The 288,358-nt window shown below is 42.4% G+C and overlaps 3 protein-coding genes, 2 non-coding genes and 1 pseudogene across 12 annotated transcripts; 2 read left to right on the forward strand and 4 right to left on the reverse strand.

Annotated features, from left to right (window-relative positions):
* Positions 1-10,071: 10,071 nt before the first annotated feature.
* Positions 10,072-233,269, reverse strand: utrn (utrophin). Its single transcript, XM_029114547.2, is given in 78 exon segments — positions 10,072-11,469; positions 15,469-15,494; positions 16,272-16,358; positions 16,446-16,521; positions 19,339-19,585; positions 20,218-20,379; positions 32,831-32,896; positions 33,756-33,821; positions 34,211-34,249; positions 38,413-38,549; positions 40,230-40,341; positions 43,128-43,294; positions 45,106-45,263; positions 47,436-47,521; positions 47,616-47,817; positions 49,073-49,147; positions 51,946-52,007; positions 58,551-58,611; positions 60,874-60,952; positions 61,866-62,012; positions 62,846-63,114; positions 65,083-65,212; positions 82,447-82,603; positions 86,061-86,233; positions 146,501-146,690; positions 146,887-147,041; positions 148,721-148,926; positions 149,070-149,187; positions 149,841-150,067; positions 150,273-150,414; positions 150,558-150,659; positions 150,920-151,072; positions 151,370-151,519; positions 151,673-151,808; positions 152,586-152,761; positions 153,796-153,946; positions 155,589-155,761; positions 155,862-156,026; positions 157,489-157,575; positions 157,938-158,075; positions 158,519-158,755; positions 158,862-159,032; positions 159,283-159,411; positions 159,769-159,948; positions 160,043-160,213; positions 164,340-164,390; positions 164,392-164,496; positions 164,697-164,870; positions 164,992-165,123; positions 165,249-165,410; positions 166,088-166,237; positions 167,726-167,860; positions 168,047-168,238; positions 168,503-168,673; positions 168,809-168,964; positions 169,049-169,162; positions 169,261-169,398; positions 170,047-170,321; positions 171,948-172,214; positions 174,015-174,102; positions 174,233-174,320; positions 174,686-174,927; positions 175,272-175,451; positions 175,777-175,884; positions 176,119-176,220; positions 176,302-176,421; positions 176,637-176,787; positions 177,109-177,290; positions 179,829-180,050; positions 186,028-186,194; positions 186,532-186,647; positions 187,622-187,797; positions 190,929-191,021; positions 193,693-193,770; positions 205,631-205,723; positions 214,034-214,095; positions 231,157-231,332; positions 232,824-233,269. Coding segments are annotated over 77 exon segments (10,722 nt in total). The 5' UTR covers positions 231,239-231,332; positions 232,824-233,269; the 3' UTR covers positions 10,072-11,460.
* Positions 233,270-235,161: 1,892 nt separating this feature from the next.
* Positions 235,162-235,244, reverse strand: trnal-uaa. Its single transcript has one exon. It is a non-coding gene; the product is annotated as a tRNA-Leu (tRNA).
* Positions 235,245-240,260: 5,016 nt separating this feature from the next.
* LOC109616854 lies at positions 240,261-245,442 on the forward strand (annotated as a pseudogene).
* Positions 245,443-254,045: 8,603 nt separating this feature from the next.
* Positions 254,046-262,874, reverse strand: wtap (WT1 associated protein). Of its 7 annotated transcripts, none has more exons than XM_010902131.4 (8): positions 262,810-262,874; positions 261,388-261,425; positions 261,225-261,280; positions 261,069-261,127; positions 259,965-260,092; positions 258,297-258,475; positions 255,568-255,722; positions 254,046-255,225 (listed from the first exon to the last, which is right to left on the reverse strand). In XM_010902131.4, the coding sequence occupies exons 2-8, from the start codon at positions 261,415-261,417 to the stop codon at positions 254,576-254,578; spliced, it is 1,257 nt and encodes a 418-aa protein (XP_010900433.2). In that variant the 5' UTR covers positions 261,418-261,425; positions 262,810-262,874; the 3' UTR covers positions 254,046-254,575. The 7 variants fall into 7 exon arrangements, with proteins under 7 accessions (XP_010900433.2, XP_010900431.2, XP_010900432.2 ...); XM_010902129.4 differs by lacking the exon at positions 262,810-262,874 and adding an exon at positions 262,598-262,719; XM_010902130.3 differs by lacking the exon at positions 262,810-262,874 and adding an exon at positions 262,293-262,589.
* On the reverse strand, positions 255,353-255,487 carry LOC114829449. Its single transcript, XR_003777366.1, has one exon. It is a non-coding gene; the product is annotated as a small nucleolar RNA SNORA22 (small nucleolar RNA).
* Positions 262,875-263,115: 241 nt separating the features above from the next.
* On the forward strand, positions 263,116-266,573 carry sod2 (superoxide dismutase 2, mitochondrial). Of its 2 annotated transcripts, none has more exon segments than NM_001304004.1 (5): positions 263,116-263,232; positions 264,502-264,704; positions 264,971-265,087; positions 265,817-265,996; positions 266,126-266,561. In NM_001304004.1, coding segments are annotated over 5 exon segments (681 nt in total). In that variant the 5' UTR covers positions 263,116-263,197; the 3' UTR covers positions 266,272-266,561.
* The last annotated feature ends 21,785 nt before the right edge of the window (positions 266,574-288,358 follow it).

Here is a 288,358-nt window from a genome sequence, read left to right on the forward strand (position 1 = left end):
AACAAAGTGAAAATGTGAATAAAACAAACATTCACTAACACATCAGAGACATCTTGTGCGAAGGAATTATAAACCATATAACCTATTAACTAATTTGTCTAACATAGTTAAACAGCTCTCAAATTTAAACAATGCCCAATTGGCACTAAGGGGCCTAAAGTCTGCCAAGAAAACATCCCCCACACCATTACACCACCACCACCAGCCTGCACAGTGGTAACAAGGCATGATGGATCCATGTTCTCATTCTGTTTACGCCAAATTCTGACTCTACCACCTGAATGTCTCAACAGAAAAGGAGACTCATCAGACCAGGCAACATTCTTCCAGTCATCAACTGTCCAATTTTGGTGAGCTTGTGCAAATTGTAGCATCTTTTTCCTATTTGTAGTGGAGATGAGTGGTACCTGGTGGGGTCTTCTGCTGTTGTAGCCCATCCGCCTCAAGGTTGTGCGTGTTGTGGCTTCACAAATGCTTTGCTGCATACCTTGGTTGTAACGAGTGGTTATTTCAGTCAAAGCTGCTCTTCTATCAGCTTGAATCAGTCGGCCCATTCTCCTCTGACCTCTAGCATCAACAAGGCATTTTCGCCCACAGGACTGCCGCATACTGGATGTTTTTCCCTTTTCACACCATTCTTTGTAAACCCTAGAAATGGTTGTGCGTGAAAATCCGAGTAACTGAGCAGATTGTGAAATACTCAGGCCGGCCCGTCTGGCACCAACAACCATGCCACGCTCAAAATTGCTTAAATCACCTTTGTTTCCCATTCTGACATTCAGTTTGGAGTTCAGGAGATTGTCTTGACCAGGAGCACACCCCTAAATGCATTGAAGCAACTGCCATGTGATTGGTTGATTAGATAATTGCATTAATGAGAAATTGAACAGGTGTTCCTAATAATTATTTAGGTGAGTGTACAAGGAGAGAGAAACACAATACTTTAACCTTTTGTAAGACAACCATGAGACTATTTTACCAGATTAGAAAATCATTGTACCAATTTCCAATTAATCACTAGGTTTCAGATGTACCCACTTGTGCTAGCGAACAACTCAGCACGCAACAGTCGGGTACCACGTGGTGGACCTTGGTTAAGGCCTACCTACATTGTCGTGAGACACCCCTTGAGGCCTTACGGTTTTAAACATTATCATCAACGCTATTACCGAGGAAGGTGATCAGGTTTCCTTGATAAGTTCCATCTTAATTTAATGGTTATGTACGATACATTTTAGGAAATGAACATTTAAGAACTCTGAATCAATGATTATGAAAGCTCACATCAGTTCCTAGTATTGTCCATGATTCCAGGATCCCATAAGAGATCCATTATCCATTATCATCCATTATCCATTATCATTGTGTCCTTTGTCTCCTTTCCAGCCTTTCGACTGTTGTACTTTATCGGCCATCTTAACTTTCCTTTGTCTTCTCTCTTCGTATGTACCAAACTCTCCATCTGTCCATATACAACTTCCTCGGAATCCATCTTGTTTAGCCGGAAAACGTTCTTTTTCTTTCTGTCCATTTCGACTCCATGAATCGTTGTTAATGATCTTTTTCTTCTTGATGGTGTCATATTCCAGCCATGCTCTTTAAATATGAACGCGTCATGCCAGAGGCTGCACTCCTTTTTCTGTCGTATTTGTACAACTGGACGCAATATATTTTACTTGTATAATCGCCTAAAGCAATTAGCATTGTCAACGAAATACAGTTCAGCGTTAACCAGGTCTTCTCTCCAATTTATCCACCCCTAGAGATATTTTACACGTAACACAATGTAATTCGTGGCCCAGTCAGGGAGTAACTAGGTCTTCTCTCCAATTTATCCACCCCTAGAGATATTTCACATGATACACAATGTAATTTGTGGCCCAGTCAGGGAGTAACTAAGTCTTCTCTCCAATTTATCCACCCTAGAGATATTGTACACGTTGCAATTCGTGGCCTAGTTAGGGAGTAAATAGGTCTCCTATCACTAACTGTGCTCTTGTATTACTCGATTTGTTTGTTAAACAACTTTTCAGCTATTCATAAGAAACAGGAACAAAGAACGACTCCCTTACGGGTGCGTGCAGCCAGCTTCGTCTCAGGATCTCCAGCAAAAAAAACTGTAATTTATGGTAGAATCTAAATCTCCAACCATATGGCTCACAGCACTAAAGTGTTAGAAATCGGTGGTTACATACAGTGGTCAAATTATGTAGAACCCATTTCAAATTGAGGGAGAAGTTCGCTCAAGCTTATTGGAAAATTGCAGCACAGATGTCATTCAGTGAACGTTCCATTATCTTCTCACTGTAATATTAGTTGCCAGCTAGCCTATACATTAAGGGTGTTTCTACATAGCAAAGATCAGGTTTCCAAGACAGTAACCCCCATGCCAAATGGTCAATGTGAACATTCCTGGGGTTATCAGAGCGCAACCTACAGAGAGATTATCTAAACAGAGAGGTTTCTGTTGTTCTCATTATCTAGGCACATCCACTTCCAATGAAACGTACATTCACATTGTAATTGATAATGCTCAGATTCCACATTCTGAAGATGGAAAAAAGCAGCTTGAGATATATTTTATACGTTCATCAAAGGAGAGATCAGGGTCAAGTGTAACGCTGAGGTTTCTTACCGTTTTTGGGATACAACCGATTAGGTTCACTGTAAGGTCTGCAAACAAAACTCAGTTTCTTGGGTCCAAAAACGAGCATTTCTGTTTTTATTGAGCTTAAAAGCAAGAAGTTCTCTGTCATCCAGTTCCTAATATCTGAAAAACATGCTTCCAAAGTGGCTAATTTGGGGGCTTCTCCATGTTTCATCAAAATATACAACTGTCTGTCATCAGCGTAACAGTAAAAATGTACGTTGTGATTCCGGATGACATCAACCAGAGGCAGCATATATAGTGAGAACAGTAATGGGCCCAAAACCTAGCCTTGAGGAACACCAAAACATACCTTTGATTTGTCAGAGGACATGCCATCCACACATGCAAACTGATATCTTTCAGATAAATATTTAAACCAGGCTAGAACGTGTCCATGTAGCCCAATATGGGTCTCCAGTGTCTCTAAGAGAAGAGTGATCAACAGTGTCAAAGGCAGCACTAAGATTAAGAAGCAACAGAATGGATGCGGAATCTTTGTCTGAGGCCATTAGAAGGTCATTTGTTACCTTCACAAGTGCTATGATGGGGTCTGAAACCAGACTGGAGCATTTCATATATGTTATTTGTCTTCAGGAAGGCATTCAGTTGTTGGAAAACACTTAGATTTTTGAGAGGAACAGGAGGTTTGATATTGGCCTATAATTGTTTAACATATCTGGATCCATCTTTCCAGATATATTTTTTTCAGAAGAGGCTTTATTTCCGCTATTTTTAGTGAGTTTGGTACACATCCGGAGGATAGGGAGGAATTAATTAAGTTCCACATTGGCTGACCTAGAACAGGAAGTAGCTCCTTAAGTAGTTTTGTTGGAATCAGGTCTAGTTGACAATGTGTGGGTTTAGAACACATTACTAATTTAGTGAACATGTTGAGCGATACAGGGTCAAAAAATTTAAGTGTCCCCATTGACACCAGCTCAGAGAAAATCTGAGTATTCTCAGGAAAACGGAGAATCACAGAAACTTGTGGTACACAGAGTGTGTCTTTTGTCTTTCACAGAGTGGTGAACCCCTCCCCATTCTCAGTTCTGACAGAGCCATCCTCTCTCTGGAATGATCTTTTAATACCCAATCATGTTATCGGTTGCAAATTGACCTAATTAGTTGTGTGGTCTTCTACAAGGTTGAATTTTTTAGCATTACCCTACATTTTACGCAGCGTCCCAATGTTTTTGTAAATGGAGTTGTACAAGTATCTCTCTTAGACCTACTTTGTGTTGTGAAGGTAGCATAATGTAAATAGGGCCTATCACTGCCTCTTCACTTATGTAACAATCCCTCTCGCAAGTTTCCAGCCCACACCAGCCATCTCTCACAGCATCTGTTCCCTGTCCCTCCTCCGTGCCAAAATGCAGGTCCCTCCGTTCACCACCAACACACACAAACACTGCTGCCAGGCATCTGCTCAAAGGAGAAGTGCAGAGAGCGTGCCAGTATGCCAGCCGCACCACTTACGGCCAGGAAAATTAACCCATCTCCCCTGACATATCATCTCCTCCCTTCCTTCTCATCTCAACCTCTCATTCTGTCCCCTGTGCTAGATCCACCATGACCTGCCACTTCAAAGTAAGCCAGTGAGAATACAACAGAGATGAGGAAAATGCCAGGAAGATCATTGATTTACAGTTATTTTCCTAAGTTACAAAGACAATTAGTACAAACAGATTGTGACACTTGAAGGAAGAGAAAAACAAAGGACTTAAATTGGACTTTTATAGTTTAGCTTCTTATCGAGGAACTGAGCCAATGATCTATGTAGGCTGATGCATGATATAACAGTCAAGCTTGAAAATGAATTTACAAGCTGTAATACAGTCTGTTGGAACTACTGGTTAGAAGATTATGACTAGTCCAGGCTTGAAACCATGTTTGAGGTATCGGTCCTTGCATTTGTTCAGAAATTAAACATGTTTCCAAGACTGAGATTGAACATCTTGGCACTTTGATTTCAGATTGGATGGCAAGATGTTTTCAGAGACCTGTTAGCCAAGGCCGTAATATTTATATATATTGGGGGACACCCCTCCCCCCACTTCCAATATTCAAATATGCTCAAAATATCACCCCCAATATATTGATATAAAAAATATTAATAAAATAAAAATTTGCTATGCTACAGGCAACCAAGCTCCACCGTCAGCAATAATCATTAGCAAATGCAATCAGTGCTAAACTCACCAAATTGCCATTATTATTTCTACTGGTTCTAGTATTACGGTGTACTGCAGTTCTGCATGTGGTTTGTCCAAGTGGTGTAGCCGTACCCCAGCAAAAGCCGTTGATCGACTGCTGTTGGAAAGTACAAACACTACTGTCTTGTTATTTTATTATTAATTGTATTAAAAAGTGGAAAACAAGAATTTTCTAATAATAATAACAATGAGTGTTAGATAGGCTATATCACTGTCAACTGTGATAGTTTTAACCACAATGTCAATACATAATTTCTACGCTGGAAATGTAGGCCTAATTGTGAAACTAAAGAAAATGCTGCTATACCTTGTCAGCAATTGTATGTGGAAACAAAAGTTTTTGGTGAAAATGGGCCGATTTGCTAGTGCTAATCAATCAACCATCACTAATGTTAGCTATCATGGGTAAGTTACCTGGAAAGTTAATTAGCCACACATTCACTCAGCAACTAACAATGGTGCCCACAGGCGTATTCAACTAATGTTAATGTCTTTATTATGTAGAATTTGTCAGAAAGCCCACATGAAGTCTGAGTGTCAACATTTATGTGGTGCTGCATGTGTCAGTGTGTAATTTATGTAGACAGTAGTAGCTTTCATTTATTGCATATTCATATAGAATATCGTATAGCTGTACTTGCTTATGCTAAATAGCATTAATAGTGATTAAAGTGCAAGCAGTTTTATTAGTCAGTACACAGTGAGTGTCATCATGAGCAAGAGGACGTTTTTTGGGCTGCCTCAGAAAATAAGAAAAGTAAGTTGAGAGCAGTGAGAAAATGTGTTCCAGTCAGATGATAGAAGCAGGTTAAACAGTAGTACAAGAGATGTGTCAATGTTTCTTAATAAAATAATAATTGCCATTCATATCAGAAATGCTTAGTAATCCATTCCTCAACATCATGGCAAGAAACACCACCTGTTTACTGATAATATTTATTTAAAGGAACCTTATGTAAGAAATCTATTTCAATTAATCATAAAATGGCCCTGATGTGTCACTAGACATTAAGAAATCATGTTCATTTCAAATACTTATATCACTGACAACAGTAGTCTGGCCAGGATATTGTCATTTAAAAGTGAGAGTTGCAGCCCTCAACTGATGTTGATGTTGTCATTGTGTTTTGGCCTGATGCGCCACCCTCCACCTATCTACCAATCACGAAGTCAGTAGTGTTTCAGGATCCGGGTAGCCAGCTCTGCTCTAACTTACCCTAACTCTAGTTGGATAAATAATGTCTAACGTTATGAAATCTAAAAGACCTCGTTATAATTCCGAAATATGTCGTGACAAAGTCCGAAATAAAACAAGAATTTGTACAGGAGATGCCTTTGAAAGATGGAGACGGCTGAAAACGGAGAAGAATTTGAAGACAGACGCCAACGTTGCTAATTTTCTCCTGGACAGGTAAGATTCATCTATGTTTGACTAACTTGTACTTGATGTCAATGGACATTTCATATATTCATAACAGTCGAACAAAGTTATGCATGTTCGTGCAAAGTAACGTTACGTTAGCTCATATGGATGTATGCTAACATTAGCAATGCATTATCAGAGCCCGTTTCTCTATCCTTATGCTGAGATGCTGAGGAAAACAACATTAGCACGCCCATTATGGCAATTTGAAACATAATTGAGACAGAACCCTAACTCAAAATAAACATTCTCTACCATTTGGGCTATGCACTATGTTAGTGTTGGTTTGGAAGCACTAGGCGCAATTCCAAGGTAAAATAACTTTTTCTAATGTCCATAACACTAATGAAAAGCACAGTGTTAAAAAAGTTGGCCCACTTAGAACGTTTTGTAGCCTACTTGTTTTTCATGCAAGTTCTACAGCCAAAAATAGTAGAATGTAATGTAATCTTTCACATCACATATTTTAGCGTTATGAACGTGTGCTGCAGGGTAAGTTAAAAAATACAGCTGGCCGCTTTCACGTATAGCGTCAGGTAAATGAATAGCTGTATCTTTGATATCGGTTACACATAGTGACATAGGCTTGTGCTTGTACTTACGTTAATGACAGATACCTAACGTTACAAGTTAGACTAACAACTACTGTTCTAACAATGTACTGTCACAGACGAGCATACATCTTTACGATTATATTTGACTAATGACAATTAGTACATTTTTGCAATACATAATTACATCGCAAAATATCTCTCTGTTAATTAAGCCTAAACATAATTAACAGAAAAAAAAACGTACTGTGTACGACTAGTCTTCACTTGCCATTGGAAGCTCGTATAAGCAGCCTACGTTTCTGCCCAATCCTGCAGCTTGTCTGGCAACCTCGAGTCAGGGGGGAGGGGGAGGGGATACACCGCTCTACAGTATTTTTAAAGTGATTGCAGTACCAGTTCTGGCCACAATCCTACATACGGTTCCTTTAATGTTCACTGTGGTGCGTTCAAAGTAGAGAACGAGAGAGCATGAGGATGCCAACAGGGCAGAGAGAGCAGGTGACATGGAGGTGAGTGAGATAAGGAGCAAATATTGTTGACTGACCTGATATCGCCGTGTTGGTATTGTTCTTACAACGTCATAAATAATTGAGGTTAGGTTTAGGCACAGGTACCACTGAGGTTAGGTTTAGGCACAGGTGTCTCTGAGGTTAGTGTTGGGTCAAAGGGTGGGGGGCAGGGGAATATTCTGTCTTTGGACTGGGGTAACCAAGTTACTTGAATTATGATGTTTTAGGAACAACACCAGCATGCCAATATCAGATTCTGTAAATATTGATGGTTAACCCTTTTTTTCTGGGGGGGACCCCTACACCCCTTGGCAGATATTGTCCCCCCAATGTTGAATCCATGGCTTTGGCCTTGCTTTTAGCCCATTTAGCTATTCCGCTATCAAACTTCTCTCAAAGTTTGCGTTAGGGTACAAAAGGTAGTGGTTGTCAAAGCATGTACTTCTAAAGGTGAATTTATAACTTTTTTTCAAAGTTAGCAGTGCTACTTACAGAGCATTCGATGCAAGATAGCTGAGTCGAACACCACACAAGCCAGTAATAGTAAGTACATTCTACACAATGAAGTAGCTAGCAGCACTCAGAGGTAGAAGGACCGTAGCTTTAATCCACCAAGTGATGACAGGTTTGCGACAAAGTCAGTCCATTCCGAAAATCCATGTCATGTCTCTATCGATTCCATTGTGTCCTCTGATGATTACATCATTACACATAGATCGAAAAATGTCAGTTTGCACTTAATTTTTTCTGTCTGAATTGTGACTGCACTGCATATCACAGTCAAGATCTTGCAGTGCAGTCACACACATTTATAAGTTATTCATGTATTTATCTTTACAAGTGAGAACATCGCTGCGGTTGTTTCTGACTAATTGACACCGCGAGAAGTAGGAGAAATTCATATCTGTATTTGAACAGGAGTGCCATAGGAAATGAAAGACTTGATCTACTTACCATTTAGTGTTTGCTGGCTGCTATTGCATTATTGAACTATTGGAAGGAACGTGGAACAGTAGTGTGCGACTGGATATAAGATGAAGCACAGACTTGTCCAGCACGCAGATGTCTATAGCTGCAATAAAACGAATGGGTGACTCTGAGGTAAATGCTGAAGGCTTGACAAATAGATTAAGGAAACTATCAGGGGGTTTGTCTGAGTATAATGTCTTCTATGGCAGATCACCATGCTGTATGAACAGTGAGGAGAATTGAGTGAGAATTTCCACAACATTGCCATTTCCTAACAGCATAAGGATTTGTCACGATAAACTTAAAAAGATTAATGGTGGAGAGATGTCCAGAAAAAATGGATGGAATGAAAGAAATGTGAATGATTGCTAAACTAATCTATGAAAAATAATAGCAAATATTGCTGTATCAGCGATGAGCATACATAAATGTAGTTTGTGAATTGACAAGATGTCTCTCATCCCCGAGATACATTCCACAATCATTCGATAAAACGGGAATACATGATGTCAGGGCCGGCGTCAGGATGAGATGGCTGTGGGTGCATTTTGTATAAATGAGGAGGCATGTCTAATCACTGCGCACCCCGCCCCCTGAGACGAATTACGTTGAAACGTAAATACGCATGTAAAGTATACGATAGTTGTATATGGGAAAACAAAACTGAGGGGGCACGACTTTCTACTTGAGGGGGCAATGCCTCCTTTTGCCCCCCTGTGGAATCGGGCCTGAATGATGAATAGTTCTGGATGAAAGTAATATTTCTCCGGTGAAAGGAGTGGACAGCACGGAATTAGCAAGTGCGCACCTAACCATTGCACATTTGTATATCATGTCTGTAACATTCATTATACTTAATACTTGTACATTTCTGCCCTGTTCTAGTTGCACTTTTGTTTAGATGTTAAATGCATTTCGTTGTACTGTACTGTACTTGTTCAATGACAATGAAGTGGAATCTAATCTAAGTGAAATGTAATTCATGGTGTTGTTGGCTGACAACACTGAAAACCCTAACATGTCTCTAATCCCCGAGATAAGACATCCCTTACTCATTCAATAAAAGGGAAATAAATGATGAACACTTCTGGATGCAAGTAATATTTCTCTAGTGAAAAAGTGAGTCGACAGGACGGAGTTAGCCAGGGAGGAAGCGGAGTACGTTGGCTAATTACTTCTCATCATTCATTTGCCCTCAGTTCCTGCTCAGCTCCTTCCTCTAGTAACCTATTATAATGACGAAACCTCCCGTTGCGCAATCAATTCCTTTGATAAATAATAATGATAAAGCCTTCAATGGGCGCCTGGTGAAGTAGCAGATTTCTGCTGATAATGAGGACTATTTCCATTAGAACCGCTACGGATGACAGCCATGCGACGCCGTTGAATTCTGGGTAATTTTCTCCTGGTTAGAAGTTCGCAGGAAGGGAGTGAAAAACAAGTTTACATAAGGCATGTTGCAAAATGTACCAATGGTGATTGAAAGCTTTATTGCAAAGTCATATTTACTGGATGTTATCTGTGACAAACCCAACAAAGCTTTATTATTCACATTCACAATGTCACTTGATTGCTAAACTTTTTTGCAGTGGACACTTGTACTGCAAACAAAACCATACTTAATCTAGCCATTTTAACACTTTTCGTTGGGTGGTATTACGTATTACGTAACCAAAATCCAGTCGCCTAACTCACTTTCTAGAGAAGCCTTCATTATGAGTACATGTGTGAACCAAGAATCAGTGTAAAGAACAGCTGTTATAAAAATTTATTTAGAATAAAACATATGTAGCCATATTACATGTAGTGTGGTCAATCTATACTACATACCTCAGTGAAGAAGATACAGCTATATTATCACCATAATCTTCAGTCCAAAGACATACTTGGAGGTTATAGTAGTGTTGTTAAAAACTCTTACAGGATAGCATAGCACAAAACACAACGCATTACTGTGTTTGAGGGGGAAGAGAGAGAGAGGGAGAGCGAGATAGGGAGCAGTGCTAGAAGTCTGAATGGAAATCATCACATACAAATACAGTATATTGATTTGGGGTGGTGCAGAGAGCAGCAACCCATTGACAGTGAAGTATTATAGAATGTCTGTTATTTTTACTCTAACCGGATATTTCCCCACAGCAGTACACATCTATAAGCATAACACTTAGGATGTTTTCTTGTTGCAAGTACAGTAACATGGAAATGAAGCAAGTTACAGACTACGCAAAATGAAAATGTGTTTGTGTCTGAGGTAGCAAGGCAATCATGGCTTTCTTCAGATTTTTTTACACACAGATTTATAAAACTATTCTAAACAATGACCAACAGTGGCCTTCTTACAAACATGGTTGTTTCGGAACCGCTTTGGGTTCAATTGATTTATTTTTTCGGACGCTTTTTCCTTTACACAACAATCTAACAATTTCCACAAAGTTAAAGTCAGTCTGCCACACTTGGAATGACAACTGTATAGGCACAGAAGGGGTTAAGTTAAAATTGTGGCTGGCATGACGACGTCGACAGAATCACATGACATTTTAAAGGGAGGAAAAGTAAACAAATAAAATAAAAAACAATTAAAAAGTGTTGCTTTGAGGACAGGGAGCCTATGGACAGTCTAAAAGACAAGAGTCTAAAATTATCATTTGAGGCCATTATCTTAAAACAGGGAATTATTTCCCAAATCAACGGAAAAACAGTGACCATATTCTTCAGGAGGACGGCGGTAGAACATAACCAGAGGAGAGCAGTGGGATAAAAGCCATGTAACAGTTTGATTCCCAGTAAAAGCAGAACATAAAGCAAACAACAAAAATCTAATCCCCTCCCCGCAAAAAGCATGTTTACAAAGCCTCGTAGTCCCAAGTTCATGATGTTCATGGGCATAATCATACAAATCACTGACAAATGTTTAACCGACTCCAAGTACAATCTACTGTTCAAAAAATTTACATTTTGCATAGTACAAGACAACTACGACGTGGTAATAGTAACGTTTTGTGGTCCTGTCTGTCTTTGGGTTTTAAGGGGGGGGGGGGGGTCTCCTGCTAGGTTCTGCCCTTCCGGAAACTTGAAGCAAGGAAAGTGTACATGTGTCTCTCCAAAAACACGCTTGCGCGGACACAAACTTTGCTGATGGTCCTCACATGACCTAAAAACACAGATAAAACACACATTACCTATTGTAACATCCACTTAGACGTCCACAAACACATTAGCTACACTAAACAAACTTGCCAGAGATGTCAATAATGATCAAGACCAAAAAGTGTTATTTCTGGGTAGAGCATTTCACTGTCAAAATAATCACTCAGTCAAAATAATTCACAGTAAACAGAGCAAATTCTCTCTTCCAAATGTAGAAAATTAGTCTACAAGCAGTTGCATCTACAGTGGGGAGAACAAGTATTTGATACACTGAAGATTTTGCAGGTTTTACCACTTACAAAGCATGTGGAAGTCTGTAATTTTTATCATAGGTACTCTTCAACTGCGAGTGACAGAATCTAAAAAAATCCAGAAAATCACATTGTATGATTTTTAAATAATTCATTTGCATTTTATTGCATGACATAAGTTTTTGATACCTCAGAAAAGCAGAACTTAATATTTTTGGTACAGAAACCTGTGTTTGCAATTACAGAGATCATACATTTCCTGTAGTTCTTGACCATGTTTGCAAACACTGTAGCAGGGATATTGGCCCACAGACCTTCTCCAGATCCTTCAGGTTTCGGGGCTGTCGCTGGGCAATACAGACTTTAAGCTCCCTCCAAAGATTTTCTATTGGGTTCAGGTCTGGAGACTGGCTAGGCCACTCCAGGACCTTGAGATGCTTCTTAAGGAGCCACTCCTTAGTTGCCCTGCTTGTGTGTTTCGGGTCGTTGTCATGCTGGAAGACCCAGCCACGAACCATCTTCAATGCTCTTACTGAGGGAAGGAGGTTGTTGGCCAAGATCTCGCGATACATGGCTCCATCCATCCTCCCCTCAATACGGTGCAGTCGTCCTGTCCCCTTTGCAGAAAAGCATCCCCAAAGAATGATGTTTCCAACTCCATGCTTCATGGTTGGGATGGTGTTCTTGGGGTTGTACTCATCCTTCTTCTTCCTCCAAACACGGCGAGTGGAGCTCAGACCAAAAAGCTCTATTTTTGTCTCATCAGACCACATGACCTTCTCCCATTCCTCCTCTGGATCATCCAGATGGTCAGTGGCAAACTTCCGACGGGCCTGGACATTGAGCAGGGGGACTTTGCTTGCGCTGCAGGATTTTAATCCATGGTGGCGTAATGTGTTAGGAATGGTTTTCTTTGAGACTGTGGTCCCAGCTCTCTTCAGGTCATTGACCAGGTCCTGCTGTGTAGTTCTGGGCTGATCCCTCACCTTCCTCATGATCATTGATGCCCCACGAGGTGAGATCTTGCATGGAGCCCCAGACTGAGGGAGGTTGACCATCATCTTGAACTTCTTCCATTTTCTAATAATTGCACCAACAGCTGTTGCCTTCTCGCCAAGCTACTTGCCTAGTGTCCTGTAGCCCATCCCAGCCTTGTGCAGGTCTACAATTTTATCCCTGATATCCTTACACAGCTCCCTGGTCTTGGCCATTGTGGAGAGGTTGGAGTCTGTTTGATTGAGTGTGTGGACAGGTGTCTTTTATACAGGTAACAAGTTCAAACAGGAGCAGTTAATACAGGTAATGAGTGGAGAACAGGAGAGCTTCTTAAAGACAAACTAACAGGTCTGTGAGAGCCGGGAATTCTTACTGGTTGGTAGGAGATCAAATACTTATGTCATGCAATAAAATGCAAAGTAATTATAAAAAAATCCTACAATGTGATTTTCTGGATTTTTTTTTTAGATTCTGTCTCTCTCAGTTGAAGTGTGCCTATGATAGAAATTACAGACCTCTACATGCTTTGTAAGTAGGAAAACCTGTAAAATCGTCAGTGGATCAAATACTTGTTCTCCCCACTGTATAAGGGGAGAAAATGAGAGTTCAGGGATGCGTAGATAATAATATTTTGCAATGTACTGTGAAAGCTGTTGATTTCTCTTCATCAGCAGATATTGCATGGAGAGAATCAGGAGGCTCTTAAAATGCAATCAGGGCAGGATGGCACATGGACTGGCCATCCCTCAAGCCCTTCACTATCCATTAAGAGACAGGATGAGCACAGGTGGGCGCTACGGGTTTGTGGAAAGTATTTTTAATGCAGCACTGGGGTCTCCTCTTGGAACAGTAGAATTGACATCTGAACCAATTTCAACTGCATTCTGGGCTTTAAAAAAATAACAACCAAGGAACCCCTTTTAATGGAGTTAGATAGGAATGAAGAGAACAAAGGAAAACTGAGCGTGGAAAAAATTGTCCTAAGCACATTTCTTGGTGTGTTGACTAAGGTGCATAAATATCAAAAGTGACCTAGGTTAGATTTAATTATGGGGGAACAATGGCTCACATAGGGTTAAGAGATTTTTTTTTTATTATTAACTAGAGAGGGAAAAGAAATAAGCCTTTGTGAAAGGGTGGGGAAATGTGTCTTGTAACAAATACATGGTTTAATTGGCTTGTAAAGGCAACAGGGAGAGTGGAGATGTGCTGAGATGTGAAGAGGCAGGAGAGCGAGAAACAAAGGGAGATGGAAAAGGGAGTGAACAGAAGCAGAATGAACAGTAATTACAGTGACAGCATGTTAACATTTTTGTCTCATCAACTGGCCCTCAGTCAAAATCCTTCCCTGCCTACAGATCCAAGATACATAGTGCTGCTTGAAAGTTTGTGAACCCTACAAGGATGATCATTATTTTTGTATAAAATAAAAAAATAAACCCATGAAGACATTACAAATAAGGGACATAAGATATAGGATTTATTTTCATTTATGATTTATATTTCATGTGTGAAAAAAATATGTAAACCCTTTCTTGTGGAACCTCCATTAGCAGTAATAAGAAAACCACCTATAGCCACTAATCAGGTCCTGACATCTTTTTAATGGACTTTTGCCCAGTCCTCATTACAAAACTACTGAGTTTTGAGGGGTGTCTGGCATGTTCTGCCTGTGTCAGATCCAGCCAATGCACAACCCCGTTTCCAAAAAAGTTGGGATGATGCGTAAAATGCAAATAAAAACAGAATGCAATGATGTGCAAATAATTTCATCCCTATACTTAATTGACAATAGTACTAAGACAACATATCAAATGTTAAAACTGAGAAATGTTTTTGGAAAATACATGCCCATTTTGAATTTGAGGCCAGCAACACGTTTCAAAAAAGTTGGGACAGGGGCATGTTTACCAATGTGTTGCATCACCTCTTCATTTAACAGTACTCTTTAAGCATTTGGGAACTGAGGAGACCAATTGCTGTAGTTAAGAAAGTGAAATGTTTTCCCATTCTTGCTTGATGTAGGATTTCAGCTGCTCAACAGTTCAGGGTCTCCTTTGTTGTATTTGTCATTTCATAATGCACCAAATGTTTTCAATGAGTGACAGTTCTTGACTGCAGGCAGGCCAGTTTAGCACCCGGACTCTTACTACAGAGTCATGCTGTTGTGATACGTGCAGAATGTGGTTTGGCATTGTCTTGCTGCAATAAGCAAGGCCTTCCCTGAAAAAGGGCATTGGTTGGATGGCAGCATATGTTGCTCCAAAACCTGTATATATTGTTGCTTCTACAGATGTGCAAATCAACCATGCCATGTGCACTAATGAACCCCCATACCATCCCAGATGCTGCCTTTTGAACTGTGCGCTGATAACTTAAACCGGATGGACCCCCTCTTCTTTAGCCCAGAGGACACAGTGTCCATGATGCCCAAAACAATCTCACATTTTGATTCGTCAGACCACAGGACAGTTTTCCACTTCGCCTCAGTCCATCATGTTAAATGCACTCGATTTGTAAATAATTTGTCTCTCAGTGGACAATTACTTGCATTGCTTGTCTCTGAGTCCCGACCAAACTCTTTACTACTTTCAAGCAGCACTGTACATAGAATATACTTCAATGGGCTCCTCCCCTGAACCATGTCCTCATCTACCGCTAATGACAGTATAACATACTTTATTATTAGCGTCAGATAATTTCAGATTATCTGATCCTGAGTGAAACAATTATAATGTGGGTGAAGAACTGCTTACCTGTGGTCTCGAGGAGAGGCTTGTAGCTACATGAAAAACAGAAACAACATATGAGAATAAAAAAAAAACAATACAAAATAGATCTCCATGCATTTAGACTGATTGTTTGAAGCCTACGTTCAGGTACCCCTGAGCCCCTCCTACACACTAAACAAGGAATTATCTATTGTTGTTGTTGAGATTTAAAACAAATCGATTGATGAGCCATCCTGCGTGTCAGGTGAGCATTAAACCAGTATTGATACCCCCACAGCACTATTTAGATTACAATGGATTTTTAACTACATTTCAAGATTTAAGTCATTCAAATGCAATTGAAAGACACTTTGAGCTTAATTCTCTACTCAAAACCTCTTACATTTCATTCTAAAATACCCTTGTAGTGTATAATATCATACCATACAGCATACTCTTGTGGTAAGTCTTTTGTGTTACATGGGTCAGGAAAACCCCCAGGTGTGTTTTCTCTTGACAGCGGTCCTGTTGCACCGTAGTGCACGTGTGTACTTAACTGTTAGGCATATATTAGTTTGCCTTCTAAACAGTGATAATAACGTAGCCCGCCCTTTAGTCAGCTCCAAAGACAAGACATGGCTCCAATAACTGACAAGTGAAAAGGATGGAACCCCGCCGGGACACAGAAGCTATTTGTAGTATGAAAAATATAACCTGCTCCTGCCCAAGAGTAGCACCCACACTCAGCAGTAACTAGCTCAACTGAGAGAAAGAGTGGGAAAGGGATTGTGAGGAGAGGGAGGACAAGAGGATCGCTAGGCAGGGTAAGTGGAGAAGACAGAACTTACGACTGCATGCAGGGAAGGAGTTGTTGATCTGTTCCATAACGTCTGCCAGGTCAGAGCTGCTGTTGTGTGGGTGGTCCAACATCTCATCTGAAACAAACGCACAAACAAAATCTTTCAAACACACTGTGTGTGCCGGTATATATTAATGTTCATGTGTCTGTGTACTAAACTGACCTGTGTGTTCCGTGAGGGACCCTTGTTCTGCCATGCTGGGGAGCGACACTCCATTCACCCTGGAGTCTATCTCCGGCTGAGAGAAAGGGAAAGAATGATAGAAAGATGGATGGAGTTGAAAAGAGGACAGGGGGTGGGCGACAGAGGGACATGCAGCCGTTACTGAAACATGAAGTCCTCGCTCGTCATTATTCAGAGTGGCGTATTTCACCGGTGATGACTTCCAACAAAACGGTCTCTGTATATAGAAGTCATCAGTCATAAACAAGGGGAACACAATGGGGCCAGGATAAAGGATGCGTCGCCACAACTAATGATATTTACAGCGTCTGTAGCCCCATCCCAATTAGTGTCAAACACCGTTACGCCCCTGCTTTGAGATCAGCTGAATCACGGAAGGCTGCTTGGTGAAGCTAATTTTCCTGAAAAAGCAGGACCACGTGAACGGCTTTCAAACTCTGCTTAGGCATTTCATTTGTCTCATGAAGAGAGAGACAGAGAGAGTTTAATAATTTGATCGGTATTCTAAGTTAATTCTGTATTTTATATTTCCTCTCTGGTAAATATAAATAAATGTGATGCCATGCACACGTGTGAACGCACACACACCTGAGGTTCATAGAACAGAACTGCTCTGATGTCCACTGACATTTATTATTGAGTCTAACATGCCCCTTAGCTTTCCAGAGACCGAATCAATGAAGCTTCCCTGCATATACTATCCCCCCACTCTTCTGCCTCCCTGACTGTTTGTCTGTCCCATCCTGAGCTTTTCTCCTTACTTCTCTCCAGCCCCAAAGCTGTGGTAAAGGCTAACGTAATGGAAGCTTCTCCAGAGCATTCACACTACGTCTTTAGGGCTCACTTGGAATAGCACAAAAAGAGCTGTAAATAGCTCTCAATAAACCACGGAGCAAGTGCTAAATGTATTATTTTTTGTTTGACTGGGATTTAAGATAATTCTGTTTTGTACAGCTATTATCTAATGTAAGGCCAAAAAACATGGATGGAATCATGGAATACAGACAATGAATCATAATTCAGCAATATTCAAAAATCATAGGAATCAACATAATGTATTGAAAATGTATTTGACCATAAGACATGTTCAGAACGCAGAAGTGATTTGTATTTCCTGCAGCTTTGAAAGGCTGTGGTGTTTTCTGAAAATGTCCTCATCTACTTTTCTTTCTGGCCTGCTTTTGAAAAAGTGGAAAGGTTCTTTAGGAGAGGCAGTGAACATGCACAAATGTGATATTTAATGAAATGAGTCGAATTCTCTCAATTTGCGCATGATCAAAATAAATACATTTGTTTGAATCCTCCTGGTTGCTGCATACCAACAGTGCCAAAAGGACCATAAAAGGGACATGGATGTTGGGCAGGGCTGCCTTTTCTTGTGACGCTCAGGCAACTCCTTGTGGTAGTTTGGGTCCTTGCAAGGTCACTCGTTGTTGGCAAAGGAATGAGTTTACCTCCAGTGTTGGTGTATAGATCCTGGTTAAATGAGCATTGTGATAAGTATCAGAATGGCTTGTATCAGAGGACATAGGCAAGGCTACCGTTGTGATTTTTTTTTGGTATGTGATAAGATTTAAAAACAAAAACATTTAACTTCATTAACCTGTGCAAATTATGTTGACTGCTTGATTTAAAAAAAATTTTACTTTTACCCAGTTTTTCCTCCCCATTTCATGATATCCAATTCAGTATTAAGACACTGCTTCAGGTTGACATGTGTCTTGCAGGAATACATCCAATGCCATTCTGGTTCTTATCATGCTGCTTGCTCAACCAGGCAGTCCAACCCGGAATCTTCACCCACCGGAAGAAATGCCTTCTACCTCCATTGAGCTCCAGCCCCAAAAGCATTGCTAGAGCTCAACAAGGCAAAACCACATTATTCCACTGCCAAGCCCCCAAACCCAGACAAGTGCTGGCATCACTTATTGGTCCACGGGTCACAGATGATTTTATTGAAGATAGCTGTGTTGACATTTTGTATAAATCACTTTGTTTAACTGTAAACAATGATGCTAATATTTATCATAGAAAAAAAAAATCCAAACCAAGGTTTAAATTAAATGTGATCTTCTATTGGCCTTTTAATTGTGTTTTATTGTTTTAAACCTGAAAACAGAGAATGGAATCTAAACTAAAACACTTAATGGATTTTAAAGGGTCCATGCAATATTGTGAAACTGTTCACCACTGTGAAGAAATCAAGAGAAAACAATTCCTTTGACCAGAAACCGACATGTTGGGCTGAAAGGCGAAAAACTAGTCTGTGAATGTCAGAGCACGTTTGTAGGATTAAGAATTCTTATCGATCCCTGTAGATTGGATCTGTTTCTCCCACCCTGGAGCCAGGATGTTGAAATCGGAGTACTGTCTGTAATGTATATGGAAGATGCAAAGGTTAGATTTGAGGCGAACAAAGATCATGAAAGTGGGGCGTGTGTATTATGTGGTTCAAATAAGCCCTTTATCCCCTAATAATCAGCAAGTCACGTTATCTTCTCTGGGCTAATGCTCTGCTTCTCTGCTTTCAGCTCCAGGACCGAGTCAATACCATTCGGCTGATTGGCCTGCTCTGATTGACTCAGTTTGGTTCGAGGGCTGCTGTTTTCTGCAGACCTCAAAATCCATCCAAACATATTGAGCGATCAGGTGAGGCACCAACATGAAAGAGACTGATTGGGTTACTATATTGTCAGGTTTCATTAGCTCAGCCAAGAATATGATCCGATTCAAACTTGAGAGGAATGACTTAGGATTGCAACAATGACAATTTCCCAAGCTACGAAGGATTTGTTGTTGTATGATCAGTGCAATATAAGTAAAGCCACAGCTGGAACATGCAAGTGTCTTTCTCCCTGGGAGTGTTGCCAACCTGGTGCAGTAGCTGTCTGAGCCGATGGAGCTGGGACTCAAGCTGTTTGTTGTGCTCTTCCAATATGTGCATGCGGGCCTCCAGTCGGCTCTTGTGCTGCCGTAGAAGTTTGGCCTCGGCCAACAGGTCAGCCTCGTCCGGCCCGCCAGGGTTAGGGGACCCCTCAGGGTCCCAGTGGCCCACAGAGCCGGGCCCCCGCTGGCCCCCGTACTGCTCTTTCAGCAGCTCGTACTCCCTCTGCAGGCTCCTGTGGAATCGACAGACCGATGAGATGACTGTCACGTGCGCTTGCACTTGATTAAACAACATATTACACGTGCAGACAAATAAGCACACACCGACAGCATATTAATCAGAGGCACACACAATCTGACCAACACAGACTGCATAATAACCCTACTGGAGTCTCCTGCTCCCCTTCTCTCAGTTCAGTCCTAGGTAGAACCGATAGAGTCCTGGCCTGTGTGTGTGTGTGTGTTTGTGTGTGTGGAGAACCGTAGGCTGCATATTGACTGGTTTACATTACATATATCCTGGCTCATAAAGCACACCGGGACTGGGAGCATTGCTACATTTCTGCGACACAAACCAACAGAGTGACACAGCCGTGGACAGTGAAGCTCCGGGAACAATAAAGCGCACTGTCACCGCCGTCCTTACAATAGCTCGCTAATCAAAGGGGAACAGAGAGACGGAGGGGGTGAAAGCTGAGAGTGAGCCTGAGGTGACTGTGGGCGCGGGGGTATGCGTGTGTGAAAGTCTGCCTGGCCGAAAGAGATAGCGAGGAGAGGAACTCTGAGAAGACGACAACACCAGGCATGCTTCTTTGGTAAGAGGGCGGTGCACATTTTGAAGGACACCTCAGTCGAGGTACCGCACCTCTGTTCATCCTCCAGGCGCTGGATGACACGCTCCAGCTCGCTGCGCTCCTCCCTCTCCACGGCCTGCAGGATCTGGGCGGGGCTCTGGGGCTGGCTGCAGGGAGACAACTCCCCACCAAGTGTCTGGCAGTACTGCAGGATCAGAGCGTGTTCGTCGTCCCTACGGGAAAGAGAAAAGGAACTAATCAATACAAATTAACTAAATTCGTTTTATTAGTCATTTAGCAGGGGATCTTATCCAGACAGACTTATTTTAGTGAGTGCAAACATTGCCTTTCATAAAGTATTCAGACCCATTCACTTTCTCCACATATTTTTGTGTTTATAAATTATTGATTTCTATTTTTGCGATTAACTGATGCACAAAACTCAATAACTACAAAGGGAAAATTTGTTTTTGGAAAAGTTTGACAATTTATTATTGAAAATAAAAACTTGAAATGTCGTTAAAACCTTTGCCATGACACTCCAAATTTAGCTTAAATCCATCCTGTGTCCTTCGATCATCCTTGAGATGACTTAGCTAAATAAATGTAGTTTTGGACAGAACAAAATGTGGAGGAAGAGAATAGTATCTAAAGGTACTTTTTTCATGCTTTTATTCTCCTCATAGTGACCTCCACCTCCATTGTGTGCTGCACTTTTATAAACATCTGTGTGCGAGATCCTGGTTTTATATTATTATTTTATACATGTGGTAACCATGGGGATTACTTTTAGGTTTATATATAAAGTTAGGGTAAAGTTACATTTAGGGAAATTGTTTGGATAAGGGGATAGGGAACATGGAGAATTGGTTTTCCGGTACCCACAAGAATGTGTACACTCCAGCTTAAAGGCAACATACATATTTGGAAAATGTACCAGACAGGTGTTTCGGCTTGGGTGTGTAGATTTTTTGTCTTGATTCTAGCCTTTGCTATTGGTGTCTGTCAACATTAGGAAAGCAGTGTCAATAAAAGTCAAGGAAGCCATTAGTAAATCTGAAAACGTTCATCTGAAACATAACCAAACCCTTAGGCTTATAAATGAGACAAAGATAATTATGTATCAGAGTGAGAGCAAAAGAAAAAAGGTACTGCTAGATCCACAGGATACAACCTCATCTTTGAAATCTAGTAGGTGGAAGTTATAGCTTGGTATGCATTACTGTCACTGGAACTTGTCTTCATTGGTGATGTAATGCTTTTATTTTGTTGAAAATGAGACTTGAGGTAAGGGGGGGGGCTTTTGGTTGGCTTAAATATAATTATTCATTTGTCAGTCAATGTTAGTATTTAGTACTATTGAGAAGGTTAACGGTTATTAAACTGAGAATTGCATTGATGAAGGGATTCATGTTTTTTTACTCTTTGCTGTTTTTTTGCTGAACCGCGTAAGCGGAGTCAGCTAAGAAGAGCAAATGTCTCTTACTGACTGACTGAGTGGTTGACTGACTACCCCTTGTTAAATAGCGTAGTGGTTAGAGAAGCGGACCTGCAAAATTTAGGTCCCGAGTTTGTATCTCCTTGCAGGCGAAGCAAAGTACTCATTATGAATTTTTCCGTATAGGCTAAAACCTACATTATAGTAAGCCTGAAATAAAATCGGTTATAGTGGGACTGTTTCTGGTGGATTTTCGAAGTACGCATCCGTGCATGCGTTTTGGAGAAGACTTAAAACCAACTCTCTGTAGCTAGCTACCAGGAACCCTAAGCTAATGTTAGCAAGGCTAAGAAGAACGTTGTTGAACTCTGAGTTAGCGCTTTTTTTGTACAGGTAATTCAATTTTTTATATTTTTATTTGGAACATGATTCTCTATCGGGCATTGTTGCGGAACCGCTTTCTGACGGGTGAGTAAAATGCTGTAATTACTGAAAAAAAACGTACATAATGCAGCTTAAAAATATCACATTTAACCAATACAGTTATCTAACTACAGTACTGTTGCTGTCTGGTTAAAACATTGCCACCATGCAATCAAAACTAGGAGCACAGAAATGGAAGGACAAAACTAAAATAGAAAGTCTATATATGTGTAGCAGTTAAGTAATGGCTGATTGGGACTGAGTAGGTTATGAATTGAAAAGATGTGTTGAAAACAAAGGGATTTGAATGTGGCCTAGTTATGAATGAAAACATTGAACAAAACGTTTATGACCTGTAGTATAATTACTATTAATAAATTCCTTGGCCCGTGGTTGGGGTCCTAAATGTTAAATTCTGTCCCGGGCCCTGTCATTCTTGTCGGTGTCCCTGGGGGGCCCCAAATCAAATTTTGCTTAGCCCCCCCCAAAAAGCTAGTCAGCGCAGCTAGAGGCAAAAATTTCTCAAAACAAAACACTGAAAATAGTTGTAGCTTAAGGCTTTGCAGAGGATTACAGGAGAACATAGCCAGTGCCTTGTGGAGTCAATGGGTCAGACTTGAGGCATTTATTGCCTGCAAAACAGAAAACATTTTGAAAGCAATCTGTAAATTACCTGCTAGCTTGACCTGGCTAAAAGGATCACTTCTCACATTTGAGACTAAAGTTTTGTTGCACATTGCCCCTGTTTGAATAAACCAAATGAATAAACAACTAAATTTGCCAGTTTCATTATATGCTCTGTGGTTTTAAGTTAAGATAGCTGTTGTAGGATTGTACTGTCTAACTGGGAGCCTGAGCCCTCCAACATAGATCTGCTAATCTCCACCATCAGATAGCAGCGGGAGAGAAAAGGTAAGGGGGGCAGGTGGTGGATAAAAGGATGGGTCCAGGATTTCAGTGTCATATTTGGATGATCTGAGATGCGGTGGCAGGTCTTCCTAAGCCACAACTGTCACCTTCACTCAACCAGACACACAGCCCCAAGGATTATAGAGATTTAACTTAGACATATCATCATGTGCGGGCGCACTCACACACAAAACAGCGGAAGGAGGATAAGATGATTCAATCCCCTGTCCATTACCACAGTAAATGCCATCTATCGCCAGAGCTGGACTGACAGCAAGAGTTTCCATTTGGCGATGAAAGCATTGTCTGTAATTGAAACTGGATGCCATGTTGGCTCTCCTTTGTCAAATGTTATCCATCCATAATGACTACCTCCAAAACAGTTGTCATTCTTTAGCTGGGACAGCTAGTTAGCTTTCAAAATGAAACAATTTAATAACTGATGTTGTTATATTATTATATTGCAAGCGTCATGGAGTGGAACACTAACAGCTAACTGAATTGTTAGCATGGATAGGCTAAGAAAATACCATCTGGCTAACACTGTGCGAAACTCCTGATTAACAGCACCCGTGAGACCTATTACAAAACCCAAACACAGCATTCCATAAATGTCCCAAGCATTGAGGTCCTCATTAACATTACATACATATTCATACTGTTGAGTACATGAAATTATTTATGGACTAGGCATGCTTTGTTTCATAGGTAATTGCGGTTCTATTGTGTTCAGCAGGACACAGATCCTTAATCGTAAAAAACAGGACTAAAGGGAGAATCGACTGAGTATTGGAATGATATAAAGAGCCAAGAAACGCTTCTGAAATACAAAAGCTACGCATTTAGATATGACATGATTCAAATAATCTTTTTAAACATTAGCTTGACCAAGAACACATTTGTACTATTTAAACAGCAACAACCCAGGGAATACAGAGGAAAGAGCCAATTGAAATCTCAGGATGATTAAGGCAGGGCCAGATTGAAAATGTTGCTGATGCATCCGGGTTAATGTCCTTACAATGACCATAAATGCATCCAGGGACCGACCTGCACAGACTTTGCTTAGAAATAGAAGAAAGCCAGCAGTGGAACGTTGCTGCTAAAAAAAAAACTACTCAAAACTAGATAAAGATCCCAAACTAGATTGTCATCATAACTTGTCAGTCAGTGTGCCTCAAGCCTGTGATGTTGTGTAGGAATTAAATGACCTATGAAGGTATAAATGTACAATAAAACTATGAACTCTGATTGAAATCCTATTCAGTATAATTTCACATGCACGCCTGATGTACACCCCTCTCATCTCAAAGACCGTAATCTTCTTTCCCTTATAGAATGAGTGCTTTGCTGGAAATGGCTGATATGTAGGTAATGACATAAGAGCCAGGGATGAGAAGGGAACTACATCTCAGCAGGACAGGTTTACATTGGAAATATTGATGTATTACAGTTGTGGACAAAAGTACCAGCACCCTTGCACTTCCTTTAAATAAGTCACATTGTCTCTAAAATAAATTAATCAAAGTATTTAGTACCAAACCTAATATATCAGAAATGGCATTGACAAAAGTATGGACACTCAAGAATAAATATTATGGAGTATAGCCGTTGGATTATGGAAATGCAATCAAATCATCTTATAGCCAACTCCAGTTCTCCAGATTTCAGCTGTGCTTACTAACTGCTGTTTTCAGATCTCTCCACAGGTTTTCAATAGGATTTAGGTTTGGACTGATTCCTGGCCTCTTCAGAACAGTCAAGTCCTAAACCACCCCATATGACTGTCCCTCTCTCTCTGCAATGGGTCTCCTACCACACAAACTGATTTCACTGATTTGGCGATGGATGGTGTGAGTTGAAACTGTTGTACCTTAACTCTGAAAGTCAAGTTGAATATGTGTGTTGATCGACGTGCTTTCTCTAAGATTTGAACAATCCTTTGCTGCAACCTTCATGTGTTCTCTTGTGGCCAAGTCCTGGCAGGTTAGCTACAGTGAGAAGGGCCTTAAACTTCTTGATATAGTCCAGTGGTGTCAAAACTGTCCCACAGAGGGCCGAGTGTCTGCAGTTCAGACCTAAACAGCCAGGTGAGGGTAGAAACTAACCAATTAGTGACCTAATTAATCAATCAAGTACAAGGTGAGAGTGAAAACACGCAGACACTCGGCTCTCCATGGAACCATTATGACACCTCTGATATAGTCATTGACATGGTTAGAAATAATTATTTTTAATCTAAATAATAATGGTCCTTTAAACTTTGCTTTCGTCAAATAATCCTCCATTTGCAGCAATTACAGCCTTGCAGACCTAGTTGTAAATTTGTTGAGGTTATCTGAAGAGATTTCACCCAATGCTTCCTGAAACACTTCCCACAAGTTGGATTAACTTGATGGGTACTTTCTATGTACCATATGGTCAAGCTGCTCCCACAAAAGCTCAATATAGTTGGGATCCAGTGACTTTGGTGGCCACTCCCATGAAGACAGAATACAAGCGGACCCAAATAACTTGTATAGTTGCATAGTTATCAAGCACTCCTTGAGCACATTTACATTTTGCCTGCGTCTCACGAATGTTCTTCTTCTTGATCCGAACCTCAAATTTAGATTTGTCTGTCCATAACACGTTTTTCCCAATCTTTCCCAATGTTCAGTGTCTGTTCTTTTGCCAATCTTCATCTTTTCCTTTTATTGGCCAGTCTGAGATATGTCTTTTTATTTGCAACTCTGCCTAATAGGCCAGCATCCCGGACACTGTTGATGTTGAGACTGATGTTGAGACTGATGTTTTGTTGGGGAGTTGTTCTGTGAAGTGAGTGGTACACAGCATGGTGTCTAAGTTAAATGAGGCCCTCTGTGAGAGAGACAGTTAGCGCCACAGACAGCTCCCCGCACCCGGAGTCCAGCTCTGACAATGTGCCACTGGTAGTAACAATGCAGCCAGTCCTATTCCAGCCAATCTTTAGCCAACTGCCTTTGGCAAGGCAGGGATTGGCTCTGTTTGTGAATGCGCATAGTGCCTGGAGGTAGCACAAGTCTGAGATAAGGAGCGAAGAAAAAAAATTCAGACAGAAGCTGCAACGGCAGCTAGAGATGACAACAAAATGCAAATTTCACCGTTGTTTACAACACAGCATATACACTGAAAATAAAGAAGACAGAAGATCTGGATAAAGTAAGAGCGAAAACAATAAAAAAAGCATAAGCAGAGCGGGCCAAGAAGAACAAACGTCTCTTACTGAGTGCCTGACTACCCCTTTTTAAATAGCGTAATGGTTAGAGTAGCGGACCTGCAAACTATAGGTCCCGAGTTCATATCTCCTCGCAGGCAAAGCGAAGTACGCATTATGAATTATTCCGTATAGATGGAAACTTTGCTGGGTAAAACCTCCAGTGACTACATTATAGTCAGCCTGAAATAAAACAGTTTAGCGTGACTGTTTCTGGTGGATTTTCAAAGTACGCATCCGTGCATGTGTTTTGGGTCAGGACAGACAAACATATTTGCTGGCTACAACATATGCCACAGTAGTTACGTTACAGTGAGCCATAACTAAAATTGTATTCGGTTATATTGCGACTGTTTCTGGCATGGAAAGGTTCATCTTCAGACTCGCTAGCAATTGCTCAATTCTTATGATCATTCCTAGGAAGTTAGTAGATACCAGTACGCCTATTACTGACTAATAAACTGTTCAAACAGCCAGTGGCAAAAGCTAACAGTTCATAGACACTATTTGTGGTGGAGGTAAACTTAAGAAACACTAGTCAGTTTAACACAATGCTCAATAGTGTTTAGCAACTGGTGAAATGCGTAATGCTGTGGCGTTATGGTTAAAGACGCTGCCTCTCACGTGTGTCATGGTGCAGTGAGCAGCAGCGCCACCGTTCCATACACCCTCAGTTCCCCTCACTTACGAACACATCCCAGACTTGTTTTCTGTCACGTCTTCAATCATGCACACCAGGTCCCTATCACACCATTTGTAAGTGTTTAAATGTTTCCCCTCTGCTCCCCGCATTTGTGGATCATTGTTTTTGTTGTCATTGGATGTCGTTGTGGGTGTTGCCGTTAAATGTAAGTCTTGAGAACCTTTATGTACAGTCGTTTTGCTGCTGAGGTCAGCCATTTACTTTCGTTGTGTTTTTGTTGTGCTCTGTGTTTGTTTAATTAAAAGATGGACACCGACTACCTCTGCCTGCGCCTGGTTCCCTTACTCCTGCACCGCATGACAGAATACCTTACTGACAATGTGGAAGGCTCAAGTTCGTATCTATTTTGAAAAACAACATTTATTTATTTTATTTCCACGATTCTCTCATCGTTTCACTTTATGAAAAAGTTATTCTCACCTTTCTTGATAGTTATTGTTTCAATGTGTATGTTGTTATGCCATGAAAGAAAGAAATACCTTCTTATGTCATGAAATGAAATAGCTTTGGCAGACTCGCTAGCAATTGCTCAATTCCTATGAATATTCCAGTAAGTTAGTATATACTGGTAAAGCCTATTACCAGCTAATAAGCTGTTCAAACGGCTGTTCAATACTTTCTATTGCAGTCCGGCTGAACTAGGCTTGCCTGGTTTCTTGTTATTCTCTTTCATTTTTATTCTATTTCTATTTTCTTATTCTATGTAAAGTACATTCAACTGCAAATATGATGTTTTTATTCTAGTATTTGTTTTTATTCTTGTATTTTAATCTTTACCTTTGTAAAGCACAGTAAATTGCTTCTATGTATGAATTGTGATAAATAAACTTGCTTGCTAAAAGGGATGGAGCTCGCCTCTGATTTCGAGCTTTTTCTTCTGGACAGGTAAACTGATTAATTCACATTATTACATGAACTGTTTAGTGAACTGGATAGTCTAACTTAACCCATAAAATATACATTAATCTAAAGAAACACACATATCTAACATTTCTTACCAATGGTGTTGCCATTTAGCCGGTTCTATGTTGATACATTTTTGGTCTGCTGTCTAAAAATGGCATCAGATCGCCTTCATGTGTGTTTATGTGATTAGGAAAGAGAAACATAAAAAACAGCTATAATAGTAATTTACAACAGTAATGTCTACACTGTATTTCTGATCAATTTGATGGCTGTTTTTTAGACAAAATGATTGAATTGAATGAATGAAGAGCAGGGGTGCCAAGTGTATAAAGTATATGGAATGAGTAGGGCACATGGAGAGGCACAAGGAGAGAGGGAATGTGAGCTGTGTGATTAGATGCAAATCGACCCTCCAGTGGTTACAGCAGAAAAAGGTGAAGGTTCTGGAGTGGCCATCACAGTCTCCTGACATTAATATAATTGAGCCACTCTGGGGAGATCTCAAATGTGCGGTTCATGCAAGATGACCAAAGACCTTGCATGACCTGGAGGCATTTTGCCAAGACGAATGGGCAGCTATACCACCTGCAAGAATTTGGGGCACCATAAACAACTATTACAAAAGACTGCATGCTGTCATTGATGCTAAAGAGGGCAATACACAGTATTAAGAACTAAGGGTATACAGACCTTTGAACAGGGGTCAGTTCATTGTTTTCTTTGTTACCATGTTGAATGTGAATCCCATAAAAAATAAAAGACATGTTTTTCCTGCTCACTCATGTTTTCTTTACAAATGATACATATATTACCAATTCTCCAAGGGTATGCAACATTTTGAGCACCACTGTAAATAACAGAAAATCTATCCTCTTGGAGGACCTTATTGGCCCATGAGCCAAATTCTTTCCTTGGAGAAGAGAAGAGCGAGTGAAAAGGGAGCTTTACACCAAATTTTCTGATTTGTTCTTCAATTGAATGGTTGTGATCTTACAAAGTTTGAATGTTTAATTGCGTCATATTGTGTCAACATTCCTTTAAAAGCACTACTTAACTACCACCCCCAAACATTTTCAGATAAATGCGTTTTTTTTTTTACAGAAATGTATATTATTTGGAATCCCTGTTATTTGTTTGACATTAATTAAATCGGTTTTCCTTATGTACAGTTTCAAGGTGGTGTATCAAAGAAGGGCAGTGTCAGTTAAAGTAGTAGTTGTCCATTTTAGTAAAAGAATGGGCTCAAGGCTATGTCTCTACACCATCATAAAACACAAGTAGCCCAACTAAAGCTAATAGACAAAATTAATGCCATACTTCAGATCAGATTTCAAACCCTTTTGTTAGTTAGTTGTGGTCTGGTGTTGGCCGCTTCAAATGGTTAATTTGAATGCATTTTGTTGTGGTTGTTCTATGTAATGAAAAGCATTGAGTTCAGTGTGGAATGACCAAAAACTGCTCATTAAGCCCAAAAGTACTTGATTTTACGAGAGCTGAATGAAATGGTGTGCTGGATTGGACTTGAGGTAGGGAGAGACGAAGGGAAGAATGGAAAGACAAAGTGCGTGAAGGAAATATATGAAGTAAAATAAAGTCACAGTATAGAGGGAGAAGAGGGTTCAGTGTGAATGAAAGAGGAGAAGAAGGTTGAGAAGAGAGGAAGGACAGGATGTGAGAGCTCTTTGGTGATTAACAGCATCATCAATGACAACACAGCCTTGGCTGAAGATAACACAAAATAGGCAGCTCTCTGTCTTCCCATTGATTAAGGCTTTGCTACCAGATAAAACGCATAGACACCAATGCATAATCCAACACATATACTCAAACACACACACACACACACAGATGGCTTCAAAGATAAAGGCCTCTAGAGATCAAGGGTAGGCAGAATAGAATTAAAATGACTTGAAAACACCCCCACTTGAAATCAAACAGTGTGAAATAAAAGGGAATTGGAATGAATCCTTAGCAGAGTAAAAGCGGATCGCAGTGTTAAGCCTGGTCGCCGTTCAAGCAAAGTGACGATTTGATTTGGGCAAAATTGCTGCGCTTGGATCAGCTTATACAGGATTCACAGGGGTTTAACACTTTTGCCCACAAATTCCAGGCATCTTGGTCCTTCTACAGTCGGCGTTGCTGACTCACCTGGTAACACAGGCATACTGTAACATAGCATCTACATTTAGTGGACGACTTAAAAAAATAAAAATAAAAGGATAACACTGACAAAGTGTGCTTGTCCCAAAATGGCTAACACACTTGACTTTTAGTGTTGCCCGTCATAGAAAAACTTGTATAAACCCTATTCCTGAGGTGTAGAGTGGGGAATCTACTTGAGCAAATAAGTGTCAAAACATGATAAAAGTAGGCTATACAATGGGAGATTATGTGAAACATTAGTCTTACTGAGCTGACATAAGTGAAAAAAGCATGAGAGGATAATTGGTTGAGCCTCGACACTGTTTAAACCCTTTTTCAAATAGAGCTTTAACATTAGCCTTCCTCCTCCTCATAATCATCATCCTCATTATCATTGCTGCGTCTGGGCCTGATTAAAAAAGCCAAGCATAATTCTCTCTCACTCTTCATTTATCTAACACTGTTTTACTCACTACCTTCAGAAGTGTTTCACTATCTGAAGCAGAAAAAAAGTAGCTTGAGTGTAATCAGAGCAACAACAAAAAAGTATGGGACTTTGGCAAAGTCTACCGGGCCAGGGATTTAAAATAGAACCTCTTCATGGGGAGGTCAGGCGGACAGGGTGAGGCATTGGGGCCGAAGGGAACACTCGTACAGGCAAGCGTAGCACGTGTCAGTGTGGAAAATTGGTCGGCTGAGCGACTCAAGACCATAAAACTTTTCAGTGTCTACCAATGCTGTCTGTCCCTCCAAATTTCCTTTTCCTGTCTTCTTATAATCTTCTTATAATTTTTTTCTATAATCTGTCCATGGTGCATACCCTGTCTCTTATTTCTGATCTCACGCTGTTGTCTCTAGATCCCATAAATCGTCCATGTGTCCTCGCTGGGAAAAGAAACACTCACAAATCCTACATATGCCATTTAGTGTATGTACACACACAGGCGCAGATCATCTGAGGCAGCAGACTTCAGCTCCGCTCTGGCCTCTTATCAGATCACGGTTGAGCGATCACCAAATGCTAACCCCACAACAAACATAACATCACAGCATCACAGGGTGCATGGAGAGCTCCAATCAGTGTGTGTGTGTGTGAGACCTCAGAGAAATTATTCCCCACCGATTAGGATCTCAGCCGGGAATAGGTCTTAACGTGCCCTTCAGGCAGTTCCAAGGGAACGTCTACAGAAACACTATCAACTTTTCTCTCCCTTAGACACACACAAATCTGGAGCTTCAGCACTTTCCTTTTCTTTGCACTGCTATACTCTTCGCTATCTTTTGTCGTCCCCTCTCGCTTTTCCTTCTGCCGTTTCCAGAACTGTCGTCCCCCTCCAAATCGTTCGTTTTCATCTCTATCAAAGCAAACCATCTCCCTCAGTAACATACTGCCGCCCTCTCCATCCAACCCACTCTTTTCATCCTTATCTCTCACTAACCCCCATGTGGAATTCCAACTTCGGTCCTCAGTTCTTCAATTTCATCTCCTCCTTCTGCACTATCCTGTTTTCTTCCCTCCCTCTTTCCAGCCTGCTTCGTCCATGTTATTTGTCAAATCCCTCTAGACGCCGGTAGCGATTGTTCTACTTTTTTTTCAGACAACACTCAAAGCTCTGAGCCGGGTATTCATTGTGGGGAGCTACGTGGTGTAATGTAATGCCTCAGTCTGCTGAGCTATACATAACAGTTGTGACATTATTACAACCTACAGGTTGACAGCTAGCTGGACAGCAAGCGGGAAGCCTAATAGTTACTAGCAAGCAAGCAAGTTTATTAATATAGCACAATTCATACATCGAAGCAATTCAATGTGCTTTACAAAGAATAATATATGAAAGTACAATAACATAAAAACAAATTCTCAAATGAAAACATCAAAACAAATGAAAACATAATGATAAAAAATACAATAAGAAAACATATAAAGATTAAAACTGGGATAAAAACATTGGAAGTTATAAGGCTAAACAGTGTGGTTAAGTTTAAGTGCTCAGTCATAGGCACGTGAGAAGAGAAGTGTTTTTAACCTGGATTTAAAAATGTATACGTTTGGGGCACGTCTAAGATCTTCTGGTAGTTTATTCCAATTGTGTACAGCATAAGTGCTAAACGCAGCTTCTCCATGTTTAGTTTGGACTCTGGGTTCTACTAGCTGACCTGTGTTCATGGATCTAAGGGCCCTGCTCGGTTTATATTCCTCCAACATATCAGAAATGTATTCGGGTCCTAAACTATTCAGAGATTTATAAACTAAAAGCACCACTTTGAAATCTATTCTGTAACAAACTGGAAGCCAATGCAAAGATTTAAGAACCAGAGTGATGTGCTCTGTTCTCTTGGTCCTGGTTAACATTCCAGCAACTAATGGTTGCTTAGGATCCTTCCCTAACCAAAGTGACCTTAATTTCCTAAAGAAATCCAAATCACACCAGTAAATAAAGGTAAAGCAAGAATACGATGGAAGTTCATTTATTATGGTAGACTACATCTAAGATCAAATCCTGATCGTAGTATCGACAATATGGTTCGAGCATAGGGCAGCAACATCTATCTCAGCTCTGTCACAGGCGGACCAGTGGTTGCCAGATGTACGTTGCAACTCCAGTGAATCATTGGTAGGTCGGGTCCCTGCAATGTCAATCTTGGTTGTTGACTAAGGAATGCATTCTCTTAAGCACGTGTACCAGAAAAATATCCCAGGGTGAGTGAGCCACCTCATAATTGTAAAGTCTTGGCATGATATATTTGTCTTAATGTTTGACTAGCTTACACCTTCCCAAGGTGTTGTTGTGCTAAAAGACACAAATCACAAAATGGTATGTGAAGAAAATTAGGGTAATGTTTTTTTTTTTTATGAAAGAATGCACTCAGTACTTGTGCTAAATTACAAAAATTGAAATGTCCTTGTTTTTACCGAAGGTTACTTACATGCTTCCTGTAGCTGAGCTGCTGTCTGTGGGGAGAGAACCATTGGAGCGTTCCATCTGCGCCAGCCTGAGAAACAGATTCAGAAACAGACTGGGTGAGTTGATGAACGCTAACCCAGGGGTCGACAACTACCCAGACATGGCTCGATACACAGGCAATCACGGCTAGCGCTCCGTTCTAGCTGAACGGATGCGACGTGACATAACATTGCAAGTGGACAGCTGACATCAGGCAGTGTTGGGCAATGTTCGGCTCAACAGTCAGGGGATTGGCCGACAAAATACGGGACTCAATTATGACATGAGATTATGGTACAGTGGTTCAGAACTACATTAGTCACGGAGGGGATTGGGACCAGTGGATTACAGACACGGAGGCACACCCAGGCCCACACAACATGCTAATAGATTGGGCCAGCAGATCAAAGGCTATATTTATTAAGCTCTTTGATAGACTGTGGAAAGGGGAGCCTAGTAAGCGAAGATAAAACAATCCCCAGACTGGCCCAAGGCTAACTTAGGTCTAGCCCATTAATACAGAGTTTGAGTGTGTGTGTTTCAGAGGCAACTAGTGCAGGCAACATTGAAGAATTGTAGCCGCTGACCTGTGGGTTAATGGTTTATGAAAGGGAAAGATGAATTGGACCAGCAGGTCAAGTCCATGTCCGAGAAGCATATGGAATGGCTGGCCCCAACCAGACAGTTACATTGGCAGAGCTGGCCAGCCATATTGCCTCTTACTAAAGGACACACTCTAATACAGAGCAAATTACAATATTGAGCACCAACATGATTACGTACAGCATAATATTGTACCGGTCCCCATGTGGAAATTGAACCCCCAACTCTGACGTTGGGAACCGGTACGCATTACCTGGTCATCCACAAGGGGCGGGACCGTTAACAGTGATGGAAGCATACAGTACCTGCTAGCGTACTGCTCTATCCGAGAATGAGTGTCATCATGAGAAAGCTGCGGTGACGGGGAAAGTCTGGAGTGAGAGAATGGGCAGGGGGGTGGATACAAAAAATTAGAAACAATCACACAACCCCCCAAAAAAATAAACCAAACCAAATCAACAGCTAGAAATCAACCGGCTATAAAAAAAACAAAAAAACAATGACAGAACAGAAGATGGTGATCTAGGTAGCCGGCCAGGAGTGTATCGCACCACTAGCATGAGGATGGGATGTTAGAAGAGGATGCCGTGCTGAGGAAGAGGAGGAAGAGCTTGGTTGGTTGGTAGATCAAGGCGGACAGGCAAACATGCGGTATGGTGGCTTAGTGGGGGGGAGGGGGGGGGTTTGGATGCAGGGATGGGGGAGGGAACAGACTACCCGTTCAGGAGCATTCTGATCTGGGGGGTGTGCAGATACTCACTCGTACTGTTCCGGACACATGCTGATGAGCGTGACAGGACTGTAAGAGAAACGGGGGGAGGAAGGGGAAAGGCACCACAGAACGTCAATATTTAGGAACACATAGCGGGAACACTGTCGAGAACCAGGAGCAGGGGGAGGTGTATTCATTCCTGCTGAGCAAAACGGTTTAGTTGTGAAAATGTTTGGCAAACGGAACAAAATGGGGGAGGGGACTATCTGGATTTGTCCGACAGAATCGCTGTCGGTTATACATGTCCCACAACTAAAATGCTTTGTTTGGCAAAATGAAGATGCCGTAGAAAGTATAGTTCCAACCAGGAGCACCGGAAGAGCTATACCTGGCTGAGCCAGAAGGGGGGGCAATAACAGGGGCACGCAACACACCAGGTAGAAGCTGCACTTAGACACAGATCTAAGACCTTTCCCGCCTAAACTTCCAACTTTCTCCAGTACAAGGAAATCACTGAACAGGCCCTTCAATCTGTGTCTAGGACCAAGATCATATTATGGGCTCCAAATACAATCTCTCTTCTCATCCTAAGGCTACAGTCCAAGGGTTTCTAATGATTCAACTATTCATTTTCAAGTGATATTGCAATTGAGTTTCCATTTGGAGAATTAGAGTTGAATATTCACTTATAAGCGAGACATTAAAGCCCTTGGCATGTACTTACTGTAGTAGTTAAGTAGGCAATTTTTTAAGTTTAAGTTACCACACTGATTACTAGGCCAAATTTGAAAGTAGATACCCTTGATATTTGGCAGCATTTCCACAAAGATAATGACAATCTGCGCCTTTCCCGTAAGAAGTTTCAACTGCAGTCTTCAAAAATGTTTTTCTAAAAATACACCCTGTGCAGTGCACTGAAATGAAAAGCCTTCTTTGGCAAGCGGAGAAAATAACCAGAATGCAATCTAACAAAAAAAGGAAAGGCTGGTCGCTAAATATAGATGTGTTAAGAACAAAAACCTTGTTTTTCTTGACGACATTTGAGATACTAGGATAATTTCTCAGGAGCACTGAGGTTAGGTCGTTCCTTGTGTGTTGTTGTGTTGGTTATCTGTAAAGGCAGTAACATTCAGACTCAAAGCGGTGCATTGAGGTAACGAGTCTCACAGTGTTTAAGGAAGCTTGGTGGGGGAGACATTGCAGAATTTGAAGCCCCCCCCCCGGTTGAATTAGGAGGTTGGCTTTTTCACAGGAGAGCACCAACCATTGTTTCAGTTTGCTTTCTCCAAAGCAGACACGCCGCTGTGCTGAAATGATTTTCTCTGCTTCAATTTTCCCCTTACTTCTCCCATTGCGCTTTGACCTCTGAATAGATGGACTCTGGTGAAAAAATAAATAGATATAGAGCGCAGGCAGAACAGGCAGCGAGAAGCCTGGAGAATCAGTTATACGGAGCCTAAAGACTATTTCTCTGGGACAGTGGCGAGTCAAAGGCCAGACTTATTATCGCCCACCTCCCTTAGCAACCCCAGTGATCAACCACAGTCAACTGCAGTACTGACACTGTTGATAACCTGCACCTGTAGGGACAACAGCATTGAATCACTTGGCAGACACAAAGAAGACACGCGTTCAGCATTTTTTCATGTTTTCCAAAGGATGCGGAGGAGCACCTGTCTGTGAAGGCGTCACTCGTCTCTGCTTTACCATTCTTACTCTTCGAAATGATCCGACAACTGCATGACATGAAAATACAGTGAATATCAGGCACAGCGTGTCTCTTGACTACCAAAAAAAATAAGTCTCTGCATTCCTCTGGGAGAGCTCTATAGAGCACCTCAGCTGGGTCACACACTGAGAGACAAGAGTCCCATGCTTGTGCCACTGGCTAAAGCTGTGGGGCATTTTCATTTGTGAAGCCTTGATGACATGACACTGTTTATTTGGGCTGCTGAATGGGAGGCTAGGCCAATTCGGTTCCTGCTGTATGAACTGTTGCCGGAGTTGCTGGAATGGAGGGCTTATAAGGCATAAGGTTGTGTTGAGTCATCAATACTGGAACAAGTCTCACAGAGAGACAGACAGCCGTTCGCTAGACTGACAGGCAGAGATGCTGCTGGGAACCCAGGAATTCTGCCATATGTTCAGGTGGGAGTTTAATTAGCCTGCCCTCACCACTGCAGCCTCCGCCAGGGCTTCTTCCTTGAGTTGACAGACATCTTTGGGAGTGTTTCTCGGTGTCTGTGGTTTTGTGGGGGGGTGGATTTTTCCATCATAGGTCAATTCAAATTGAAGGCAATCAATTTAGAAAGTAAATAAAATGTGAAACAAAAAAGGACATCCAATTATTTTGTTTACTGAGATTTACTCTCAGGTGAACTGAAAGGTATAGCTATTTCAAAAGTATCTTTGTTCTATAATAAAAAATGCACATGACCTCAAGAATCGACTGCCTTCAATTTAAACTGAGGCCATCCCTCAGTTTAAATTGAAGAAAGGAAATGCTGCCCCTCTGTGAGTGTGTTTGGATGCCCGTGTATCACTGTGTTGTGTTACTGGCCAAGATATGGAATGAGAGAGAGCGATTGACAGAAAAACCCAGACTCAAGGTGTTTCAGGACTAGTCTCCAAACCCCCCCCCCCACCACAACTGAACCCCCCCCCCCCCCCGACTCCCTCCTAAAGGTAAGGTAGGCCACATTCTAATCCTGAGTGGTGTGTGACACACCGAGCTTGGAGGCTCAGAGGCGTCGTTCACATTAGCATAGGCGTTGCTGTCGTGTCTGGAAACCTATTTGCAGTGTGACAAAGTGGGTGGAACGAGTCATGGTTCCAGTGGGTGGCTGTTTTTCAGGTGGGGAAAAGATGTGGGTGGAAACTGAACAAACATGAGCAGAAGGAAAAAGACAGAAACAATAAAAAAGAGATAATTGGTGCTCTACTTCTCCCTCCCTTTAGCACTCTTTATGTCTTCGTCTTCTCTCTTTTGATGGTGGCTCATGTCTACACACCGAATGGTCCGAATTGACCCCAACTCTGTTTTCTGCCTGTGTTTTATTTATTATATGACTAGGATATACAAGATATGGACCATTCAACAAAATGCTTGCTTGCTGGTTCCCTCAAAAACAACAGAATAATACACTGAGTTAGGTTAAACAAATACATAATTAAAAAAAATATTGAAATAAGTGTGTGGGTTTTTCTGTGTGTTGGTATACAATGAAGAATTGCAGATTCAGTGTACCCGACCTTCAGCCGTTTGTGGATTGCAGAGAAGTCAGACGATGGAGAAAAATGGCTAAATGAATGTCATATAATAGTCCCATTTCTCCAAGGCTCCATTTTAAAGAACCTCTCCCGATTTGCCACCATTTTCCCACCTTTGAAAATGCATTTGTCAGGTAGGTGGCAGCGCACAAGTCATTTCTCAGGGATACAGGGTGGTGGAGGAGAGAGGAATGAAGATGGTGGAGCAATCTATTTAAGAAGTGGCAGTGTACATCTGGACTGTGTCTCCGCATGTGTGTGGTTGTGTGTGTGTGTTTGGTTGCGCACGTTTGTGTGTGCGTCTGCCGTTGCGTGTGTATGCATGCGGATGTGCAACTCTCTTGGGGTCAGGATGTAATTCAGAGAGTTCGTTTCTAATATCCGCTTGGGCAACTCAGGTAGCAGGGGAGAGAGAGATAGACGGAGAGAAACAGAGAAAGAGGTTGAGCAAGAGAAAGAGAGAGGGAGATCGAGAGTCAGAAGCGCGCAGAAATGGAAAGATACTGAGGCAGACAAGGACAAAGCAAAAAAAATAAGGGTGTGATTAAGAGATACTGAGCGAGAGAGAGGGGGAGCGATGGAGTCTATTGAGCTTTTAGGAGATAGAGACAGAGAGGGCTCAAATCAGAGAGGGGGAACATAACTCACACTTCAAACGGGGGAGGGAAGGGGGGGACACACTCGCCAACCACCACCTGCCGCTGGGCATCTGCATAATCTGTCGCTAGTGAAGCACCATTACGGAGGATTTATGTGCATCTGAGCAGGCGGCCGGCGTGATTCCAGACAGACTCCGATCAGAGCGGCTTTGCTCAACGGCTCCGCACTACGCCAGAAAGATCTACGGCGTGGAGTCTGTCTGAGGGGGATAACGCTCTCCAGACAGGTAAATAATCACACCGACAGAGCGAATTAAAGGTCTGTCACTGGGAAACCCAGTGACCCCCCCCCCCCCCCCCCCCCCCCCCCAATCTACTTACGTCTCCATGTTATCTCCTTCCAGAATGGTCTGGACCGGCAGGTAACCCAAGCGTGGGTGCTTGGCAAAATACTTCTTGGAGCGGAACTTGTTTTTCAGCACCTTGGTGAAATCACGCATGTCCTCGCCTGAAGTGGTCTGAACGGGGAGAGAGAGAATGAAAAACAGAGAGAAAGGAGAAAGATCATGAGGGGGAGGAGTGTGTCAAATGTATTCCCGTTTTTCTATCTGGCTGTGGTGTTAATGAGTTCATTAGTGGACACATTTTCTCGGAGTGGAGTTTTCTACTTTGCCAAAAAAATTACAGTAGTGCCCTGACCTGAGGATAAACCATTCTGCTGTGTTGGGATTCGGAGAACCACTGGAGTGATTTCACTTCTGGCAAGCGAGGAAATGTATTCCACAATAAGGAACACCCGTGTTTTAGAAGCTGACAGAATGAGGGCTAGACGCAGCTTCCGATGATTCTTTGCGGCTTATTAACTAATCTGTAGAACTTAAGACAAGCCTAGAGTCAACACCACCAGAATAGGTTACCTCACGGCTTTAAAATAAATGACAGACAGATGAAGAGGAGACAGGGACAGAGGGACAAGTACAGAGATGGCAAGAAAGAGTGTGGGAAAGAGAAAGCAGTAGAGTGAGGAAGAGAGACAGAGATGGACAGACAGAGAGAGAGAGATAAAGTGAGGTGAGATGATAGAGAGGCTGTAAGGCATGTCAGTACCACAGAAGCAATGTGTGAGTGCGAGCAGAAGTGGAGTGTGTTGCTGGTGTTAGGCTAGAGAGTTGGGGAAGTCTATAAAAACACAATAGAGCGACTTGTCAAATCAATGGGACCAAACAACTACTTTGGAGGAACCGAGATGCCAACCACAGCACACAATTTCCTCTGCCCTGGTTTCGCCGCAGCAATATCAATAATGTACAATAGGAAAGAGGGATCCATCAAATGAAAATGTAATAACCATGAAATGAAAAAGCAATATTGCGCTCCTACTGTACAATAAACAGGGGAACTAATATGAGGGGGAAAAAAAGGCAATGTTTCTGAAACGACTCTAAAGGGACCTGAGGCGGCCATTTTATGCAAGTATCATATTGATCTTTAGATCCAAAATCATCTCCGAAGCATCTGCTGTGTTTCAGTATCAATAAGTGCTAGATCTGTTTTTGGAGACATAAAAGTCAAATTTGTGTTTTGTTTCTGTGCGGAAGATGGTGTGCTATAAAATTGCTGCTTTGAGTTGAAAGTATAGTCTTAAAGTGGAAAATATGAATAATATTGGCTAAAATCTGACTTGAGTATTGTTTTTGTTGCTCAGTGACAAGAGGTGGATAGTACAGCCTAGAAAAAGAGTTCCCCATGTTTGGAGGTCACTATCCTTATTCCAGCTATGATATTAGCAGATTGAAACAAAATGAAAGCCCCTAAAAAAAAATAATGAAACAAATTTTCCCAGACCAGGTGAAGGGTGACTTTCAGCAACATTCCAACTCGATGTGAGAGCTTTACTACTAATATATATATTTTTAACACTGTTCAATTTCTGCAGATTCCCTCCTTCCACCCCCCCCCCCTTCTCTCCAGAAACTATCAATCATGGTAGGGAGACAAAAAACACGCTTTTCCCACAGATTATAAACAGCTCCGAGAACAGCAGTATTTTACTGTTCATTCGGTTGAATCCAATTTGCTCTCCGGGCTCCAGAAGAGGTTTGTGTAGACCGTAGGACAACTTTCAGAACTCAGTGAATTGGATAAGGTGGGCGCAGCAGCACCAGTGCGATGCTCGTGTGTGTGTGTTCTGTCCTCACCGGCGTACAGTATTCCACCATTGGGTAGTTGAGCTTGTGTCCCTTGGCGGTCCGTCCAGAGAAGAAGCAGCTCTGACAGACGTCGTAGTTGAAGTGTTTCAGACTGCGATACCTAGGGAGGGAAAGCCAGAATGAGGGACCGGGGAGATGGGTGGAAGTATGCATGCTGCAATCACCTCAGATAGATACCTCTGCTTCCCTGTTAATCGCTCCTTTGTGTTGTTGAGATGCACATTACCAAGAGAATCGATTAAAACACACAACACTGAGCGAAGAGCCATAGCACATGGTTTGAAATTAACGTTAACTCGACCATTAACAATCAATTTCACAGTTGAGTATAAAGACTGTCTAATCATTGTCCACGTCATCACATTCCCATGATATCGGTCTGAAGCTCTTGTTCTCCCAACTAATACCCGGAGGCCACTAGACAGTACATACACTCACCTAAAGGATTATTAGGAACACCATCCTAATACTGTGTTTGACCCCCTTTCACCTTCAGAACTGCCTTAATTCTACGTGGCATTGATTCAACAAGGTGCTGAAAGCATTCTTTAGAAATGTTGGCCCATATTGATAGGATAACATCTTGCAGTTGATGGACATTTGTGGGATGCACATCCAGGGCACAAAGCTCCCGTTCCACCACATCCCAAAGCTGCTCTATTGGGTTGAGATCTGGTGACTGGGGGGCCATTTCAGTACAGTGAACTCATTGTCATGTTCAAGAAACCAATTTGAAATGATTCGAGCTTTGTGACATGGTGCATTATCCTGCTGGAAGTAGCCATCAGAGGATGGGTACATGGTGGTCATAAAGGGATGGACATGGTCAGAAACAATGCTCAGGTAGGCCGTGGCATTTAAACGATGCCCAACTGGCACTAAGGGGCCTAAAGTGTGCCAAGAAAACATCCCCCACACCATTACACCACCACCACCAGCCTGCACAGTGGAAACAAGGCATGATGGATCCATGTTCTCATTCTGTTTACGCCAAATTACCATCTGCCATCTCTACCATCTGAATGTCTCAACAGAAATGGAGACTCATCAGACCAGGCAACATTCTTCCAGTCATCAACTGTCCAATTTTGGTGAGCTTGTGCAAATTGGAGCCTCTTTTTTCCTATTTGTAGTGGAGATGAGTGGTACCCGGTGGGGTCTTCTGCTGTTGTAGCCCATCCGCCTCAAGGTTGTGCGTGTTGTGGCTTCACAAATGCTTTGCTGCATACCTCGGTTATAACGAGTGGTTATTTCAGTCAAAGTTGCTCTTCTATCAGCTTGAATCAGTCGGCCCATTCTCCTCTGACCTCTAGCATCAACAACCATGCCACGCTCAAAATTGCTTAAATCACCTTTCTTTCCCTTTCTGACATTCAGTTTGGAGTTCAGGAGATTGTCTTGACCAGGACCACACCCCTAAATGCATTGAAGCAACTGCCATGTGATTGTTGATTAGATAATTGCATTAATGAGAAATTGAACGGGTGTTCCAAATAATCCTTTAGGTGAGTGTATATCGGTAAAGGCCAACCACACTGTCTCCCTTTATCGGATCATTTAACTCTTGATTTCAAAATTCCCTAAACTGGTGAACACAGCCGAACACTTTTAAAGGTGTACTTTTTACAGTGCGTGTCTGATTGCAATTAACATGAAGTACGTGCATCACTGGGAACAAAGTACATCAGAGATGGGAAGAACTCAGACGCAATACAAGAAAGTCAGTCTCAGCACGACAAAGATGGTAGTGCAACAGGTCAAACCTCCCTCTCCCCCTCTCCCTCTCTCCTCCATCTACTCTACAACAGCCCTTTCTCAAGGCAACAGGTCAACCCCCCCCCCCCCCCCTACAACAGCCAAGGTGATCTGGGCGATGCCACAGTGATACATCAGATGGTAGAACAAAATCCGCCCCTGTGCCACACGGCCCATTACACAGATACACGCAGCCGGTTGCTGCCCAGCCATCCTTCATGAGACTTGCCCCTGACTGCCACTACTTAACCACTCTATGGTATTGATATTTCCATGCTGTGATTTCCTGTTGTCTGGACAAGCAGTTTGGCTTGAAAATAAGCTGTTGGTTATTGGGAGCGTATGAAAATGTCATGGGAATAACAGAAAGCCTTTGTAATAGTGTTTCTTTAATCGCTTATGCCAGGGGTATTCAACTCTTACCCTGCAAGGGCCGTAGCCCTCTAGTTCTCTGTTCTACCACCTCATTAAAAACACCCGTGCCTAATGAGGGAGGAGAGGTAAACATTACGGCAGACTCCGTTTGGGCAGGGCATGGTTTTTTGACACAGAGAACGATGTCACATCCTTTCTGTGAGGGTATTATATTACGTAATTGTGTTTAGCCTTTAAGCCAGTGCATGTCTTCACTCATCAAAGAGAAGTATTTGGATTCCACTGAACATTAGAGCAGCAGGCGGTGTAATTTTAAATGTAATGCCCATATGGCACTAAAACAGCAGAGAAAAGTAGAGATGGGTATTGAAACCTGGACTCCTGTGGCATGGAGCCGGGAGTGTTACCACTGGAACACGGCTCTGCACGGTAGTGTTTCTGAAAGAGATACCCTTTTAATTGTCTTTTGAGACCCTCTGTGTGTGTGTTTTGCCTGACTGCCTGATGCTGGATGGTATTTAGTCTGGACTGTATCATCTGCTGACATTTAGCCTCCGGAGCAGACCTGCCCTTTCTGCTTTACTTAGGGAAGAAAAAACTGCTACCCAAGAATCCACTGTGTGTGTAGTGGGTGAGTGTGTCTGGGGTGGGGGCTGTATGCAATAGCATTACAACTTTTCTTGGTCTGTTTCTGTGTGTGCTGAGGAGCTAAAGGCGAATGCCTGTGTGAATGCACTGCGTATGTGCATCCGTTACCTGAACCCTACGATGGGGCACTCTTTACAGATGTTGCACTTGGCCTGGTGCTTGGCGGTCTCAGCTGCCGCTACTCTGTGGAGCACGGGAAGCCACACCATGGATTGGGGCTCCAGCCTCATCCAATCGACAAATTGCCTGGGTTCCAGCTCCACCTTATTGGTCACCTGGACAGGAAGAAGAAATGGGGGCATCAAATTAAATTCAACTCATAAAGTGGGTTGCGTCTAAAATTGTGTTCTAATCCCCACTGCTTTCCACTGGGGCCCATAGGAAATGTAGTGCACTATCCTGGAGTGGTGGTGGCATTATGGACACTCACACAGACTTCAATCTTGGGCATTGCCAGAGGCTCAATCGTTCTAGACAAAAAATCCCTAGAGTGAATCCTTTGCACCTTGAGACGGCTTCTGTCCGAAAATACACAGCCAACACACCTGACCTTTCGGTTGTCACGGCTACCCACAAAGGTCATCGAGTAAACATTCTGAAAGGAAACTGAGGCGGTTTGAGGAAGACACTTTGCATGGGCTGCAACATGCTCTGGCACGTGTGAACACACACATGCACAAAAACAAACATCAACATGGTTTCAAGTCAATGAGGGGAACGTTTAAAACCTTTTTCTCGCATGCCTGTGCGCCAATCTTCTTTGGCGGTGACCTCTAGCCGAATGCATCCATTATGACTGCACATCAGAATGATGTGTAATGTAGCCCTGAGATCCCACATGCAGACGGATTCAGATCCAGGGAAGTGTCAAGGCCAGGCACACAACCGATCCCTCCCTAAATCTCCCTCGTTACGTCCTCTCTCCCTGTCCTCAGAGTTACGGGCCAGAGTTACGGCACTCATAGATCAATTACCACGCGGAGGGAGGAGCGGCAAGGAGAAGGGAGGGTGATGCCCGTAAAGCACGCCGTATTTATGGGCCCCACCTCATTCATTATTGCCCTGTTAACCCAGATGGACAGGGCGGCTGGCCCAGGGCCTTTCCTGCAATGAAGACAACAAGGAGCTAGGGAGGGAGTCTTCTGGGCAGAGAAGCCAAAGTCATCAGTCATTCTTTCCATCAAATCAAATGCGTCACAGGCCCGTCGAGTGACACAGTTGACTATGTCACTGACTCAGCCCATTTCCGCTTCTAACCACACTGCTCACTCAAGCCAAGTATTCACGAGCATGTGTAAATCCACGCACTGTAGGTGAACACATTTTCCCAGTCGCCCAACCCACCGAAAGGAGTAGCTACAGCAACGGGACAAGACGGTCCATATGGGGGCCCTCCTCATCGCCCTCCCTCAATCTTTCCTCCGTGGGGTTTACTGATCTGTAAGGGCTGCCCAGACACATTATGCTGTAGCAACTCCTTGTGGTGGGTCGGGCAGTGGGATAAGAAACTAAATGCCTTGGCTAGATGTGCACTGAAAGACACATCCAGTGGTTAAACACTCTCAAACTTTCTGTGGATTTGTTGTGACAAGGCATGGCCGTGACAGCAAACAGGACATCATGAAAAATTGGGAGGTGAGAAACATATAAATAGAGAGAGAGAATGGAAGAATGGAATTAGGAAGGTTAGAGAGTGAGAGCAGGAGGCAAGAAAAAAAACAATCTCCTCATTTGAAATAGCTCCTGTTGCAACTTTGCAATACTTTGCTAATGTCAGCCATACTCCATCACCTCACTATTTTGGAAGCCAGAGCGGTGAAATCTAGGAATGCTTCTTAATTGAATGCCACCTCGGAAATGAGTCAGGGAGACCAAAAAAAAAATCAAGGGATGAAAATGTCAATATACAGTAATTGGTGGCCAGGCACAAACTCAGGGGGACTTTTGGTTAGCCACATTTGATCATACCAGCCAGCCAACAATGTCAACATTCACAGTTGGCCATAATGCCCACAGTAAAATGTCACTGAACTTTAGTGGGACTTGTTTATGATGCGCAAGCCTGAAAGTTTGTGGATGAACATACATGCTGGAAGCAGCTCCGGACGCTGGGCTCAATATTACTCCCTCCAAAGGCGGCAACCTCTCCAAGTTGTCTTGGTATCTGGATGGCATCGTGGAGCAGCAGACCCAGCTGTCTCTGGTCACACGTATCGCCCGACGATGCCACCTGGCTGAACAGGTCTGGGGGGAGAGGAGGGGGTGGGGCGTTAGCATCTTCTTCCTCCACTGTCACTGTTGATCAGTACGAGTGTGCTCGGTGTTTATGATGTGTGTACGCACTTGTGTGAGTGTGTGTGGAGATCAAAATAGAAAATCCAAACAATTGGTAAAAGCCACCCTGACAATCAGTTGTCTACTTCTGACCAATAGTACACATTTATATCTTAGAGAATTGTTTATTTTTGTAGAATTGTATGATTCATAGACCACTATATATGTAAAAATACAACTCAAAGAAAACAAAAAAGCATTTGACAACTACTTTAAACTCATCATCTATGCAGTAAACTATGCTCGCATTTACCCATTATGTCTAACTAAGTCAAAACATAATGACTTTACTGGAAACTGTCTTTGACAATATTACAAAGCAGTCTGGTCCAAATTGCATATGGCGTCCTATACATACTGTATTTAAATGATGCATCCAATCAATTCAAATGGCAGTCTAAAAAATATATTATTTTATAACAAAATAATATTTCAGGAATGCTTATCTATATTGTGAACAACAGAACCGATTCAAACTGTCGATCTCTTGTACTTTTTAAGATAGAATGATTGGAGGGACAGGTGAGGTGTGAAGGAGGAAGAGTGAGAGATGGAGTAAGAAAAAGTGGTGAAACGTGATAGAGTGGAGAGGGGGCAATACAAGGACGTAGAGGTGTCTCTCCCAGCTATCTGTTCTGTCGGATGAGGTCTTTGATCTGTGAGAGCCTGCCTTGATGTCAGCTCTCCTTATGGTGAGTATTCATGATGTTTCTACTGTACTGTGCACATGTTAGTGTGCACAAACATGCCTTGATGTCAGCTTGCATTAAGTAACTATGGGTGTTCTTTGATACTGTGTGTGTTTGTGTGTGAATCTGTCTCTGCATTTTGGGCTGTGCTGACCACTTTGTCCACTATTCCATATATCAAAATGCTATCATTGTTAAGGAAATTCTCATCTCTACTATGAAGGCAATGTTACATGTTCTAACGACAATGTACGTTCTGGCACTCTGATGCACTGCAAAGCATGATCCATATTTCACACGCTAAGCTTAACTTAACAGACTTTGTTGCATATATGTTAGATCATTTGGAAAGTAAAAATAATGTGTAGGTGCCTTTCAGATTGCAGGCCTATATAAGACAAAAGCAAAGAGGCTAGCTAGGTACTGGTCCGTATCAGCAGTCATGCTGTAAGGTAAGACACTGCTATTTCTATTCTTTAGTGTTGAGGCCTATATCCAGTAGGTCCACAATATCTTTAGAATGTTTAAATCTTATTTGTTGGTAAATTTGATTTGCGGATTCAAATGAAGAATTTCAAATGTATAACCCGCTTTGGAGTTTCTTTCAGTGGCAGTTATTCGATAGTGGACACAGGGCATACATTTTCAACTGCACACAACCATCTTTCATAGCCAATACGCCCAAGACATCACAGCCACAAAAATGCATGAGCCTCAAACTTGCATAATATCAGTACCCAGCCACAAATGTCCTGCCACACAATCATAATTGATATACGCACAAGGTATCAAATTGCAATGCAAATAGGGTGACTTCTGTGCCGGTGGATTGTGGGCCTGTGATTTAGTGTGTTGCCGTGGATGGGTGCCTGGGCCTGACAATCAATGTGACTCTAAACAAGAGGGACTCGCCCAAGCATACTTGATCTCCTTTTGAGACTAATAGAAATTTCCAGTGGAACGAATAGGCTGGACAGACTCCACGCCACAAGGAAGATGAGAGCAAGGAGAGAGAGAAAAAGACTACGGGTGAAAGAGAAAACCAGAGGAGAGCACTAGCCACTATCCCTTATACCGTTGCGATGAAGATAACGAAAAAATACAAATAAAATACAAATACACAACGTGTTAGGTTTCGTCTAATGAATGGGTCAGTCGAAGGTGTCCTCTGCCATGGGTTCAGGCGGTCAGGACCCTGGTTAAATGATGGGGTAACAGCCTGGTGCTGGGTGTTATGGTATATGCTGGCACGGTTTACACTACAAAGTTAACCTACTGTAGGGACTGTTCTTGAATGACCTCAGTAGGGATCTGTGTGTGTTAGTGTGGATGAGTGCCAAGTGAGTGTGATGATGATGGTGTTTGACATGTTTCAAGTTTGAAAGTTACTTACATTTGTATTTTTCCTCCAAGTGGCCTTTCGAGAGCGACAGCACCCCTATCTTCATGGACAGGACACGGATCTTCCCGCTGCGTCCCCTACAAAATGAGGAAAGACATGCATGTGTGAAATCAAGGCAAGGAGTGTGTGTCGGTGTGTTTCGTATGATTTTAGCGCGTTGTCGCAGCGTACGTGTCGAAGACGTTGAGCAGCCAGTTGAGACACATGTCGACACACAGCGGGACATTGACCAGGTCCTTGTGCTGCTGCTCCAGCCCGTCATAGATGGATGTCAGGCAGTTGATCACGTCTGGCACTGTCAGCAGCTGGGCATTCTGGGTAAGCTTGTGCTGTTCGAAAGTGCTCTGGGCCACATTCAGATCCAGTAGGTCCACTGGAGGGAAGGAAGTAGGGAGAGTTTTTGTTTTTACACAACTGCTAAAAATGTGCATTATATACAGGGAAGGGGAAGAGGAAACTGGCCCATTGAATGACATATGTTTGTAATAACACCAACAAGGCTACAGACAGGATGAGAGGTGGCTGTTAACCCCGAGCAGGTAGATCCTCAGTCTTAACCTAATTAGTTGTTCCAGGGACATCCTGCTGCGAGAGGTTTAAACATATAAACAAAAGTCTCACAGCGGGGGTCATGGAGGAAAAACAAAACATGTGCTAATGAGAAGGTCTTTGAGGGAAAACTGTTCGCTCTCTCCCCTCCTCCCTTGCCTCCAGTTTTATAGCGCAAGTCATAGGAATACTTAAGAAATAAACTTCAGCTTAAAGTGAGGGGTTCAAATAAACACCTCTGGTACAAATGAGTCAGACGCACCGGGAGCACTCCTCAATAGGTATTAGCATGACTATGACACTATCAACAAAAACACAAGTCATTTACACCCTTGTCTACGCTTACATGTGGTTCACCTGTCAGCTCCTCTTGAAATGACAAACACCTGTTGCCCCTAGCTGGACTAAAAACGGAGAAGAACGAAAGTCAAGCTGCTGGGTTTGGCACCTCAGCAACCTGGGCAATGACGCTCGAGTGTCTGGCCCGGACCCAGCAGCTCTCGGCGGTCGCCAGGGGAATAACCGACACAGCAGGAGCTGTGGCCAGCTGATTCTCCTAGAAGACAATTTGTTCCCTTTTTTTAAAACCCAGCGGCGCTGGCAGATTCTCGACTTGACTAAATTACGTACATGGGAGCACGAGTGCCTGCGCGCATGTGTGCCTGCGAGATCGGGTGGACTTGTATTCCTTACACGTTTCAAAATGAGCAGGTGGGGTGGACTAGTATTCATGGCCAGCTTGGAGCCAGAATGCCTGGCAGTGGATCAAGAATCTACTGCCTGGCACCTGGATGCTGGTGTGAAGGAGGTGAGGAGAGGGAAAAATACTGACAGCACTGGAATCTCCTAATGTTAAGTCATTCTTGTACATCAATCTTTTCCCTGTTCCAGCACTGACTTTTGTTGATGTCTATTTTATTAAACAATATTTACTTACTATTACTGGGTTGCATAGTGGTCATACCTAGCTATTGATATTAGAAATGGATATTGTACGTTGATTGTGGCCTGCTAAATGACAAAAATTAAGATGTTAAATGTGTGTTCATTCCTTGCTTGCAGGCTAAAGGGACACTTACAGCACAGCGCTTTCTGTAGCCTGCGGATCTTCATGGCGGTTCTGTACGCGGAGAATCTCACGTTGTTCAGGTCGGCTAAAACAGAGGGAGAGAGAGACAGAAAGAAACAGAGTGAGGAACTTAATAAAACAAAACGGATGATGGCCACCCGACTCACGGACCGACAGTAACTGGAAATGGTGAGGAGATAATGATGTCAAAAACCTGTTGAAAAGCTGGAAACCTGTTGAAAAGGAAACGCTGTAGTGCAATGTCTATGCATTCACACAGTGAGGGCTGGAAAAGTCTGGTAATTGGGTTAGTCCTCCTCTCAAAGGAATTTAGTCGTATTTGTTGAGCGTTGGCCTTCAGGAAATGTCCCCGGAGTGTCGCAGCTTATTACTGATCCATCTGCTCATTAAAGAACAGTCCCATTCACCACCACAATGGGATGAGAACAGAAATACAGTGGTTACAGCTGTATAAATAGAAGGGTGTGTGGGCATTTGAGGGGATTGTTTTGAGTGTAAGAATGCACGACAGCTTTACAGCTACTGCATTATGTCAAATTAGAACAGAGGGAAAGTGAGTTTTGTGATTACATCATTCTAGTCAGTGTGTACAGTATGTGCCTGTAATGCTGGTTTTATCATGTGGGGAACAGAAGTTCCATTGAAGATAGTAAAACCTGACAACCGGTCATTTTATTTAGCTAGTCCCCACAAGGAAAACCTTTTTTGTTGGCTTAAGGTTTATTATTAAATTAAAACATACAATTGGGGTTAGTTTTAGGTTATAGCATTAGGTTTAGATTAAATTGAGGCCTAAAGGTTAGGTACTGAGGATAAGGTTAAGGTAAGGATTACAGAATCATGGTCCACCAAGGTTAGAAAAACATGTGTGTGATCAAGGTCTGTGTACATGGTAAAACCTGAAAAAATGAATCCCCACAAGATGATTTGGCAGCTCTTCACCATGATAAATATGATTTCTGGCTTATGAGCTGAGGAAAACGAATGGTTTTTGCTTTCAGATTTCAGTTTGGGGTTTATAAGCCCCTCCATGAACTGCCACCTTAACGTGGTGGAGGGGTTTGAGTACCCGAGTGACCCTAGGAGCTATGTTGTCTGGGGCTATATGCCCCTGGTAGGGTCTGCCAAGGCAAACAGGTCCTAGGCGACGGGTCAGATAAAGAGCGGTTCAAAACCCTTTAATGATAAGAAAAATCTTGAGGTCTGTGACGTCGCCCGGTATGGCGCAGCCGGTGCCCCACCCTGGAGCCAGGCCCAGGGTTGGGGCTCGTATGCGAGCGCCTGGTGGTCCGGCCGGGCTCAGCCCGAAGGACCGACGTGGGGCCGCCTTCCCGTGGGCTCACCACATGCAGGAGGGACCATAAGGGGTCAGTGTGTAGAGGATCGGGCGGCAGTCGAAGGCGGGGGCCTCGACAACCCGATCCCTGGACACGGAAACTAGCTCTAGGGACGTGGAACATCACCTTGCTGGTGGGGAAGGAGCCTGAGATCGTGCGTGAGGTTGAGAGGTTCCGACTAGAGATAGTCGGGATCACCTTTATGCACGGCTTGGGCTCTGGAACCACACTCCTTGAGAGAGGATGGACTCTTCACCACTCTGGAGTTGCCCATGGTGAGAGGCGGCGGGCTGGTGTGGGTTTGCTCATAGCTCCCCAGCTCTGCCACAATGTGTTGGAGTTTAACCCGGTGAACGAGAGGGTCATTTCCCTGTGCCTACGGATCGGGGATAGGTCTCTCACTGGAACGGCCCCCCTGATCTGAACCCGAGCGGTGTTCAGTTATTGGACTTCTGTGCTAGTTACAGTTTGTCCATAACGAACACCATGTTCCAGCATAAGGGTGTCCATCAGTGCACGTGGCACCAGGACACCCTAGGCCGTAGGTTGATGATCGACTTTATTGTTGTTTCATCTAACCTGCGGCCGTATGTCTTGGACACTCGGGTGAAGAGAGGGGCGGAGCTGTCAACTGATCACCACCTGGTGAAGTCAAAGAGGTAGTAAAGAAGGTTTGGGGACCACACGATTTCGTCTCTGTTCTTTGCGGATTATGTTGTCGTGTTGGCCCCTTCAAACCAGGACCTTCAGCATGCACTGGGACGGTTTGCAGCCGTGTGAAAATGAAAATCAGTACCTCCAAATCCGAGGCCATGGTCCTCAGTCGGAAAAGGGTGGCTTGCCTACTTCAGGTTGGTGGAGAGTGCCTGCCTCAAGTGGAGGAGTTTAAGTATCTAGGGGTCTTGTTCACGAGTGAGGGAAGGATGGAACGGGTGATTGACAGACAGATCGGTGCAGCTTCTGCAGTAATGCGGTCGATGTATTGGTCTGTCGTGGTGTAGAAAGAGCTGAGCCGCAAGGCGAAGCTCTCGATTTACCGGTCAATCTATGTTCCTACTCTCACCTATGGTCATGAGCTTTGGGTCATGACCGAAAGGACAAGATCCCGGATACAGGCGGCCGAAATGAGCTTTCCCCACAGGGTGGCTGGGCGATCCCTTAGAGATAGGGTGAAAAGCTTGGTCACCCGGGAGGAGCTCAGAGTAGAGCCGCTGCTCCTCCACATCGAGAGGGGTCAGCTGAGGTGGCTTGGGCATCTGTTCCGGATGCCTCCTGGACGCTTTTCCGGGAAGGTGTTCCGGGCCCGTCCCACCGGGAGGAGACCCCGGGGAAGACCTAGGACACGCTGGAGGGACTATGTCTCCCGGCTGGCCTGGGAATGCCTCGGTCCCCCCCCTGGAAGAGCTGGAGGAAGTGTCTAGGGAGAGGGAAGTCTGGGCATCTCTGCTTAGACTGCTGCCCCTGCGACCCGGCCCCAGATAAGCGGAAGAAGATGGATGGATTATAAAACAAGTGTGTCCCTTACCAAGTGACTGGTATAGCTCTGTCATCTTTGGATGGTCCCAGCAGGTGGTCTGTGTCTGGTGGCTGCAAGACAAGATATTGATAAGGCCTTTGTCACACACAGATACCGTCAGCTGCTCTCCATTCAGTCTACTCAGCCATCTCCACCTATTTTCTTAATGAACCAAACTTAAACAAATGCATAAAATTCGAAAACATGTGATTACAAAGCCTCTTCAAAGTGAAGCACAAGGGCACCCAGCAACACAGCTCTCATCTCCACCTGCCTCTGACAGCCATGTGTAACCCCCACTGAGAACCCCTGGGGTTACCAGAGGGACGCGTTGTCTCCATCGTGTTTATGTTTCAGCTTTTGACAAACGCCTCCAGGTGTGGAGTGTACAGAGAAAACTGCCCTAAAATGTACAAAGAACCATATTTGAAATACATTTGTGAAAAATAAAACTATTTCTAATCTGCTAAGGCATAAGGCATTGTGAGTTTAGTTCTTCCCTAAACGATGTTAATAAGCCAGTATGGGGTTTGTGTCTACCTGTCTTCTGCATCCGCTCATCTAATAAGGATGCTGATTAATAGTGAGTGATTCTCTACTTGGGCAGAATATACGTGCCTGTACGGCACTGGAAAACGAGGCATCTTCTGTTGTGAACGGCAGTGTCTCTGTGATTAAGCTGACTGTCTCCACAAAGAGAGACCGGGAGAAAGAGCATGTGAGATATTGAGGGATAGGAAGAAACGGAGATGAAAAGGGAAAGACTCAAGACAGTGAGAAATGAAGAGAGATATAAAGAGAGATGAGAAAGACATTTTTATCACAATAAGAAATCCACACCAACCCAACTACCGTCCAGAACACACTCACCGTCATCCGATATAAATCTCATGGTGTTGTACTACAACCCATACACAATCATATTTGACTGTAGACTGACATTACAACAGAATCACACACACACACACCCACCCACACACCATCTCACGTTATAAAATCCTGTATTACAGTACACCAGAACCTTGACGCAATCACATTTCACTGCATACAAACCTGTGTTCCTGAACACATTTATAGTTTGCTGCTTACAAACATATACAGACATATACCACAGCCTAAACACCCTCCAGCACCAATTTCCAAACTAACCACCCAGAGAGCACCCCCTCCCCACCAAGTTCCCAAACTTCCTGAAACAATGCCACACATATAATCATTTGTAATACCCAAATTTCACCATGAGGCATGTAGATAGAGATGACGAGAGAAAGACTGAGATTCAGAGATTGATGCAAAGATAGAGAGGTTGACAGAAGGTATCTACGAGGTGAAAGGCTGACAATAGAAAACAGGGCAGATGGACTACAGAAGCCATCAGCAGGTCCTTGATTCATGATGCTCCAAAATGGCTTACTCCTTTCCCAACTCGTCTCGCATGGCAAATATCTCTGAAGTGCAGCTTGGAGAATTGCTTTTAGCTGCCAGAAATGGATTCACATCTCTTATTAGAACAGTTTGAGGTTTTTTTACTGTGTAAGCGTGCGCCCATCCCCTGGGCCACATGCGCACCTAGCCTAAGCGAGCATGTACGTCGGGAGGATTACTTGGGAATTATCGACAGTGACAAAACTTCTGCCAACAGCAGTCGGAGGAAACACAATGACGGTTGCCATTCCGCTGAGAGTGTAGGAGGTGCATCAAAGAGAAGCCTGCCTTAGCAAAAAAAAAAAAAAAAAGAGAACACTTGTGTTTTATTTGTGAGGCTAAAGCGGCCTTTAAATGTGATCTGGCAACCTGCCGGAGTCTTTCCTCTACAGAGAGTGTTCAGACCAAAGCAAGCAGAATGACAAACCTAACAACAAAGGCCACTGGCTCAACCAGTACATGGACTGCCTCTACAACTATCTGGATTGACAGCTTAGGTCTGTCATCACGAAGACAACCGATACAGGGTCCCTCGAGGATTCACAAATGGCAGATTCCTTTCAGCAAAATCAACAATTCCCAGGGTATCATGCGAGGGCTTAACTGAATAATATGATTCAGTGAAGTCACATATGCCAAAACTGAGCACTTTTGTTATACATTTGTAAAATTCTTTGCGCATGGCAACTCAAAATCAAATTATATTTACAGGACAATAAAGCACTATAGCCTGCAGATATCCCCCTTAAAGTTTGCAGAATCCTCGAGTGGACTGGGTTGAGGGATTTTCCTCAATCTTCCTCACTCAAAGATAGAATACTAGGTTTTGATATTTGTCCTGTTCTTCAGATACATTGGTGTGAAATGGAAACATGTCTTTGGCATATCAACTCATGATTAAGTAGGGCCAGGGATCTAGCTTCTCCTTAGGTCACCACTCTCATTTATCCTTAGAAGGTTCCTGAAAGGTTGGGAAACAGTTGGAATCTTTCAGAAAAAAAACAAAAAAACACACCCACAGATCAAAGGGTGTCTTCCTCAAAAAGCAGTTGCAGTTCTGAAGGTACTGTCGGAGAGGACCCACGGCTCTTAGTAGTGATCTATAGAATTTGCCATTCATTCTCTAAACTGGTTAGAGATTTGGGGTTTTCCATGTTGGCAGAAATGGTTTAAAGTCAAAATTTTACTTTGAATTGGTATATAATTGTTATGGAATATTTATTGGTGACATGGAAGATAAAAAAAAAAAAAAAAAAAAACTTTGGTAAAGAGCTCAGACAGAATCTCTGGAAGCAGCCCCACTGAGTGAGTTAAGTGAGGTAAGGTGATTAAGAGAGACGAAATAGTAAGATGAGTAATGTAAAGTGAGGCAAGTTAGAGAGGTGACATGAGTATAACAAAGTGAAGTCACTTACAGAGGTGAGGTGAGTAAGGTAAATTGAGTTGAGTTAGAGAGGTGACTTGAATATGGTAAAGCGAGGTGAGTTAGAGAAGTGAGGTGAGTTAGATAAAGTGAGGTGAGTTAGATAAAGTGAGGTGAGTTAGATAAAGTGAGGTGAGTTAGAGAGGTGATATGAGTATGGTGAGGTGAGTTAGAGAAGTGAGGTGAGTTACGTAAAGTGAGGTGAGTTAGAGAGGTGATATGAGTATGGTGAGGTGAGTTAGATAAAGTGAGGTGAGTTAGATGAAGTGAGGTGAGTTAGAGAGGTGATATGAGTATGGTGAGGTGAGTTAGAGAAGTGAGGTGAGTTACGTAAAGTGAGGTGATATGAGTATGGTGAGGTGAGTAAGAGAAGTGAGGTGAGTTAGATAAAGTGAGGTGAGTTAGATAAAGTGAGGTGAGTTTGAGAAGTGAGGTGAGTTAGAGAGGTGATATGAGTATGGTGAGGTGAGTTAGAGAAGTGAGGTGAGTTAGATAAAGTGAGGTGAGTTTGAGAAGTGAGGTGAGTTTGAGAAGTGAGGTGAGTTAGAGAGGTGATATGAGTATGGTGAGGTGAGTTAGAGAAGTGAGGTGAGTTAGATAAAGTGAGGTGAGTTTGAGAAGTGAGGTGAGGTGAGTTAGAGAGGTGATATGAGTATGGTGAGGTGAGTTTGAGAAGTGAGGTGAGGTGAGTTAGAGAGGTGATATGAGTATGGTGAGGTGAGTTAGAGAAGTGAGGTGAGTAAGATAAAGTGAGGTGAGTTTGAGAAGTGAGGTGAGGTGAGTTAGAGAGGTGATATGAGTATGGTGAGGTGAGTTAGAGAAGTGAGGTGAGTTATCGAAAGTGAGGTGAGTTAGAGAGGTAAAGTGATTACAGTAAAGTGAGTTGAGTAAGTTAAAGTTAAGTCAGTTAGTGTGATGGGGTAGTAAGATAAAGTGAGGTGAGTTAGTGAGATAAGTGTGTAGCATGACAAGTTAATGAGATGAGTGAGGTGAAGTTAGAGAGTGATTAAGTGGGTGGAGTGAGTTAGGTGAGGAAAGGTAAGTTGAGGTAAGGGAAGTGAGTGATGTAGAGAACACAGTGAGCTTGAAGAATAATCCGGTTTGGGGACAGCTTGAAGCAGTTATGGATATTTCCCCTGTAATCATAATCAAATGACTACTGTGACTGAAACGGGACTGTGGGACGGATTACTGCATAACAGGTTCCAGTAAGCAACTGGAAAGTGCTGTTTACGGGAGTGTGGCCAAGCCAAGCTGGAGTACAGTAGTGTGAATAGCATTAAAGAAGCCAGTGCTACTTTGCTTCTCCCTGGTTCCAGGTTGCCTCGGCTACAGGCAGCCTAATTACATTGTTCAGAATATATCTGCATAATGGCATCTTAGACTGGCATTTCCTGTTGGGCAAGGCTACTTCCAAATCCCAGACCAGCGCAGAAGATTAGAGGAAGATAAAAGAAAAATCTTTTTTTCACAGATCTAGCTTATCCCAGCAGGCCAGTGGAGACCACAAGCTTACCACCACCGTATTGCTAATAAGTCTCAGTAGTGCTGATGGGTCTGTTTTCATAATAATAATATGACAGATATAATAGGATGCAATATTTGTGGGTAAAAATGCCCAAGAAGCAAACGTCCAGGTCTGCCAAGCCAAACATACTTGGAATTAATTGGAAGCAACGGTGTAGGCAGTAAGCCTCAGTTTATGTAAAGCTAGGTGAAGCCCAGAGCTGTGCTAGGGTTAGTGATGCTCCACTGACACACCGAGACAGACTTCACAGTCAGAGTTACAGAATCATAAACATGCGAGTCACAGCAGGGTGAGAAGCATCTTTCTTTCATGAGGGGGACTTTGTCTCTGTCACGCAAGAATGAATAATCATGACAGAATACTCATGAACAGATGACTGATTACATTTGAAAGTATTAGGGAAACATTTGCGATGCGGGGAGACTTCTCCTGCCTCTTCAGTGACAGTCTTTCTGTCAGATTTATCTTCACCCAGAAGTGACATGTGATAAGTGCCTGCATTCTCTACTTGTCATATTCCAAAAACACATTTTTCCTCTCTTCTCCTCCGCTCAAAACCTTGTTTTTCTCCAATGCATAAAAAAACATTTCAACCCTTTGAATTGCCGGAACTAAAGTGAAAGAATTGTGTCAATGGGAATGACACAACAAAGGCGTCCTGATGGACGGGAGCAAGCAGAAGTCAGCTGACCTGTATAGTCCTACAGTGGTGTCATGTAGCCACAGGAAGCTCCCATTGGCGTTTCAGTTGGCAGAAGAGAGCAGTGCTCTATTATTTCTCCCTGACACCCTGAACGTCTGAAACCCCGAGGTCAGTACAGGAGGTCACTGAGCGGTGGTTTCTATGTGAAAGTGTATGGAGTGGCCAGTATCCTGACGGGGGGTGGGGTGTTTAGGTTTTAATCAGCGGCCTCTGTGCAGTAGAGGGATAAGAGAGAGGTGGGGGGGTGAATGTGTCACAGTCTGATGTTGCAGGCACAGTAATGTCGTTGCACTTTTCTAAATGACCTACTATCAGCCCTGAGAAGGCCTTGGCAGAGTTTTTTGAATTCACTCAGTGGGGTTAGGGAGGGCAGGCAGAGAGATCTGGGAGACGTTTAATCACAACAGTGGCTCAGTAGCGCAGTTCCCTGTGGTGGCGTCCATTTGAATGAGATGAAAGCCACACAGTGTTTGGAATTTAGGTGAGGCTTTCAATAGGCTGATTTCCCTTTCTACACCGTCTTGGACGAATGTCAAGCAGGGCTCAGCAAAACATGGGGCTGAGGTAGTGAGGGGACACATGGCAGTGTGTGTCAATGAGGGGACATGTGGTGAGAAGCAGCAGTGTGTGTGAGTCTTGTGGGTGTGTGTGTGTGGGGGGGGGGGGGTCAGTGGTCGGCCACTGAAGAAGGGCCAAAACCCCAGTGATCACAGGCAGCTGTTGTTGATTCCAGAGTTCTAAGCCTGTCTTCCCCTGTCCTCCCAGATACGCGCAGCTTTCATCTCTGATCCTTCCAGCGCAAAGCTCTAGGGCTAAACAAATCGCAGGTGTTCACAGGGATGTCTCCCTCTCTCACTCCCTCTCTCATCGCTCTTTCTGACAATCTGCCTCGGTACCTTCACCGTCTTATCACCTCCTCTCCCGCCCTTCTTCCTTCAGCCACTGTCCGTTCCCATGAATCACTCTGCTTCAAAATCCTCTTTCTATATGCGGGTGTTGAAGGTGCACTGAGGTCTGAAAGCCATACGTATTAGCTATCAGCACAAACCTCTTTCCCTCTGCTTTTTTAATGGACACGTCATGCTGCTTAACATGACTGAATGTATAACAATGGGTCCCACCTTAAGCTGTAACACTGATGCTATAGACTCAACTATAATGGCATCTATGAATACATAACTGACAAAACAGTTGACTTGGCCCTTTGAATCACTTACTATTTAATAATATACTTTTAAAACTTTCACAACTTTATTCAAACCATTAAAACTGGAAAACCTTGATTGGTGAATCCCGTTTGTTTGGGATACTGTACACGTAGAATGCGGACTGTGATTATCTGACCATGTCCTCGAATGCTGCCCCTATCTGTTCCTCTCAGTGTCTCTTCATTTCATCAACATAACAAAAAAGAACTACAAACATCCGAAAGTAAGTACACATAAATACACGCTGTACAACAGTTTTGCGTGTACGTAGTTAGCGTATAATAAAGATGCTGCATGAAAAGGTAGTTAGCAGACGGTGCTACTCACTTGATGTAGTATGGAACCTTGTTCTGAGAGACAGCCCTCTGCCATGGCAGCTGCACTGAGGCTGGAGGGAGGAGAAGAAAATGGCATAGTGTAAATATAAAAACAAAGTGTTATTTGCAGCCCAATAATCAATGTGGTCGCTCAAGCTATACGCTTCTGCAAATACACGCTAATAGTTCAATAATGGAATGGGCCTGCTGTACAAGACCCAGTCCCACTGTGCATGAAATTGAAAATGTAATGGGCATAACTTGGATAGTGGGAGCGAGTTAGGTAGGCCATATTGGTAATACATTGCTGCACAGTCATAATAGTAGCCAGTTAGCGCGTTCTAACGGCATTTGATTAATAGATTACAAAGAAAAAGAAAAAACGGTCTGTGTGTTATTCCAACTTAAATGCCCATAAAATAGAAATTGGTGTCATTTTAATTCACAAGCTGTCGTAAACCATTCAGCGAGGTACTCAGAAGTCGTTGACAGTTGCTTTTCCTTCCCCTGTATACGCCATTGAAGTACACTGTATTTTACGGGGTGTCCAGTTATAAATGCATTGTTTGACAAATGGGTCAAATCATGTTTTAAAGATAACCTCTATGGTCCAAATTCTTCAGCGTAGTCTGTTCAAAGGTTATTGGTGTTTTTAGTCTTGTTGGATGTCCGGAATAAGGGCCACTACTACGTCAATGGAAGGACAGTTCGAAAAGGTATGTAAATGTATGCAGTCACTAATCTTAGTCACACTGGAAAAAAACATCTGCCTAATTACTTTCGATAAATTACTTTGCATCCAAATTTGCATCCAGAAGAAAACCATAAGAAATCTGGAAAATTGCATCCAAAAGGCCTACAGTATGAAGCAGCATATTTTTGTGAAATGTCAACAGAGCAATGACAGTGTAATCATTTTCTATTTAAAAAGCCTTTTTACTTGAATTCAGATTGGGTGGATTTGGTAATGGGAACCTGGGGGAATAATTTTGAAAACTATGACTGATTTCAAACATGCATACATATATTTGTATTTTTATTTTACTTTGCAATATTGGATGAATGGATGAATAGAAACAACATTAAATATTGTGTGTATATATTTAAAAATAAATGGATGTGTGGACTGCCAGGCAGAAATGCTGCTGTCAATCTCTTAGGGGATACAACTTGTTACGATAAGAAGCAATGGTTGATTATTTCTGTGTGAGATGATGAAAGGGGAGCCAGTCAGGTGTCGTCTGAATCAGTAACTCAGATGTCAGCACCCATCATGTCTGTGGGCACACGACAGCTCAGTTTCCTCCCCATCCGATTCCGTTATCATCAAAAGGCAGACATTTTGCATTCACGTCAGAGCCAAATGTGGTAGATGAAAGAGGGGTTGGATATGAAATAGAGGAAAAGAACATAGTAATGACAAAGAACACTCCGTAGAACTGAAAGAAAATGTGGATGGAAGGATGCGATGAGGAGCGAGAGGTAGAGTGGCTTTCTCTTTCTGAAGCTAATGGCCTCCCCTTCTCTCTCTCCCCCACGCCTCTTCCTCCCCACTCCCTCTCCCCGACACCCCTCTTCCTCCTCCTCTCAATCTCTCCACAAATCTTTTTCTTTGTAAATCTCTTCTCCCACCCCCTATCCCCATCTCCCTCTCTCACACTCTCTCCTTTTTTCTCTCCTTCATTCCTTCACTCTCTCCCTCACTCGTTCTCCCTTCCTGTCTCCCTCTCCCTTGTTCATTCATGACCACTAGTCTGAAAGGAGAAGAAGCCAGAGGAAAGGTATAATTAATCCCTAAATTATTCAAGTAAAGAACATTGTGTCCTGCTTTAGAGCATGTGCGTGTTGTCATTGGGAGACCAGGGTTCAAATACGCATCTCAGATTAGCCCACCCGTCCCACGGAAGGTTGTTCAATTGGCTAGAACCCCCCTGGGGCTGGGGGCCTGGCAATCAAATTGTCTTGACTTGTTTCATCATTCTTCTAGCAGCAACTTACCATGGTTTTGGGTGCCTGCCTAAAGAATCTAATCTAGACGGCTGGGACAAGCAGCGTGATAAGAACCAGAACAGAACTGAAGGTCATTTGGAAGATACATATTTCAACATCAATTGTCCAGAGTCCGGTGGGAGTTGCTGTGATCAAGCAGGGCTTTAATTACAAATTGAATGAAACGGGAAAAAAGGTGTATGTGTGTTTGCGGCAGTGGATGGGGGCTGACAACCCTGAGAAAAAGTACAACAGCAACAACAGACAACGATTGGCTACCTCCAAGACATTCCTATACTAAATAATCAACAGGTAAACATTAAGTACGGCCGCTGGACACTCACTGGACAGGAAGTGCTGGGAAGAGGGGCCAAAGTCCCGGTGGGCTTCCTGAAGGAGCTTCAGTCTCTCCTCAACAGCCACCTGCACACCAGAAAGAGGAATTCTAGAATTAGACACCCACAAACCTCCACCCAGCAGATTGACATCGACCGGCCAAGCGTGTCCTGCTATGCTTTGTGTCCTGCCGTTTGATCAGATCAAAGTGGTGCAGCTTCCTATCTCAGTGGCCATCATCCAATCCAGAATGGCATTGCCAGGGGTGGGAGGCATGAACAAGGAAAGGAATGAATTATATAATCTTTTGTGGCCTTTCTTTCTCTCTCATACACACACACACACACACACACACACAATAATACAGCGAGACAATGAGGGATGTGAATATAAAATTAGTAATGAATTCTTCTTTCTCTGGATGTCAGAAGAATTCTCTGATCCTAGCTTTCAACAGGTGGGAACAGGACACACACTACTTGGAGTTTTAACAATGGACCTTAAGCAATGGCACCAGCGTTTGGAAATATACCTAAACCTTTCTATTTAAACAACCTAAAACAACCTGGGGTCAAAGCGGGCCCTGTACATCCTGAATCGTGGTAGACCAGCTGATCTAAACAGGGGTCTGCACTGGCCAAAACTGTCACGGATGAAGAAGTTCCAGTATGGTGCTGGAGCCCATTTACAGGCAGAAACATCTGAAGAACAGCATAATGACAGAAAGGGAAGGAATAATGAAAGAGACCAAAGGAAAAAATTTATCCACACACATTGAAAGCAATGGACAGATGTACACGAGTCCAAGGACAGAGAGAGAGCAGCCACTAAGGGGACTAACATGAATGCACACATCGAAAAAGCAGACCAGGTCAAGAATCTGGAAGCTCATAAATGGAGGAAGGTTGTAGCGGTGACCCCTCTTCTCAAATGGGACACATTTAGAGGGGAAGGAAGGTTTTAGATGTGATACGCAATGGCCCCCATCCCCGTTGCACACCTGCAGTAGTTTCCAGCGCATGTTGAGGTCGTCCAGTTGTCTGGAGGAGATGGAGGACAGCTGGACGTCCAACGGAGCCAGCTCACCGGACAGCTCATTCACTAGGCGCACGTCCTGCCTCAGAGGGGCAATCTCCTCCTTGAAGGCCTGGGACACACACACACACAATCCAGGATGTAAATACTTTTCTAGTTCTCTATTGAATTACAAAAAACTGAATCTGGGGTTTCCGAAACACTTGCCACTGACAAATAACTCTAAACTAAGATTACATCTAAATAGAACCAAGAATAGCCATGGTTTCAAACATGCAGAAAGGCAACATAAAGCAAAATGTAAGTCCATGAAGTAATGAAAAAGCTATTTTATTTGAAATTATAATTTAATTTAAAAACATATTTTTTAAGATACCCCGGACCCTAAACACAAAATTGTTCTAATACCATACATGAATTACATTTTCACTTTTTGGTTGTGTTGCACATAATGTTGCCACCCCATCTGATTGTCCCCGTCCTTGGCCATCTGGTTATGCAGCTGACCTGGATTCTGTTTAAGGACTCTGGACACAGCCCACATGCATTTATTGACCTGCTTGTCATCTGAACATGCAAAAACATGGACGTAGCTAAAAAATTAATGTACTCATATAATCATTACCCGACACAGTCAGAAGAGGACTATAGAGGACCTCTAAGAGTCCGGTTCCTCTCTAGGTTTCTTCCTAAGTTACGTCCCTACTAGGGAGTATTTCCCAACCACTGTGCATCAACTCCGTTGTTGCTTGATCTTCAGGGTTTCAGGCTAGGTAATTTTAAAAGCACTTTGTAACAATTTCTGATGTAAAGAGCCCTATATAAAATAATTTGATTGCTTGATGGTTTAACACTACCTACAGAAAGCAGCTAATGGATAAAAAAAAAACATCCCTGTCTCTCTCCCACCTAATAAACCAGAAACACGCTGGTAACTGTTCTCACCGTGGTCTTCTCAATGTGATCCTGCAATGAGTCTATGAGCAGGTCTCCTACAGGCTGCCAGACAGCCTTGGTCTCTTCTGCCCTGGCTAGCCGCAGGTCCAGCTGGTCCATGTTGCACTGGAGCTCCTGTAGCCTCTCCAAAGCCCTCTCCACCTGGCTCTGCCAGCCGCCTGCGTGGCCCTGCAGACGCTCCCAGCGCTCCTGCACCTCCGCTGTCTGTTTCCTGATGGCCCTGGCCACGCCCCTCGCCTTTTCCTCTGGTGTCAAGTCTGGAGGGTGGAGAAGAGTTTATAGCACAGTATTTGATCTTGCCTGACATTTCAGTGAATCTCTAAACCTCAAGATGCCCTGAACTGAAGCGTTGACGCAAGCAAGCATGCTTTCTTCTCTCCCAAGCGCATGTCACATTGTAAAAGCTTTTTAACAGCCTAATGTTTTATTGGGTGTGAATCGTTGTGCCTGTGAATCTCTTACTATCAAGACAACCTGAAATTAACAAACATTGAAGTGTACGCATGCACCACCAGATACAGACAGCTGCACACCTTAGACACCTTAGTGTGGGAACTGTCTGCTTTGATAATGTTTCAGATAAAAGCAACGTCAGGGACTGTTTGGTCTGAGCAGGTCTATCGCCAGGAAACTGAGTCATTAGATCATCTTTTCTCGTATTGCCGCCCCATGAGACAACTGAGACAACTTCAATAAATGAAAGCATTGGTGGCAGGTTTCTGCATTCATGTCCAGGATTGTTTTTTTATATAATAATATCAGGGTGCGTTTGGACCTGCCAACTATGCTGTTGTAAGAAATGAGGAATGAGACGACAGGAAAAATCACTGCGCTCTAAGGTGTTTATTTTTAGAGCAATTACAGCAAAAGCGCTGCAGAATGTGAGGTCCAAATCCCTTGGGAGACACCAAGATAAAATTGAAGTGTGTAATGTTAAAGGAACAGGCAAAAGGGTGATATGCTGGGGAAAGTGAGTTGATCTGAGGACATCAAACTGTGGGAACTGAGATTTGGTTGAATAGTTGGACAAACAATATTTCTTGAAAATCGAGAACCCGTATAAAGAAGGGAATTAGGTGAAGCTAATTATACATGAAACAATAGGTGTCTGTATGTAGTGGCACTGTGTCCCTTTACAGTCGGGGGATGGGAAAAGAACTAATTATGAGGGGGGAAAAATAAAGAAAGGATTATACATATACTGGTGGTAAGGTTAATTCAAGGTTTAAATGATCAATTATTTAATTAATTAATAAGCATTTATTAAGATTTTTGCTTTGGTGGATAAGAAAGTGAAGAAAGATTGCTTTAAAAAAGCAGACGTTTTTAAACCCATGCAGCAGCAGTGCAACAGATGCAGCCGCTTAAACACGGGTCACAGTAACGTTTTCATTAGAAATTTAAATAAAGTAATATCCAATATATGTTATCTGAAATAATCCCGAAAACGGCCTCTACATTTAATTCATTTTGCAGACCCCCTGTTCTTAGAGACTCACATGAAAGAGCCTTGCTCAGGGTCACATCTATAGGTTTAATAAACTCTAAATGCTCTAAGCACCAGGCTGTAGCCTCTGCAGTCAGACCCACTGTTGGCTCATTGATGGTTTCAGTTTAGTTCCTTTATAAAACCATCGTTTCCATCGGTTCTCAACTGATTCGACCTGAGATGTTCCTTTGAAAACTACATCAAAAGATTGCAGGATGAAATGGCCAGATCTCTGTCTGCTCTGAAATGTTGGCCACACCAGGTTGTCTCAAGGCTCTTTTACATTATTAAACATGCTGACGCGTTAAAGGAGGAAAACATGCTGACTCTGCCATGGCTGGTTTCATCCACTTGGGCCCGGCAGAGACAGACTTCAGAGACAGAATCGGTATTTTGGCGTTCCGGTGCATATTTACTGTTTGGGTGTATTCTCAACTTTGTGTCAAACACTGCATAAACAAAGTGGACTGGGGAACTTCAGAAGTGCTTTTGAACGACATTCAGGGCCAAAGATACAGGGTTGCTGGGCAGACCTGGTTATGGAGGTCCACTGTGCATGGCAGTCTAACGGAATAGAGCCTCCACTAACCAGTAGAAAAAACTGTTAACATGGCATCTGCTGTACTCAGCTTTATAATTTAACTTAGTGGCTGACTGTGTGTTCGGGGGTGGGGGGACACTGACTAACATGCAGGTACAATACTCTGTGTTTAATTTGGGTACACAGAAGACTAACCTGTTTTGGGTTGTAGGTTCTTGAGTGGTTCTCCTGGCCCCTCGATGGGCTGGTCAGCCAGGAACATGCGTGCCTGGTCCAGGGTACTGACCACAACATGCTCACGGTCCTTCAGCTCCGACTGCAATGCCTTTGTAAAACACACAAAGGTATAGGTCAATTCACTGTGCCTTTCAACCCAAAAGTCTTAGTCAAAATGTCATCATTCTAAATAGAGACCCACAACCCATTAATCTTTTATAATTTAGATACTTTGGGTTTTTTCTTGGTATGCCCAAAACAGTGTTGTGGACCACATTAGAATCATATTATGAAGTTAAGTAATTTTCATAAAAAATATATTTGCTCTAATAGCATCTCTACCTTCTAACCTCTTAGTACCACAATGGAAGTGCCTGTATTGGAATCACAGCTGTCTTCTCCCAATACAATCAATGTTGTGAACTTTGCGCAAACCCTGTTTTTCCCTCTGTATAGATAGCCATGATAGCCTATCCCCCATAGACTGGCCATCTCCATATCAAACAACTGAAAAGCTTCCATTCCACTTTAATCAACAGCGCCTTTCATTCTCAAATGAGATGTTTGCGGTTCAAAGAGGTGACAGTCTATTTGCAGGCACACACCTTGTTCCACCAGCGTTGTAAATAAAAATCTTGACAGCTATTCAGGAGATGGCAGTAAATTCAGTAACGTGCTCCCAGTTTGGCCTTCACATAGAAAGGGAGAACAAAAAAACTAAGGGAGATGGGGGAGGGAGATTGAGGAACTAAACAAAACAGATTAGCGATCGAAGGAGAGAAGGGCGGGTCAAAAGGGAAATTAGCTGGGCAATTTTGAATAAAGTGATATGTTCACCCAGCGCTGTTTACAACACAGCCTTCATCAGAGGACTCAGTAATGCCAAATTATATCACTCACTCACTCCCACACACACACACACACACACAAACCCATACAGGATTGCTCCCTCCCCTGATTCTATTTCAGTTACTCAAACTCACTCAACCATCCTCATCACCCACAATCCACACATACACACACACACACAAACTGGACTGTTAGTCTGTGTCACACACACAGACTAACAGTCCAGTTAGTCTGATGGGAAATAGGGGTAACATTAAACGATCTCACTAACACAACTGCCAAATAAATTCACCACTTGTGTTGAAAGGAAAAAGAGGAATCCATGTACCGGGGTAATTATTCTCGTTATAATATAGTCCTGACCCTTGGGGGCCTCTGATGCTTATCAGACTGTGTGATTGCTTTGGGAGAGGATGATGTTGGAGAGAAAATGCTATGAGGAACTCCATCAGATGAGGGGCCTTGCTTTTATCAAACAGGATAAGATGAGGACGACGAGGTGGGGGGATTTCCGAGGATTCTATTTGTCATGCAACACCGGCCCAAGTCCATTAAAGGGTTTACGACACAATGCTGGGTTGAGGTTAGTAGCAGAATATATCATTTTGTTCTGTTTTTGTCACCCCATTTTTTCGCAAGTTTGCTATTAGTTGTCTTGGGGCAGCAACTCCAATGTTCTTGGGACAGTCAAAAGCTGGTGCGTGCACCATCTGACATGTCACATCAAATGCTGCTTTTTACATCAGCACACGTATGACCAGGTGAAAGCCAAAGTGCCCGAGGGAGGAGCGCTTGATCGCCTGTGAACCTCGGCCAGCTTGCACGGGCCCAGTCTGCCATAAGATCTGTAGATACGTTAGAAATACATAATATATTTTTATAGATAAATATACTACTGTTCAAAAGTTTTGGGGTCGCTTAGACCCTTGCTTTCGAAAGAAAAGTTCATTTTATCAATTAGAATAAAAGAAATCATACACAGTGTAGACACTGATAATGTTGTAAATGACTGCATTAGCTGGAAGAGGCTGATTTATAATGTAATCGGCATAGGCGTACAGAGGCCCATTATAAGCAACCTGTGGTCCAATGGCACATTGTGTTTTCTAATCCAAGATTATCATTTTAAAAGGCTATGTGACCAGTACAAAACAAATTTGCAATGATGTTAGCAAAGCTGAAAACTGTTGTTCTGATTAAAGAAGAAATACTGTCCATTTTTAGACTAGTTGAGTAGCTGGAGAATCAGCAATTGTGGGTTTGATTACACGCGAAATAGCCAGAAACAAATAACTTTCTTCCAAAACCCGTCAGTCTATTAAATGAAGGCTATCCCATGCAAGAAATTGCCAAGAAACTAAAGATCTTGTACAATGCTGTGTACTACTCACTTCACAGAACACTGCAAACAGTCTCTAACAAGAATGAAAAGAGGAGTGGGAGGAACCAGAGCACAACTGAGCAAGACAAAAACTACATTAGTGTCTAATTTGAGAAACAGATGCCTCACAGTTCCCCATTAAACAGTACCTCCAAAACACCAGTCTCAACGTCAACAGTAACAAGGCAACTCAGAACAGTAGCTATTTCTTAATGTCAAGGATCCTTCATTGGTAGGATTAGTCCTTCCAAAGAAGGATCCTTCAGAGGCTAGGCCAGGCTCCTCCTTAGCATTTGAAGAACACGTACAATGGAACAGGCTACCAAGTGCACGTCATTGTGTCATTACGTCATTTACGAGCTGGCAAAGCCGTGCGCATAGGATTGTGGGTAATATAGGAGCGCGAAGGATACACATATGCATCCTTTGCCGTCTATGGGAAATTCTTTGAATGAAGGACTCAGTCCTTGGTGGGATTCGGAGGATCCTCGACATTGGAAAGGTCCTTCGACGGACGTCGATGACGTAGCATCCACCAAATTCTGGCTTTGAAGGATCCTTTCTTGACATTGAGAAACAGCTCCTGAAGAAGCAGTCAGCTGGTGTTCTGTCTATAACGGAGTGGCAAGCAGTCACCGGATCTCAAACCTACTGAACGGTTATGAGTGCAGATTGACCGTATGGAACGTTAGAAGTGCCCATCAGGCCAATCCAGGTTGTGGGGGGTGCTTCAGAAAGCATGGGATGAAATCTCTTCAGTCTACCTCAACAAACTGACAAATAGAATGCCAAAGGTCTGCAAGGCTGTAATTGCTGCAAAAGAAGGAAACTTTGACGAAAGCATATATATATATATATATATATATAAATATATATATATATATAAATATAAATATATATATATATATAAATATAAATATATATATATATATATATATAAATATATATATATATATATATATATATATATATATATATATATATATATATATATATAAATATATATATATATATATAAATATATATATATAAATATAAATATATATATATATATATATATATATATATATATATATATATATATATATATATATATATATATATATATATATATATATATATATATATAAATATATATATATATAAATATATATATATAAATATAAATATATATATATATATATAAATATATATATATAAATATAAATATATATATATATATAAATATATATATATATATACACACACAGCTCTGGAAAGAATTAAGATACCACTCCTATTGTTTCTTAAATCAGCATCTCAACATGTCTGTTAAATTCCAACACAGGCACACCTCAATTTACTTAATGAGGTACTGATTAGGTGATTACTTGAACCAAATCTAATTTAATGAGGAAAAGTATAAAAACCACTGCTGTGGTCATCACTATCCTCTTGCAGTAGGACCAGCTGGATGGCAAAAACAGTGCAAGTAGCACCTCAAAGGTAATTTGAAGAAAGAAAAAAAACTTCAGCATGACAAAACAGTTAAAAAGAAAAGCTTTGAGTGAGGAAAAGAAGGGTTCAATTCTGGCTTTACTGGCAGAGGGATACAGTGAACATCAGTTTGCTCCCATCCTGAAAATATCAAAGACGGCAGTTCATAAGAACAAGGTCAAGCAACAGACATTAGGGACAACAAAGCTACAGACTGGCAGAGGGTGAAAATGACTGTACTCTGACCGAGATGACTGGCAACTCATTTGAATGTCACTCAACAACCATAGGATGACATCAAGTGACCTACAAAAAGAATGGCAAACAGCAGCTGGGGTGAAGTGGACGGAGAGGATGTTTCGAAACAGGCCCCTAGGGGCAGGGCTGAAGAAAATAGCCCTTCATCAATGAGAAGCAAAGAAGAGCCAGGCTGAAGTTTACAAAAGACCATAAGGATTGGACTGTACAAGAATGGAGTCAAATGGAGGCAAAAGGAGCCCCAACTAAGTATTGAGTGCTGTACATGCTCATACTTTTCGTGTTCATACTTTTCAGTTGGCCAACATTTAATAAAAAAACTAAATATTTATTGGTCTTAAGTAATATTCAAATTTTCTGAGATACTACATTTGGGGTTTTCATTAGTTGTCAGTTATAATCATCAAAATTAAAAGAAATAAACAGTTGAAATATATCAGTCTGTGTGGAATTAATGTATACAAGTTTTACTTTTTGAATGGAATTACTGAAATAAATCAATTTTTTATGATATTCTAATTATATGACCCGCACATATACATATGAGTCAGAATTTGAGTCAGAATTTGGCATAAACAGAATGAGAGCATTGATCCATCATGCCTTGTTACCACTGTGCAGGCTGGTGGTGGTGGTGTAATGGTGTGGGGGATGTTTTCTTGGCACACTTTAGGCCCCTTAGTGCCAATTGGGCATTGTTTAAATGCCACGGTCTACCTGAGCATTGTTTCTGACCATGTCCATCCCTTTATGACCACCATGTACCCATCCTCTGATGGCTACTTCCAGCAGGATAATGCACCATGTCACAAAGCTCAAATCATTTCAAATTGGTTTCTTGAACATGACAATGAGTTCACTGTACTGAAATGGCCCCCACAGTCACCAGATCTCAACCCAATAGAGCATCTTTAGGATGTGGTGGAACAGGAGCTTCGTGCCCTGGATGTGCATCCCACAAATCTCCATCAACTGCAAGATGCTATCCTATTAATATGGGCCAACATTTCTAAAGAATGCTTTCAGCACCTTGTTGAATCAATGCCACGTAGAATTAAGGCAGTTCTGAAGGTGAAAGGGGGTCAAACACAGTATTAGTATGGTGTTCCTAATAATCCTTTAGGTGAGTGTAAGTATCTAAGAAATGGATGTGAATGAGAAAAGGATGTAGGGCACACACACAGAGAGGCATAGGTGGTTCAAACACATTGAATAAAAGGGTATTGGCATTCGCATTGAGTGTAACAACTGCTACTTTTTAATAGTCTTCCTATCAACAGGACGACTCATTGTTTCCAGTAAATGTATCAAAAAGGCGACCATGTCAAGGCTGAGGCGAGTCACCATGGCAACACCCGGCTTCACCCATGCCACATTGTCCTTGCACAAACGTCATTCGGTAACCTTGTCACGCAAGCCCGGTACAACAACAGTTAAAAGTAGACCTTAGTTGCAGCAACCATATTCATCTATTGTAAGGAGATTACTGAGTAAATTATTATAGTATATTATAGTAATTTAATATAGTATTTTTTTTATATAACTTTTGATGACAGAAAAGCAAAATATGAGAGGCGTGGCTCTAAATGTGGCAGTATTTGAACATATGTTAAAACACTTGTCCATGTCATTCAGTTGAGCCATTCACTGAATCATTCACTTGATATTAAAAAAGGGACGTAAAACATCTGTACAGCAACAAATTAAATGGTCTTTCAATTAGCTAACTAGTAGTTACATCATCTCATCACAATTATGGTTGGAGATAATTGGTTGGTGGACTAAGTTGATTTAGCTAATGCCTATTGCACTGGGAATTTCTAATGCCTAATGAAGGCCAAGTTGTGGTCATCGTTCCACCGGACCTCCCATGTATTTGGACAAAAGTGACTGGGAACAAGATCAGTCAGTGAGAGCCATTTTGTCGTCAATCTTCCTACCCTCAGAAACCAAAAATGTTGTATACCCTGGTAGAAATTGTGAAATTTTGGCATTGATTTTGAAAATATGACTGATCATGCAAAAACTATTTTATTTAAGGATAGTGACCATATGACGCCATTTATTATCAAATTTAGTTGTTTGGCTCCTTTTTAAATCATAATGATAACAGAAATCCCCCAAATGGCCCTGATCAAAAGTTTACATACCCTTGAATGTTTGTCCTTGTTACAGACACAAAAGGTGACACACAGGTGAAAATGGCAACTAAATGTGAATTTCCCACACGTGCCTTTTCTTTAAAATTGCAATTAGTGTCTGTGTATAAATAGTCAATGAGTTTGTTAGCTCTCACATGGATGCACTGAGCAGGCTAGATACTGGGCCATCGGGAGCAGAAAAGAACAGTCAAAAGACCTGTGTAACAAGGTAATGTAACTTTATATAGATGGAAAAGGATATAAAACGATATCCAAAGCCTTGTAAATGCCAGTCAGTACTGTTCAATCACTTATTAAGAAGTGGAAATCTTGGGGATCTGTTGATACCAAGCCAAGGTCAGGTAGACGAAGAAAGATTTCAGCCAAAACTGCCAGAAGAATTGACTGGGATACAAAGAAAAACACACAGGTAACCTCAGGAGAAATATAGGCTGCTTTGGAAAAAGACGGTGTGGTTGTTTCAAGGAGCACAATACGATGATACTTGAACAAAAATGAGCTGCATGGTTGAGTTGCCAGAAAGAAGCCTTTACTGCGCCAACGCCACAAAAAAGCCTGGTTACAATAAGCCCCGACAACAACTTGACATGCCTCACAGCTTCTGGCACAGTGTAATTCGGAGTGAGGAATCCAAAATAGTGCTTTATGGTCACAACCATAAGCGCTATGTGTAAAAAAGGGTCAACAAGGCCTATAGTGAACAGAATACCATCCACACTGTGAAGCATGGTGGTGGCTCACTGATGTTTTGGGGGTATGTGAGCTCTAAAGAAACAGGGAATCTTGTGAAAACGTATGGCAAGAAGAATGCAGCATGTCATCAGAAAATACTGGCAGACAATTTGCATTCTTCTGCACGAAAGCTGCGCATGGGATGTGCTTGGACCTTCCAGCACGACAATGACCCTAAGAACAATACCAAGTTGACCCTCAAGTGGTTACAGCAGAAAAAGATCGAGCCACTCTGGGGAGACCTCAAACGTGCGGTTCATGCAAGACGACCAAAGACTTGCATGACCTGGGGGCATTTTGCTAGGTCGAATGGGCAGCTGTACCACCTGCAAGAATTCAGGGCCTCATAAACAACTACTACAAAAGACTGCACACTGTCATTGATGCTAAAGAGGGCAATACACAGTATTAAGAACTAAAGGTATGCAGCAGGCTTGGAATTTCGTCATTTTAGGGGCAAGGCCATTTGGCCTTTGGTGTCACAAATATGTTTAGGGAACAAAGGACACTGAGTGAAATAGGAAGATTTGGAGCCTACGAATAAACAACTTGAATTGCTGATAAGAACAAGAAACCAGTCAAGCCTAGTTCAGCAGGCCCGTAATAGAAAGAATCTTGACATGACAGGCCCGTCATGTCAAGATTCGAAACCAGGTCATCCACGTGAAAGGCTGCGTCGTTAACCACTACACCACAGAGCTATACATTTGCCAGCTGTCAGTATAGCCTCATCTATACTGACACCTGGCATCTGTATATCCTGAACAAATCGTCTTTTGTCACTGGCCATTATATTTGTTAATTGGCCATCCGTGAATGACAATTATAAACATAAACTGACTGACGTTTCTTACTAAGTTTACCTCCACCACAAATAGCGTCTATGTATGCCATTTGCCACTGGCAGTTTTAACAGCGTATTAGCCAGTAATAAGCTTTACCGGTATCTACTAACTTGAGCAATTGTTAGCAAGTTTGCCAAAGCTATTTCATTTCATGGTATAGGAACATTTTTTTTTCTTTCATTCGTGAATTACATTTAAACAGTAACTAACAATAAAGGCGAAAAAATCCACTAAAGTAGGACCATAATGACGCCCATGGATACTAACGGTTTTAGCCAGCAAAGTTTTTATCTATACAGAATAATTCATAATGTGTACTTCAGATCGCCTGCGAGGAGATACGAACTCGGGACCTATAGTTCACAAGTCTGCTTGTCTAATCACTACGCTATTCAACAAGGGGTACTCAGTCAGTCAGTCAATCACTCACTCAGTCAGTAAGAGACATTTGCTCTTCTTAGCCAGCTCCGGTTACGCAGTCTGGCAAAAACGCATGCATGACACTAGGCGACAACAACAGGCAATGTTATAGACAGTTAAGTTACGCTTAGGCTAGCCAGAAGGCTAACATTACCTCAGTTACACAAAAGTAAACCGCAAAGTATCCATGGCTGTCGTGAAAGTCCTACGTTAGTATGCACACATTTGAACAGGGGTCAGTTAATTTTTTTCTTTGTTGCCATGTTTTGTTCTATGATTGTGCCATTCTGTTATAACCTACACTTGAATATGGATCCCATAAGAAATAAAAATGGTACATCTTTACAAATGGTACATACCGTATCTCACAAAAATGAGAAGACCCCTCACATTTTTGTAAATATTTTATTATATCTTTTCATGTGACAACACCAAAGAAATGACACTTTGCTACAATATAAAGTAGTGAGTGTACAGCTGGGAGGAGTGGAAGAGTACTCCAGTGGCAACCTGTGAAGCTCTGGTGAACTCCATGCCCAAGAGGGTTAAGGCAGTGCTGGAAAATAATGGTGGCCACACAAAATATTGACACTTCGGACATTTTCACTTAGGGGTGTACTCACTTTTGTTGCCAGCGGCTGTGTGTTGAGTTATTTTGAGGGGACAGTAAATTCACAATATTATACAAGCGGTACACTCACTACTTTATATTGTAGCAAAGTGTCATTTCCTCAGTGTTGTCACATGAAAAGACAATCAAATAATAGCAAAAATGTCAGGGGTGTCAAACCTTTTAAAATATTTTTAACATAATTTATTCTACAGAACATGTTACTACTTCACACAAAGTAATATTTTTTACACACACTAATTACTAGAAATCCACTTCTTTCTTTCCCCTCAGATTTATTATAATAGTATGAAAGTTTGTAGAAATCATGGTCACACAAAATCGATTGCTTGATACAGATCCATATTTTTGAGTCAGAATTAGCGTCTTCGCTCTGGACAACCACGTCTTCAAAATGAATGTAGCAGCCTTTTGGCTTCAGGGTAGAAGTTGTTCAGCATCATGTTTTTCACCCAGACTTGCACTGGGGAATGCACTGGAACCACTGGTCATGCGGAAAAAGGAAGAACATGGTTCGAGTTGTGCAACAATGTAATCCGCTTGTTTTAGGATATAATAAAATGGAATATAAATGCTACTGTTAACATGGATTTTTCAAAGGACAAATCAGGTAGAAACTACTGGCTTTGCCTAAAAACATGTTAACATCATTTTGAAGATATTAGTCAGATTGTGAAAGTGTTTTTCTTGCTTAAGGCAAAAACACTGAAGTAGAAAACTAAATTAAGCTTATGTATCCTTCAAGAAAAAATCTGACAAATGTCCTCAGTTGACAGGATGAGATAAGAGATAATCATCCATCAGAGGAAGAGATGAGAAAACAAGATGCGGGAAAGTCAGAGAGGTTGAAGTCAGTCAACCCCGCTCTTAAAGCTGCTGTATAGTTTTGGGCACTAACATTGCCGGGTGACAAATTTGTGACCCGTCATAAAAGGAAACCACTTCAACGGAGAGCACACTAACGCTGCAGTACAGTTTGTGACAAAAAGCCTAGAAGGATAACATTTTTACACACCGATGCACTACAATCCTGGAGTGTATCTTATAGCTGCACGTCATGACCTTGGCTGTGCGTGTGTGTCTCTGTCTGACTGACTGTGTTTATGTGTGTCCATGTGCATGTGATGAGGGGAAGATAGCGACACCACACTTCACAGAGAGAAGGCTCTTTTCTAGACCTCCGTGAAGCCAGACTCTTCTCTCCTGTCATCCATCTCTCTTTATCAATCCCTCCATCTCCTCTCCGCCTTATGTCCGCCCCTTCTCTCATTTAGCCCTTTACATATTTTCCCTCGGTCTCTCTTATCAACTTTCAATCCATGTAATGTTACATACTCTCCGCTCCTATCCAAATATCTTATCTTTCACAGAGTAAATGCTGATTGCCTAAAAGACAGTATAATACCTCAAAAAAAATATGCTGATTGGCTGAAAGCCAATATGACAAATTCTATGACAAATACATTTTTAACTGTTTTAATTAAGTTAGTAAGCTTTTATAACAGCAAAGAGGCACCTCTGGGTTCTGTGGTATGTTTGCAAAATACCACAAGCCCATGGATATGTACCTAAGCCCTTAGCTGTGGTATAATAGTCATATACCACAACTATTCTGCCTTCTTGCTTACAGTAAATCTGCTCATTAAACATTTTATATAGTTGAATGTCAAATTTTTGTAGATTGTGTTTCTTGTAATTGACTAACTAGCATTACCATTGTTCAAATGTAAAGGATGTGTACATTTCATTGTGATTCTCTCTCCCACTTCCGTCTCCTCATACTATAAATGACAGCCTAGATGCCATGTTCTCAGATCCCACTAAAGCTCCTGATAAATGCCACTAAACAACTTGGCTTGACGTGTCTCACCCCCTTGGAGGTTACAAACAATCTTCTATCGTATTGCTGCTGACTCATGTGTTTTTTATCATGTAGAAACAAAGCCAGAGGAAGAAAAAGAGAGGAAAAGAGAATATCTGTTTTTAACAAGTGCTGTTTAGCTCAATTTGGTTTTATTAGTTCACAAAGAAGTAGGCAGGCAGTTCAGTAAGAACTTGGAACAGAAACATGCCCATTCTGGAATGCTAAAGTGCGATGAGAACAGGACTCAGGGCTGGGTGATATGGATGAATAATGTAATCACAATACACTACCAGGCAAAAGTTATTGAACATCCCCAGTTTTTACTAAAATGTAGCAAGGTAAGGGACAACAAACAAAAGTTTAGGTTACCAAAAACTGAAAAACAATATACATCTCAGAGTTATATAAAAAGGCATTTTCCAGGGAACAAGTAAGAAATTAACAACTTACATCTGCTTTTCAGCAAGAGACGTGAATTAAGCCTTGAAAATTAACAATTCCAACTTGGGTGTCCCAACTTCTGTTGATTTCTTACAAACAGACTGTGTTACCACACCCTCTCAAGCATTATTTGGACAGTATTATACAGCAGGTAGTAGTATATTGCTGTCATAATGTCAAGAAAACTGCAATTATCAAAGGAAGACAGAAAGACCATTATTATCCCTTAAAAGTGTAGGTCTTCCTACACCATCAGAAGTCACTTGGAAACAAAAGGAAACTCGGACACGAAGAGGTCTGGCAGACCCAAAGCCCCAACAGAATCAAAAGACAGGTTTTCAGAGTCAACAGCTTGCATAATAGGGTGGTCACAGCACAACAGCTTCACACAGGTCGAAGTAAGCAAGTCTCCGTTTCAACTGTGAAGAGAAGACTTCCCCATTGCTAAGATGGCAAAATAAGAAAGAGGCTTGCCAGGGCTTTGAAGCACCGCCAGTGGACTACTGAAAACTGAAAGGTCTTAAATTAATGAAAATTTGAAATCTTCGGTTCGTCACGCAGGGTTTTGTACACCATCGAGTAGGTAAAAGGAGGGTTCCACAGTGTGACACTAACTGTCAAACATGGAGGTGGAAGCATTCTTTGGGCTGAATCCAAAATCGACAACTTGCACAAAGTAGAAACCTGAACAAAAACGGATACCACAGCATTTTGCAGTGCCATGCAATACCACCTGGTGTACGCCTTCTTGGTCAGAGGTTCATCTTACAGAAAGATAATGAACAAAAACATACCTCCAGTCAAATCAGAACTACCATAGAAGAGAAGAACAAGATGGTAGCCTTCAAATCATGGAATGGCCAGCACAGTCTCCAGACTTAAAACCCATCAAGCTGATTTGGGATGAACTGGGCAGGAGGGTGAAAGTGCAACACATTTTTGGAAACTTCTGCAACAATGTAGGGAAGAACTTTCTCAACAATATTTGATTTCAATTGTAGAAAGATCCTTACAAACTACAAGCATACAGGCATAATTATTTTATTGCCTATCCATGTGGATGCCCTTTCCGACAACCTACCCATCCACCCTGGACGGTGCTGAGTGAAATATGTACCATACTCTGTGAGAACCCCAAGTGCTAAATTTCTACTGGTCTACCTCCCTTGGTTCCTCTGCTGTTGAAAATCTGAAAAATCCTACAATGCTGTTGAACATGAAACTTGAGACGTGGCTAAGAAAAACAAAGTCAAAGCCAACTAACACAGTAGTTCCCAGGCCCAATACAGTTACATAGGCACTCCTCAATACTATAAGAGAGTCTTTACAAAGTTGAACAAGGAGCGACTCATTTAAAGTTAAGTTACCAATGATAGGCAATTATTCATAGACGTTTCTTTCTCTCTCTTTCAGTTTCATTCTCTCAGTCTCTCTCCCTTTCTCACAGAGAGAGATAAGGTTGTGGCAATGCAGCAATTTAATTCATTTTCTTTTCCTTTTCGACCTACCCATCCAGGTACAAATGGTGCTAATCAATCACATAGACAGTGTGATTAAACTTGCTTAGCCATTCTGATTATATTAGCTTTAATATTGGTTTCCATTATTGCATTAACTAGCTTAGCATAGGCTGTGTAAATACTATTAGCTTGGCATAGTCTCTCAACTCACGGTAACATTAGACAAAACAATGATAACATCCTTGAAACTAAAACGTGCACAAATAGTTAGATGATTTAATGCCTTCTACATTTTATTCCTTTATCTAGGAGTGACCTACTGTACCGTACATTATTAATTGCATGCATTTTGTACATCACAATAATTTATTGTAATAAATAATTTCAGCAAATTTAGAAGATGGGATGATTAAATTGTCATGATGATATGAAGACCAGATTGGAAACCCAGGACACTGGGGTTAATTAACACTGTTAGTGTTACAATTAATCTTAATCACGACACAAGTTTGAATTCCCACCCGAAAGACTTCGAAACCAGTAAATATCCCACCCTCCTCTATTCACCCTTTTGTTTTGGCAGTATTTTCTTATTTTTCTGTTTGTATTATATTTACTCCCAGTTTAAATTATGTAGACAAACGATAGTAGCTTTTCCCCACACTGACACACAGACAACTGTTGTAAGGATATACATCCAAAGAAAGAGCGAAATAAAAAATTGCCAAACATGCTTGGTTCTTCATTCTCTCCTTCCCCTTCCCCCTCTTTTCATCCCCTCTGTCTCGCACTCTAAAAGCCGTTCCTTTTATAAAGCTGATTGATGAGTTTAATCAGTTGGACGCTAACGCAGGTCTTTCATTGGATAATTGAATGTCTGATTAATAAAAGCTATTACGGCCATAAGAGCAGACATAAACACAGACACAATCAATACAATTCACTGAAGCTTAAAACACTGGTCTCCCCCCAAAAAGGTCCTACATTCTCACTTTCCCGCCTTTCCATTTCTTAACATGAATCAATTTGCACTGTAAAAACTAGACTAATTCAGGGGTAAAGAGGACAAGTGAAGATGGTAACTTGGCAATATAATCTCTGCATGTCTCGCTACAAATGCAATGGTTTATTTGTTCAACTTCTAGTACTCAGAGAATACAACAGTACTCTTTAGCACCTCTTCATCTCAATAATTTCTGCTTCTTCGCCTGTTTATCCTTCAACATCCAACTCCTCTTGCTCGCTCAATCTTTTATTCTTTGTCACTCACGCAGGTCCCCCTGACTTCTCAGACGGTAATTTCATACTTCTTTTCGTCTCCTTTCCTCTCTGTTCCAGCCCTCCGATATTTTTTGGGCTTTGGTAACCCTCTTTATATTTTGTGCAATCTTCTTCAGCTCCCAGATATTCATGTGTAACTTTCTAAGCTTCCCATCAAACCTCTGATTTCCATATACCCATACATATACGTATGTTCCCCCCACCCCCTTCACTCTGAGTCCCGTGTGTATTGTGTGTCAGTAATGGACTGTGACATGTTCGAAGGCCTGGTGTTTTGTAATGCTCAGCCCATACTCTCTGATTCTGGGTTGGAGGAAACTCAAAGCCAATATATTAAAACTGGGAACAGCAGTTGAAATATAACAGTGGTCTCCCAACCCCAGTTTCTGTTAAAGGGTAACGGATTTGGCCGGAGAAATTAAACCAGTCTTGAATTCATAGAGATAGCTTTAGGTGCAAGGTCTGACTGTCCATAATGTCAAAACGTATATGTAGTTCAAAGGTTTGGGGTCACATGGATTTATTGGTGAAAGAAAATAAAATAATTTGCCCATTAAAATAAAAAAATGTAACACTGTACACATTGTTAATGCTGTAAATGACTACTACAGCTGGAAATTGCTGTTTTTTTATGGAATATCAACATCAGCAACCACCAGTCCTGTGTTCCAATGGCACATCATATTTGCTAATGGTAAATAAAGTGTTTCATTTAAAAAGGCAAACTGATCCTAAAAAGACTTTTGTAACTATGCTAGCACAGCTAAAATCTGTTGTGTTGATTAAAGAAGCAATACAACTGGTCATCTTTAGACTGGAGCATCAGCAATCTGGAGCATCAGCAATTGTGGGATTGATTACAGGCCCAAAATGGTCAGAAACCAAAAACTTTTTTCTGAACCTCATCACTCTATTCTTGTTCTGAGAAATGAAGGCTATTCCATGTCAAACACTGCCAAGAAACTGAAGATCTTGTACAAAGCACAGCTCCAAACTATTGCAAGAACTATTTAGGGAAGAATCAGTCAGCTGGTATTCTGTCTATAATGGAGTGGCCAGCACAGTCACTGGATCTCAACCATATTGAGCTGTTGTGGGAGCATTCTATGGTAGTGTACGTAAGTGCCCATCAAGCCAATCCAACTTGTGGGAGGTGGTTCAGAAAGCACAGGGTGGAATCTCTTCAGATTACGTCAACAAATTGAACTAGAATGCCAAAGTTCTGCAAGGCTGTAATTGGCTGTAATGTAAATGGATGAATCTTTGACAGAAACAAAGTTTTCTTTGACAAAGGCAAATACACAATTATCATATCAATTAAAAACCACTATATCTAACCTTGTCAATAACCATTTCCTAATACTTTTGCTACATTCAAACTTTGGTCCCACCTTGTGGAAATTAGCTGAATTATAGCAACAACTGTTAATATAAAAACATTAACTTCACACTGCAGAATGCAAGTTTCCACAAATTAACTTGTTTTGCTGATGATGAAGGGGGAGCGCACCCTTGCAAACTCACTTCGGGTGAATCAATGTTGTGAGAAACACAGCAATATTTTAGAAATGTTCTTATATTACTAAGCAAAAACGTTATGGTCCAGTTTCGCAGACATGGATTAAGCCTAGTCAAGGACTCAAAAAATCAAGTTCAAAAGAAAACTCCATTGAGCTTGTTTTCTTAGTCCCCCTTTAAACCAAACTCATATGGATTCCAAAAACAGTGCATGAATATCATTGATGTATTGCATTTCAAGAAATGTATGTAGCAATACCAGGCAAAAAATAAATTGAAAAGTGAGAACTGTGTGTGTGTGTGTGTGTGTAACAGAAACAGTAAGGCAGAAACAGTATGACACAGGAAATGACGGAGATGGAGATGCAGAGAACCTGGGAGAATAGGTAGAGGTAGAGAAAGGCTACTGAGAAGAGGAAGGGGAGGAGGAGGAGCAGGTGGCTGATGTGAAAGCTGAATTCTCCCATAGTGAATATTGCCTTTTTTCAGCTGTGGCCTCATTTAGTAAAGACTGTCTGATCAAGCTCTCCACTTCGTCATCACTATTTACTGTGAACCTGAACTGAGCATGACTACAGCCAGAAACAGACATTCAGGATGAAGTAAAAATACATTCTCAATGTTTTAAATGACATTCTATCCATCTGCCATTAAAAACACAAACAGTTTCTGGCCACTCATGGTGACAAGTTTAACAGCACATCGATCCAACTATATAAAAAGCAAGGCGCATCCTCTGGACCTTTGCACTGACACATGTTGGTGTTACTATCATTGAAATATTTCCATTTATAATAATGTTTTCCTTACCCTGACTCATAACCCCAACCCTAATCCCAAACCCTAATACATAACCGTAACCCCAAATTCTAACCTCAAAGCCAAAGATAGCCTTTTTCTTTAAGGAAAATTGTGAAATGTCCCCAAAGTCTAAATGTCCATGTTGTATTATCCTAGTGGGGATTTATGGTACGCACAAGTACAGTAAATCCTGCCCACAAACACACCATTATAGAGTTGCAAAAGTGTGTGTACTCTCCAGGCATTTGTGTGAATAAAATAATAGCCTTCTGAATAAAATGGAGAGAAAGGCTACAACCACATTAATGTGTCAACAGCAGCGACAAAAGCAGCAGTGACGGCGGCTGCAGACAAACAGCCAGGCTTATACATGACCACAGGCTGAATCACTTCTCAGAAGGGTAATTGTATGAATGAATGCACAGTAAACCGAATCATTGGTCACCGAGGAGTCACTAAGTGGCTGTTGGGGTTTTGGTAATGTTGACATACTATATATACACCATACCGTAAGGTCGTAGTTGTGGTTTTCTTTATAATAGACACTGTTTTGACTACAGGGGTTGTGGCTATGGTCGTGTTGACTGAGATTCATGTTGACACTGACTGTGCAGTGGTTGTGTTATGATGTTAACCTTGTGGGTTTGTTTTGGTATTGACCACGCAGTGGTTGTGTTATGATGTTAAACATGCCATGGGATCTATTTGGTATTGACTGTGCAGTGGTTGTGTTATGGTGTTAACCATGCATTGGGTTTATTTTGGTATTGACCATGCAGTGGTTATGTTATGATGTTAACCATGTGGGTTTGTTTTGGTGTTGACCGTGCAGTGGTTGTGTGATGGTGTTAACCATGCATTGGGTTTATTTTGGTATTGACCATACAGTGGTTGTGTTATGGTGTTAACCATGCCATGGGTTTGTTTTGGTATTGACTGTGCAGTGGTTGTGTTATGGTGTTAACCATGAAGTGGGTTTGTTTTGGTATTGACACTGGTATTTGTGTTTTGGTGCAAATCATGCAACAGGTTTGTTGTGGTATTGACCATTTAGTGGTTGTTTTAATTTGTAAACAATGCAATTAGTTTGTTTTAGTATTGATTTTGAAGTGGTTGTGTCATGGTATTGACCACACAGTTGCTGTGGTATGGTATTGACTATGCAGGGGTTTTGTTACGGTATTGAACGTGCGGTGGTTCCGTTATGGACCATGCAGTGTTTACCATGCAGTGGTTGTGCTGCTGCAGCAGAGTAGGGACATCTCCTCCAATTGGCATCTGTTTGGTCAGGTCCTCATCCTTTAGACAAATCCACCTCCACAACTCCTCCAGCAGGTTCAGCAGACGACTCCAACGCTCCGCACTCGCCTCCAAATGAGCCCTGAACACGCACGGTTAAAACACGGTTACAAACTGTTAAAACGCAGATAATACACTGGTAAAACACCTTAACAACCACGTTACAATATAGTTAAAGAAATAGAAAGGGGCCATTTGCATTCATAGAAAGGCTGCATGTCTTGACAAAAAATGTCAATTTTAGGTGCAAATAAAGACCAGCACGCTGGCAAAATTAGTTAAAAACTAAGGCTCAAATGCTAAAATATGCAAAGTGCATAGTGCACAAAGAAAAAGTGAAAAATAAATGTTTTGGTCAGACAATCATCAACGTAGTAAAGGAAAAAATTGTGCACGCACACATTTAAAGACCAAATTAAATGTCACATGATCAAAAGTATATGTACTTAAAAATGTAATACACAAATACATAGTTTCAATGTTATATAATATAGACAAAGTCGAACAGAGTAACATAGGAAATATTTATTTTAACCTAAATCAAATAATAAATCACTAACAACAAAAGACGAGTAATAAACTTGTAACAAGTAGGTAGTCCAAAGGGGCAAAAGGAAATAACAATGAGATAATTGACAAGTTAGAGAAAGCAGTTTAATGCTAGTTCTTCATTCAGTCCCATAGGATAATATAAAGAATGTTCACTCCGTCTGCAGTAAACTAAGACAAAGGTTCCCAACCCTAATGTGACTGATCTGTTGTGCACAGAACGGCATGGAGGAGACAGGGTGACAGGCCTCTGTGAAATGACTTGCATTAGGAGATGTTGAATTGTTTCTTCGGATCTCACAATATGGTTACAACAGCCCTTTGTACAGTAGAAACATTCAGCAAATGCTCTCAATTAAACAAGCCAATTTCCTTAAAGCAGTTAAAGGCAAGAACTGCATATCACAGCCATACTACATCAATGACGAAACATGGCTAAAGAAAGGACACAAGGTGGTTATGACATGGTACAAACAGTTACAATCATGGTCATGATCAGGTCCACATCCAAGCCAAGCCGAGAGTTAAATCAGGTTCATACCTAATACTATATGGTAAGACCACTGTTACACTGGGGAGGTCTGGGTGGGTGGGAGAACCATTACAAACTAGGGTGTCTGCTGCATAACTCCTGTAAAACATCTGGAAGAATTAAGACCACGCCGGAAACGAGAGTGAATGCTTCACTGAGTATCCAGCCAAAAGGTTAAGAGGTAGGGAGGGGCGTGAATGAGCAAGGGGGTGCATCAAAGTGTGTAGTTAAACAGCACGATGGCATATTAATATTCTGTGTGTGTGTTCTTAAATGTTTTGACATCCTCTGCTCACTATAATGCGTCTGAACATTATGTTCAGCAACACAGTCCCAAAGCAACTATAGTAATTATGCATGTAGAGTAATTAAGACATAATGGGCCCTAAATAATACATACGCGCACACACAAGCACACACAAACACAACATAACCTGCTGACAGCTCAGCCTTGTCTCCTTGCCATAGGGATTCACCTTTTTCCTGTAGATCTACCCTCCTGTAGGTTTTAACGCTAACCTTGTTCCTATAGATCTACCCTCCTGTAGGTTTTAACGCTAACCTTGTTCCTGTAGATCTACCCTCCTGTAGGTTTTAACGCTAACCTTGTTCCTGTAGATCTACCCTCCTGTAGGTTTTAACGCTAACCTTGTTCCTGTAGATCTACCCTCCTGTAGGTTTTAACGCTAACCTTGTTCCTGTAGATCTACCCTTCTGTAGGATTTACCTCAAACCCCGTCCCTGTAGATCTATCTTCCCGTAGGATTTAACTCAAGCCCGTTCCTGTAGATCTATCATCCTGTAGGACTTAATGCAAAGACTGTTCCTGTAGATCCATCATCCTGTAGATTTACCCTCCTGTAATGTAGGTTTTAACACCCACCTTATTCCTGATGGTCTACCCTCCTGTAGGTTTTAACTACAAACTTGTGCTGGAATTTCTGCCCCCCAGTCAGTTTTATGTCAAACCCTGTTCCTATAGATCTACCCTCTTGTGGGTTTTAATTTCAACCTTGTTCATGTAGATATACCCTCCTGTAGGTTTTAAATCCAGCACTGTTCCTTGGAAAGCTCTCTTCCTGTAGGTTTTAATCTGGTACAAACCTGGAGTTAAAGTTTATTTTTCTTTCTTTCTTTCCAAGCACTGTAATATTCCTTACATATTCCTGATAAAAAAAAAAGAAATCTGCACACCACAGCCATTCTTCCACTTCACAAGACTCAAGTGCTTTAACATCACTATCTTGCCCCTCCCCGCTATAATATCTCCCTCCATCATTCCCCCTCTCCTTCCATCTTTCTCTTGCTCTCCATCTGTCACTCCATCATTCCCTCTCTCCCTCTATCTTTCCTTCTCTGGCTCCATCATCCCATGACTGCCTCAATTACTCCCTCCTTCTTGCCATCTCTTTCACTATTCATGCCAAGGTTATGGCTGCTCATCTGCTGTCCACAGTCATTTGACACTATATTGGCTTAAACTTTCACCAGGGCCATATTTCCTTGTCCAAAATACTGTGAAGCACACATGCCCTGGCTGGTTAAAAATGGGTTTCATCTACAAAAAACAGGTCAGCATGGTCGGAACATACACTACTTGCGTATGTAAATGAGAATGTTGAAGAAATTGATTATTCAACTATAAATATGACTTTGTAAAGAAATTATATTTACAGGGTTTTATTTGTAACTATACATTATTTAAAGTACAATATTTTTAAATACATTTAAATATTTTACTGTTTTCTTCTCAATTTTGTAATTTTCTATAACGACTGCAACACCTAGATGACATGAGACCTTAGATGTCCACATGGGCCCCCCGAAACTTATCTCAAGACAAGTTCTGGTTCTTATAATGCTGTTTGATAAAACCACACCGTTTAGACCACAATCTTTATTGAGCTCACAGGTGCCATGCCGCCAAAGGGAGTTGCTATAATGCAACGATGCAAACAATCCTATTCAAATACTAACCCCCCAAACTCGGACAGTGCTGGCAAATTCCACGGGCCGCCATGGGACCCGTGGGCTAATCAGAGAATAAGATTTGAAACCGGGTCTTGCAATCACTCAACTAACTGGTGTTTTCATCGTTGCACCATTCAGGAGGTCCTGTGTAGTTGATTCTGTAAAGAGTGAGTTTTAGGTGGATAGAATGGCACTGAAGGATTCAGACATTAAACTGTTCAACAGACTATTATAATGTTTTTAATTTTTTTTTAGTTTTAGTTTCTGTATGACACATAATAACAGGGCTGTCTGTGCTTGCCCCTGTATGTTGGGTGAATGTTGCCCTAACCAGGGAGAAAGTTTAGGACCAAGGAGAAATGTTACATAAGGCCCCTTTAAATACATTTTCCAAATATCTGAATGTTGACTACACATAAGTGTTATCAGTACAGTACAGTACACACCAAACAACATGGATATATTGTTTTTGTGATATTACACTGACCGAATGTTGGCAGACTTGGTCTTGAGGTCGCTCCAACGCTGATTCATGTCCTCCAGTCGGTGCTGCAGGAAAACCGCCTCCTCAGAAGTGCCCAGGGCCTTGACCATCTTGGGCTTGTTCCCGTCTACACTTTTATAGATATCATTATGGGCATCAATCTCTGCCTGGATGTCCTGTGGAGAAACAGAGAGGGAGATGGAGATTTAAGTTTTTACATCAGTGTTCAATGTTCAGTTTACATCAGTGTAAAATGTGTTAGCTGTAAACACAATACAGATCTTCAAATTGTTTGAAGAATATAAATCACGAAAAATAAACAATTGCTCGTCACCAGAGATGTAGTTCAGTCACTACTTCAGTCTGAATCCAAGTCCCAATGGATAAATCTGAGCCATCAAAGTCCCACCCACCAACAACTGAGTCACAATACTGAGTTACTGGGACAACATTATAATTCTTTTTTTTATTATATTGTATTTTAATTTAGCATGAGGGAGTATGGCGCATTCATCCATTGACGTCATGCATTCAGTGAGGGGTGATTAGCGCCTGGGTACCGACACTAAGTGCCGTGGGATATTGGCGATTAAATTGAAAAACAGGAAAACAGTCTCTAAATAGTTTGTGACTTTAGAATTCTGCCAACGGAACAATACGCCTATTTAGGAAAAGTCATGGAAAGAGGAGGGTGTTTTATTTTTATTACAAACTCAAATGTAAATTCCCGTAGCCATTTGGCGGTCCTAGTGTTAAGTCCCGTGTTGTGTTCCTCAAACCATTCCTGAACCATTTATGCAGGGCGCATTATCCTGCTGAAAGAGGGCAATGCCATCAGGGAATACCGTTGCCATGAAAGGGTACACATGGTCTGCAACAATGCTTAGGTAGGTGGTACGTGTCAAAGTAACATCCACATGAATGGCAGGACTCAAGGTTTCCCAGCAGAACATTGCCCAAAGCATCACCCTACCTCCACCGGCTTGCCTCCTTCCCATAGTGCATCTTGGTGCCATGGGTTCTAAAGGTAAGCGACGCACAAGCCATCATTGAACATCATTGTGCATCGCTTACCTGGTGTAAAAGGAAACGTGATGTAAAAGGAAACGTGATTCATCAGACCAGGCCACCTCCTTCTATTGCTACGTGGTCCAGTTCTGATGCTCACCTGCCCATTGTAAGCGCTTTCGGCAGTGGACAGGGGTCAGCATGGGCACCCCGAAAGCCCCATTCACAACAAACTGCGATGCACTGTGTGTTCTGACAGCTTTCTATCAGTATCAGCATTAACTTTTCAGCAATTTGAGTAACAGTAGCTTGTCTGTTGGATCAGACCACACAGGCCCCACGTGCATCAGTGAGCCCACCCATGACCTTGTCGCTGGTTCACCACCTTTCCTGACCACAGCAGACCGGGAACACCCCACAAGGGCTGCAGTTTTGGAGATGCTCTGACACAGTCGTCCAACCATCACAATTTGGCCCTTGTCAAAGTCATTCGGATCCTTACGCTTGCCCATTTTACCTGCTTCTAACACATCAACTTTAAGGAAAGAATGTTCACTTGCTGCCCTAATATATCCCACCCACTGACAGGTCAGTGGTCACCTGTCAGTGATAATAATGTTATTGCTGATTGGTGTAAATATCCCCCAACCCGGTCATTCTGAGAAAACAAATTGTTGCTTTAACAAATGATTAACAATCATGTCTGCAAGTAGGGAAGCCTATGTATAGAACTGTCCGTGTGTTATGCGCCCTACCAATGTACATACTAATCAGTCTCCAATTGTTGAAAAGGGGAGTGTCTTATCTTCTCAACAGTAAGGGCTAGAATAATTTTGCTGTCTAAGACTGACTACTTGTTTTAGAGGAAGAGGCAAATAGTAGGTTGACGGCAGATTTACTATTAAACTCTATGCTAGTGGTTTTAATTTTGTAGATTTTTTTACCATGCAAATGGTAGCTAACTTAAAGGCTGGGACAGCTTAGTTACAAGGAAGAAAGGTATGCTTGCAGGATGTGAATGATCAGAGCTGGCTTGCCAGCCTGTCCATCCCACTCCCCCGTGTTTCAAAAGCTGATATGTGCTGTGTGGAATGAATTTCCCACTGTAAAAAAGAACTGCTCTAATTATCTAGTGCCACTAATATTACATCTACCTATAATAGCATACACATTCAATGAAAAAAATGCCTACAATTGAATACGTCACAGTCTCCAGTGGTTGAAAAGGGGAGTCCAAGTGGAGTCAGAAAATCGGAACTTGGGTCTGGGTCCTGGGCTCAAGTACTAGAATTCTGCTTAACATGCTTTAGGATGATGGGGGAGAGGGGAGAGAGGACCCGTGTAGCTCAGTTGGTAGAGCAAGGCACTTGCAACGCCAGGGTTGTGGGTTAGACAGGGGCCAGTAGATTTATTTTTTATTTTTTTACATATGCACTTGCTAGTGTTAAAGATGAATCCCGGAAGTAAACTGCTTTTCAAACCTTTATTTTGGGCTGGATATATAATATGTTGTTTATATGTGCATAAAATACAAGTAGCCTGAAATGACTATCACCCCTCAGAATTTTAAGTCGCTCTGGATGAGAGTATTTTAAATCACCAAAATGTTATGCTAGTGATGAATGATCAGTGTAGTTGTTTATATAGAGGCACGTCTGAAGAGAGAGTCAGGAGAGCAGAGAGGGCAGAGCAGTCGAAACGTGCCCTCTGGCTGCTCTGGAATTTTGGAAAATAAACTCTATACAAACTCCTCAACCTCCTGAGAGAGAAGCAATTCATCTGAATCATTTCCCCACACCCTAAACAAGTGTTGCAGGGCTCCCTACAAATGCTATGAATGTTTTGCGACATAGATGTATGCTAAGCTAATAATAAGCTACGCTCCACTAGACAATGCTAATGCAAGCCCAATGCAATGCAGCGTAATACCAAGCAAGATTGGTGTCTGTGTGTTCCCCTTAGGAGCTGGTTTCATTATAAAAGTGTTTCTCCCCAGCTTACCCATCCTCCACTCATCAGCCCTCCATCAGTACAAACCACCACTGGGGCATCAATGGTGTGTGTGTGTGTGTGTGTGTGTGTGTGTGTTTGTGCGCACACAGACCACCAGAGGGGAGGCAGACACAAGAGGAGGATCCTGTCAAATGTTATATTTTTAGACTAGTAAAAATGCTCTATTTCTCAGTGAGCTGGGACTCCCATGAGCTCGACCCATTTTTAAATGGGTGAGAAAATGTCACACACACACACACACACACATTCAATGAGCACTGACAGCAGAATCATATATACTGCCAAGCTGTCAGGAACACAGGGCTAAGCATCAACAGAAAGCAGCGACAACATCCGTTGTGAGCAAACAGGCAGGACCGACTGGTGAGTGACTGCTCGTGACAATCACACGTGACATCAGGTCAAGAACACACATGCCACAGTATGGTGGCCAGTCTGCCGGCCAAGTTCAATGTGTAACCTCTGTCCTTCACGCTGAACATCAGAGGGAAAGGAGTAACTTCTTTTCACAAGAAGGGATTAAGAGATGAATGGGACTACTGTGAATCCCCCAACCCTCCGTATAATATCAAACCTCTCTCTTTACAATACATCCCTTTCTCTCTCTGTATAATAGACTACCTCCTTCACACTAATATCCCACCTTCTCTCTCTCCTCTTTGCACCCCCCCACCACAAATAATTAAATAGCTAAAGGTCATAAGAAGAAATGTTTTAGAGGGAGGGGGAGAGAGACAGAAAGCATGTGTGTTTCACAGAGCGAGTCTGTTGGATGTGCTCCAGCTCATTCCGAAAGTGCTTTTCCCCTTCAACACTTTTTCTTTCAGGAAACTGTTGTGGAGGTGCTGCAAGCATTCCACACACAAACACCAGTGCCATGAAAAGGCCATATCATTTAGCGGTAGCAAATATGCGGCATTCACATGCATACTCAAACAAGGCAATAGTAAACATGTCGTCTCTGATGAATGATGCAACAAACCTCTGAGGCCAATTGAGATAGCATGTGTGATTAACACATTTAATTAGGATAGTGTCCCCCTTGGTGCAATCAGTGTAAATGTTGGATATGTTTTCTCAGAATTTGGAACTCTGGTGATTGACATATTGCATGAGTTAGTGAGACTTCTGCCCCTGAGCATGGGTGCCAAGTTTAATCTTTCTGAGCAAAACTGATTGACATGTTTAATCAGATTTTTGTTATAGCACCACTGTGTGAGCAATATTTATGTTCTTGCATATGTTGAGTCTTAAGTGTTTCCAAAGCATTACCATTTTTATCTCTAATAGAAATATTCGCACCACTTTTTTTTTTTTTTCAAATCTGAAATATCTTAGCCTGGCTGACAAGACTGACATTCATCATTGCGCATTGAGAGACTTGACTCACTAGTCTGGAGAGGGGCTTTTTGTAACCCCAATATGAATTCAGAAAACATGTGCGTGTTTTGATTGTTTCTTCAATTCGCTATGCCCCAAAAATATGGAAGTAAACATGAATGTTTCGTGAGGCAGTGCATTATTATAACACAGATCAACATTTTAAGTGTTATTTTGTTCTCAATTGCAAATGCCATAAAATCCATTATAGTCGAATTTATAATCCCATACGTAAGAGAAGTGGTCTCAATGTAAAAAGAGAGTTTCTGTTCATTTCAAGCTATGGCAAGATGCATCAGTCACCTACAGTATGTCAAAAGTCAGGCCAGCAGGTTCTGAGATCATGTGTGTATGGATGAACGGAGATCCACATTTGTTGGCGGCAACAAACAGACATATTTTAGGCATCAAATAGTGAAGTCATTCAGTGTTGCTGAAAGAAGTATCTAATCTAAAAAGTAGTGATGGGCAAACAAGGCTTCATTAGTGTTATTTTAGCAGCAGGATATTATGCTGGCAGCACTCAGATTTTCTTTATCACAATAAAAGCCATCATTGAAATATATAAGGCAATATAGCTAACAATCTAGTCTGTAAAAAAGAACAGACAAGAACAACTTTGGAACAGACATTAAACATAAAATGACAGACGAGATTGACAGACAGGATTGTTAACTATATTGTCTTATATAGTTCAATGATGGCTTTTATTTTGAAAAAGAAAATCTGAGTTAGAGCTGCTTGGATTATATCCTGCTGCTAGAAGAATGGTTACGAAGTCTCAAATTGCCATCACTACTGAGAAGCACCAAACATGTTTCCTAAACCCAGCCTTAGGTTAGGTATTCTGCAATATGAAGTTAAACACAAACCAATGTACAGTATATGTATACACACAAGCACACGCATGCACGTTTTTTAGGTAAGCCAGATTCACAGTTATTGACTGTATGAGAGTGTTTTTTCAGTGAAGCCCATGGTTTATTTATTGATTTGCTTTAGAGGAAAACTGTCTGTCAACCAGGGGCTTTCAGTGGTGGCATAGCCACACACACACTTTCGGCTTTCTTCTAATGAGGACACTGGAAAGTAGGGTCACATATGTCTGTAATTTCAGCAGCAAAGACACACGTGTACACACATGAACACGCATGTGAACACACGCTACCAGCTATTCCCCTATACATTCAATGTCTGAATGGCTATTGGAAAAATATTACAATAGCTTCACTGTGCCTAAAAATAGAATAATCATGTCTATATGATAGCTGTTGCATGCGCACATAGACATTTAGATTTTTCTAGGAAATATTGTGATCACAACCTTAATCCATACGAGTCAATCATCATCAAGATTGAATTTGGTCATGTCCTTATGTGTGGCCTGATTCCGTTATGATTGTGCTGGCTGGACCCATTTTTCTTTTACTGCATTCAGGAGAATCTTGTGAACCAGACATTATGAGCCATTACAGTTAATGCACTACCAGAATGTAATTTGCAGTCTTTTTTGCGGACTAAAATGTTTGGTGCTACAAAAGTACCCTCAGGAAAGTCTCTGGAACATGTGGATGTGTTTAGTTTTGCTGTACATCCAAAAACCATTCTATCAATTAAACTTCCACAAGCCATTCTATCAATCACAAGTCCACAAGCCTTGCTATTAACGAAAAACTAAGCTAAACAGTGAGCGGAAAATCATCCTCATCCAGGGCACAAAAGAAACGATCCTTTTCTTTTTTCCCAAAATAATACAATGAAAATGAATAGCCTGTTTCTCATATTTTGGTTACAAAATAAAAAAATCCACGTTATGAAAAACGTAGTGAATTTTGGGGAATCTGCTTATGTACAAAAACACTAAAGGCACTTTCATTGTCATGTCAATTCATTTTCCATTACTTTTTCAGTATAGTCCTACAACTTCATACAAAACTAACTGTTTCCAATCAAACTACTTGAAGATTGTGGGACGTTTGCAGAGTAACAAGGCATTCAAGCAGTATCTTTTCATAAATCAATTAGTAACTGTAATTTACCGACACTAGTTACACATGCACCGTGCACGCAGGGGTCAAAAACTATGAACTGGAACACAAGGACTAGAGAGTTGCTGAAAGTGGAGCTTAGGAGAGTCTATCTCCCCATGCGTTCCTCTTCAAACGATAATTTGGTGCTCCAGACTACAGTCATGATAAAAGCCTTAATGAGATCAATAATTACTCATCATACTTGATAAATGTCCTAATCAATGTCCCATTTTAAAGTAGTGAGGGGAACTACAGAGGCAGCATGGGAGGGAGAGGATGTTAGTGTTAGATGCAGTGTCTAGTTAGAAAATAGTTTATGTTTGGTAGTTGACATTAAGAGTTAAGTTAACCATTCCACATTTACTTATGACACTGAGGCTGTGCTCTCATCTGTGGCATCTAAAAAGAAACTTTTTCTTTTTGACGACAGCTCAAACATCTCAAATCTACCTCTTCAAATCTCCTGAGCAGCTCCTGTAAGCTGAAGTTCAAGCCAATCATGTTTGGCTCCAGGATGAGTCTCATCCCCCTCTACCTCACGCTTGCCTCTACATTGCTTTGGAGATCAAAGAGGTCAAAGAGCACAGGTGGGTTGAGGCGCTTAGGGTAGTCCTCCAGTGGTTATGGTCAAATCCACCTCTTGAAACACAACCAATGTCAGTACTCCAAACACGACCAAATCCAATCCAAATACGGTTAAATACAGATCTCAAAATACAATAAAATCCAGTGCTCAAAACGCTGTCCAAACTGTTTCGCGCTCTCCAACCCGGTGAAATACACACTTCAGACATCCGTCTTCGGCGTTGCGTGTGCGTCAGCGCGTGCATTCGCCCTGCTTGGATACATGGTTGGAGCATCCTCCTCGATGGAGCACAGGCTAAGGGGAGCCGTGGCTAGCCTGCTGTCATTCTTCAAACCCGTGGTTGTATTTCTGTAGGTTGGAAACGGCTGTCTGAAGTGGTCTGTCGGCTGGGGGAAGAACTTTCAGCTGGGGAAGAATCCCAGGGGTTATGGGAGGTCTGGAGACTGGCCGAAAGTATCCTAGCACCGTCAAGGGAGGTTCACAGACTTGAGCAGTAACACCGTGGCAACAGAGGTTTGAAAAGTGTCCCAGCCTCTCCTTGAACCTCCCCCGTTTTGCTTCTAATCTTTCCCTGTTTCTCTCTTACGCCCCAGCGTCTCTGGTCACTAAAGAAGCTGTTTACACTGAATTTGGGGTAGGGCTGAGCGTTTGCTCTCAATTACCAAGATAAAAAAAGCCCTCTGCCTACGCAGACATACACATGCATGTGCTCAGGGGCAAGGAGGCAACACAAAGAGCCACATGATTTGCCGACCTGCAGGTCCTCTTTCGCTAAACTAACAGAAACACAGAAGAAACCCGCTTGCACACACACACAATTTCAAACTGTGTGTGGGACAGTCTAACCCCTTCAACCAGCCCCCTGCCCAAACCCGGTCTCCATCTCTCACACCCTGCTAATCACAGTCAAGGCAGGGCCAGTTAGCAAAAGAATGTCCCCTTTTTGTCCGGAGCCCAAGGCCACGTTTCCAGGGAAAGAATCCCCCAGATCAGAGTGACAATTCTAGGGAAAGAGCCTGGCAAGCTGGCCTCTACATCCTGGTGCTTTGCTGAGATGTTCCAGTCTAGTACAGATCTTCTTGCAGGGTGAGAATGGGAGACTTTTTCTTCCTTTTTTCATGCTTCTTTGAAGAATGTTAGAGTTGAGTATCAAGTCTTTTTGTCCCTCAGCTTGTTCATCACCTTCCGACTGGTGTCCCTCTTGTCTGCTCTTTCTCCCGTTGACTACCTCTGGCCAGTGGCTCAGCTCTTTCTAGCAGCTGTTTATTATTTTAATCAGCATCCTCCCTCCAACCCCCCAACCCCCTCTCAAAACCAATGCAGAGACAGGAAGGGGAAGCAACAGAGAGAGAGTTGTGAGAGGAGAGGGAACGGTAAGGGGGGCATCGGACCAAGTTACGCCATAGTTTACGAGTGGAGCGTTCTACCTGTCCAAGTCCATGAACAGTAAAATGAATAGCAGAGGTGGGGAGGTTTTTGGGGTGTTTTATCTTAGCAACCAAGATCAGACAGATAGGTTAGGTCTGTACCGGCCTCTGAACGTGAAGGCCTATGAAAAGACACAGTCGACATTAGGGATGACATATGGCATGCATGGCGTATCCACACATCGGCCTGCTGCCAAAGGCGACAGAAAAAAGAGAACAATAATATTATGCAGAATATTCATAAGGAGACGACTTTGAAGTGTGCTTTACCTAATTAAAATATTTACATATGCAGTTTTCCATCACAACTGCACTTCTGATGAGCCACTATGTATGCAGACATGAATATGCGCCGTGTGTTTTTGAGAAGCTAGTCCAAGTCGATTAACCGGCAGGAAATTATCAAGTCAAACACACGACTGAGTCAAATTCAACGACTGTGGGGACATTTACTGGAAAGAGCCTTAGGGGCAGAGAATGCATTGGACGATTGTGACTTTCCCAAGTGTTTGCTGCACTCTGTGAGTGACTAGGTGGTAACAACTAAACACACAGAAGGAAAAACTGAAATCAACACACACACAGAAAAATGCACACACATACACACAGGGATAAACACACACACGCAATCAGGCAAACAAGGACACACACAGAGGCTGTCCATGTTTAAGAGAGCAGGAGGTAAAAGTTTGACAACGTTACTACAGCTAAGAGGATTAGAATCATTACAGAGAATGGAGAGCTATTAACCCTGAGTGAGGCGGATGGAGGGAGAAAAATCAATAAAGAAAGATACAAATAGAAAGCTAAAAAAAAGAAAAACATGTTGAGTTAGAAAAAGAGACAGAGAAACAGGAAGTAGAAAGACTGAGATAGAAAATCAATTTGAGAGGAAAGGAGAAAGAGAGATGTGGCTTAAAGGACTAGGGCACATCGGCCTTTCACTCTCTGGCTGGGTCAGAGAAACGAAGGGCTGAAGAAAGTCAAGGGGAATCTGGGATCTGATCCTCACCCCCTATAGCCCTGGAAATGACAGCGAACGGAGGAGAGGACAGAGGGGAAGTAGTAGAAAGATAAAGAGCTTCAAAAAGGGGTGGGGAGGCGGAGTTGGTCTCACCCTGTTAGGAGTGGAGATGCCGGAGCTGTGGGCTAACAAAGCCCAATATCAGTTAGGGGATATATGAAAACAGAAAACGTGTTATCCACACAGTACCATATAGTTACACTGTACAGCTGGTAAGATGAAGCCAGAAATGATTGACATCGAACGTCAATATTATTTTATCATGATTTTTAGTTAATAAAAGAAAATACATTCTGAAATGGATAATTGTTAATGGTAAAATCAAGTGCTACAAACATACAACTATACACAAGGGAAATTATTCTCTGATAAGAACAGCCTATTTCTTTCCATCCAATAATGTTTTAGTAGGAACCCTTCTGAATCCCAAGTAAAACCCTTTCTGGCACCAACTTCTTTTTTCTCCTACAGGAACTACACAAGGTATTTCAAAGGACACCAAAATGAGAATGAGAATACAGTAAATGTTGATTTATTTTGACAAACTAAAATCCCTAATATGTGGTCTGAAAGAAGAATGGAGAGCATGACAAAGGACATAATACTTCAAACTCTTTTTTTCTTATCTAGTCCTGGCAAAGTTACCATTGGCAAACTTTGGTCATTGCACAATCTATTCCTCTACCTATATCCTGTACCATGTCTATTTTTACATGTCATTCTCCCTTTTACTCACTGACAGAGATTTCTCCATGACCTAGATAACTTTGCTCCCTTTCCCACTTGTCAATCACTCTTTCCTTCTCTGTCTTCATTTCTCACCTTCCACACACACAAAAAGTTGAGTACCTCAGGGCCAAACTGAATTCAGTATTGAAGCCAGTAAAGGAACTCTTTGTCTACTATCAGATTGAGGAATCATGCATTCCTCACTCAAACCAGCCACGCCCCCCCCCTCCCCCACCCACCTCCGAAGGGTCACTTCCTGTGCCCGAGGTTATCGCCAACGGACCACTTCCTGTTAAAGGGACAGCGCCCAGTAAGGAGATGAGATAATTGTTTGTGACTGTACAGTGTGTGTGTGTATATTCTATATGTATGTGGGTCTGTGTGCGTGTGCAAGCATGCAGTCACAGGAATACATGTGCATCTCCCCAACTCTGCAAAATGTCTCCCTGGTGGTCCAATCAGAGTCGTGTGAGATCACATTGGGAGTTAAAATGTTACTCGCTCTGTCACATAATACAGAAAAAGGGCATAAGCCAAAAACTTTCAGATGGCAGTGCTCATAACTGCCTGACACACATTTACCTCAGCCTTCCTTCACAGAGCTACCAACAAATAAGAATGTAGAGAATGCTGATAGATGGTGAACTATGAAAAGACAAGTCGATGGAGTGATGGAACCACATTGTTGCCGTTGCAGGAACAATTTCAAAAAAATTGCATTGGTCGCACCAGGGGCACATTTCTCAATCTGGAAGACCAATGCAGACGCATATACTATATTTTTATGTTGTGAATTTTCGATTTCTTTGATGGAGGCATTCCTTTACGCTTATGCAGTCCAATTCCCCTGAGCAACAAGGTTTCGGCGTTCAAAGACAAGATTTAAACAAACACATCCCACGTTCTGTATCTCAAACATGCTGCACAGCCAGACATAAAGTGCTGGGACCCTGACAATCAAGTATACATCTGTGTAAAGTTACTGAAAATGAACAAAAACCCTTTACGAAAAGAAATGCTTCACCATAAATGCTAACTCCTGCATCCAGTGTCACCCAGAAATCATAAAGAGCTGTGGGTTTGATTCCCACAGGGACATGAAAAAAGTGTATGCACTCACTTTTAACTGAAAGTTAAAGTACTACAAAAAGAAACCAAAGAAAACTCTGAAAATACTGTAGTTCTTTCTCTTCACCAACAGCAATAGACAAACTACTACATGAGGTCAAGGCTACAGGGATCAGAGGTCACAGAGCCAATCACTAACAATGCGCAAAGGGTCGATCAACAGGCCACAGAATGATCCCATCTGTTTGACCAGACTACTCCCTGCGGCGGGAGTAGTCCAAAACGTCCAGGGTGTCTTCAATAGGGAAATTGAAATTGATTGCGACCAGCAGTTTCAAGGCGGTTTTGCTGACTGATAATCCACACTGATAATCAAGTATTGATTTTATGGAGTGTTGTGGTGGCTTGGTGCTTAGTAGTCACTTGGGATGTGCGATTACGACAAGAGGTGAAATGTTAACTTCCTCAACCGTTGGATGACGTCCACAAGCACAAGCTCACAGTGGGTTATACAAACAACACTAGCTGTTGTGTACATGTGTTTAACGGCTCTTTTGAGTGTGTTGGCCACATACTCTTATAATCACCACCAGGCACAGCCACTTTCATCACTTTCCTGTCAAAATAACACAAAGAACCCTGCCAGAAAATATTTTTAAAGAAAAAGGGATTTAGTGTGTATTAACATCTTATTGTTAGCTCTATTGGGTTCAGGCTGGGTTTCGGTATAAATATCTTTACAAGCACTTGGTAAAATTTGCTTCATAAAACATTTGATTGATGACAGAGTCAATAGTGCAACATGTGTATATATACAGTGCTGTTCAAAAGTATTCAAACTGCTGACAAATTATAAAATTTTCCTGAATTACAAATGGTACATAGAAATGTCATTCTTTTATGTTATTCTGATGTTATTTTAAAACAGTGCTCTCAAAATCTATTATTGTATGGTGACAATGGTTTTATGTTGGGAAATATGTCTAAGAAAAACTAAAAACTGAACTATTAAAGTGGCTGACACATTTTCTAGATAAAACCCCCACTGTTAAAGGATCAGTGGTAAGGCATAAAGTGAAGGACAATTAAGACAAAAGAGAATTCTACAGTAACATTTAAAGTTTGACATAAACTAATACAAATGCACAATTTAGGAAAAGGATATAAAATAATATATAAAATAATAAGGATTTGGACATGCCAGTGAGCATAGTTAATAATCAAGGAGTTGAGGAAACTGCACCACACTACCCAGGCACTGGCAAAAAAAGTATATCCCTGAAACCCAAACAAGATGGAGATTTGGGAGATTAGACACAGAGAGGCTAAGATTCACTTTGAAGAAGATTTAAGGTACAGTGGTTTGGAGTGAAAAAAAAGAAAGCACCGATTAATCATATCAAGAGCTCTGCGTAAAACTGTTCAGTAAAGGACAGTGGCAAGAAAGAGTTTGTCATGGGTCATCAAAAATAGTGACCCATATGGCGATGTTCGAAAATATTGTTTGTCAGATGAGACCCAAGAGCTTTTTGGACAAAATTATGTGTTGCGTGTGGCGTAAACCTAACATTGCCTAAGGTTGGGCGGTATAACCCACAAACCAAATCAGAAAAATTTTATATATCAAAATACACAGCTAAAAATAATTAAGGGAACACTTAAATCACACATCTGGTCTCAATGAACAAAATACATTAAACAACAAAGTCTTTACTGTACATTGTGTAATTCGATGAGAAGAAAATTAAGTAACAATGGTCAATGGAAACCAAAATCACCACCCAATTGAGGGCTGGATTCAAACTCACAATGATAAACAATTGAAATCCGTCTGACGATGGGTCTGAAGATTTCATCCCGGTACCTAACAGCAGTCAAGGTACCGTTGGCAATAATGTGGAGGTCTGTGAGACCCTCCAAGGATATGCTCCCCAAACCACCCACTGCCAAACCAGTCATGCTGGATGATGTTGCAGGCAGCATTAATGTTCACCACAGCATCTTCAGACTCTTTCATGTCTGTCATGTGCTCAGTGTGAACCTGCTCTCATCTGTAAAGAGAATGGGGCGCCAATGGCGTATCTGCCAATTCTGGTGTTCTCTGGCGAATGCCAATTGAGCTGCACGGTGCTGGGCTGTGAGCATAGGTCCCATTAGAGGATGTCAGATCCTAATGAGACCCTCATGGAGTCTGTTTCTGACAGTTTGGTCAGAAACATGCACAACAGTAGCCTGCTGGAGGTCATTTTGTAGGGCTTTGGCAGTGCTCCTCCTGTTCCTCCTCGCACAAAAGAGCAGATACTGATCCTGCTGCTGGGTTCATGCCCTTCTATGGCCCTGTCTCCACATGTAACAGCCCATCTACTGATGTCTCCACCATGCTCTTGAAACTGTACTGGGAGACGCAGCAAACCTTCTTGCAACAGCAAGTCTGGATGTGCCATCCTGGAGGAGCTGGACTACTTGTGCAACCTGAATGGGCTGCAGGTACTGCTTCATGCTACCAGTAGTGACAAGGACACTAGCAAAACGCAAAACTACAGAAGAATCAGTCAGGAATGATAAGGACACAGCAATTGTCTGTGGCCACCACCTGCAAAACCATTCAATTTTTGTGGGTTGTCTTGCTGTTGCCTCTCCAGTGCACATGTTGTCACTTTCATTTGCACCAAAACAAGTGACATCGATTCAACATTGTTAATGCTTCCTAACTGGACAGATTGATATGCCTGAAGTTTAATTAACTTGGTGTTATACTGTGATGATTGTGTTCCCTAAATTCGTTTGAGCAATATATATTAATTTGTTCCTTTAATTGCAATTCAAAATAAACATTGTACGAAATATTTTAATAAGAAATAAAACACTCTACAATGTATTTTTAGGAGTAGGTATTACATTTTTACTGTGCTGTTACTTTAGAATGCTGTATATTGGACAACATTTCAAAAATACAGAAAACTTCAGAACAATAAAATTAACAGATAAAGGACTTCAGATTAGTTGTATTTAATTATTCCAAAATGAACTGAACTGCTACAGGACTGAACAATGCAATTTGCAATATATCTTCCATAAAAAAGTGTACAAACCAATGTGTTGTGTCATAAGGACAGCTTGTTGTTATTGACTCATGCAGCGCTGTCTGAGTTCTGGCTTGTTGTTTGACACTGACAATACTAACTATCAATGTTCCTAACCAATGGTACTAACCCTCTAGTTCCTGAACACATTTCCTCTTAATGTTTCATTTTTAGGTGATGGAAATGAAGAAGCTACACGATAACCACAAATATTGCCCAACATACTTTGTAGATAGTTATTTTCTGCTTGTGGTCTGAATTAGGTACACTACTGTACAAAAGTTTGGAATGCCCTTGTTTTTAAAAATTCTATTTTTTTTGTCTATAAAAATTACTTATTTGATCAGAAAGTATTGTCAGCTTATCATAGCTGATTTTACCTGTCAGTATTTTAAACTAAAATATCAAACAGATGACATTTCAATAAACCACGTGTCATAGCGATATGACTTGTCATTGTGATATGAAATGATTTCATTGGTTACAGGTTTGAATACTTACGCAAGGCACAGTATATAGGCCAACCAAAAATGAGATGCAATGTGGTATTTTCCATAAAATATTCTGGTCACTATTTTGAAATGTGCTAGCAAGCTTGGGAATGAGGCAAAAGTTCTCATTTACACACAATTTTCTCTCCATTAAGTGTGGCAGAAAAAAGATAAATCTGTTCTATTTCAGAAATAATTTGTTGGTGTTGACCAACAATAGAAAAAAAACTGCCTGTGTGATACTGTACATTAGCATGCACATCCAACAGAAGGATCAATTCCACTCTAGCCAGCTGGTAACTAGTGCTACTGGTTAATAAAATCATGTGAAAACTGAATGAACCCGGATTTTAATGACATGAACCAGCACAAACCTTTAGTAGAAAAAAGGCTCTCACACTCTGCCTCAGTCTCTCCCAAAAACAGCTCACCGAAAAGATAAAAGCTCACAAAATTATACATGGAAACATTGGTTTTTATACATGACCTCATAGACGCCTGGGTCGTACATGGCTATGATGTGAACACAATTAAGGAATGGGTGCACTTCCGGACGTGTATGCTGGGTAAAGGAGAGGATCGGAAAGGTTATCAATCGATTAGAGAACAGCGTTAGATAACACCAGAGCGTCGTCATACAGGCCCAGAAAGGTCAATGAGCAGCAACGGGGAACTGGACTGAACTAGCCCTGTGTTAAAAGATGGTCCTTCACTTGACAAAATGTCTGTGGAAGGACATTTTAAAGAGGGAAAGATAGCCAAATAATGTCAGACTAAGACGGCTTATATAATTGTTTGTCTATCCTTAAAGGGTCCAGAAATATTACTCAACAATATGATCTCCTAATCCCAAAATTAACCCTTAACCTAATTCTAACCCCAGTTGTAATTTTTTACCCTAAATCTAGCCCTTAAGATGGAAATATCCTTGTTCTTACTTGTGAGCAGCTAAAAAGCTTTATGAGACCAATTTGTCAGGTTTTGCCATTTTTGTGGGTGATCTGGTCAGAGTTGGTACACACAAACGCGCACGCACGCACGCACGCAGTCAGGCACGCACGCAGGCGCGCACGCGCACACACGCGCACACAAACACGCGCCTTCCGGTGGCAACTAGCAGTAGAAATGCTGCTGCTATCTACAAAGCTAAAGAGCAAACACAGCCTGTGGTTAGAAATGGAAGATCTCACAGAAGCCTTGTTTAAAGCTGATCCTTTGTCCAAACACCCATCCTTTGTCCTAATATTGTTCACATTCTGATTCTGATTTTCCAGACTTGCCCTGCAGTAGTTTTGCTGTTGGAGTCAGGAGTTCAAATTCTGATCATGGCCTGCAATTCTCCTAGAGGGACATGCAAATCCATCTACAGTTTTTTACAGGTTGTGACCAGATAACAAAATGATCTGAAGAGAGATATTCACTTCAAATAATATACATGTTTTTATTTTAAGGAACACGGATGCCACCTGCAAAATATTTGAGGTCAATATAACAAAATATATTTAGATGGTTTCACACTGTCCAGATCCATTTATGTGAATGTCTGACAAACTTTGGAAGGATGATCATCAAATTTCAATGTGTCTTAACTGTCCTGTGTGTACCAAAAAGTAACCTTTTAAAAATGTTCTTCACCTGTCAAGAAATGTGGGCACAGTCAGAAGGAGCTTGAGAAACAAAAAGGTGACAGAGAAAGAATGACAGTTGAAAATTTCTACATTTTGATTGACAGTGACAGTTAGCAGGTGAGGTTCTAGTCCGGTGTTGCAATATGGGTTTGTTTTTAGCAGAACTTGACCAGACAGGAGTATAAATACCAGCAGGGAGCATTTTAACAGATAAACAGCCCATAGACAAATGTTCCATGGAAAGTCATAGAGACAACAAGAGGATAAATAGCATGTCATTGTCCTAACAAAAACACAATAACATATGTGACATAATCATCATTATGTTATCCCTACACCAATCGAAAGTCTAACCTGCAGACATACAACATACTATTAGCTCAGGGGCTGTTAAAAAATGCCAATCTCTCTTAAAGCGTAATTAAACACATTGCTCTGTAATTTTCTAATGAAACTTCTGATAACTTACCTACTATTCAGTGAGGAACCTTTTTAAAGCAATCAAAAATAACTCTGAAATCTGTCTGACCCTTCATTTCTCAAAAACCTCCATGTCAAATTGCCTCTATTTAAACTGGCTTCTTGAAACATAAAGAACAGCTTTGATAGGCCAGATAAGAACCCTGAGCGGGTAGTGCTGGCTGGTAAGGATCACTCTATGGGACAGTCTATTCTACAGGGTGATCTCATTGTAAAATGAAAGGGTTTTTCAAGCACTGTAAGGAGCCCACTGCTTAAAGAGTGCAGCCTAGTGAAATGATAAAGGCCCAATGACAGCAACAGAGGCATGTAAAGTGTTCACTGAACGTGTCCGTACTTTGACCAAATCTGTGGACACCAGAGGCGGTCTTATGAAATATATCAGGCTATCATAGCTACCCTAACTCTAACGGCAGGAATCAGTATAGCGAGATTTTCTCTGGTAACTCACTCCCTTTTCCAACATTTTGAGCATACTTAAATTATGAGAGTTATTTGAACAGTGTGACATGAAATGGAACAGCTGAATATGCAATGTCTAAATATGTCTTCCTACTGTCATATTGCAAAGCTTTACAAATCTCAGTGCCACAGAAGCAGACTGTAAAACATGCAAGTGAGAAATGAAACATGCAGGCAGTTTCACAAGCAGATTGCTTTCAGCAGGCCTACACCTGCAACAAACAACAAAGAGAGTAGACGAATGTTCTTGACTATGACATCCTATTACGTCCATATAGTTCAAGTTTGTGTAGCCAGAAGCCTCCCATTTTATTATTTTATGCAGCAATATAAATAATTTAGCAAGACTCTAAGCAATGACCACCTAATTCAAAAATACAAATTTTTCAACTAAGAAATGTTAATGAATGTTAATGACTGCAAACAAATTTGAACAAAAAAGCCTACTGATAATGGCAAAAGAATTACAGGTTGGTAGAGATTTGCACCCAATTGATAAACGCTAGTACTTTGTAGCCAATATGGTTCGGAATCTCAACCATAACCTCAGAGAAGAAAAAGCTACACCTTTCAGTCCACGGTAGGCTCAAATTCATTTTCAGTAGACTGCACAGTGAGGGAAAAAAGTATGATCCCCTGATGATTTTGTACATTTGCCCACTGACAAAGAAATGATCAGTCTATAATTTTAATGATAGGTATATTCGAACAGTGGGAGACAGAATAACAACAAAAAAATCCAGAAAAACATGTAAAAAAAATTCTAAATTGATTTGCATTTTAATAAGGGGAATACGAATTTGACCCCTCTGCAAAACATGACTTATTACTTGGTGGCAAAACCCTTGTTGGCAATCACCAAGGTCAAATGTAAATCAATTTATAACATTTTTTACATGCATTTTTCTGGATTATTTTGTTGTTATTCTGTCTCTCACTGTACAAATAAAGCTACCATTAAAATTATAGACTAATAATTTCTTTGTCAGTCGGCAAACGTACAAAATCAGCAGGGGATCAAATATTTTTTTCCCTCACTGTATATAGCCTAATAAGCTTATGTGGGACGAATAGCATGAGGCTCTGTTCAAATTAGTCTACATAACCAAAATACTGTGGTGACTTTAAAATACCTCTGAGTTGGAAAGACTTCTGAGTTGATTAAATGTGACAAATACAACTTCAGACCCATGTGTATTTCTCCATAATGAAATTATCATGTCCTATTTACATTCTGCTGGTATTACGCTTTTAATGAGAAATTCAGTTTTGAATGAGAAACCCTATTATTTCTTGCAATTTTCTCAGGAAGCACAATTGTTAGATTCTGGGAACAATACAAATAAACCGTAGTCCTCCTTACATGAACAAGATTTTTGTTATATGTAAGTTGAGATTACTTCTGTATGGCAAGAGCTGATGTAATGCTGTTGTGATTGTATGGATCCAGTGTAATGACAAGCACATGCACATAAACAAGACGACACACACACACGCACGCACAGAGAGCACTGTACCAGCAGTCAAAGCTAATTTTGAGTGCTCCCTTTGTTTAATCATAAGCAGGGCATTGTGGGTAAGCCAAAGCAACAAACAAATGAGTGCAGGCCTTGAAGTCTGATTAGAGGGCTGAGACTTCATTATAAAACCCCAGACACTGCAGACTGACATCTACATACTACAACACAAGCAGCCAGCCAACCAGAATGCCAGATGAGACAGAAACACAGGCAGACAAACAGAAAATATAGACAGACATATACAGATATGTAGAAAACAGAGAGACAGGAATCTCAATAGACACGGCAGAGGCCAGTAGAAATGACTGTCACAGAGATAACAGGCGGTTTGTAAACACATACTGGTGTCACTGAAGGAGTGTATTGTAACTGCACCTTTTCAGTATATTGAATGTGTGACAGTGACAAGGTGTGGGATTACATTGTCTCTGCTGATTAACTCTGATTGGCAGGGAGAGGGAAACAGAAAGGGACTGCAGTGTAGTGTGTGCTTTGTTTACAGGTTACAGAATACCCGCTCCTCCATCTCTTTTTCTACATCCCCACTCTTCCTCCTCCTCCCAATTAGATTATTGCTGGTGAATGTACGAGTGGTTGCCATGACAACTGGTTTACAACTGGTTTACTACTTCCTGAATGTTTACGGCACATCAGTTCCCTCAGCCTATAGGACGACTGTTTGTAGATGTAGGCCTAAAATCAAAGCCACAGTACCAGTACCAGTCTTAGAGACACCAAACTGATGACTGGAACTGTTCGTCCAAGCTCCATCTCTGTCTTCGCTGTTTAGATTAGAAGGGATAGAAATCCCCTAAGGTTTTGCCTTAAATCTCATCCTTTATTGACCTGCAATCTCCTCCGATCCATTTTTTCCATTTCGGTCTAAACCAACTCATACTCTGTCTTCGGTTCTATCCTCAGTGGGTTATTGCCACCCTCTCATCACCAGGCCTGGAGGTTAAGATGCTGTGGTGTGGGTGGGCGCCTCGGTCTCTCTCCTTCTTAATAGGTGCTCTGCCCTCCCATGGGAGACACCAAGTACAGTGTCTTAACCTCCAGGCCTGTGGTGTGGGAGCTCCGCCCTCCCAAAGGATCCATTTCACCCTGACCCGTTTGACTACAACAGGCCTCCACCTCACACGTTGGCTATCCCTGACGTGTCTATGGTGGTAATGAGGATATTTAAATAAAGAAGCCCTGTCCCACCAATCCCCCGCTGCTGTTTACCTACAGACACACCAGCCATCGGCAGCCCTCGCCATAAAGTCTTGTGTCCATACTGCCAACCCTAGTTTGGGTCTCTCCAGGGATCCCCTCTTACCCTTGCTCAGACATATGAAGTTATGTGTGTGTGTGTGATTTCTGTGAGATACAGGTTGAGCAGAGAAACAGGCTAGGTCTTTATGTAGGGTCTCCATACATGCCACAGTCCTGCGGCTAGGGAATCAGACCTGGTATCCTGTAAGTGAAAGTCCCATGTTTCTTAGCTACATAAAACCACTTTGTGTAGATGTTCAGCATTTCCCCTCACTTTATGGAATTAGTGTGAATTAACATGGGTAGCACATTTGAACCCAAGTCATCCAAAACCACAGTGCCGATGACTTGCTTGCACTTGGCTCTGAGCGTAGCCTTTAAGTGGGCAGAACCCAGATCAATTCTGTGTCAACAGCACTCTCCAATCAAGGGCAGGGTTGGTAAGGACCTGTGCTCATCGTCAAGGTCTACCATGCTGATTTGGCGGCCTCGTTCTGTAGGGGCGGGGCTGAGCATCGAGGATCATTAACCTGATGTTCCTGCAGTGTCCTCCTATCAGCGTTAAGGGCCCATTGAAACACAGCTCGTTGCGACACTTAACACTACATTTAACATGCCGGTTAACACCAGCTCTTTTGCAATTCGGTTAATGAGACAAAGACCAAGGTCGGCGCAGGTACTCCGGCAAAGGCCACTCAGACAAGACCAACAATCTTGGGGAAGGATTGTAATACATGATCAGCGGTGCAAATGTACAAGTCTAGTTCACGTGAACTGCACGCAGAAAAACACACACACACACAAACACACACTCAATCATGTAAGTGACAAGGCAAATCCCCATGTCATCAATAAGCCATCTCCCAAGGCAAGCCTCTATAAATGACTGAAAAATGGAGAAGAATGGGGTTGACAAGGACACCAGGAAAAAAAGCACAAAACAATGGGACCACCGAAACACCGCGACTGCCCCGCTGCTCGCGTAGACCTGGGTTTGTGGGGCGACAAGGCCTTCGGTGGAGGTGTAATCGGTGGAGGTGGCGAGGGGGATTTATGTGCGTGGGAGTGCCGCGACACTGTTTCGCTGGTAGAACGGCCTGGCTTAATCAGATTTAATCAAATCAAACACGCAGAGTGGGGGTCGACAAATGCATGGTGAAGTGTGCGCAGCGATGGGTTATTTAAATTAGCCTGAAATAATGGTATGTGTATACAGTATAAGCGAGTCGAACAATTTTATAAGCAAGCATCCAGGTTAATCTGGTTCTCCTCCCACTCTCATCTGCATTATACAATGCCTGTACGCAGGCACGCACATCATCTACTATACTTGCGAGGACTTTAGGGACAATGTATTTCCATTAAAAATCCTATTTTCTCTAACCCCCAACCTTAACCATATGCGCAAAAAAGCCATGTATAAAAGTGAGGGCCATCATGATTTACCATGGATTACGGTATTTGAGAGCATCTGGTTCCCACAAGTATAGTAACCTACTAGCAGTAATGCGTGATTTAAGCTAAGCCATAAGATAAGCCTCAAGGCTGTGGCAGAAAGGATAAATTCATGTGGTCATCAGAATCTGATGGAATTAATTAGTGTTGATTGGAAATTGACATGAACGAGCAAAAAATGTACAGCTTGTGATGATTGTACGGTGTCTTAAGAAGCACTTGGACAGCTGATTGAAGATGAGCCGCTCATAATGGACCGGGGTGGATTTACAGACTGATGGCGTGCATTAGATTACATGCATGGCTTTACTCCAGATGAAGGGCTCCGGAGTGCTATATTGAGTGCTTTCGAACGCTTCTCCACAAGACTTGCTTAAGTGCTGCAGCGAGACAAATGCAGCGAGCCATGTCTCCTATTTATCTCCCGCTCCCTCCTCACCTAGATGTATTGGTCTCTCTGACTTCATGGATGTCCCACTCTAACACTGCTTGTCCTATCCTTTCTATATAGTGGGCTCGACCAGTTTGATACCATTCCTCTGTATGTCCCCCCTGTTACTATCTAGCTGTTTTCAAAGGGAACATTTTTACACGTGCATGGCACATTCAAGCATCAGCGTCCGGTATGAAGCGAATACATTTGACAAGCTAATGAAAACTTCAGTTTGTGCAGTGACTATATAAACAGCACTAGTTAGTAATTACAAAAACACTCTGAAGCAAAACATGTGCAGAGGCATGGAAAAACTTCCTAGAGATCACCTGACTCTACGGGATGTTGTAGGTTGAAAAGTTCCTGTGTGCTGTGTGCCTATATACACACAGAGTGGGGAGAACAAGTATTTGATACACTGCCGATTTTGCAGGTTTTCCTATTTACAAAGCATGTAGAGGTCTGTCATTTTATCATAGGTACACTTCAACTGTGAGAGACGGAATCTAAAAAAAAATTCCAGAAGATCACATTGTAGGATTTTTAAATAATTAATTTGCATTTTTTTGCATGACATAAGTATTTGATCACCTAACAACCAGTAAGAATTCCTGCTGTCACAGACCTGTTAGTTTTTCTTTAAGAAGCCCTCCTGTTCTCCACTCATTACCTGTATTAACTGCACCTGTTTGAACTCGTTACCTGTATAAAAGACACCTGTCCACACACTCAATCAAACACACTCCAACCTCTCCACAATGGCCAAGACCAGAGAGCTGTGTACGGACATCAGTCAAAATTGTAGACCTGCACAAGGCTGGGATAGGCTACAGGACAATAGGCAAGCAGCTTGGTGAGAAGGCAACAACTGTTGGCGCAATTATTAGAAAATGGAAGAAGTTCAAGATGAAGGTCAATCTCCCTCGGTCTGGGGCTCCATGCAAGATCTCACCTTGTGGAGTTGCAATGATCATGAGAACAGTGAGGGATCGGCCCAGAACTACACGACAGAACCTGGTCAATGACCTGAAGAGAGCTGGGACCACAGTCTCAAAGAAAACCATTAGTAACACACTACACCGTCATGGATTAAAATCCTGCAGCACACTCAAGTTCTCCCTGCTCAACCCTGCGCATGTCCAGGCCCGTCTGAAGTTTGCCACTGACCATCTGGATGATCCAGAGGAGGAATGGGAGAAGGTCATGTGGTCTAAACTCCACTCGCTGTGTTTGGAGGAAGAAGAAAGATGTGTACAACCCCAAGAACACCATCCCAACCGTGAAGCATGGAGGTGGAAACCTCATTCTTTGGGGATGCTTTTCTGCAAAGGGGACAGAACGACTGCACCGTATTGAGGGGAGGATGGATGGGGCCATGTATCGCGAGATCTTGGCCAACAACCTCCTTCCCTCAGTAACAGCATTGAAGATGGGTCTTGGCTGGGTCAACTAAGGAGTGGCTCCATAAGAAGCATCTCAAGGTCCTGGAGTGGCCTAGCCAGTCTCCAGACCTGAACCCAATAGAAAATCTTTGGAGGGAGCTGAAAGTCTGTATTTCCCAGCGACAGCCCCGAAACCTGAAGGATCTGGAGAAGGTCTGTATGGAGGAGTGGGCCAAAATCCCTGCTGCAGTGTGTGCAAACCTGGTCACGAACTACAGGAAACGTATGATCTCTGTAAATGCAAACAAAGGTTTCTGTACCAAATATTAATTTCTGCTTTTTCATACAATGTTTTGTTTTAGATTTCGTCACTCACAGTTGAAGTGTACCTATGATAAAAATTACAGACCTCTACATGCTTTGTAAGTGAGAAAACCTGCAAAATCGGCAGTGTATCAAATACTTGTTCTCCCCACTGTACACACACACCCACCCACACCCACCCACACCCATCCACCCACACCCACCCACACACCCACACACACACACACAGGTCTGTTACAATCAGGTACAATGTGAAGAGGCTGAAATGACATGCATCTCTTTCAAATCAGCAATTTTCCAGTCTTTGAAATCATAGTGTAGAAATATCAAGAAAATGGAGAAATCCCATTTTAGAAAACACTGGGCCTTTAAAACGTTTGTCCATTTCTCTCACTCAAACACTCCCCTCCATCTCTCTATCTATTGTACATTTGTCACTCAGCCATGTAGTCCATTAGTCAAATCGTTCCATAGCAACACTGATGCTGTGAGAAAACCGAGTGCCCCTCTAAAATGAAATATAACCTCAAAAACATACAAGCAAGTTAATGAAAGAATACAATTAACACATTGACAAACAAAGCCTGCCGGTGGGTCATTGACTTCGGATGGTTAAGATGGTTTTCATTAGATGCATTTAATTTATGGTGTTATTAGTGGCTGTGATAAATTATCGCTCCAGCATCAGTCGCAATGATGATGAAAAGAAAGGGGGTGAATGGTAGAGAGAGCGTGAGTGAGAGATGAAGAAAGAGAGTGAGACAAAGCAGACAATAAGAGAAAGAGACAGAGTTGAAAGACTTATCCCCGGATTCTTGGATGACAGACAATCGAAACAGGAACATACAAATAGTTCTGTCCTCTCTTTGATTATTTTGATGTTGTGAGCTAAAACAAAAGACAGAGACATTCAGTTAGTCCAATTAGTGGCAACTAAAGCACAACAGAGACTGCAACGGAGAACTTCTGTAATGAAGAGCACTTGGACTTGGCAGATATTCAAAATACACTATTAGTTTAACACACTGTCAAGCATGGTGGCTAAAGGGATAGTTTGACTTAAAATCGTGAGAGTGAGATTCAAGGTTGCGTTAGAAGGCCTGTGGTGTCACATTTCATGATAAGCCATGACCAAATAAGCCTTCTCTAAAGTCTTAACCAAAGCATCATTAGCTTTGTCCAAATTCATTAATTAAAACTGTGATAACAACACTAGAAAAACCTACAATGCATTTGGACATTTTTACTCTATTTTTCAAGGTTTGAATGTCATTAAGACAAATCATTTCCATGGTCTGTTCTGATCAGTTATGTCTTCCTCAACAATTTTACAGCTGGTTTGAAGCCTAAACTGTCACATATGTATGTGCCATTATAGAAAGTCTATATAACCATAGCAAATTGAGGACACAAACTCCAAGTTGGGAACCCATGTACAAGGGCACCAAACATGACAACCAGTGGTAGAACCACATGCACCAGGTACTGTCTACAAACCATGAAAGACCACATAGTAGTAGTAAGAGACCTGACAACAGTAGTTGTCAGAACCTGTGCAAATTTTACATCCAAATTAAGATACAACAAAGTGCATTCGTTATTTCTAAAAGGGTGTTACAGTGGTGTCCTTAAGATCAATTTTCATTCCTGATTTTAATCTGGTTAGTGCTTATGGGGGGCAATATAACACTGTCAGTGGCCATTCCTTCATCTTTTAATAAACCATTAGTATTTGACACAGTCCAACTCCTCCCCTGTACATACACCTCCCCATACACACAGCTGTTGTGAATGTGTATGACTAGCTTCTTTTTAAAAAACTTTTTTCTATGTGAATGAAGCAGCAGTCCATCTGCCAACGGTTAGTATAATAACAGAAGTGATTATGTGGCTGACTATTCTCCAAGCTTTGATGAATCCAGGACACCTCTCTGATTGATGTTTACTATCACACTACACTGAAATGCATCTTTATTTATTAGCTAGAAAGCCCTTGACCCATAATAATAAATCTCTCTTCACTTCACAGAATAAATGAGAAAAACGCCCATTAACGACACAAGCTAACTGCTGCTGGTGATGCTTAATTAAATACAGAAAATAGGTATTTACATATTATTGTATTATTTTTGACTACAGTACCTTTTTGACAATAACGTCTTTACAGTGAGTTTAGTGTATCATTATTCCTTCATACCATGTTTTCTGTAGTTTTGAGTCAGGAACAATTTATTTATATTTCAATCACTGATCAAAACATGTATGCTGATGGCTTGTGGTATTCTCTCTGCAGCAGACTTATGGTGAACAGTATGATTGGACATCAAAGAGCAAAAAAAATCTAAGCATTAAATTGCAACGCATAGGTAAATGTAATTCATTTATTGAACAAAATGGGAACAGATTTCTCCCTGTAGATTAGAGAAGCAAAAACAGATGAATAGTTGAAAACAAGATGACAGAATAATATGATTGCTGCTTGGATTTTTCCTATGTCACACAAACACAAAGTGTATTATAGGCATGTATGAATAAGACATTTCTTTTTGACATATCCCACTCTCCCGAGGCACCTTGGAGATTGGGGTCACGGGCAGGAGATCAGCCATTATTGACAACGAACCTGGAGCAATTACAGTTAAGTGCCTTGCTCAAGGGCACAACGACAAGCCACTGCTAAGACTGCAAACTAAGCAACCGTCCATTTCACCACTTTGTCTACTTTCTCCCTCCTTTCTCCACTCCCTCGTCCAGTAAGCTCTCCATCTTCCGTGTCGTAAAAAACACACCTACTGTTTGACTGCTGCCGTGATTTACCCATCATGCCTCTCTGTTGGTTCACTTAACCCCGACCTAGACAGAATAATTGGCTCTGCTTAAATTCTTGTCTCTCTCTTGCTCTCTCTCGCACGCTCTCTCTCTCTCACTCTCACACACACACACAAACACAGTAAATCATAATAAAGCAAAGCTAGCCGTCTTTACACACAAGGCCGTAAGTCTCTTGGGCTGATCTATGGCTCCTTTTATTCTTCCTCTTTGCTGCTCTTCTAAGTTGGCTCTGTGACGGCCCAAGGTTGCCTGATTGATGGAAACGTCTTGTGAGGTTGGCTGAGCATTGGAAAATGGGCATACATGGCAATGCGCACACGCGTAAAAGATAGGGTCTGGAACAGTTATAAGCTGTTCTCGCTGGGGAAGATTCAATAGGGCACTCGTTTAGAGAGAGGGAAAGATAGACAACTATTTCCTCGAAGAGCACAATGTCCTAAGTCTAACTGGATTCCTCCCAAAGCATTGCACTACTGATCACATTTGCACACTGCACACTCTAATTGAAAAGCATGTACATCAAACCAAAAATGTAAAAATATTTGCTTGCTTTGTAAATTTCAAAAAAGAATTTGATTCTATTTGGCACAGACCATATTACAACATCCTCCAAAGTGGTATAGGAGGAAAAACATATGAAATCATTATATCTGTGTACATGGGAAATAAGTGCAGCATTAGAATCGGAGATCAACATACAACAATTTTTTCACAAAGAAGGGGAGTGTGTCAAGGCTGTAACCTGAGCCCCACACTGTTTAACATCAACCAGTTAGCAGTGCAGCTGGACCAGTACTCAGCCCCTGGCCTCAAACTCCAAAATGAGATTGTAAAATCCCTATTTTATGCAGATGACTTAGTGCTACCCACAATACAGGGGCAGCAACAGCAACTAGATCTGCTTAGAAAAACATTGCCAGAATTGGGCCATGGCAGCAAACCCCCCCCAAAAAACTAAATAATTGTATTCCAAAAAAAGCACACATGCCAGGAAAATAGAAACCACTTCATATTAGGAAGCACCATCATAAACCACACAACACTTACCTGGGCCATAAAATTGCAGCATCAGGCAATGGAATGGCAGAGCGCTCTATGCAATGAGACAAACATATTATAAGATAAATATTCAAATTAACATTTGGTCGTGTCATCAAACCAACTGCACTCTATGAATGTGAAGTGTGGGGTCCACTCAGTTACCAAAGCTATACAAAATAGGAAAACAGAAAATAGGTATTTACATATTATTGTATTATTTTGGACTACAGTATGTTTTTGACAATAACAGTTTTTACAGCAAGTCCAAAATGTAGTATCTCTTTTCTCAATATGGAGTGCTAAGGGGAATCTCTGAAGTTCTACCCTACAAGCAGAATTTCAGTGAACGCTTTTGTCCCAAGATCAACCATTTAATTTATTAAGGTGGCCCCAGATTTCGCTGCTATGCAAAATTATTAGCAATATCACAGTCAAATAATTGAAGGCAAATTATAATTGGGGGGGTTAAGTACATACTGTATACTGCTCAAAACAATGTTGAAGTCTCAATTAAATGAATATATGTCAAATCTAAATCTTTACTGTGCATTGTGTAATTCGATGAAAAGAAAATGACGCAGCCACGGTCAATGGAAACCAAACTCACCAACCGATTGAGGGTCGGATTAAACACAGAAATTCAAAGAAAACAATTGATATCACAGTCTGTTCCAACTTGTGTGAATATCATCACAGCAACTCACAATTTGATTCAGTAGTGTTAATGGGCCCCAACGTGCCTGTTTGCACTCCCGACAACGTCTGGGCATGCTCCTCATTTTAGCAGATGGTGTCCTGGGGGATCTCCTCCCAGACCTGGATCAAGGCAGTCTGTGGTGCTACTTGCCGTTGTCGGATGTACTGATACAGAACGTCCCAGAGGTTCTCAATTAGATTCAGAACTGGGGAATGTGAGGGTCAGTACATGGTATCAATGCCTTCATCATCCAGGAACTGCCTATACACTCTGGCCACAAGAGGCTGGACATTGTCCTGCACCTGCATCAGGTCTGACGATGGATCTGAGGATTTCAACCCGGTACCTAACAGCAGTCAAGGTATCGTTGGCTATCATGTGGAAGTCTGTGTGACCCTCCAAGGATATGCCTCCCCAGACCCCTGACCCCCCTCCAAACGGGTCATGCTGGATGATGTTGCAGGCAGCATAACGTGAACCACAGCATCTACAGACTCTTTCACGTCTGTCACATGCTCAGTGTGAACCTGCTCTCATCTGTGAAGAGAATGGGGTGCCAATGGCGGGCCCTGTCCACTACTGTGCAACCTCAATGGGCTGCAGGTACCACCTCATGCTACCAGTAGTGACACTAGTAAAATGCAAAACCAGAGAAGAATTAGTCACAAAGGATAAGGAGACAGCAATTGTCTGTGGTCACTAGGGCTGTCAACGAATATTCTAAATTCAAATATATATTCAAATAGTTTTTAAAAAACAAATTTCATAGGTGAATATTAATAGTCAAATAAAAAAAAAAAGAGTGGAAAAAAACATTCGCGGTAGCATAGGTTGTCTGGCTGTCTGCTTTGCGAGTGGGCAGTACAGATCCATATGTCCGACACAACTGGAGCGTGGTGTTGTGACGTTATACAGCCATGGTTGATGCTCCACACCCCTGACCAGCACCTGATTGGATGAACGCGTGATGTGGGTCTGGCTACTCGAGAATTTCAACAGTGTCATGGCGGCTCGTTGAGAATACGATCTCATATTTTACAAAAATAGTTCACTGAAACGTGTTTCTGAAAACATTTTAAGCGAGAAATAGGCCATGCAGTTGCTGAATCTGTCTTCATTTCAATGTTAATATTTGTTTCAATCACTGAATGAAGCCTGCTATATTTGGGACAATAGTCGCGACCTTATATTGCTTGCACAAAACTCTTGATCAGCATTCAAAATGTGTTTATTGGTGTTAATTTTAAACCGTTATTGCCCAGAGAGCGTAAGGGCCAGAGAGAGAAAGTGCTTGAGCGAGCGAGCGTGAGGTCTGCGGTCTTGGTCATCATTTGATTTACTTGTTTTTGTGTAGGTAATACATCGTCAAATATGTTTAAACTTAACTACTTGTATAGGTAGTCTATTTATGTCTCTTTGTATTAATTTGTCCTGTCATTGACGTAATGCGCGTTATTGACAAAATGCGCTTGTGCAACCAGATGTTTGAATAGTTCGAATAGTATGTGTTTTTTTTTTAGGGAATATTCAAACCTCATTTTTGAGGAATTTTGACAGCCCTAGTGGCCACCACTTTGTTTTTACCTCTCTAGTGCACCTGTTGTCACTTTCATTTTCACCAAGACAGATGACAATGATTCACAATCGCTTATGCTTCCGAACTGGATAAAATGATATCCTTGAAGTTTAATGGATTTGGTGTTACACTGCGATGATTACGTGTTCCTTTAAAAATTCTGAGCAGTGTATATTGTCTTTCTCATATGCAAAGAAAACCAAGGAGTTCACTGTGAATCACAGGAAATCTAAAAGCTGCAGTCACGCCCCAGTTCTCATCGATGGCACTGATGTAGATCGTGTCCAGCTTCAAATTCCTAGGTGTCCACATCTCCGAGGACCTCTCCTGGTCACTCAACACATCAGACCTGGCCAAAAAGACAGGCACGCCTGTACTTCTTGAGGTGGCTGAAGGAGGCCCGTCTGTCCTCCAAGATCCTTGTGAAACTTTAATGCTGCACAATCGAGAGCATTCTGAATAACTGTGCCACAATGTGGTTTGATGGTTGCTCCATAGCCAACTGGAAGGCCCTCCAATGACTGGTGAAAACCACCCAGCACATCACGGGTACCCAGCTCCCTGTCATCAGGACACTTCACATCCATGCCACAATCTGTTTGCCCTCCTCCCATCAGGCAGGTGGTACAGGTCTCTCCGTTCTTGCACCAGCAGGCTCAGGATCTACTGTAACACTGCTAAACTCTGTGACCCATCACTATCCATACCCACCCTTTGTACTACTGGATTCTGTCACTGCCTTACAAAGCCTGATAAGGAAGTTTTCAGTTGTTTACGGGTACGTGTCATTGCTGCTATACCCACACCTTAAAACTGCCTTCATTGCACATTTAGAACTGCCACTGTACTTGCATTTTCAATTGTTATATACACATACATGTCTACCCCGGGGACCTCCATTTCAGTTGCACCTGCTACCCTAATCCTTCAATTTGCCTCAATTGCAAATTCAGAACGGCATTGAGAATTGTGCCCGCAAAATATTCATCCCACTTGTACATAGATTATACTTAATACTTTTCTGCCCCCTTCTATTTGCACTTCTGGTTAGATGCAAACTGCATTTCGTTGTACTCTACTTGTACTTGTTCAATGACAATACATTTCTATTAAGGACAGACCCTGTTCTGTTGGAGACAATATAACCATGTCATCAGCATGCAGTTGTGCATATAAGTTTGCATACCCTGGCAGAAATTGCGAAATTTGGCATTCATTTTGAATATATGACTGATCATGCAAAACAAATGTATTTAAGGATAAGGATCATATGGAGCCATTTATGATCACATAGTTGTTTGGCTCCTTTTCAAATCATAATGATAACAGAAATCACAAAATAGCTCTGATCAAAAGATGCTTGATGACTGTGTCAGAGCATCTCTGATGCCTGTTCAAAAGTCTATCATTGATGCTAAAAGGGGCAATACACAGTATTAAGAACTATTTCTTTGTTGCCATGTGTTGTTTTATGATTGTGCCATTCTGTTATGACCTACAGGGGTATATGAATCCCATAAGAAATAAAAGACATGTGTTTTGCCTGTTCACTCATGGTATCTTAACAAATGGTACATATATTACTATTTCTCCAAGGGTATGCAAATGTTATACAACTGTATAAAAAAAAAGCTTTATTTCTTTGTCTTCAAGTGACAATCTCAGATATGTAGATTGTTCTAATTTAGTACCAAGTTCATTTATATAAATATTGAACAAGTTTGGACTAAGATTGCAACCTTGTCTCACTCTATTCTGACTAAAGAATTCTGTTCTTTGTTTTCTCCTTTTACACAACATTTGATTTCTTCATACATCTCTTTCATTATATAATAAACCTTGCCTCCGATACTACTTTGAAAGAGTTAAGAACAAACCTTCATGCAATATTTAGTCAAAGGCTTTTTGAAGTCTTTGAAACAGGCAAATTCAGCTCTGGCAAAAAATAAGAGGCGACTGCAAAATTATCAGTTCCTCTGGTTTTACTACTCATAGGTATGTGTTTGAGTAGAATTAACAGTTTTGTTTTATTCTATACACTACTGACAACATCACTCCAAAATTCCAAATAAAAATATTGTCATTTTGAGTATTTATTTGTAGAAAATAACGACTGGTCAAATTAACCAAAAAAATATGTTGTTTGTTTTCAGACCTTAAATGATGCTAAGAAAACAAATTCATATTCATTTTTCAACAACAAAATACTAACCTTTTAACTTAGGAAGAGTTCAGATATCAATATTTGGTGGAATAACTCTGACATTTTAATCACAGCTTTCATGCGTTTTGGCTTGCTCTCCACCAGTCTGTCACTTTGCTGTTGGGCGATTCATGCCACTCTTGGCACACATTCAAGTAGCTCGGCTTTGTTTGATGGCTTGTGACCATCCATCTTCCTCTTGATCAAATTCCACAAGTTTTCAATGGGGTTCAGGTCTGGAGATTGGGCTGGCCATGACAGGGTCTTGATCTGGTGGTCCTGCATCCACACATTGATTGAGCTGGCTGTGTGGCATGGAGCATTGTCCTGCTGGAAAAAAACAACTCTCAGAGTTGGGGAACATTGTCAGAGCAGAAGTAAGCAGGTGTTCTTCCAGGATAACCTTGTACTTGGCTTGATTCAAGTGTCCTTCACAAAGACAAATCTACCCGATTCCAGCCTTGCTGAAGCATCCCCATATCATCACGATCCTCCACCAAAATGACCAGTGGGTGCGAGACACTGAGGCTTGTAGGCCTCTCCAGGTCTCCGTCTAACCATTAGACGACCAGGTGTTGGGCAAACCTGAACATTTGACTCGTCAGAGAAGATCACCTCACTCCATTCCTCTACAGTCCAATCTTTGTGGTCTATTGTAAACTTCAGCCTGGCTCTTCTTTGCATCTCATTGATGAAGGGCTATTTTCTAGCTTTGCATGACTTCAGCCCTGAAGTCATGACGCTCACTGAATCCCTCTGTCATTAAAGCCAGAATTGAACCCTTCTTTTCCTCACTCAACTCTTTTGTCATGCTGAATAGTATTTTTTTATTAAAATTACCTTTGAGGTACTACTTGCACTGTTTTTGCCATCCAGCTGGTCCTATTGCAAGAGGTGGTTTTTACACTTTTCCTAGTTAAATTAAATTTGGTTCAGGTAAACACCTAATCAGCACCTCATTAAGTAAAATGACTTGTGTTGGGCCTGGGTTGGAATTTAACAGACACTGGAATGGAATGGAGGCTGCCATACATGCTGATTTAAGAAAAATTAGGAGTGGTCTCCTAATTCTTTCCAGAGCTGTATGTTCCCTTTCTTAGTTTCGTGGACATGTTTTTGATCAAGGTGTAAGCGTGTATACACCGATCAGGCATAACATTATGACCACCTGCCTAATGTGTAGGTCCCCCTTTTGCAGCCAAAACAGCCCTGTGGAATTTGGAGGCCAAGTCAACACCTTGAACTCGTTGTGTTCCTCAAACCATTCCTGAACAATTTTTGCTTTGTGGCAGGGCGCATTATCATGCTGAAAGAGGTCAATGCAATCAGGGAATACTGTAGCCATGAAAGGGTGCACATGGTCTGCAACAATGCTTAGGTAGGTGGTATGTGTCATAGTAACACCCAATGAATGTCAGGAATGCAAGGTTTCCCAGCAGAACACTGCCCAAAGTATCACACTGCCTCCGCCGGCTTGCCGGCTATTTCTTTGTTGCCATGTGTTCCCTAGGTAAGTGATGTACATGCACCTGGTCATCCATGTGATGTAAATGGAAACGTCATTCATCAGACTAGGCTAAGCCACCTTTTCCATTGCTCTGTTGTCCAGTTCTGATGCTCACCTGCCCATTGTAGGCACTTTCGGCAGTGGACAGGGGTCAGCATGGGCACCATGACTGGTCTGTAGTCCCATACGCAACAAACTGCGATGCACTGTGTGTTCTGACACCTTTCTATCAGTACCAGCATTAACTTTTCAGCAATTTGAGCTACAGTAGCTAGTCTGTTGGATTGGACCACATGTACCAGCCTTTGATCCCCACTTGCATCAATGAGTTTTGGCCGTCAATTCACCTGTCAATGTAATAATGTAATGGCTGGTCGGTGTATATGGTCTGTTGTTCGGTTTTTGGGGAGGAATACATTCTTTTTCTTTTAAGAAAGCCAGGCTTCTGTCATTAATTATGCCACATAAAACCTTTCCCAAGTTACTACTAACAGATATTCCTCTATAGTTATTTCGGTGAAACTGTTTAGTAGAGATGTGATAAAGCCTTGGTTCCAGATCTCAGGAAAGTAGACTTCCCTCATCACCAAGTTGATCAGCCGGAGAATGGCTTCCCTTAGTTTAGGGCTACTGACATATCATGAGAGAGACATGAGAGAGGTGACATGAGGCACACACCCACACCAGACCTCTGAAACACTGTGCTTACCACAGCTTGTGCGGCAAATACCAGGACACACAACACTGAGCCAGCTGGCCTGCCTCTACCCTAGTATCACAAAGCTCCCAGGCTGAACAGACAGAACTGACCGATGCCTGCAGCAGAGGAGAGCAGAGCTCACTGCAACAGGACTTAACGAGGAAAACCGTGCCAGCCGTATGTCACGTTCTATGTACAATACAAAGGGCCTCGGGGCAATGGAAACAAATTACGGTGGGTATTTAGAGCTAGATTTTTGGCTAAAAGTGGTCAATTAATTTCTAAATCAGATTATGGAAATGAATAGTGAATTCGCCAGCTTGGCTTGGTCTTTCTAAGAAACTCTGGGGCTGTCTTATCTTGTCATTCAATTTCAACCTCCCATGTTCCAGGAAATATCAAGTACCCGCAGCTGTGTGTGTGTGTGTGTGTGTGTGTGTGTGTGTCAGTGAGTGAGAGTGTGAGAGAGAGAGAATGTGAGAGCAGTGAGTGTGAAAGGGGTGAAAGACAGAGAGAGAGAGGGGGAAATATGAGGGGAGTGAGAAACGAGAAGAAAAGGGAGACTTCAGGGTGAGCCCTTGACCAAGGGTAGTGGGACAGTCCTGTCAGTGGACGTAATAGTGATAGATATACTGTGTGGGATTGGCACAGGGCTGTCGATCGATAAGAAACAGATTACACCCATACAAGCCATACCATCCTCGCCCCACAGTCTCCTAGTGTGTGTGTGTGTGTGCACGCATGTGTGTGCACATCCATCCTTGGAGAATAGTACTAGTGATCTATGGGTCACCTTGTCTGCCTAGCTCAATTAGCCAGTGTTAAAAGTATCCAAGTAGACACAAAGAAACCCTGAAATCCCCAACTGGAGATCGTTTAGGGGAGGACAAAATGTGTTTTGGAGAGTGAGTAAGTTGAATGGGTGGAGTGAATGTTTTAATGGATTATACTCCAATGTCAGTTTGGTTGGTGATATTAAGGTGTTATACATATTGCAGGAGGAGGGTATAGCTTTAGCTAAACAGGAAGAATGTTCTTGGTTTGGTTAGAAAAGCGGGTGCTACTTTATACATGTGGGGGAGAGTATGCCACCGTGTGACAAACATGACTAAAAGCTCCAATAATGCCACACAAGAAATTAAGACCGCTAATGCCATGTAATAATTGCTGCTTTGTGAAATTATTTGCATATTATGCCAACATTCAGTACAACTTCATGAGGTAGAAATAACCACTTAACTGTCAGGGCAGCATGTAGAAAGCAGTCATTATGCTTTTTTCCACGTGAGAGAGAGGCTGTGTGAAAGATTTAAAGTGCACCTCAAATACAATATTAAAAACATCAAACATTTTGAATAAAAAGTTACTGAAGAAATTACTAATGAATCTGGTTATGTTTGTTAAACCTAGCAGAGTTATCCACTCCTGTGGGAATTCATGAAGGTTTAACTACCTTCATGAGGACCAAGAATTCCCAGAGGAATTGTTAAACAAGCAAGAGTTTAACCAGACTGCTAGGTTGATTGGTATGAAAGCAGTAAGAAAGTTGCCTTTTCTTAGAGATCTCACAAAAAACATTAACAGAACTGATTTCACGAATTCATTAAATGACTAGGCCCTTTCACATAATTAAATAATTAAATTAAAGTAGTTCTTATACGCAAGGTCCGCAATCATTTGAAATCTCTCTCTCTGAAGGGGCTGCAATACTGACCCCACAAGAAAGCAATTCGGCTAAAGTGTTTTGCTCAAGGGCAGCACAGGGATTCAATCTAACAACCTTTTGGTTCCTAGCCCACAATGCTCCTAATCACCAACAAAACTCAAAATCAAATAAGTAAACGTTTCAACAGAAGGAAATAAAGAAGAGACAACAAATTCAGGGAACCGGCTGCCTCTAGCAATCTATCCTTCCAATTTGCAATTAATTTTTCTTCTCAGTTCTCAAGGCTTTCTGTGCCATATTGGTTCCATGGCCATTCCCAAGAGCAGATGAAGTCAGTATCCTTAACACTAGAACTGCCAGGCCTTTCAGACCCCCAGTATCTGCCAGATAAATGTACAAAATGAAAATGTACAAAATGAAAATAAATTAGTAGAAATAAAATTGATAGATCCAAGGATATGTAGCCTCTTCAAGTAAAAACATTGGAGTGTATTATTCAATACATTTTTTTTGTAAATCTGATTAGCAGAGTCAAAGGATGATTTACAGTAGCCTACACTGCCACGGTGCCACCCATGATCACGCCTCCCTCCGGGGAATCTCCACTACATTGCTCCCTGTCACCGGCCTATTAGCCACCACTGTCCATACTTCCAACTGCTAACCCCGCATTCACGGAACACCCCGGACTCTGCACTATTACACATACCTGTTACTCATCACATTAACCCGGACTGTCCACTATTACACACACCTCTTACTCATCACATCACCCCGGACTCTGCACTATTACACATACCTGTTACTCATCACATCACCCCGGACTCTGCACTATTACACATACCTGTTACTCATCACATTAACCCGGACTCTCCACTATTACACACACCTCTTACTCATCACATCACCCCAGACTCTCCACTATTACACACACCTGTTACTCATCACATCACCCCAGACTCTCCACTATTACACACACCTGTTACTCATCACATCACCCCGGACTCTCCACTATTACACACACCTCTTACTCATCACATCACCCCGGACTCTCCACTATTACACACACCTGTTACTCATCACATCACCCCGGACTCTCCACTATTACACACACCTGTTACTCATCACATCACCCCGGACTCTCCACTATTACACACACCTGTTACTCATCACATCACCCAGAACTCTCCACTATTACACACACCTGTTACTCATCACATCACCCCGGACTCTCCACTATTACACACACCTGTTACTCATCACATCACCCAGAACTCTGCACTATTACACACACCTGTTACTCATCACATCACCCAGAACTCTGCACTATTACACACACCTGTTACTCATCACATCACCCCGTACTCTCCACTATTACACACACCTGTTACTCATCACATCACCCCGGACTCTCTACTATTACACACACCTGTTACTCATCACATCACCCCGGACTCTCCACTATTACACACACCTCTTACTCATCACATCACCCCGGACTCTCCACTATTACACACACCTGTTACTCATCACATCACCCCGGACTCTCCACTATTACACACACCTGTTACTCATCACATCACCCAGAACTCTCCACTATTACACACACCTGTTACTCATCACATCACCCAGAACTCTCCACTATTACACACACCTGTTACTCATCACATCACCCCGGACTCTCCACTATTACACACACCTGTTACTCATCACATCACCCAGAACTCTGCACTATTACACACACCTGTTACTCATCACATCACCCCGTACTCTCCACTATTACACACACCTGTTACTCATCACATCACCCCGGACTCTCCACTATTACACACACCTGTTACTCATCACATCACCCCGGACTCTCCACTATTACACACACCTGTTACTCATCACATCACCCCGGACTCTCCACTATTACACACACCTGTTACTCATCACATCACCCCGGACTCTCCACTATTACACACACCTGTTACTCATCACATCACCCCGGACTCTCCACTATTACACACACCTGTTACTCATCACATCACCCAGAACTCTCCACTATTACACACACCTGTTACTCATCACATCACCCCGGACTCTCCACTATTACACACACCTGTTACTCATCACATCACCCAGAACTCTGCACTATTACACACACCTGTTACTCATCACATCACCCCGTACTCTCCACTATTACACACACCTGTTACTCATCACATCACCCCATAGGTGTGTCTGGGTTGATCAGGGGGTTATCGCCCATTCATCCATTGACGTCATTGCTATTTCATTGATATTCATTAGATTAGATTCAACTTTATTGTCATTGAACAAGTACTGTATAACGAAAAGCAGAATGCGATATTGTTTCTCTATCCTAATAAAAACAGTAACGTGTAATACGTTTGCGGAATTGATAATTGGTGATCTTTGTTTTTTTGTTTCGTGAATAATTATTCAGCATAATACATTTGTAGAATCTTTATCTTCAGTGAAATAAGTAGAAATAATTCAAAGAGAGATGATAGGATGTGTATGCAATTTTGTTTCTCTCCTAATAAAAACAGTAACGTGTAATACGTTTGCTGAATTGGTGATTGGTGACTGGTAAAGAATGTCTGGGATGACGTTTTGTGAATAATTTTTTCGATTTACATTTTCGATTTACATTTGATGAATTAGCCTACACAATAAGCTGAATCTCCTATTAAAAAAACTGTGAAGTTTAATAATTAGCCTATATCATTTGTATTATGTTTCAATAATAGTCTAATTACATTTTTGAATGGCCATGGAAATTTTGTATTTCATTTGTAAGTTCATTCAAATTCAACCAAGGCTCTGATCATACATCTGGGAGTATTGCGCATTCATCCACTGACGTCATGCATTCCATGAGGGTGAGTAGCGCCTGGGTACCAACGCTAAGTGGCGTGGGCTGTTGGCGGATTAAGTTGAGAAAAAAATATATATATAGAAAAGGTCAGTTTACAATTCTGATCACAGAACAATGTATTAATACGCCTACTTAGGAAAATTCATTGAAGGAGGAGTGTGTAGCTTTCAAAATTGCAGTTTTATTTTAATTACAAACTCAAATGAAAGTTGACGTAGACATTTGGCAGTTAGTGTTAATGCCACTGGGAAGCATGCAAGTCTGGTCTGGAGGCATTCTATTGCCTCTCTAAAATATTCTTACAGTGAAACAGCATTGTTGACATACATAGGAGTTTCACAGGAACACACAGCTTCTGTATTGAAACACAGATGGTAATTGCTGCATTAACGGTAACCACTATGACAGATGTTGGCTCCTTAACAAGCCAGTCAGGTCTGAACATCTGCTTTTTCAAATGGTTAGCGTTTTTAACTGGACCTAAATAATTGGTCAGTTAATAAAAACCTTGTTGAGTCCTGATCAAATGTTTCATAATTTCAAACACCAAGAAACGGTTTCACTGCTTTTAATGAGCCATCCGAGGGCTTTGAGCAGAAACAGGCCAAGGGGTGTTTTTACTGAGGGAGGTTTCTACTGAGAGATTTCAAGTAGATGACATTTGAAGCTATGGAAGGGGGATCATTTATAATATTCAAAACATCAGTCAAAATAATTAGAATAACTGCAAAAAATTCTTACTAAATATGTCACCAACACTGGGAAATATGCTCTGTGCCACAAGTCACAATGACAATTCTGTGAATCATTAAAGCTATAAAACGTTTAAATACTTGTCAGTTGGACTTACATGAATGTGATTTTAATTGAGATGATAGAAATTTTTCGTTCTTGATTCAAACATAATTTTGTTCATTTCCTCAAGACCAATCTGAGAGGCTAAAAGCCGGGTTACAGTGAACACTACCGTTCAAAAGATTAAAGTAACTTCCTTGATTTGGAAAGAAAAGCAAATTTCTATCCATTAAAATAACATCAAATTAACCATAAATACAGTGCACATTGTTAATGTTGTAAATGACTATTGTAGCTGGAAACAACTTTTAATGGAATATCTACATAGGCCCCCCGCTGTCACGTCTTCCATTGAGGAAGCAGAGGATGAGGGCTCAGAGGTGGACTCGTCCATCACCCGGGCTGAAGTCACTGAGGTGGTCAAGAAACTCCTCGGTGGCAAGGCACCGGGGGTGGATGAGATCCGCCCTGAGTACCTCAAGTCTCTGGATGTTGTGGGGCTGTCTTGGTTGACACGCCTGTGCAACATTGCGTGGCGGTCGGGGACAGTGCCTCTGGGATGGCAGACCGGGGTGGTGGTCCCTCTTTTTAAGAAGGGGTACCGGAGGGTGTGTTCCAACTATAGGGGGATCACACTTCTCAGCCTCCCCGGGAAAGTCTATGCCAGGGTTCTGGAGAGGAGAAAACGGCCGATAGTAGAACCTCGGATTCAGGAGGAACAGTGTGGTTTTCGTCCGGGCCGTGGAACACTGGACCAGCTCTATACCCTCTACGGGGTATTGGATGGTTCATGGGAGTTTGCCCAACCAATCCACATGTGTTTTGTGGATTTGGAGAAGGCATTCGACTGTGTCCCTCGCGGCATCTTGTGGAGGGTGCTTGGGGAATATGGGTCCTGGGTCCTTTGCTAAGGGCTGTCAGGTCCCTGTACAACCGAAGCAGGAGCTTGGTCCGCATTGCCGGCAGTAAGTCAGACTTGTTCCCAGTGCATGTTGGACTGCGGCAGGGCTGCCCTTTGTCACCGGTTCTGTTCGTAATTTTTATGGACAGAATTTCTAGGCGCAGCCAGGGGCTGGAGGGTGTCAGGTTTGGGGACCACACAATTTCGTCTCTGCTCTTTGCAGATGATGTTGTCGTGTTGGCCCCTTCTAACCAGGACCTTCAGCATGCACTGGGACGGTTTGCAGCCGAGTGTGAAGCGGTGGGGATGAAAATCAGTACCTCCAAATCCGAGGCCATGGTCCTCAGTTGGAAAAGGGAGGCTTGCCCACTTCAGGTTGGTGGAGAGTGCCTGCCTCAAGTGGAGGAGTTTAAGTATCTAGGGGTCTTGTTCACAAGTGAGGGAAGGATGGAACGGGAGATTGACAGACGGATCGGTGCAGCTTCTGCAGTAATGCAGTCGATGTATCGGTCTGTCGTGGTGAAGAAAGAGCTGAGCCGCAAGGCGAAGCTCTCGATTTACCAGTCAATCTACGTTCCTACTCTCACCTATGGTCATGAGCCTTGGGTCATGACCGAAAGGACAAGATCCCGGATACAGGCGGCTGAAATGAGCTTTCTCTGCAGGGTGGCTGGGCGATCCCTTAGAGATAGGGTGAGAAGCTCGGTCACCCGGGAGGAGCTCAGAGTAGATCCGCTGCTCCTCCACATCGAGAGGGGTCAGCTGAGGTGGCTTGGGCATCTTTTTCGGATGCCTCCGGAACGCCTTCCTGGGGAGGAGACCCCGGGGAAGACCTAGGACTCGCTGGAGGGACTATGTCTCCCGGCTGGCCTGGGAACGCCTCGGTGTCCCCCCGGAAGAGCTAGAGGAAGTGTCTGGGGAGAGGGAAGTCTGGGCATCCCTGCTTTGAATGCTGCCCCCGCGACCCGGCCCCGGATAAGCGGAAGAAGATGGATGGATCTACATAGGCGTACAGAGGCCCATTGTCAGCAACCATCAGTCCTGCGTTCCAGTGGAATGTTGAGTTTGCTAATCCAAGTTCATCATTTAAAAACCTAATTGATCATTAGAAAAACCATTATGTTAGCACAGCTGAAATCTGTTGTGCTGATTATAGAAGCAATAAGAAGTTGAGTATCTGAAGCATCAGCAATTGTGGGTTCAATTACAGGCTCAAAATGGCCAGAAAGATAATTCTCAACTCTGCTGGCCTTCTAGGCAAATAAAAAGACATCTCTCAGACAGGCCAAAAAATGAAAAAATGAAGATGGCTAAAAAAAACAGACAATGGACAGAGGAAAATTGGAAAAAGGTGTTATGGACGGACGCATGTAAATCTGAGGTATTCAGACAACAAAAAAACTTCAGATTACATCAACAAATAGAATGCCAAATGTGTGAAAGGCTCTAAATGCTGCAAATGGAGGATTTTTTTTAACAAAAGTAAAGTTTGAAGGAGATATTTATTATTTGAATTAAACATAATTATTTCTAATCTTGTTAATGACTATAGAGTGGGTAAAGAAAATAATCACCCCCCTTTAAATTAATCATATTTTATTGCTTTGCAGCCTGAAATGAAGATAGACAGTTTGTTTCATTCAGCTGTATTTACTCAGTGCAACTTATAACATCCAAGTGACAGATATAACACCAACATGTCACTGAGTTGGAAAAAGGACCAACCCCTAGTGTCAGTATTTTGTTGAACCATCTTTTGCTTTAACTACATCCTTTAGTCTGTTGGGATGTGTCTCTACTAACTTTGCACATTTAGACGTTGCAAAATTTGACCACTCTTCTTTGCAGAACTGCTCAAGTTCAGTTCAATTTGATGGTGACTGTTTGTGGACTACTGTCTTCAAGTCATTCCACAGATTTTCAATGGGGTTCAAGTCCGGGCTCTGACTAGGCCATGCAAGGACATTCACCTTTTCTCCTTCAACCACTGTGTCGTCAGTTTTGCTGTGTGCTTTGGGTCATTGTCATGTTGGAAGGTAAATCTTTTTCCCATTGACAACTTTCTGGCAGAGAACAGCAGATTTTCCTCAAGAATTTGACAGTATTTTGCCCCATCCATTTTTCCTTCTATCCTGACAAGTGCTCCAGTCCCTGCTGCAGAGAAACAACCCCATAACATGATATCCCCACCTCCATGCTTTACTGTAGGAATGGTGTTATTTGGATGGTGAGCTGTATTGGATTTTCGCCAGACATATCATTTAGCGTTGAGGCCAAATAATTCAGTTTCAGTCTCATCTGACCATAACACCTTTTTCCACGTGGCCTTAGAATCTTCAAGGTGCATTTTGGCGAAGCTCAGTCATGACTGCATGTGGCCTTTCTTGAGGATTGGCTTTTTTCTTGCAACCCTCTCATACAAGCCACATTTGTGGAGAATTTGTGATATTGTTGTCACATGCACACAATGACCACTCTTTGTCATTAATTCCTGCAACTGCTTCAGAGTTGCTGTAGGCCTCTTGGTAGCCTCTCTGACCTCTCTCATCCAGTTTGGAGCAACGTCCTGAACCAGGGAGGGTCTGTGTTGTACCAAATAAATCTTTTGACAATGCCTTGCCACCCATAGTTGATGGTTTTCTTCAGTTGCACTACCAAGGACTGAAATGCTTCAGGAAAAGCTTGTTTCATGCTGAACTAATCAAAATGACCACAGCTGATTACAATTGAAAGTCAGATGGCTTTGTGCGCTATTGAGGTGATTAACTACACCTGGTTGGGTTTACAAGTAATTTTTAAGAGGGGGGGTGATACTTTTTCCAACTCTGTATGTTATAAGTTGTAAATACAGCTGAATAATTTTTTTTTATGTTTTGTCCGTTTTCATTTCAGTCTGCAAAGCAACAAAACGTGATTATTTTAAAGGGGGGTGATTCTTTTCTATACCCACTGTATTTCCTATTAATTTTGCTATATTTTCTATTCAAACTCATTTCATGTATGTTTTCAAGGAAAACAAGGACTTTTTCTAAGTGACCCCAAACTTTTGAGCGGAAGTGTATGTGAGTGGGAGGGAGAATGGGACGTCACTTGTGGCGTAAAAATCCCCCATGGATGCCTTTAATTGGAGGCGGTGCCACTGAAACAGTGCCCCCTCACCCAAACCCAATCTGACATTTTCTGGGCAGAAGACTGAGACAGTCTATCAGTGGCTCCATGCCCTTCCAGCACATCGATTGCGAGATAACATTTCTCATTTGTTTATTTCTTGCCTTTTCTCTTGCTCCCAGGGGTTGATGAACTCAAGCCTTTTTCTACAATTACCTGTCATCAGCAACACTGTCTGAGTCAGTCCAGAAAAGCTGGTGAAAGCAGTATGAGAACATTGACATTCGATGGTCTTGTCAGTGACCTAGTTACGTCCTCCTTACTGATGCAGTGGGACCTTTCCAATACAGGGTACACAATATATGATCAACTGGATGGTGTGTTGAAGGACCCCTCAGGCACCTCCGAGGACACCTAAGTGATCCGACAGTACCTGGGGATTATCTAGTCTGATCTATGAAGATGACTAAATTGAGCAAGGCTCTAATCAACTGTCAGTCTAGGATGATGCGAGCTGGAACACAATGGCCCGAAACGACACACAAAACCTCTAAATAGAGCTGAAAAAGAGGCCTGTGCCGAAACACAATAGCATTCTATAACACCCTGCGGCCAAAGGCTAATATTGGAAAACAATGAGTTTCCCTCCTCTCCTTTCGGCCCAAAACATAACGTTCTGCTAAGCCCAAGACAGATTTAGAAATGTGTGTAAGTCTGTGAGAGAAAGTGAGAGAGAGAGAGAGAGAGAGAGAAGAGAGGAAATATTATTGCATATTATTGCACATTCCTCCATCTTCCCCTAAGTTGTAAACCCTCATTTTTCACCATTGGATATGTCTGAGATATCTCAGACACAGGATGAAGATAAAAAGGGCAGAGAGTTTGTTGGTTCAGGAGAGTTTAATGTGGCAATGATTTTCCAGAAATACATACACTCCAGGGTTCTGGATTTATGGCAGCTGTGAGCCACTCAAACTGATGCGCTCCACTCTGTATTAAGCCTGTTAATTACTACTGACAACGATGTCCTGTCCAGAGTGAGTTGCAGATTCAACATGTTTAGATTTTTGCTTGAGAGACGTGAAGGTGATGAACACAACCACAGAGAATTTCAAAAAATACTTAATTGTTCATTCTGTTTAGTATATGTTTTAAATTGTCTGCTATGATGCCAGTAAATCAATTGCATATTTTGTCTTTTGCATACATAGGATTGAGAGGGAGTTAGTTTTTGTTGAACAATATCGGATTTTAACCAACTTTTAAATCTCCTCTTTGGCAATATTATAGGTCCCTCTGACCCAGACATTAGGAGACAGACATGGAGACATCTTTCTCTTGGGAAATTCTCATTGCCCAAGGTACAGCGCAGTAGCAACCTCACTGAGGGCACCAGTGTTTCACGCACCGCCAACACGATGAAGTTCTACATCAGGAGGAGGTTTGAGTGAGGGAGAGACTGGCACAAGCAGCCACACAAGCAATTTGCCAAACAGACAAGAGTTTAGTATCAGGAAAACAATGGTTGAAATTACTGTTTGACTAAATCATGAAACTGAACAGAAAATACATTTACATGTGAAACAAGGTTGGTTTGGTCTCTCAATCTTAAAAGGTTCAAGGGATAGTGTTTTAGTGTTGGCTAGTGTTGAATATGCAAATAACGTTAATACAGTTATTATCGATAAACAGGGATAAATTGGATTACAATGTCATTCAAAGTTGGGTCAGTCTCTTTAGCCTGAAATGTCCAAGAGATTCCAAGTGTTAAAATTACACTGATTAATATAGTAATTGTCTTTCTAGTAAAGATTAACATGTGTGGCATTTCTTACCTGAAATCGTTGTCTAGATTACATTACAAAATTCTAGGACTTTAAAAACAGCTTTGAAATGTATTCTGTATATCAAAGGCTAAAGAGCTTGTTGACTTTCCAGATTTTGCCCAAGGTCACCTTCTCGTGAGGGTAATAGTATGTTATTTGAAAACTACAATGATTCTTTAGGAAGGAGTAGACTGGATTTCCCGATATTTGATTGTCCCACCCCCCAATCCCAGGACTTTTAAAAAGTGGGCATTAGTACCTAAAGAGCCATGAGACTGTGGTTCTATTTCAGTCAGAAAACTGCTCTCCTTTTTACTACCACTGAACCTACATTGTGTTTAATGCTGGCTAGAAAAAAATGCAATGTTACAGAATTAGTTCTGTCATGTAGGTTGCAGTCGTTTTCCCGGGCAGTTCGGATTACAACTGGCTGTGAATTTGTTTATTCCCTACCCATCATGCCCTGCTCCCAGACGTGCTATTTATAGCCTTCTGTAATCCACGCCCTGGCACACAGCGCCATGGTGACAGGGTGATTGACAGGGCAACCGAATGGGGCAAGCTTGATCCGACTACCTCACCGCTGCCTCTGACATCACAGTGGCTCCCTGCTTTTCTCCTCACCTTGGCTCCCTGAGTGTGCGTGCGTGAGACAGAAACTCCACTTGGTGTTCACTATGGGCATACTGTATGTTCCTATAGTGTGGGTGTTTTGAAGGGCACTTCCAGCGTGTCTCTGGGCCATTAGCTCATTACTGTCATTAAAGTCATCTAATTGGGCCTTGAAATTAAAAGATTAACCATTAGTGAGAGTCTGTGAAAGGTTTTTGGGAATGTTTGTGTGCTCATACACTTATTCATTACTCCCTTTAATCATATGTAACAACAATAACACATGTACCTGAGCTGTTGGTAACCTACATTATGAAGACAGGAAACCAAACCCTTTAACCGACCCAGTCTCCCCATCCTCAGCTGTCCTCCCCTTCATTCCCAGCACCGGTAATTAGCGACTCTTCTAATCTCTTATTAACTCTTCCCCAATAGGGTGTTTGTTAGTGTTGGTGTGTGTTCTCGAGCATGCGTAAAGAGGTCCGTCACACTAACGACCGGATTAGCCTGCCGACCGTCCCTGTGGGTCGCCCACGGCGACCAACAGTAATTGCTTTTTAATTAAGCACAGGGTGCTAATCCCAGTGATATTTAGCGGGGCAACTTCTAGAGTAGAGAGTCAAACGTGACCACACCAACCCACAGGAGATAGACACAGCCGTTTCAGAGCAAAGAGACCTATAAAAACTCACAAAAGAGACATGAAAGCCAAATATTATTCATTATGGCTCCTTCTCTGTATGTGCACAGAAACAACATTTCAAATGGGATTTCTCTTCAACGTCTACTCATTTCCACTGACCACTCACAAAGATGGAAAAGAGAAACCGGATCAATTGATCTGTACTTTCCTCTTATTTGGATACTCACACACACACAAACGCACGTACGCACAAGCACACTTCCCCACAATTCCCATCTCCTTGTCTTTCATTCCTTGTCCCTCTCTCCTCCTCAGATTGTCATTCAGCTCATTTACTTTTCACCTCTTCCTCTCAGTCTCTTCTCATTGTATTCTTAGATCTCCAGTGTAACAACTCTAGGTACGTTTCCATCATCTCATTTGCATGGCAACGGTGAATTGCTTTGTAACCGTGAGCACCTACAGTACACACTCACAGACTGATGCACCCACACTGACTGGCACACACAGACACACACACAAGAGTAGTAAATTAAATGTTTCACTACTCCATCGCCTTCCTTTGATGTCTGCCGTCCCACATGAAAAAGTATTTCTCATACAAGCACTTAGAAAAATGGCTGTGTTCAACACACCAGTCACACACAAACACACACTCTGTCATGGCAACTGAAGGGACCTTAACAGCCAATCATATACAGCTCCCCTATGTCTTGATGTATTTTACTATTTCCCTAAAATATGGAGCTTGTTCTGCCTTTTTACTTATATATTCATGTTTTGTATTTTGTAACGTTTTGTGTGGAACCCAGGATGTAGCTCCTCCATTTGACGGTAGTTATCGGGCATTGTAAAACACTTTGATTAATATATTTTGAACCATTGCAGTAGTTTTACTCAGAGCTGCTACTGTAGTATTAACTCCATGGTTGCCCACCCTGGCTTTCTGCAGATTACAGACCATTTAGAAAAATATTTATCTTTAATCTCCTTCAGGAGAAGTAATTCCCCAGTTTTTCAGCTTTGTTCCATTTAATGCATTGTACTTTGTTTATCTCCCAGGGTATGCTCAGCATTTTACTGTCTCTCCTGTAACCTTTCTCTAACTCTCTCATGTCCTCTCTCTCCATTTAGCTTTGGCTCTCTCAACATCTTTTCCTCTTCTTTCTTTCTGCCCTGTCCTCTTTTTTTTCTTCACCCTCCCCTCTTTCTCTCCATCCTGCTCTCCCGATATTCTCCCACACGCCATAGCTCCCTCCTTCTCCTCAATTAGGCCTGTGAATAACCGCTCATCATATGAGACCTCCTGCTCATGCTGACACATGTAGGTTGCTGACAAGTCATCTTCTCACACGCACAGACACACACAGTTGCACTTCCGAGCCCTCCGCCATGTCGCGACTAAACACGTCAGTCGAGTGACTGAACTTTAACGTCGAACGATTTTGATGTCAGCATGTCAGAGAGACATTATTGAGGGCTTTGCGGTCAGGTTACCGTATGTGTCACCTAGCACCAGCACAGATGCAACTGTACAGCATATATCATATATGTACCAAAACATCTGTCAGGGGAAGCCTGAGTGAGGAGACACAGGGAGAAACAGAGTGAATGAGAGGAGTAAAATATGCTCTGAAGCAGAGGGCACTGATGAATGATTGAAGAGGCGTGGGCCTAAAGAGCTGATGATGTTTAAAGAGGAGGAGGGCACATGAAGCACATCATAAGTTCACGGTTAGGTGGCACTAAATCAGGGACAGACGAACCTATTTTGGGCTGTAACATGTAACAGCAGTTCAAAATTCAGGGCCTGCACCATGTAACAGAACATTAAAAAATAAATAGCTTTGAAGTCCATTAAGGTCAGGCCATAACACGTGTGTTCTTGTTATCATAATGTCCTTTCTCTCCAGACCGTGCTCTGAAGGACACATGAGAAGTTATAAATACCTACACAAATATAAATACAACGACAGAAAATCGCATTTCGCGGCTACTGGAAGCGTACCCAGTGAAAACAAAATGTCCAGTTTCTGGGAAACGCTGCATGAAACACACCACTGTCACAACAGAAAGGGGTGGGGGAGAGGAGGACAGAGGAAAAGCGGCAGGGGAAGATAAGAAAGGAGTAGCAGAAAGGAGCAGCAAGGATAATAATGAAAATGATGTATGTGGGTATATAAACTAATGCGTTCATCCTTTTAAGCTTGTGGTAGCTGATGATATTAGTTATATATATAAAAAACATTGTTCCAAAGTTAACACAAATTACAGTCAGACTGGACAAGCCATTTATGATCAATATTGATCACACATATGCAAATGATGCGCCGACTCACAACCTGTAGAGTTGTTTGTGTGTTTGCGTGTGTGTAATAGACTGACAGGAGGAGAGCTGTACACAACAGACTAAACTCCAGAGACATTCCATAGTAATAAAAAAGGCTATATTTCCCACTTGTTTGCTTCCAGTAAGGAGAGAGAGGAGAAAGTCGTGTCACGCTTGCTTTCTTTCGCGCTGTCTTGCTCTTTCTCAGCCCAATCTGTCCTTTTCCGGTCACGACTGGTCATAGATCACAGCTGTCAAAGTCTGGCACAAAATGGAGAACGGGACTGGAATACCCGGAGGAGCCACAAATGGGCACTCCCAGTATATGACCAATGACCATCTGCCTTCCCACCATCATTGGATGGACCAGGAAACCAATGGACACAGACAAGGAGAAAGTGTGTGTGTTTTTCTCGTTGTGTAAGAATGTTGGTGTGTGTGGGTGCATGTCTACAGAATTTCTGCTTGATCTACAAGAGCGTTCATCCTTTCCAACCGTACAGTTAGATATGATGGTCAGCACTTTGCCTCCACATCACCTCTATCCCACCATCTCTGATGTAGTCATCTGATCAGATGGACCTCCCTAATGGACATTAATATAACACTGCACTAGGATAATAGCTTTCACATACCAGGAAGAAGAAAGGCAAAGCAAGGCAGTATTCTCCCAACCTCTTTCTCTCCCTCAAACCTCTCGCTCTCCACCGCCCCCCTCCCTCCCCCCTTTTTCCCCTCCCCACTTTCTCCATCCTCCCATTCCACCTATGCTCCTGTGACTTTAGAACATCTTTCTTTATAATGTCCATTCTGTGGCGTTGTCTGCCTGTCTTGGCCTCTCTGGAGAGATACTTTCTGTCTTGGTAATGTCTTTTTTCGCTTCTCTTTCCGTCCTACTATCTCTTGTTCTCTGTCTTCATAATGGTCCAGGCTCTCTCCCCATCTTTCTCTCGATCTCCCGCTCCCTAAGGGAACCACAAGTATCGGCATAGCTCAGCGAATGTCCTTTCCTGTATGTTAGTTATCCTAGCAGAGAGCGGGACAGCGGGCTGGACATAACCGCAGTCATAAAAAATAAGCACAGCCATTAGTAAGAGTCCAGGCGAAGAGGCGTTAATGCAATGCCACAGTCTGCTCATAACCAGAGCCCCGGACTGATAATAATAGCCATTATTGCCTCCATGTTTAAGGATAATGACGGTGAGAAGAAGGGGGTTACAACAACACAAAACATTTGAGATTTGGCGAATAATTGCATGGAATGATCAAGCTTGGGAAGGAAAGAGAGGATAGGTTTCAGTGCATTCAGTCTGAAATATGTGGCAGACAAGAGCGTTATGATAGCTTTAGCATGACCATTCTCATTTAGTCTCCGTTCTCTCTAGGTTTTTGGCCCAGATAACAAAAGCTCTCCTGCTGCTGTGTAATTACGGGAAATATTTCATTTATGACATGAACTGGTTAGTTTGGATCGGTTGAAAGCTGTCGTCTTTCAGACATTATTTGCCGAGTAGTTCGAACCCTGAATGCTGATTGCTGGGGTAAGCAAATACGTAAGCAAATAAGGTATAAAGAAGGTGTGTCATATGGATAATATACCACGACTAAAAGCTGTTCTTAGACACATCGCAGAGTGCCTGGAAACAGCGCTTAGCTGTGGTATATTAGTGATAAATCACAGAACTCTGAGATGCCTTTTTGCTCTTCTATACCGGTTACCAATTCAAAAGAGAAAAATAAAAAAGCAATGTCATACCCGTGATATACTGTCTCTTATAAGGGTATAAATCCCCTGCGATGCATCATGCCAAAAACAGCTGTTAGCCACAGTAATTTGGCCATTTACCACACCCAGTATTACCTTAGTGCTTCCATATACCACAGCTACCAGTAAATCAGCATTCAGGATTCAAGAGTCAAAGCACCCAGTCATAAAAGAGGGTATACAGCAGGAATGACAGAAAAAGCGGTTTTACAGTTCTAATAACATCGGTATCCGGATAATAAAACAATAAAGCACCCCTGCGGTTTGTTGCATATTGTTAGCACACCATGGCTAAGGGCTGAATTAACCACATACCAACACCTCCTAGGGTCTTGTTTGCATTTACAATGTGATGGGCCACTAGCTACCAGTACAGACAGAAAGACGGTATGTGAACAACATACCTTGACCTTCATCATGAAAGCTTTTCATAACGTTAGCAGTTCTGCTATGTAGATTAATACGTTCCCTCTCTACTCATCAAAATATCCAATTCCATTTACACAAGCAATCTCTCCGATATGTTGTACTGTTCATCTCGGCTTATTGCAAATGCAGTCACTTGCACTTAAGGTCACTTTACGCATAATGGACACCTGAATGAGACCCCCGTCGATACATCAGATTTGTGTGGCGGTAGAAATCAAAACTTACCCGTTACTGTCCAACTGGAGCTGTTCATGTTAATATGGGGGAGATCAAGTCATTTGCCAATGCATTGCTTAATGGCAGAAATCTGAGTTTAATTTGCAGTTATTGTCCTTGGGCCTTCCTGGGGTTTGGGCCAATGAATTCAAACAAGCCGTACTTGTGAATTTGTTACCATATCATTTTGCCTTGCAACTCATTGCTGTCTTGGTTTCCACTGCGTAGCACAGCTGTGTGCGTGTCCATGTGTGTGTGTGTCTGTGTTGCATGCAAGAACGTGTGTCAGAGACAAACAGCCTGGCCTTCTAATCTGAGGGGAGTGATGCATGTCCGCACACCTGCCCGATCCTGCACTGATGATGCTAATGTATGCTAACGACCCAAGGCCCTGGTGCTGGCGAAGGACAGAGAGAGGCCAAGTAGCTGTGATCTCTGCCCAGGTCTGACTCATGTTGCCCTGGGGTGGCACAAAGCGAGGTAGTGGGTGGAGTGCCATTTAACTGACCTACTGCTGCAATAGGCCTTATTAAAGAGGGCATCTGCCAGCGTACATGGGCGCAAAACACAAATGAAGACACTCTCTTGTGGTATCTATCTAGTGCTCATACACACACAAACACACACACACACACACACACACATCCAGCAAGCATAACGAGAGCAGGAAAACACTCCTAAGAATGTAGAGGCCTACAGCAGTTTTATAGGCAGTGATTACACGGAATGGAGCAGAAAGCAACACACAAACACACCAGACTAATCATGTGCCCGCACACATATTGCAGGGGTATAGGGTTATGGCCAGCACGATTAGCACAGCAGCCAGGTCATCTCCTGACCCGGAGAACCAGGTAAGAGGGAGAACCAGGCCCGGTGAGAGCCAGCCCCGGAGCACATCCATCATTAGGAAGCACTGTTCCGGACAGTCGGTGAACACACCCATGGGAATCCATACGTGCCCGGAATGACGGACCCTCCCAGGGGTTGCCCAACGTGTCCAGAATGACGGATGTTACCCAGGGGAGGGAAGTCGAGGGTGGAATGACCGATTCCTCCCACTAGACAAGGGACGATCGAAGATAACGAGTGGGTCCTTGCAGGGGGTGGGACGACCAACGGATGTGTGGTGCAAGCCAGGTGGAGGTGGTGGAGTACAGTCTGGTCTGTACTGGGAGAAGGTAGGAAGGTGTGGCACGGGTGGGGGTGATGTTAAAGGAGAGGTTTCAAACAGGTTTAATATGAAACAATTTTGCTTAATTCAATGTATTCTTCAAAGTATAAGATGGACATAAAAATCCCCAAAATCCCATATTCACACCCCTCCTAACAGACACACCGGCACTCGCTGCCTCAGGTCACCTAACAAGATCAAGGGCAAAATGAGAACATTTAGAATTCAATTAGGTGACACATTATCCAATTTGAGGGAGAGGTTGCAGCAAAGACCACATTACATTTTAGTTGTTTAGCGTGTACTGTCATCTGGTGCATCTTACTATAATTGTTCCTCAAATAAATTTTCTCATACTATATTGGTCTGTACCTAGCTTATTCCATAGAAAAGACTACTGAGGTAAAGAAGAGAAATATACTGTCAAAACCAAATCTTCCACTAGTTCTCATGTACTTTCTCATGTAATTTCTGTTGTGCTCAGTACAAGAAAGCAAAGAACAACATATTTGCTCAGTAACAAACAGGGGGACAGCTTGATAAATAAAGAGGGTCGTGTGAATAACGAAAAAACTAAGATCAATAACCGAGGTCATTGAAAGACAAAGGGATGAAGAGCCAGAGATGGTATAGAACAAAGTGAACATTTGACATGGAGAGAGAGGTGGAGACAGCGATGGTACGACAGAGAGCGATGTGTGGGGGAGGCAGAGAGTGATGGCCAGGGAGAGTGATTAAAAGAGGTGTAGTGATATAGAAAGAGTAAGGGGGTGACAGGGTGATGTAGAGAGAGATTTGGCCAGGGCAATTAAATCAGTTAATGGCAGACATGTTAAAGTGTGATTGCACATATTTGTTCATTAGCGTTGGGTTAACTGTGTACACAACACAGAGTTGTGATTGCAGGGTTTAAGGGATCTGAGCAGCTGTTCCATCTCTCACCTCTCCCAACCACTTGCAACCTCACAATGTGTCGCTCAGCCTAATAACAACAAAGCAACACTTTATTTTTTAAACTCCCCGCTTCTCTCACTGACAACCCGCATGCCCTGACCAAGCATTCACAACAGTCTCACACACACACACACACACGTCTCTGCCTCGTTAGTTTGTTTACTTTCACCACAGAAAAGATGAAATCCTGCTCAAACCGACAGCAGTAACAAGATTACACCCCCCCCCCCCACACACACACTCAGTACACCCACACACAGTACACCCACACACAGCCTGACTACTTGACATTGTGCTGAGACAGTGTATCACCCAGGCAGAAAGATGCAGCTACAGTGAGACAGCTACAGACGGCAACACCCTCCAGAACCGACAGGAGAGACTTGTTGACAACAAAAACAAGTCACAAATACACAACTCCCAAAATATAAAACCCCTGTTCCAACCACGACCACGGCTGGTGCAAAGGCTGTGGAAAGGCTTGGTGTTATCTAATAGCACAAGAAAGTGATGAGAAATAAAGAAAAGTATTCATTCACTCCAAAAACATGCCAGATGAAAGACATTCAAAAGCATTTGACTATATGAATAAACCAAAAGCCTATATGAATAACCAAATAAAGCTGTTCCTGAAAGACGACAAACTAAAAGTGATCGAAAGATTACGCGAAACCGACAATCAATCCTTACAGACTTCGTCACAACACCAAACCTCCAAATGGACAGACAAAAACAAATGAACAAACAACAGAAAACATGATGGAAAGAGATGTAGAGAACTCCTGTTCCCGTTCTTGTTCTTTCGTTCCATTTGTGGACTGACCTTGCATAGCTTGTGGTAGCGCGGGGATGAGATGGCCATTCTCTGAAGCCTGTGTAGGAAGACCACCACTTTCTGGAGAGAGGTGCGGACCATGGCCATCATTTTAGGAGTGCCACAGGTCGGCAGCCTGCTCCGAGTCCGCATGGCACCCTAGCACTGCCCGGCCCCGCTCATATCCTCTCCTCCTCCTTCGCCCGGCGACGCACCACAGTAGAAGTGACGTGAACACACACACACGCTCCGTCTGGCACACACGCTTCGATCGGCATGCCCCCCCTCCCCCCCACTTGCACGTACTCGAGGGGACACAGTGCGCGGTCAGTCCCTGCACACTTTCGCAGCAAACGCTTTCTTTCTTTCTTTCTGCCTGACAATCACACACACGCAGTAACTCACACTCTCAGGCACAACCTCTCCATATGCGCTTTGAAACACAAAGTCTGGGATTTAAATAAAAACACTCCAGGGGGAAAAAAACTCACTGTCGCCACCCTTTTAGAAGCCAGGGGTCAAAGAAGAAAAAGGGGGAAAAAAGGAGAAAAATCTGCCGATAAGCGAAGAAAGAGAAGGATTGGGGGAGGCGCAAGTTGCACTGGAGGAGCTGAGGAGAGATGCGCTGTCCTTCGAGCGACACTTGCTCTGGACGGCCAGAGACGAGAGCGGGACTGAGGCGGTGGCGCTCCGCGGAGAAAACCCTCGAGCGGACAACAGAGACAGAAAGGGATGGATAGAAAGAGAGAGAGACAGGGAGAGAGCGAGAAATCAGGAACGCTGGAAAATCAGAAGATAGAAGCTCCCTCCGCCACAGAGGGAACAGCTCTCAACAAGCCAGTGGACGACTCACTGGGTGAGAGGAAACGAGAGCGTGAAAGAAGGAATGAGAGCGAGAGAGCGGGGGAGAAATCAGGAGAGAGAGCGACATGCAGAAGAAGCGTGTGTGCGCGTCACAGATGTAACGATATGCTCCGACACAGATACAGCGGGATGAGAGAGCAGTCTGATAAGAGAACATAGAGAGAGGGACAGCTGAGAGGAACCAGAGGAACTCAGCCAAAAGACTGGCCACCCCCTGCAGAGTCATTCCTAGTGGTGTTTCTTACCAAGGAGTTTATCCTGGCCTTCAACATCTTATCTGTTGCCCCTCGAGGGTTTTAGGCTGGGATAAGTGTAGAGGAACTCCGTGACAACTGCTGCTGTAAAAAGGTTTGATTGATGATTGGCAAAGGCAGATAAAAGGGTTAAAGGAGAACTTTTTGTGAGTGAAAGAAAGAGGGGAAAATAATAAAAGTGAGGGGTAGAGCATTAAAGAAAAAAAAAGAAATACAGAAACAGAGGGTGCATTAATGAAGCGGTAGCCTCCCCTCACCCCCACCCCCACCCCCACCCCCACGATCTGAAGCTCAACAACATGTCTTCCCCTGAGGAATCCCCCCTCCAGCATGACAGACAAAACACTCCCCTGACACCACAATTGGCTCTTTACAGCTCGCAGGTACTCATGAATAAAGAACACACGCCCACACACACAGAGATGCACGCACAGTAAGCTATAAATACGAGTGTGTGTTTCCGCTTAGAGCTAAGGGACATATATTAATGCCCATATGCCCTCTGCCTGGCCTGTCACTTCACATCCAGGGAAAAGACTCAGTAGCAGGAATGGAAAATGTGGCTTAGCATTGAACAGGCACACACACAATCCGCACACACACACACTCACATCTATAGACACTTGTGCTCAGTCAAAAGTGTTTAATCGAGTGCTCCGCAAAGAGCTTGGTTTAGCCAGGTCTTAAATCGGGTGAGCAGTAAATGTATGCCGTCTTTCCACACAGTTATCGATTGTTCTAGGGGATTTACAGAAGGGAATACAGTTAGCAAGCCCAGTTAGCGATATTGTGCTGACAGCGCTGGGGTTCCAGTAAGAACCATTAGCATATAGCGTATGTCATCCCCAGGGAGCTTCTGATTCAAAAAACTTGAATGCCCTCAAAGAAGCTAATCATGGTTTGCAGCAATCTCACCACGTATCGACGGATTCTCATAACCGATCGTTTTCGGCTGAATGGAAGCGACTGTTTGAGCAGGACTTGTAACACGCACATGCCCGCGCACGCAAACATGTCAAGCAATGCAGAATTTCTGCCCACATATCAAGGTAAAAAGGTCATCCGAGTTGCTCATCCGAGGACACACGCATACATGTGTCCAGGGTAAGTTAGTTGAAAGCGCCTGTTCACAGTGTGCTCCCTGTGGATGTGTTGACCTCTGCCCTCCATCCATGTCTAGCGTTGTGTCACCGTACTCCGGTGCAACAGTGACTGAGAGAACGGGACGGATACAGGAGTCACCGCAGCAGAGCATGAAGAAGGCATCCATCGCAGTACCATTTTCTTTGCCCAAAGGTTCAAAAAGACAATGGAACTTCCTGGAAACAGGCATCACCTGCATATTTTTATGGCCCCACACCAGACAGAAGAGAAGCAAAATTAACCAATACAGCTTGTATCACCTCACCGTCTCCTGTCAGTGGTAACAACAAACACTAAGATACTTCATTCGGTGGCACCAATCTAAGACCAAACCCCTGAGGGAAAAAAATGCATCTTCCCGAATAACGTAGTTATACTGAACCACTCTAAAGACAGAAGTAAGGCAATGTTGGCTTGATGTTGATCAGTTACGGCCGGTTCGCTGTGAATGAAGGAAGGTTCCGGGTGAATGTCTCCTCACCAGCCATGTCACTGGACATTGTCGGAACTGCTCTCTCTCTCGTTCATTCCCTTTCATTAATCAAGTTGCCCTGTAGCTCTGAGTGCAGTCCATCAATCATACCCAAAGTTGAGACAGAGCCAGAGATTGAAAGAAGGGGTAAGGAACCAGAGACGGCAAACACCAGAAGGGTGGACAAAAGCCAATTTAAGGAAAGCTCAATTTGAAATAACAATGGTATGTGGCTTCATGTGGGTGAAAACAGAGCTGGATAGAAGAGGCCATGTTTTTTCAAAAAATTGTTGCTCTAAAAGGACATTGACACTGGGGCTCTTTAGCATTTTTAATTAAAACACAACGTGTCTGTGTGTGTATGTACCCTTTCTTAGGTCTACACACATACAGTACCGACAACCTGAACGCTATGGGGCAAGGATTTTGAAAGGTGTCAGAAGTGTTCCACAGGGATGTTGGCTCATGCGGTTGTAATGGCATCACACACTGGCTCCAGATTGGAAGGTGTTACATTCACGGTTCAAGCAGCTCGTACTCTCTCACCACCAAGAAGCTTCACTGGGAGCCAGCCACCCAACAATCAAACCATGCCTAAAAGCGCTTAGGTCCCATTCCATATCTAATGTACAATAAAAAATGTTTTATAAAATGCCTTGATGCCAGACTGCATTCCAAAGCAAGCTATTGTCACGGCTATTGTCACGTGTCTTCCGTAAGATTCATTTTCATACCGAATAAACAGAGCACTTGGTGTACATCTTCTTCTACTCTAGTGAGGACAAATGATAATATTATATTACCTTGTGAAGAGATTATATCAGTTCCCACGAGGAAAAAGGCTTCTTTTGGGGGGTAAAGGGAGTCTTAGGGAGTTTTTCCTAGCCACTGAAATCCAACACTACTGTTGTTTGATCCTTGGGGTTTAAGGCCAGGTGTCTCTGTAAAGCACTTTGTGACAACTGCTGTTGTAAAAAGGGCTTTATAAATACATTTGATTGATTGATTGATAAAGGAAAGTTTTTTGGAGAAAAATCTGATTCCTGTTCAGAATCCAGTTATGGGCCCCATAAGGATAGTAAAAGGTAACGTGTGTGTGTGTGTGTGTGTGTTTGGCCTTATCCTAAGGACAGTATGACAGAAATAGCTGGAGTGGGAGAATGCGTGACAGCCCTGAGGTTCTTAGAAGAGAGAAGCGGGGGATCTAGATCTGTCATTTCTACAATGCAGGTAAAACATCACAAGGACAGACCCCTATGGCCTTATCTGGAGTACCACGGGAAGAACATTTCTACCTTTTTCTCTTCCCCACTCATCCTCTCTCTTTCACTCGCTCTCTCAGCACACTCCCCATAGACACAGGAATCAATGTGGCTTCCAGACGATTTCTTATCACACAGACAGGGACATTGTGGCACAGTAATAGAAGGGACACGAAGCGGATGAACAAATAAAATCTGAAGCAGATTGGCATGACTGTGCAGTGTGTATATTATCATCACTGACAATAGGCTGTTGCCGAAGAAACACAAGAAGAATTCTGACCGTTGGTATCTCATGATGGAAGACACTGACCTCTGACGTAAGAGGGGGTAAAATTACACAAGCGACAGGCGAGAGGACAGTCAATTGCAGAACAGCGCAGGGACAGACAAATCAATAAGTGACCACACACACCCACCCGCCCGCCACATTTCACACACAAACACATTCCGCAAGATCTGCTCATTAGCCAAAGACTATCTTAATGAGGAATAGCAGCAGGATAATAGGATAACATGTCCCCGTTACCCACAAACGGACACATGTATACACACGCCGGCGTCAACCTCATTCGTTTAACCTCTCTCTGCATTCAGGCCATGTAACTACATGTACTTAAGCAATAAGGCACAAGGGATGTGGTATATGACTTATTTCCCACGGCTAACAGCTGTTCTTAGGCACGATGCATGCATTGTACCTGGACACAGCGGTGTTATATTAGCAATACATAAAAACAAACAAAGATGCCTTATTGCTCTCATAAATTCATTACCAATGCTGTAAGAGCAGTAAAAAGTAGGGAGGCACTGATTCGAAAACTCTTGACAGATACTGATAGCCGATATTCATATACTATAATGGTCGAACACCGATGTTTTGTCATCTCTGTACCTGTGCACCCAGGAATTAAAAGAAAACATTGTTTCTGATGGTGCTTATTAACAAATAATAAGTTAGTTTATATATATTTTATATAACAAAAAGTCTCTCCAAATTCTCCAAATAGAACATTTATAAATTACGAGAGAAATAAACATTCCCTTTTTGTAAATACACATTATACAATGCCTGGATATAAAAGTAGGAAATAAGGTAGGTAATGTATTTAACTATCAAAACTGATTTAAGAAATGCCATTGTTGGTTTTTGGATAGGAAGTAATTTGCTAATTAGTAATTAGTTTAAATAAGCAGTTTTTCTGAAGATCGTTAAGTGCTCTGACAGTTTGTGGCCTTAAATGCACTTAATTCTTCTAAAAAAAGCATCAAGTAATCGTCACCAGCAAATGTGCTAGGTAGAATAAAAATCTATCAGTCACTCATATTAGCAGACAACCCTGATCAATTTATACCATTAAACACGTATATGCTGTGTAATTGGAAACAACTGGAAAGGAAAAAAAGAATAGCATTTCTGGTAACATATTGCTGCTCAATTAAAATAAATCTTGTGACCTCACCAGACTCTACTATATGCCAAAAAAAATCACAGATCGGATATGTTCAGCTATGACTGAAAGGAGGTTCCCGTGGTAACTGAGACAACACTTGCAACCGTCTATTTGACATCATTTGCTACCTGACTACAATCTGACTCAGTTTAAACTCAAAACTAACATTGAAAACCAGATTGTGTTAATAAAACAATGACAACAAATTGAAACCCAGGAGATTTTCAGGTTAAGGTTATTCTTTCAACAATCCACTTATCAACAATAGGCTACCACACTTGCTGTTCCGCGAGCTCGCTCTCCCTGTCTCCTACTGAAGACCATGCACACAATGCTGCTTGCGCAGAGGACAGAGTGCCCTATTTCTCAAGACAAACTTGAATACAATAGCACCAGGACCTCAAAGTCAGGAATACACTTCTTTTCTTCCTGTGGCAGCTATGAGGGACACAGCAGAAATCCTGGAAAGCACAACTGGTCTGAAATACCAGGCCAATATGTAGCTATGAAACGCAAATCTGTAGATGGGTGTGGCCTACCTCCAGTTGCCCCCTCAACTCCTTTAGATGGGCGGAGTCCTGGGAAAGCTCCACCCTCTGGGAGGCATCAGCCAGGACATTTATGGTGGTCTCTGCCTCCTGCAGCCACTTGAGGAAGGCCTCCAGCTCCCTGAGGGACATCTGCAGAGCCTTCAGGTCGCTGTCCAGGCGTGCTTGCCGCTCGCTGGCCCTGTCAAAAACATCGACATGACAATTAATACATCAGCTGATAGGTGTGTTGATCACTGATCAGGCTCTTGTTTGGTTGACAATCCATCATTGAAAGTTAGCCAAGTCATGGGGTCAAGTTGTTCAAGATATGATCAAAAGGACGTGTGTGTGTGGTGTGCACGTGTGGAAGTTGATGATTGTGGGCTCATGTCCACCTTTTGTTGAGGCTGTTCCAAGCTTCATTGTGTTTCTCTGCAACCTCTTTGATCCTCCTCGTGTCGTCAGCGGAATACTCTTGCAGGAGTTGATTGGACAGCTCGTTAAAGGGTGTTATAGCAGCCTGACCTCTTCCCAGGTCCTGCAAGAAGAGCTGGAGAAAAAGACAACAAATGTTTCTAACCGCCTGAAATCCTTCACCATATGGTTTACTAAATCTCTTTACATCCTTTTTCATCTCACAGCATCATGATTTCCTCAGGATCTCATTTTGATTGCTAAAGGTACGGTGAAGCATTTAATTAAATAGCAATTAATAATGACTTATCAGAGCAGGCCTGTTTTGAGCATCCTACTACAGTACAGTGACTTAGACATAGCTGCCCTCTACTGTTTGACAGGGGCATCAAAGCCAGCCTGCGTGAAAATGTATGACCATGTCAATCCCCTCAAGAGGAAAGCTCAAGGCTTTACCATGATCGGCCTGTAGGGCGTATCTGATCAGGACACTATAAGTGACTGAACGATAATGAGCTCTGTCAGATGATCTTGCTCATTGCTGTAATCAGCATGTCACTGTGACATCAAAACACAAGACGGGTTTTACATTAAGCCATGTATCAGGGATTTTTTAAGTGACAGTGAATCAATTAGTCCATGTTAGCTCCAATAATTTATATTGGTGGACTATTCTAGCATTAGCAACCATCTATCTAAATTTGAGTAATCATGGTTCCCCGATTTTATTTTTTCAGTCATTTTCACTCAGATATCATATTCAAAAAATTTGCCACTGGCAACTCTCCCATGTGTGACAGTTATCAAGCTTCAGAGTGCACTGCTACATAGCCTTGCCACTTATGCCCTAGTCGGCACAGCTTGTGATCTGAAACTTTCTGAGTTCCTGGAAGCTGCAAAAGACCCTGACCCGACAAAAAAAGTAGGTTCCTTGAAATAAACGATGGCAGAGCGAACTGGGAAATACCATGGTCAAAAAGTTCCAGTCAAAAGCTTGGACACCTACTTATTAAAATGTATTTCTTTAGTATGAGCAGTTCGTTGCCATAATGTGGATTACTACAGTACAGACACACTGATGTTCTTGTGTATACCCACCCTAGCTTGTCACCCTCTGTATATCCAGCCTAACACATTAAGGAAAGGAATTCCACAAATTCACTTTTAACAATGCGTTTATTTGAAATGCATTGTGCAAAGCTGTCATCTAGGCAAGGGTTGGCTACTATGAAGAATACAATGTGAATTATATTTTGATCTCATTAACACATTTTTGGTTGCTACGTGATTCTATAGGTGTTAATTCATAGTTTTGACGTCTTCACTATTATTACACTATGTGGAAAACAGTAAAAATTAAGAAATACCCTTGAATGAGTAGGTGGTGTCCAAACCGTCGACTGGAACTGTCCAATACAATAAAATATCTGGGAATGTTCCTCTCTGTTTATGACTATTTGGCCAAATCATTTGATGATAAGACACCAAATACATGTTCCTCCATTCTAATGGGGTAGTGTGTGTAAGTGACTCACCGGAGTAGTATGGTCATCATTCATTTAATTATTCATTTTCATTCCTTACTTTATTACTTAATTTTATTTATGCCCATCTGTTGCATGACAGTGATAATAACATTCTTACAAGTTCTCTCAGTCCTATGGCAAAGTGTGTAAAATTGCAAGGAATTAATAAAATTGCATAATAAAATTAAATAATTTCTAAAAATCCTAGATCTGGCAGAACTCTCTCCACAGACCCCTGGTCAGGTTGTGTCCCACCAGTCTCCAAAGCCATGACTGCATCCCTCCTCACCTTGTTGTCATTGAGCTGTTTGGTCAGGGGTTCCCTGGAGAGATGGAAAAGATCTTGCAGGCGCCCATCGTTCTGACTAATCAGAGCCTTAACCTCCTGTCTCAGCTCCTCCCACTGGTTGCTGTGTCCAATCATATTATCCAGCTGCTGGAGTCGCGTCTCCACACCGTGCTGCGTGTAGTCCCATTGGTTCCGCACCTTCTCCACTGCAGAGAGAGAAAGAGAGAGAGAGAGAGAGAGAGAGAGAGAGAGAGAGAGAGAGTGAGTAAGAGAATTTCTGAAGGGATTGAAGCCATTGGATTGTGTGTACCCCAAAAATACACTTGCTTTCCTCAGTGAGTGTACGTACATTTCTCAGTGATAGAGGTACGGACATCCAGGTTGGAAGTCTTGTTCTTGATGTTCTGGGCCAGCGTGAAGATGTCCTCCAACTGGGTGTGACGCTGCTCCAGGTCACTCTTAGTCACCTGGACAAAATAATCACTTACCAATCAATCAATCCAGGCGCCATGTTTGGAGACAATAAAACATTGCCTTAAAACAGAATAACCTCATAACAAACAGAAACATGGAAGCGGATGAATTATGGTTTGGAGGTGCTTTGTTGCCTCAGGGCCTGGCCAACATCACACTGAAACTGAGAATTCTGGACAAAGGTAAAGCCATCTGTCAAAAATATGAAGCCTTACCAAACACAGACTTTGCAACAGGACACTGATCCAAAACACACAAGCAAAGCTCCAACAGAAAGAAGGCTCAAAAATAAGAAATGGAGGATTATGGAATGGTCGAGCGAAATCCGAGATCGAAACGCTGTGGGGGATTTGAAGCGGGCCATGTATGCAGAAAGCTTTCAAACTTGACACCGTTAAAGCAATACTGTACAGAAGAGTGGGAATTAATTCCTCACAGTCGATGTAAGAAACGAACAGACAGTTACAAATAACAGCTACAAGAAGTAATTTCAGCCAAAGTGGCCAAAACCAGTTATTGAAGCTTTCTAGGGGGGTGTACATAATTGTACTTTTTAGTCATTTAGCTCACAGAGTAACTTACAAACATTATACATTGCATACATTTAGTAATTTCCAAGTACTCCAGTACCCATTCATACACAGACCTGCAGGCGTCCAATGGTATTGTGGATCTCGTCTAGGTCACCTACGGTGACGATGTTGGACTTGAGCATCTGTGTAATGAGCAGCAGCCAGTCAGCTAGCTCGGTAGCTGTCTTGTTCAGGTCCGTGGGGGCCACCTGATCTGGGCTGCGTGAGGTCTGGTGGCAGGGTTCCTCGCTCATTTGTACAGCTGATGGGACCACCAAGGATGGACTGGAGGAGGGGGGAGCTGAACGAAAGATGGAGAGATGCCGATTCAACATTTATTTGGGTATAGCCAGATTAAAAATATTTATTTTGAGTAACCTCAGAATATATTTAAGCAAGTCACATTTGGAATTTCATATCTTAACACGTTGCAAATACGGTTTATGAAAACGGATCCGAAGAAAAATGGAAAGGTTGCACAGTAGTAACAAGTGTTATTTTGGTACCGGATTTTTCTTTTTGCTGGACGACATGGTGCGTCCATAGAAAAGACACAGGATGTTGTAAAGTAGACATAGTGGGTTGTTGAGAATCTTTCAGCCTGCCGTCCATAGCCTTCCAGTCTGCTGCTAGCTGCTCTATCATACTCTGAACAACACAAACACAGCATTAAAACTATGAAACCTTTGTGCTTACACTGCATTTAATTATGTTACAAAAGCATTGTATTGGTGTCATGTTAGCTGTGTGTCGATGGGACTGCGTGTTGATGGCTGTTTGCCAAAGCAGACCTTCTCATGGGGCTGCAACTGCTGTCGTCTCTGTAGTTCTATAGAGCGGGCCAGAAGATCCTCAAGTTCTCTCTTACGCTCCCGCATAGCTGCTTTCAAAACCTGCAGCACAGAGACAGCCACAGTGAGACAGACCAAAAGAGAGACAGACAGACAAAGAGACAGATATACACCGAAAGACATACAGACAGACTAACAGTAAGACAGGAATTCCTGAATGTCTCCATCCTAACTGAGAAACAGCTATAATCCAATGAACAAAAGGTACCTTACATAAGCTAAAATAAAGCAGCGGGCTAGATTCAGGGCTCTGCGAAAGCAGACCGGCTTACTGCTGTGAGGAGAAGTGCTGTGTGTGTTACCTGGCTCTCTGCGGGGCTGACGCCTCTCCCGCTGAGGGCTTGGTGTGTGACCTGAACCCAGTCGGTCAATTGGTTCATCTTTTCCTGGAACTGACCATGACTCTGCAGGTTTCCCTCCACCTCTCCAACCTTATTTAACAACTCATGAGTCACCTACAAGGGCACGGTGCCAAGGGCGGTGGGGGGTTAGGGAAGAGGAAACAGGTAAAGAACAGAGAAAAAGGTGAGAGGGGAGAGAGGGGAAAGGGAGAAATAGAGGGACAATAGAACAACGAGCATAATAAAAGAGCATAATAAGGAGCAAAGTTAAACAGGGGGTGGCAGGGTGAGAGAGTAGGCAGACCAAAAGGGAAGGAGGGAGAGATGGTTAACCTCCACAATTACTCCTACTTCAGGGTGCCTAGTTGCATTAGGTTGTCAGGAAACCACCATTCAGCATATCTTTCTCACCTTGCTCCAGCTGAGGTTGATGGTCCTGATTTTGCTCATGTTCTGGTCTTTCTCCACAGAACTCATGCACTTATTAGCCAGGATGTGGGGGGCATTCTTGTTCAGCCAACCGAGACGCTCGTTCTGGGCGTCCATTTCTTCAGCCAGGGCCTATGGAGATAAAAGTATCAAGTGGATGAGACAGATGATAGATGCATGGAAAATAATAGGGAGATGAAAAAGGTGTTGGTGGGAGAAATGTAAAGGGGTGAGTACATTTGTGAATTGGGGCGAGGGGGGAAGGTCCTGACCCCTAGCTGTTACCTTAAGTTCTTTGAGGTTTTTGTCAGTAGCGGTGACAGGCAGAGAGCTCACAGCACACTCCGCCTGTTTCAGCCACAGAGTCAAGTCTTCACTACGTCTGGCGAGTTCAACTAAGGCAGGGTCACCTCCAACAAGCCTACACACACACACACACGCACGCACACACGCACGCACACACGCACGCACGCACACAAGCACGCACACAAGCACGCACACAAGCACGCACACAAGCACGCACACGATTAAGATGTCAATCTCCTAACAAGTGTTACCATGGGCAGGTCTAATCCAAACATTTCCATTTAAATGACATCTTCATCCTGATGCGGCATGTTGATATCATTACCGCCCAGGACGTTGATGCAGACAATATTTAGACACAGAGTAACTAACGCATTTGAGCACATCAGCACCAGAGTAATGAAGGAGAACAACAGTAAAATTCCAGTTTTCTATTCATGCAAACATAGTCAAGTATTCAAAACAACTTTATTCTACCTGCACCTGCCTGTGGTTACCTACGCTGTCTGTGGTTACCTACGCTGTCTGTCCAGCAACTGTCTGTGGTTACCTACGCTGTCTGTGGTTACCTACGCTGTCTGTGGTTACCTACGCTGTCTGTCCAGCACCTGTCTGTGGTTACCTACACTGTCTGTCCAGCACCTGTCTGTGGTTACCTACGCTGTCTGTCCAGCACCTGTCTGTGGTTACCTACGCTGTCTGTCCAGCACCTGTCTGTGGTTACCTACGCTGTCTGTCCAGAACCTGTCTGTGGTTACCTTCACTGTCTGTCCGTTCTTGTCTGTAGTTACCAGCACTGTCTGTCCAGCACCTGTCTGTGGTTACCTTCACTGTCTGTCCGTTCTTGTCTGTAGTTACCAGCACTGTCTGTCCAGCACCTGTCTGTGGTTACCTGCGCTGTCTGTCCAGCACCTGTCTGTGTACAGCCCTCCAGCGCTGCCCCAGGACCTCCAGCTTGTTCTCCAGCAGGGGCCCATCAGGGGCCGACAACTGCCCGATGATCCTCTCCCCTGTCTGGGACAACACTGTCAGGACAGGCTCGTGACTGGCTAGGCCCTCTTCTAGCTCCTGAAAGAGACGGAGAAGATGAATTATTCCTTTGCGGGCAATGCTGTGCACACTACCATACAACTCCAAAAACAAAAACATAGGTTAAGCGAGAGAGATACCAAGAGAGAGGGACAAACAGAGAGAAACAAAGACAGAGACAGACAGAGGACAAGAGAGAGAGACAGAGATAGAGAGCGTATAGGTCAATATAAACTAGTCAGTATGTTGGATTAACAAAAGAATTGATGGAAATAAGCTGCATGGTAACTATGGCAAGCTGCTCTTGATAATAAGTCCCCAAGATTAAATCAAGAGGATGCGGATGACCCATCTTTGTCCATGAGTTAATACGTGCCCGCTGCACTTATTTATCAAATTTCCGAATTTGACGAACCTTTGTGAGTGATGCGTTTTGCTATAGAGTTTGGGCAATTACACTGAGTTGCCCGAGGTCGCTCTAGAGTGATCTGAACAGAAATAAAAAATTGATGATAAGTCCCTTTTGAGCGACTGTCATGACAATTTGTACACATGAATCCACTCCTAAGATAGAAGTTCCCCATGAAAATCTGTAAGTTCCTCCCCAATTTTAAAGAAACATTCTGAATGGTTTATAGACTACAAACAATTGAATTCCAAATGTAGTCAACAATAAAATAATTGGAGTCAACAATACAATGACTGACACAAAGGGGGTGCTGCATCTTCCATTGGAAACATTGTGATGTTGGTGTTAGGTCAACACAGATGTAACACACTGTACTATACAGTGACATTCTATTTAATATGGGGGTTGCAACATCAGACTTTGACATAAAACTAGGTGAGTTAGCAGCATACACTTAATGTGCATTAACACACCCATAGACACACACTCAACACTCAAATTTCTCTCTCTCGCGAGCACTCACACACACGCACGCACGCACACCTATTTCTATATGTATCTCTATTTCAAACACACAAACACAATATCCAAATTTTCTCTCGCTTTCATTCACACACACATTCCCAATTGATTCGATCACTTCCACACAAACACACACCCTGACCTCCTGGTGTGTTCTGACAGTGTCAAGGTCCAGTTGTCCATCTGGTCCTGCTCCCTCAGTGAGGACCTGTTCTGTGTCAGTGAGCCACTGGCTCAGATCGTTCAGGTCACAGTGGAACTGTCTCCACTCTTCCAAGGCACGGTCAAAACACCTAAAGGCAGATATGGGGACGGCAGATCACCAGTGAATGTCTCAGCGTCATGAACACTGCAACACTGCAGTCTTCCCACTGCACTTGTTTGTAGACGTCCTGTATTTTGTAACATTCATTGTTTTGTGCGGACCCGAGGAAAACTGCGGGCTGCTTTTGACTGTAGCTAACAGTTTACCCAGACCAAACTTCAACATTAAGGTGGGAACTCGCTAGCAGGCTGATCCAGCCTTGATATGGCTGTAGGCACAATTATTATGCTGTCGTTTGTATTTAATACAGAAGCCCTTAACCGAATGAATACCTCTGCAAAAAAGGTATGGGCCCAAAAGTTTTAGCATAAGAACCATTTAAAACTGTTTAATGAACGCCGGTCGTTTGATGTTTTACAAGATGGGTCAATGAGAGGTCAGCATTGCTCTCAGAACACACACCCAACCTAGTCAGCACATTTAAATGTATAAATATTGAGTCTGTAATTTTAGGAAGCATGTAATGCTTTGATGTAATTTTTGATTAAAGCAGACTCATTTTGCAAATCAGTGCAAATGCAGTTTAATTATTTTTCATCTAGTCTGGTAGGCTGCTCTCCATTCTGAAAAAGTATTCATAACAACAGATAACACAAACACACATAAAAACAACACGTGCCCCCATCCTCTCCACTCCATCAAAAATGTATTACAATGAATTCTTCTTTTGGTGGGTTTTTGGTAGGAATTTGGAATTAGGTTGTCCATGAAAGACCCAGGTTCCTTTACTGGAAAAGTTTCCACACAAAGGCACAATTAGTTCCTGCACTACCATTCTAAAGTAACAAACAAGAGGTCCAGATCATAATGTCTGGACACTATCCAGTTGGAATTAGCTACTACAAGCTGGACATTCTTAATGGTAATTCCATCTTGAACTAATTCAACAGATTTGATGGCAGAGTTGGAACAGTTCAGGTGTTAATTCATTTTCATTGTTTATATCAACCTTCTTTGAAATATTTCCCATTAATTTAACTGTGTAACAAAACTGCTTTTGTGTAGGCTCCCAGGCATTTTGGTGTGTGTGTATGCGCATGCTGAGGACTTGATAAGCATCCCCTGCCATCTTTCTCCATCCTCCACTATCAGTAGCTGACAGCTTACATTTGCTCAAATTCCCAGAATACATAAGTGGGGGACGGAACTCCCTGATTGTAGCAAGACGGGATTCCAACAAGGTTATAACAGCGGCTGTGTCTATACAGGCAGCCTAATTTGTATTTTGTTTTCGCTAATTGTTCTTTTGACCAATTGGATCAGCCCTGAGAAAAAAAATCTGCTCAGAAAAGATCTGATGTGATTGGTTAAAAAAAACTATATCAGAATTGGGGGTAGCCAAAGAGATATCTTCCACTCTCCAACTCTGTAGTAGACACTGGCTGATCAGCAAGTCAAAGTAAAGTTGAACAGCCCTGTTAGATAAGACTCATGATCCTCCCCCATGCTCAGCACAGTCACTACAAAAGATACCTATGAACACATAAGTCGCTCTGGATAAGAGCACCTGCCACTTCACTGAAATTAACTGTAAATGTCGATGACCGCTCTGTGGAAGAGCTTCTGGTTCAGTACCAGGTACTGGGGAATTCTGACGATGCACCACCCACCCTTTGCGGTGGTTGTACATGCGGTTGAGGCGGTCCCACTCCGCGTTGAGCTGGGTGAGGGCGTCTTCCATCTGGCCCACCTCACTCCGAGACGCCTCCAGGGTGATGTCGGGTTGGCGCTCATGGATCACTGTCACCTGCTCTCCCACACGTTCCAGGCTCTCCTTTATATTCTGTGGGGGGGGGGGGGGGGGGGGGGGGTATAAGAGCGATGCCTACAGATCTACAGGACAATGCTGAAATTCCCTTCGCTCTCCAGTTTCTCTTGCTCACCCTCAGCATGTCGTCCTGGCTGGAGAAGTCTTCGTAGAGGCCACTGCTGAGCTCAGAGGAGTTGAGCAGCAGTTCGTTGTCAGCCATGGCCAGCAGAACCTTGTTGATATCCAGCAGGTAGTCTGAGGGACTGAGAGAGGGAGCCCTCGCCTCTGGCTCCATCTGCTGGCAAGAGAAGGCATTTACGTTCGAAAAAAAGGGAATGTGAGAGCATGGCTGCGTTTGTCTGTGATAGCTTACATTTACGTGGAGCAGACACTCTTAAAGCAAAATACAATTTGTACAGTCAAGGTAGGCAACACCAGCATAACGAGTTGGTGTGGAAACTGTGCCAACCATTTCCACAATGAGGTCATTAAAAGAAGTACATACACTCACCTAAAGGATTATTAGGAACACCATCCTAATACTGTGTTTGACCCCCTTTCGCCTTCAGAACTGCCTTAATTCTACGTGGCATTGATTCAACAAGGTGCTGAAAGCATTCTTTAGAAATGTTGGCCAATATTGATAGGATAGCATCTTGCTGTTGATGGAGATTTGTGGGATGCACATCCAGGGCACAAAGCTCCAGTTCCACCACATCCCAAAGATGCTCTATTGGGTTGAGATCTGGTGACTGTGGGGGCCATTTCAGTACAGTGAACTCATTGTCATGTTCAAGAAACCAATTTGAAATGATTCGAGCTTTGTGACATGGTGCATTATCCTGCTGGAAGTAGCCATCAGAGGATGGGTACATGGTGGTCATAAAAGGATGGACATGGTCAGAAACAATGCTCAGGTAGGCCGTGGCATTTAAACGATGCCCAATTGGCACTAAGGGGCCTAAAGTGTGCAAAGAAAACATCCCCCCACACCATTATACCACCACCACCAGCCTGCACAGTGGTAACAAGGCATGATGGATCCATGTTCTCATTCTGTTTACGCCAAATTCTGACTCTACCATCTGAATGTCTCAACAGAAATCGAGACTCATCAGACCAGGCAACATTCTTCCAGTCTTCAACTGTCCAGTTTTGGTGAGCTTGTGCAAATTGTAGCCTCTTTTTCCTATTTGTAGTGGAGATGAGTGGTACCCGGTGGGGTCTTCTGCTGTTGTAGCCCATCCGCCTCAAGGTTGTGCGTGTTGTGGCTTCACAAATGCTTTGCTGCATACCTCAGTTGTAACAAGTGGTTATTTTAGTCAAAGTTGCTCTTCTATCAGCTTGAATCAGTCAGCCCATTCTCCTCTGACCTCTAGCATCAACAAGGCATTTTCGCCCACAGGACTGCCACATACTTTTCTCTTTTCACACCATTCTTTGTAAACCCCAGAAATGGTTGTGCGTGAAAATCCCAGTAACTGAGCAGATTGTGAAATACTCAGACCGGCCCGTCTGGCACCAACAACCATGCCATGCTCAAAATTGCTTAAATCACCTTTCTTTCCCATTCTGACATTAAGTTTGGAGTTCAGGAGATTGTCTTGACCAGTACCACACCCCTAAATGCATTGAAGCAACTGCCATGTGATTGGTTGATTAGATAATTGCATTAATGAGAAATCGAACAGGAATTCCTAATAATCCTTTAGGTGAGTGTAGATAGTGAATTGAGTGCATAGACAGTGAATGAGTCTTACCTCTCCAGTCAGATCATGTCTGTGTGCATCTTTTGTGCTGTACAAAGAAGAGACCTCCACCTGTTTAACTCTTAGCCCCCTCAACTCCTGTTGAGGAAAGAGGAATTTAGAAAAACATACACAAACAAAGCCATGCTGTGCTTAATTAATTGCAGAGACAGGATAATAGGTTCAAAAGTCTTCTGGATCTTAAACAGAGGTTTACTGTGCAACTGCTTGGGAATATTCATTTACATCTGGAAAATGCAGTGGATATCAATGTAACCACATTATAAGTTGGTTTGAGTATCAGTTTTTTTCTCCACATTAAAAAGGAGTTCTTGCAAGCAATATTCTTTCCCTCTAAATCTGTGCAACGGACTCTTGCAATGCAATACTTATATTTTGACTGTGTTACGATAAACATGATTGTTGAATTAGTGCAGTGATTGGGTTTCATTCCCATTCACCATCTGTGCCGTGTAGCGAGTCTGCAGCCGGAGCAGTTTGTGTCTCAGCTCCTCCCTCTTGCCCTCATCTGCAGTCTGCAGCAGCATCTCTTCTCCTTTTCTCAGCAGCTCCTCCACACCAGCTTTCTCCTCGTCCATCTGACCAGTTGACAAACAGGGACGGAGTGAACATTTCCACAAAAACCAAAGAGCTCCCATTCAATCACAACTCTGGTTTTCCCAAGTTTAGTAAATTAACACGACCCCCTATAATCCAAAGGGGAAAAAACGCAATAGTGATCGAGACCCAGAGGCTGCATGACAAATCCTAAAGTAAGTGTTTTTCCAGAGTGCCGAGACTCTACAAACAGCAGTAGAAAAAAACTGATTAAGAAGTAATGTAGCAGCAGTTCTTCCTGACTGATGTTGACCTTGGTCTGGGCCCGTGTGGTTGGTTCACTGTGTGTACTGTTCTTAAACACTGATAAACACGTTGAGGCAGCCTAATCACAAAACTGTTTGGCTATGACACGCTACGCAGCACGTAGTACATTGTGTTCTTTGTCAAACATTTAACATGTGTGTGCGTGTTTCCAGTATACCTTGTCGTCGTCTGGGGTATCTGTGGTGTCCGGCTGGTCCTCCAGGGCCTGGAGTGTTGCCTCCAGTTTCCCCTCGAAGGCCTGCATCAGGGTGGAGCTAAGGGCCTCCTCAGACTGGCTCTGCTGGAGCTCGGCGATCTGGTCATGTTGGAGCTGAGAGATTTGGTGAGGGATCTGAGAGATCTGCTGGATATGCTGGATCATCTCCACGGTTCCAGGCTCCCGGGTGGTGGACAGCTGGGTGTCAGGGAAATGCGTTGCATAACAGGAAAAGACAGTTTAAAAAATTGAGATTTTAAGTGTCAGGATTTTTATACACCGACTGTAGTAGGCTTCACAGTACCTTGGCTGCTTTGATACACTGAGAAACCTTGTCAAAGTTGCGATTGAGTTCAGCTAGCTTGGGCTCCACAACGTCACGGCAGGCAGGGCCTCTACTGGTCATCAGGATAATGGCCTGGTCTCTTACACTGTCCACTCTGAGGCTGATGTCATCCAGCTCCTCTAAGAGGGTCTGAACACAACACATCAGTCAAATAACTCATACAGTAACAGGTACATCGACACAAGCTGACTGTACATCCTTACAATCTCCTAATCGCTCCAATTAGAATTTTGCTAAACCAACCAACAATTGAACCATATTCGGACTGAATGTTTCTGTTTTTTACTCTGGAATTGGTCCCCATAAATCTCAGAATCGCTCTCACCCAATCGCTCCCTCCCTCCCTCCCTCGTTTTAACTACCATTCTACATCTCTCACTTTAACCACTATCTCTCTCTCTGCGGTGGGGAGTCTTTCCGTTTCATCCAGATGGATCTGGGTCTGGTACAGCCACGTGCTGATATGGGCCAGGTTCTCGTCGAAGATCTCCACCTCGCTCTGATGGCTCTGTAAGGCACATGGGGAAGATGCTACAGATTGGCACAGAATCAAATCATATCCAAAAGGACTTTGACCACAGCGATACAAATTCACTAAAAAGCTAAACGTTTTCCTATAAAGGGCACAGACCGTAGAGATATTTAGGCGGGAATCGTTCCAAATATAACATTTATGCTGTCATGTACATTGCACAGCATAATGGCAGATAGCATCGTGGTAAGAACTCTGGGACAGGTTAAACTGTTCAAATCTGTGAGCCAATTAGATGGAAAATCAGTCCATATTCCCTTGAACAAGACACCTAGCCCTAATGGCCACAGTAAGTCCCTCAGCATAGCAGCATAGTGTTTGCGATGGACCCACCAGTATGGTGCTGAGCCAGTCCTCGATCCAGGTACGGACCTGTCCCCAGCCCTCATTGAGGCCAAACAGCCTGTCCTCCAGGACGCCCTCACTGCCCTCGACTAGAGCCTGCAGCCCAGCGCTGGTCTCCGTCAGCATAGTCAGGTCTGCCTTACGACGCTCCGACTCCTTCAGCAGGCCCTGAGAGCATGCAGAAGTGTGCACGCTACATAATTTCTCTGCCTACAAACACAAGCTAGGGATACCTGATAACACACACACACACACAACTCACATTGGCCCAGGCGATCTCAGAGTCTATGTCAGCAGGCATGTCACCAGAGGAGTTCTTCTGCCGCAGCACACTCTCATTGGTGGTCAGCCAAACCTGCAGGGCGGCACTCTCCTTGTGTAGCTTCTGCGACAGAGACAGAGCCTTCTCCAGGTCCTGCTTGCCCTCTGTCACCTGGGGAGAGAACAGGGCTCAACAGATGGAAGAATCGATACATCTGACTCCGTCCCTTTTTCTGGTTCATATACCATCTATGAACTTCAATAAGCAGACCAGAGACAACTGGTCTGTTTGTGGGCCATTGACATTCATTTACCATCTTTGAGCTTACGGTTTGGAGGGTGAACATAATTACACCTACTGTATCATTCTGAAATAAGTTTCACTGTGATAAAAAAGCGCAGCAGGTGTCCTTTAGGTACACATGGAAACAGCTGAACATGCAGGCAGGCGAAATGCCAACTTCAATTCTGGTCAAAATGTGTACACAACAAGCCAAGTGTGTTTCTATAATAAAAAAAGCTTGATGTTTGCAGGAGCTTGATGTTTATTCCCACAGCTAGATGTCATTTAAGAAGACATCACTAGCATAGTCACAGCTGTGATGTGGGTGGAAATTAGAGTAGCCCAAACTATAGAGAGTTAGCTAACCAAAAAAAATGTTGGGGCCTAGTTGCAGCTCACTTTTAGATTTTCCAAGGAAATCACAGACCAAAAAATTGAAGAGCGCAATTTTTCATGAGAGTATAGGTCGACCGGCCTCCCTAGCAACATTTTAAATGTCAACGTTTTCAATGGAAATAAAGGTCTACAGGCTTAAGTGGTCATCAGTACAATACATCATGCTCATCAGGCCTTAACAGGACCAGTCGGGAGTCCCTGCACATCACGTTCAGTCAGGAGAGTCTTATGGACTTGAGGTGAATTTTGCAAGCCTAGAGATTTCAGTGAATTGAGAGTGAACTATTTCTTGTGGTAAATGTTGAAACAGTTAAATCTACAGTCTGTGATCTTAGAATGTGTGTAATGGTCATTTCCATTATTCAAACATTGGTTTCACTCTTGGATAATGAAATGGATATATGCCTCAAGAGCACTGCACATGTTGTTTAAGCCATGAGGTACTAGGGGGTGGTATACTGTATGATTAATAAACCAAAACTGATCTTACTAAAGACCCATCGCAGAGTGCCTGGAGACAGCACTTAGCCGTGGTACATTGGCAATCTATTGTTTGCTATTACAAACCAGTTACCAGTGTAGTTAGAGCAGTAAACACTGACGTGATCTCATACATGTGCAATACGGTGTTGAAGTGTAATGAACTGTGTTTTGGAACGTTTCAGAAGGTGCCATGTTGTCTGGCGTCTTAACTCAGTGGGATAACCTAATCTCACACCAAAGGACCTCTTTGCTTCCCGAAAAGAACAGTCGTACACTGTGGGGGACAGGGTAACCCCACCCGATCAGACGAATGAGGTGTGAGGATGGACTAATCAACAAAGTAGAAATATGACTTTTGTGAATTAACTGCACTGATGTCTGATCTTTTAATTTGTGTCTCATAAACGGATGAACTCTCCAGTAGGTTTCAATGTTGTACATATATATATAATATAATTTGTTACAGGTAAGTGTTTACTGGATGAAGAATCCTGCAAGACCAAGATTCTAGCTTTGGGTGGGGCTTATTGAATATATGTAAATGTGTGATTGCAGGTTTCGTTTTCATTGTTTTAGCCAAGGTGAGGTGATCCTATTATAGATGCAATGGGGGAGTTTGGAATCGGTCTGTCTGGGTGGGTTAAATAGTGACGCTTGACTTGATTCTTGGAGTCTATCTTTAACAGAAGCTCCTAGCAAACCTTTGTGCTACAATGCCTTAAATACTTATGGCATAATTAATAAACTGTTAGACTAGTTGGGAGAACGTTGAATCGTGTTGGTATGTAACTATGTTTCGTACTGTAACTACACTGAATAAAATTATAAAAGCAACACTTTTATTTGCCCACATTTATCATGAGCTGAACTCAAAGATCTAAGACTTTCTCTATGTGCACAAAAGGCCTATTTCCCTCAAATACCGTTCACAAATCTGTCTAAATCTGTGTTAGTGAGCACTTCTCCTTTGCCGAGATAATCCATCCACCTCACAGGTTTGGCATAATAAGATGCTGATTAGACAGCATGATTATTGCACAGGTGTGCCTTAGGCTGGCCACAAAAAAAGGCCACTCTAAAATGTGCAGTTTCACTCTATTAGGGGGGTCCGAAAACCAGTCAGTATTTGGTGTGACCACCATTTGCCTCACACAGTGCAACACATCTCCTTCGCATAGAGTTGATCAGGTTGTTGATTGTGGCCTGTGCAAAGTTGCTGGATATTGGCAGGACCTGGAACACGTTGTCGTATACGCCGATCCAGAGCATCAATGGGTGACATGTCCGGTGAGTATGCTGGCCATGCAAGAACTGGGATGTTTTCAGCTTCCAGGAATTGTGTACAGATCCTTGCAACATGGGGCCGTGCATTATCATGCTGCAACATGAGGTGATGGCCGTGGATGAATGGCACAACAATGGGCCTCAGGATCTCGTCACGGTATCTCTGTCCATTCTCTGAAATTCTCTTCCGCCAGACATCCGTAACATCAACTTGCTTTCCATTTTCAAAACCTGTCTGAAAACTCATCTTTTCACACTGGCATATCCAAAATGATCACTTTTCATCTGCTTATAGCAATGTTCATCATCACGATTCATTTTGCTTTTAGTATTGTTCTGTTTGTTTTTATCTTTATTTTGATTTATGTACTACCATTTATTATTATTATTAGAAATTGGGAAATACTGGCACTGATTTTGAAAATGTGACTGATCTTTAATTTAAGGATAGCGATCATATATAGCCATTTATTATCACATAGTTGTTTGGCTCCTTTTTAAATCAGAATGATAACAGAAATCACCCAAATGGCCCTGATCAAAAGTTTACATATCCTTGAATGTTTGGCTTGGTTATAGACACACAAAGTGACACACAGGCGAAAATGGTAATGAAAAGTGAATTTCCCACACTTAAATAGTCAATGAGTATGTTATCTCTCACATGGAAGCACTGAGCAGGCTAGATACTGAGCTCTGGGAAGCAGAAAAGAACTGTCAAAAAGGATCGCTTGATACCAAGCAACGGTCAGGTAGACCAAGACAGACTTCAGCCAAAACTGTCAAAATAATTGTTTGGGATGCAAATAAAAACCCACAGGCAACCTCAGGAGAAATACAGGCTGCTCTGGAAAAAGACGGTGTGGTTGTTTCAAGGAGCACAATACGACGATACTTGAACAAAAATGAGCTGCATGGTCAGGTTGCTAGAAAGAAATCTTTACTGCGCCAATGCCACAAAAAAAGCCCGGTTACAATATGCCCAACAACACTCTGACACAGCTGTTATTTGGAGTGATGAGACCATAATAGAGCTTCAAGGTCACAACCATAAGCTCTATGTTTGGAGAGGGGTCAACAAGGACTATAGATAACAGAATACCATCCCCACTGTGAAGCATGGTGTTGGCTCACTGATGTTTTGGGGGTGCGTTAGCTCTAAAGGCACGGGGAATCTTATGACAATTGATGGCAAGATGAATGCAGCACGTTATCAGAAAATAGTGGCAAATAATTTGCATTCTTCTGCACGAAAACTGCGCATGGGATTATGACCTCCAGTTGAATACGAATCCCATAAGAAATAAAACATGTGTTTTGCCTGCTCACTCGTGTTTTCTTTACAATGGTACATATATTACCAAATCTCCAAGTGTATGCAAACCTTTGAGCACAACTGTATTTCCATTGTTTGGGTGAAGTTCCTTTAACCTCTTTACCGCATCTACAGTTACATTAATTTATCACAAATATGTAAGGGACTGTCTAGAGTTCTGTATTTGAATTTGAGATTATTTATGTCTCTCTCTGCCACATCTCATAATGAAGCTTGTCAGCATTTCAACCTGTCTTAGTGCCTCTCATTCATAGAGTGAAATCGGGTGTGGCTTTCACTGTTATGGCAAACAAAGTAGGCAAAGGTTATTCTTTGAAATGCCTTATCATCCGACAATAAGAAGAACCCCAACAGGGTCTTTATACTGTTCTAAATATAACTGTCTACGAGTATCAGTCATATTTAGTTTTGTAAAAATGCAGGATATTATGTAGCAAAATAATTCTGTGGGCATCCCCCAAGACTTTTGTCTGTCTTTTGTCACTTATAAAACCACATTTCGGGCCCTTGGTCTACCTGTGCACCCAAGTCATTGTAGAGCAGTTTGAGAGCTGTCAGTTGTTCGTCCCATTCCTTTGGGGTTGTCGGTCTGTTGTTTCTGGACGATCTGTCTCCCAGTCTTTATCACCGTCTCCACCTCTAGTTTCACCTCACTCAGGATCTTATACAGCTTCTGTGAGGTTAGGGAAAAATACAGCGAGTGTTAGGAAGGATGTGTGTTAGTGGTTAAGAGTTGGATTTAGGTTATAGAAAAAAGGAGAATGAATGGAAATAGATTTTTGGGGGTGCCCACTAAGATAGTAAAACAAACATGGTTTTGTGTGTGTGTGTGTGCGTGTGAGGGTCTTTGTGATAGAGTTGTTTATGTCTCACCATACAGCCACTGAGATGTGCCTGGATCATTTCAGGTTCCACCTCCCTGACATCGAGAATATGTAGCTCTTCCTTGGCTCCATCTAGCACCCTCTTACAGTCCAGCATGCGCTGCTCAAAGTTTGCAGGTTTCTGGAACAGCTGGTACTTAGTAGAGATCTCACGCAGCTTACGCTGAAAAGGGACAATAAAAGGCTTAAAAGCCAATCATAACAGACTGCTACAAAATGTAAAATCAATTGTACACTTGTGTTATCCATGAGCCTAAACGACTGTCGCCCTAGGGGCCCAGTACCTGCAACAGGTCCAACATGGTTCCACTGCGGGTAGCCTTGCCCTCGGGGGCTGCAGGAGGCAGGTTAACCACATTCCTACTCCTCAGCTCCTCCACCGTCACCTCATGGGCCGCAATCTCCGAACCAATGGTCTGGAGAGGTGTGGAGGATCATGGGTTTAGTTACTGTCTGTACTTACATGTGTGAATGTGTCTTTAGTAGGTCCGACACAGGTGAGGTTGGGTGTCGGCTTGTCTGTCGGTCTGCCGGTCTTTACCTGGGCCTCCTGTGGTAGCTGGAAGGCGTCTATGCGATCTGTGAGGTAGGAGGTAAGCCTGTTGTCTAGCTGGGTCAGTGACTCCTGCAGAGCCTGGAGAGCCTGCTCATTCTCCTTCAGAGTAGCCAGCTTGTGCTCCAGACAGATCTGCCTGTTTACAGCCTGTGTGGATGAAACATTGAGATAGAGATATATATACACATATATATACACACACACCACACACACTCCAGAAACAAGAAACCAGTCAAGCCTAGTTCAGCAGGACCGCGATAAAAAGTATTGTCCTCTTCAGATTCGAACCCACGTTGCCCATGTGAAAGGCTGTGTCACTAACCACTACACCACAGAGCTCTACGTTTGACTATTTTGGAAAGGCAAGAAAAAGGTGCAGTGGTCTCTTAATTTTCTCCGGAGCTGTATATACACATATAGATGAATGAATAGACAAGTATTTTACAGGTTGGGATGACTGTTTCCTAGAATATATATATATAGTATAAACATATGTTTATAAAACAACGCTGATACCAAACATCTACTGCCATCCAGTAAATGCCTAGCAGAAAATAACTTGTTGTCAGTGAACAACAAGGCCTCTCCTCTCTCACGGACTAGAAACCAACTCACAATGGCTCTTTCCTCTTCTTCACTCAAACGCATTGCATTTTACTTAGTAATTGAACAGATGTGACCCAGTGATCTTAGTCACAATATTCATCTTAAGACAGCCAGGAAAGACAACCAAATCACAGTCATGATGAAAAAATGTGCTATCAATGAAGACGTTATCAGCAAAGCCAGTGCTGTTATTTACTGGAGGTCAAACACATACTGACCTGATGGCTGAGCTGGTCGTAGCGGAAGTTGAAGGTCTCTAGTTTCTCTGAGATGAGTTCGTCCAGGATGCCCCCGTCTATTAGTGTCTGGCCCAACTCCCTGATCTGAGTCCTGTTGTCACCCGGATGGCGCAACACACACTCCAACGACTGGAGAGACAAAAACATTAAGGAAGATAAAAAGGCAGAGATAGAGAGTGATATACAGAAGGGGGGTGAAGGTAGAGAGAATGGGAGAGAATGTTAAAAAGAGGAAAAGAAGCGGATAGAAAAGAGGGAGGTACAGAGAAGGGAGAAAAAGACAGGAAGGAATGAATGAGTGAGACAAGAACAGCAGGGTGAAAGAGAGGCTATTGGAAAAAGCTATTCAATTTCACACCCACTTAAAAGAAAGCATCTCTCAAACCTTCCATAACTAAGCCCTCATCTATAGAGAGATGACACCAGAAGAGAGCCTCCTAAGCCAAATGGTTTTGCTGGGCTTTGTTCACAAACCCAAATAGACCCCCCAGAGCCAAAGAACAGCAACACTGTTGGACCCAACAAAATCCTGAGAAAAGAAAACTATTTGACACACTGGAATTAATTAACCAAAAAACAAAGCAAACTGGAATGCCATCTTGGCCCAAACAGACAGCATACAGTTGCAGGATACCTGACACAGAAAAAACATTCATAACTAGACTCATTGATCCTGTCACGACAGGCTATGCACACCACCCAGAAGATTTGGTGGAAACAGAGCTGCACTTCCAATCCTCCTGTGGAATGTTTGACCATATTAAAGCCTAGTATATTCCTCCAATCACAAAAACCCACAAAGAATTTAAAACAAAAGAAAAGCTCCCATATATTGTTAGGTGAAATACCGCAAATGCTACCGTCATCACGGTAGCAAGATTTGTTACCTGCTGCCATGAAGAAACAGCAAGCAGCACAGTACAAACCACATTAAACATTACCCATGTTCACGTCTTTATTGATTTCCCCTGGTCATTCCCACTCATAATATTTGCACTTTTACATCACTGTACATAGCCATAAATGCCTTTATCCTAATTATTATTCGTGTGTACCTAAAATTGTGGATTAATTCATTTTATTAGTCTTTTCACTTCTGCATACATCATTTTATAATGGCTTTGGAAATGTAAACGCTTAAGCGGTTAAATGGAAATTGAATTGAGGAAGGAGACAGACATAATGAAAGCAGCAGGGAGTAAGAGACAGAAGGACTGAGACTGAAAGAGGATGTGACATTGCTTGTACAAGTCAGCATCTGTCCTGTAGTTCCCGAGGTTAAGAAAACCAAGACAGTGGTTGAGTCAGCTCAGAGGCCCATGACATTGAAACAGTAAGAGAAACAGACAGACCAGAAACCCATACCTTTTAGAGTCCAGCAGAAAAGACAAAAATACAATTGAAAGAAAAGAGGAAAAAGGACAGAGGGAAAAGACATCAACAAATATAACAGAATATAAATATAAGCAGTAGTGCGGGTAAACTGTTTTTAGAGAATACAAAATAAAAAGCAAAAGTGAGGCTGAGTGCCAGGAAAAATGGAGGACAGAGAATTGGGAGAAAGAAATACCACAAGAAAAAGGAGAGAAAGGCATAGTGAAAGAGAGAGAGCTCTACCTCCAAAGCCTCATTGACGGCCTCTGTGCTCTCTGGTAGGTTCTCTGTGGCCTGAACCTTCTCCTCCAGGGTGTTCAGCCATCCCTGCTCCAGGTCCAAGTACTGCAACAGTTCCTTCCAGCAGGACCACACCTCCTACATGGGAGGCCCCACAGACATGATCAAACACACACATACTGACCCACTGTTGCAGTTACCACAAATACAGTCAAATCCAAGCTGTACACAACCACAGAAAACACTACGAGGGAATATGTGCAACACACACACAGACATCCACAACCATGGGTCTGTTTGGACTGTTCTCATCCCATGCGTCACCTCCAGCGTGTGGCACTTGCTCTTGAAGCGGTCGCATAGTTTCTGGTAGTTTCCCAGGACCCCTGCAAGCTCCTCTGTTAGGTCCTGTCCTCCGCCACCAGAGGGCATCTTAGCCTTGGCCACCAACATGTTAATGCTGTCTTTCAGTATCTTCACTCTCACCTCCTTCTGTAACACATCCTCTTTAGCCCTCTGAGTGGGGGAAGGGAGACAGAGAAAGATACAGAGGAGAGATGGAGAAAGGGATCGAGAGAGACGGAGAGCACGTATGAGAGATAAAGAGGAACAGAGAAAGAGGGAATAAGAAAGTAGGAATAAACTCAGATTATCAGGATTATAGTTTTACAAAAGAGTGGACATATGTAACAGGCTACTGAGTGTTGCAATGGAACCGTTTAGGTTAGAGAGTGGAAAGTTCCTAGTTAATTTTTTTTCTACACTCCACTGGTTCCACACCTTCATCTCTTCCAATGCCGCCTCCAGCTCCTCTGGACTCTTGTACTCAAAATCCCTCATGAGGAACTCCTCGTCCACCTGGGTCATCCACTCCTGCATCTCTGCCAAGTCTTTCCTGAGGTTCACCTGCCTCTCCTGGCTTTCACTTACACGCTCCTGGTGGCTCAATAGCTGCACGCAACACACAAAAAGAACAATCAGTCAGAATACACAGTAAGAACAACACGGAATATTTTGAGAACCAAGTGCAGAGGCTTTGTTTGTTTCACATTGCAGCATTGCTGGAACTAGGCTCTTCTCCCTCACCTGTTTGCTCAGCATCTCCCACCTCCCCTGGTATTCCTCCAGTTTAGCCAGCCCCCAGTGGGCCAGCTCAGGTACTGCAACCGCCCGCACCGCTGATACATTCTCTTCCATCTGCTTCAATGAACCCTCCACCAACTCCATTTTACTCACATACGCCTAAAAGACTTAAGGGTTATAACAGTGCGGCAGTTTACGTGTTTAACATGTATTAACCATATGTTGAATGCTGTGACCTCTGACCTTGCACTGGTTGAGTTCTTCCTGTAGCCTCTGGGCATCTCCGTGGGCTGTGGCATCCCGTGACATCAGTTCCTGCACACCGTCCAGCCAGCGCTCTACCTCCACCGCGCGCACCTGCCAATATCGGGCAGACAAGGCATAAACAATGTCATCTGCTACATCATCATCATCATCACCACAACTGCAGGATCTTTGCTGAGATGGTCTCCTACCTGATTGTCCTTCAGGCTACCCAGAAGGCACTGCAATGTGCCCAGCTCCTCACGTGCCCTGGAGGAGAGATGGCTCCATCTTTGTAGTTCTGCCGAGTCCGAGGCCTGCTGCTTCTGCTCTATATCTATACAGAGAGCCTGTGGGGAGAAGGAGAAAAAAACAACATTACCCATAAGCCACGCATTTGCAGATAAGGGACAAATTACAGGAATTACTGTCAGGTGAGGTAGTTCTCCTAGCGGGTAATAGACCAGAGTGGGCTGGATGTGTTCCAACCCAGGGTTCGGGGCAAGGTTTGAGATGGCAGCTGGAGCCTGCTTCCCCTGTGGGAGTGCATGGCTGACTGGATGAAGGGTCGCAGAGTTGAGCTACAGGCAGCGGGCACGATGCCCAGAATGTGCCATGTCCGCCCTGGCACCATGCTCTATCTGCCATGATAACAAGGCCTACGACCCACATTCCTGCAGACTTTCTCTCAGTCTCTCACATACAAACACAGTCAAATGTGCGTCACACAGACAAACACACAGACATCCCCCCCGCGCACCTCTCAGCTGTGGTTGAAACAGTACAGGGAAGTGTAGGTATGGCAGTGGGCCCACTGTGTGCTGTACCAAGGGCATACAGAGCCAAGGTCTCAGTCAATACCAGACAAGCCACACATTTACCGGTGCACCATTAGAATGCACAGCCAACCACAGCACCGCACAGACCACAGAGAGGGAACCAAACACAGGGGGACAGAAAAAGAGAGAGGGAGACATCAATTCCCTAAAGCCAGTCACCTGTGCACGCTCCACGGCCCTCTCCACTGTATCCATGCCCACCACCCCCTCCCTCAGTCTGCCCAGTCTGGCCTCCAGATCCTCTATGGCAGCAGATCTGGCTTCTGCCGTGTCCAGCCACGCGGTATGAGGCCCGGAGTCCACAGTGTCCACGGCGATGGGTTTGAGCGCTGATTGGGAAATGGCACCAGCATCGCCCACAGCAATCTGGTGACCCAGAGCCAGCGGTATCGTTTGGTTCATCTGGTCATCAACAGACTGGACCGAGGTCAGAGCTGGAAAAGGGGAAGGGGGAATAAACATTGTGAGTCAGTAACCGTTGAATTCAGTTGCCAGAAGGGGGCAGTGTAATGTTTTGGGAGTCCCCGCAGTTAGTGGCAGAGTTTTGAACTCACTGAACTGTCAGTTCTGATATCACTGAAATTGGCCACAGAGTGACCTTTTCTGAAGTGTGTGTTCTGACTTAATTATGTTATGGGGATATTGGTCCCATCACCATGTTGTAAAAGGTTTAAGTATTAGGTTTAAGGAAAAGGGGGGTGTGGGGGACAGTGTGGGTGTGTGCATCTTTACTGTGTGTCAGAGAGGATGGGTGCATTTTTGTGAGCTGCATATTTGCCCAGGAGGTCCAGATGTTTGGCTGTGTGTATTTCATCCTAACAGAACTAATGCTAGCCAGTAGGTCACACCCAACAAGCTATTCATACAACACAATGAACACAGATGAACATAATAGTTGGATTACATAAAAAATATATATTACACATTTACTTCACACATTTTACAAATGTGTTTTCAAATTCTTCATGAAATAATCTGTAGGAAGTATGTCTATATGTGCATGTCTGTTTCTACCTATTCTTTTCACTGCAGTGCGTCTCTTTCTCACTCTCATGTGCATGTTTTATATGATGCCTAATCAGACTGGACGAGTGAAAGAAAGAGTGAGAAGAACCAAGTGAAAGTCTGACTTCCTGAAGCACAAAGGAAATGTTTTCCTTGGCTCTGATCCACCACCTCAGAGTTCTAAAAACACAGGCAGACAAGCACACAGACACATGCAGACATTCAGAAATGCATAAAAAACACTTTCTAGAGTCAGAAGAAAAATAGGCATCTCCTATTTACTTAAGCATTCATAAATTCCAGGCAACTTATTTCAGAACCCCTAAAACTGGTTATTGAGAGCTTGGCATAGAGCCCCTCCCACACACACGCAGCAAAACACACCAGCGTATTCAGTGGTCATATAAGGGCATCATCCATTACTTCAGCCTAGTGACTAACCAAGGCTGGAAATAAAGCTGATGTCATATTCACAACTCCAGCAGTTAGTCAGTAGAGTTAATGTATTTGGCGTTGATCCTCAAAGCTCAGTAAAAATAATACAACATAAAGGACTACTACCATAGACTTAGTCCTGAAAGAGCAGAATAGCATTCATTTGACCCAGCAGTCACCAGGCATTATCAAAGCATTTATGAAGTGTGGTAAGATCATGGGTTCGGATCTCTGCATTGATTTCTGGCAATTGTAAATAACTGTTTTAAAGCCAGGACAGGCTATGCTGATGAACAATTGTCAGAGCATTGATCCAACGTTGTTTCAGTGTTGTGGTGTTAGGGCTGGGCGATATGGCCCAAAAAATACTTTGACAATATTGTTAAGTAACGGTATATTAATTTGTTCTTTTAATTACAATAAAACCCATGTTTAAGAGAGTACACAAATCTAGAATGGTAACTACTTACTTTTCTTGTTATCTACTGGGTCTTGTTTACAATTGGGTTTGTACAGTGCCGTTCCTTCAGTATGAATTGTAGGCCAAATTGATACAACTGATATATTGTATGGGCAAATCCATACCATTTTGTTCCAACCACCTCTATGTGATGCAATACCTGTCTTGACCCCCTGCTCTCTGCTATCTAGCTGACGCGATGCGGAAGCCTGACAGGTGGATAAGTCGGCCGTGTTTGTTGGTCCACTCAGCCACTGGTGCTGTTCTTCGAGAACCTGGTCCACCTCGGCCAGCTCAGAGGAGAAGCTCCTGATCCGGGTCTGGGCCTGGACCCAGTTCTTTAAAGCCTTCAGCTCAGCGACACACGCCTCCCATTCGGTCTCCACCCCATCTATTTCACACCTGATAGAGTCAACGCTCGCTCCCTCTGCAGAGAGAGAAAAGAGGTGGAATGAAACAAAACCAGACAAACACTGAAACAGCACAACCTGTCAATCTCTCTTCGCTGTTAACTTATTGCGAAGAAATAAATCAGGATTGCCTGAGCACTTCACAACACCGTTAAATGAAGTCAGGAGCCACAAGTCTAACTGTAAATTTTTATGACCCACAAACACACAGACATCATGCTTATGGGCAACTGGGGCTGCCTGCATCACAGTAAAAATCAAGTTTAAAAACACCTCAGAACACACCACAGCTGTGGAAGAGTGATAAAAGAGGTTGAGACAAACCCCAATAAATTGTGAGGAATGAGAGATTTTAATTAGAGCCAATTACTATATACAAGCTCTTAAAATGAATCTCACCTTACGGATATTACTTTATGGAATAAAGTAAAATTATATTTTTGTCTTTCCTTATCATTTTTTTTTGCCCCACTAATGTTGTTCCCAGACACTGTCCAAATTTGCAGAAACTCAAGTGGAACAATCCATCAAACTTGGCCTTCATTAGTCAATAAACAAAGAAGCAAGAAATTCCCAACGCAAGAGACACTAGCATAATCGGCTTAGTCTACCAACTGTCCATCGCCCACAAAACCTTCCCCGCGTCTTGGGCACCCAAGCACCCATATCTGCTCTGTAACGCTATTGTGGGAGAGCTGAGCGTACAGCGCAGCTAAGCTGTCTTTATTCTGCACTGACTCAATTATAATAAATTATGTTTGGAATGAAGAATGCTGAAGTCAAGTAAGGTCACTGATTTAGCAGACCTGACGTTTGGGGCCAGGAGAGGTGTCAATGAGTGTAGGCAGCAGCGCCGGGTTGTCTGAGGTAATCAGAGGGGAGGGGCCACTGGTCATGTGCCATGCTAACCTAGCTGAGCACCCGGCTGCTGGATTGACTTGGAAAGTAAGATGAATTGCTTTTGGAATCACTGAATGCAAGACAGCTAATTTATGTAACATGCATTTAGTGTATTAGCTGTAAATGTGGCTGGAAGCAACAGTGATTGTTTACATTACTGAATATGAAAAATGCTCACCCGATTTGGAACCACCCCTCCCAATGTTTTGATTAACTCAAGTCATAGGATTACGCTTCGTACTGAGGCCAAATTGTAATCGTTGCTATTGCTGTAGTGAGTGATAGACTGGAAACTAAATTTACAACACACTGACGCCAGCCACTGATGAAGGGTCCACGAGGTGGCAGAAAAAAAGGACATCCCATCTGACCCAATTTTACCTTGCCAAAGGTTATGTTAACATTAGAATATAACGCTAGATAGACTTATCTTAGTTTGCATAATCATTTCTATAGCGCTTGAATTTACACCAGCATGTTGCGAGACATACGATGCAGTACTCTGGCTGTCAATCGCGGGAAAAACAAGCAACACTGCACAGAAACCTGATACACTTCCGACAGAATTGTCTTCACCCTTGCAAACTCTGGGGCGCTCTATCAAAAACGTGGCACCCTCTACCTGATAAGGTGTTGTCTCGAGTTATAGATGTCTGCAAGTTTACACAACAGAATAATCTAATGTCTCGAGTTTTGTTTGATATGTCTGGGAAAATGTAGCATAATGTAAACAAACCCTAAGTGTACATACTTACTAATAATTCAAAATAGATCAGGGTTGTTATACGGACAGAAAAATATTTTGTATCAATAGTGAAGGAGCCACTTAACTGGTCGAAGTAACATTCACACAAGCCATAAATCCCCAGTTGAAATGGCAAAATGTGAAATGCACTAACAAGCAACATGTTTTATACCTCTCTCCAGCTGTTCCAATAAGATCCGCCCTCCTTTGATCACCTGACCGACCTGAGCCTCCTTCGACAACAGCTCTGCCTCCAAAGCCTACACAGACATGAAGTAAACATATTGCGTTCCACTGGTCCTAAAATGTGAACTTTAGTTGAGTGTATGTAATGTAATGTACCTGGAAGAGGATCATGTAAGCTAAAACTGTAGCTTTAAAATGACCTACCTGTAGTTTTTCAGGAGACGCCAGGGTCTGAGCTGAGGCTTTCCAAGTGTTTAGCCAGCTCAGGAGGTCAAACAGGTCCCTTTCCAACCTAAAAGAAAAAACAAAGATTGGTTCTGCGCTATTGCATGTATCTGTATATGACTGGTTAAACTAACACACACACACACACACACACGTCGGTACCCAGAATATTCACAGAAAATTAAGATAAAAAGTACAATTGGACACAGTGTTAGTATTGGGATTACTTTCAGGTTCAGGAATTATGATTTGAGGTTAGACATTTGGGCTAGGTTAAGTTTAGGCATGAAGGTTAGTTTACTGAGGTTAAGCTTAGGTTAAGGTTGGTGAAAGTGTTAGGATTATGGATAAGATCAGGTTAGTGTTAGGAGAGGGAACTTGGATGTCTCATTCTCCGGTCCCCAACAAGAAATGTGTGTGTTGGGTCTTTACCCTCTCCTGACTTCTCCTGACTCGTCTGTCTCCACCAGACGTCTCTTCGGAGGACCAGGTGGGGCCAGTCCCTGGTCGTCAAGCACCCTCTCAAGCTTTGCAGCTCCTACAGTGACCGTTTCCATCACGACCTGCCCTCTGACGACCGTCTCCGTTACAACAGTCTGCCTTACAAGCGTTTCCATGGCGACAGACTCCTCCACCTGAGACATCCCAGCGGCCTGTGTCACAGCATCAGTCACCTTGGCGATGGGGCGGAAGGCATGAATGAATAACCCAAAAGGACAAACTGGGTCAAAATTCCCTATGTGGTATTCTGGCTGCAATCAATAAAGTTTATGGGCCATCCATAACTACCATAGCCAGTCATTCACACCTTGTACTCCTGACAAACTGGGAAACTTTGTGGTTCTGTGCAGCCAGCTGCATGTATTTCATGCTAGAGTAAAGAATGGGGACTCCATGGGGAAAAGTGATTAGGTAACAGACCTCAGGTGGGTAAAGGTGTTGGCATATTATTAGTTATGCATGAACGTGTCCCTGAGCTAAGCAAACCCTACAGTGTGTGGGAGGGACATGCGCCCACCTGATAGGAGCAGTCCTCCAGTCTCTGAACCAGGTTGTCCCATCTCTGGGTCAGCTCCTCTGTTTCTCCCTCGATCCTTTCCCCCGCTTCGGCACTCCTCAGAAGTGACCTCACATCTTGTCCAGCATCCCGCAGCTGGTCCAGTGTCCGCCTCTTCTTCTCCATATCCTCCCTTAGGAGCTAAGGTACAGCAAAAAGCAGGGGCCAAAGGTTAAACTGCGAAGGTTGTTAAACTCCAGCATTAAACACGATAGCTGAACTGACCTAAAATAACCATGCACATAGCAGGGGGTTCAATAGTGATAGACTTAATAAAAAATGGTATGCTGCTAAAGGTTCATTGCTACCTTGTTGTAGCCATATTTGCTACTGACTCTTATCCCAGCTCTTTATAAACAAAACAAAAAATGTGATGTTAACACTTGATCCATCACTTCTAACATACCATGCTGAGAAGTAATGGCAGTGCTTTACAGCTAATGCTGTGTTTAGTTAGTGTCCTTACCGCTAATCTGCGGACATTAGTGTTCATCTCGGCCGGGTCCTTGAAGTGGCAGGTCTGAACCTCACCCAATGCCAGCTCTTTCTCTGTCAGCCAAGCTTTGAAAAAATCCTGAAAAAATGAAGTCAACCAGATAACTTGTTTTTGCAAGTCTTGCATTACTCAAGCAAAGGGCAAAGAAATAGTCGGGTGTATATATGAGGTCATCAAAAAGCCAGGAATTGAATTGTAGAACACAATTACTGAGGGAGATCACATCTGTGCAACTGGAGGAAAGGCATTGGCAATACTTTTTACAAGGTCACTACTATTCAGGAATGTGTGTTCATGGTTTGGTGTGTGTACCTGGTCCTCCAGAAGCTGCTGCCACACTAATAAGACATCTTGTAACTTGTGCCACCTTTCTTCGGTCCACCGACACACTGCTGCCCAGCGCTCCCCAAGTGACTGAAAGGTAGCAAAAATAGAAAGAAACTTAGCCAAGACAACAAGCAAATTAAATTAACACAGTTGAAACCAGGGTCTTGCCTGCAGTTGGTCCTCCAGGGCTGCAGTGGCGCTCTCTCCACTGTTCTCATCCACCACTACCACCATGTGTGTCAGAGAGTTGACCTTCACCTGCTCGGCCTCCAGGTCATTTTGCAATTCCTGCACCAGCAAATAAGATTAACTATTAACAACAAAGGACAGGACAATTGTAGCCCGGGCAAACACTATTAGGTGGTTCCAAACAAATGCCTTAACCTTTAGCCAAAGAAAATGCCCTGACTGGAAACACTAAACACATCAATCCAGTCAGACTGTCATCTTGGGATGCTTAATCAAAGCCTTTGTTTCACTTAAGCAAGACAATCAAACCTTACTTTGTGCTGTTCTATCTGGGCCTTGTAGCCCTCCACGTTTCCTGCCATCGGCTCCATCTCCATCTTTCTGATCTGCTCCTCAGTCTGTGTCAGCCAATCGGAGAGCTGCTGCAACTGCTGTTGCTGAAGGTCCATTAAGACCTCGTGGAGCCTTGAGAGAAGGAGCACAGTAACACGAGAAAGGGTGAAAGAAGGACAGTGTGTTGAGAAACGTGAAAGGCCATCTGTGTGACAAACACAACACGCTCTTATGATCTATTCAGCTGCATCGGCATACAGACATCACATGAACACTAACTGCCTTATAAAACACTTTGGGTCTGACAATAAGGCACACAATTGTACTTCATTTGTAGCAACAATGACAAACAAACAATGAATCAATCATGTGAGCGCAGCCTCAACTGACCTCTCAGAAATAAGCACTTTATGTAGGGTTATGCGTGCACGTGGGTGTTTGTGGGGTATCTACCTGGCCTGTCGGTCCATGCTTGCCACTCTAAGATTTTCCCAGCGGGAGTTGAGCAGACTCATTTGTTCACGGATCTCCTCCTCCTCTTCCTCCGTCAGGTTGCCTTGGGAGATGAGCTGGTTGCCCGCCTGCAGCACGTTCCCCACGCTGCTCTGGTGGGCTGTCAGCTCCATCATAAAGTCCTGCAAGGGTCAGAGAGTACCTGGTTACCAGAGCATGACGTACGTACTTTGATACACACGATGGTGGTTCACAGCCAAAGTGTTCGTGCAGCATTTTTTTTAAAGCACTGGGAGTTCACCTTGTGGACCTGTCATTGCAACTCCACAAGAGGTCCATGCGGTGGTTCAGTCTTACACACACTATGGCTTAAACAGGAAACTAATGTTATGGCTTTTGGTGGACATGCAATGCTGGGTTCAAATCTGACCCACTGCTCTTTCAGTAAAAACTCTCCCCTCTATCTTTCACCACAGTCCAATAAACATGAAATGCCCCCTGCACATCTTTAAGATGTTTTTGAGGTAACAAATCAGTCTTCAGATCAGGGATAATGGCTGCTCTTTAAGTAAGTAATACTGTTACTAATAATGTGCACTCTTTTGTTTCCGAAAGACCAGCATGATAGTTCCTTCTGAAAAAATGTTAATGCTTGTGCTCTTTTGAGATCTTCCAGGAGAGCGTTTTCTGGAGCACTGAGAAGACACAGAACTGCAGTGTTTTACAGAAGACCTAACAAATCCCCTTAATCATCCACTGGCTGGGCCTGTGGCGTTGGCAGAAAGACTTGGCATTCATGCAAACACACACACACACACACACACACACACACACTCGCTTGCTCGCACACACATCTGGACCCGCTTCTTTCCTCCAGAGGCTAGCAGTGCAGCATGTGGCGCTCGGTTCTCCAAATGCATTCTGGGTCACCTCATCGACTTGGATATAAGCAGTTGCTGTAGCAACGGCTACACTAGCTGCAGAAGACAAACGGCATGGGTTCATTCCCTGTAGAGTCTTGCTGGGTTGATGCTAATTATGAAAGGAAAAGGGGAGATAGTCACAAGTGAGCTGGAAGAATTAGCAAGCAAAAAAACGGTAGGGCGTGTAGCTGATCGGTTGAGGCAGCTTGAATGAAGGGAACTGTGCTCCCCTGCAGCCTGCCTGCCTGCTACCAGATGACCTGCTCATCTACCCCTGACACAATGCGCTTTTCACTCAAGGTATTGTGGATCCTTTCGGACCGAATGAAGCTGGTTGAGATAATGCAATGAGTGTCATCAAGGCAAAGAGTGACTACTTTGAATAATCTACAATATGAAATGCATTTTGATCTATTTACACTTTTGTGGTTTCTACATAATTCTACAAGCATTATTTCATAGTTTTGATGTCTTCACTATTATTCTGCAATGTGGAAAAAAAGTCTAAATTAAGAAATGTATTTGAATGACTAGGTGTGTCTAAACAACTGGTACACTATTATTATTAGGCTAACCTGTTTGTTAATGTAAACAGCAATTTACGTGGCATTAACAAGTAATGTGACTTTGAATCGCATGATTGTTGGTGCCAGACGTGGTGGTTCCAGCATCTCAGAAACAGCTGATCTCCTGGGGGTGAAGCAGCATGAGAACAATCCAGGTTTGGCTCCTGTCAGCTAACAACAATAAGATGAGGCTACAGTGGGAAAGTGATCACCACAACTGGACGAGTGAAGATTAGAAAAAACGTTTTCTGGTCTGTCGAATCTCAATTTCTACTGTAACATTCTGACGGCAGGATCAGAATTTGACATAAACCCCATTAATCCCACCGCATACCATAGCATTGTTGTTGAATACGTGCATCGCTTTATGGCACAGTCTAGGCCGTCATGACCTTGCGTGATTATAATGTGATTTTCCATTTCTATTTTCTCACAGGGAAAAAGTAAGTACTTTTCACCACCTACTTCCAGGCAGAATGTTTTGAAGGTGTAATTGCTGAACTGTGAAAATGAACTGTTGAAAGTACTAACATTTTTGAAAAGTCTGTGGGCCTTGACTTGTTTCTGGCTTTTGTTTTTGACCTGGAATCTATAAGAACAGTAGTCTCAAATAGCCACATTTCTGCCAAGAGAGAAAACCATAGCCCTGTCTCCAACACACACGTCCCCATATCTCCCCGACATTGAAGTATTTGAAGCAGTAACCATCCAGCAGGGATATGGCTCCAGCTCCACAGAGCGTGGTGCTCTGCCCCTGCAGAATTCCTAGCATTCCTGATGTGAGCATGTTCTCTGGAACGAAGGAGGGAGGCCTTGTCCAGTGGACAGAACTATCTGTATTCTCCGTACGGAGGAGCCAGCAGAAAAAAGGCTGCTTTGTCTCAATACGAATTAAACTTATTGTCAACTGCTTCCAAACCTGACATACCAAGATGTGTTATATTTACTGAGATGGCTTCTGTGACAGTTTTCCTGTATCTAGATAACTTTTGAATCCGGCAAACTGCTACTCAAGTGACTTCCCTTTTTAATAAAAAATTATAACTGAAAAGATAAGAAATATTGAGTGGGACTGCCCCACTCCTAAGAATTGATATGTCTCTGGACAGGCATTGCATTCCTTATGTGAGTATGTATTGCTCTGTGTACCTATATAATGTCTATATAAACAGGTGTGTTCATCAGTCTTTCGGACACAGTTTTCGCTTGCATACAATTCCTTGGTCCTCACCTCATGAGTGTGGAACTGCTCCTTGACCTCCTCCACATCGTCTGACACTTCCTCCTGCATTTGCAGGGAGTCCTCGGCAGACAGGAGCCAGGTGAGCACCTCCTCCAGAGTGGTTTGGTAGGAGTCCAGATCCACCCCCATGACCAAGTCCTCCTCTGCCTCTGTTAGTGTGCTCTGGGTTTCTGTGAGGTTGGAGCCGGCCACCTCCATCTCAACCTGAGCCTAAAGAAGGTTAAGAGTGAGGGAGTGTGGGTTAGGGGCCACACATACAACAGGCTCTGTTGGTAAGAGCATTGTACATGTTCAGAAATTTCCTTCATTACTGGTTGGAGACTTTTGGGGAATGTTTTGAGTTTCAGTGTTGTATTGCTAGACACTAACTGTATTTTTGGAGCCAGAACAATTAGCATTTCGATTCATCCACTAACTTCTACTACTACTCTGTATACGTCACCAATAAACATTGATTTACTGCTTTCTCCAATCAACTGAATTGTGGTTTGATCCCCGTAGGGCCATATACATACTAAAATATGAACTAAACTGACTCAGTGCCTTTAGATCAGTACCGAGTGTCCACAAGGGTTCAACTCTCATTTAAATCAGAAGACGACAAAATGCAAAAACTCAATTTAAATGGCCTTTGACAATACTACAAACACTACGAAGTTCAAAACTCTCCATATGGTCAGGTTCTGTGAAAATGTCATCTCACCATCTGTCTTAAAATAGCACTAGACTCCTTATAAGAGGAAGGCAGATTAGACTGGGGGTAGGTGAAGACAAACAGCGGACCATCTAGCTCAATAAAGGAATCAAGGCCAAACACGATGAGGTGTGGTGCCCCAGGTCTGGCTGGCAGAGCAGGTCAATGCTCATTCCAGAAATATTGCTCTACAACTGGGCTGAAAGTGACGTGCTGTCAGGATAGGCAGGGTTAGCAGGGCTTACTCTGTGATAATAATAATAATAAAAATAATTTAGTACTTGTCATCCTTTTTTCATTATTACATTTGGAGGTTTTATGCCCAGAATCTCAAAATTATCTTGAACTGCATCAAAACCATAGACAAAGGTGCCAGGGCATGTATGAACAGGGCATGTATGAACAGGGTATCCCATGAACGGGGCATGTATGAACGGGGTATGCATGAACGGGGTATCCCATGAACAGGGCATGTATGAACGGGGTATCCCATGAACAGGGCATGTATGAACAGGGTATCCCATGAACAGGGCATGTATAAACAGGGTATCCCATGAACAGGGCATGTATAAACAGGGTATCCCATGAACAGGGCATGTATGAACAGGGTATCCCATGAACAGAGCATGCATGAACAGGGCATGCATGAACAGGGTATCCCATGAACAGGGCATCCCATGAACAGGGCATGTATGAACAGGGCATCCCATGAACAGGGCATGTATGAACAGGGTATCCCATGAACAGGGCATGTATAAACAGGGTATCCCATGAACAGGGCATGTATGAACAGGGTATCCCATGAACAGGGCATGTATGAACAGGGTATCCCATGAACAGGGCATGTATGAACAGGGTATCCCATGAACAGGGCATGTATGAACATGGCATCCCATGAACAGGGCATGTATGAACAGGGCATCCCATGAACAGGGCATGTATGAACAGGGTATCCCATGAACAGGGCATGTATGAACAGGGTATCCCATGAACAGAGCATGCATGAACAGGGCATGCATGAACAGGGTATCCCATGAACAGGGCATCCCATGAACAGGGCATGTATGAACAGGGCATGTATGAACAGGGCATGTATGAACATGGCATCCCATGAACAGGGCATGTATGAACAGGGCATCCCATGAACAGGGCATGTATGAACAGGGTATCCCATGAACAGGGCATGTATGAACAGGGTATCCCATGAACAGAGCATGCATGAACAGGGCATGCATGAACAGGGTATCCCATGAACAGGGCATCCCATGAACAGGGCATCCCATGAACAGGGCATCCCATGAACAGGGCATGTATGAACAGGGCATCCCATGAACAGGGCATGTATGAACAGGGCATGTATGAACAGGGCATGTATGAACAGGGTATCCCATGAACAGGGCATGTATGAACAGGGTATGTATGAACAGGGCATCCCATGAACAGGGCATGTATGAACAGGGTATCCCATGAACAGGGCATGTATGAACAGGGCATCCCATGAACAGGGCATGTATAAACAGGGCATCCCATGAACAGGGCATGTATGAACAGGGTATCCCATGAACAGGGCATGTATGAACAGGGTATCCCATGAACAGGGCATGTATGAACAGGGTATCCCATGAACAGGGCATCCCATGAACAGGGCATGTATGAACAGGGCATCCCATGAACAGGGCATGTATGAACAGGGCATCCCATGAACAGGGCATGTATGAACAGGGCATCCCATGAACAGGGCATGTATGAACAGGGCATCCCATGAACAGGGCATGTATGAACAGGGTATCCCATGAACAGGGCATGTATGAACAGGGTATCCCATGAACAGGGCATGCATGAACAGGGCATGCATGAACAGGGTATCCCATGAACAGGTTATCCCATGAACGGGGCATGCATGAACGGGGCATGCATGAACGGGGCATGCATGAACGGGGCATGCATGAACGGGGCATGCATGAACAGGGCATGTATGAACGGGGTATCCCATGAACAGGGCATGTATGAACAGGGTATCCCATGAACAGGGCATGCATGAACAGGGTATCCCATGAACGGGGTATCCCATGAACGGGGCATGCATGAACGGGGCATGCATGAACGGGGCATGCATGAACGGGGCATCCCATGAACGGGGCATCCCATGAACGGGGCATGCATGAACGGGGCATCCCATGAACGGGGCATCCCATGAACGGGGCATCCCATGAACGGGGTATGCGTGAACGGGGCATGCGTGAACGGGGCATGTATGAACGGGGTATCCCATGAACAGGGCATGTATGAACGGGGTATCCCATGAACAGGGCATGTATGAACAGGGTATCCCATAAACAGGGCATGTATGAACAGGGCATGTATGAACAGGTTATCCCATGAACAGGGCATGTATGAACAGGGTATCCCATGAACAGAGCATGCATGAACAGGGCATGCATGAACAGGGCATGCATGAACAGGGCATCCCATGAACAGGGCATCCCATGAACAGGGCATCCCATGAACAGGGCATGTATGAACAGGGCATGTATGAACAGGGCATGTATGAACAGGGCATGCATGAACAGGGTATCCCATGAACAGGGTATCCCATGAACAGGGTATCCCATGAACAGGGCATGTATGAACAGGGCATGTATGAACAGGGCATGCATGAACAGGGCATGCATGAACAGGGTATGCATGAACAGGGTATCCCATGGACAGGGTATCCCATGGACAGGGTATGCATGGACAGGGCATGCATGGACAGGGCATGCATGGACAGGGCATGCATGGACAGGGCATGTATGAACAGGGCATGTATGAACAGGGCATGTATGAACAGGGCATGTATGAATAGGGTAAGCCTAGCGTCATTCATTGCACTGAGTGGATTTCCAATTCATGCATATTGTCTAAATGTGTGTGCTAGGGTAAGCATGATTATTGGGCCAACATCTTGGCATGCAAATCCTCTTGAATTGAACTAAGCTAGCTAAATAGAAAAAAATGGAAACCATGCAACATTTTCCCAACTAGATTTTTAGTAATAATCCAGACATGGACCTTCACCAGAAAGGGCTAAAAAATCAGGCCAGGACCAGGATCTGCACTAACAGGTGTGGCTGCATGACAACTAGTCTTTTGCATTCCTGCTCTTCTCAACTGGGGACAATATTTGGGTAACCTCAATGACCAGACCAATACCAACGAACAAGAGGAAACGCCATCAACACATGCTTTTGTGCATCTGATTTTAACCTCTCACTTTCCCAGCTATTTTAGACCTGATTGTTGTTGAAACAATTTTAACCAAATCTCAATCCATTCTAAAGTAGTGGGGCAGGGAGTTGAAAGGGGAGTTATTGTTTCATCTGGGTAAATGTAAATTCAGTGCAAGAAAAAAGATACTTGGTCAGAAACAACATATCATGGCTGTAGCTTCTTGTGAGATGCTTGTTATTAGATGACATTCCAAAACCCTGATAGCCTCCATGTCCAGGCAACTTCTACAGGGTATTTGCGGACGAGCCGTCCAACTTTATTTATGGGAACTCAAGACAAAAAAAGAACAAACTTTCATCTGTACTTACAGATGAATGGAAGAGGACGGATAGAAATCTGCACAGCCGCCGGACGTGCCAAGACAAAGATGAGAGAGATGTTAATGTATGTCTGGAATCAAATTCGCAAACGGACCTTTGTTTTCGCCCACAAAAATTACCCAGAATTCTCTGCGGCTGAAAGGAAAAGGTCATTTCGATGAAAATATTCCGTGGCATTTGGAGATTGGGTTTAGACGCCCAATAGTTGTTAACCTCTGTTAAGTGCAGAGCCTGGTCCTGGCATGGTTGGGAGTATAGGATTATAATGGAGGGTGGGGGAGCAAGAAGCCTGGCTCTTCTGATTCACGGTAATGGCTATACAATGGCTGTGGAAAACAATATCTTCATATGATACTGCTCAATTGTGTTGCTGAATCCATACTTCCATAATTTAGTATAGAACTTGTAATATAGAACATAATGCATCACAACTCTGTATGTAGCTGGGAAAGTTTAGTCTAGCAGGGATTTATTGAACTGCTGGCTTTTTTTTTTTATTCCAGGAAAGGCCCAGACCTAGCTAATAACCTCTGGGGGTAAAACCGATTATTGAAATAAACAACTTTATGGCTGTGGCGTATGTCCCACAGATACTAACAACACCATGCTCACCACATCCAGCCTCCTCTAAACTAAACAGCCGCACTATTCTACACCCAAAAACCTCCCTGCAACTAGGTAGATGCATACACTGAAACTGAAAACGTGTAACTGTACATCAGCTATAAATGAATGTATGGGATATACTAACCTTTCATATTCTATTACCTTATATGCCCACTACCCATTGTCTGTTTAGTTTTATTTAACTTCCTGAAAACAGAATCATTTTGATTCCGTTTCATAACTACTGTGCAAAACCTGTGCTGCATCACTTTTATTACACTTTAAATATACATACAAAGCACCTTTAATTTGTTTTTCATGCAGAAAACCACACTCCCTGGAAAGCACAAAAACTTTCCTTGTTCTTCCTTCCTTCGGAATCCAGGCAGCAATATTATGCATCACTTCCTGTGGGGTGGCAGCATGGTTTGCCAGGAAAATCAACCCCTTATTGGACCAAACCAGCACTATAAAAAGTCTATTTTTCCAGTGTTCTCCTGAGGTGCGGGAAGTTTTTCACACAATAGCAATAAGATTGCTGAGGCGGTTGAGGGACATTTCTATCTTTACCTGAGCATGATTTACACCACAAAAACCGTTAAAATAATCTCTCCTTCGGGCAAGGAATTTTGGCTATTAAAACCATAGGTGCACTTGCATGCCAGGAGTTCATACCCAAATAAAATGTCCCCTACCTGACAACAATCTCCATATAAATTCAGTGACATCTCAGAGAAAATACAGTAAGGTGAAAACCTAGAGGAATGTTAACTATATCATTATGACAAATTAAATGATTCCATAAGTGTCATTCATCCACAAAAGTGATGTGTTTGAGAGTATAACAGTACATGTTTGAGAGTCATTCCTGTATGTAATTAAATAATAAGAATAACCTACAATTGCACAAATGGCTTCCTATCCAGGTCACGCAGACACTTGCCTTGTTCTATTGTTAAATTTACAGATAACTGCAGATTTTATGGCTTTGTCCTGCCATTTTCATGGGAGTATGAGGACAGATGAGGTGCAGGACTAGGGGTGAGTCAATTCCCCGTTCATCTAGGGGAGCTTTTTATTAGCGCTTTGAAAGTCAGGCTTTGATACCCAGGGGTGACTCAGTCTAGCCGGTCCCATTACACATTCAGGGAAGACTGTGCGATACAGCCAGTGACACCGAGGAGAAAGCTGGGTCAAGCAGGTTGAACTCACCATGTTTTGTAATACTTTGTAAAATGCATATCTGCCATCTGTAGTGAACAGCTAACGGAAGCTCAAATTCTGTTATTGACTGTACCTGTGTGCCGCTGAGACCTTGGCTCTCGTGAGGCTCCACCTTGTATCTGCGAGGCAGAGTCTCCACCTCACGGATGGCCTCCATGGTCACGTCTTTGGGAAGGACAGCAAACAGGGACGTCACATACATAATGATGGACTTCTTATCTGGCAACTGCACCGCCACGTCTGAGAGCAGATGAGGGAAGTGAGTTAGACACGTTTTAGCATGCAACGTGGAGTCACACTACTTTTGACATGGCTCAAGTTTGCTTGGTCTTCAAGTGGGACATAACAGTATGTGTGTGTAAGCACAGAACCACAGGCACATATACTATGTATACTATGTATCCTGTCACGTAGAGAAGAGTTTATTTAAAGGCTGATGAAGGGACAGCAAAGTAAAACAGAGAAGTCCAAAAAATGCCTGTAAAAAGCAGAGCTATATAGAGCTATATGTAGAGGTATATATGCAATGTGTGTGTGTGGTGTGTGTCTGGGTGTGTGCGATGCCAGCAGACAGTACCTTCAGGGTCCAGAAGTCTCTCTATGGCCAGTTGGTCTTTGGCTACAGTGAAGGCATGGTCCAGTCTATCGACTGCACTAAGGCTCAGCACCCTGTCCCAGCTCATCGCATTGGGCCTAGAGGAACCACAGTGTCAACACTCAAATAACCAGTGTCAAACCAAAACCGAACCAAAAGCTCCAGAAGCATGGGCGACATTGCTTGTGTTGGTTCTTTGCTCGTCGCAAAGAACCAGCTCCATTTACAGCCTTAACAGAGTGCCTGGTAGCTGGAACCTTTTGTACATTACAGTACATTCTCACATGGACAGTCAAATCTGTTGTACAAATGCCTTGTTTATGGTTGCTAATCCATGTATGAGCTGTGTGTTAAGAGGCTTGCCACAGGCCTGTTGGTCTGTCTTTCCTTGTCGAAGGGGGCCTTGTTGAGCCAGAAAGCAGTGATGGGTGTGTAATGTGTGTTCACTGATCCACCTAAACCCTGCCCTGGATTTAAACCAACATGGCCCATTTTCACAGCCCCGGGGCTCGCTGTGTGTGAGTGTTTTAAGGGACCTGACATGTTCTCTGTTACCTCAGACACATACAGGCACCAAAGTCCCCCAATGCGCAACATGACAGGGCATAAACAGGGTGAGGCAGGCTGTTTATACACACAATAGGCAGGCAGTGACCCTGCCAATGTTTGTTGTGACCTTTCCCCAGTGATGATGCGCGCACACGCACACACGCACACAGCCAGTGGCCAGACAGGGCCTAATAGACTGTTATTTAGTGCCTCAATGTCAACTCCCAGTGAGGTGGAATGGGCCTTATCTAGCATGCCGAGGAAAACGTGCAGAGGTAGGCCACTGGGTCTGGACACTGAGTTGAATGAGCTGCTCAAAAAACAGCGTTGGAGTTGAACCCCGCAGCTTGGTAGGTCTCCAGGAACAGGGTTGGAGTTAAACCCTACTGGAGAGTAGCTCTCCAGGAACAGGGATGTAGAGCCCTGATTTACACAGTTCCTTATTGGATAGACACACAACAATAAAAGCGACACTGTTGCTACCAGAACATCACCTGCACCCCGTGCCCTTTTGACCCCTGACCTGAAACAGTGCAGGATGGCGTTAAAGGCTAGTCCGTCGGCCCAGCTGGTGGTGAAGTTGAGCACGTTGACATGGTCCTGGTAGGAGCGGGTACACTGCCTCACCCAGCTCAGCAGGATCTTCTCACTGTTGTTCTGCTGCAGGTTGGACATGATATCCTTCATAATGTCCTTCACCTGCGTATGATCATACAAAAAAACAGGTAGGAGAGGGAGAGAGACAGAAACCCCAGAGAACAAAACAGTTAGACCCAATTCAATCATTAACATTTGAATAATTCAGCAGACACTCTAATCCAGAGCAACTTAGAATGAGTGCATACATTTTTAGTAGAATGAGTGCATATATTTTTTTTGAACTGGCCCTCATGGGAATCCATACCACAACTGGGGCCATGCATTACCAACTGAGCCTCAACGGAAAACAGAGTATCATTTGGCACGCTAATAAGAAATCAACCAGTACTGAGACCGAATTGAAGATTGTTAATGATCTTCTCATTGTGGCAGATACAGGATCCCCCTCCATTTTGATTCTTCTGGACCTTAGTGCTGCTTTTGATACAGTAAATCACACCATTCTACTCCAGCACCTAAGAGAACACACTACCATTTCTGGGACTGCCTTATACTGGTCCACCTCTTAACTCTCTAACCGCAAGCAGTAGGTTCATTTGTTTTCTCCAAATATGATTATGGGAATGCAATACTAGGGGGCCTGCCAGCAAACTCGATTCATAAAATACAGCTCATCCAAAACAGAGCTGCATGGATCCTGAGACAATCAAAACAATTTGCCCAGATCACACCTCTCCTTGCTGAACCCCATTGGATTCCTGTCCCTCAAAATAATTGACTTAAAATGATACTTTTAGTGAATAAAGCTATCAATGGCTTGGGAACTGTCTACTAATCTGACCTGCTCTCCCCCTATGAACCTCAACGGCCTCTACGGTCTATCAATTCCAATCTGCTCAATGAACCAAGAAAATGACTCAGAAAAATTGGAAAAACTCCCTTCTTGACAGCCTAAAGGCTGCACAGACAGTCAAGGCTTTGACAAGAGGCCTTAAGACTCACCTTTAGCAGTTGGCCTATCCTTTCCTTCAATCAAATTATACTGTACATAACTATACAGCGCTCAAAAAAAGCACGTAATCATCACAGTACAAGTCAATTAAACTTCAGGGATATCAATTTGCCTAGTTAGGAAGCATAAGCGTTTGTGAATCAATGTCACCAGTTTTGGTGCAAATAAAAGTGACAACATGTGCACTGGAGAGGCAACAGCAAGACAACCCCCAAAAATGGAATGGTTTTGCAGGTGGTGGCCACAGACAATTGCTCTCTCCTTATCCTTCCTGACTGATTCTCCTCCAGTTTTGCATTTTGCTAGTGTCGTTGTCACTACTTGTAACACGAGGCGGTACCTGCAGCCCATTCAGGTTGCACAGGTAGTCCAGCTCCTCCAGGATGTCACGTGCCATTGCAAAAAAGTTTGCTGTGTCTCCCAGTACAGTCTCAAGAAAATGGAGGAGATACCAGGAGAAGGGTCGTTACACGAGGAGAGCCATACAGGGCCGTAGAAGGGCATCAACCCAGCAGCAGGACCGGTATCTGTTCCTTTGTGTGAGAAGGAATTGGAGGAGCACTACCAGAGCCCTACAAAATGGCTTCCAGCAGGCTACTGGTGTGCATGTTTCTGACAAAACTGTCAGAAACAGACTCCATGAGGGTGGCATTAGGGCCTGATGTCCACTAGTGGGACCTGTGCTCACAGCCCAGCACCATGCAGCTCGATTGGCATCCACCAGAAAACACCAGAATTGGCAGGTCCACCATTGGCACCCCATTCTCTTCACAGATGAGAACACTTCCACACTGAGCATGTGACACCGCGGTGAATGTTATGCAGCCTGCAACATCATCCAGCATGACTGGTTTGGCAGTGGGTGGATGATGGTCTGGGGAGGCATATCCTTGGATGGTCACCCCCATGTGCTAGTCAACTGTACCCTGACAGCTGTTAGGCACTGGGATGAAATCCTCAAACACATCATTAGTGGGCTCTGGGTTCCTTCTGGTGCAGGTCGATGCCCGGCCTCATGTGGCTAGAGTGTGTAGGCAGTTACTGGATGTCAAAGGCACTGATGTCATTGACAGGCCCCCACGTTCCCCAGACCTGAATCTAACTGAGAACCTCTGGGACATTTTGGATCATTGCATCCGACACCGCCAAGAAGCGCCACAGACTGTCCAGGTGCTCACTGATGCCCTGACCCAGGTCTGGGAGGAGATCCCCCAGGACACCTGTTTACTTAGATTTTCGGTGTGAGTTTGAATCCAACCCTCAATTGGTTGGTGATTTTGTTTTCCATTGACCGTTGTTATGTCATTTTTCAATGAATTACACAATGTACAATAAAGATTTGATCTTTAATGTATTTCCATCATCAAGACCCAATGTGATTTAAGTGTTACGTTCATATTTTTGAGCAGTGTATAAAAATATGTATTATAATTTTAGTTTACTGTTTTCTCATTATAGTTTAATGTGTATATTCTGTATATGTATTTAACTTAATTCTCTTCTGATAGTTTTTATTTATTTAAATATAAATTATTACATTTTCTTATTAGATCTTATTTTCTCTTTCATGCACTTTGAGATTATTCCTCTATAAAGAAAAACACTTTACAAATTCAACAAATTATTATTATTACACAGTGGCAAAATTCCTCAGCACTATGAAAAGATGGTTTTGCTAAAGAGAAAGGCTGCCTTAGGCCTGGCCCTCAAGAGATAAGACTCACATTCTCAAAAAATGAGGTGGAAACAGAGCTGCACTTACTAACCTGTCAAATGTATGACCACATTAAAAACATTTTAGTATTTTAAATCACCATACAGTGGAGCATAAACAATGTAAAAATAACCATTACTTAAATGTGTATTTATTAATTCTTGTAATTTATACATTCACCCTTTCCATACAGTTACAACACATTGTACACAGGTAATGATAAAACATTTGAAATGGTTTTATCCTTCTGAAAAAAATAATAAAAAAATTGATATTTATCTAGAATTTCTGATCTTTTAAACCTGTTATTTATGAATCTGTTTCATTTGTTACATAAACAAATGGTATCCATGCCAATAAAGACATTTTACATTGAAACTGAAACGGGTTAGAAACAGCTCTTTCATAGCTACTGACTGTATGTCACCAGTGTTTGGTACACAGTAAGCAAACAGCTGTGTATTTGTGTGTGTCTTTTCCTGAATGGGCTGCTTGTGAGCTCACCTGCCAGTGAAGGATAATACTCCAGATGAGACCCAGAGTCAGCTTGTGGTTCCCATCAACAATATCTGTTCCTCCTATGTTTACCAGATCCACCTGGGAGAGACAGAAACAAGTGGAAAGGAAAAGTGAGAGTGGGACATACTATAAAAAACATTTAGTTTCTGAGCAGCTAAGAGAAATTAATTATCTTGGAAATTGCCTCAGAGCTAAACAAAAATCATTCTGCAAAGTTAAAGATGAATAATCTTTATCCTTACACAGTTTGAAGGTTCTACAGTTGAATCCAGCATTATGGACTTTACATCGACATGGAAAATGTCAACTGTCTCTCAGAATGGGAAAACACAATACGAACGGCACATTTCACGAGTCTACAGTTCATATCCAAAAGATGGATGGCTATGTATGTCGGAGAAATTAAAGGAGCTATCTACCCCCAGTAAAACAAATCTTTCAATTATGCCCCCATGATTTAACTAGTAATTAATCCTTCAATGAAATCTTGCAGTAACACGTCATTGCGTTATAGACGTCAGTGTTACATTTTGTAACACCTTAAAAGAAAAATTACCTGTACTGATCCCAGACCAGCCAGTAGATGGTCAAGAATACATCAAACTGTCTCTATTTTCATGATGTAGTATATAGCACGCCCTTTCATTAATTTCCACTTCTATACTGACAGTGCAGTTAACTTAAGTAAACTATTTCACATCATTGTATATACCTTTTCTACCCCACAGAGAAATCTCCTCAGCCAACTGGAACACCAAGCTACCAAGGTAGAAATGAACCTAGCCAGCTAGCTTGTCTGGAGAGAACAATACAATAGAAGATTTTTCAACACATTTCTCATGTTGCATTTAAAAATGAAATAAAATCAGTGCGCCTACACTGCCAATCCACTTTCCCGGGAGTCAGTGAAGTTTGTGTGGCTTTCATTTAAATGACTGATGAAAATTTACTTTACAGAGTATGTTTCAAGATGACCCAATGTACGGTGAATCTTTTACTAAAACTTTCCTTAAAAAATAAAGTATATTAAATAGCAAAGCTCTGAAAGCACAGATCTTCCTAAAGCCCTAAATCACAGACTAAAATCTAACAACTGACTTAGTCAGCCACAGCTATCTGTCCTCACCTCACACCTTCTGCATGTGACCAAGTGAAATCCCAAAACCACATATGTAAAAGTGCTAATGTGGATTAACAGTGTGAAACAATATCGTCAACACCCCGTGACACCCACCTAATCATGTGAGAAGCCGTTGAGCATGGACTGATGAAGTGATTACATGTACGTACGCACATTGGGGGTAGAAGGGAACATTCTGGAACATTATTCCTCAGGTCAGAACGTCAGCGACTTGCCCCTTAGCCAGTTAGTTAAACTGTAAACACCAACCTCCATTAAACTCATCCTGCCTGCCTTTATCACACACCTTGTGTACCAAAACTGACAGTAATCAACACTAAACTATCCATCTGCCACCTGTCTGGGTGGCTAGATGTTTATGACAGGGTATCGACCCCAGAGCTACTAAACCTGACCAGGTCCAGCTCTCCTAACAGACACACCTGATTCTGAGGAAAGTGAGAGAGTTATTCCTCCAGGTCTGTGGATAGTAGCTGTGTGTAAGTGGACATGCATCGATCACCCCCACAAGCTGTCTGTATCTGTGTGTCTGTGTGTGTGTGTCCATCCACACATGATGGCATGTTGGTTTTCTATCAGTGTGGATAGGGATATGTACGTCAGCTCTCCATGCACAGAACCCATCTTATCGCCAACTGCCACTGACCATTGTACTGGGAAACAGAGAGCAAGAGAGTGACAGAGATCGAGACAGAGACAGAACCTTCTAAGCCATCAAAAAGAACATTAGAACATGTCAAGCTACTTGGGATTTGGCTAAAAACAGTCCTGTCAGGCATACAACTCATTGACCTCTATGGAGATGAGGGGCTCCACTTACCAACCCAGAAATCACTGAAAGGATGCAGAAGTCTAGAAATATTATCTCCCAAATCCAATACAAAACCCCAAATAATTTGTACAAAGCAAAATGTTAGGACTATACCCACTAATCATGAAAATCCAGAAATAAGCTATAATGAAAGAAAGCAATTCTCATAAGATTGGAATGCCATCTCACCCTAAACATACATTACACACAGCAGCAGAATACCCAACCACTTTGAAAGACTCAAAGAAAAACATGTATAGATTCACAGAGCATGGCCTTTTTAAAAAGCAGACCTGGTTCCAGATAAAATACAGGCTATGTGCAGTTCATGCACACTGTCCAAAAAACACACATTTCCCTCAAATCATACAGACCTACAAAGAATTTGTAATCAAAACATAAATTGATTCATTGCCATGAAACCTGGAACACAAACAACATTGTAAAAATAGAGATACACAATGGTTATTTGGCCTTGGACATTTCAACTATAACAATTTACACATAGTTGAACATAGCTAGTCATATATTTGAAATGTCTTTAGACTTCTAAAGTGTTTTTTAACTTTTTGATTATTTTCTCTCTCGTCCAGTTTCTTTTTTAGTAACTGTTTCCATGCCATTAAAATGTTTTCACTTAAGTGAGAAAGATACAACGGAGGGTGGTGTAAAGCTAGACAACCAATGTGGCCGCCCCCCACTCTCCAATTTGGGGGCTGGAAATTTTGTGTAACTTCAGATGAAAATAATATAAAAAATATAAAACATTTGGCAAAGGAGCTGTAAAGTTTACTTACATTGTTTTGATTTAGGACCTGAAGCACTTTGTTGACGTTGTTGAGGGCATGAACTCTGGTGGACCCTCGCTCTTTGGTCTAAGAACAACACAAGAAAACATCTGTTGGAATGTACTGTACATTGGTGCAACAATCCTGCATGACATGAGCGCACAAAGAGGACCTTAAGGGAGTGAATCCTGAATCCAGTAGACCAAAAAAGTAGTAACACAATGATTATGTAATCACAAGTGTTTTGTATAGAGAATTTCAGAGACAAAAAGCTTGGTCACCCCACTGACCTCCCTTCTTGTCACCACCATTTTCAAGACAGCAGAACACATTTTTTTGAAGCAGAACAAAACAATTCCAGAAGCAACAGCATCTCAATGCTTCATGGGAAGGACATGTTTCACTGTCATGCAACTGAGTGACAAAACTAGTTAGTAAATTCTCCAGAATAGCAAAGTTAGCTAACTTGAAAATCCTGGAGGCAACCAGACTGTTAAAGGTGACCAAATACGTCCTCAAAACAAGTTTGTCTAATGACAGGCAATAAGAATTTGTAAGCTTGGCAAAATTATTTACAAAGTATATATCACTAATTGTTCACAAAAAATATTCAATCTATGATTACATTATTACATTGATTTTATTACTAATTCTTGATATCTCCAAATCAAGAGCAGAAGGACCAAAGTAGCCACACCTGAAGTTATTTCCAAGGACACTCCAGGGCAATACGTAAAGAAATGTCAAGCCATCAAGGTACAATATAAAATTAACTAAATTCTTGACTCTTGACTGCATATTTGCTGCTTTGTTGTCCATGCAAAATATATATTTTTTTTAGAATACATTAAAACTGTGGCAGTTGTTTGCCCCTTTCAGCAACACAAAACATTGCTCAAACAGCACAGACAAACATCAGGCAAATTATAGAGGAAACGCCATTACTAAATTATTATTATAGTTTGTAATGCCATGTACACCAGCAGAACATTTTGTAAATTTGAATGTAAATGTAATTTTAGTGTCTTGCCAAAATGGTATGGATGCCAAAAAAAGAAAGTAATCTTTTCAGGATCTTGTCAGATGAAAGTAGAGACAACCAAAAGCAGGAACACATCCTTGAAAGATCTGACCTTTATTGTAAGAGCAATGGAGTAGGGCAATCACTCCATTCTGATGCGCATGCATGCATTGAAGAGCTAGCAAAGCAGGCTTTCTATGTTCATTGTGACGCTCATTGTCTGAACCTTGCACTCAGCAACACAGTAAAAGCCATCCTGGGAGATGAATGCTCCTCTTACAGGAACTGAGTGATACATGTTGGCGATGCAGGTATATCTTGCTGCATAGATATGGACAGATTGCCAACAACAATACATGCATTTCATGAACTTGCCAATCAAAACAATGGGGAAAGATCTGTGTATGCACAGGGCCAGCTTGCACTGATAGATTAACATTTGATTGGGTTTCTCTGGACATAAAAAATTATGTGACACAAAATACCTCCATCAGTCTCCATCACTGGATCTCGGTAAAACTATTGATTTACTTTGAATGTACAGAGATTAGTTCAACTTGGATGTTAGGTGGTAAGACATCTTGGAAATTGCTGAATAGTGTAATGTTGCGACTATTTCCGAAAGACAAGAAAATAAGAGCTTGAAAACTATAATGTTTTTTAAAAATGTAATGTTCGAAGAACTGAGCAAGACAAAATAATTCCAGGCAGAAAAGGGCAGTGGCACGCAAAATCCCTTTAGAACAATGGATCTCAACAATATGTTTTTCAGATTGTGCAAAATTTCCATAGCATATCTGTGACTTCAGCAGTTTGTGATCGCAGCTTTTCAACACTCAAGCTGGTAAAGACATATCTTGAATCAAGGATGATAGAGATTGAGCAATCTGGGAGTTTCAGGCGTAGAGTCAAGAAGGGTAAAAGCCTTGAACTTAAATATTTTTGCTAGAAACCATGACAATCTCAAGATACAGCTGTTGTAAATGTATGAACTGAAATAGTCATTATGATATAATCCCAACAAAAAGTACAATGATTTGATGCAAATATGTTGACAAACGTAAACTTGTTCACACAGGATTTACAATAGTACCAAAATGTTGAGGCATTGTAAGACTATCCGAAACAGACCTTATTTGAAGACAGCCCCGGTGGAATAAAAATTGGAGACACCGCAAGGTATAATGGGGCTTATGACTCATACCATTTTAATCATTTGTCTTGTACATCGGCTGCCTATTCACTAGATCCATCTCTCATAAAACAATGTGTTATGTAATCTATGTGGTGCAATTACTGCGCTTGAGAGTGGCCAAATACGTCTTTAAGGAATTTTGTAATTATGCTGGTAAATCTACAGAAAAAAGAAGCAAGTAATTGGTCAGAGAAAATATGCACTTCCGTGAACAGAGTTTAGGCAATGCTGTTTTTTAAACATTGAAACATGTTTTGCTATGCATGGAAGGCTATTTCAAATAACTATGCTTTTTTGTAGTATTGCTGGCCTCAGTTGCACCATCGCTTGTTTTTATTTTTAAACCTTGCCCAGGGATGTCTGCTGCACCTTCGACATTTCAGAGTCGTTTGCTGGAGAAAAGTCTGCATTTGCCGGCTATCGTAAACCTGTTCTGAAACGTAACAGTATTGTTCGTAATCGAAGCACTGTCTATGATTGATGCACCTTTCAAATCCCAAAATAAACACAACAATCAAATGTCATGTAATGTGTACAGAGTTAATGAATTGCATCAGATCTTCATAAGGCATATTATGCTTAACCTTTCATGTTCTAACTACTTTGACATGTAAGACTGACATTTTGAATTATCCATTTGAACTTATGGTTGCCTTTCTAATAAAAGGGCACTCTTTGAAAATGGTGCAAGAGTGTTAATTGACCTGTGAACAGCACATATCTTTGATACAAACAATGCCTCTCGTTCATTAATTGTTCACAATCACAAGGCTAATTCTTTACATGTTCAGATAATGAACTCAGGGGTTTTTGGGACATACATTTGTGCAGAGTGCACACAAACTGGGGTGTGCACAGTGCAGAGTAAGACGCAATGTTCAAAATGGCTCCAGGTAATGGAACATGGAGGGAAGACATATGGCATTCTTGTCTATCAGTTCAGTTTCAAAGGGGTACATATGAATTGATTAGTTCTAAATTAGTATGGCCAATAATTACAACTCCGTTCCCAAAAAAGTTGGGACGCTGAATAAAATGCAAATAAAACAGAATGCAATGACTTGCAAATCATTTATATCTATACTTAATTGAAAATAGTATAAAGACAACATAAATGTTGAAACCGAGACATTTTAATTGTTTGAGTTTGTAATTAAATAAAATTGCCATTTAGAAAGCTACACCCTCATCCCTTCCATGACATTTCCTAAACAGGCATATATTGCATGGTTTCGTTGTCACACGCCACTTGGCGTTGGTACCCAGACACCCGCTAATGGTACCCAGGTGCTAATCACCCCTCACTGAATGACGTCAATGGATGAAATGGCGATACTCCCAGATGAAAGATCAGAGATTTGGTTGAATTTCAATTTCAATCAACTTACAAATGATACAAACAACTTCCTTGACAATTACTACATAATACAAACAATATATGCTACTCGACAAATCAAAATCTCCTCTCCATGAACTGCCACCTAACGTGGTGGAGGGGTTTGAGTACCCGAGTGACCCTAGGAGCTATGTTGTCTGGGGCTATATGCCCCTGGTAGGGTGTGCCAAGGCAAACAGGTCCTAGGCGACGGGTCAGACAAAGAGCGGTTCAAAACCCTTTAATGATGAGAAAAATCTTGAGGTCTGTGACGTCGCCCGGTATAGCGCAGCCGGGGCCCCACCCTGGAGCCAGGCCCGGGGTTGGGGCTCGTATGCGAGCGCCTGGTGGAGAGACGTGGGGCCACCTTCCCGTGGGCTCACCACCTGCGGGAGGGACCATAAGGGGCCGGTGCAGAGAGGATCGGGCGGCAGTCGAAGGCGGTGGCCTAGACCGATCCCTGGACACGGAAACTAGCTCTAGGGACGTGGAACATCACCTCGCTGGCGGGGAAGGAGCCTGAGATTGTGCGTGAGGTTGATAGGTTCCGACTAGAGGTAGTCAGGGTCACCTCTACGCACGGCTTGGGCTCTGGAACCACACTCCTTGAGAGAGGATGGACTATTCACCACTCATTGCCCATGGTGAGAGGCGGCGGGCTGGTGTGGGTTTGCTTATATCTCCCCAGCTCTGCCGCCATGTGTTAGAGTTTACCCCGGTGAACGAGAGGGTCATTTCCCTGCGCCTACGGGTCGGGATAGGTCTCTCACTGTTGTTTGTGCCTATGGGCCGAATGGCAGTGCAGAGTACCCAACCTTCTTGGAGTCTCTGCGAGGGGTGCTGGAAAGTGCTCCAACTGGGGACTCCATCCTTCTACTGGGGGACTTCAAAGCCCACGTGGGCAAAAACAGTGACACCTGGAGGGGCGAGATTGGGAGGAACGGCCCCCCTGATCTGAACCCGAGCGGTGTTCAGTTATTGGACTTCTGCGCTAGTCACAGTTTGTCCATAACGAACACCATGTTCAAGCATAAGGGTGTCCATCAGTGCACGTGGCACCAGGACACCCTAGGCTCCTGAGGCAGCTGACGGGTACCGGCAGGCCAAGCGTACTGCAGCCCGGGTGGTTGTGGAGGCAAAAACTCGGGCCTGGGAGGAGTTCAGTGAGGCCGTGGAGAAGGACTATCGGCTGGCCTCGAAGAGATTCTGGCAAACCATCCGGCGCCTCAGGAGAGGGAAACAGTGCCCTACCAACGCTGTTTACAGTAGAGGTGGGCAGCTGTTGACCTCAAATGGGGATGTCGTCGGGCAGTGGAAGGAGTACTTCGAGGATCTCCTCAATCCCGCCATCAAGTCTTCTATTGAGGAAGCAGAGGATGAGGGCTCAGAGGTGGACTCGTCCATCACCCAGGCTGAAGTCACAGAGGTAGTCAAGAAACTCCTCGGTGGCAAGGCACCGGGGGTGGATGAGATCCGCCCTGAGTACCTCAAGTCTCTGTATGTTGTGGGGCTCTCTTGGCTGACACGCCTGAGCAACATCGCGTGGCGGTCGGGGACAATGCCTCTGGGATGACAGACCGGTGTGGTGGTCCCTCTTTTTCACACTTCTCAACCTCCCCGGGAAAGTCTATGCCAGGGTACTGGAGAGAAGAATACGGCCGATAGTAGAACCTCAGATTCAGGAGGAACAGTGTGGTTTTCGTCCGGGCCGTGGAACACTGGACCAGCTCTATACCCTCTATGGGGTGTTGGAGGGTTCATGGGAGTTTGCCCAACCAGTCCACATGTGTTTTGTGGATTTGGAGAAGGCATTCGACTGTGTCCCTCGCGGCATCCTGTGGAGGTTGCTTCAGGAATATGGGGTCCTGGGTCCTTTGCTAAGGGCTGTCAGGTCCCTGTACAACCGAAGCAGGAGCTTGGTCCGCATTACCGGCAGTAAGTCAGACTTGTTCCCAGTGCATGTTGGACTCCGGCAGGACTGCCCTTTGTCGCCGGTTCTGTTTGTAATTTTTATCGAGTGAGGGAAGGATGAAACGGGAGATTGACAGACAGATCGGTGCAGCTTCTGCAGTAATGCGGTCGATGTATTGGTCTGTCGTGGTGAAGAAAGAGCTGAGCCGCAAGTCAAAGGTCTCGATTTACCGGTCAATCTACATTCCTACTCTCACCTATGGTCATGAGCTTTGGGTCATAACCGAAAGGACAAGATCCCGGATACAGGCGGCCAAAATGAGCTTTCTCCACAGGGTGGCTGGGCGATCCCTTAGAGATAGGGTGAGAAGCTCGGTCACCCGGGAGGAGCTCAGAGTAGAGCCGACAACAGCAGTTGTCACAAAGTGCTTTACAGAGACACCCGGCCTTAAACCCCAAGGAGCAAACAAGAGTAGTGTTGAATTTCATGTCTCCCGGCTGGCCTGGGAACGCCTCGGTGTCCCCCCGGAAGAGCTGGAGGAAGTGTCTGGGGAGAGGGAAAGTCTTGGACATCTCTGCTTAGACTGCTGCCCCAGCGACCCGGCCCCGATGAAGCGGAGAAGATGATGATGATATTTGTATACAGTGGGGAGAACAAGTATTTGATACACTGCCGATTTTGCAGGTTTTCCCACTTACAAAGCATGTAAAAGTCTCTCATTTTGTAAAAGTCTGGTATGATTTTTTATCATAGGTACTCTTCAACTGTGAGTGACAGAATCTGGAGAAAAAAAATCCAGAAAATCACATTGTATGATTTTTAAATAATTAATGTGCATTTTATTGCATGACATAAATATTTGATCACCTACAAACCAGTATGAAATCCGGCTGTCACAGACTTGTTCGTTTTTCTTTAAGAAGCCCTGCTATTCTCCACTCATTACCTGTATTAACTGCACCTGTTTGAACTCGTTACCTGTATAAAAGACACCTGTCCACACACTCAACAAAACAGACACCAACCTCTCCACAATGGCCAAGACCAGAGAGCTGTGTAAGGACATCAGGGATAAAATTGTAGACCTGCACAAGGCTGGGATGGGCTACAGGACAATATGCAAGCAGCTTGGTGAGAAGGCAACAACTGTTGGCGCAATTATTAGAAAATGGAAGAGGTTCAAGATGACAGTCAATCTCCCTCGGTCTGGGGCTCCATGCAAGATCTCACCTCGTGGGGCATCAATGATCATAAAGAAGGTGAGGGATCAGCCCAGAACTACACGGCAGGACCTGGTCAATGACCTGAAGAGCGCTGGGACCACAGTCTCAAAGAAAACCATTAGTAACAGACTACGCCGTCATGGATTAAAATCCTGCCACGCACGTAAGGTCCCCTGCTCAAGCCAGCGCATGTCCAGGCTAGGCTTGGGTATTGAGTATCGAGTATTGATTGGAACCGGGACGAACTTCGCGATTTTCCCGGTATCGTTCAAAAGTTTAAATTTCGATTCCTAGTTTCAATTCACAGTCTGCCGACCGGAAGAAGAAACCGCTGAACACCAACGAAGAAGTGTCCACCAGTGTGGTTTTGCTTTTCTAAACAGAACTTCGTAACCTCTGACTGTTTCATCCTAACGTTGTTGGTTCCAACGTGAATAACAGTATCTCCTCACTCTCTATACTTGCCAGTTTTAGACTTTGCTAGCACCAGCCCCAGATTCGCGGCTACGTCGGTGGCTCTGCCCCCGGTATACAGTGTACAATCGCCGGCTGATTCTTTAGTCTGATACTGCGGGTAATGGAATCGCCGATTACTAAAGTTTTTAGTTTTTCAAGGCCACCAGTAGAACATGCCTGCCGATCATTCCCCTCCGAACGATAATTCTCCTCCGTTTTGTTGCTACAATAATTAAAATGATAAGGCATTTTAATGATACTTAGCGTCGGGTGTTCAGGGGTGAGCAGTTCAAGCTTCTTCTACACCCAGAGAACGTGTTTTCTCCACAGCAGGAGAAGGCAGATATGATAATTTTCCTAAACAAGAACCGTTTCTGATTTAATACTGTACCTGCTGCTAATCTGGACTGAGTTTTACAAGTTGTTTCTTATTGCTTATTTCCTATTCTGCACCAGGTTAGCCCCTCAGTGAGAGCACGGTAACATGTTTAAGTTCCTGCAGCATCATACACTCATGTGTATATGTGTTTTCATGAGGTTTTCAAAAATAAAACTCTCTTGAGGAAAGTGTATCCCTGTGAAAATATATTCATAATTTATAATATTTATATTCAAGTTCATAGATTTGATATTTATATTGTAGTTGAAAACAGCCCTGTGAGAAATTCATAGTAAAGTTCATAAAAATAAAAAAGTTCATAGAATTAAAATGTATGGAGAAGGTCAGACTATTTCCTTCAGAAAGACTGTTGGTTAGCTAGCTCATTTAAAATATCTTAAACTTTTTTGACCCTGCCTTTTAAAAGAATCGGAAACCGGATTCGAAACAAGGAATCAGAATCGTTCAAATTCAAACGATACCCAACCCTAGTCCAGGCCCGTCTGAAGTTTGCCAAAGACTATCTGGAAGGTGGAAACATAATTGTTTGGGGATGCTTTTCTGCAAAGGGGACAGGACGACTGCACCGTATTGAGGGGAGGATGGATGGGGCCATGTATCGTGAAATCTTGGCCAACAACCTCCTTCCCTCAGCAAGAGCACCGAAGATGGGTCATGGCTGGGTCTTCCAGTATGACAACGACCCGAAACACACAGCCAGGGCAACTAATGAGTGGCTCCGTAAGAAGCCTCTCAAGGTCCTGGACTGACCTAGCCAGTCGCCAGACCTGAACCCAATAGAAAATCTTTGGAGGGAGCTGAAAGTCCGTATTGCCCAGCGACAGCCCTGAAACCTGAAGGATATGGAGAAGGTCTCTATGGAGGAGTGGGCCAAAATCCCTGCTGCAGTGTACACAAACCTGATCAAGAACTACAGAAAACGTATAATCTCTGTAATTGCAAACAAAGGTTTCTGAACCAAATATTGAGTTCTGCTTTTCTGATGTATCAAATACTTATGGCATGCAATAAAATGCAAATGAATTACTTAAGAATCATACAATGTGATTTTCTGGATTTTTGTTTTAGATTCCATCATTCACAGTTGAAGAGTACCTATGATAAAAAATTACAGACTTCTACATGCTTTGTAAGTGGGACAACCTGCAAAATCGGTAGTGAATCAAATACTTGTTCTCCCCACTGTAACTCATAAACGTTATCCCGTATAACATTTTGACTGGTGTCGTCACATGATTCTCAATTAAAACACTTATAATAAATTGTTTGAAAATAAGATTTCAGTAATAAGGAAATAACATCCTCATGAAGGCAAGTCAGTTGAAAACATTCTTCAATGGGCCTCTTCTTTCCACAATTGACAATATATTTACAATAAAGTTAAATGTCTAAAATGACACTTAAACACTATGATCACCCTGAGTGGCATTCCATGAATGTGGGGAAAAATATTCAAAAGCAGTTTTACCCAGTTCTGAATAGGCCTGTGGTATATTTGAGTATTGAAGGTGAGACATGCCTTCGTGCTCATAAATTTGCTCATAAGTTTGCATCGCCTGGCAGAAAATATTTTGGCACTGATTTTGAAAATATGACTAATCATGCAAATAAACTGTCTTTTATTTAAGGATAGTGATTATATGAAGCCACTTATTATCACAAATACATTGGATATAAAAAGTCTACACACCCCTGTTAAAATGCCAGGTTCTTGTGACGTAGAAGAATGAGACAAAGATAAATCATGTCAGAACTTTTTCCACCTTTAATGTGACCTATAAAGTGAACAATTCAATTGAAAAACCAACTGAAATCTTTGAGAAAAATAAAAAACTCACAATAACCTGGTTGCATAAGTGTGCACACCCTTAAACTAATACTTTGTTGAAGAACCTTTTAATTTTATTACAGCACTCAGTCTATTTGGGGAGGAGTTTATTAGCATGGCACATCTTGATGTGGCAATATTTACCCACTCTTCTTTGCAAAAGCGCTCCAAATCTGTCAGATTGTGAGGACATCTCCTGGGCACAGCCCTCTTCAGATCACTTCACAGATGTTCAATTGGATTAAGGTCTGGGCTCTTGCTGGGCCATTCCAAAATGTTAATCATCTTCTGGTGAAGCCATGCTTTTGTGAATTTGGATGTGTGCTTTGGGTCGTTGTGGTGCTGAAAAGTGAACTTTCTCTTAATCTTCGTCTTTCTAACTTACGCCTGAAGGTTTTGTGCCAAAATTGCCTTGTATTTGGAATTGTTCATAATTCCCTCCACCTTGACTAAGGCCCCGGTTCCAGCTGAAGAAAAACAGCCCCAAAGCATGATGCTGCCACCACCATGCTTCACTGTGGATATGGTGTTCTTTGGGTAATGTGTTGTTCTTTGGGTAGTGTTGTTTTTGTGCCAAACATACCTTGGAATTATGGCCAAAAAGTTCAACCTTGGTTTCATCAGACCATAACATTTTCCCACGTGCTTTTGGGGGACTTGATTTTTGTTTTTGCAAACTTCAGCCGGGCTTGGAAGTTTTTCGTTATAAGAAAAGGCTGTTTTGCCACCCTACCCCATAGCCCATTCATATGAATAATACGGGAGATTGTTGTCACATGTAGCACACAGCCAGTACTTGCAAGAAATTGCTGTAGGCCTCTTGGAAGCCTCCCTGACCAGTTTTCTTCTCGTCTTTTCATCAACTTTGGAGGGACGTCCAGTTTTTGGTAATGTCTCTGTTGTGCCATATTTTCTCCACTTGATGATGACTGTCTTCACTGTGTTCCATGGTATATCTAATGCTTTGGAAATTCTTTGGTACCCTTCTCCTGACTGAAATCTTTCAACAATGACATCCCTCTGATGCTTTGGAAGCTCAACTTTATTTGTGATTAATCAGAGTCACTTTAAATGATGGCAGGTGTGTAATGACTTCTATTTAACATGAACTTGAATGTGATTGGTTAATTCAGAACACAGCCACATCCCCAGTTATAAGAGGGTATGCACACTTCTGCAACCAGGTTATTGAAAGGTTTTTATTTTTCATTTTCCCCTCTCAAAGATTTCAGTTTGTTTCTCAATTTAATTGTTCACATTATAGGTCACATTAAAAGTGGAAAATGTTCTGACATGATTTATCTTTGTCTCATTCCTTTAAATCACAAAAACCTGCCATTTTAACAGGGGTGTCTAGACTTTTTATATCCTCTGTAATTGATCAAATCTCATTATCTTGGCTCTTCCTCGTCCGTCTGCAGCAGTCCTATGGCAAGGGAAAGCTTTGGAACATTGAATCACAACTGAATCTTTAGAAACACTACAACACCTGTCAAAACTTTTGGACACTTACTCATTCAAACATTTTTTATCATTTCCACGTTATAGAATAATATTGAAAACATCAAAATTATGAAATAACACATGGAATCATCTAGTAACCAAAAAAGGTTTTCAACAAATCAAAATACATTCATATTTTAGATTCTTCATAGTAACCACCATTCATTTTGTACACTTTTGCTATTCTCTCAAAGATTCTCAAATACATTCAGAAATAAATAAATTCCACAAAAACGTTTACATTTTTGTAAGTCAAAACTGTTAATGGAATTCCAGGTGAAGATGGTTAAGAGAATGAAGATGGTTGAGAGAATGGAAAGTGTGCAAAGCTGTCATCAAGGCTAAGGCTGGCTACTTTGCAGAATCGACAATATGAAATGTATTTAGATCTGTTTAAAATGTTTTTGTCTACTATATGATTCCATAAGTGTTTTATCATAGTTTTGATTCTTTCAATATTATTTTACAATATAGAAAACAGGAAATTTTAAGAAATACCATATCAATACAAAACAATTGAATGAGTAGGTGAGTCCAAACTTTTGACTGTTACAGAACATTTGGTTTCCCACATTTTGCCTAAGCTGCTCAGAGTACTTAAGCTTCAACTCATAACATGTCAAGGGTCAACATCCATGTAATTGACATTACTAAAATTATTTATTGCATGTCTATGGTAGTGTCTTTGTCAATTGACGATTTTGCACATGCATGCACAGTGCAAAGCATTAACGATGGTCACACACATGCTTACAGAAATGTCTCTAAGAAACATGGAAAGAACAAGGATAACGTTCCTATTTCAAAACCATACATATTCTTGAATATCACAGTGGGGCATTGGTCGTCAATTAGGGCATTAGTGTCAGAGAGAGGACCGGTGACATGTTGGACACTGGGCTAGAGGTGCTATACTGCAGATCCACTGGTGGAATGAATGTGTGTGTGTGTGTGTGTGTGTGTGTGTGTGTGTGTGTGTGTGTGTGTGTGTGTGTGAAACATGTCAAGACCAGCCCGCACACACACATACTGACCAGGATGTTTCCTGTGAGTCCCTCGAGTAGTTCCAGAAGCTTCTTGCCATCCTGCAGGTCACTGAACATGTCTTTAATGGGTGACTTCCCTGTCTATAACATAAAAAAAAAAAAGATTTGTCACAGTAGGCCAACATTATGCCACACTGATTTTTAATGATGTTGCATGCGCAATTTAGTACATTTTCAGTTAGGAATATTTTAATTTTTCACACTTTTTGCACAGGTGCTGTTAGAGTGAATGATATTACTGCAATAATCCCAAACATTCTGCGCAAACACCCATAAACATATTCTATTGTTGTTCATGTGAGATCAAACATCATGAAAGGCATCTAAGAACAGTTAAAGCATGATTTTATAACTGATTCAGTCGCTGTATGCCACAGAAAAACTTAATTATAAAACAAACCACTCATTAAAATGAAATCAATTCATAATTTTTGACATGCATTTTTCTAATTTTTTTTGGTGTTATTCTGTCTCTCACTGTTCAAATAAACCTACCATTAAAATTATAGAATGCTAATGTCTTTGTCAGTGGGCAAACGTACAAAATCAACAGGATCAAAACAAAATATCCCTCACTGTAAGTGGTTACATAATTCCTGCAAATGTTTGACGGTAACTTTCACAGACAATTGCGATTCTAAAAGTAGAATACAGGAGATGGTTGCAAAAGATGGTATCCACCCAATTCACCTGGGTACCTGGATTTTATCTCAACACTACAAGGCAGCCTTAAGGAAGTGGCTGACCAAACCAACTAAAGCTAAGGTAACTACTGACATTAACAAGCATGCAAGCGTATTACCACACACTTGCATGAACAAATAGGTATTGTAAGTAGAAATCTTGCCTCCATACATTTGAGTCATACAAGTAGCTTAAGAAATATATACTCTACTAGCAATCCTGTATATGCTGACAATCCACATATACTGCAAAAAAAAAATTATTAAAGGAATACGTGGTCATCACAGTATAACACCAAGTCAATTAAACATCAGGGATATCAATTTGTCCAGTTAGAAAGCATAAGCGATTGTGAATGAAGTCACCTGATTTGGTGCAAATGAAAGTGAGAACATTGGATAGGCAACAGCAAGACAACTCCCAAAAAGGAATGGTTTTCCAGGTGGTGGCAACAGACCATTGCTGACTCCTTATTAGGGATGAAACGGTTACAGTTTCACGATAACCCACTGAAACAAACACTAGCAGGGCTACGAATAACGTTGAAATCTGAGCAAACAAAAAAAATAAAAAATCAACAGCAAATTCTGTTATACGCTCTACTAGGACGGTTCCGCTTACACGGTCCGGCAAAAATGATAAAAGAATACATAAAAATCAAGTAGTTACGCAGGAATACTGATTTCAAAAGTCAAGGGTTTCAATGAGTTTGTTCACTGAAAGAGAGATCCTTGAATCATTGGTCGTTATAAGATGGTAAGAAAAGTGTCCCACAGGGGCTGATATGCTAGATCCAGGCGTATTGGTCAGTGGAGCTCCAATTTCCTCTGTTGCTCTTACTTAGACATTTAATTTAATGTTAATTTTGGGGGTCATCCCTAAATTCAGAGAAACCGCCGATGTGCTCCTACTGCAATATCTGTAAGAAACATGGTTGGGGACACTAGTGTCTCTGATTGCCTATCTTTAAAATTTCATCTCTTGCTAAAATCCTGGAGACATTGGTATATAAACAGTTACATTCCTTTTCATCCAGAAATTGCATTTTGAAGATTTCAGTCTGGTTTTAGACCAGGGCACAGTACCATGGTCGTCAATGATGTTGTCAAAGCCTTAGATGGGAATTCAAGATGTGCTGCTCTGTTTTGTAGACCTGTTGAAGCCGTTTGATACAGTTGATCACACAATCTTATTGAAAAAACGGTCTTCATTGGGCCAGGCCAAGGAAACCTTAGTGACAGAACACAGGCTATTGTAGCAGATGAAATTAAATCTACATTTCTTGCAGTCCACAAATGAGTTCTTAAAGGTAAAAATGTGGGTCCTATATTGTTCATTCCCATATATTAATTAAATCAGTAACTTGGTAAGTAAACAAATAAAACTAAGTACAATGGGGAGAACAAGTATTTGATACACTGTCGATTTTGCAGGTTTTCCTACTTACATAGCATGTAGAGTTCTGTAATTTTTATCATAGGTACACTTCAACTGTGAGAGACGGAATCTAAATCAATCACATTGTATGATTTTTAAATAATTAACTTGCATTTTATTGCATGACCTAAGTATTTGATCACCTACCAACCAGTAAGAATTCCGGCTCTCACAATTTTTCTTTAAGAAGCCCTCCAGTTCTCCACTCATTTCCTGTATTAACTGCACCTGTTTGAACTCGTTACCTGTATAAAAGACACCTGTCCACACACTCAATCAAACAGACTCCAACCTCTCCACAATGGCCAAGACCAGAGAGCTGTGTAAGGACATCAGGGATAATACTGTTGGCGCAGTTATTAGAAAATGGAAGAAGATCAAGATGACGGTCAATCTCCCTTGATCTGGGGCTCCATGCAAGATCTCACCTCGTGGGGCATCAATGATCATGTGGAAGGTGAGGGATCAGCCCAGAACTACACGGCAGGACCTGGTCAATGACCTCAAGAGAGCATGGACCACAGTCTCAAAGAAAACCATTAGTAACACAATACGCTGTCATGGATTAAAATCCTGCCACGCACGCAAGGTCTCCCTGCTCAAGCCAGCGCATGTCCAGGCCCGTCGGAAGTTTGCCAATGACCATCTGGATGATCCAGAGGAGGAATGGGAGAAGGTCATGTGGTCTGATGAGACAAAAATAGAGCTTTTTGGTCTAAACTCCACTCGCCGTGTTTAGAGGAAGAAGAAGGATGAGTACAACCCCAAGAACACCATCCCAACCGTGAAGCATGGAGGTGGAAACATCGTTCCTTGGGGATGCTTTTCTGCAAAGGGGATAGGACGACTGCACCGTATTGAGGGGAGGATGGATGGGGCCATGTATCGTGAGATCTTGGACACCAACCTCCTTCCCTCAGTAGGAGCATTGAAGATGGGTCGTGGCTGGGTCTTCCAGCATGACAACGACCCGAAACACACAGCCAGGGCAACTAAGGAGTGGCTCCCTAAGAAGCATCTCAAGGTCCTGGAGTGGCATAACCAGTCTCCAGACCTGAACCCAATAGAAAATCTTTGGAGGGAGCTGAAAGTCTGCGTTGCCCAGCTACAGCCCCAAAACATCACTGCTCTAGAGGAGACCTGCATGGAGAAAAGGGCCAAAATACCAGCAACAGTGTGTGAAAACCTTTTGAAGACTTACAGAAAACGTTTGGCCTCTGTCATTGCCAACAAAGGGTATATAACAAAGTATTGAGATTAACTTTTTTTATTGACCAAAAACGTATTTTCCACCATAATTTACCAAAAAATTCATAAAAAATCCTACAATGTGATTTTCTGGATTTCTTTTTTTCTCATGTATGACCGTAACATACCCTGCACTCCATAATGATTGGACCTAGTGATAAATGGTGAGCAAAAAAGGCTATGAAAAATATTATTGGCAAACCTAGAAATTATTATTAAACAAATCTCAGGTGTCTTCACATTGACATATACACTGATCAGCCATAACATTATGACCACTGACAGGTGAAGTGAATAACACTGATAATCTCTTTATCATGGCACCTGTCAGTGGGTGGGATATATTAGGCTGGAAGTGAACATTCTGTCCTCAAAGTTGATGTGTTAGAAGCAGGAAAAATGGGCAAGCGTAAGGATTAGATGATTGGGTCAGAGCATCTCAAAAACAGCAGCTCTTCTGGGGTATTTCCAGTCTGCAGTTGTCAGTACCTATCAAAAGTAGTCCCATGGAAGGAAAAATGGTGAACCGGCGACAGGGTCATGGCCAGCCAAGGCTCACTGATGCTCGTGGCGAGCGAAGGCTGGCCCCTGCGGTCCGATCCAACAGACTAGCTACTGTAGCTCACATTGCTGAAAAGGTTATTGCTGGTACTGATTGAAAGGTGTCAGAATAATCATGTACCACCTACCTAAGCATTGTTGCAGACCATGTGCACTCTTTCATGGCAACGCTATTCCCTGAAAGCATTGGCCTCTTTCAGCAGTATAATGTGCCTTGCCGCAAAGCAAAAATGGTTCAGGAATGGTTTGAGGAACACAACAAGTTCAAGGTGAAGACTTGGCTTCTAAATTCCCCAGATCTCAATCCAATCGAGCATCTGTGGTATGTGCTGGACACATCGGCCCGATCCATCGAGGCCCCATCTTGCAACTTACAGGACTTAAAGGATCTGCTGCTAACGTCTGGGTGCCAGATACCATAGCACACCATCAGATTACTAGTGGAGTCCATGCCTTGACAGAGCAGTGCTTTTTTGGGAAAATCTTTAGTCATCTTTTTGGTCATCCGTGACTTTGTTTTACTGGGGTATTAATGAGGTGATACATGCCACACTCCCTTAGTCATCTTAGTCCTCAACATGATGGTCAGAGAACACACATTAAAAGAGCAAAAGGTTGTTGACATTGATTCATCAAGCAATAGCTATCAAAAAAATATCTATTCACTATTAAGGCAACATTTATGACATTTTAATTAACTGAAGATGCGATAAACTTGGGTGGAAGAAGACCCAATTGTTTATTTTGCCTCCATGCACAGTGATGAGGATCACAGTTGGATGATGATAGCAGAATCTTGCAGTCAGCATGTCCCCAAAACTACCAAGTTCACTTCATTTCAATTCCAACAAGCTATTTGAACATCTTGCCAGATGAAAGTCTCTACTCTCATCAAGACAAACATCAGCTAAATGTCATCAGGGTGATAGGATGTGGGTGCATTGGTCAGATTGTGGCTGAAAAACAGTAGGCCAGATCCGAACCCATGCTGCAGGAGTACATATTGCTTAGGAGACTGTAGCGTAGACAGCTGGAACATCCTAAACCACAGGACGTTGTAACTTTGCCCTCTGATAAAACAAAGGCTTTTAGAAGTTTCATGATTTCCTTTTCTGGGGGTGGATAAAACCTTTTGAACCCATCAGTAGCAGCTGAGAAAATATCAGTCTGGACAACTAACTAAAGATGGGTTGAAGCATAGCGGTGAAATTAGGTTATTTCTGTCCAGTGTTTTCAACTTATAACTTCCCTAGAGACCTTACACATCACCCTTGGCCTTCTCTTCCCAGGCTGAGCAGTATATGGCCCGCCAAAGGCTCCAGTAGATACCATTTCAGAGCACTTAAAGGAAGTTAGAACAACTAAGCTAACTCCCTTATTGCATTAAAGGGGAAATGCTAATTGCAAGCTCAATTTGGAGCCCTTGATGTTTAAATTTTTTCTGTACTTATCCGTTACATGCTCTGTGCCTGAGTTTTTATCTGAATCATGCTAACATGCTAATGTTAGTCTGCTAATGGACTTTGTCTCGGTGTCTCTTCCTTTCATCTGCCATGTTCCCACCTTGTATTTTACAGAAATTTTTATTATGCCAATAAAACTGTTATACACTATACCTTATGTAATGTAGCTTACTCTGTTGAGTTGAAAGTTAAGTTTTCAGGCAAATGTGTGTTGCAACATTTCTTTTGAGTAATAACCATAAAAAGGGATTTTTTTTTAGGCCTTTGCCTGCCGTAATAACAGTTGTTAACAGAAAAAAACCAAACATAAAAACATTATTGAAGTAAATTAAGTTCAATTATGAAAATGTTGGTTAAAAAGTAATCTGGCCCACAATGCTCTCTGGCATTTTCAATGTGGCCCCCCAGTGAAATATATTGCCCACCCCTGCTCAAATGGGTTTGGGGGTAATTATAGTTAGTGAAGAGTGGTTGACAAGCTCTGTTGCCTGTAACCTCACAAAATACCCGTAAACCTCTGTCTTTTTTATCTCATTCTTTTGTTTCCATTGTTTAATTATTATATATCCAAACTGAATATTCTGCAACATAACAACTTACATTCAGTTGAAGACGGACGTTTACATACACTTATGTTGCAGTCATTAAAACACATTTTTCAACCACTCCACAGATTTCATGTTAACAAACAATAGTTTTGTCAATTCAGTTCAGACATCTACTTTGCGCATGGTACAGTGGATATAAAAGGTCTACACACCCCTGTGAACATTTTTTGTGATGTAAAAGAATGAGACAACAATAAATCATGTCAGAACTTTTTTTGTTTTTCAATTGAATTGTTCACTTTATAGGTCACATTAAAGGTGGAAAAAGTTCTGACATGATTTATCTTTGTCTCATTCTTTTACATCACAAGAACCTGGCATTGTAGACAACAACAGGGGTGTGTAGACTTTTTAAATGCACTGTATGTGATAATAAATGGCTTCATATGATCACTATCCTTAAATAAAATATAGTTAAAATACAGTCATATTTTCAAAATCAATGCCAAAATGTTACAATTTCTGCCAATGTTTCAATTACTGCATGTCTCACCTTTGGTACTCAAATATACCATGGGCCTATTCAGAACAGGGTAAAACTGGTTTTGAATATTTTGCCTCACACTCATGTAATGCCACTCAGGGTGATCTTAAGTTAAATGTTTTAGTGTCATTTTAGACATTTCAACTTCATTGTAAATGTACAGTGGGGCAAAAAATTATTTAGTCAGCCACCAATTGTGCAAATTCTCCCACTTAATAAGATGAGAGAGGCTTGTAATTTTCATCATAGGTACACTTCAACTATGAGAGACAAGATTAGGGAAAAAAAATCCAGAAAATCACATTGTAGGATTTTTTTATGAATGTATTGGTAAATTATGGTGGAAAATAAGTTTTTGGTCAATAACAAAAGTTAATCTCAATACTTTGTTATATACCCTTTGTTGGCAATGACAGAGGTCGAACATTTTCTGTAAGTCTTCACAAGGTTTTCACACACTGTTGCTGGTATTTTGGCCCATTCCTCCATGCAGATCTCCACTAGAGCAGTGATGTTTTGGGGCTGTCGCTGGGCAACGCAGACTTTCAGCTCCCTCCAAAGATTTTCTATTGGGTTCAGGTCTGGAGACTGGCTAGGCCACTCCAGGACCTTGAGATGCTTCTTACAAAGCCACTCCTTCGTTGCCCGGGCAGTGTGTTTGGGATCATTGTCATGCTGAAAGACCCAGCCACGTTTCATCTTCAATTGACATGCTGATGGAAGGAGGTTTTCACTCAAAATCTCACGATACATGGCCCCATTCATTATTTCCTTTACACGGATCAGTCGTCCTGGTCCCTTTGCAGAAAAACAGCCCCAAAGCATGATGTTTCCACCCCCATGCTTCACAGTAGGTACGGTGTTCTTTGGATGCAACTCAACATTCTTTCTCCTCCAAACACGACGAGTTGAGTATTTACCAAAAAGTTCTATTTTGGTTTCATCTGACCATATGACATTCTCCCAATCCTCTTCTGGACCATCCAAATGCTCTCTAGCAAACCTCAGAGGGGCCTGGACATGTACCGGCTTAAGCAGGGGGACACGTATGGCACTGCAGGATTTGAGTCCCTGGCGGTGTAGTGTGTTACTGATGGTAGCCTTTGTTAATTTGGTCCCAGCTCTCTGCAGGTCATTCACTGTGTGGTTCTGGGATTTTTGCTCACCGTTCTTGTGATCATTTTGACCTCACATGGTGAGATCTTGCGTGGAGCCCTGGATCGAGGGAGATTATCAGTGTGTCTTCCATTTTCATATAATTGCTCCCACAGTTGATTTCTTCACACCAAGCTGCTTACCTATTGCAGATTCAGTCTTCCCAGCCTGGTGCAGGTCTACAATTTAGTTTCTGGTGTCCTTCGACAGCTCTTTGGTCTTGGCCATAGTGGAGTTTGGAGTGAGACTGTTTGAGGTTGTGGACAGGTGTCTTTTATACTGATAAGTTCAAACAGGTGCCATTAAAACAGGTAACGAGCGGAGGACAGAGGAGCCTCTTAAAGAAGTTGTTACAGGTCTGTGAGAGCCAGAAATCTTGCTTGTTTGTAGGTGACCAAATACTTATTTTACAGAGGAATTTACCAATAAATTCATTCAAATCCTACAATGTGATTTTCTGGATTTTCTTTTTCTCATTTTGTCTCTCATAGTTGAAGTGTACCTATGATGAAAATTACAGGCCTCTCTCATCTTTTTAAGTGGGAGAACTTGCACCATTGGTGGCTGACTAAATACATTTTTGCCACACTGTATATTAGCATTATTTCACAATGTACTGTATAAAATGTGTAGTTTTGGTAGGAAGACACCTTTATATTCCATTATTGGTTTTAACAAAAATTACTGGTAGATGTAAATCATTTCAGCAGTCATTGGAAAAGGTTCACGTATAGCAAACATTTGGCATTACCTTGGAGAACTGAGCATTTATCCATTTGGTGAAGGTCTTCTTCTGCACTGCATCATGCTCATCTGTGGAAGAGAGGGAAGGCAGAGAAGATAAATGGTGAGCATCTGACCTTGATGTGAATAACAAACACAACAAAACAGCATGTTAAATTACTTGATTGGAATCACAAACACAACAAAACAGCATGTTCCACAGGCTGTGATATCAGCAACTGAAAAAATGAAACTAAACTGTGCATCAATTTTAGGAGCCCCAACCGCTAGACTAAACTAAATGACATGCTGTTATTAAGTATACCTGTGCGTCTTTGAAAACCAGACTAAAAGTTCCACTCGAAGATGATTGCAGAACTGTGTGTTCCTGTGATTGGAACATTATGAGCTGGAGAAGAGATTGAAGCGGCCATGTAACTTACTTAGAGTAGGGGGGAAAACAACTGTCTGGAGAGGTTTCTTTGGACGGAGAAGCAAGGTGAGACTGTGTTCCGTCAGATATCTGAACTCCGAAAACACATGCACTCCCTCTCTTTCACACTCACACACTCTCACACCAGGTCATTAGAATCCCCCCAAGTGTCTAAGTAAATCAGAAGAAATATTTCCCATTGTCCCGTCCTTCATCCTCTGCAGCATGTTTCCCTATTAGAATCTTCTTGTGTAGGAGTTTATAAGTCATAGGTTAGCAGCATTAATGTGACTGTTTTTAAAAACTATTAAGTAGATATCCTTGATCAGATGTTTCCATCCAGGCCGAATAGCCCACAATGGCCTTTCAGAGGTCTCTCAGCTGTCAGTAAAAGACTGACTGAGCCAAGTCCCTCTGTGGATTTGTATGCCTGTGTGTTTGTTTGTTAAACAACCAGTGCAGTTCGGTCACTGTTGTAACTCAGCAGAAAAAAAACAAGAGCTGAAAGTTATGACCACCACCCGAGGGGTCAGCCCTTCGTTATTCAGGGTGTAAGACTATGACATAAAGCAGGGGTTTTCAGGCAGGAATGTGCCCCTGGGAGTTGACAAGAGCGGGGGGGGGGGGGGCTATTGGAGAAAAACCGGGTGGAGGGTGTGGGGAGGGAGGAGAAAGAGGGGGGAACGAATGATTGAAAGGTGAGGGACCACAAAGCACATCAAAGGAAGCTGAAACTAATGGCTATCCATTACACTGATACTAGCAGGCTGGTCTGGTCAGGTATGGCCTGGTCTGGTGTAGTTACTTTAGTCTGTTTTGGTCAAGTCTAGCATGGCGTGTTGAAACAGAGGTGACAACAGAAAAACAACACACAAAATCAAACGTGAAGCATGTGTAATGACAGGAAGCAGAGAGACCGAGTGAAACACCTGTAAAGACAATCAAGGAGGAGTGACAGGCTGAAGCACCTGTAACAACAGGGAGGAGGAATGAGAGGCAGACTGAAGCTCCTAGAAGGAGGAGAGAGAAGCATCTGGAATGACGAGAGAGAGGGGGAGAGGGGGAGAGGGGGGGGACATCTTTAACAACATGGGAGACAGACTGAAGCACCTGTAACGACAGGGAGGAGGAGAGACAGGCTGAAGCACCTGTAACGACAGGTAGGAGGAAAGACAGGCTGAAGCACCTTTAATGACAGGGAGGAGTAGTGTTACGATGAAGCATCTGTAACAACAGGGAGGAGGAGGGATAGGCTGAAGCACCTCTAACGACAGGGAGGAGGAGGGATAGGCTGAAGCACCTCTAACGACAGGGAGGAGGAGGGATAGGCTGAAGCACCTCTAACAACAGGGAGGAGGAGAGACAGGCTGACCTCTAACGACAGGGAGGAGAGACAGGCTGAAGCACCTCTAACAACAGGGAGGAGGAGAGACAGGCTGAAGCACCTTTAATGACAGGGAGGTGTAGTGTTAGGATGAAGCACCTCTAACGACAGAGAGGAGGAGAGACAGGCTGAAGCACCTCTAACGACAGGGAGGAGGAGAGACAGGCTGAAGCACCTCTAACGACAGGGAGGAGGAGAGACAGGCTGAAGCACCTCTAACGACAGGGAGGAGGAGAGACAGGCTGAAGCACCTCTAACGACAGGGAGGAGGAGAGACAGGCTGGAGCACCTCTAACGACAGGGAGGAGGAGAGACAGGCTGAAGCACCTCTAACGACAGGGAGGAGGAGAGACAGGCTGAAGCACCTCTAACGACAGGGAGGAGGAGAGACAGGCTGAAGCACCTCTAACGACAGGGAGGAGGAGAGACAGGCTGAAGCACCTCTAACGACAGGGAGGAGTAGTGTTAGGATGAAGCACCTCTAACGACAGGGAGGAGGAGAGACAGGCTGAAGCATTTGTAACAACAGGGAGGAGAGAGACAGACTGAAGCTCCTGGAAAAACAGGGAGGAGACAGACAGACTTAAGCTCCTGGAAAGAAAGGGGAGAAGACAGACCAAAAGACTTGTCTGCTTTACATAAGACAGTATGGAAGACCTCCAGTCCTGAGCCCCAGTCAGGCCTGTCAAGCCCCTGAGGAGTCGGTCTCTCTGGCAACAGGCTTACTCCAACTCCCTCCCACCTTCCTGAGCTACCTCTTTGTAATAGAATTCACCTGATTCTCTGTGCAAATATGAATGATTGTTGATTTTAATATAATATAATAAATGAATGAAAATGAAATTACATTTTCAAGGGGTTAAAGGGGTTGATACCTTTTCCGTAAGGGCAAACTAAGTATTAAGTTGGACATTTAAAAATGGAAATTACAACCTTTAGAAGCATTTTTGAATGCAAAGGATGATCAGGTTGACCTCTTAATTCATTGCTCTCTTTGTGTTTCATTCTTAAGTTATCCAGCTTTTATTTGTAGTATAACAGTGTCTTATTTTTTAGCTGGACTGACTTATAGGACTGGTTTATATCGGTCATCCTACAATTTTTTTGGTAATAATATGTACAGCAAGAAATACCTGCATACCTGTTAGAAAAACGGATGTAAGGGCGGAAGGTGGTGTGTATGAAGGAAATGCTCCCTTGGGCGCAAATATCAGACATTAACACACAGACACACACTCCCTCCAACACACACCCACTTGTATACCAGTGAACATACAGTAAATTAAACCAGGCAGGTTCGTGAGAAACCGCACGGTGGCCTCCTTTGAGGGGAAAGGCTCTCTTCTGAATTGCCTGCCTGCGGAACAGGAAGTTGTGACTATCATCACGAATGCCAGTCCCACAGGAGTGCTCTCACAGCTCACTGATCTGATAGTTAACAACCCATAGCGCCCGCCAAAGAGATCAAACACACAACAGTTTATCACTCAGAAGACTTACCATAACCCACAATAGTCAGAAAAAATACAAGTACTAACTGAGTGAAAAAATGCGGTCAAATGCACACAGCAAAAAAACTAATAGACAATTCCATTGCCACAGCACTGACGTGAACACTCGTTATTTGACGTCAATCTCGGCCATGTCTAGTAGGGATTCCGTATTTAACATCAAACATGTCAACAGGCTCAACGGCCGGTTAGTAAACCCTAGTGTATATAACAGTTTGTGTGGATTTTCGTCATTTTCATTCATTTATGTTTTTCCCTGGTCTTTTGTCAATAAGCTGTGAAGAGAAAACGCTTTCGAAACGGGATACACCAGAAGGCTTCCACCCTTCTAAAGTTTGGAAAACAGCACAGGTGTTGGGACAGATATTGGTTTGTTTCGTTTCAATCCTACACCTGCCCTGCACATACTAAAGGAGGGCTCGATGCCTGGCATGCCCACACAAACACAAAAACACACCCACACCACACGTTAACTATCCATCATCATAGCATTCTTTTCAATACATCTCTCAATGCATCCTCCCACATGCACACAAACAGACACAAACAGACACAAACAGACACAAACAGACACAAACAGACACAAACAGACACAAACAGACACAAACAGACACAAACAGACACAAACAGACACACTTGGCCCAATGTTAACAGCTCCACTGCCAGACCTGAGTTATATTTAAAATGTGTGGGTCGCATGGAATGTATAGCATTCCCATAATTTCCCTCATTCCGCCCCCTACAACTGGATACTTGCCTAAACTTGCCCAACCCGGAGCTGTTGATGATCCACAGCCAGGATCTGGGTATTTGTAGAAAAAACAAGTCCTTGTGTTTGGGAAGATTACCTCGTATCCCCACTTAGAATTCTTTAAAAACATCCCAGTGTGTGTTAACGTAATGATAGTGTTAGAATGGTGTAATTTACAGGTGATTAAGACTAGGGTTTTACTTGACCCCCCCCCCCCCAACACACACACAAAGAAATATTTTGATATCTCAGGCTGCTGAAAATGTTTTAAAACCACTGATGTAGCAAAGCAGGCAATCATGAATTTTGAGAAAATTCCTATCCATGAACAAGCAAAAATCTCTTCCAATGAAATGGGAGGACTTAGGGTTGTGAAGAAGCTCTTGTTTGGTTACAATGCTCAGCTAGGCAATTGAGCACAAAAGATCAGCCAAGAGAAACTATGCATCGTTACTCTATGCTGTTAATAATGCTGATTCGGCACATGTAAAAACATCCACACACTCAGGTCAACAATCGTCTCCCTCTTGTATTAAGATCTCTGCAATGTGTCTCAGTGAAATAGTTCAGAACAGCTGGGATATAATAGTTCAGAACACCTAAAGCCATGTCAAAGTGCAGTGGTTCTCAAACCTCTCCTGGGGGCCCACAGACAGTCCCATGTTTTGGATGAATTCCAGAGCCACCAGAGTTACCCTCTCAGCTAATTATCAAGTTCTTATCTGCTTTATTCCAGTGAGCAAATTCAGGGCTAAAACCAAATTGTAATATTTTTGATTGTCCCCAGGAGAGTTTTGAGAAACAAAGTGATGAATGGCAAATTATTAATAATGAACTAGCTGTTTATCATTTCACTGATATTGATCAAAATACTGAGCAGCCTTCACTGGAGGAATATTTTAGGAAGTAGTGAAGAAAATCTTCTGGTACAGGCTATTGCTAAAAGGATAACTGACAGCTACAAAAGACAAAGTAGCTCCCTTAAATCTCCCTGTCACAGGCAACCAGAGGCTCTATGCCCACACAATGCAGCTCGTTCTCACTGCCGCCTATGTACATTTGCTGGGTTTTGCGGCTAGTCTGAGGAACACCCTACCTCTGAGTTTGAGGCCACGACATGCCATCTCTCCCGTGTGAGGTTCCGCCATCTCCCACCCGAAAACGAGACGAAATGTAAACAAATGAATTAAGAATAACACTCGGTGAACAAAGCTTACATTCCTTGATACCCCTCTCTCTCAACTGTAGTTTCCTGACCCATGGGTGAAGAACAGAAGAATGCAGGGAGAGGGGAGGGGGGCAGAGAGGCAAGGAAACTACCAATGAGAGAGAGGGAGAGATAGACAGGGGAGAAAGGGCATGGCCCAGGTGGGCAGTGCACTGCGGGACACGCTGTGCTCTGCTGGATGAACACACAACCCTCTGTCTAAACACTGTCCCAGCATGCAACAGGGAAGGAGGCCTCCCACGATTAGCATGGCAGGAGAGGGTGATAAGATGGAGAATGTGATAGAGATAGAGCGCGGGAAGAGGCAGACAGCCATACACATGTAACCCTAGCCCAATAATACAAACACACACGCAGCTTAGACTCAACATCAGAAATAAGCAGAGCAGCTACGTTTGGAACAGAGCCAGAGAGTTGGCCAGTTACCTGTTCTCTGTTCCAGGCAACCTCAAGAAACCAGAAAATGTGGCAAAACATGAGACGACAAAAAGAGCCTCTCCAACCATCAAACCATTGCAGAACGTGAAATACCTCTATCAAAACTTGATAAGACCGCAACATTCGGATCTAGAAGAGCCGTAGACTTAAAAAGGAATCAATATACGAATCACACTATTCATTTTATTTTTTGTAATCCTGGTCTGCTATCTGTAGTTTACATCCAGATTAAACCCAGCACAACGCAGTGGCAACAGCAACACAACTAAACAGAGAAACCTCCACAGTTGACTGGGTGCATTTGACCATGCCACTGAATTTAACAGCAGTGCTGGTTTTATCCTGAAGGAATGTATGAACGAACACACACGCGCACACACACATGCTGGGATTTGCCCCAATCTGCCATTACAATATTCTCTCAGTGTTATTTTACAATAATCATCCTGTGCCCAAAATACTTCTAATTCTGAAAATGAACACATTGGTGTCGCACTGGTAGTAGTTATACATTATCGACAACAGGTAGTAGTTGCAGAATTTTCTATGGTACATAAGACCAGTCAGACAGATATTTTATGTTTGTAAGACCAGTCTATTTAATTTTGACCAGTGGAAAAACAAATACACCAGAGATACGACTGAACTGAGCGCACACAAAGACCCATCCTCAAACACATTGGCGTGCAATTACTGAAAATGGCACTGGGAATCAAGTAACTCAGAATTACTCCCATTTACTTTAAGCCTACCTCAAACTTGCTGGACAATTTAAATCCTAAAGTAATCATTCTGGGGAGATGGTCAGGGGGCTGCACACCACCGAGGAAGCCAGTAAAGAATGAAAGCATGAAAACTGTACCGTGGAGACCGGTAGAGGCAAGAGTGAAAGCACTTCAAGCCTTTTTGCTTTGTTTTCTAGTAGAAACAGGAAACTAAGGCTGAAATTCATCCTCTACTACTCACCCAGAACGAGTTCTCGCTCCTTCTGCTTCCTCCACTCTCTGTGTCTTCTCCAAGGCAGCCACTTACTTAAATTCATGATGGGAGAATGTAGTGAGAAAGAAAGGAAAATACAAACACGGAACCGGAAGGGAACTGGTGTGAAGATTTGCCTGCTGTGTGCTGAGCATTGTGGGTACTGTTTACTTGGTGTGGTGTGTGGGTGTGTGATGTCAATCACATCACAGTAGGGGTTCAAGGTGAGGAGGTTGGAGGTCAGGGGGACCTGCCTCTCAATCAAGACAAATGTGAGTTCTGGTCAAATGACAGCTATATATGAGAGAGTCTCTGTTTGTGTGGGTTCCTACGTGCGTCCATGTCGGAGGCAGTGTTACATCACAACTACAGAAAGGGAGGAAACAGCTGACCTACACACACACAGCTGGTGGTCAGCTCTCACTCTCACAGGACATGATAGCAGATTCGCATGACCCCTATTGACCTGTAACACAAACCAAGAGAAATAGTTAACCACCCCAAAAAAATAAAATCAAGCAGTCTATTGGTTTCTCTCTTCCTCAAAACACACTGTGTGAAAACCAGATGACAACACAGCACCCAGTCTTAGAGCGACTTCCACCACATGACTCACTCTGAAGTCACCACCAGACAGGGGAGAAAACAGGAGAGAAAGTCTATATTGCCACTACCAACCAGGAACTACTGGACAAATATCACTTCCTTCCAAAGAGAAAGAGAAAACAAGAAAAAGACAACAGAAAGGAAAAGCAGAGAGGAGGATTTTTGTGTTGGTATATTGTTATTTTCACTCTCCCACGAGGAGGAAATGGAAACGGGTTACAAGCCTGTGACTAACTTCCCCTTTGAGTTGGATTGAATTAACAGCACTTCCTATATGGGGATCAGAGCAGCTGGGCAGGGCTGGGCAGGGCTGGGCTGTACGGGGGGGGAGAATCCGGGGAGTATAGGGAATTACACTCCCCGAATGAGTCAAATCTTGTCTGTATACATGACCTACATTTACCCTCACTCTCCTGATTTCTGAAGTAGCACCACTCGGTTTTAATTTTTTGACAGATCAGAAGGGGGAAAATGAAGCTAGAATACACTAGTCATTAACGTACTGAAAGACAGAGAAAGCACAATTTGAACGTTGTTACAGTAAAACAATGTTAGCTAATTTAAGAAAATTTTACTTTTTAACATGAGTTATAAAGACTTAATGTAATTGAATTGAAAGAGACAGAGTGTGGAAACGGGAAAGAGAGAGAAAAATATAAAGAGAAAGGCTATGCAGAATCAGAGGGAATAGATGAGTCAGTAAGTGGACCTAGGACTCACAAAACTCAGACAGAAAAAAGAAAAAAAAACTACATAGAAATCTCCCAGAATGCCACAGGCCCACGCACTCGTGCTGTATGTGCTATATACGAAACTCCCTTCTAAACACACACTGTCCATCTAAATCCTCTCTCACACACATTCTCATTCATTCACTTGCTGTTTTGGGATGCACTTTTGCACAGTGCAGAGATAGACATCCAAACAGAGAAGCTGTCAGGAGGATTTAAGCCACCCCCCGAAACCCCGATTACTGCCCACAATGGCCTCCGTTAGATGGCAGACACAGAAACGGTTGCTAGGACATAGCATGAAAACTTCCTCTCACTCAGTTCCCATATCTCCGATCTTCCCACCATCCCAGACAACGGGTTGAGGTCTGAAGCTTTTTTGCTCAGCTGTGTTTCCAGTACATCTTTTTCTTTGTGACCCAGTAGTATGCTACTGATCTAGGTGGGGAAATTGAGAAGGTATCCCCACATAGAGTGAAGCCACAAATCTCTACCGTGTAACACTGGTTTCCTTAATAAACACTTTAAAATCTAACGCTCATCCACAAATACAATGTATGGTGCTGGATGTCCACGACATCTGTGTGCGTTCAGTTGTCATGGTAACAGCTAGCGGTCCTGGTCACTGCCACCTCAGAGCCACACAGCTACACATACCTTTCAGCACAGAAGTTACCTCCTTATTCCAATTTGTAAAACATAGCAGACATCAGAGTGGGAAAGTGAGACTGTTACAAACATCCCCGTGTGATTACCTTGGGTGAACAGTGTTTGGGCGGGGGGGTGTTATTGACTGGTTACAGGCATTATCTGGGGAATGCGGGTTCTGCAGTGAATATCCCGAGTCAGATACGACATGATGTAGTTGACCATTGTATCCCAAGTCGAATCACGCATGGTGTACACGGATCAAGGATTGTTGTGATAACGTGAAACACAGATTGAATCTGAAATTAAATTATATGAAAATATCCTGATGACATTCAGTATGTATGTATATATAACAACACATATCCTATAATTCACATTTATGATGCTATGCAGTTGGTTCAGGAAAGGTTATTTCAGCATTCATCTCTCTTTGCATGTCTGCCTCTCCTTGCCTGGTTTGAGGTATAAGCTAACTTTAGCAGTGTCTAAAGTTATCTGAAGTTTGCTATGGCTGTTTAAAGAAAACTAAAACATGGATTTTACAGTTTCTCTTGGCCTATGGACTGTTTTAAGGGCAATGAACTAACATCAAGTTTCTTACCAATCAAAACTTAAATAGGTTATAGAAAAGGTAGGTGCACAAAAAATGTGACTGTCAGACACAAAACCTAACAGTCAACAACATGTCTTTCTTGTGAATTTGGCAGCCCAAACGGTTTACATTACTCGATTGCAAGAAGGAAGCAAGGTGTAGCAGCAAGATGTTTTCAATAAAAAGCATTATTGGTCAACTCTAAAGAAATATGTATTTATATTGAAGCAAAGCTGAAAGCATTTAATGCAGATTTAGAGGCAACCTAACACTTCAGAAAGCTTAGCACACCTACACCTCCTGATCGTGCAGCACTGCTGCAGAAAAACATTCAAGTGAAAACACTAACATGGTCACTTTCAACTGTTGATAAACCTTTACCATCAAAGGTAAAAGCTGAAAAGAAAGAAAATAACATGTCTCTCGGATTGAGTAAAGTGGAATATATAGAAGGGAGCAGAAAAATGCCACAAGGCCTTTTTATGGGGCTGAGCAAATGTCCCTTCTGAGTTAGCGGAGGGTCAGAAGCTTGATGTGGCAACACCGCCCATTACACTAATGAGCAGGACAGGAGGAGGAGGGTGGTAAGGGGAGGTAGAACCTCTGTTTATGGGGAGGTAGCCAGGTGGCAGGCAAAGGGGGGTTGGGAGGGGGATTTTGGGGTGAGGGCAACAGTTGGTCACAACCATTTCCAACTGGAAAGGCACAACTGGGGTAATTCTGGAACACACATTAAAGTGATAATACACAAAAGAGTTGCAAGCAGTGCAGTTAAAGAGCACATTAATAATTTTCTTACCTAGGCAGTAGGCCTAGACTGTCAAAGAGGAGTTGAAATGTTTTGTTGCATGGGTGAAGCATTAAAACACACTCTAATGTAAACCAGAGAGTCACTAAACCACACACAGCCACACCCATGGGGGACGATTTGGTCTACTTTTCTTTCCCAAATTTCCACAACCACACAGAATTCCAAACCCAGCTTTTTCCCCCTTTCCCAGCTGGGCTTAGGCATGTGGCAAGCTGTGGAATCACCACAGAACTAAACACGCACACAACACGCACACAACACGCACACAACACGCACACAACACGCACACAACACGCACACACTTTAAAATCAAGGGAAATTTGTCATGATTATTCGGACAAAACAATGACTCAAAGCAGGATTCAAAGCCAACGAAAACATGCAAACACTAGCACATAGCACCAATACCCAAACATGCGCACATACACACAAGCAAAATAGTTTGACCAGGGTCAGCTCTCTTAAAAGTCTGTCTTGGCCTGTGTCTCTGTGCCCGTGTCTTTTGTCAGATGCCTTACAGAGAACAACAGTCAGCCCTGAAGTCAAGAAGAGAGGGAAATGGAGTGAAGGAGAGAGACGAGAACCACAGAGACCGGCTTAATTTCCCATGAGATTCACATTCCAATGTGTGCACAATGTTACCTCACTTTATTATTTTACACTTGCTTTGGCCATGTACACAAATATTTACCATGCCAATAAAGCCCCTTGAGAGCAAAACTCAGCTGAGAATAGTAAGAGTATAGTAACTCTCTCGTCACCTTAAATGACCAGGGGTGGAGTGACTCCAGGTCATTTAAGAAAGTCTGTTGGAGTTTGACACACACACACACACACACAATTGTATGTCTGTCTATGTATGGGTCTCCACGTGTCTTTGTTTTGCTCTTTAACCCAGGGTTTTTCCAATACAATATGCCGTGTCTAGCCAGTTGGCTGGGACTGTTTGCACTCAGTGGGTAATTCTGGGTAATTATTAATGGGGTCATTGATGAATAGAATAAATTAGCAGTGGTACAGTGTAAAAGGCATAAATAAACTCAGGTGCATATTTATTTTGTGCACAACATCTATTTAGTATCTTCTATTTACTGTGATTGGTAATCAGATTTTACGCAATATAAAAGGAGTAACCCTATCACCCAGCTATAAAGCGAACTCAATTTTCTGTTGGATTCACCTCCCTGTAAACATGAAGTTCTTATAGTATCACAAGGAGCAGGTTAGATATTAATCATTAACTAATGGATTTATGGCGATGACACAGACACAGAGTAAAACACTCTTTCCTGTCACATTCCACCAGTCCACATGATCTACAAGACTATCGAGCTGGAGGCGTGAACACACACAAAAACACAAATAGTAAAGGAGAACCTGAAAGTGCACATACACACCCAAACCAAACAGTAAAGAGAAAGACATTTCAGGAGGGAATGCGATAGAAAGATACCAGAGCACTCTGTAACTTTAACAAGCTTCTCCGGGACACCTGTCTCAGATGACTGACTGACTGACTAACTTACACGAACGCACGAACATCAGGTATTCGTCAGGATCTTGTAACTATGAGGCATAGAGGCGACGAGGAGGGTGTAAAGCTAATCGACTCAGTTAAAAACATTTATTCCCCTGGAGTCATATGACCTTTGAACTTTCCCAGTAGGATTTAAGTAGCATAAGATTGCATGGTAGATAAGGGATTAACACCTGTTGCATGTTTTCAATAACTTTGTAATACCTGTAATAACATCCTGATAATAACGAATTAAGCACTAACTAATCTAATTGCCATGCGTAGGGTGACATCTTTGGGGCGGTCTGTGAAACAAGTGTCTCAACAATGCGGTCACCGAACATCCTATGGCACTCACTGTTAGAGTAGGGGCATTTACCCCGTTAGCCTGGCAACATTCCAAACCTGCCCTTGATCATAATGGCCACCTAACCATCCCATCACCAAAACGAATAAAAGGTTGAAACTGTGTGCAATCAATAAGGTATTAAAGTCTCTCTGGATAACAGCACCAGCTAAATTACTGAAATGGAAATGTAATATTTTAATAAAAAGCCAATCCTAATAAATGTTTGTCTGGCTACATAAACTCATCCAACCGACATTCAATTCTTCTCACCAATAAGTTTTAATATGAACACCTAAAGAGGACACCCCGGACAGAACAATGACCAAACCATTCAGTCGGTCCCAGAAACAAGTGGGTTCTTTCTGATTGGTAATTTTGTCAGATATCGTTCTGAGACGTGGGCTGTTTCTGTTCATTGTTCTCTCTATCTTGGTCTTTCTTTTGGTCTCTATTTTTCTCATCTGATACGCTGTGTGCATATGCACCCTCTTTCCCCCTCTCACCTGGTCTTATGTGCTTATGTAACACTTGACACGCTAGAGAACATGAGACCTGTCTGGCCCCTTCATGGAATGAGGGTCTCTTCAGAAAGAGGCGGAGAGACACAGTGAATGAGAGACAGAAAGAAGTGGTGAGAATCTGGGAGACAGACAGAGCCGGAGTGACTCAGGGAGCATTTGCATTTGCACTCTCATGCCGGGCCCCATCCGCAGTATTCCCGGTGGAGTAGTTGGTTGTTTAGCCAAAGTGGATTGACTCTTTGACATGGATAGTGATCATACTTCCTCTGGACAGACACACACAGGCTGTTCACTACTATTACTAATGTTCACATCTTATTACTGGAGAGATGGAGAGACAGAGTGAGTTGAACTATTATTATCGTTCTCCGCATACAAGCATCGCTATAATGATGTCTACTTATGGCCTTTAATCCTACTGCAATTCTATTATGAGTGAGGGCCATATGTACCAGCACCTGAGCATGCAGTACAGCCCACATAAGTATAGCATGTCTGTGTGGCTTCTCATGGCAAATGTCTTTGGCTCAACCTATTAAGCCCCAGGGCTAATGCTGACGGTCCTTTCGATATGGGTCTGCCTGTGGGTGTGTGTGTTCCAGTCTGTGTCCCACCTACCTCCTTCAGCTGTGCAAACATCCATCACCTGTCCCTCATGTCGTCCACGTGACATCCAACCCCATAACATACAACCTCTGCTCTCCCTTTCTCCTAAATCACTACTGGGCTGTGTTTGTTTTTTGTTGCTGAAGTGGGTCACTCTCAAGTTGTCGTCATTTTTACAATATCCTAGCCAAATTCAGGGAAAACATCTGTGATTCTACAACACACACACACACACAGTCTGTTTGACTGAAAGGACATCTATCACATCCAGGTGATGTTCTACCACACGGTTACTTACCACAGCCCAGGTTCAGGGAAGTGTTCCCTGTTAATGTTTTATTCCTCCACTATTTGGCCTGTTAAGAACACATTCTTCAAGTTCAGCAACAACCTGTGAGCAATTAATGCCTTGATCAGGGACGGAACAACAATTCTGCTGCTATGCCTGATTAGGGACTTGATCAAGCAACCTTTCTGTGACTGATCAGATGCTGTAACTGCTAGTATTACACTAGAGAGGCTTGTATTGATGCCCAGGCCAGCTGCTTATAGCTGATAGGTCATCCGCAACCACCTATAGGTGATAAACAACACTAACCTGCAAATATAGAAATAGCCTTGTTCCCATGTAGTGGAACACACAATCTATTAAGATGAGGAAACCAACAGTAATTCCCGTTAATAAGCTGCACAGTGTATAAACTGCACCATTCATTTTATAGCTTTGTATAAAGAGACCACTGCACCTTATTTTTTCCTTTCCAAAAAGTCAAAAAGGAAGGTTTTGAGAGAGGAACAGAAGGGTTGAAATTAAGAGACCAGACCAGTGGTCTGTTAATTTTTTCCGGAGCCGTATAAACCGCATTTGCCCAGATAATTATGACTCATGCATACATTCTGGGGCGTTACTTCAGCAAAAGCCAAGGTATGGCAATGTGACTTGACGTCAAGGACTTACTAGGCTATTGAAAACTGTTTCAACAGACATAGCTCTCTGTCACATTCACAATGGCTAATGCATGTAATGCGCAACTTAGAGAGAGCCATGAAAACGCCTTTCATCGTATCTATTTTGGCTCATATTTCAGCATCACGGCCAGAGAGCGGAGGTCTAATTACCATTAGTCATTTGTTTAAACACAGAAAATACAGAATTGCATTGAATTACATGCTTATGTCTAGCAGGTAATCAAGGGGTGTTCAAAAGAGCAAAAAAGTGACATTTGGCACAAAATAGGCCAATATTTTGTAGTTTAAAAGTACTAAGGCCCGACCACGCAGGCTGATACCAGTCTTCCAACATGTTTAAATTAATTTGTTACCAGTAGAAACACCTACAACCACGGACATCATTTGTACAGGCTGTTGGGCACTAATATAAAGCAGCTGGGCAAAATGCTTCCATAAACAATTACACACTGTTGAAAATCAGGGAGGAAAGAACAAGTTCACTCACTGACACTCATTTTCACTGACGGGTTTGTTATTAATCAGCGTCCTATTAAATTCTTATAGATAAGTAGGCCTGAACGAGTGCATTTTGTTCATACAGTGGAATGTAATTATATATGCATAAAATGACCATACAGCGCAAAACTTTCAATTTCAATATTGTGCTCCCTGAAATCCAAGTTGCCTTTCAAAAAAGGTATATATGGGGCATCCCACCCGCGGTCACACTGTTCACAGGTCCAAAAGCATACATTTCATCTCTTGATCAATGCTTGTTAACTGCAACTAGCAACCACTTTGTCTTCCCGCTGAGAATTATGTTGATATGTTTAGCTATGAAGTATGTAATGGTCACAAACACATACATGCAAACACCCCAAACGTGCAAAATTAATAGGCTTACGTACATTATATCATCATAGTGTGTGTACATGTGAGAAAAAGATGAGCATGAGAAAATGAGCCCATCAATATTTGCAAGCAATTTGAAGGCAATACAAGTTAATTAAATGCATTTTTGAAAACCTTGTAACGCCAATTGCTTCATATCTGCTAAATGAGTTTCTGAGACCTCTACGACGTCAAGCAATCATCTGTGAAAAGGTTTGCTGGTGGAAAAGGTTTTAAAAAGGTAAACTCATGTATTAACTGCACCCATGTATTAACAGCTGTGGTTGAAAATGTTTGCAAAATCTGTGTATAAGCCACGGTTTACAAAGGGAAAATAGAGTATAACAGGTTGAAGGAAATCACTTGATTGTAAACCTTTATCTATAGATATTTAGGCTTACGTATGACACAACATTCAAGCAATCAAAATTAACTACATACTTGTTTTGTTGCTAACAGCATAACGACAGACTTGAATAGGCTTTATAATGGATAGGTGAGAAACACTCAAATCAGTTCTCTAATTGTACATTGAGGGGGATATACTGGATAGAAGTAGCCTACTAAACAAAGCCAACAAATATTGCCTCAGATAGCTGTTGAAGGCTGGAAAAACAATGTTGAGCTTCAATTTGCCAATGATGTTTGGCTGGAGAGAGAAGGGAAGAGCATTGCCCTGAACAATATGGACAGGAGTCAAGCAAGTGTGTCTGTCTGGGGAATTGAGATGAGGAGAGCAAATCTAAACCAATCGTGGCAGAAGGCTCAACCTCGCTCATTTCAGAACTTTTCTATTGAGAACTTTTCTATGCTATTCAAATTGTTTGTGCTGAAAAACGAGTGATAATGGCTTTTTTTGCCCCACTTAAAACTAATAATTTTTACAAAAGTATTCGGAATCAAATCGATTTAAAGTCATATAGGCTTCTCGAAAAAAACATTTGGTTGCGTTTTGGGTATTTGGTGATATGAGAATACGAAAGTAAATTTTTGTTTTTTAATTTCTCAATAACACTCATTTACTGTTTCTATTGCCAAATGCTTTTGTGAAACATTGTTTACTATTGGGAAGAAAATACATTTTGAATTACAAGCCAGAACTTGCATTTTTGTTATAAATACATAATGAAACTTGTTATTATTGCTATGAAATCGGAATTTTGACAATGTGCTTGAATTAAATAGACATATTTTGGAAGAGTGAAGGATGGCGTGTGGAAAAACTTTAACAACAGCAGAAATATTAACACTAGAAAGACACTTAGTCTTTCTAGTGTTAAGAGAGACGCCATAGCTATGTAGTAAATTCTCCCTCCGAGCCATAAAAGAAAACATTACTTTTAGGGTTGCTATGCAACCGGAATCCCTGTAAGAAAGCATTGTGGTCTGGAGACAAGCGTTGTAAATTACAAAGTCCAATGGAATGGTGGAATTCCTGGCCCAGGAATCTGCTGGTGGTTCAGAAAGCTGGGCTTATTGCCTGCTCCGAGGGATGGAACTTAAACCACTGGAAGACGAGACCAGGGAAACTGATAACTTCAGCTGCCCTGTGGGCTATGGTAATGGGCAAACACTATCATATCCTCTGAAATGGGGCAAAGTGATTCACTGAGGCACAGTGGCTGTCAACCGATACTCAAATGATTTCAGCAGCACAGCAAACCTGAACAGTCACAATCCGGACATTAAGACACTATAGGACAGAACAACAAGTCGAAAGGCTCCCAAACAAACTAACCAACGTTGGTCATGAGAATGATGAGTTCAAAAGGATAGGGAGTGGAAGGTGTGGCATGTAACCCATCCCTGAATTCAGGCCTTTTTCTTTTTCTTTCTGTTCTCTGGGCCTTTGTTGCTCTCATCCTTCCCTCCCCACCATCTACAAATATTTCACTCCCTGTCTGTTATATAGGCTCTTTGTTACACCAACCAATGGAACTCAAGTTGTCTACCTTAAACTGGATTTCCGGCCTCGTTAAATGTTATTTTGGACTGCTTTGTGAACGTACCTTGCAAAACAGACATACACCCCATATTATTGACTCACAAACACACAAGCAGTGCTCATAGCCATTTGGTCATTATGTGACCTCTTGCAGAATGCGCAGCAGATAAGTAAACCTCTTCTTAGTTGTCACAAAACATCACTCTTACCAGAAAAGCAATACTTTATACCAATTAGAAAGCCAATCATAATACATACCAGATCTCCATTTGATGATGTCATTGAATTCGTTGTTCGCCGCTCCCTCGGCAGTGTCGCCGGGAGACGCAACGGTAGCCATTTTGTCCACCAGGACCTCGTTTTTTTGACTCCCACAAAAGTGAATCCGCTTTTTGTGAAGTCCCACTTCTTATGCAATGGCCTTTTGTTGTCACCTAAAAAGAAAAGCACGCATCCACAGTTATTATTGTTATGTACAGTTGAAGTAATTTAACTTTTTTTTCTTGGATGGTGTTGACACCTACTGTAATGCCTGAATAAACATGGAGTTGTGTAATAACATAAAATGAAATATGAATCTGTTTTGCTTATTTAAATTTAAGAACTATGACCACAACATACTTACCTAACGATCATGATAAGACAGCTAGAACAGGGGTATGAAGGGTAAAACAAAGCTTTTTAGGCAGCGTTTGAATTGAGATAAAATAAGTGCAAGAATTGACAAATCACATATAAGAGTATGTTCATCAAAATGTATGTGTTAATAAGGTGTCCCGTTAAATCAGTTACCTGGACATCCCAGGTGTCTCTTTTGCCTAAAAAAGGAACCTGAACGCTGTTTGCCAAAAATTTGAATTACTGGGCCCAATTCAGTGGCTTAATTCCCACAACACAGAAAAAACTAACAGCTGTGTGTGTGCAAGCCAAGGTTGATGATCTGACCAGCAAACAAAGTGATCTCACCTCTTTACACTAAAGGCAGGACACACCATCCATTATTCTCCAAAAAGCGCTATCAACTTGGGCCTTTTAAAATGCCCCCCTCACTGTTTACCTTAAGAGATTTGACCTAAGTGCTATAATTTGTCATGTACCTGCAACATGAGATACTTCGTTGATTTTACTGAGCAAATCAGAGAAGGATGTTTGTAAATGTATCATAAGTGGTGGTTTGTAAACTTCTTTAAATCTGTCACTCGTTCCAGGACAGATGTGAAAATTATGCAGTAAGACTACATCGTGTATCTTATAAAGTTCAGTTTATAAACCTTCTTGGATAATTTAACATGAGAGGAATGAATCCTAAATAACAACACGTTTGCAACACGTTTACAAGCCGTCATGCCTTTGGCAAGGATCTAAGCATCCAAAAATAGCAACTGTAAGGATGAAAAACGGCAAAAACCGCTTGACCCACACCTTCTCAATTTCAGTTCACTCCCAAAAATCTAAGTTGTTTTGACAACCGAAGGCAAAACATCAGCGACAGACCCAAATGAAAAGTTAGGAGTTTAAGTTTAGCAAAGGGTGTTCCCGAAAACTTTACCGAATAGTAAACATATCAAGAAAGGATTTAACTAGATCATAGTTTTATGCCACGTTATGAATCTCTTACTAATACGAAGTTTGCTTTGAATTTGCCAGGACTATACTTGTGTCATTCTAATGCCATCAGATAGGCACGACGTTTAAAGTCGTTATATTGCAGAGACTTTCGAGTTGGACATGGCGCTGTAAGATCTGTAGAAACAAGAAATTCGATTCAAGTGGTTCAAGAATTTTTTTAACAATTCATCGTGATAGTTCGATCATAAAATCCTCACAAAATCTCAGTCGATTCTTTAGTGTGTTTGTGTTAAAGTGCATATTTCGGATGTAGCCGTATGATCATTTTGAGTGTTCGCAAAACAAATCGCACTCACCTTCGTTGCTGTCAGTTAGGGGCGCGAGTGTGGAAAATCCAAGTAATTTGGCACAGAAAATCAATTAAAAGTTCGCTAATTAGGGAGAAAATAGACAAGCGGTTCTATTTGAAACGCTGAAATACAACACGAGGACCTTAAGGCATTTTCAAAGGCGGAGGCACTAGAAACTATGCTAAAAAAGCACAGTCCTCTCCAGCGCATCCAAACACTTCACATTTGCAATGTTCCAAGCTTCTTCTGTGGAAGAGCCTGCTTTTTTTGGAGTCTGCGCTACGGGCCGTTGACTGCCCGATGTTTAAGGTGTTCTTTAAGTTTTAGTTTAAAAAAAAATATTATTACTTCCACGGGAGAAACCCGCACAGCTAACAAGGGAGTCTATCCCAAACTTTGTTCCTGTAGCTACCTTTCGCTGCCTAGCCGCAAACTTCTGACGCGCGGATGGAAACATGGCGCGGTCAGGGTCACGTGACCGTCTGCACCAGGCGTACAAGTAGTCCAGTCGATTGAAAAGAAAACTGTTGAAGGGGATGTCAAGCTGGCAGCAACACAATCGAAATAGCGTTAACCTTTCCTTAAATACCAATTGTTTCTTTGCAATGTATGTATTTTTATTTATTTATTTTGGCCTATTACTGGATTCATTTAATTAGTCCACACAATTCACATAGACTGTAATGTACAAGTTTAAAAGCCTAATAAAACTTGGACGACTATTATATTAACCTTTCCAATTAAAGTCACAGTAGCATTGTGCTTGTCATTGGCGGTCAACGTCATGTGATACATTGTATACAACTGAAGATGACTGAGCTTTGACCTGAGCTGTTACAACATTGCCAGAGCCACAATAACACAATTTACCCTATCCATTAGACCAAAACCCTATACGTTATAACTACTGTCATTCCTTGATCTTGATTTAATCAGACCCATAAATATGAAAAGTAGTCTCTGCCTGGTCGCGGGTGGCCTTAGTGATGTAGAGATGTTGATATTCTCTTGTAAGGCTGTTTTCCCCTCTATCTCTCGTCTTGGCTATCACTGCCCCTTTGTTTGCGTTGCTTCATGTAGACCATAGAAGAAGATTGAGTGCACCAATTAGTGCTCCACAGGCTCAGGTGTCAGGTAACGACAGATGTAAAATGAACCCATCAGAGAGGATGACTCCAAAAAGGAGATGGAATGTAAGACCTAATTTGAATGTAAGACCTAATCAGTTGGAAAGAAAGCAGTTTATCAGTGGGGAACAGAACCGTAAGCCAAATGCAGCTTTATGAAGGGTTAAATTGTGGTTTACAGTTATGATATTACAGTGTTGTTATAAAAGAAAGTGTAAAAAGATACATAACATATTCGTTTCTTTCATCATTAATTATTCAGGTAGGTACTTATTTAGAGCAACAACTAGAGGGATGTTACAGGGGTCACCCCAACCAAGACATATTACACAGATCAAATTTAAGCAATGTAGATTATGTTGAGTGCCTGAAGAGAAAGGAATTCAATTGGAATGTATTTTAGGGTTACACTCAAATTTTAGGGTTACACTATAGCGACCCCTGCTGTTCAAAATGAGGACATTGTCCTCCCATGTAATCAGTGATAAAGAAATGAACGATCCTGAACTGAGATCTGTCTTGAAGCTCATTAGTAAAACTGGCGAGTCAACAATAAGAATATTTGGCTTTTTCTTAAGAAGCCTGACAGTCATAATCCATTGATATTACAAAATCATTACATCCCAGTGAATGAAGGTACTGCATTTTTATGACCAGTAGGAGGTAGCCGTATGGGCTTTATAATATCAAATCCACAAATGGACAGATACATTGTTTATGACACAAACGTTTAACAATAAAGTAGGCTATATAGCCCAACTATTAGATTAGACTTGGATTCAAATATCTTAGTATATGGCACAAAGCATTAAATATTTTATTCCTAATACGGTTTCCAGATACATGGGTTATAAAGCATGGAAGTGTATTTGAGTCAGTGTATTTAAAATATTGTTTTTGTTAAAAGAAAACACTTATAAGTACAACAACATGTTTAACTAGTCTTTACGAAATACGACTGCATATTACAGTATTTAAGATATTATAGTTAATAGTATTACAAACTTTGGTATCTGATATTTGATAATGTTTCCATATTAAGCTCTAACTAACATTCTCATTGTAACGCTTATTCCAATAAAACCTTTGTCGTGTTGTTACAGGGTAGCGTAATACATTACTGCTGTGTCGAGGGGTATCTGCCTATAACAGCATAGCTACAACTTATACTACCTGTATTTACGAAAGGTGGCAGCGCTTTCCTAAGCAAAACATTCTACCAGGAGTGGGGTTCGAACCCACGCGGACATATGTCCATTGGATCTTAAGTCCAACGCCTTAACCACTCGGCCATCCTGGTATACACACCACCTTCTAATGACGTATTGGTTTATAAACCTATTCGAGAGAAATATTTCATATATGTATAAATATCCGACATTTTTATGTAGTTTAATCTGCTTGATATGCAAGCGAGGTCTGAACGCCGATATGCATCACGTGGATACATTAAATTAGTTATTAGCTATATTCTAACTAACATGTCTGATCTACTATAGTAAACTAGCCTAGCAAGCTAGTTAACTAGTCATGTACATCATTACATGTACTGAGCCTAGCTAGCTAGTAAACTAATGCTTAATAGCTTTAATTATAGTTTTCCAATAAACATTTCGACTTAATTCCTAGCCATGATGACTACGTTTTGGTTCTTCAGTTCAAGCTCTTTGTGATTCTTTCCGTAAAAACGGTATCTACAGAAGTTGAACATTATTATTTCAGAATTGGCAAATTAGCCAATTAGACATGAATACAGCTTCGGTTAGCCTTAAGAAGCTTGGCTAGATTAATCCTGTACATACACAGCGAAAGCCTTTTTCCTAACGATAGGATTATTAATAGAAAAAATATTAGTCAATATTCTGAAAAAAATGAAATGTTGTCGAAATGATGTATAGCAACTTAACTCCTAGCTGCAATTGTGAGGATCCTCTTGTACCTCTAACACACTTCCGAAAGTCTAAAATGAGCAGCAGTTTGTGTCACACGACTATCTGAAATAGATATTAGCCCGTGTTGCCAGATAAGAGGGACAGGACACTAATTTCACAATAAATGCAGAATCTCCACTTAAAACGCGTACAATTTCTACTTTTGCCAGCTACCATTTGTATAATACCATTTGTATAGTTCATGACATGTCACGTACAACGTCTTAAAAATTGCAAATTTTACACGAAACCACCCCATCTGGCAGCATTGTTAGCTAGCTACTGGATATTGAGTTACCATATATTGGCACTTGGAACGTAATACTTCGAAATGATATGGAGCTTTGTTGCCTCCTTCTGGTTAAAAAGTGCAACGGCTGTGATGTGACATTTGTGTGTCTGCTGGTTTTAAGTTAGTAAGTATAATAAAACAAGCAAACCACGTAAGGTGAGGACATTTGGCCAGTCCTCACTTCAAAAACAACTTTATCAGACAGGGTAAGTTCAGGGTTAGGATTAAAATGAGGGTTAATGTTAGGCATTAATGGGTTATGTTTGGCAATTAGGGTTAATGGTAGGCCTAAATATTTGTAATTCCTCACTTTGATAGAAATGTGTGCATCTTCATTTTAAAGACCAAATAAATCCTCACAAGGATAGTAAAACCTAAAACAATGTGCTCTTATTGGAACCTATTGCCAGTCCCTTCGAGGGAAAAGTACATTTCTTTTTGTCATTTGCAATAACAAGTTACGGCAATTAAATGTTTGGTTTTCCTAATCTCGACAGTGCCGTTAAAAGTTAAAAAGTAATAGTAATTATAATTTTTAAAAATAAGATAACACAATCAATTAGTAATAACACTATACAAAAACACACATCAATAATAATAACTATACAACCATAGTGCAATGTAAAAGTGACTGGTGTGCATTATATAAGTGGCAGATGTGCATAATATGAAGTGACAGGAGTGCATGAACTATGGATGGAAGGGAAGAGGGGTTCCCGAGTTGAGCAGCCTTACAGCCTGTGGAAAGAAGCTGTCCTGTAGCCTGTTTGTTTTGGACTGAATACTCCTGTACCTTCTGCCTGACGGCAGCTTGGTTAACAGTCCGTGGCATGGGTGGCTGGGATCTGTAATGATCCGTTCGCTCCTCCTCCTACACCTCTCTGTGTCGAGATCTTGCAGGGATGGCAGAGCAGGGATGGTTTGCTCCTTCATCAAGACGTTAGAGTGATGAGACCAGGTTAAGTCGTCACTGATGTTGACCCTGAGGAACCTGATGTTGAGAACTCTCTCTACTACAGACCCATTGATGTGTATGGGGTGTGGTCTCCCCTCCGCTGCTTCCTGTGATCAACAATAATCTCCTTAGTTTTGCTGATATTGAGCTGGAGGTTGTTATCCTGACACCACGAAGTCAGTGACCTCACTTTGTCTCTATAGCCTGACTCGTCATTGTCAGAGATCAGGCCTATGATGGTGGTGTCGTCAGCAAACTTAACGATGGTGTTGGAGACATGACTTGCCAGGCAGTTGTGGGTGAAGAGAAAGTACAGGAGCAGGCTCAACACCCAGCCCTGGGGGGAGCCAGTACTAAGAGTCAGTAAGGAGGAGGTGGCGTTGCCCATCCGCACCACCTGGGGTCTGCCCATCAGGAGGTTCAGGATCCATCTGCACATAGTGGGGTCGAGATCCAGATCCCTGAGCTTAACCGCCAGCATTTGGGGCACAATGGTGTTGAAGGCTGAGCTATAGTTAATGAACAGCATTCTCACATATGTGTTCCTTTTGTCCAGATGAGAGAGTGCAGAGTGGAGGGTCAGAGCGATGGTGTCCTCTGTGGATCTGTTTTATCTGTAGGCAAACTGTAGCGGGTCAAATGTTGCAGGCATGGAGTCTGTGATGTGTGTTTTAACTAGCCACTCAAAGCACTTCATGATGATTGGTGTGAGTGCTACAGGGTGGTATTTATTCATGCAGAGGACTTTTTGCTTTTTTGGCACAGGAACAATGATGGACTTTTTGAAGCAGGTGGGGACCACTGACTGACATAGCGATAAGTTGAAGATATCAGTCAATACATAAGCCAGTTGGTCAGCACAGACTTTGAGAACACAGCCTGAGATGTTATCTGGTCCAGGAGCCTTGTGGGTGTTACAGATGTCTGACCTGGTCATTTGGAAAGGGCAGCCGTCCTGGTCAATTTGAGTATCCATGCCAGGGTTGATGTTCTCAAAGCGAGCATAGAAAGAGTTCAGTTCCTCTGGGAAAGAAGCCAACACTTCTCCCACACTACCTGTATTGCCTTTATAGTCAGTGATGGTTCTCAGACCACTCCACATGTTCCTGGTATTGGAGCCCTGGTAGAGAGATTCTACTTTGACTCTGTATTTACTTTTTTTATTGCCTTCCTGAGATCATACCGGGATTTCTTATAATTATCCATGCTGCCGGAGTTGAATGCTGCAGTCAGTTCCTTTAGCATGGCACGGATACCACTGTTGACCCATGGTTTTTGATTAGGAAATGATTCTGTAGTTGTACGTGGTATAACATCGTCAATACATTTACTAATATAACCGGTGATGTAATGTATATCTTGGCCTTAAAAAACACCTGGGTTGCTTTCGCAATGTAATGTAAATCCTGGCCTTAAAAAACACCTGGGTTGCTTTCGCAGTACGTTTTAGCTAATTGTCCATCTGTAAAGTGAAGCGCCATCCAATCAACTTTGCTGAATTTGTCTGAATCTGAGCAGACAATATATCCCTATACACTTCAGAATTCATCCGGCTGCTTCTGTCTTCTGTCACATGACCAATAAACACTAGTGACCCAGTGCCATTGGAAGCCATGCATGCCCATGCCATCAAACTGCCTCCACCGTGTTTTACAGATGATGTGGTATGCTTCGGATCATGAGCCGTTTCAAGCCTTCTCCACACTTTTTTCTTCCCATCATTCGGGTACAGGTTGATCTTAGTTAAATATGTCCATAGAATGCTGTTACAGAACTGGGCTGGCTTTTTTTTAATGTTTTTTGGTCTAATCTGGTCTTTCTCTTCTTGATGCTTATGAATGGTTTGCACCTTGTGGTGAACCCTCTGTATTTGCTCTTGTGAAGTCTTCTCTTCATGGTAGACTTGGATAATGATATGCCTACCTCCTGGAGAATGTTCTTCACTTGGCTGGAAGTTGTGAAAGGGTTTTTCTTTACCATGGAAATTATCCTACGGTCATCCACCACTGTTGTCTTCCGTGGACATCGAGGCATTTTTGTGTTGCGGAGCTCACCAGGGTCGGTAACCGGCGGAGGGTCAGAAGCCAGGAGAGCCGACGGAGGGTCGGTAGCCGGCGGAGGGTCGGTAGCCGGCGGAGGGTCAGAAGCCGGGAGAGCTGACGGAGGGTCGGTAGCCGGCGGAGGGTCAGAAGCCGGGAGAGCCGACGGAGGGTCGGTAGCCGGTGGAGGGTCAGATGCCGGGAGAACCGACGGAGGGTCTGTAGCCGGCGGAGGGTCGGTAGCCGGCGGAGGGTCAGAAGCCGGGAGAGCCGACGGAGGGTCGGTAGCCGGTGGAGGGTCAGATGCCGGGAGAACCGACGGAGGGTCTGTAGCCGGCGGAGGGTCGGTAGCCGGCGGAGGGTCAGAAGCCGGGAGAGCCGACGGAGGGTCGGTAGCCGGTGGAGGGTCAGATGCCGGGAGAACCGACGGAGGGTCTGTAGCCGGCGGAGGGTCGGTAGCCGGCGGAGGGTCAGAAGCCGGGAGAGCCGACGGAGGGTCGGTAGCCGGCAGAGGGTCAGATGCCGGGAGAACCGACGGAGGGTCGGTAGCCGGCGGAGGGTCGGTAGCCGGCGGAGGGTCAGAAGCCGGGAGAGCCGACGGAGGGTCAGAGGCCGGGAGAGCCGACGGAGGGTTGGTAGTCGGCGGAGGGTCAGAGGCCGGGAGAGCCGACGGAGGGTCGGTAGCCAGCGGAGGGTCAGAAGCCGGGAGAGCCGAAGGAGGGGCCGGGACAGGAGAGGGCGCCGGGGTGGCCAGGACAGGAGAGGGCGCCGGGGCGGCCGGGACAGGAGAGGGCGCCGGGGCGGCCGGAACAGGAGAGGGCGGTGGTGGCCAGACCCCGGCAAGCTCAGGTGGTGCAGGCCATTCCTCCACGGGCTCAGGCGGCTCGGGCCATTCCTCCACGGGCTCAGGCGGCAGAGGCCACTCCTCCACGGGCTCAGATGGCAGAGGCCATTCCTCCACGGGCTCAGGCGGCAGAGGCCACTCCTCCTCGGGCTCAGGCGGCAGAAGCCACTCCTCCACGGGTTCAGGCGGCAGAGGCCACTCCTCCCCAAACTCGGGAGGCACGGGCTGCCGCTTCTGGCAAATAGGAGGCACGGGATGCCGCTCCTGGCAAATAGGAGGCACGGGATCCCGCTCCTGCCAACTAGGAGGCACGGGATGCCGCTGCTGGCAGGTAGGAGGAGCTGGCTGCCACTGCTGGCAGGTAGGAGGCGCTGGCTGCCCCTGCTGGCAGGTAGGAGGCGCTGGCTGCCGCTCCAGGGCAGCAGGGAACAGTCGGCGCCGTGGCGCAGGGACTGGGGTGGCGGAAGGCCGCGGAGCAGGAAGCGGTGCGTGCCTAATGGCCAGCCTACAGCCTGGCCAGCCCGCACGGGGTCGAGGAGGCACCGGACCTAGAGGGGGTGCCGTCATGACCCTCCTTGGGTTCCCCCATAGCCCCCCCCTAAAAAAATTCGGTGGAGGGCCGCGGACCAGGTGTTGGGCACCTCGCCCTCGAGTGCTGTGCTGCCCTTTTTGGCTGTGCTCTCCCAGACGAAGGGAAGATGTCCCTCCGCAGACTGAATGGGTACCGGGCCAGCAGCTCCTTAGTGATGGTGATGCCTCGTTGTCTGCACGCCTCCCCAAGTACACGCTCGACGTGTTCCACGGTAAAGGGAGCTTCCCGCTCCAGGTCTCGATAGAGAAACGTGCCGAGCATGCACTCGAGGAGGCAACGATTCCTCCTCCGTATTAACCTGCTGGTTCCAGTTGTGGTGGATCATTCTGTAATGCTCTTCTTGTGGTGTAGTGTTGGGCAAGGAACCAGGCGCAGGCATATCTCACTTTGGGGGTTTAATAAACAATCAAAACAAAACCGAACAACAAACTGAAAACTATAACCACAGACTGAATGAAATCAAAGTGTGTGACAGTGCGTCTTAACAGGTGTCAAAACAAGTCCGGGATGCATTTGTGTGATATGGGAAACTGAAGGTGCATGGAACGATGGCGCTGCTGCTCACCTAACCGTGACACACATACAATGTTGATATTGCCTACAGCCAGGCAATATCAACATTTTAATAAATTTTAAGTGCTGTGTTGTGCACAGTATGGATGCGTGAAATTTCCTAAATGTAATTAGCCAGTGAAAAATGCATACTGCACACCCTTTGTTGTTCGAGCATTTTAATTGACATGGATGGAAATATCTGTTTGAAATGTAAGACAAGGGGAGAACAAAATATTTACAGTTTATATTTATATTGATAGTTAACAAATTGGGAATACCCACGTCTCCCGGTACCACTCCAGTATTTGCAGGTGTGTATATATTGGGATGATACGCTTTTAGATTTGAGACTTTTTACCTCACTTTTGAACTGGAAGGGGGAGAAAGATCTATTATGTAGCCTACTTCACGGGCTTCCTTTACCTGGCAGTCAAAAGCAATTTTTTTAGCTATGCAGGTCAGGGCCCTTGGGGTGCGGGGGCCCTCCCGCCTCGTGGTGGCTGCGGGGTTTCCCTGCCGCCAGTGCTATAACAATACTTTTTTGTATTAAAAAAGGCAGTCCTGAAAAGTCTTCAAATAATTGTGAGTGTATTTGGCCCAATCCTAAATTGACCCAATGTCCTAAACACTATTCACCTGTTGAAATCTGAGAGGAGTTGATTGGTTTATGTATGGTGAATCTAAGGGCTTGTTAACATTACGTTACATTTTACAAGACATTTCAAAGAAGACTTCAGATGGTAGATTATTTTATGTATACTTTCAGATAGACGAGTATCATGTTGATGGTGCAGGACACAGGCGCAGGGAGAGCGGAGGACATTTAATAACAAAACAAAAACATGACAAAACAGAACAACAGTGACAGAAGGCTTATGCCAAACAAAGCCTGACAAGATACACTGGGAAAGGAGGAACTTAAATAGGAACACTGATTTGGGAAACAGGTGAGGGCTATAAACAAGAAACTAGTGTCCGTGATCCAAACAAGGGAGAGAGGGCGTTGTATCTCACTGGCACGGCAATCCTGTCGTGCTAAGACGTGACAGTACCACCCCCCCACCCCCCACCTCAGGAGAAGTGGGGGAGGGTGGGAGAGTCCAAAGGCGGCAGCCGCCAATCCTGGTGCTCCGCCAAAGTCCACGGAGCCGCAAGGAAAGGGCTCCGTGAGCAACCAGAACAGCCAACCCCCAAAACATGAACCAGAAGTGGCCGGCTGAGGCCACACACCGGAACCGACTACCTGACAGTGGGGCAGGGCATCCGAGGTGCACTGGTCCCTTTGGCAGCTGCTTGGGCTGATGGTCTTCCCCCAAATCCACCTCCATGGGCCGGATCTGGAGCCGGAACACTCATCATCTCCTGCGATGCGGGCACTCCCGCAAACAACAAACCCCGGACGTGACACAGAGGTAGTGTGCGCCACATTTTCGATAGCCGGTTGAGGAGTCTTATGGCCTGAGGGAAAAAACTGTGAGTTTGGAAATGCGTGCCTGATGCTCTGGTAGTGTCTACCAGAGAGCAGCAGCAGTATGAATAGACCATAGCCTTGGTGGCTGTAGCCTTTGATGATGTTCCGTGCTTTCCGAAGGTATCATTTACTGTATGGTAGATGCCTTGCACGGACGGGAGATGGCAGCTGAATACACACTCCACAGACTTCACCACCCTCTGGAGGGACTTGTGATCGGAGCAGCTGCCGTACAAGGCAGTACTGCAGCCTGAGAAGATGCTCTCAATGGTGCACCTGTAGAAGTTGGTGAGCGTTTTTACAGAAATGCCAAACTTCTTAAGACTCCTCAGGAAGTGTAATTGCTTTTGGGCAGTTTTCACAGGTCATTCATTTATGCAGGTGCAACCCCACAGGCACAAAACGTACTTGGCAGCAATTGAAGATGAAATGAAAAAATATACCTCAAACAGGAACGTATAATATCAGTCCAAACAATTGTGATGCTATTTAGCCTCCCCTACCTAATTCAACACTTTTTAGTGGCTACATTCAACATATATTTAAGTAGTGAAATTTAAGCAAAAAAAAAGTACAATTCTTAAAAGAATTACAATTCTTTGCTGGTTTATCTGCACATTAATGCTGTGGAAAGACTTCCTATTCACATAATCTCCTTCATTTACTGAAGGAGCTGTGATAGGAGTACGAGTGCTATCTATGCAGCCCATCCCTGGACACCCTAAAATTTTTACTGATTAGTGCTTCAAGTCTCAAAGCTTCATACTTAATAAACAGATTATTGCTTAGACTGGTAACTGCAATTCTGTGGAATTATTTTTTGATGAGTCTCGTGGGTCTGTGACTTGTGAACACTACAAAAGTGTACATAAAACATTTCAGTGCAACAGTCACATCTATGACAGCCCGACTGAGATGGTTACCTTGGACATAATGCTCAGCATCACCGATGTTAAACAGAAAACTGCAACACAAAGAATTTGTTCCGAACTGAGAGCACATCCACAATGTATAATAGGAACGATATGAGGGCTAAGAATATTGTTCAGATAAATCAGGCCCGGATCCACGAGGATGCAAAGCCGGGCATTTTCCCCCCCAAGATAGAATCTGTGCCCACCCCCGTTTTCCCTTAAACACTGCAAGTAGTAAATAAATTAGATAAATTAGAAGGAATTGGATTTTGATTAATTCCAAATAGTCAATGAATTAATTTAATAAATTAATTTAATAGCTAAAGAGAGTATTACATTTACATTACAAGTATCAAAGATAAAAGTTCTCAAGATGTTTGCAAGAGCAAAGATGCAGGCAGAACGGAAAATACAAGAGAGAGCTTCCCTCTGGTTTATATCCCAGAACTAAAGGCATGGGGGTTGGTTAACTGACCAAAGGATAACAAACTATTAGGGATACATTCTGATCTGGGGCCCGTTCTTCGTACGTCGCTAACTCAGTTAGCTGGATTTGATTGTTGACGATTTGGCATGATCTTGGATCGTTTGGTTCTTCGAAGCTCATCCTAGACTTGCTGTCATAGCAACAGGTCCGTAAGCTTAAACCTGCTCGGGAGCAAGCTTATTTCATGTAAACAGGTATCGGGTATTGCGGGATAGACAGGATCCTTTAGCCCAGCGCGAAAGTGTAATTGTTGAGAGATACCGTTTTTCTTGTGAGGGTGTCATTTACATCATTAATTTGTTGGAACCACACATTAAGTGTTCAACACAGAGGAGTCGGTCTTTGACAACTGCACAGACTGTGTGTATTGCCCTGAGATTCTTTGCGAGTGGCACTTTCCTTTATACTATTGGAGACGCAGAGAACTTAGTGAAAAGTGCTGCCTGTCGTGCCATTCGCAAAGTTTACCTGGCACTCAAGCAGTTTTTAGGGGTTTTTGTGGTATTCCCAAGCCACTTAAGACCCCAGGTTGTAAAGCAGATTTTTTTTGCTATTGCAGGTACATTTATAATTGTTAATGACATGCAATCATGACCATGCCAAAAAGTATGACTAACAGTATGTGGCATTCAGGCTTCCCTAACATGATTGGTGCCATAGACTGCACACACAACCCCATCAAGGCCCCATCTGGCCCAAATGAAGGAGATTTTGTGAACCGAAAGGGCGTTCACAGTGTAAATGTGCAGGTAAGTTACTATTACAATTTATAATATTCCAGATTAGTAATATATTACATTAAAAAAAAAGGAATGAAATCAAAAAGTATTCAGTTGACCGACTAAAATCTCTCAGATGGTGTGTGACTCTATGTTCCATATTACAAATGTGGAAGCAAAATGGCCAGGATCAGTGCATGACTCAAGAATTTTCAGAGAGTCACATTTATGCACATTATTTGAACGTGGTAAGGGAACATAAATGTCAAGCTCACAATATTACACACACTTATGCTGAGCCTAACAAAACTGCATTTTTCCATTATACAGGGGATTTTGATGGGATCCTGCTTGTAGACAGGGGCTATGCCTGCAGGCAGTATTTTATGACGCCCTTCCCTGACCCAAACCCTGGACCACAAACCTGTTACAATGCAGCTCTAGCCAGGACAAGCACGCATTGAAATGACCTTTGGGCAACTAAAGGAAAGATTTCAGTGTCTGAAAAGTCTGAGGGTTGCACCTGACAGGGCCTGTGACATAATTGTTGCATGTGCCATATTGCATAACATCGCCACTATCAGAAAGGAGAGGATCCCTGTGGTGGGGGTGCAGCCTGATGATGACCTCCAGCCAGTGCACTTGGACCAACCTAGTGGCAGAGCTGCACGGGACAGAATTGTGGAACACCATTTTTGAATGTGTAATAAAAGACGACAAATATGCTTAGTTCCCGGAGTTTTATTTAAACAATTCTTTATAAAGAAAAGCCAGCAAGTCATCTTTAGCCTCCAATAAGAGATAGTTATGTAAAGTCAGCAATACTACTATGTGTCAAATGGTGTATTAGCACTTACTCTGAAGGTCCTTTTGAAGCAACTCTATCTCTAGAGCAATTTTTCTCTTTTTCAAGTTGTCAAGTTCAATTTCTCCTCTTAATTAATTTTGTAAAAGAAAAAAAAAAAGGTCAAAACATGCAACAAAAGTAAAAAGTAAAAGTACAACACTGTCCACCTATGTATTAGTTCTTTGTGCAGACTCTTCTCCAAGCCTTTCTGTAAGCCTTTCTCTAGGTGTGGACTCCTGCAACTCAAATTGCAGACAGAAAGAATAGGTACACAAGTAAGCTATATACAAATTAGTGTTATTTATGCACTTACAGGTTCTTCCTCCAAAGGACAGTCTTCTGAGTGGGTTTCTTCACTGTCCTGTGCAATGGAAATAAATGGGTATTACAGAGTGTTGCACTTTCTTCCCTTTATGCAAGTTAGAAAAAGTACACAACTTACTGCATATGCTTCAGCCACCACTTGCATGGGAACAGGTAAAAGTGTTGGTGTATTATGTAAAACTGCACAAAAGAGGGGGGGGAATTGTCATTACAACTAAGTACACTGTAAAAAATATAATGTGATCAATAACTCATGGCAACATATTTTGTATTAACTAAAAGTTTAGAAGTTTTCACTTTCACAAAGAGTTGAAATGACTGTACCAGCCATTTGGATTATACTTCATTTAATGCAGCAACAAATACTTTTACAGTGTACTAAGGGTATTGAAAGCTCATTTAGCCTACCAGTAATGAAGGTGTTGCTGCTACTGGTCCCTGTCTTTGGGTCTGAGGAAGAACTGCCCCCAGGGATGCCCTCCACAATGGTTCGGTTTTCATTCAATCCAAGGGCCAGCTCCTCTGCTGGGGTATATTGTGGTGGTGCAGGACCACCACCTGTTTTTTTTTTCAGCCTTTTTCTTGGTGGCTGTTATAAACAGACAAACACATTATTTAACAGTGGCTTTTAAAAAGAAGGAAATAAAAGTGGCTTTTTAAAATAAAGAAAGTATGAATTAAAGGCTACCATTTTGTAGAATATTCTTGTATTTCACTTTTACTTGTTCCCATGTTCTAGTGGGTCCAGTGGTGGCTCTGACATTAAAGAAAGTAAATATTAAATTATTAAAATGCAAAAATACATTCTGTAGAAAATGATAGAAACATCTACTATGGACAGCACTTACGCATTTAATTTTTCTGCTCCTTTTTGCCAGCCCACTCTCCTGGCTTTTGCCGACTTTGAGGTGTTCCCTGTCGTTTTAATTAACGACTCAAATTCGGCATAACCTTCCATTACAAGCTCTTGTTCTGCTTGGGAGAAAAATTGGGCACGTTCTTTGGCCATGCTGAACAGCCAATAGCAGCGTTGCTGATCAATGTTTCTACTGTCGATACATATCCCCTTTTAAGCCAACACATGAACGCGCAATTATCTCAGATAACTCAATCCAGCGATACTAATCATACACAACAGGTGTGTTCGAAGAACCCAATTAGCCGGATCATGATTAGCACGATGATATCATCTTGGATGTGTCATTTGATCTCGGATGTAATAAGCGACGTATGAAGAATGGGCCCCTGTTCTGGGGTCATCTCACAAGACAGAATGGTGTTATCTTGAAAAGCAAGCAAGCTAGGCAATAATAAGCAAACGTTTTAGTCCCTGTATTTACAGTTTACAGAAAAATCTCAAAACCATTATCATTCCAATTATTGCATACGAGGACAGAAAACAAGTATATGGGTATACATGTGTAGTGTAATGAAACGTGTTTTGGAAGGTTTGTTAAGGTGCTGTGGTGTCTGGTGTCTCAGCTCAGTGGGACATCCTCCTCTCACATCAATGGGCCTATTTGCTTCCTGAAAGGAACAGATATACAGGGTGGGGACCAAGGTAGCCCCATCCACTCAGACGAACCAGGAGTGAGGACGGACCAATCAACCAAGTAGAAATATGACTTTCGTTGGATTAACTGCACTGATGTTTGGTCTTTTAATGTGTGTCCCATAAAGAGATAAACTCTCCAATAGTTTTCAATGCTGTACATTGTATGTATCGTTTAAATCTTTACTGGATAAATAATTCTGCAAGACCAAGGGTCTAGCTTTGGATGGTGCTAATTGAATATATGTAAATGTGTGAATGCTGGTTTCTTTGTTTTCATTGTTTTAGCCAAGTTGAGGTGATCCTATTATAGATGCAATGGGGGAGTTTGGAAACAGTCTGTCTGGGTGGGATAAATAGGGAAGCACGATGTGATTTGGTGTCTATCTTTAGCAGAAGCTCCTAGCATACCTTTGTGCTACTGTGTCTTAAATACTTATGGTATATTTGGGCTGCATTTCCATTGGTGCTTTACCCCTGTACCAGGGCTACAGCAGCGATGTATTCTAATGTTGGCTCTATACACTTGGGACCAAGGACTTAAGGAGGGAGTCAGGTGTGGAGGGAGAAGTAAACTATCAACACAATTTGGTTTTCCGGTTATGAAAAAAGGCGATATTTTTCTGTTAGTAAAATAAAATAAACAAAAACGCCATACTCAGTTTGTTTATTATAGGCTCTGTGCACAAGCGTATGGACGAAGTTCCGCTTTAGCCAGATGTAGGCATGTCAGTTTCCGGTTTACTTAAGGCGATCACCTGTGTCGCCCAAAATTTCAGTTTTTAGTAGATGTCTCCAAGACCTGCCTAAAATAAGCATTAGTGATGTCCATCGAATTGTTGATGCCTGGTCCCCTGCTCCAACAAGCAAGCAGAACAAGGGATTCAAACTCTACGTATGGAGTTATCTGCACAACTACGAGGGTAAGTAGTTTACTGTGGTGTAAGCTAGTTAGCGATGGGTTCTTTTTAGTGTAGTATTAGGCAGGACAAGAGAACGCATAAAAATTCACCCTAGCCTCAAAAACGGCAAAAGAATGCTGGCTGAGCTGGAATGCTAGAGCGTCCCCATAGCAAGTGAATTGAAACGAACCTTCGTTCAGCCTCTTCTAACCTGAATTAAGCTTAAAATTCCATAGCCTCAAAAAAGCACCAAAACAGGGATCCTCTTTTATTTTACTACAGTAACCTCATTTCACAACGAAACTGAAAAATAACAACTGGCATAGGAAGTAAACATCTGGTCCTATATGATATTAATTGCGCTTAAACCTGCGTTACGTGGAAGTATATAAAAAAATCGCCTTTTCTGACTATTTCTAGTCTAGCGTTTGAAGTCATTGAATGGCGCAAACCATATTTTATTAAAAAGAGGACATTCTCCTGATTAACGATGCCCCACTTGTACCTTGAAAATTAAATGAGTGACGTACATTATATTAAATTTTTTTTCGTTCAACCGCATCACTCATCTTGTTGTGAGTTTAGGTGTTTACTAATGCGGATGAGTATTAGTAAGTAAACCGGAAACTGCAATGCAGACTTCTAGACAAAAGCGGAAGTTCATTACTACGCTGGTGCACAGAGCCTATACAGCCTTTGAACTTGAGTAATATAACTAATTTCTTCCTCAAACTCCTGCGACCGGCTCTTCTCCACCTACACCAATGACACTGCAACTGTAAGCCAGTGTATTCATGATTTAGTTAAATAAGTAGTTTGTCAAAACTATCTACCTCTTATGGAAGGTTTGGCATAATTCTGAGGTAATTCTGCGTTGTTATATGTTCTGCAGGCTATGTTTCGGTCTCAGTGCTCTATTGAGTCAATGGATCACCTTCGGTCGTCCTCTTTCCGAGTCTTTGCTTCCCTGTACTGTTGCTTTATTTGTCTTTATTTTGTCAGGGATCTGTTTGTAAGATCGGATTAATTATGAGAGGCCTAAAGCAAACGATACACATCGCTATTCGAATAGCACAACATGCCATGTTTTCACAGTACGTAACGCATCAACTCGCAAACCCTACCGTAAGTCCTAAAGTCCAGGGCTTGGCACCAAATGAGAACCAGGCTACTCGGGCATGGCCTAGTGGCCAACTGGCGCTGGTCTGTGTCAATGGTTAAGAAAAAAATCATGACTTTAGGGTAAAACACCAGTGTTTGGCACCATTGAAAACAAGGCATTGGTAGACTAGTTGCGGGGACGTTGAATCGTGTTGGTATGTAACTATGCTTTGTATTGTAAATGTATTACCTGATTGGAATAAAATGTATTACTTTGGAATATAGATTACTATTGCATTCCTTGTTCATCTCCATACTCAAGCACGTAAGGCTACTGGTAATTACACACACATATGTAAGTCTAAGCGACCAGACTTGGCATCCCTGAGTCCTGGATCTTTTTTCCAGCTTGGTTATCACTCTCAATACAAAGTATTGTATAACCACACTGCTCTACAGCTGGTAAGTGGTCATCGGTTGACCCTACCTCCCATGCTGACAGAATAAACCGGAGAGGGACACCTAAATTTAGGTAGGTTCCCTTTTTCTCCTTTAACTTTCGTTGAACCTGTAATGCTTGGGACCCAAGTACTGTTGACCTATACTTGTAATGGTATCAACAATAGGTCCACGGTGTCACCCCAGAGACTGCCTCAAGCATGCCCTGCAGTTTCTGGGTTGTTCCAAGCCTCAATATTTCAACCGAAATTGCTGTCGAAGGGCAATGCTTTTCACACTCTGGGGGGTTATACATGCTCTCATGGTGCGGGAGTTCAGAGTAATGCCAGTAAAGATGACCTTTTCGCTTGGTGTGAAGTTGCTTATTTTGTTGTTTACAGAGAAGCCCAGCGCTGCGACATGGGACATTGTAAGTGCTGTGCTCTCAGATGCACGCTCACGAGAGGCCGCATGTACGAACAATCTTTATCCCCTATGGGTGTAGGAAGCTGAAAGCTGCACTCACACTTTTTGTAAGGCCCAAGGAGATAGGGAGAGGCCATAGGATAGTACTGTGAACTGGTACGATTGGTTTCAGAAGATGAACCAGAGAAAACATCTGTAATACGGAGATACAGGGTTTTGAAAGTAAACATCTTTTAAATCCAGAGAACCAATTCCCTAGGATTACGGTCTTTGGAATTTCAACCTTTTATAAAGGGTGAAAGGAAAACTATTTTAAAAAGGTTTAAGATCCATCCATCCATCCATCTTCTTCCGCTTATCCGGGGCCGGGTCGCGGGGGCAGCAGTCTAAGCAGGGATGCCCAGACTTCCCTCTCCCCAGACACTTCCTCTAGCTCTTCCGGGGGGACACCGAGGCGTTCCCAGGCCAGCCGGGAGACATAGTCCCTCCAGCGTGTCCTAGGTCTTCCCCGGGGTCTCCTCCCGGTGGGACGGGAAAAAAAGATGCCCAAGCCAAATCCGAAAAAGATGCCCAAGCCACCTCAGCTGACCCCTCTCGATGTGGAGGAGCAGTGGCTCTACTCTGAGCTCCTCCCGGGTGACCGAGCTTCTCACCCTATCTCTAAGGGATCGCCCAGCCACCCTGCGGAGAAAACTCATTTCGGCCGCCTGTATCCGGGATCTTGTCCTTTCGGTCATGACCCAAAGCTCATGACCATAGGTGAGAGTAGGAACGTAGATTGACTGGTAAATCGAGAGCTTCGCCTTGCGGCTCAGCTCTTTCTTCACCACGACAGACCGATACATCGACTGCATTACTGCAGAAGCTGCACCGATCCGTCTGTCAATCTCCCGTTCCATCCTTCCCTCACTCGTGAACAAGACCCCTAGATACTTAAACTCCTCCACTTGAGGCAGGCACTCTCCACCAACCTGAAGTGGGCAAGCCACCCTTTTCCGACTGAGGACCATGGCCTCGGATTTGGAGGTACTGATTTTCATCCCCACCGCTTCACACTCGGCTGCAAACCGTCCCAGTGCATGCTGAAGGTCCTGGTTAGAAGGGGCCAACACGACAACATCATCTGCAAAGAGCAGAGACGAAATCGTGTGGTCCCCAAACCTGACACCCTCCGGCCCCTGGCTGCGCCTAGAAATTCTGTCCATAAAAATTACAAACAGAACCGGTGACAAAGGGCAGCCCTGCCGGAGTCCAACATGCACTGGGAACAAGTCTGACTTACTGCCGGCAATGCGGACCAAGCTCCTGCTTCGGTTGTATAGGGACCTGACAGCCCTTAGCAAAGGACCCAGGACCCCATATTCCCCAAGCACCCTCCACAAGATGCCGCGAGGCACACAGTCGAATGCCTTCTCCAAATCCACAAAACACATTGGTTGGGCAAACTCCCATGAACCCTCCAACACCCCGTAGAGGGTATAGAGCTGGTCCAGTGTTCCACGGCCCGGACGAAAACCACACTGTTCCTCCTGAATCCGAGGTTCTACTATCGGCCGTATTCTCCTCTCCAGAACCCTGGCATAGACTTTCCCGGGCAGGCTGAGAAGTGTGATCCCCCTATAGTTGGAACACACCCTCCGGTCCCCCTTCTTAAAAAGAGGGACCACCACCCCGGTCTGCCATCCCAGAGGCACTGTCCCCGACCGCCACGCGATGTTGCACAGGCGTGTCAACCAAGACAGCCCCACAACATCCAGAGACTTGAGGTACTCTCACCATGGGCAACTCCAGAGTGGTGAAGAGTCCATCCTCTCTCAAGGAGTGTGGTTCCAGAGCCCAAGCCGTGCGTAGAGGTGATCCCGACTACCTCTAATCGGAACCTCTCAACCTCACGCACTAACTCAGGCTCCTTCCCCGCCAGCGAGGTGACATTCCACGTCCCTAGAGCCAGTTTCCGTGTCCAGAGATCGGGTTGTCTAGGCCCCTGCCTTCGACTGCCGCCCGATCCTCTTTGCACCGGCCCCTTATGGTCCCTCCTGTGGGTGGTGAGCCCACGGGAGGGCGGCCCCACGTCACCCGTTCGGGCTGAAGGCCGGGCCTTCCCCATGGGGGAAGGCCCGGCCACCAGGCGCTCGCATTCGAGCCCCAACCCCGGGCCTGGCTCCGGGGTGGGGCCCCGGCTGCGCCATACCGGGCGATGTCACGGTACTCAAAATTTTATTCTTCATTAAGGGGTTTTGAACCGCTCTTAGTCTGACCCGTCGCCTAAGACCTGTTTGCCTTGGGAGACCCTACCAGGGGCATATAGCCCCAGACAACATAGCTCCTAGGGTCACTCGGGTACTCAAACCCCTCCACCACGTTAAGGTGGCAGTTCTTGGAGGGGGAGGTTTAAGATCTAGAACTGAATTGTTTTTTTAAATTACAAAATGCATGCAAATCTATAGGGCATTATGTGCTTCAGACAATGTTTTGAATGGAGCTATGCTATTCATCCCCTGTGGCAAATGGAAGCTGCACAACTGCACTGGTGGCCTGAGCTCATCAATCTAAAACATGCTTGGTTTACAAGGCAATTTGCATAGGCCACTTGGTGTGTTGGTTGGCTTGGAGTTTGCGGGAACATATGTGCTTAATTTTTGAAATCATACATCTTTTCACAAATTACTCTTCACATTTGCTTTAAAACACCATTAAAAAAATTGTGGCTACAATTCACAATTTTGATAATGAATTACACACAACAATGCACTGAAATTAGAACTTTTATTTTGAAAAAAGTAAACCCATAATATCCTATTGCTAGCAGAATGGTAGTCTTCTGTGGTGTTGTCAGTGGTTTAGTGGCAGTAGCTAAAAATCTGCCTGTGTCAGAAACACTACTGCGATGGAGACAGCCTACTTGAATACAAGTCCACATTGTATCTAAATTGGGTGGCCTGGGAACCAGCAGCATGGAGGGGTGCCCCAATAGAAGACGTCACTGGTTATATTTTTCTGGTGGGCAGAAGCCATAGCTAGACCAGAGTTCCAGTTCAATTGCTCAAACTACTTGCCCCAGTCACAAAAATTTGCCAGTGAGATGTTTAGGTCTCAGGCACCAGTCCATGTGTGAGCAGACTTAATTATCATTCAGTTACAAAACGTTCTCAATTGTTACCAATCAAAAATCCTGGAATAGAGCAGACAGGATTCTATATGACTTTCTATTTGAACCTAAAAGCATACTGAACAAACTGTGGTGCTCAAAAAATGGTTCTAGAAGACTTAAATGAACAACATGAGTAGTTCTATAAATGAAATGTATATCTGCTACATACAAGAACATTTTGCAATATAGCTAAATATAAGGGCATACTTTAAAGTGGGCTATCTGAAATGTTAAATAACTGTCAGTCTCAGTCAGGGTTCGTTCAACTGCTGTAGCTCCTCCCTGAAACATTATTTAAAATGACAAGAGATCCTTTGACAACTACGAAGAACCGTCGGCAGTAGCAGGTATATTTATAAGCGCCATCAACTGACTAGGAAGACCTGTTCAGTTAAGCATGGCAGCCTCATGTGGTATGACTACAAGGTCTGTAGCTGGCATTACATTTTCACCTAGGAAGACATACGAATTTGTTAAATGGCTGGACATTATCCATACAATAATTTGTCTCTGCTTAAGAAATTAAACGTGTTCTGAGTGTCAATGGATAAGAAAAGTCCCTTTCATGGTCATATTAAAAAGTCTTTATTGATATTTGGTCAGTACATGAAAGGATGGAAGTCAGAATGAGTAACAACGTACATTGTGTAGAAACTACACACAAGTCAAACAGAAACTTAAAAACGCATTTAAAAAACCCAAAGAGGTCAGAATCTAAAAGATGACATCCTTGAACATTTGCAAAGCTACTAAAGTGAACTATGCTTTATTCACTTTTATTGAGAATGAAAACATCAGATGCTTGATTTGAATTTGTCAAACAAGAATGTTAGGGGTCAAAATGTTTAAGAAACCAAGAGACCAAATAAAAAAATATCTAGCATGAATCATACAAAAACTCAATATCTGCATACATTAATTTTACATAATGTTCCTGTTTAGCAACACAAATTTCTTTTAACTTGTGGCAGAGGTATCACGATAGGCAAAGGAAAGAGAAATTCTGGACAGCTCTACTGACTAAGTGTTTGTTGTTTTTGTCTCGTATAAAAAGGAAAGACAGATGATGTGTTATTATAAACTAAAGTACATTACAAAACTGAGCCGGTGCTCGAGTCCAGACCGTTCTGAGCATGCCGCGACCCTGCAGTCCTGTTGCCCTTGACCACTGGGGCAGCCTTGTCCTCGTGCGGGTCAGTGTTGGAGTCTGTGTCGTTCGAGTGCTGTGTCAGGGACGTCTCGCTGCCTGTCGGAGAGTCCACGCTCTCGTACCCTACACTTAGTTGGCTACCGAAACCCCCTGGTCCTGCACCGCCACCGGCCTGGCCACCCGCTTCCGCGCCATGGTTGGAGAGTTTCGTCTCACCCTCACCGGGGCTGGACGCCATAGGAGACGGAGGAAAATCTTCCTCTGTGCTGCTAACCTCACGGTACAAGCTGGGGGTGGCTGCTGCACCCCTCTGGGACGACGAGCTGCCATTGCTTGGTCCGTTGGAGACTCTCCCGCAGTCTTTCCCTGTCTGGGCGGAGGAGGGGGTGGAAAGCTGCTCGGCCTGGCCGGGGGGTTCAGCCGAGGGGCTGGAGGGGGAAGTCCTGCTGGGCCCTGGCCCAGAAGAGGCAGTCTGAGCTGGGTTCTGGGAGAGCTGCTGACGGGTCTCCCGGAGCTGCTGCTGGAGGACCAGGATGGTGCTCTGCATGCCCTCCACTTCCTCGTCCAGCTGGATGATGAAATCGTTCAACTCTGGACAGGACGAAAAACCGACAATGTTGCAATACAGTAAGGCTGAAGAAAAACCCAAGAACAAATCTTTCTAATCCAGGAGGACAATACGCTTGGTTTACAAACATTTCTAACAGATGCTCCTTCACAATGTACTAGTCTGTTGAATACATTTGGAGGAGAAAACAGCTCCTCCAATGCAGAGGTTACAGACCGCATTTTACTGTAGCACAGATTAAAAACCAAGGGAGCTATAAAGCACACATGGGTCTTCAGTGTGCAGATAAAGAACATCTCAAATGTCAATTTTTTAACCAGTGAACCCAGGCCCAGGTAGATGGAGTTAAGCGATCGTGTTCTCACCGTCCTGGCTGCTCTTCAGCTCCTCACTATACTTCTTCTGCAGGGCCAACTCTGCCTCCAGCTGGGCGATACGTCCCTGGGACAGCTGCCTCCCCAGTTCCTGGTTCTCCTGGATCAGCATCCGACACTTGGCCATCAGTTTCTTCCCCGTCTGGCTGCAAGGGAGACAGGGCCTCACATCACACAATGAACCAGGGCACAGCCAACCGCCGCCCACTGGCAAGGACAGCCAGATCAGTCCAGTGACCTAACAGGGCGGTTGCTATACGGCAGTTCCAGGTTAGCATTTCGTTTTGTGGTCATGTTCTGTAGACTCAGAACACCTCACACTGCTTGGAGGTGTCTAATGTTGCAGGGACCACACAGATCTTCTGAGACGTGCGGAACGACTGAAAGAGAGAGGCTACCTGAAAGAATACCATCCTCCAACACTATGAATTCTGATCCAGCCATACAGCAAGTTTCCATTTCCAGAAAGGCAGAAATTATAGGTGCAAACGATACCACAGACCTACATTACGATTAAACAGTGGCATTCCTATGCAGCGGCATACAGTACCTTTTACCTTTTTTGTACCCCTATGCACATTCCACAACAAGTAGGACGGCATACTTTTGGTAACCGCACGCCCATCTGTACTTTCAACAGCAAAGAATCGGACTGCCAAAACCAACTGGCTTCCGTTGGTGTGAGAGTTACTCAGTCAGCACCTTGGACAAGGTCACCGGAGGTAAAGATGCTCTAACATTCTGTCGACTCTTAAAACAAGGAAAATGCATGCTTCAATTGCATTGACATTTCACAGAGGAATCATGGCTGCTGGAGAAATCTCAACTTCACAACAGTCACCATGCTTTACTTAAAATCTATAAACTCTGCATGTTGCAGACTAGAGATGGCCCGATTCCTAAAAACAACAGCTTGGACTAGTTCCCCCAGAATCATGTAAAAACCATACTATTGACAATGAACTGCAAGAAGGGCAACCAATGAAACATCCTCTTTGATTACATTTAAACTCATGGCAGTCACTTTGGAACTGGTATCTAAATAGAAGTTAATACTTGGCAACAACGCATTGTCAAACAAGAATGTTGCATTCAGTTATTACATTAACATGAGTACTTTTGCCCATTAATAGAATTACATTCATCAGGTATTAAGGAAAAATACACACTCCCAGAAAAAACTGGATAGTGGATTTGAAGTCTAAATGATTATAAAACAGTCTTGTTACTTTGATAGCTACCATAGAAGTTCAAAGGCTATCATCTATTTTAGCTTGCCACCAGAAAAACATTAATGTGAATATGTTTTGGAAAACTACTTCCAATCACTTATTCCCATCAGTGCTTTAGCACACAACACCTCTAAATCATTCTACAGGTGCTCCTACCACAAGTGTTGTAATTATATCAACTATATCAGCCGTTAACCAAGTTGCGGTGAGGTTTGAAATTGAACCAAGTAGAATCAATTAATTGCATTTTGCTTATAAATTAACCCACCCACCCACATAAGTTCTAAAGCAATTGGTGGGGGGACGGGGTGAGGTGAACAACAACACAAATACAGAAGAACAATATCATATTGAACTGAATAAATACATTCTCATGAAATTGTAACATTACTCATTTCACATGTGTAATTATGAGAAATACAGAAAGAACTCCTGAACCAACTGCAGTGTTCTTTTTTTGTGTTTTAAACCAATTTAGAAAACCTCAAGTGTTGCATTAATTAGTAAATAGCCAGGCAGTTGCACTTTGTTCCACTCAAATCACCGAATCTGAGCAAATCTTTTATTTTTTCCCTACACACTGCAGTGAGTGTAGGAGCATTTCAGTGAACCAAAATAGGAAAGTAAATGTAACGGCAACATAAACAAGTCACAAAATAAAAACATGTAAATACACTCTACCCGTGTGTGGGGCCCGTGCTTAAAGTCACAGGCGATTTTGACACTTGCTTGCGCACACGCCTCAACCAGTCACTTCTTTACTGAGGGTCTGGCTCCCCCCTCAGAGTCTTAACACATAACACTGGCTCCTCCCACCAAAAGTCTTACAGCTTATCTTAGAATCTTCCCCACAGTACTTTCATTGTATTCTACAATCTGTCCAAGAGTCTTAAGAGTCTCAGGAGCACTAGCGGTTTCCACTGTTAAATGTCTTTAGCTAGCGGGGACAGTCTTTAAATGTTCAATTGGGGATTTAGGCTAGGGGTGCTCTCCCTGCTCCGGCAGTTTGCCCAAGGCTGCCTCAATCTCCACCATAACCCCCACCCTCCCCCATTTAATATAGCAACTGTCTGGCTTGGGCTGAAGGGGGGTTGGGGTGGGGGCAAGGCATATCCGTGTCGGACGTGACCACCTCTTCAGGAACAGTCCCGACTCCTTCTGGGCCCCTGGGCGGTGAGGGGTTAGGAGGAGAGAGAGAGCTGAAACACAAGTGTCACCTGACCATACTGTCTTTTTGTCATTCAGTTTAGATTATGTGATATGTAGCAGGGGGACAACACAAGAGTACACAAAACATGGATGGCAGTTTGGTTTTTTGGTGTGTTTTTGGTTTGAGCTTTTGGTAAAGTCTTGTGGTGAGTACAGCATTTCTCAGCCTTCCCCCGCACCATGATTCCTGCATGCCTGCAGTGGGGGTGGGGGGAGGGGGTGTGAGGAGCTCTTGGCTTTTTTGGAGGGGGGTAGGGGAGTTATTTTGATTGTCTTTACCTATCTGGTGTAAATTTCCAGGCACTCAGTTCATTTTGGGCCTGCTCCAGTTTGTCTTTAGTCTGTTCCAGTTCGCCCTTCATTTTGAGGAAAAATAAGTTGATGGCCGGGTCTACCATGGACGACCGCAGTTGGGCTGCACTGGGCTGCTGTGCTTGCTTGAGGTACTGGATCTGGGTCTGCAGGTTGAAAAAGACCAGTGTCAATACAAGCACATACTCAACATAGAAAAAAAATATCAAATAAAAATAAACGACTGACTGAATCTACAGAAGCGGCAATTATGGGGCTTATGACAGATCTATACATTCACAGAGGCCTATACTGTAGCCAAACAGTTACAATTATTAAACTAAATTGGCAGCAAACAACATTTACAGTAACAACCTGGGAACAATTAGGTTTAGCCTAACTGCTGCCCCCTTCTTGCCTTCAGCAGCAACATCCTTGTTAAAATCAGCATTTCCTTATAAGCCTTTACTCAGCATAAATCGAATTGAATAAAACAGTTTATCACCCTAATAGCCAGTCAGTTTGATGGACCTCAGTTGCTCAACAGGAGGAATGACATGTGCGATAGTAAAGCGGCTGGGTAAGCAACAGGGCTGTCATTCAGACCGTAAAAGCTGTACAAACCAATGCCTCACATTGTCCATATTGAATTTCCATCTGAGGCTTACCCATCACCAGTGGGTCTTTAGGTTTGATTTAAGCAGCAGTGTTATTTTATTTCTATCAGGGTGTGACACTAAAGACTTGGGAGAGGCAGAGAAAAATGATGATTGTTAACAGCCATGACATGATCGAGATCACTGCTTTGTGAGGGGTGAGGAGTAATCCACCCCCCGACACATCATTACACATGGGTCTGTTAGTCCGTAGAATGTTGTTTCACCATGATTTCACATCTATGTGGTTAATCGATGAAATCTGAAAATGGTGGCATAACGCATCATCAAGTTCCATTCTCTGGATTTCATAATGCTGTACATACGGACAGGTAAAAAATGCTAACAGTGATCTCTCTTGACTTGCATAGCGACCAGATTTTTGAGCTAGAAATGCAGTTTGATTGATAGAAATCCTATATCTGCACTATTATATTATGTTGATTTGATTCTAATGATCTAGCTAGCCACTGAGGCAAGCACTTAGCCAACCAGAACGTCTAGAGATTTCTGCAATGTGGGTTCTGTAGTTAATGAGTCTGAGTTTTTAACTAATTGCACATTGATTGCAAACGTACTATAACTACAAAATACAGAAAAATGTCACAACATGGATTGTTCTCATATATTAGCATTATTTTACTAGGTCGATCAGAGGCCTGTGTCTTCTAGCTGCAGCCACAAACTACTGTCTTGTTTGCATTTCCAGAGACCATGACTGCCCCAGGTGGGTACATCCCAGGTGGAAACTGAACACTGTACCATTCTATCCTAGCACAGCTTAGCTTAAAGGGTCAAGATCGACACTTGTATTTTAATGAAGACATTAGTTGTGCATTAGACCGTGGCCTTCAGGATACAAAGTCACAATGAACCTCTACTAGCAATTATATTTTGATGCAGAAAGTGAGACGCATTTTGAGAAGAGTTACTCTTTAAGCTAAAACAAGGCTTACATATAAATCGAAAAAATAAAAAAATATTGTTGGGAGAAACGTACTGTACACTCTTGCATTTCCTGCTCCTTGGTTGCGAGCCGCATGACCAGGATATTCTCCCTCCGTGACGCCTCCTGCTGCTGCTGCTTCAGTTTCTCCTCAGACTCCTTCAGCCCAGTCACATCGTTCGCTGAGACAGTGAGCAAAGAAATAACAGTTGTAGTGTTTCCTCATAGCATAGTGTGTGATGCAAAAAAGTTGTCTGAAGCAGTGGTCAGACAATATGCATTTAACCTACTAGCTTAATCATTACATGGATCCTAAATGTGATCTTTCATCTGGTTAGTGTCATACTGATGAATTTTATGTAAAAATAAATAAAAAAAACAACAAACACAGCAAATATAATACAGGCACAACTGTTGGGATAACGCAGGACAAAATGCCCTTCAACTAAAAGTTTTCTGTCTCCGCTATTTTTTGAATCACTATGAAAAAAAAGTTGAAGCAGGGTGGAGTATTACCCAAAATTTCACTAGAACTGACCGATGTTACTTTTAACCCAACTCCCCACTGAGCAGTCAGAAAAATGCTGAGTTTTTTTTGTTATCCATGCTGCAGCAATAAAACAGGCCTTTTAAAATAACATAGTTGACAGTGAGAGTTTTTCAAGACCCCCATCATCTTTTTAAAACAAAGGCCACCAAAACGGTCATTTTCCAAGGATTGCATTTCAAACTGTTGTGCAGTACAAGCTTGTTTAGTAAATCGAAACATTTGTAAATTAAACAGTGTTAAATTTATAAATTACGTTTTTGTGAAAATGAAATGAAAAGTTCTAGTATCTTTAAAGTGAACACTTTCCCAATGTTCCATATTTTTTTCAGTGTGGCGCAGTAATAATTTTGCCCTGGCACAGCACCACAATTAAATAAACACAACTAGTTTAGAGCACAGTTTCTCACTTCAGTGTTGATTAAAAAGTAGCCATATAATTAACAGAAAGAAACCTCAAAGGGAGCGGAGTAATACTTAAATGGGTTATTGGAAAACTGATAACCAAAGTCTATCATTGTTCATCATTTCCCATCCTGTCATTTCACTCTTCTACTGAACTGTAACTTGGTGAAATGGGACAGTAGGCCTACACTGCATAATTAACTTACAATTAAGATCAGCATATTTGGCCTCCAAGATCTGGACGTAAGCTTCATGTTGTTTCCATCTACAGGATAAAATGTAAAGAAAAATGAACACATATCCTCAAACAATAATCCAGCCATTCACCAACAATCCCGGAATTCACGGTTTAATCAATTTACCTCACACACAGCTCCTCTCGGGTCAGGGTCTTCATGTCAGATTCACTGAGGCGAACCTGAATAAATGAAGATGGCGAAAACAAGAGTAAGCAAGTAAAAGCTTACAGCTGCATAAAACTATCAATACTGGAAACTTGGTTTCCAAATAAACTGCAACGCTCACCTTCTTTGGAAGAGGTTCCTCATTTGTCATTCTGAGCGCTGAAAAGGAAGTGAAAGTAGCAATTAATTCAGCGGAAGTTTGCCTTTAATGATAATTCTTGAACTGCTCGTAAGCAGATCATGCATATTGTTTTCTTTTTGCGGTTCCTTGAGCCGGAGGCACACCCTTAAGGCACGTGGCTTGGCATCTTAAACCTGAAAACGATTATCTAGGTTACTATTGCTACAATAATGTAGTTGCTTGTAGGGACTGAAATAGTCCAACATTTGAATTTGCATACGTCTGTTGACGCATTGTTATATGCGTGTTGCTGTTTAACGTTAAGTACCTCAATACAGTACAAATAAAAAACGTTACTGGTTGCTAGTTAGCTTAAGTTTACTAGCTGAACTGTACGTTTAGCTAGCGATAGCCACCCGCCATACTCAGTTAAAACTAAGGTTATCTAGGTTAATTATCTTTTATCGATAAACATGGGTAACGATTTTATGTGGTGTCGTTTTAATGTTCGTATAATTAATATAATGACAAGCCAACTGGTATGTATTAATCATATAAAATAATTTGCTAATGTCGTTAGCTAGGTTAGCAAACATATCTTAAGAGAACAAAAAATACGTTACTGTAACGCTTTACCATCTCTTAGCGACCAACGTCACAAGACTTACGTTTGGGCTCAAATATTACTAAGTGTTGCCTAATTAGATCTCTTATCTCTGAACATCCATCGCTTTAAATTAAGTTATTTTACCAAAACGTCCTGCTAGCTACCTGTCGATTCTTATGTTTTTTGCTTCTTGTTTTCACAAAATGGCGGAGAAAGGACATTCTCCCCCTGCATAAATGATCGGTCCTCTTCCTTTCGCGGAATCGTTAGCAAACCCCTCGTGAAGATTAACACTTACCGAACCCGTTTCCTCCAATTTTCGATACCAGTATATCTGGAACAACGTATTAGTGATATACAACTTTTCTATCGGAATGTTATAAATTGCAAAATGTAGCTCTAACTATTCGAATTCGTCTTGGTAGGGATTCGATGTCGCCGCCATCAAGGAGATGGCAACCACCGCCGCATCGCAAACCTCACCGTGCTGTAAGGGGCGGGCTGACTACATCACGATTCAAGATCAGAGATGCTATCCTAGTTATCACCACAGTATCACATACATTTTAACTACTATCTATGGAAACCATTTGAAGACAATACCTTTTGAGCTAGCAGCTATCATTAAATAGTTTTTCAACATGTTCTAAAACGCTGAACAGGATGTACTAGAACATGCATCAATCTAACAACATTAGCTACAGTTAACTGCATGTGCCTATTATTGGTTATCTGGACAGTTCAACGTTTTAATTTAAAAGTATTAGACAATATAGTAAATCGTGACACTGTCAACAAGTATATAAAGAAATCACCTGTCAAATTTGGTAAACCTAATAATTAGAAATGCAGCTTGGATATAAAAAAATAAAAACAAGGCAACCCGGAAGCAAATTGGAATGGTTAGACCAATGATTTTTAATGGGGGTGAATGTGTTTTTATTCTAAAAAATTACTGTATTTCGCTCTAATATTTACCTAATCAAATTCCACTAAATATAAGTATTATACAACACAAATACTTGTTTTTGGATATGCAGTTTTTACGTAAAGGTGATTTCGAGAAAAAATATTGTATTTGACGTGAATAACCACATAGGCCTCTTGATTATGGTATCTTCATACAGTGATGTTCGATTTCAAGGGCAGTTGTGCGTTGAAAGTTGTGAGTGGTGAACTGCGTTTATAGTGTCAAAAATCAGGATGAGCATGCTAAGCAGAGTGGGTCAAATTCGCAGGTAAAACAATTACATCAGGAAGTTTTACATTCGTCAACAAACCAATACAAATATATGTATCCTGTACATCATGAAGACCGCCAGCATGTTACGTTTACGGTTGCTAGCCTTGTATTCCATGAATGGTCTACATTTTGTTTGCTAGCGATGATCAATCTGAACTTTCTGAATCTTTTAAAACCTGGTTGAGGTGGTGGAATGGTTTGCGTCTAAGTCCAGGCCCGCTATTGATCCTAGTCCGTCCGTTTATTATCTGGCTATCCAAGTAGGTAACGCTAAATGGATTTAGGGAATTAAGAAATGGGAATGGCAGTATCTCTTAATAAACAATTCCAAAAAGCATAAGCAAACGTCTTAATTTGGTTGGTCAGCAAGTAGGTTGAAATGCATTTAAATGTTGTCAGTACCCTGGTAGTAATAGACAAATGAGACTTGGCTTGACAGCTAAACGTTCTGCTCAGGCAGCAACAGGCAACTTCTGAAATTCATAAAGTTCTATTTAATTTGCCAGGAAAAAAAGCAATTGCTATCTTTCAATCAACACAAGTAGTTCGTTAATCATAGACACGTGTGTATTCCCCAGAAATGTATTTCATTGTTCAAGTCTGCTAATTGGAACAATGATTGACCTGATGTGAACTCGAGCTAATCCAACCTTTGCCCAGGCTATATGCTAGGGCACGAGTGGCATCTAATTTCAAACTGGCTTACAGCAGCCATTAGGTTATTTGTTGAACTCGAACAGTTTGGCTGGTGTAAAAGGTTCACGTTACCCCAGTCTTAACTTTCACAGGATCGGTGGAAACAAGTCAGAGCAACAGGATACTTTTTTTCTTTTTCTTTACCTCAAGTTCTTTTTTAACATAAAAGGGGTGTCTTCTTAAGCAAAATAAAGAGCAGATAAACTAGTCACTAAAAGTACAAGTTGTCAGTTAGTCTAGTCCTCATGCAATGGCCTGGTTTTAAGGGAAGAGACACAATTGGCATAATTAACAACATAAGTGCAGTCCATTGTGCTCTTTTGTACTCAGCAGCCAGGCTTGGGATGGCACGCAGGGTCCAAAAAGCCCCCAGGCTGCACACACACTTACACTGGTTATGGTTTCCCATTGATGGTTAGTTTTTCGAAATTGTCCAGTTATAAACGTTTAGCCTTCTACACTAGTTCTTGCACAGACCAACCAAATGCCAATAGCTGTTATGTGTAGTGGATGTTGTAATATTGCCAAGTGTTGACTGATGACTTGTCATGATGTCTGGGGGTTTTAGGTGTGCTGCCACCCTGAGCCCAGCGCTGGGCACAGTGATATCGAGACAGAAGCACTCACTTCCAGATCTGACCTACGACTATGGAGCACTGGAGCCCCACATCAGTGCAGAGATCATGCAGCTCCACCACAGCAAGCACCATGCCACCTACGTCAACAATCTCAATGTCGCAGAGGACAAGTACAAAGAGGCACTGGCCAAGGGTGAGATGTCAAACCCAGTTGTTTAAGCCTAAAGGTTATTTACAATACAAGAAACTTTTAACATGATTGGTGAAAGATGAGGAGCAGTCCTATATTGACTCATTGAACAAACCCCCTCAATCCAATGCATAATAAAAAGACAATGACCCAAACTACCATTGCATGTCTTAGTTCTCTAATGTAGTAGTAGCAACACTGGTTCACTAGTAGTACTGAGGTTGTTATCACAATGACTGACTTGCACATGTACCTGTTATTTATTTCAGGTGATGTTACAGCACAAGTTTCCCTCCAGCCTGCTCTGAGATTTAATGGAGGAGGCCACATCAACCACTCCATCTTCTGGACAAACCTCTCCCCAAACGGGGGGGGGGAACCAACGGGTGAGTAGCTTTGGTTAACCTGGAGTCCTATTCTTGACTCATTACTCCATTGTATTTTTGGGAAATGTTCAGTAATAATCTTAATTATATCGAAATGTTTGCATAATCAACTACCTGTGAAAATCCAATAGTGTAAAACATTTTAGTTATCATTAAATAAATTCCTAATACTTTTACCATAGACAACAGTATTCCTTTGAATTAACCTACAATGTATTTGTCTATTTCAAATATATTAAATTAATTACCGTTAAACAATGAGACCATCAAATAGGTTGAACAGAATTTTTTTTTTTAGATGACGTCAACCCTCCTCCCGGTGACAATGCACCATGAGTGTGGGGGGAACTTGTACAGGTGATCAGTGTGGCAGGGGGGTAACTCAGTTGGTAAAGCATTCTGGGTTTGATTCCCACAGAGGAACAGTAAAATGAAAATACATGCACTTACTATTGTAAATCGGTCTGGATTAGAGCATCTCTGCTCAATGATAAAATATTACTGACTCACTGATTTGAGATGGAAATATACTGCCATCTATGGGTGCAAAAACCTGTTGAATCCCCACCCCGGCCTATTGTCTATTAGTTATATATTTTTCTTCTGGTCTTTTTTATCCTATTAAACCACTTTTTAATTTACTGAATTTAAGTTGTTCTGGGTAACACATTGGGAACGTGACTGCAAGCCATTAGTCTGAATGTTATCTGTTTCTCTTTCTTGGCACAGGTGAGCTTGCGGCAGCCATCAAGCGTGATTTTGGCTCCTTCCAGGCAATGCAGGACAAGATGTCTGCTGCCACTGTGGCTGTTCAAGGTTCAGGTTGGGGCTGGCTGGGTTTGGAAAAGGAGACTGGGATGCTCCGTATTACAGCCTGCCCTAACCAAGACCCACTGCAAGGCACCACTGGTCAGTGGCTTCTGGCTCTTAGTACTTTAACATGTTATCTTGTCCATGGCTGTCTGGAACCGATTTCATTTGGAAATTCCCAAATGTTTTCCTATTTCACGTAATTTTCATATTTAATTCTCTCCTCAGGTCTGGTCCCCTTGCTCGGTATTGATGTGTGGGAACACGCCTACTATCTCCAGTACAAGAACGTCCGGCCAGACTATGTCAAAGCCATCTGGAATATAATCAACTGGGAGAATGTGAGCGAGCGCTTCCAGTCTGCCAAAAAGTAGACTTAGCCCTCAGAATAACACATTAGCACTTACTTCCAAACCAAACTTTCCTCATGACAGACTTTACTATCCTAATAGCACACAATAGACCTACATATCCCAAATAAAGATGGCTGCTATATACAATGTAGGTGGTCTAAATAGCTTTTTGTCTGAAAATCTTTGATCAAAAACTGATGGGAGGCAAATATTGATGTAATATAATAATGTATTTCATTTGAATTGAATTGGCTTCTATTATGTAAATGTCTGTTAACTAATGTGAATGCCAAATAAATTGCAATGTAATTAATCAAACACAAGTATACTAGTTTGTATGTCTGTATACAGGTAATTATTAAAGTGTACATGTGCATTTTTTTCATTTAGCAGATGCTTTACCCAGAGCAGAGTTTGTGAGTAGAGGGAAGAGCAGTGCAAATTGACTGGAGCGTGGAATGATATAGGAGTGGGCCAGAATGCTGTCACTAAATATTGTGCCAGTACTGCTCTTTGTGGCACTCACGTCCACCTTTGTAGGATACTTCTGTTCAACGCCACTTGACATGAGTTTGCTAAATCTTTTATTTAAAAAACGAGTGTCTTACACAGATGAAAAGGTTTATCAGGTTTATATTTTGCTGATGTAAGGGGAAATAATGCATTTGTTTATATTTTATAAAGAGCGAGAATCAGCAGCAAAAGACAGACTTTCAAAATGAGCTTTCTGCACGCAGTGCCATGGCAGTATGTGGTGGGAGATAAAGAGGCACTAAACTCACCCTAAACAAAGTGTGTCGTCCACAGGTCCTGTTAGAGATACTGACTCCACTGGTAGATGTCATTAAAATATGCAAGAAGAATTGGGTAATATATGCACAAATGGATTACCATACCCTGGTGGATAAATCAGAACATCTCCACTCTGTATAACTAATACTATACAAACATCTTAGATTTTTTTCTATAGCCTGTTGCAGAAAGGTGGCAAGTTTAAATTAGCATCATGTAGAGATCAGGTCAACATCTGTTAACAGAATTTTTTTTTTTTTTGCTGGGGGTACCTGGAACAAGAACATTTTTAATTCTAGCGTAATGACGTGGTTATGGACAACATTGTTGGGAGGAATATAAGTGTTACATGTCTTGGAATTGATTATCTGAGGTCTAATTTAACCCTTATCCTAAAAGTTGATTCAATAGCATAAGTACAGCAGGTCCAAAAGAGCACAACAGACATTACTGAAAGTCAATGAATGTAGCCCAAAATCTTAAAGTAAATGGCATAACCTAAAAATACAAAATTAAATGATATGCCAGTTAGACAATTTAACATTTAATCACCCAATCAAATATTCAAAACATGACATTCCAACACTGACAAAACTAAATTGTTTCTTTATGTTTTGTGTATTCAGCTTTGCCCAGATTCTGTAGGCTTTGGTTTCATCCTATCATGTTGTATGGCTAGGTGAACACTTCCAAAACACTGTCCAGTTAACTCTTGCTAAACAACTGATGTTTCTTGTCTCTTTGTCTCATCAAACTATATTGTGTTTTCTGGATCTTGTAATTTTTGTTGTTTGGAAACCAACATTAGCTGTTGGTTTAAAGACAGCTAATAGGTTTTTTCCTCAACAAAAATAATTAACAGAGAAGCTCAAACTTATCACTAAGTCCACTTTTGTCTATTTCATCCATGAATGTTTCAGTGTCTTCAAAATTATTAAAACAAAAACATGAATGGGGAGAGAGCTTATTGTTCTTCCTCTAGAGTTGAGGCCTCTCTGTGCATCTGCACAGCACCCTGTATTTCCTTATCATTCAGGGGTGAGGACAGAAGAGGCCCATGTTGGCATTTACCCAGGCAACAGCATCCCCCAGGTCAATAACGCATATTGGCAACTGAAATGAAAGATCACAACAATCACATAGAAGTAGAGGTGTAGAAAGTACAAAGTAAAAGTACTCAACTGGGTTTGGCTGTGTTCACCACTTTAGGGAGGTATCTAATTAAGATATAGGTAACCAGGTAAAGGGAGTTCAAAGCAAACCAGTGATCAATAAAATAAAAAGGAAGAGTGTAAATCATCAATTAAGGTAATTGGTTAGTTATGAACTCTGTTTCGGTAATTTAGCTCATCCAAGTAATCTCCCAATACAAATGAACACAGCCTAATACTTCTACTTTTTACACCACTGCATAGAAGATGGCCATGACAAATTATAATTTTGTTTACATTTCTAACAGTGTATATGAAGCTAAAATATAAATGGATCTTGCCAGTTTGCATATAGTGACAGGTGCATCATGAATCTTTAGCTAGTTATAACGTACCTTAACTTGACTGGAGCTGGTTAACAAGTAGCCTACCTCGTTGCGTAGCTAGCTATCTTTAAACTAAGCTATACGTTTATAAGGGTTGTAGAGTTTTCTGTGTTCTGTCACTGGCAAGCTAATCAAATCAAAGATTTAAAGAATTTAGTAGATAAGCGATCTTAGTGAACACATTAACTATCCCTAAATATACAGCTAGAGGTTTGTCACATGGAAGCACTTACTGAAACCTTTGTCATTGATCCTGTAATTTTTCCTTCCTAAACCTATGCACTAAATCAGAAACACCACATCAATGGAAACCGTCTATGGGCGTAACTTAATGTTAAGTTATGCCCCCCAGTTGCGGTCTGCAGATACACCCTCCTCCAATATTAACCTGATCGTCGAGAAGATGTCAAAACAGAGGAGCCTATTGTAAAATGAGCACACATTGATCAAGTCCACTCCTGACCTCAACCTGAGGGAACAGCCGCAGCGGACAGTGCAGGTAGTACCACAGTTTGCTCAAGATTCTTATTACCCTTCCAATGGCTACATGCACTGTTCAGCACTGTTCAACGTCAATCATCTAAAGATAGCGGGTAGGAGCTCCTTGCTCACAGGCCGCCTAAACTCGCTGTGTCTGTTGACATTCGACATTCGGACCTTACAGACAGCTTGAATTATGAGGTAATAGACATAGCGACGTGGTGGTGGTTCCCCTGTTCAAAAAGGGGGACCAGAGGGTGTGTGCCAATTACAGGGGTATCACACTTCTCAGCCTCCCTGGGAAAGTCTACTCAAACATACTGGAAAGGAGGGTTCGGCAGATAGTCGAACCTCAGATTAAAGAGGAACAATGCGGATTCCATCCTGGTCGCGGAACAATCGACCAGCTCTTTAATCTTGCAAGGATCCTGGAGGGGGCCTGGGATTATGCCCATCCAGTCTGCATGTGGAGAAGGTGTATGACTGGGTCCCCCGGGAGATATTGTGGGAGGTGCTGCGGGAGTATAGGGTGAGGAGGTCCCTTCTGAGGGCTATCCAATCCCTGTACGTCCAAAGTGAGAGCTGTGTTTGGGTTCTCAGTAGTAAGTCGGACTCGTTCACCAATCCTGTTTGTAACTTTTATGGACAGGATATCGAGGCTTAGTCGGGGTGGGGAGGGGTTGCAGTTCGTTGGGCTGGGGATCCCATCGCTGCTTTTTCCTGATGGCATCATCAGTCTGTGTAAAGCACCGCACCGTTGTGACGAAAAGAGAGCTGAGCCAGAACGCAAAGCTCTTGATATACTGGTCAATTTTCTTCCTACCCTCACCTATGGTAATGAAGGCTGGGTCATGACCGAAAGAACTAGATCGCGAGTGCAAGCGGCTGAAATGGGTTTTCTCAGAAGGGTGGATGGCTTTTCCCTTAGAGATAGGGTGAGAAGCTCAGTCATCCGTGAGTAACTCGGAGTAGAGCCGCTGCTCCTTTGCATCGAAAGGAGCAAGTTAAGGTGGTTCGGGCATCTGGTAAGGATGCCCCCAGGACGTCTCCCTAGGGAGGTGTTCCAGGCACGTCCTGCGTGGAGGAGACCTCGGGGTAGGCCCAGGACTAGGTGGAGAGATTATATTTCGACACTGGCCTGGGAACACCTCGGGATCCCCCAGTCAGAGCTGGCAAATGGGGGTCGGGAAAGGGAAGTTTGGAGTCCCCTGCTGGAGCTGCTGTCCCCGCGACCCGATACCGGATAAGCAGATGAAGATGAGATAGACATTTTAAAAACAAAACCTCACTGCCTCCTAGTTTAGTAGCAATTAGTCGGACTAGTACATTTGAGTTTGGAATGGATGTTATTTTTTATTGGTATTCACATATTCACGATCTGCTGAAAATGGTCAACACTTCCCATTTAAGTGAGGTTTTTAATTAGTTTATTTTCTACATGGCACTATGATTCATGTTATAAGTAATTGCCATTAACTAATTCCCAGGAACAGAAGGGTAAAAATTAAGAGACCACTGCAAATTGAACGCTTCTGTTCCTCACTTAAAACTGTATTTTTCAACTTTTTTGGAAACGAAAGAAAAAGGTGCAGTGGTCTCTTAATTTTTTCTGGAGCTGTAGATTGATTTTGCAACCCTAGATGCATTTAAAATATATATATATATATATAGGTTTCCTTTTTAGTCTTTTTTTTGCCCATCAATGATTTTTTTCCTGCACGATCAGTATTCAAATCCTGGAGCCAACCCCTGCACCCACCTAAACATCGTTGCAGACCAGGAACCCCCCTTCATCACAATAACATATCCTGATGGCAGTGGCCTCTTTCAGCAGGATAATGTGCCCTGCCACACTGCACACATTGTTTGGGAATGGCTTGAGGAACATGATGAAGAATTCAAGATGTTGCCCTGGCCTCCAAATTCCCCAGAACTCAATCTGATTGAGCATCTGTGGGATGTGCTGGACCAAGAAGTCCAATCCACTGCGGCTCCACCTCCCAACTTACAGTACTTGAAGGATCTGCTGCTAATGTCTTTGTGCCAGATCCCACAGAACACCTTCTGGGCTTTTCAAGAGTAGGCCTACAGTACATGCCTCTGCGGGTCGGCCCCCGTTTTGGCAGCATGCAGAGGACCAACAGCATATCAGGGATGTGGTCATAATGTTTTGTCTCATCAGTGTATATATGTGTGGTTTCTGTATTTTTAAAAATCTAAATGGGCAAAGTAGGAACAGTAGGCTGTCAAGGGTCTCAAGTGTCACGTGGGTAGATATGGAGACGGAGGCAAGTGCAGAAGTTCGAGGGTTTACCCCTTTTATTAAACCAAAAAATAACGAAGAACCTAAACTGAGTGCCGGGCACTACGATAATTCCAATGGCGCAGGGGCACAGGGGCACAGGGGCACGACAGGTGTACATAACATATACACACACAATGACCAACCAGGACAAGGAGAAAAGGGCTGAACTAAATACACTGAGAAACGAGGAGAACAGAAACAGGTGGGGGCTAAAACACAGGTGAACTGAATATACCGAATAACAGAAACAAGAACAGGAAAGACCATACAAGGACAAGACGAGGACACACAGAAAACACGAAGTGGAATGGCCCCTTCAAGAAGGGACCATTACATCAAGGATGAAAGTAAAGTACTAAAAGTAAAAAAATACTTCAAAATAGAAAGAAATACAATTAACTACAAAATCTTGTCTGAATAGATAAAACATTGGAATTTTACACAGAGGGGACATTCCTGAATATACGCAGAAAAATAATGTGGAAAAATAATAGTTGTCTTAAGTGTTTTCCATTTTAGGCTTGCCCTCTATGTATTATATGTACTATTGTATTATATTATGTAGAGTGTGAATTATACAGTGACAATCGTGGGGGGGGGGGGGGGGGGGGGGTAAACTTTTTCTCCAGAGCGTAAATGGAACCCAGTACAGTGCAGGCACCTGCTTCAGTGAACTGAAGTCTTACAATCCTAACAGTATATCTTCCTTGTTTAATGTAATGTCTGCAGATGATGATAAATCCAGTCCATTACACCAGCTCATGGGGCATGAACCACACAACAACCTTTGTAGTCAGGGGTCACCAACAAATTATCCTAGTGCAAAACTGGCAGCAAGTCAGACATATACACACACTACAACAGCTGTTTTAGAGTATTAGACTATTTTCAAGGTAAGAAAACAGCTGACGAATTTGACAGATTTTTAGGTGGTCCATTTCTTTCAGTAGTAGCTAGGCTAATGTTTCAGTCTTAAAAGTAGCCTAATGCAAAAGAATCTATCAAATCAGTCTTATCTCAAAAAATTCACCAGAGCTTTGGGTTGACTCTCCTGGCCTGAAATGCCAAGCCATAGGCACACGGCGAGTCAGAAAATATGCAAATGAGGGGAAATCTCAGACAGATTTGCAAGAAGTTATGTCCGTTTTGCGGATCACAACCAATGGCAATACTCAGGAACACGTTAGCAATTTTCTATCGTTACATTTCCATGCAGTTTAAACCAGAATAAATAACTTGTGCTAGCTTAACCAATGGACTCCCTTGAAGGGAGAGAGAGCATCAAAACACATTTTACCAGTACAAAAGCTGCCCAACTTTTGCCGTGAATCTGTGCCCCAGAGTTCAGGAGTGTGACAGTAGATGGGAATAAACTGTTCCTTAGCCTGCAGGTGCAGGACCAAAGACACCTGTACCACCTGCCTGATGGTAGGAGGGCAAACAGTTGAAGCATGGGTGTGAAGGGTCCCTGATGACCCGCGCGCCCTGTGCAGACACCGCTTGTGATGGCAGTAAGCTGGGCACCAGTGATGTGCTGGGCGGTTTTCACTACCCATTGCAGGGCCTTCAGGTCGGCTATGGAGCAGCTGCTAAACCACACTGTGGCGCAGTTTGACAGAATGCTCTCGCTAGTGCAGTTGTAAAAGTTTTTAATAAACTTGGTAACTGTCAATGCACAATCTATTACAATATTGTTCTCACCTTACATAAACTTTTTTTCCTGTACGTACCAGAGGAAACTCCAAAATATCAGCTGACCTCTTTCTCTTTGACTCTTAAATTTTCTGATCCAGTCATCAGTCCTGTCATATACATGTTCCCTGTGACCTTTACTGTTGGGTCTAGTTTATTACCTCTTGCCTGTGAGGTTACAATTAAACACTCCTTCAAGATATTCCTTTGTTCTGACTCCTCCTTCGTTATACTGGACAGCGCTATTCACTGAACCTGTTTCTGTATAATTTCTGATCCCCTACAGGGTGTCCGGTAAGAATGAGACGGATGGTTCACAATTTAAGGATTTTATTCCTCCTCTTCTTGACCACCACACATTAAGCACACTCACATTCAGTCTTACTTCACCGTAATTGAAATGGTTGTGGACTCCTTTGTAACGTTGAATTACTTGTGTTTCTATAAACCAATACAAATAGAAATGCTATACACTGTATAGACATGCAAGAGGCTACCCATTTATACATACAGAATGCAAAAAGAGTTCACTGTATATAAACATCTCAAATGCAAAAATAGAATTTACACATGCATTCACACAACTAGACTAAGAATTAAAATGATCTCACATTAATTATACAGCCAGTATAATCAAATTCAAAACTCAATAGTGCAACTAAAGCTAACCCTACAGAACCTTGGTGCCACTGAGCCAGAAAACCCCCTAGCGTGTGATGCAATACTTGCCTATCTGATGCCATTATCACGTAGTGATGGGAGAAACGATGCTTTGAATATTTCGTTAGACACCATTAACCATTGTGTTAAACTGAGTAACGTTTCTTATGAAGTTTACCTCCACCACAAATAATATCTATGAACGGTATGACTTTTGCCACTGGCCGTTTTAACAGCTTATTTGCCATTTGTGAATGACATTGATACAATAACTACTGTATCAATATAGGTGACGATAACAGACTTTTACATCAAGTGAAAAGACAAGACCATCGTGTAGCCAGCAAATTGTTTGACAATCCTGAAGAAATGCAAAGACAAAATTCAAAAATCCACCAGAAATAGTCACAATATAACAGTAAACTAGTGATGGCCGTTCTTCTAGTAGCATGATATTATGCTAACAGTGCTAACTCAGATTTTCTTTTTCTAAATAAAAGCCATAATTTAATTATATAAGGCGATATAGTTAACAATTTAGTCTGTCATTTTAATGTCCGTTCCAATGTTGTTCTTTCCTGTTCTTTTTTTTTAACATACTAGATTGTTAACTACATGGCCTTCTAAATGTCAATGATGGCTTTTATTGTGATAACGGTAAACAGTTTCATTTTAGGCTTCCCGTAGCTACAGAAGGTTGTAGCCAGCTAAGTTTTTGTTTATTCTGAACAAATCCTTTTTCACCACTGGCCGTTTTAACAGCTAATTAGCCATTCGTGAATGACATTGAGTGTCTATCAATATAGGTGACGATATATTTTGTCAAGTGAAAAGCTAAGAACTGTGTAGGCAGCCAAGTGTTTGTCTTTCCTGAACCAATCCTAATATCCACCAGAACTGTTTTATTTTAGGCTTCCAATTACATAGCTACATAAAGTAATAGCCAGCAACTTTATGTAGTTTTTGTCTGTCCTGAACCTCAGGCATTATGTGCGTTGACTTCTACAGGAGTAGAACACGGGACCTATTTAACTAGGGGTAGTCAGTCACTCAATCAGTCAGTCAAGGACTCAGTAAGGACTCAATAAGAGACATTCACTATTCTAGACCGGATCCGCTTATGCGGTCCGGCAAAAAGAAACTTGAATTCAGGATTTGAACCAGGGAGGCCTTACTCAGTAGACGGCGACAGTACTACCTACAACACAAGTCATTTGAAATGAAATGTTTCTACTTCTGTTGCTAAATAGAGCTTGGTGTTTGAAAATGTCGACACTGATCGACAGGGCGCTCAGGTGCGGAGAATTGTGGAAACCTGTGCTTTGCAACAAGCACTTTAAAACGGCTTTCTATTAAACAGGCTAATTTCAAACAATTGTCACACAGCAGAAATGTTGCGTAACATCGTTCCAATTCAGTGTGTGTCAGAATGGTGTCAAAAAGCTTGGAAACAGTATCGAGCATGTGTGCATAGCAGCCCATCACTACTCAAGACAATGTTCTGATGCAGTGAGTGTCGAAAAAACTGGAACAGCCCATCACTACTTTTCAACATGCTTTTATTAAACAATGCATCCATTATAATGATTTGGATGATAAAGTCTGAGCCATATGATGCTCTATATCAGGAGTTCCCAAACTCTTTTGGCCGACAACTCCATTTCTATATCTAAAATTTCTCGCGACCCCAACCATGTGAAGAAAATGTATGTAATTGTTCTTTTTTTATTTGCAGCTATGAGAGTCAATAGTAAAACATTCTCCCCCGACCCTATTTTCATATCAGGTGACCCTACATGGGGTCGCGACTCCTAGTTTGGGAACCTCTGCTCTATATGAAATGAATAATTTAAAAACAATGAATAGTAAAGTTTCAATTGGGAGAAAATAACCAGGAATTTTACTTCTTCCACAGGAGAGCCTGTGACACTACCCACTAGACCACCGCTGAACTTCACTCAGTAGTAGCCTAATGAAATTGGTAATAGGGTGTTGAGCCAAGGCTGCAATGCGCACTGAAAGAGTTACTGCCATAGATGATAGAACATTTCCATGGTTACTACCAACTACGCTACCTTCCAAAGTTGTTGGTATTGCACCTGGTAGTCAAAACCTGTGTCAGTAAATTGTTTGTGGCGTAACTGCACATGTGACATTGTTTTGGTAACCAGCATCACGTGACCAGAAGTGTTTCGGAATACATCTCTTTTTATGAATACTAAATTTAGCTCACAAAAGAAGCAGATTAATTAAATAGTATTCCTTATGATAAGAATTGTCATAGGAGAAAAAAACTAATAATACATTTTTAAAACACAGTTGAAAGCTGGGCATGATATGAGCCTTAATAAAGGAACAAAAATCAGACCAAAAGCAAACTGGGTGAGGACAACTCCAGAATAAATGATACAATGTTTCATCATTTAGATCACAAAATGTACACAATATATCAATATTACAATTAAATCTGTTCACAAGAAAATTATTATATGGGTAAAATTTATAAATAATTTTAAGCAAAATCTCTTTGATTTTATTTGTAATTAAATATTTATGAGGGAGTTTCCAGATTTTATACCATATCAAATTATCAGAACATCCATTCCATAATGATATAATACCAGGTCTGGAGACAATATCCCTTTGGAACAAAGCCTGTACACAACGATTATAATTTTTTATACTGGAATGAGAGAAACAGATACGGCCTACTTCAGTATCAGCAGGATCCAGCGAGTATGGAGAGAGCAGAGGACAGGAATTTTTAACAAGCATTTCTAGACCAGAGGGAACAGCATCCATAACCACAGCAAAATCCTTAGGAGTAAATGGAATACTATATTTAGATAGAAATTCAGAGTATGACAACATAAGACCATCATGGTTATATAGCTGCCTGACAGAAATTAAATCATTACAAAACCAATTCAAAAGAAATAAAGATTTAGATTTATACAGAATGTGCTTATTATTCCAGATAAAACATCTGTTTGGAGAGAAGTTGTGTTTATAGATTACATTTCCAAGAAAGAAGCATCTGTTTGTGAAAATTAGGAAGTTTGATAATACTGTAGTCACAAAGTAAAAGGAATTGAAGACCACCAACTTGTGAAAAGATAAAGTGAGGAATAATATTCCAGATAGATTAGGTTTTTTAAGGAATTGTTTAACCCAGTTAACTTTGAAGGTGTGATTAAGGGTGGTGAAAGTTCAAGCCTCCATTTTCAGTTGAGTTCATGAACACAGATTTCTTTACATAGTGGGTTTTATTTTTCCATAAAAAGTTAAATAGCATTTTATCAATAATTTTACAAGTATTATCATGAACTGCTAGGGACAGTGCTGCATACGTAAGTCTCGATATCCCCTCCACCTTTGTGATCAGTACTCTCCCCCTCAGGGATAGGTCTCTTAGTAACCACTGGTCAAACTTTTTCTTTGTCTTGTCAATTACTGGTGAAAAATTAAGTTTACATCATTCCTCTTCATTCTTTACAATCTTAATACCTAGATATGTGATTTCATCTTTAATGGGAATATTACAAATTGACAGAAGATTACTGTTTTTAAGAGACATTAACTCACACTTATTTAAATTTAGGTAGAGCCCTGAAGCTTTAGAGAACGAGTTGATAATATTAAGGGCTAAAGGTATTTCTCCTTCATCTTTTAAAAAAAGTGTAGTATCGTCTGCTAATTGACTTATAATAATTTCACTGCCAGCTGCAGTGATTTCTCTTAAAGGGCTCTGTTTTATATGGTCTGCGAGAAGTTGTGAACAAAGTAAAAATAAATATGGAGAAATAGGGCATCCCTGTCTGATACCACGACTGACATTAAATCTGGGTGAGGTGCCATTACGCAGCTTGATTGAACAATTTGCATTATAATACAAAGTTTTAATGGAGTTAATAAAGAAATCACCAAAACCAAATTTGTTTAGGGCCGAATATATGAACTGATGTTCAACAGTATCGAAGGCCTTATGAAAGTCTAAAAAAAGAATAAAACTCTCATCTGGATATAGAAGTGGGTAATCGACTAGGTCTAATACCAAGCGAATATTATTTGAAATGTGTCTATTACGCATAAAACCTGACTGTGTCTTATCGATGATAGAATCCAGGGTTGTCTTAATTCTAGATGCTATATCTATAAAAACAGAATAATTATTTTCATAAAATCCTGAATTGCAGTGTTAAAGAAGGTTGAACCATAATCTGCAATTTCCTTTGAATCACTTGTTATTGTACCATTAATATTCAAATGCGCAATTGTATTTGTTTTTGCATGGAATTTTTCTAAATGAAAGAAATATGCCGAATTCTGTTCACCTTTTTCCAACCATCTCTGTCTAGATCTAATGAAGGCACCCTCTGCCCTCCTTTTATAGAGATCATCTAACTGGCTTTGAAGTTTGAGTAATTCAAGATGTCCTTTATCCGACAAGATTGGAGATTTATGAGTAAAATACTTAATTTTAGAAATGATCATCTCCTCTCCAAACTTTCTAGCTTTAGACAATAAACAACCAAATTTTCTTAAAAATGTACAAGCTTCAAATATGAATAACTCCCAATTAGTGCAATAGTCATTATTAATCTGAGCAATACTCCAATACTGTGCAATCAAACTGCGAATGGTGATCTTAACAAATTCATGTTCCAATAATGACTTATTGTGCTTCCAATAAGAGTTATGGTAGTTAGAGGAAGGAGAAGAAAGTAAAGAAATGTTGATAGACACTGCCTTATGATCTGTTAATGGCGTGGGAAAAATATTAACAGAAATATCGTCTTTGTGTAAAATGCATAGTGTTAACCAGTAGTCAATACGAGACATAAAGGTACTCACCTTATTATTCCACATGAAGGAGCTAATACCAGGGAATTTCTCTCTCCAAATGTCTATTACATAACATTTCTGCATAAAGGTTTTCAATGTGGAGTTATGATAATTTACACTGCGAGGTGGCCACCGGTCAAGCGAGTTGTCTAAAGTGATATTAAAATCTCCTCCTATTAGAACAAATGAATTTGGGAATTTAGATAAACAGTGTGTAATATGACTCTCTAAAGTTATGAATAAAGCATCATTTTCAATTTTAGAATTTTACCCATAAAAATGTATTATAATTATAGACACCAGGTTTAGTTTAATAACTAAAATAACGAAATGACCAAGGGGATCCCCTTCAGAAAATAAAATGTCCCCAGAAAATTTGTTTTTTAAAATTGCAACACCAGCTGTACGCTCAGACCCATGAGCAAACCAAGCATCATTACCCCATTGAGCTTTCCAGAAATGTACTTCTTTGGGAGTTGAATGAACTTCTTGAAAAAAACAAAGGTCAGAATTCTGCTGCTTAGCAAATAAAAACAAAGCTTTACGTTTAATATTAAACCTTAAACCCCTGACATTAAGTGTAACTTATGACAACGACATTAAACTTGTGACTCCTCAGATACTCAGAGTACTTGGCCTGCCGCCAGATCAGGTCCCGCGTAGATCTCCTCACGAAGCGAATGATCACTGGTCTTGGTCTGTTGGTCTGCTCGTTCAGCTTACCCAGACGATGCACTACATCTATGTCATCTTTGAAAGAAACGTTTGAGTCGAGAACAACTGAGACACAGACGCCAATTACTTTTTGCTTGATGTTTTCCTCAGAATGTTCAGGAATACCGTACAAACGGAGGTTCCATCTTCGCTGATAGCGTTCGGCATCATTCAGACTCTGCTCAAGTTCGTGGATTTTGGTGCTGTTTGAATTGGTGGCACTTTTGCAACTTTTCAAGCCCGTTTTTAAATCGTTTACTTCTTCAAACACAAAATCGATTGATTTCTTGGGGCCCTCAATGCTCACAGTGTTGCTGGTAATCAATTTGCCGAGGTTGTTTGCACTTTCTTTAATTCTGGATGTCAATGCCTCAATGACGTTATCTTGCAACTCCTTCAGAGAAATTTCACCACAAGATTTTTTTGCTGAGATTTCACAGGCGTATCTAGGTCAGAGTCATGGACAACCTCGAGACTTGGGCTTTCAGGTCGGCTGACAGCGGGACTTGTTTTGCCGTATTGATGGTCTAACGTCACCTCGATTTGTGCAGCAGGAACATCTAATTCCATTTCCTCTGTAAGCAACTTGGAACTGGAAGAAGAATTCTTATTTTTTCCTTTGCGTTTCATCGTGCTATCCTTGCTTTCCATGTGCGTTTGAGTTCAGTTAACGGCCGCCAACTTAAGGAGGAAAATAAGCTTACTTAAATAACAAGTTACTTCGCTTAAACAAAACAGAAAAGTGCCCTAACACATATTTGAACGTTATGAAGCGTCAAGGTTTAAGTAAAGTTAAATTATAGGGGATGGGAAGTAAAATTGAATCAGCTGCATGAAACTGCGACTGCACCGGCTGCCATCTTGGCCGTCCCCCCGGAATACATCTCGAAACGTTGTTTCGATGAGCAAGTGTCGAATTGTTCGGGACAAGGTCGAGCATCTGCGTGATGTTGGCCCCCACCCAACACAAAACTTTGTCGAAATAGGCTCAATGGTTTGTGCTCTGTTTGTGCCGTTAACATTTTCGTTTGTGCTGCTATCATTTTATAGATATTAAATAAAATATTGTAGGTCATTCTGAGGTCACTCAAACGAAAATGTTGCTACTGCAACATGTAGGCTATGTGCTATTCAATGTAAAGTTGGAGCTAACATTCCTGAGCAACAATGACCATAAACAAACCTACGTACACCACATAACCCACAGCCAATTACTTTAGATCAACTCACCCTTAGATGCACTCACAGCATTCAACAACAGAAACTATATTCCACACACCTGATTTGGTTACTTGCATCTTCTATTGACTAACGTAACTGTTCCCAGATGGGCAGACAGGGTGACTGGTGCGCGCACTTCCCACGGTTCGGTTGATGAACAGTGGTTGTTATGGCGACAGTGCCACACAACTAGCATCAATGTAACATTGTAGGGACTGGAGGAAAGTTCGGTAGAACAGAGGGAAAACAGGACAGCCTTTTTAACAGCCGCCTAAATATTTCCTATGGAAATATTAACCTCTACAAAAGGCCTCAACTCCACTGCCCAGTCCAATTACAAGTCACTTGTTACAGGAAATGTCCTGGGCAGGTTTTCTTATTCTGGTAGGGCAGGGAGTCTGATAATTTGTGCTACTGGACGCACATAGACGCACATAGATTCTGTCACCTACATGCACCTCAACAGTTCTGATCCAAGGTTATTTTAGTTTTGCATTTTTTATTAGTTTTTATTTATATATCGTTTTGACTTTATGTTTTCAAAATCAGTTTAGTTTTAATTCGTTTTTAAAGTGGGTTTGCTAGTTTAGTTTATTTTTAATTTTTTAAAAATACTTAGTTTCAGTCAATCTACGTTCCTACTCTCACCTATGGTCATGAGCTTTGGGTCATGACCGAAAGGACAAGATCCCGGATACAGGCGGCCGAAATGAACTTTCTCCGCAGGGTGGCCGGGCGATCCCTTAGAGATAGGGTGAGAAGCTCGGTCACCCGGGAGGAGCTCAGAGTAGAGCCGCTGCTCCTCCACATCGAGAGGGGTCAGCTGAGGTGGCTTGGGCATCTTTTTCGGATGCCTCCGGAACGCCTTCCTGGGAAGGTGTTCCGGTCCCGTCCCACCGGGAGGAGACCCCGGGGAAGACCTAGGACACGCTGGAGGGACTATGTCTCCCGGCTGGCCTGGGAACGCCTCGGTGTCCCCCCGGAAGAGCTGGAGGAAGTGTCTGGGGAGAGGGAAGTCTGGGCATCCCTGCTTAGACTGCTGCCCCCGCGACCCGGCCCCGGATAAGCGGAAGAAGATGGTATGGTATGGTAGTTTTAGTTTAGTTTTTATTAGTTTTAGTGTTCGTTTTTGTCTTTTTTTGTAATATGGGCTATTTGTCAGGGGCAAGATTCAAAAAGGTCAGAAAAAGTATTGTGTAATAATAACTCAACAAAAACATCATACAATTTATTATATTAAATATAGTTCATGCCTTCACATAATATACACATTTAACACCCTAGAGGCCTACCAAATTCACACCCCATGGAAATTCCTTTAACGTTAACGTTACCTCTTACAAATTTCACACGCTGTACCAAAAATCGAACGTTACACATCTTCTAAACAGAATTCACACTCTATACAAATACCAAAGCTGCACAATTTTCACACCCTAAATTTATACAATAGCCTTCTGCCTACTCATCTGGATTGAAGCAGCAAACATTCAGTGTAAAAGTAAAAATTACATAACATCATTTAATATTTGAATCACAGCTTATAGTGTTTTGACATCGACAACCCAAGTGCATTTTACCTCAAACTTGCGACTAGTTAACTTTCTAAAGAAGGCGCAATCGCTTCTCCGGTAGACATTAACACACTGACAAAATTATATTCAGAATAAAAAATATTTTTATACCACTTTTTAATGGGGGATTGTGTAAAGGTGTTCACGAGATACCAACCATTCGCGAACTTGCTTCAACGTTGAACCCTCGTTCTCATGGAGACGCAGTGTGCACGGAGGGGTGTGTGTGTGTGTGCGTGTGTATGTGAGTGACAGAGAGACAGGGAGAGCAGGGAAAGGAAACACAGCTGAGCGAATACTCTGCGTGTTTTAAATAGCGTTAAAAAAGGAAAGACATTGACAAAGACGAAAACTAAGAACATTTACTCTATAATTTTATTTTAGTTAGTTTTGTCAACCACATGTTAGTTTTAGTTAGTTATCGTTTTTTTGTAATGCCTCGTTTTTATTTTTATTTCAGTTAACGACAATTTTTTTTTCATTTTCATTAACGATTATAACCTTGTTCTGATCAGCAGTTCTTCTGATCCAATCCGGGGAAAGCCTGTGAGATATTTTCTACCAGCCTCCCTGGGTAGCTGTGGGTCGATGATCAAGACTTTTGCAGCGACTTGAAGGTCTGGTGTATCGGCCTGCCACTTTGAAACGATAGTGGCTGATGAAGCGCTTCCAGAATTGATTTGCTGGCAGCTGACTGTGTTGCCATCTGCGTTGGCTGAGCATCCCAGTCGCTGGGTAGGCCACCTGAGGGAGTGATGCATCTAGCCGCCCCATCAACAAAATATTTTGAGTAATAGGGTCTGGGTCAGTAATATCTGAGGAGGTACACCGATCAGCCATAACCTTATGACCACTGACAGGTGAAGTGAATAACACTGATAATCTCTTTATCATGGCACCTGTCAGTGGGTGCACCTGTCAACCTCAAAGTTGATGTGTTAGAAGCAGGAAAAATGGGCAACCATAAGGATCTGAGTGACTTTGACAAGGGCCAAATTGTGATGGTTAGACGACTGGGTCAGAGCATCTCCAAAACTGCAGCCCTTGTGGGGTGTTCCCGGTCTGCAGTCGTCAGTACAGGACCTATTAAAAGTGGTCCAAGGAAAGAAAAGTGGTGAACTGGCGACAGGCTCATGGGCGGCCAAGGCTCATTGATGCATGTGGTGAGCGAAGGCCGGCCTGAGTGGTCCGATCCAACAGACGAGCTACTGTAGCTTAAATTGCTGAAAATCTTTATGCTGGTACTGATAGAAAGGTGTCAGAACACACAGTGCATTGCAGTTTGTTTGTGTAAGGGGCTGTGTAGTCGCAGTCCAGTCAAGGTGCCCATGCTGACCCCTGTCCACTGAAAGTGCCTACAATGGGCATGTGAGTATCAGAACTGGAACACGGAGCAATGGAACAAGGCCTGGTCTGATGAATCACGTTTCCTTTTACATCACGTCTGGTGCGTGTGTGTCACTTACCTGGAGAACACATGGCACCAGGATGCACAATGGGAGGGAGACAAGTCGGCGGAGGCAGTGTGATGCCTTGGGCAGTGTTCTGCTGGGAAACCATGGGTCCTGCCATTCATGTGGCTGTTACTTTGACACGTACCACCTACCTAAGCATTGTTGCAGACCATGTGCACCCTTTCATGGCAATGGTATTCCCTGATGGCATTGGCCTATTTCCGCAGGATTATATGCCCTGCCACAAAGCAAAAATGGTTCAGGAATGGTTTGAGGAATACAACGAGTTCAAGGTGTTAATTTGGCCTCCAAATTCCCCAGATCTCAATCCGAGCATCTATGGGATGTGCTGGACAAACAAGTCCGATCCATGGAGACCCCACCTTGCAACTAACAGGACTTAAAGGATCTGCTGCTAACGTCTTGGTGCCAGATACCACAGCACATCTTCAGAGGTCTAGTGGAGTCCATGCCAGGGGCGGCGCCAGCCGATTTTGCCGGGGCTTCAGCCCCGGATGTTTTGAGTGTAGCCCCGAATCTCGATTTTTTTTTTTTTAAGCCTATGTAAACCCGCGAAATCATAAGTTGTCCTATTTCGTTGCGCTTTGGCTTTGCACGTACTGCATACAGCCTGTAAAAATATACCTTAAAAATAATCTAGCCATATAGGCCTACATTACTTTGCTGCCGTTTCTTCCTCCCTTTTGAATATGTAGCAGGTAGGGGAGGGGCTAGCCTAGTAGCAAAGTCAAGTGTCTGAGCGTGCGATTTAATAACGACAGACAGCGAGCGGGAAATGAAAAATGAAGCAAACAAGACTTTGGGGATTCTTTGGAAAGAAGTCAGTGGGTAAGAAATGAATTCAGTTTTTTTTATCCTTTAAATCTAAAGATCATCTTCTGGCTGTCTTTCACTGTATGTCTATTTGTTAACTACTGTAGCTAGTTATTAGGCTACTAGCATCACTTGTATGTTACTAGTAGCATCTGATATAAGTTAGTATGATACTAGCAAGCAAGTGATAGAAGATTGCTCAATCAAATATAAAATAATGTGATCATCATCATCAATCATTAAACAGTGTGTAAATCAAAAGTAAAAAAAAAAACGCTTAATATTACCAAATGAAATGAAGGGTAAGTTAACCCACAAATAGCCTATAACAACTGTCTGTGAAGGTTTGGACTTTGGACTCGATCTACTCCATCTGTGTTTTTTATTATTATTCTGAATCCGTTCTGAATCTGATCAAGGTGTAGTCTTTAACTTTTTTTGTTTAAAATGTTGCCTTTCTTTATGAAAGTTACCAACAATCAAGTGTTGATAAAAAAAAATGCAACATGAAGCTAATGAAATGTTTTTAAAATTAAGGTACAGTTAAAGTTTTTTTTTTAATGAAAATAAATCTTTTTTTTTATAAAAAAATATCTACATTTAAACATAATAGTATACTGTGCAAGTGCAAACATAATTCAAAATAGTGAACTATAAGTATATTTTTATGTTGACTTGCAAGTATACTCCCTGCTGAAAAATCCAGCTAAAACCAGCCTAAGCTGGTTGGCTGGTCTTAGCTGGTTTAAGCTGGAAGTAGCTGGTATATCAGGTTGGTTTTAGGGGGGTTTTGAACATTTTTTTGCTTGTCTTAGCTGGTCAGGCTGGAAGACCAGCTAAAACCAGCTAGGCCAAGCTGGAAGACCAGCTAAAACCAGCTAGGCCAGGCTGGGAGACCATCTTAAACCAGCAGAGGATGTTAGCCTGCCTTGAATATAATGTTAAAGATTTATTTTGACTGAAAGTAAAGTGTTACTGTAATAAAAAAAAACTCTTCGAGTGATCCCTGTATTTGCATAAAATGCTCTGGGCTAAGCCCCGGATGTCCTTCAATGCTGGAAACGCCCCTGGTCCATGCCTCGATGGGTCATGGCTGTTTTGAAGGCAAAAGGGGGACCTACACAATATTAGGCAGGTAGTCATAATCCAATCCAATACAACCTTATTTATAAACCAGGTTGACCAAAGTGCTGTACATTCACATAAATCATTCACTAAAAACAAATAAATAAAAGAAAGCAATGTATACGAGTTCTCATACTGAGTTAAAAGCCAGTGAGTAGAGGTGTGTTTTTAGTCGGGTTTTAAAAACAGGAAGACTGGGGACCAGTCTAACATGGAAAGGCAATTCATAATGTTATGGCTGTTATCAGCTATCAGCGTATGCTGTGAATACAAACAGTTTGTCACTATTCTCCATAGTCACATTTTATAGATCAGATTCACAAGAAATACAGATTACTTATTTCTGGCTATGCTTAGTCTCCAGAACCCATATACAGCTCCGGAAAAATTAAGAGACCACTGCACATTTTTCTTTCCTTTCCAAAAAAGTTGAAAAGGAAGGTTTTGAGTGAGGAACAGAAGGGTTAAAATTAAGAAACCACTGCAAATTGAATACCTCACTAAAAACTTTACTTTTCAACATTTTTGGAAAGGAAAGGAAAAGGTGCAAGTGCTTAATGTTTTCCGGACCTGTATGTTTAAAACATACTTTCAAAATAACAAAGCACATACTTGTATAAATAAAGTGTTGAGTAGTAGGTATGTTTCACACTGGGCCAGTTGGTGTTTGATAACCTTTTTCTTTAAAAATATAAAATTACCATTGAAACATAGAATTTAGTTTTTGGATTTTCATTGTCTTACATTTTTTATGAAGATCTGAAACCATTCAGTGTGACAAATATGCAAGAATAGTATTACGCCCTCTCGCTCTCCCTGGGGACATGTTAAGGTGACAAGTTGCACCTGGGTTTGGAGCCAACTAGAAAAAAAGGGAAAAGGTTCCTGGTGCCCAGTTCTGTCTCTCTCCCCCCACAAGCACAATTTTGTTTTGTGATCTAGTTGATTTTTTTATTTATTTGGTGCACTTCTCAATTGACTGAAATAATATGACTCAAAATCCCCATACAACCTAGTGGCTTTTTAGATCAAGTTCAAATATGTGTTTTGCCTAGGATTTCACCACCTCGCTGTTTTGATAACGGAGTAAATATATATAAGACAAAATTACTTATATCAATATATTAGCCTAAATGTAGTAAAAAACAACAGAAAGCTTTTGAACTACACTTACTTTCAACATCATTACCAAGTGCATGCTGTGGTAGCTGGAAAACCGTCCACATTTCCCACAAAGAATCTAAACAGTAAGAATAGTTTTGATTGTTGTTTGTTTTTTTCAAAATCAGTCTTTGTATTTTCTCAGCCTTTGTAGACTGCAAGTGGTTAGAAGTTGATCGTCTGATCCATTCATGGTCTGTTTGCTTACTTCCTGCGTTTTCCCAACAACTAAACAGTGACCCTATCGAAGGGTCGGCAGGAAAGAGTAAAGCAAGCGTTGGACCCCATACCATTGATTTTGTGCTGTTTCTCATTTGATAGGGTGTAGTGTTTCCCCTCTCTGCTTGGTTTCAGGGTACACCATACAATATTGAGTGTAGAGTGCATAGTTTGCATTTGCATCAGCACATGGGAGGGTACCCACGTTTAGAAATCTCTGTTGTGCCCAGATTCACCAGGGAATATAAAAGGAAGGCAGTTGTGGAAGTTGGAACATGGGCCTTATGAATTGTTGCACTGTTCTAATTTATGACCCTTTGGAAATACAATGTTTTTTTCTATTACATGTCATGGTATTGGAGTTATGTGCTGGGAATAAAGTAATCTTTGTGGTGAATTTAAGGTTCATCTAAGGGAATTATTTTGACACATATACATCTGATTTTGTGCAGCTCAAAAAGAACCGTTGCAGCTGCATGGCCAGATTTATGAACTTGATAATTTAACACAAGATCCCAAACCTCTAATATGATCTGGTCATACAATAAAAGCTAGATGTGTGAACAGAAAATGATATTCAGAATGCAAATAATGACAGCATTAGAAATTATCTTGGTATCCAAGTTAGTATACTAGATAATAGTTTATTGATAATGTTTTAATTCTGATTTTTTTCTTGTATCTTGTTAGCTACACTCATCAACACAGGATTAACTTCTAATCTTCAATATTGCTGCACTTCTGCTAATGTCCACACTTGTAGAGGCCTTCTGCCCTTTTAATGCTCATCCATAAAAATGACATATGGTCTGAAATTTACTGTAACATCCAAAAACTAAGCTAACTACATGTGCTCAAAAGTTTGCATACCCTTGGAGAATTGGTAATATATGTACCATTTGTAAAGAAAACATGGGTGAGCAGCCAAAACAAATGTATTTTATTTCTTATGGGATTCATTTTCAACTGTAGGTTATAACAGAATGGAACAATCATAAAACAAAACATGGCAACATGAAAAATATTAACTGGCCCTTGTTCAAAAGTCTGCATACCCTTAGTTCTTAATACGGTGTATTGCCCCTTTTAGTATCAATGACAGCATGCAGTCTTTTGTAGTAGTCTATGAGGCCCCGAATTCTTGCAGGTGGTATAGCTGCCCATTTGTCTTGGCAAAATGCCTCCAGGTCATGCAAAGTCTTTGGTAGTCTTGCCAAACCTTCAGAGGTTTTTCTTTGTATCCCGAACATTTCTTCTGAAAGTTTTGGCTGAAATCTTTCTTGGTCTACCAGACCTTGGCTTGATATCAAGAGATCCCTGATTTTTCCAATTTGGATAACTTTTTATATCCTTTTCCAACTTTATAAAGTTCCTTTACCTTGTTACGCAGGTTATTTGACAATTTTTATCTGCTCCCCATGGCTCAGTGTCTAGCATGCTCAGTGCATCCACATGAGAGCTAACAAACTCACTGAATATTTATACAGAGGCACTA

The sequence above is a fragment of the Esox lucius genome, chromosome 18, assembly GCF_011004845.1.
Source record: "Esox lucius isolate fEsoLuc1 chromosome 18, fEsoLuc1.pri, whole genome shotgun sequence".
NCBI lineage: Eukaryota > Metazoa > Chordata > Actinopteri > Esociformes > Esocidae > Esox > Esox lucius.

Excerpts from the sequence above, each read along its gene's own strand:
- wtap (XM_010902129.4), bottom strand. The coding sequence starts at position 262,637 with ATGTTGAAAAACTATTTAATGATAGCTGCTAGCTCAAAAG. Across the intron at positions 261,426-262,597 it reads GATAGCTGCTAGCTCAAAAG|CGCTCAGAATGACAAATGAG; the intron begins GTATTGTCTTCA and ends CTTCCTTTTCAG. Across the intron at positions 261,128-261,224 it reads CGAGAGGAGCTGTGTGTGAG|ATGGAAACAACATGAAGCTT; the intron begins GTAAATTGATTA and ends TTTATCCTGTAG.
- sod2 (XM_020055975.2), top strand. The coding sequence starts at position 264,617 with ATGCAGCTCCACCACAGCAAGCACCATGCCACCTACGTCAACAATCTC. Across the intron at positions 265,088-265,816 it reads CGGGGGGGGGGAACCAACGG|GTGAGCTTGCGGCAGCCATC; the intron begins GTGAGTAGCTTT and ends TTCTTGGCACAG. Across the intron at positions 265,997-266,125 it reads CCCACTGCAAGGCACCACTG|GTCTGGTCCCCTTGCTCGGT; the intron begins GTCAGTGGCTTC and ends TTCTCTCCTCAG.